The sequence below is a fragment of the Pagrus major genome, chromosome 14 (assembly GCF_040436345.1).
Source record: "Pagrus major chromosome 14, Pma_NU_1.0".
Classification (NCBI taxonomy): Eukaryota; Metazoa; Chordata; class Actinopteri; order Spariformes; family Sparidae; genus Pagrus; species Pagrus major.
In genome coordinates, this window is record NC_133228.1 from 16,356,450 (window position 1) to 16,644,807 (window position 288,358).

A 288,358-nucleotide genomic window follows, 5' to 3' on the forward strand; every position below is an offset into this window, starting at 1 on the left:
TGCTTAGATGTGTGTGTGTGCAGACAAAGCAGTAGTCCTCAAGGGGGATTTCAGGCAGATTTGGCCACATTAGAATGTGTCACTTCTTCTTTTCCAGCTTCCAGTTGCCGTCCCACTGAGCACCACACCTCCACACACCCCTCCCACTAATCCCGGATCAGACCACACACCGAGGGACACAAATGCACAGACACTCGGCCAAACAACGCTAACGAATACTTGAGCACACAAACGCAGACACACACACAAGCTCCCGCAAACAAAATGGCGCTTTTACACAGCAAGTGGAGAGAGGGCTGGCAGCAGTTTGGTGGCATCCTGACCTGAAACCGGAGCCACCCTGTCACGTCTAGACAACTCTGAAGAATCCTATGCATATTAATGCCGGCCTATTTAATATTCATCAGTGCTATGCCCTGTTGGCAGCTGGTCCCAGACCCCATGGATCAATGAGGTCTCTTCCTCGCTCCTTTGTCTGACACGGATGCAGATGTTTAGAGCATGAAATTAAATTGGTCACTGTCATTGGGAATACATACATGGTAGTCAATTTGGTGTGCGTGTGTGTGTGTGTGTTTGTGTGTGTGGTTGCCAGTTAGATGTGGCTCTTGGAGCAGACAAGTAATGCTAACTTCCCCAGAGTCTGTGACATGTTGACGTTATTCACGGGAACTTGGGTGTTTGCAAGTTAATGACGAGGAAACAAAAGTTTAGCCAGCTCTTTCCGCGTTGATGAAAAGTGAGAGAGAGAGAGAGAGAGAGAGAGAGAGAGAGCGCAAGAGTGAGAATGTGAGTGAGTGTGAGGGAGAGAGTGCGTTGGAAGCAGCTTTGTTTAGGAGGCTGTAATTGAGTCTTAATTGAATTGGCACCAAAGGAAGGATGAATGGATGGAGAGGTGGAGAAAGAGAGAGTTTGAGTGAATCGGACCTCATCTCCGTCGCCACTTAGCAACGCGAATGTGAGCTCACCGTGCCGGCGAAATTTCATGGCAACAGATCAGAATCGGAAACCCTTGATTTGAAAGTTTCAGATGGAACCAAAGCTTCTCTTGTCATTTTAATGGAAATACGGAGAGTGTTGTCTCCTATACTTTTCAAATGAAGCTTGTTCCATTAGAAATGTATTACGGAATCCGGGCACAGGGAACAATGGGTTGATATGCATTTGAATGCAAGGCGAGGCAGGCTGCGCAGGTAATGTGGAACAGGCTCTCGCACTATGGCGAAGTGTCTTTTGTGTTACATCACACAAGCTTTGCAAAGGCCGTATTGGACATGGAAATGAAACAGAAGAAAACAGCAGCGCGAGGCTTTGTGCCAAACTGAGATCTCACCATTTCTGAACACACATGCACACACACCTTTGCTGATTTGGAGAGCCTATCAAAGTAGCTAGGATCACTGTCTTGTTTGATATCTGTCCAGTGGTTCCACTTAACCTACTATGTACACTTGACACGCACCTCATTTCAATTGACCAGAATGTAACAGGAAAGTGCATTCACTGTGTTGATGGTATTATTCTTTCAGGGTCTTCTCAAAAGCAAACTTTTTCCTCAAAGTTCTCCCACACACAGAGCTCAATTGTAAATGTATCAGACTCCCTTGGTTTTGAATCTAGAAGGTTATTTATTGCATTGTCTGGTTTTCCAGTCTCATGGATGTATTGTTTCTGAGCGCCATGGGACTTAATCATAAACCCAAAACAAGAAATTCTAATGAATAACATTTTCTCCTCTGCACAAAGGCAGAAATGCCACCGTCTCGCTGCTTTCCCCCTCCATCTCAATTTGCCTGCGAACACTGTATAAACATAGACGTCAACATGTGTGTGTGCATTCATGCATAGTGTTCTTTCAAAACCTTTACATACACACACACACACACACACACACAACCAGAGACAGACAATCCTTTTGCTTTGCAGTTTACTGTATTGACAATGAGCCGCAATTTCTCCTCCATCAATTATATTGATTACTTCAGGATGAGTGGAGGTAATGAGCTTTGGTGTTCTTTCTCTCCCCTATGATCTCGCCTCGTCCCTGTCTGCAGCCCCCCCCCCTGCCTCCACTCCTTTCTGAGCATGTTACGTGGCAATGATTTTCTGATTAACCCTGTTAGCTGTGGGGTTCACCCACGCAGTGACGCAGGGGCATCGAGCAGTATTAGCATGTGGGATGCATTTAGATTTGTGATGGAGAGCTGCACTGATTGAGTGATGTGTTTATTATGGCTGGAGGTCTGCATCTGTACTGATGAAATATTTGAATATGTAACAGTGTTTCAGAATAATTGTTCTGAAACAAACAACACAAAAGAATATATAATTGTATATAGTACAAAATGCTAAGTTTAAATGGAACATTGAACTGTGTAGGGAAGGTCATCAGTCATTTTGCTCAGACATTGGAGCTCACAAAGGAGTTTACATTGTCTGTATTGTCACTGTAACTAACTTATCATTATTGATGTGACTATTTAAGAGGTTTTAAGTTACCTAAAAGCAAAGCTCAAACAATCTATAAAGCAAATACTCTCTCTAGGGAAACAAGCTATTGATGACCTTATAACTACTCTGGCATTTTTGCACGTTTTACCTTAGAAGTGTAAGATTGACAATACTGACAACAACCTTTCATCATTTTGGGTATTCTGCACAATTAATTAAATTATATTAAAAATCACAATATTTCCAAATAGCAGAAGCTGCATATTTTTTATAAAGGCGAAATGTGTGAGAAAACAGGATTATAATAAAGTGCTGGAGTGCTACAGAGATGCCCTGGCCTACACATCTTGTTTTCCAGATGTTAAAAAAAAAAACATGTTAGTTTGGTACAGACCCCAACAGATGTCCCATCCTCATGACTAAGTCGTTTTTTCAGTGAAAATAAAAAATTGTCACCATTTGATTTTTTTCTTTTTTTTTTACCATATCTTGTGGCCCTAATGTTGTGGATTTTTTGAATTATCAAGAATGAGGTTATATAAATATTGCATAAAAATAATAATTTGTTGATAATCAGCAAAACGTTAATCTAAACATGAATGACACCATACATCTTGCACGATAATCAAATCCCATTTATTTACATATTGACACATTTATTTTATTTCAGGAGTGTAAAATTTCCAAAGTAGCTGCAACAGGTACCCGAGGTGTTTAAGTTATTAGGTTACTGCACAGAGGAGGTGATTTCCACATTGGTGACGATGAAGGATGTTCTGAACGGAGGAACTTTGTCAGGGGAAGCTCACTTAACCAATGTTCCCTGAACAGGTAGCAGGGAGTTGTGAGTACGGCTTGTGGAACTGAACACAGCTTATGTCTGGATATCTATTGTGACATCTTTGGTTGAGCCCTGTCTCCTATGTTCCAGGTGGTGCTGATGACAACCTGATTGAAGGGGGAGAAATGAAGTTTGTGTGCAAGCCAGGAGCGAGGAACATCACGGTGATCTTCCAGCCTCTTCTCAGGTACAGCACCGACTGATACATCCAGCCAAAAGTTGATTGGAATGTGGTTTCAAGATGCGTTTTTAGTTTATCGGGAATGTGATCAGCAACACACGAAACAGCAAGACATCTGCAGGCACTCATCTGAAAGGCGACACTGCTTACTGTATGAAAAAGTGCTGAAGTAGTGAGTCACAAGTTAAGATAAATTAAGTGATAAGTAAATCATCATTTCAAGCCTTTACTGTTAATTTAACAGTAGAAGAAGAATAGAATGCCAGTACTGCAATGCAATAAATCAGTCACAGCAATCTGACAACCTAAAATGTAGTTGTATTATCATTTAGTTTTTATTCTGGTGAATTGTGTGAACAATGGGAATGTTTAACACCAGGACATTCTAATGTATGACACTTCTGTTGCCAGCAATACGTGACCTAACCGGATCAGATTAAAACGAAGCTTATAAATGACAGAACCTGCTGTCTTTACTGGAACAGGCTGCACAGTTTCCAGTTATTTTAAGAGGTTCACGTGTGAAAGGGCCAGTAGTGTCATCCTGGTCTATCAGAGAGGGATGGACAAGCCACTCAAGACATATGAAGGCTGGGACATGACTCAATACCAGTAAAATGTAAACTAATTATATTACACGGCCTCTTAGCGACCATTTATCGATTTCGGCCTTTATAATGTTCAGTGGGATATCGTAAATCAAACATGATGTAATATACTGTTCTTTCAGTTCAAAATGTTTTCTTGATACCATCCAGGAATTGGGAATCGACTACCACCCTCGCTTTTATTTCCCATTAAATTTGAGTATTGTGAAGGGTTGTCTTTGTGATGATGTTCTGTATGTCTGGTAGTTTTCTATACAGCGCTTTGGTCCCAGGCGAATTGTGTAAATCTAATAGTGAAGCAATTTAATTGGATTTGCCTCCGAGCAGTGATACATTACCTTCTTGGATCCATTAAACAGTGATGTTTCCTACTTCCACACTATGGTGCTTTGGCATACATTTCTACAATTTTAACATCGTGGAGCATATTTTTAATGCATGGAGGCAGGATAAGTGTGCCTTTTTTTAAAAAAAAACCCACTTTGTTTATCCCTCAGATTTGTACAAAGCTGGCAGGTTAACAGATGTCTTGACTGTTAAAGTATCTTGAATGCTCAGCCAGTGGAGAGCTATAGCTTTACACAGGCCATCTGGGCTGTCACTGTGTTATGAGGTAGCTAAGTTGCTTTGCTGTTTTCTTTCTACTAAGTTTCTTTCATCCAACAGTCAGTAAAAACAGGCAAACTTGGGGAAAAAAAGCCATTAAAGACAATGCAAGTCCGAGGAGTGCCATAACAAATGAAACTGCAAGAATAAAGAAAAACAAAAGTGGAAAACTATAAATAATAAACAAGTAAATACGAAATATAAAGAGGAATAATTAAAAGAATAAATAAATGTCAAAATTTAAAGACAATTAACAAATTATAAAATATTACTTATAAACATGTGTATTTATTTTCACATTTGCTTGTTCATTTATTTCTGCATCTATCTATTCATATATTTTATACAAATGTTTTATTTTGAATTACTATATTTTTTCAGTATATTGTTTTATTTGTAAAATGTAATTATTTTGTCTAAGACAATTTGTAATAACATTTTTTATAAAATATATATTTATTTATATTTTTTACATTCTTATTATTTATCTTTATTTTACACATTTTTAAATTTACTCATTTATTTATTTTTAAATGGCACTCCATACCAAACAGATGCTTTATTTTTATTTTTTTTCCCTGATGATTTTGTTTAAGCATACTGGCAATTATGTGTATACCCTGACCACAAAATGTCGGACTGTCTACTGAACAGTATGGAAATCGCAGAAAATCAGCCCATTCACTTAGATTAAGCTAGATTGCACTTCATCTATCAGATCCATTTTGCTCTTCATTACATCCCCACTAACCCAAGCTGTATTGTTAGTTGTCATGTTACCTTTTGTTTGATTGATCGATGCTCTTTGAAAGCAAATTACTGGTTTCAGAGAGTAAGGACGTCTTTGTTTGTGAGTGTAGATGCATGTGTCTATGCATGCTTTAATGTCTTTTTCTGCAGATGGTTGCCTGTGTTCATGTCCCTTTTCTGATGCTTCTGCCGTGAATCTTTCCCTCAGTCCCTCTCTCTTGCACACTCTCCCTCTCTCTCTGACGTTCAACCCCTGCTCACCGTGGGCCTGGCCAAGCTTTTGTCTGAACAAATGACCAAAAATAAAACGGTGACTAGCTTTCTGCCAACCTCTCCCATGTTGTCTGTAATGGTTCATATCAATCACACCAAACTGCCTTGCACACAGGGCTCTCTCCTCTTTCTCTCCCTCCCTCCGATCTGCCCTCTCTAGACTTCCAGTGCCAATGGAGCGCTGTTTCTTGCAGATGGTTTTCTAATGGCGAAGCTCTGGCACGCCGCTGATGGATCACTACACCTCCTGCAGCCAGCCATGCAACTCATGGCAGCTTTAATGACAGAAGCAGTTGGGGGTTGCAGCACTGGAAATCAGTGCTGTATGTCTGCGTATGAGTCAACAGGGTCTTAATGTTTGATTGTCGAATATTTCTTTTTTTTCTGTTCTTTATTTAGTTCTTGGATGTCTGTTTTTCAAATCTTTGCTTGTATCTGGTTTCCAAAGAAGCATAACATCTGCAAATGACACCCTCCGAAATGTTTCGTTCTTCATTCCATTGATTACTTGGTTGTGTACTTGTTGAGTCAAATATTATGTTGTATTGTTAGAGCAGTGTGGATTCCATCTTGTGGCTGTATCCAGCAATCTTAGGGCTTGACTCAGGTTTTCCGGTATCCAGGTGGCTCACTTTTAATTGGCATGGATCGCCATGGTAACCTCTGCTGCACAGCAAGGCAAAACACTACAGGTAAATAGGGTAAAAGTTTACTCTCATAGATATGGCCATGAATCTTCCCCAGTTGATTACTTACATTACGACAATTACTTTTTATATTAGAAAGTTTCTGAAATGTCATGTTTAATATCAAATGAGACATGATCTTATTATATATGCCCTGGTTTGCATATCAATATCAAAGGGTTACAGAGGGACTTTTTGATTAAAAAAACAATTTTCGACATGTTTTTAAGGAATAAAATGTTTTATAGATCAGGGTATGAATGATAAATGAACGCAAACCTTCTGTAAATATAGATCATTTTAAACCTTCTGCATATAGATACGAATACAATTGGAAAGTTTGGTGTGTCTAAGTGCTACTGAAGTGGAGATTTCTGTCTCAGGGTATGAGAAAAATAACTTCACATATCTTTAAAGGCCATTATTCTTGTAAAGTTCTATACATTTTTAGAAAGAAATTAAGACACTACAGGTGAAGATATCACCATAAAACTTCAGTAGTTGATTGATTACTAAGACAATTATTTTGGTATTACAAGTTTTCCTCAATTTTCTGTTTAAATAAAGCAAATGATGCATTATCTCATTAAATATCTGCTAATTTGCATACATTTCCACAACGGAAATCTAAAACCTAAATTTGTATTTGGATATTTATTTTACAATAATCTGATCAAAATGTGTCAACCCACGTTTTGACTTGTCAGATCAGCTTAAATGTGCTTTATATTAATTTCAGCAAGTTTTTCCACACTATTTGGAATTTATTCAGATGTAAAAGTAAGGCTATTCTTATTCTTCTCTACTTGTGTGATTACATTTGATCCTTTCGCCTCACTGAATATCACTTTCTGCTGGCGCATTAATCTAATTTCCCTGCAGGTATTACCATTCCATCTTATGTCATATTAAGTACCCCACTCATGGTTCAGACAATGTTGCATCTGATAAGCTTATAATAAAAAATGTATGTCATGCTTATTGAAGCCAAGTAACCCAACGAGAGCCAGACTTAGACATGCAAAGGTAATTCAGATGTCAGAACGACGATTTTATTCACTATACTCCCTAAAGAGAGGAATACTGAGGTACCATTCCCATGAGCTATCAAGTTTAAGTATAACCCAAGTGAGAGCTGTTTCTCTGCTCTCTGCAGGGAGTCATGGGCATTTGGGCATTTGGCTGCACCAAGCTTGTGGCTTGTTACTTATTCTGTTTTGGACAGAATGTCTAAAAGCAGCCAAAGAATATCTGATCCAGAATATGTTGGAGGGATTATAGGTCCCACCTGGTCTTGGAAAGCCTGGGGCTCCCCCAGGAAGAGCTAGAGGAGGTGGATGGGGAAGAGGACATCTGGGTTACCTTGGTTGGCCTGCTGCCACTACAGTGTAGCCCTGGCTGAATGCCAGAAAATGGATGGATTGTAATGAGAAGGGGGCTAGTGTGGTGTGGACTCTTCTAATGTACTTATTGCTCATGTTTGTCTTTCTGTCGATATTTATATTGCCCAAGGGTATATGCCCTCCTGAAGCAGTTGCAATCAGTATGTACATTGGTTTCCTCTTTATATACTTCATATTATTATATAAAATGTGCATGTGCTTACCTGATTTTTGATTCGATCTATTTGTCATTTATTCAGTTTGTGACCACAAGCAAACATGTTTGAATTTTATTTTGGCGAGGCTGAGGACAGCTGAAACTTCTTGTCTACTGTGCTTGAAGCAGCAAGTGATTGAATAAGATTGATTCTGCCCTCACAAGTATAGCAATCCAGCCTGACTTGTCAGAGCAGAGAATGTATGTCTTTAAAGACGCGCACACAATATGGGGCAGACGTGGGGGAGTGTTTGTGCATGTAGCAGCCAATTTAGTTTGACTCGTGGGGTCTCCTGCTGACATTTGGGTGGTATTTACACCCCTTGCTCAGGACGAGGTTGGCATTTTGAAAAGCTTCCGCGGGCCCCTAATTTCTCCCTGTTCACCTTCCACAGGATGTCCAGGCATGGCCATGCCTGTAGATGTCTGTGTCTGTGTGGCAGTGTGTGTTTATGTGTGTGCAGGTACATCCTAGAATCCATGTCTAAGTTAATTAATAAGTCAAATGTAATTGTAACCAATGCAAAAGCCTTGAAGGTGAAAGTTTAGTTATTATCAGGCTAGGAGGTGTACTTGGTTGGTCACTTCACTGCTGTTTAACATTCTATTGAGTCCAGAGCTCTTCGTTTGAATCGCAGAACTGGCTTATTAAAAAGTACTCATGTTGATGTGCAGTTAGTTGAATTCATACAAGGTCTCCACGAAGTCTGTTCTGCTGTGAGTGTCCATGGCCGAGCGAGAGAGTGCGAGGGAGAGAAAAGAGTCAGAAGGTTGAAGATTGACAGAGAGCGCTCGGGGGAAGCAGAGAGGGAAGGACAATGGAGCAAGCGATGAAAGGAACGAGGAGCGGATAGAAAGCTAGATGACAGGAAAAGGACAGAAGGGCTCTGCCTCCCACCGCTGTAGCCTGTGGTGAAAGCGAAGCACGCCATGATTCTGCACTAATTTCACACTCTCATTAACTCCCCTCCTGAGCAGCACACACAGACCCAAGACAAATGGAAAGAGCAAGAGTTAGAGGTGAAATAGAGTATCTTTGAAATAAGTTTTGTGTTTTTGAGCTTTCTCAAATGATTTAGCTGAGACTTGCACTGTGGAATTCTCAAACACTACGTCCAGGGAGATGGCCTTTTTTTTAACATTTTGATTTTCCACATTTTGAAGTCCAGTACTTCTCGGAGAAAAAGACTTTGCTATGTTGAATAACTGAAAATTAGAAGTCCCTGAGCTCATGGTGAAATATCATAATTCAGTAAGGGGAACACATTAAGCATTAAAAGATCATTATGGTGATTTTGTGGCATGATTATTTTTTCTTTCCATGGACCATTGCTTAGTGCGCATTCTGTTTAAACATCCATATCAAGTTTGAAGCTGTTTGTCAAAACAGCGAAGCAAGCAGTTGGAAGCCTATACGTCTGCATGTTTCCATGTTTTATGTTGAATGATGAGCAGACAGAAAAACAAGTTTCGATTATAGCTTTCTCTGTCAGTAGTGCTGCAGTACACTCCCTACTGCAACATGGAAAATGGCAGCCATTACTCAGGTATTTATGATCCATATAAGTCCTGCAATTACTCTTTTATGATGTTGATCCACTAGGCAGCTTATTAGGCAGCATGAACGTTACCAGTACGAGGCAATGAGCAAGAGCACTGAATCAGATTTCTTTTCAAATTCATCCCAGCAACAAGATTGGTTAGATCGGAAATGTCGGGGTTATTTTGACGAGATGGGTGTTTGTAGTTGCCTACTGATGTATCGTGTGTGTGACCTGTTTCAGACATGATAATCCCCACTGTGGCAGAACTGAAAATGGCAAAAATAATTTGTGGTTGAACTCCGACCTTCATTTAGTCAGGCAGCAGCTTTATAATTACTGGTGACAGCTACAGTTTTCCTTCAACAATAACATCTGTAGTCCACCTCAAAGAGGTGTCTGCGGAAAGGCTATTAAAATGCAGCATAGTCGTCTGGTCTTAAGTCTTGCTCACACATACATGCGCTTACTGCTTTGCTCTGCCAGCCCTTGCTCTCTTTTCTAATCTTTTCTCACTCGTTCAGGAGGATTTTCCTCTGTAAATAGCACTTCTTCCTCTTTTTCGCCCTCTCCTTTTCTAACCCACACCCATTAAAAACTGGGAATCAGGTGGAGAGAGGATTTTACACTGGAAAGGTCAGAGAGAGAGGGAGAGATAAAGAAGGCAGAAGAAAGACAGCAACAACAGAGAGACGAGAGCAGATGGGAGGCAATGAAAGAAAAACACAAAGAAAAAGATGATAAAAGAAGCAAACAGACAGGTGGGATGAGAATAGAGTGAGATAAGTCAGAAGAAGAAAGAAAATGCAGAGGAATAGAAAGGCTTTTATATTGCATGTAAGCTGGGTGGCATGTTAGCCTGCTTTAAATTCAAGTTGTTTATGTGCACATACACACTCTTCATACATCTGTAATATACAGTACATGGGGAGGAAATGAAAGAGGAGAATGGCAAGGAACTAAACTAGTGAGCAGTTGGGTGTAACCAGTGTGTGTGGGAACATTGATCAGAGATTCTGAGAAAGACATTTGTGTCGTTGGTGTGTGTGTCTACTTGTGCAAAACATGAAACAGTACCCTAAATTATTTAAATGCAAAAGTTACCAGCAGTGTCAACTTGAGGAACATTAATATAAGGCTGGTGTTAGGAAATAACATTACTAACATCCAGTGTGTGCAATACCTGCCTCTAGGGGTCTCTCAATCAAAACAAAACAATAAAAGTTGGTAGCATGGGATCATGGGAGTTGTTATCTTCATTGTTAAACATCACATTTTTTATATGTCATAAATCACTGGGTTCCCCTGCATAATTGAAAGATAAATAACTGGTGAGCACCTTACCTCCCTGCCATTTTTTAGTTCTGATCCATAGTATCTACACACATTGGATTTAACTCTTTTGTTGTGGAGGATACAATGGGGAAGCCAAGCCTTCAGCCATGATGACACGCTTAGGATTTTGTAAAGACTGGAAAGATGCAGGCTCCCCTTTGTGATAGTTCAAAATAAATCAGTGTAGGACTGTATGTTATTCTGCCACAATCAAATTCATTCTGTGTTATGCTCCGGGAAATTATGATTAGCATTTTAATTTTTTTTATTATTTTTACAACTACTATTTTTTAAACAATTGATTTATTAATCGTGACAAATATTGTCAGATTAATGATAACTAAATAATTGTTATTTGCAGCCCTTGCCAGCAATATTAAGCTACAAAATGACAGGAGTGACACGTTGTCAAAGTTAAGCGTGCCTCAACTTTCAACTTTCAATGGAAACTTGGTAACAATATAACTGGACACTTGGTTGCTCATAGTATAGACATTGCACAACTCTTCCCAGGTGAAGGAAGTTGGAGGAAGCGACAGGCTGTTTGATTTGCAAAGACATGTGCCTATGTACAGTTGTGTTATTGTAAACACCCAATTCCCTCCTACTTAGTAGTAACTTACATAAAACTATAACTATACCATACCAATTTAAAACGACGACCAACAGTGGAAAACAAAAATACAGAAGGGGGCAGAGCAGCAGAAGATTTATGGAAAATAGAGGAGTGTACAGAGGTGGAAAGCTGCTGGATGTCTGCAGAACACAATGCCAGTTAGCTATGAATCTGCCAGGTGCTCCTACCTGTCACCTGCTGCAGCACCGCCGTATCTTTATTCTTTTATCTCTCTGATGCCCTCAGCACAGGACAACACACGCACGAATGAACGCACGCACGCAGGAATGCACGCGCGCGCGCACACACACACACACACCATGTTGTAAATAATACTGCTGGTTTTATCGCTTTCCAAAAGTGCAACTTCAGCCACTTTCTAGAGAGGTGCAGAGTTTTCAATCTCCTCATGTCTTACAAGCACACGCATGCACAGAGACAGACACACACACTGTGGGCATGACACACACAAGCACACACAAGCACCAGATATTGTGCAGGAGATTAGATCCATCATTGCGGGGGTCTTTTCTCTGGCTATAGAAGGTGGATAAACTCTTTGATTGTGTTTATCCATCCCATAATGGAATCAGACTCGGTTCCCAGGGCAACCTGTCCAACAGACTCATGTGAAGCAGACACTCGTCAGTTGGAGCTTAAGGGGGTCTAGTTTGTCTGAACGCTCAGCAGTCGACTTCTTATGAAGTCGGATTTGAAAGTCCCTGTGGTTTTAGGTCCGTGTGGGGAAAAATAGGGGATGCTGGGAATTGATGCCTGGTCAGTTTAGACGTAGATATTGTGCCCGGACACAAAGACAAACATGTACAAAACACACACACACACACACACACAGACACACACACACACACACACACACACATGGTTAGGTCTTTGAAGCTTTTCCAGATGACCAGGTCATAATCACACAGATGTTCACACAGTCATGCTGTCCCTGTCGATGTTGTTTCCCCACAGCGCCTGATTGTCTCTGATTGGCTGCTTTTGAAAGAGATTAGATTGTATTCTCTGGAGATTTGTAGGTTTGCGTGTGTGTCTTTCGTATATTGTGTTACCAACAATAATTTAATGAAATGAAAGTCTCAATTTTCTGAATGCATGATAATTTAATTAAACCTAATATGGTTCTACAGACCTGTTGCTATGAAAAGACAGCAGTGGGAAGGCAGAATGCCCTTAATGCTTATCGAATGAATACCAGAGGGAGCTGCAGCCAAGAACAGAATTACTGAGCCACAATGTGGAGATGTTTTCAACATGTGTTACTTTCTCTTCTCGCTCTTCTGTTTGTCATTTCCTGCATTTTTCAGGGATGTAATCAGCCAAGCAAAGATAGAAAACTGGGACAGGGTTTTACTCCCCTCTGAAGGCTGAAATCCTGAAAAAAACCATATACTCTATTTATAAAGAACTGTATTCTGTGTTTCTTATCTTCTCCTGTCCGTCTGAGAATAATGTCAAGGTAAAGACAGAGTACCGGAGATGGTTGATTTACAGATATTCTCTTGTTGCTGTCCCACACATTTCCTTCTGTTTTCTCCTTTGAATTCAGCCTCAGTCGTCCGTCTTCCCTCTTTCCATCCCTCTATCCCTTGACAACATGAGCTGCCACTCTGTGTTACTGTCACATGAGCGAGCGCCAGCCCCCACATCACAGCAGCCTTTGATTGGCCAGGCCTTTCCAGGTCGGTGAGCTGCTGCCTGATAATAACCTTGTTTGATTGCTGGAGCAGAGATGTAATTGATTGATCTGCTCACCCTGTCTGGGGCTGGGCTTCTGAAGTAACCTGTGCGGATGTGTGGGTGTGTGCTGGAGTGGGGGTTGGCTGATTGTTGAGGGGAGCTTTAGATAAGCATACATGCACACACAAACCTCAGCCTGCACAGATGCAAACACATCCACATGTATCCACACACTTCTGTTACTGTAGTTTAATACACAGTGTGTACCAGAGGTGGGCTGATGAGGGAGAGAGTTTGAAGCAGTTTGTTTTTTAAACTCTTCCCAGCACATCTGCCCTGTGTACCTCTCTAAACAAACCCCAGCAACCAATCAACAAGTCATTAAACCTCATTAAAATTCTCCAACTCCCGCTGAAAGCAGTGTTTGTGATCTCCTAATTGGTGGTTACATAAGTTAGTCCATCTTTCTGGATAGTTAATTATTTTCAAAGATAGATGGTCTCGACTCAGTGCAGCATCTAATCCAATTGTTACTAAACAGACTCCAGGTATTTCTAAGAGACAGTGTTTCAGAGTAAATAATTGGAAAATAAAAGGAGGAAATTTGTCCTTTTTGTATGTTTGTGACGGAAATGTCAAGGTCTACAGGCTAACTAAGCTTATGATTTGTTGTTTTTGTGGTCTCTAACTACATGGCTTGCTTTAATTTATTGTTGGGCTGTCCAGCTAATGGCTGACTCATGTCGCACTAAGAGTTGGATGGAAGCATAAAAAGCCTCTTGTTGCTGCTCTTGTCTTCGATTTGTACATTTTCATCTGCTCATCTTCCTGTAGTTTTGAAGGATCTCTTTGGTGTTCACGTAATATTTATTTTCTCAAAAACATTCTGGTTCAGTCGGGTTACTTCTTTCAGATTTCTAACTCTGGATATATATGTAAACCAAACATGTCCTCAAATTGAATCATATTGGACCTAAACTGTGAGAGGAAGAGGAAGACCAAAACTCTGCAAAGGACAGGACATACATTTTTAATAGAGATGGATATTTCTCCCCTTTTGTCCTTCCTCCCCTATCAGTGATGGTTTCATCCCCGACCAGTCATGCTGGAGTCGTGGTGTGCCCATTGAGTGTTCAACCAGTGGAAAAGTCAAACTGGCAGACTCTGATTGAGTCTGTTTATCGAGCTCCTCTCCTCTCCTCTCCTCTCCTCTCCTCTCCTCTCCTCTCCTCTCCTCTCCTCTCCTCTCCTCTCCTCTCCTCTCCTCTCCTCTCCTCTCCTCTCCTCTCCTCTCCTCTCCTCTCCTCTCCTCTCCTCCCTTTGCATGAGTTATCTGGAGGTTACGGTTATGAATTTAAATACTCATCTGTGAAACATCCCCTTCCAAGACTTTGAGCCTTTCCTCAAAAGAGGACAAAAATCAATTGAGATGTCGATCACTCCACTTTAAAAGTTATCCCAACAAGCAGAAGTACACATGGTATTTCAACATTGCCTCACCTGCTCTCCTGTTTTTCAGTAAAGTAAGTGAAGCGTGGGAAGTCGAGGGATAGAAACACTTTTGCAATAAAGTGTAGCAACACTGAACCGGCGAGCTCCCCTCCAGGGCTGATAAGAAGCAAAAGTGTAACACGTTCGCCATAGCCCTCACCCCCCTCTATCTGTGAGAGGTCTCTTCTGTAAGACTGTTTGGATAAATTCATTACATCCACCCCAAAATAGACCTCACATCCACAACAACAGAAGAGGACAGGACAGAACAGTCTGTATGAGGGGAACGAACAACAGAAGGGAGGTGGGGAGAGAAGGGAAAAGGCGAAAATCCATTATGTTTGATGTTAGTGTCTCACCCTGGCAGCAAATGCTGGTGGAAAAACCCTGTGAAATGACATTAGGGGCGTCTTGTAATGTGATTTCAGCTATGTGTGAATATGAGATTTCTAATGGATTTGAGCACATTAGAGCAGTCTTTATCTGTAGTATTTATTCCCCCCTGGTTTCAAATGCAATTTGCTAAGTACAACGTTTCACTCAGCTCGAGCTCACTAGCTTTCTGGCTAGAAGGGATGTGGGGGAGGATTATATTATTTCTCTTTTTTCGTGGGGGGTGCTACATAAAGATATCATGATAAATATTCGAGGCACAGCATTTGTGACAAATTGGTATATTATGAGAGAGAGAGATTATTTCTGTAATATGTGCAGAGGTGTGCAGAGAAGAATGGTTTCATCAGGAGAGACTCTGTGTATGGGTATTTGAGTTTGTTCATCTTTCCTTATTTAATGTGTGTGCATGTGTGTGTGTATGAGTATGAGTATGTAGGATGTGTTTTTTGTGTCTGCATAATTCTACTTCTTCTCTCTAATGGGGGGATGAGTGCAGATGTATTGTTGTCGGGCCTGTTGAAGTCTGAATACCCAAAAAGTGCAGATCTGGAGTCTAACTTAATTGAGTTTAACCACTGATCTTCTTTTCATGGTGAGGTATATACACTAAGAGGTTCTCTTCCATGAATGGAACAGCTGTATCACAGCTTGTGACCCATTACCATGTTAAACCATATTTCAAGAATAATTAAACATCCCAAAAAATTACTATTTTTTGAGCTAGTAGTGTTTTTGGCTGCAGGTCAGTGCAGTAATGTTACGTCACCATGTCCTGTTTATTATTTTCCTATTAAACCTGCCCAGTTAGGCAAACCCAAGATTCTCGGTTACTTCGGTAGCAATGGTGTTTTTGATTATAGTTTTGAATTTCTGCATTAAAATGTCTAAAAGGACTTAACTATTTGCATTATCAACAATGTTCAAGCCCAGAGACATCTGTAATTTTATTCAAGGCAACAGTGAGTTTCATTTGGCCACTTGTCCAAAGTGTTAGCAAGCTAACTGGTGGTGCTTTGGAGCTAAACTTGCACAAAAGTAAGTACAGAATATCAGATTTCCTGTTGATCAGATTTCTTATAAACCCAGATTACTGTTCTAATATAAATGTCAAGTTGATATATATGTATTCTAATACACAGCTGGTGGACAAGTGCATATTGTAGGAAAATGCAAAACCAATTAATTCTGTATATTCCCACACGTTGTCAGCATTGAGTTTATTAAAAACAAAACTTGTTTCCCCTAATGTTTTCATCTAAATTCTTGCTTGACGGTGTGTGGAAATTAATTAATTAATTAATTTTCATGGGCAAACTCAGAGGTCCATAGGGAAAACTACAGATTTTAGTGAATTTAATGAAGTAAATGAATTCGGAAAGGTTGCTTAGTCGAGGCTTACTCGCTGATAGCTTTAGTCAGTTAGGCTGATTTACTAGATTGTGATCGTAAGAATATTCTGCTGCAGCTCCTCCCTGATCAGGACAGCACAGAGGTGTTGGTGCACACTGTGGTGCGCGTGTGCTGAGTCAGATTTCTGCCAGAACTTTTGATGAATGAACAGACCAGTTTGGTGCAAGACTTCAGTGCTGTGACAGAGTGCCATTTTCATAGCACTCCACCAGTATCTCACACTGCTTAAAAAAGACAAAGACTCATGTTCGTCTTTAATTTTCCTGACACCCTAATATGTGTCCCTGACTGATTGGGGTCACAGCATCCCTGATTAGCGTGCGCATTTACGTGTTCCTGCCAGCATTTCCGTAAATTGTCCCAAATCAGCCAATGTGGTGCACTCAGAGCTCTCTGCAGGCTTAATGAGCTAGATTAAGACGGAAGTCATTTAACCCCTGCCTGCATCACACACACACACACACACACACACACACACACACACACACACAAACACAAACACAAACACACACACATACAAATACACACATGCAAATACTCACACACACACACACACACATGCATATGTACCCATTACAACCAAAGAAGCATGAGCACACATGCACGCACACACACGCAATATAACTACCTCACCTTCACACTGTATTTCAGTAGATAGGAGATGGAGCGAGGCCATTATGCAAATGTCAGGTGTCAAGTGTAAATGAGATTGGAGGGATGGGAAACAGAAGTATTGAATATCACGCTGGCTCCCTTGGCAACTGCACTGAGGTAATGAGAGCATTCCAGGACTTTGGCTGGCAAAAGCCTTCGTTACACTGAAAGATAGCAGAGTCTAAAAGACTGAATAAAAATTGTTAAGAGTAAGTCCATTGAGTCGAGTTGGTCTAAGGAAGACTGGATAACACTACCGACCTGCCTTTTTCAGACTGAGAGCTTTCATATTTGGAGTATGACTGAGCAAGGTTGTGGTTGTTGTTTTTCCAGTGGTCTTTACATTTTACTATAGATACAACGAAAGGTAGGGCTGCTGGAGAGAATAGAATGGCTTTTACTTGTAGATTAAACTGGAAACTGCTTTTTTGCTTTAACTTATCATTACAAAGTAAATGTTAATTGCACAATGTAATTGCTATAGAATATTAACACCATCTGTGTTTTGATTGGCTCCACATAAGCCCACTTTCACTGTGCAATTTTGTCTGCCGCCGGGGACAAGTCTCCTGAAAAAGTAAAGGCTCAATTTACAGTACAACCCTATGTGCTTTCATGCCTCCATTATAGACTAAATGAATGAATAAACTAACACTTTTTCTCCTCATGTTTTTTTTCATCCCCTGCTCCCTGACACCAACCCCTGCTGTAGTTATTTGTTTGCACAAAGCATTACTCAAACTATGTTGGCCTACTACTCTGTATAGAATTGAGACAGTTTTACTATAACTTTTCAGTGAACATACTTTGTTCTTTGTTATCTCCAAAGTGTTGATCTGTTTTTCATGGAGAAAACAAATGCAGTGTTTCCTGTGTTGTTGGTAGGTTCAAGGCTTTGAGGAAAACGGAAATGATCCGACATCTTTGCAACAGCAGCGAGTTGAAAAAATGTCTGTGTCCACAATTATAAAACCTCATATTTTGATTGATAGGACCGTCGAACTGGTCTCCAAAATGTAATGAAAATAATGAAAAATGACCATTAAGATCTCCTAAATCCTAATGGGATGAAATGTTTTGTCCAAATAAAACTTTGAAACCAAAAGATATTCAGTTTTATATCATATCACAGTGTTTCAAGTACAATTTCAGTTTAATCAGAAACTGTCACTGTCGCCCGATACAGCTTACTTTAATTCAGACTATCTATTGACACACGGCCATATACAAATGTTCTTTGCAGGTCATCTCACTATCTGCCGCAGAACTTTGGCCCGGCTGTTGTTAAGCACTGGTTTTATACATCTCACTCTCTGCCTTTCAATTTCTTTCTTTCTTTTTTATCTCTCGGCCTCTCTAGTCTGTCTATAGCTGTAGGCTGTGTACTGATTATTATGACTCCTCATGCCTAATCCTCTTTTCTTGTCTCTCCATCTCTCCTTGTTCCTCTGACTCCCCTCTTTATTCCTCTGTCCCTCTTCTCTAACCGTGCCACTTACTGCTAGCCTCGGCCCCCCTGCAAGAAAAACAGAAGATTAAATATTCCTGTAATTACTGAAAACTCAGACTACAGCTTTTAGTTTAATAATGGATTTTATCGTTGAAAACATAATCGTAGAAATGTCATGTAAATGTTAAATGGAAGTACAGCACTCCTTTTTTAGATTCTGGTATACATTTTCAAAGCTACAAAGAAAGAGATGTCTCATCCAAAGTCTCTGCAAATGTAAAGGTTTATTAAAAAGAACATGAATTAGCATGAAGACCTTCTGCATCTCTTGATATACAGTATGTGCTTTTCGGCTTTAGGAGAATAATTGCTCATGCCAGATCAAAGTTTTCCTTCTCCCTCTACCTGTGCAGCCTCCATAAAGACATATATTTTCCGACGAAGCTCTTCTCACATGTGCTACAGACAGCAAGACATACAATATTATTCATAGGAACTGATCAAGATGACAACGTACATGTAGACTGACACTGACATGCTTGTTGAAGAGCCAAATGGGGATAGCACGCCTCACACTCTCCCTGGTGTCATGTTACAGCCACTAAAGTAGATGCATAGATTCCTCTGTGTGTGTGTGTGTGTGTGTGTGTGTGTGTGTGTGTGTGTGTGTGTGTGTGTGTGTGTGAAGAAGCAACAAATGCAAATCTGTTGTAGCAAATCAGGATTTTCAATATTTCATGCCAACAATGTAGTAGGCTGAGGCGATGACTGTAAACTGGTACAAGTGGGAAACACATCCCCAATATTTTTGTTTTCTGGATTGAGACGCTGACGTTCTGTCTATTTCTGGGTTTTTCCTCATATTACGGCTGGGTGATCGCAAAATTTCCTCCAAGAATAATTTGATTTTACTGCCGATAAGTTACAGTGCTTGACAATATGCTGTTTTTAACAAATCAATGGTATTGGAAGTCGGGAAGATAGGCGACATGAGTGCAGCGCTTCCTAGTGTCTGTACAGACAGAAACAGTTGGACAGTCACAACAACCTTAAATGTAAAGAGCTGTTGTGAATGAAATAATATGACAGCAGTGGTGTGGATATATTTTGCAGAGCCCAGCTGATATCAGTATCGGTGAATATTTTGTCTGTTATGATTTTTTTTTGCACAACATAATGTATGATTACCTAATTAATGGTTTAGTCTGTGAAATGTATTAAAAAATAATGGTAAAAAAAAAAAATGTAAAAAAAAATAATTCTCATCAAAATTTTACAAAGCTAGAAGATTTTTGTCCATCCGACAGTCCAAAACCCCCAGGACGCTTCATTTACTATCATAAATGACAAAGAAAAGCAGCAAATCCTCACATTTCAGAAGCTGGAACCAGCAAATGTTTGACATTTTTGCTTGAAAAATGACTGCAACTATCCAACGATTATTCAAAACACTGGCAGCTTGTTTTATTTCAGTCGGCTAATCAATTAATCAACTAATCATTGTAGCTGTAATACTGTTAACAAAGCAGTAAACCTGTGTCATCAAAGACGGGAAATCCCACAAAGTCAATCACCTGAATCCTCACAATCTAATCTTGCAAGCGCTTGCACTCTCACCAGTAATCTGACCCATCCCAGGAGTGAGTAGAGTGTCTCTCAGAGGAACACCTCACAACAAACCGTAACGTTACCATGCATTTCCTTCCTGCGTTGGTCCTTATTTAGATTCTGAGGCCATCCTTCATTCTCGCATCAATTCCAAACCAATCCTTACTAAGCAGTGCCTATCAGACCCTGATCAGTGGGGCTGCCACTTCCATCATAGACTCTCACAGATTTTATCATGCTCTCAAAATTAAATGTAGTCCAATCCATTTTTTGTCAGCCCAACAATCTATTTCTTTATTAGTTAATTATGTAATTATTGTCTGCTTTGATAAATAATAAAGAACACTCAGCTGAAATTTCTGCCATTTATTATCTGATGTGGACAGCAAATAGCTCAGTGGGTCTCCTCTCCTCTCCCCTCCTCCCCTCCCCTCCCTTTGGTCATCCTGACACCTGAAATATTTTATGGACGCATTGTATTTGCCCATATGGCCGTGTACATGAAAACACACCGCTCTCACATCGCCTCCCCCCTCTGCGCACACACCTGTCACTTTTAAAAGTGAAACACACAAAGTTAAAGGTCAGTGCCAGCTCAAGGTTATCTCTCTCCCCCGAGAGCCCTTTCAAGTGGACACACACACTCACGCAGAGACCAAGACATGACACTACAACAAGCAGGCTTGGACAGGCTATGAAAGGATCGATGAATAATTTAACCCCTAACATCATATTTCCCCTGGCAGTAATGTATACAGAAGGGCTTGCATGCGATGTGTGTGTGAGCAGATACTCGTGAGGTGTCTATCCACTTTCATGTGTGTGCCCTATATGCTGAGAGGTGGCTATTTCAGCAGTGTAATGTGATGTGTGGGAGTATTATCAGAGCTGTAGGTATGATAGACATGCAGCCCTAGAGCTGACTTCCTGGAATTGCATTTTGTTGGCCGTCTCCAATATGAGACCTGTCACCTCGCTCCCTCCAGGCCATGCAAACTGTGATTGAGGCATTTCTGTGAGGTGTCACTATCAAGGGTGCGTGCTTGTGCGGGTTTTTGTGTTTCTGTCTATCTCCTTGTGCGCGACGGGTAATAGGCTGGTTTTCATGCCGATGAAGAGTTTTACACAATTCACACCCTCTCATCCTCTTGCTGTCACTCTTTTCCTCTTCTCTTCGTTCATTTCAGTGTTTTTTCTGTCCTTCCTCACTCCTCCCTTCCTTCCATCCATTTCTTACCTCTCTCCTCTCCACCCATCCTCACCTCCTGTGCCCTCCTACTCCTCCCCTCGCCCTGTCAACGCTGTCATAGCTTGGGGAGCCCTTCAGTGTATTACAGACCTCTCACCACTAGTTCTCTTTATGGCACTTTCTCTTTTTAAATTCAATCAGGCTTCAATGGAGCCCCCAGAACCATTTCAATTTACTACCTGGACGCCACAGGATGGAAAGTCCTATGCTAACATAAAGGTCTAAATGGAATGGAGGGCGAAGAGAGAGAGAGAGAGAGAAGAGGGATGGAGGAAAGGTTTGGCAAGGAGGGGAGGAGGGTGTGTGTGTGTGTACTGAAACGGTGCCACGGAGAGATAACAGCAATGGAGTGGTAAAAATAGAGAGAGGCAGGGGAATTAGGGGAAATAGGGGTGAGAGAGAAAGATGAGGGAGAGGGAAGAGTCTGAAGCATTACAGGGGATAAGAGACCAGAGATGACAGCGGAGGAGAGAGAAAAAGGCGAAAAGAAGGGTGGGAGATAGGGCGGGGGGGGGGATAACGGACGTACAGTAAGGAGAGGAGGTGATAAATATAAAGTGTTTTTGTAATCAGAGGAGAATGTGATGTGAAACGGCTCCTGTACTGTAGAAACCTGTTTGGAGGAATGCATCAACCTTTTGACGTCTGTGATACTATGTAGTGCTGGTTTACTATGCTGGCTGGGAGGTGTGAGGAAAATACAGTATATAACACACATATCTGAATGGGAATGTTATATTAAACTATTTCTGTCATTGGTGCAAAATCGTTTATATATAACCCAGCAGGAGCACATTCCTTCACCTGTGGCCATTGTGTTTTGGAGAAAAAAATCAAAACCATCACCATTTCCTCACAACAATCCTTTTGACCTCGACTTGCCCGTTTTCTTCAGGGCAACTCTCCATTCACTCTCCCCTCTGGGCCAAAATAGACTCCTCATGTCCATCTTTGCTGCTGGCACTTTGTGTGTTGTGCACAGGTTAAGTGTTTTTCTCAGTAGTTTTTCGGGCGAATTGAAAAGTGCTTTCACACTTAGCTCTCCCAGGGATAGTTGCCATTTCAGTCTTGCTGAGTCACTCACTGAACCATGAGTGTCCTTCACTGGCTCAAAAAGACTATATCATCACCATCAACTCTGATTAGAAAAGAACATAATGTTTGCGTCTGTGTGTCAGTGTTTACGAAGGTTAGAAAAGATGGACCTAGTGCTCATTTAGTCATTTTGGCTCCCATGTTGCCCTCATACTACTTTATAATTTACTACTTGAAAAGTTGGACGTGTGCGCAAACTTTTCCAAAGGCAGAAAATATGAACCAATGCCAGCTTAGCACTGGCAAATATATTTTTACTTGTTTCTTTCCTCTCTGGCTCTGTGTTACAGCAGCTATATCATAATGTACTGTAGATAGTTGCTTTAATTAGGCCCACATCCTCCCTCTCATTCTTCATCTTTTGACCTGAAGTGCTTTAGCTCATGCTGAAACTGAGAAGTAACTCATAGAGAGAAATGTTAGGCACACAGGAAAGGGTTCACCTTGATACTTCTCTGGGTGCCAAGACTTAAAGAAAAAAAGTAAGATGTTAAAGCAGTTTTGATTTATTAGGATCTCTTTTCACCTGACTGGGCTATTCTTCAGAGAATCCTCAAACATAAAAACATCACTTTAATAGTTACGAACTGAAACAAACACTGTTTGTACAAGTAGAATGTTAAATTTCCACAATTAGCGCCACAAATTGTGCATCTCACAAAATGACTTTTAAATCATTAAAAACAACGGATTACCAAAATTAAAATCCTGCACCTTATGTATTATATCATCATTTACTTCATATTTCTTTTGACTGATGGACATTAAAAAGATGCAACAAAAAATCTTTTAACTTGTAATATTTTTTCTATTCATTAGCTGTTTCCCTGGTGGTGTCAGGTAGTTTATTCCACCTTTGACCAGCCTTATAAGTTGTGTTTGTGGGCCCAAACCAGAGTTCAGTCTTAGACCACTTTATTTCTGTGGCCTTCGTTTGTTTTGACAGGCCTCTTTTGGACTAGACCAAACTGCATAAGTAAAGACACCCTGTTGTGGTTACTGTTTGTATCAGAATAGGAGTCACTTTAAGTTTAATTAAGACCTGCTTCCTGTATTCTGCTCAATCAGCTTTGTATTTTTTTTTTTTTACTTCCTGTCTTACTTTAATAAAGCAGTCCCCTTCCCCCTGTTTCTTTAAATGTCACCTGTGGGAGGCCACTTAATGCTTGGCTTGTTAATCAGACTTGTTTTTATAAGGAGGAGATGAACACTTAAATACTTAAGCATTGAGCAGAGTAAAATCAGACGAGGTACAGTATTTATCTGCACCTGCCTATCTGACTAGAGATTAGCGTGTGTGTGTGTGTTTGTGTGTCTGAACTGAGCAATTGGTGCCTGTTATTAAGAAAATAGGCATTTAAAGGCACCCCACAGACACACACACACATACACACCATGGGAGCAGCCATGAACAGTGCCGTCACCTGCCTCTCTGTCTGTATCGACATTGTACAGTGTGCACAATAGGAGTAATTTAGGCCCAGTAGCCTCCCATTGTGACATTGAGGCATCTTTGCCACTCTGTAGTCTTAATGGCTCAGTGAGCGAGATGAACCTCCCACAGCCCCTCTCCATTCATAGGATAGTAAAAAAAGAGAAGACAAAAAATTGCAACAGTTAGCCGACCATTAAAAGTGAATGGGAAATGTGCTCTACGTTCCACAATACTTAATTTTAAATGGAAATAACAAGTCTTTATACAACGGTAGATGCGTCAGGTTTTTAAATAATACGACTGCTTTCTTTTTTGAACTATTAATGATTAATTAATGATAGATCTTAAAGCATTTAACAATAAGATGATTTAGGGCTTCATATTAAGCAGCATGTAATTGTCTCCACTGTTTGATGCTGCTTTTCCTTATTATAACTGATCTTCACCACCCATTTATAGACTCATTAGTAAAGCTGCGAGTCCATTCTTATTCCAAAAAATCTTAGTATTTACCATTCGGCTGACAGCGGAGAGAGCCCATTATATATAATTCAGACTTCAGTGACAAACCTTCAGAAATAAAAAGATGTGGTCCAGTGAAGATTTAAAAGCTGATGTGAATGGGAATGAACCAGCAGCGGACAGGTTTGTACCCCTGCTGCTATGATTCCCTTGCCTTAGGCGACGCGCCAGGGAAGGTGTGTGTCTTTGAAACCAAGTTTTAGCGGAGTGGGGGATTTTTGCAAGTGCTGGATAAATCCATCACCAACAACTGTGAGTGTAATAATTAAAACATGGCCTGTAGACAACGATTCAGACTAAAATTCACTGGCATGCTATTATCACCGAGCAGGCCAACTAAAATAGAATTTACTATAATAATAATGCCTCAGCGTGACAGAACTGACTACATGATTTTTTTTTACATCACCTCTGGACTTGAGTTGACACAAATAACCCCAATGCTCCCAAATAGGCAGGAAAAAAATCCATGTTGAGAATTCCTGCAACCAAACTGGTGATGGCTGAATGCCTTATGTGGCAGTTTTAAGATTAATAATAAAGGCAGCATCTATCTTTGCACATCAGTACTTCATATCTGTACTGTATTAACCGAATATACCTTGACTACATCACTCTAAGACTGACGAGAGAGATAGTCTTGGGTTGAGTAAGAGAGAGATAAAGAGATGGAGGGTGAAGAGTGCGCCGTAGGAAGATGGAGGAGTAGGCCAGCAGCAGCGCTTAGGTGGTGATTTGTCTTTGAGGCTCTGTGGTGTTGGTGTTGGCAGCGTCAGCTAAACAAGGCCATCTCATTTCCTGTTGTCTGCAGGAAGCAGCTGTCTGCTACCGCTACTGCTGCTGCTGCTACTACTCAGAGCCCCTGGTCATCAATCTCCCCTGTTTTAATTGGTCTGCACCACACTGCGACAGGCCAACACACACACACACACACACACACACACACACACACACACACACACACACACACACACATACAGACACACACACACACTGACAGAAATAGGTGCAGACATAAATGTGCATGCAAGCAAGACACGTGTGGATGCACACACACACGCACACACAGACTGAACATCTGTAGGAAATATACACCTGCTTACCTCTGTCACACGCAGATAACCACTAATGAACATCGCACACATTTTCATACATCAGACTTGGCTTGAGCATTTCTGCTTATAATACATACTGAGCCTACATGTTCACTAAATGCATAGTGAAGTGCATACAGCATTCTTGATCATGATCATGTCTGTTTTCATGAATATTTTTACAGTCCTGTAGATGTATTGTAATGACAACAGGTCTACTGTAGAGGAAAAACGAGAGATTTAAATATTAATACTGCCTTTCTGTATTTCTGTAACTTTGTACATCTTCATTTTAATTTCTGTATTTGAACAAGTCAAACTCTCAGCAGAACATCCAAGATACAAACTGTTCTCTGGCTGTTTGTACTAAAACCCTCTGAGGACACGATGGCAGCACCCACAGTGATTTTACTGGGATTAGCAGATTTGCAGCTGTAAGCCTTACATTCATATACAACTCCGGTTGTAATAGGCCTTTTTCACACAATTTGACCACGGTATAGTATGAATATGAAAACAGTATATACATAATAACAGTGGCTCCTGTGTAGCCTTGACAGTTTGTGTTGCAGTGAGCCAGCATGCACAATGCCAGGATGGAAGCTGCTAAATGGAACCCGACCATCATTAATAATGTTTTTTTTGGACCTGTAGCATGACGTGTCAAAGTTTCTGTGATGAAGGCCTTTTTCGCAAGCAATGATTTCATAAACCAGTTCGGCTGGTCGCTAATTCATTAATCAGCTCCAAAAACTTACAATCAATACTCACCCAAATCCCACTCGAATAGCCATACCTAATTTATGTTTTTTTGCTAGATTTTATACTTTAAGTACTGAGGAGGCCCAGGTGTCCCTAAGGAGGATCCATATAGTCCAACAAAGTTCCCACAAAAATGAAAATTCAGGGATTATCTACTCACCCTTATGCAGATGGAAAGTTGGGTGAAGTTTCGTAGTCCACAAAACATTTGTGGAGCTTCACAGCAAAACAGCATTGCAGTGTTCTCCTGAACATCTGAAGTAGATGGGGACTTGTTTTAAAATGTAAAAACTGAAGAAAAAAAATTAAACATTAAATGGCTCTCTACAGCTCAACTTGCATAATCCAAGTTTTCGGAAGCCCCAGGATCCCAAATTGATTTGAAAATATGTTATTTACACCCTTTTTCAAGCCTAAATCTTTGCTGTCGCTGCTAAGCTAAAAGCGCTTATGCCTTCTGAAATGGGTGAATTTCCAAATGAATTTGGGATCTCAGGGGTTCTAGTGACTTGGATTTTGCAGGACGAGCTCTATGGAGCTATTTTATGTTTTAATTTTCATTTGTTTGTATACTTTTTAAAACCAGTCCCCATCTACTTCAGTTGTTGTTGTGAGAATGCTGCAACGTTGTTTTGCTGTTTAACTCCAGAATTTTTTTGTGGAGTATAAAACTTCACCTGACTTTCCATCAGCCTCAGGGTGAGTAGATAATGACTGAATTTTCATTTTTGGCTGAGCTTATCCTTTAAGGAATAGTGTGCTGATATTTCATCTCAAGACAGAAGCTTTTGGATTAATATCGGGATCACAAGTTTAATTTTGCTCATGCCTCTATACCTGTCTTTGGTAGAAACCTGTTTAAGTATCTTGTCACATCCTACAAAAACACTTTTATAAGTGCTAACTCACACAAAAATTGAAGTCTGTAGCCACGTTTCTATTTAATTGGGGAGCTTTGGCAAAGCCTTCGGGAAGCCTTTCTCTAATGATCTAAAAATATTTCTTTTTCATTTAAATGTGCACTGCTGATCTCTTCTTTTTCTTTATGTGTGCTGAGGTCAAGTTGAAATAATGGGGGGGAAAATAACTGATGGTTTATCTCACAGTGACAGTCCATTCTGTATGTTATCCATTGTGGTCTATACAGAGTCTATGTTCGGTTACAGCAGGATGGACCTCTGTTTTATATCCTATTAGCCTCGCTCTCCCAAGGTAAGGTCCTGATTATGAAGCCCATTTACACCTGCTGCTGTAAGCATGTGGACACACACCACACACACACACACACACACACACCATAATTTACATAATGCATTTTTGCACCTTCCCATCGCCTTCCTCTCTTTCTCTTTTGTTCTCTTAAACAAACACACACTCATGCCCCCCTTACTCCTGCAAACACACGCACACGCACACACACACACACACACACACACACACACATACACACACCCACACACACACATGCTCTCACACATGTGCAAACACACCGAAAGCCTTCAGCGTACGTGATGCAGCATGAGGGGCAAGGGCAGGGTATAAACAGCAGGGAGTCTGGCACAGACGTAGGCGGTGTGTGGGAAGACCATATGCATTTCACCAGGCACTGATGAAAACACGCTCGTACACTTAATCACACACAGTGTTGTCACATGAAAAAAACCCAATATATTCACCCATCTCTTTCTTTGTGTCTTTGTCTTTGTCTTTCTCTTTCTTGCTCACACACACATACACATACAGCAAATCCTGTACAGGTTTCAGATGGTACACACCAACTGGAATCTTAATTCTTCCTCAAAACCGTTTGTGATTGGGGAAAAAAAAAACTTCAGTCAACTGGTCTTGCAGTGTGAGCAAGTGGAAAAAGCTGACACAGTGCCATCCAGTGGTGGTGGTGGTAATTGAAACATGTACCTGAGAAGTATATTTTTAAGCAATACATTTCGTGGCTAACAAAGGTGTTCTGGATCAAGCCTTTGGTTGTACAAAATGTCATTTTCCCTCATCCATCTTTTCAATTTTCTTCTTCTTTAATGCAGTTCTAAACCATTTGCTTTGAAACCTCTTGAGTAGGTCTTTATATTCTCGGGTGTGACTTCATTAATTTCACACCGCTGTAGAAATAAGTAAGTAGTGTGTATTGGAGTGTGTAATATTCCCTGAGAATCAATATTGAATGTGCAGTTGGATAACAATTAAAAGCTGCCGTTAGAGCAGTTATTGTCTCATCCATTGGAATAAAAGCTAACGTTGGTTGTGCCATAAAAAGCCATAAAGTGTCACCATCCATTACAATCCTCTTATGACTCTGGAATCGTCCCGAAATGACTGGGTAGTGCTGCGGGTAAGAATAATCGCATATAGATAAGTGCTTTCGAGTGTCATTGGATGTGGTGTATTGATGTATTGACATGTGGCTTTACATTTTTATGTCAGTCTATGAGTGTGAGTGTGTGCGTGCGTGTGTTCGTGTGACAAAGACAGACTGCACTCACTCTCTCCCTCTTTCTCTCTCGGTTGGCAGAGGTTCCGCGTGTCCTGTCCTTGGCGTGTGACAGGTCTTTACAGAACAAGCCTTCCTCTCTGGGCGGCGAAATCAGAATTCACCATAGCTGATGGGTTCGTGCCTGGGGGGAATTCTGGGAGATTTAAAAATGCTGACTCTCTAATCGATCTTAGCACACTCTTATTCTGCTGTCTTTCTTAAATCTTTGTCTTTATCCCATTCCTCTTTCGGCATCATTACGCCGCCGCTGCAGATAGAGATGGATGATGGGATCCCAACCCTTTCCATTTAAAGAAGCATTTGTTACCTTAGGTTTAGTTCCCAGTGGGAAACGAATTCCGAGCTGCTGCTATGAAACATCTTTGTGCCTGTCTGTTCTCATTTGTTTCAGCTATTGAAAAAAAATCAAACCTTGGCTTTCTCTGAATAATCAGAGCCATTAAGATGCAGTGGGTTCGCTCATTAGCTAAATCCCTGTTGGTATAAATACATTATGCCATCTAGGAAAGTTATTTCTTGATGTACATACACATAGGGCATGGCATCTACAATTATCCAGCTCCAGACCCAAGGCTCTGACATCTGTTTTCAAATGACAGATAATTACATGCTGTCAAGTGCAATCATCAGCAGTGTTGCTGCTAAGAAACTGGGGACTGGAGTGGGACTGGTGCAGCTATGTTGGTTCCAGTGGAGACAACGCACCCTGAAGGGAGCACAGAGATGCTACGGCAAACTCTCTCTGAATTTGAATATGAGTCTGGGTGCGTAAGAGTGACTGTGCATATTCATTTAAGAGTGTGTGTGATGAGTTCCTGGCACATGTGAGACTAGTAGTGAGTGGATGGACAAGTAAAGGTGAAGTCAGTCTATAGTCTTCTAGATGGACAAATTAATTTGTTTTGTATTTTGTATCTGCCTTGTCTGAGCAGTTGTTGAGCCTCGAAAAATAACAATCTTCTGGGGATCAATCCCTAAAACCTTGACATAGCAACAGGAAGAGTGGTACTCAGAAACACGTTATACCTAACCACCAATTTTATACAATCTGTCATCTTCTAAAGATGCTTTCATAAATTAGAACCTTTTAAAAAAAGTGTAAATTGTGTCTATTTTTTAATCCGAAAGGTCAATAACCTAGAAGGATTAACCATTTCTGTGTCAACTAGCAATCTTTGTCATTATGGATTAATCTGCCAATTATATATGATTGATTTTGATTTGTTTTGTCAGTGGATTAAAGTCAAGAATAAATTAAAAATGCCTTTTTAACCTTTTTATATCACATCCCTAGCCATATTGTGCACCTGGTGAACAACAACAGACAGATTGGGCAGAAATGTTAGAAAAAATACTTAAACGATTACATCGATAACCAAAACATTTCCCAAATTAGACGAAACCTCCATCATGTCAAGCATCTGCTTTTCTTTAATACCGTTGAGCATTGTTTATTAGCTGATTATTTATGTATTTATTGTAACTGATCAGTAGCAGTCACTAAATCAATTTGCACCAGCGTTACAAACTCCCTCTTGATCTTCTTGTCCTTTTTAAACATATAATTCTAACTCTCTTCTTGTAACTGACGCCTACTATCACAACATTTCCTGCGTGCCAGTCTGTATAAATGTCTGCCACGGAATTTTCGGCCAACTGGAGGTTCTGTGTGTGTGAGGGTAGATAAGCAGATTATTTAAGGTTATTAAGATTTCACACACTGGGGCGAGTCTACACAGTGTAGTCGCTGCTGCGTCTCTGCAGCGCCTCCACCACATCTCCTTAGCGACTTGGCTGACACCTCCACCACGTACAGCTGCCATATGGTTGACTGGTGTGTTTTGCTGTCACCTGGCAATGAAACCGACATTGTTAATGTCACATCACGTCCAATTATAACAGCCTCATAAGCTGAAGCGGACACAATTAGTGAATTCTTGTGGTTCTGAAAGGATTGAAAGCATTCTTCAAATGAGTGGTGTTTTTTCAAGTAAATGAAGGCTATTTAAGGAAGCATGCATGCAATTTATGGATTTTTCTACCATTAGATTGGCTTTTATGTAGTATAAAGTGAAGTGGGTAAAGCCTTTACTACTGTACAGGGACATTTAATCCAGCAACAAAAAACAGCACTTGAAAGATGTTACCGGCTTTTGCAAATGCAAAGAGACGTGCTCAAAGAAAATAACTTTTTGGTAATATAGAGGAACTCCAGCCAGAGAAGCCTGGTCTCTTCTCTGAAATATCGAGCAGTAGCTCATGATAACTGGTGAAATGATGTCAATTTAGAGCAATGTAAAGTCAAGCTCAGTTGTAGCCCCGAGACATCAAATGAGTCTAGCTGTCATTTTTCGGTGAGAGGTCAGGCTGTCTCACCATGTTTCTGTGTAGGAGGTTTGGCTCCGAGTACGGGTTTCTGCAAATGGCCTTGTACTGCCTGCAAAGATAGCGCTCTTCTGAGTTTTTGTGATTCATTTGCAGTTGAGAGAACTTGATGGCTTTTGACTGCGTGTGTACATTAACTTGTTTGGTGTCATTTGTTATCATCAGCATCATCTTCACCAGAAGCTGTTTTTCTCCATGCAGTATGTCAGCGAGGTAGACATTTTGAGGATGCGGTTGTGGTGATAATGAGCTGAGAGAGAATTTCTTTTCTGGATCCATTTGGAAATGTTTAAGCTCCGCTCTGCTCTGCCCCGTGTTATTTATCCATTTGCATTTTCTCCCTCCTCACGACTTTATATTCCAAATTATTTCTTGAGTCTTGTCACAAAACATTCTGTTTAATGCATGTTTGTGTCTTGCTCAGTAAACTTATACTCTTAATGTGAACACTTAGGGGACACGTGCCTCGACAGTGCTTTTAGTCCGGTTACTGCGGCTAAACTTCCCTTGCAACACCCATGGGCTCCGTATCCTTGTGAAGCGGCCTGAGGCTCGGCTCCAGATGGCCGTCTGGATACACAAAGCCGTTTTACTGCCTCGTCCCTGCAACATTACTCAAACGTTATCACCCCTGCCTACAAAAATCCATCTGCTCACACACGCTAACTTGAAGATCCATCATCTTGACACTTGTATTGAAACAATGACAATAATGACAGCTCGAGATGGATCTCAGAACAACACGATGCACGCTTAAACTGGCAACTTTTGTCCTAAGATCGATTCTTGGAAATGAAGTTGTCAGCAGAAATTTTATTTTTCTTGTAAAGGAGGAGCGTTTAAGTTGTGCTCTCTACATATTTATGCACAAAAGCTGTATATCTGGCCCCCATTGTTTTGCAAGCTTGACGGTTTTAATGAGGCCACAGAAGAGTTTCTCCTACTTAACTTTCTGTTGTGGTGGAGTGTCAGCGGGGATCAATGAAGGATTTAGAATAGGTTTAGTTTCCTCGCTCACTCTGTCTTTCTCTTGCTCACTCAGAAACACAAGTATGCACGAACCCATGCACACGCACGCACACACTCTTGCTGACTAATTGGGTACATATGCTGAGTAGTGTGATCTTGCAGCTTGTGCTCCGTGTGTTTTTATGTGTGCCTGTGCATGCACCTGTTTGTATGTTTAAGCATGCTTAACTTAAGCTAATCAATCATCGACATCCACTGATCTATAGTCCCTGCATAGACTGTGTACCCCTGGTTGTCTGCAGTGCTGCCGCCTCTTGGTTCCGACTCCCTGTTTCCAAGCAATGGAGTTTTCTCCTGCTTTTTACAAATGGCTTTGTCCATCCAAATCACCATCTAGAGTCATCTTTGTAGCCTCACTCTGGATTTATTTGTAGTTTCTGTCCACCCTTTTTCATGATTTTCTCACATAAAACATTTTTCTTTGTACTCTTACTGTCAGTCTCTCGCTTTTCTTAAGTTAGGGTCATATATATTACAAGTCTTGTAGGTCAAAGAATTCTTTTATGACGAGTTTGATTTATTTGTGCATTTATATGTGCTGAGCGCTTGAGGAAGCACTCACTCTTGCATGTTTTGCCCTGTGGTGTGTGTGAGACTAGGCCAGTGACCAATGATTCCCTGACAAACGAGGTGTGCATGTGCCTCCACCAACCCATACATTACTGTCTGACCCTATCTGACCAACCAGGATCCAGCTTTCTGGGAGAAATCAGGGGGCATGCATAGTTAAGCTCTGATTGTTTTATATCATAAGTGCTGTAAATAGCTTCTGTATTTGAAGCTTAAATTGTATTAAATCATTAGGTTTTCTCTACACTTTCAGTACTGTTGCACACAGTCACATCTGAGAGTTGCCTGGTATAACTAAAGTCTTGCACTAATGGCCCCAAGCAGCTCCACTGGAGCCCTTTTGGGTTAACTATCTTGCTCAAAGGCGCCTTGAGAGTCACAAAGCTTTCCAAAATGACTTCCCATGGCAGATTTTACCCTCCCAGTCGATGTTGGACTCACTGATGCAAAGTGACTGTGTTGCTGGTCACAAGCCTGTGTCTCATTGCTCCTGTGATAATGTTTCAAACACTTTGGTGGTGAATTAGCCTCCGTTCACAGGTGGGGTTAAGTCCTAGCTGTGCTAATGTTTGTTTATCTTGACTGTTCTGCACAGGTTCATTCAGGAGATAGAGATGAACATGGGGCCAGGCCAGGCCAAGCAGTGCCAGCTCCGAGCCTTCCTCACTTACTACATCAATGACCTCTTCCTCAACCAGGTTAGTGAAATGAAATGTATGCCTTTTATACTGTCTGACAGAGAAGCATACCAGCACTCACAGCGATGCTTTAGTTGAACGCTGGAACTTTCCCAGAAAAAAACATTTTTCATAATAAAAATCTCAGCTGTGAGATACTGGTAACACTAAGTAACAAGTCACAGTCTGTTTGTGTTATTTAATAGCTGGAACCTTTCCTGTTATATTAGATTAGAACATTTCCACTGATGCAATTATTGGGCTTGTAGTCTTGAAAGTCAATTAGCCTAAATGTTGTACTGTACAGCACAATTCTTTATAAAATAAAAATAAATGACTCTCAAAAACGATATAATGAATTAACACAATGGCATAGTGCTGGTAAAATATTTCTGCATAATTTTAAACACCTCTTTCTCATCTCTTCATGTGCTGATTTCTTTGGTTTTAAAGCTTCTTTAGTGTGAAGCGTTTAGACAGTACAACTATTTATTTGTTTTAACAATGTGTTTTATCCAGAATTTTTTACACAAAATATTAGAAATTGCTTTGAACTGTGTTGACTTTTGTTTACGCATTTTAAAAAAATAATTGTTAAATCAATTCAAAAACACATTGAAAAATAGAAAAATACACACACAAAAAAAATATTCTAGCTTTATTCTTTTAATGTGACTCAGATATGACAACTTTTCTTCAAACTGTTAGGTGCGAACAGAGATCAACAAGGAAATTGAGTCAGTGAGTAAGGCAGCTGACCCATTGAAGATCCTTGCCAGCGCTGATACCATGAAGGTCCTGGGAGTCCAGAGACCCCTGCTGCAGGTGAGGAACATCATCAACATCTACTGTATATTCTCAAAACACTGTGTAGGACAAAATACACATCGTACTGTATGCAGTTAGAAAACAAACAACCTGTTTGTTCGGCACCGTTTCCCCTTTGTATCCCTGCCCAATGGAGGAGGGCTCTCTTGAGTACAATCACCACCTTCCCTGTGATCTCAGTTGGTTCAGGGGCACACACACTTAGACACACGAACACTTTGGCCCTCTCTGTTTCACTCTCAGATCATCATACCCACCCTGCCATCTATCTCACAAGATCATAATTGCAGTTGAAATAGTGCTTGATCTTTGAGTTTATAGCCGTTGCTAACTGGTGGTTATATACACACACACACACTTACGCACCAACTCTTGTATCTACCACTCACTGCCTCCTAGGGCCGTTTTCTACAGAAAGCAAGTCTGTGATTACGATGGCTGAACTAGCCAGAGAAGTAGAGGGTTTTTGGCTCAAATTCACTCTGCAGCCATACATGACACACACACCATGAGTGTATCACTGCATGACCACACAAGCAGCAAGGATGTGCTTGTCTTTCCTCTGGTCTTACCCTCCCCTACAGTGCCCGGTAAAAAGAAAAACATGGAAGTCCCTCTCCAGAACCAGTGCTTGGATTGTCTGGTGTGGGCTACTGTAGAAACATGGCAGACTCCATGAAAGAGTACTCACTCCCTCTGTAGATATAAAGGGCTCACTCTAAGGTAAAGAAAAAACAAAGGTTCTTAGTTTCAGGTGATTATACACAAATGAAAACATATTTATGAATATTATATATTTCATTTCTGCCAATATATACCCCTAAATCCTACACACTGGACCTTTTCAGTATACATTTGTCTATGTATGTGTCCTTGTTAGAGCTATTTCTTTCACTAGTTCCCTTGAAAATTGTCGATTCACTCACATAAAAAACATTTCCTGCCTTACTTCTAATGGTATTTTGCAAAGCAGATGTTGTTTTTTGAGTCGTGATGTTTTGAGATATCTACCTCTACAAATTTATTCTGCCACTGCAGTACAACAGAGATAAAATGGAATTTCATTTGTGCTGCTAAAAATTAATTTTATTTATTTATTTATTTTTTCAGAGAAACAGTCCAAATTAAAACTAATCTATGAACTGGAAATGTTAACCAAAAAATTAACTGATAGTGACTGCCTCATTAACTGCACCACATTTAACCACAGGCTCATCTTGCTGATTTTGGCAGCCTTTCCTATTCAAAACAGGCTCATGGCAGGTTGAAGATTACAGCAGTGCCAAAGTCAAGATCCAGACAGTTGGCAGGATTTTTCTATGTCTCAGCTGTCAGATATTCTGATGTTTGGTGGAGTATGGCTCTCCGTGTCGACAGTATTGTAAAAGAGTACGTTTCTCACGCACACATATTTTTTTGACAGGTCTGTGTGTGATGTGTGTGCGTTTGTCTTTGTCCACGCGGTTGTCAAGGAAGACAGTGTCCCAGAGAGGTAGTTTTGTTTGTGCTGTGGGTGTTTGTGTGGCATTCCTTGGATATGTGTGTGTCAGTGTGTGTGTTTGCTTCTGTCAGAGCCTTCCCGTCTGTGTGCCTGGTTCTCTCACAGGGAGGGAACAGCGGTGGCAGATCATTACAGAGAGAGAGACCGTGGGCGTTTGGAGTTCAGCGGGGTTTGTTTACGGCTCGGGCCCCTCCTTAACGAGGAGTGCAGCATCTTGCTAATTATGCTGCTGTGGCTAATGAGCCTTTCTGCTGATAGTGAGGAGTGCAATAAAACACTCCTTTTGTTTGGGCTTTTTGCCTTTTTAATTGGGCTAAATAAAAGAGCCTTCCGCTCTTCTTCTCCTGCCATTCACATTCGAGGGTCAGGATGGCATTCGTGTGTGTTTTTCGTACTTTTTCATGTGTGTATTTGTATTCATGTGGGTCTGTTTTGCTACCTGTGCGTAGTTGTGTTTTTGGTCTCCAATTTGAGAGCCTTCCCACTGCTTTCTTTCATGGCCTTCATCTACTGTGTCACTGTTATGAGAGACTCTTTTCTTCATTGCGTTGTTTTTATTCATTTAGTTGTCTTGAGAGCTTTGGATAAAGGGCTGTGACACCTTTTTATGCAGAAAATATTAACTTAAGTAGGTTTTTGGGTGTGCACAAAATACTTAATGTCAGGAGCTTCTGACTGGCCATTTGGTGAATCTACCAACTCTAACTGACATGGATAATTAAAGATTATAGTGACAGTAGTCTATAATGGACTATAACTACAAAAAGAGTTTCCAGTAATGGAGCAGATGTGGTTGTGTGTGCGTTTGTGCACCTTTGTCTCTCCATATCTATGCATGTCACTGTATGTGCTCCCTGTAAGTGCCATGATACTTCCTGCGCCAGGTGTTATCAGAGAGAGACACACACCGCTGGCATCAGTGCCAGCGCGGGTGACAAGAGGGTGAGAGCTCGATATTGCTACACCACATTAAACACACTCTCTCATACACCTTGGCTGGAGCCACATACGGGACACCATAGGGGAGCACATTTTATGGACGCATCTGCTCTCCGCAACCACTGAAGCACACATTAATGTGTGCAATAGTTCCAATTGGAAGATAACGTTTAGCATGTGTGGTTTTGTATGTTCTGGAAACGAGCTGAGGAGTTTAAGAGCCAAGCAGAAATGTAATGGCGCACATGCATATGCCAGTGCACACAGGTCTTTTTTAAGACTCATGGATAACTGCATCACTCCTGCCGCTTTTCCATATACATGAAATGTGTATTATTTTCTGACCCTCTGCTCTATGATATGGGATAAGCTTACCTCTGGTCCTCTTTTGCCTCCACCTTGCAGCATGAAGAGAATATTTATGGATGCATTTCCATAGCATTAACTTTTGGAGTGGACCTATATTATTAAATACATTTATGTTATATGAATTATTTGACCCTTTGTCAGTGATATCTCCCCAGCAGAAATGGACAAGTGACTTTGTGGAGACACCGCACATGAGTCAAGGTGAATATAACACCTTAGTTGTGCTTAAACAGCCCATAATAAGCAATACACATGCAGTCTGGGCTTAGGTTAATAAGAAATATTGATACCGGCGATGATTTGCCTATCACATGGCACCAGCAGTGTCAAATACTGCATTTATATATCATGTACATATATTAAATAATAATGATATGATTATGAGTCTGACACAGGCTATATATTGTCCACTAGGAGCAGGAGATAAGGGCTGACTGGGACAGTATATAGTTCAGAGGGAAAGGTTAACGTCCATCCGTGTGTCTGTGTGATAGCATAGCCTCAGCTGATAAATCTCCAGAGGAACAGTGGTGTTAAAGAAACAAGGGAGGAAACCAAGCCACACAGCTTTACATTTTTCTATATCTTTGGCTTATTTGATATCTGGCTTTCTTTCTCGCTTGCTTGATGTTTCTTTTGCTCTCAACCTTTCATCTATTGTGACCATTTTTATCCCACTCTTTATTCTTGTTTTTCTCTCATTTTTTTTTTTCATGAACTAGGCTCCAGTGCACAAACATACACGCCGCGAGCCCTAGCAGTGTGATGCTATCTGTCCAGCTTTGGTGTTGCCACTGATTGATTCATTTAATTAGAGTTAGATTGAGGGAAAAACAGCAGAGGGGGAGAGAGAGAGATGGGGAATAGAATAGAAGGAGAATGTAGGATAGGGAGGGTATGGTCACTCTGTTGGATAGCTCTGGAGATTGGCTCCATTAATCTTAGTAGACCCCCCCCCCCCCTTTTGTCCCCTTTCTATAACACACTAACATACAAGCATACACACAATGTGCACCTACAGCTTCACATAAGTGCAATGGAAAAAACCTGCCAAAACACCAAACGGGTGACTGCCTTTCCATGCCCAGAAGACAGCAGTGTAGAGCCACCTGCATGCCCACTCATAGGGTGCGGTTGTGTTTCCATGAGTGCAGATGAGTTGTTTATTTTCTGCTTGTTTACTTCATCAACCAAGACCACACTAGAGCCATAATTACATTACACATAGGTTCTCTCTTTTCAGCTAAGTATCATTCAGCTTTTCCTCCAAACAATAGCTGCTAACTAGCCTTTTTTGTATCTGCATATACCAGTGTGTGTTTGTGTTTGTGTCTGTGCAGTCACTGCCCCTACATTTTTATTAATTCAGTACGTGCCTGTATTTGCCTGTTTTTGGGGTGTTTGAATAAACACATAACTTGTTCTGGAGCCACATAAAGACTGGTTTCATTCTCTCACCGTCAGCTGCCAGAGCACTCACTGCATTACAGATATGCTGAGCTGCCAATGGCCTGCTAATGATGTTGACCTTTTAAATTTCATATTCACATGTAGCTTTGCGAGAGAGGAGCTATACACACATCTACACGTGTTACATGCACACGCACTAGCACATCCACCTCCAATAACAGTAATGACACTGACCTTTTTATTTGTGATGATGTGTGTAGGCAATGTTTATTTGTGGGGGGTTGATCGCTTCCTGTTGATTGGCTCCCTGCTGCCCCCACTAACACACATACGCACACACAGCAGAGATTAGAGGTTGGAGGGGCGGGTGGGGGGCCTTCTCTTTATTAAGGAGACTCTCAGCACCCTGCTCCCATCAGCAGACACAGCAATCACAACACAATACACCTGTTAGCAGCATCAGCCGTGCCCTGTGATTGGGACACAAGTGGGAGTGGGAGGAAAGGGGAAAGAGGGTGGTATGTATGCAAACATGCACACACATGCATGCACTACCCCCACACAGAGACACAGACATTACCAGAAACAAAACCAAAGCCATTTCCCAGGTTTATTAGTGGAACGTGAATCTGAAAGCGAAACACCCCATTTTAATTCTGCCAAAATAGGCCTGTTCACACTGAAATAAATATTCCAAATGCTTTTCCATTTAGTCCAAATAGTTTCTGGAGCCCTCTCCTACATTATCTGTCTTGAAATGGATTGTGCCTAAGCATCCAGTTGACAATTTTACAGCTGTTAAGAGTTATCAAGAAATGAGGCACCTCAATAAAAAAAAGAAAAATACCGCTCTTACTCGCAGCAATTTTGGCTGCACTTGAAATGAGTCCCTCCAATCTCCTTTTCCTCCACTACCAAGAGAGACAACGTTGTAATCACTAAGACAACGTGGCGGGTTCCAGTGGATTATTTGATTTTACGTTTCCACTTCAGCCTTACTTGAACTTAGATGACGTAGTGTATCTCAAACAGGTTAGAATCATACTCGTGCTCTTTAAAGGTCAAGAAGAGGTTGTAGAATGAAAGGATAATTTGAACCATTTACCATTACATATCTTCATTTTAATTTTTTAAATATCAAGATATATTTAGATATATTTTTGTACGGGGTCTTTGTATTTGAATAATAATCCTAAATGCTATGCTGTGTGTCACGTACTACAGTATTTAATGGTATTTTTTGATAAGCTGTTTCCTCCGGTACAATAATGTTGAAGAAGTTGCTTTTTTCCTATTAAATGGACTCAAATCCTGATCATTTTTTTGAGTCTAGCTCACCTCAGAGCCTTGTTTCTGTTCTGCCTCCTCTCTCACCGCTCAAGGTGTAACAATCCTCACCACCCACCTTCGCCTGGTTATCTCACACCAAACACAAATACTCCTGAGGCTCGCGCCCAGCTGCCCTGGGCCTCCAACCTGCCTCCGCCATTGAAATGTTCCTCTCTCACAACTGTGACACGGCTGTGCTTTGTTGATGCTGTTTATATATTTATATCAATATAATAGATATATATTGTACATAATATATGTGTGTTTGTGCTTGTCTCTGTGTGCGTAGTGACAGAGCGAGCATTTAAATGAGCAATGAAAAAAACAGCCTCGCCAACTACAGCCTGGGGTAGTACAGGTTCACATCATGCAGCGCTACCACTGACAGAGTCTCTGTGTGTAACGAGACATAATCTTTGCCTTTGGAGTGAGTGAGTTAGAGAGAGAGAAGTTGAAATGTCAGCGCTACCACAAACATGCCCTTTGGTTTGAAGGGAAGAAGGTTTTGGCTGTGGGCGCCTGATAAAAGTTACAGCTTGAATTTTTAGAAGCAAGTCAGTGCTCTGAATTTGCAAATGACAATCTTTGTGCTGCTGTGAGCACACACATAGTAAGTGCACGTGTGCCTGTGTGTGTGCTCGTGCACCAATACAATGGCTCCATATGGGCCTAATGGGGCACAGGCAGGAACATATACAGCCCCCACAGAATGCATTAAACAACATTATAATTTCTCTTTCACTCTCTTATTTGCTCACACAAACCAGTACTGGCCTAACCCAGTTTTTTGTGATTAATAATTCAGAATAACTGATGATAGTAAGTGATAAATAATTATACGTAATGCTAAGGGCATCCGTCTCACATCCACCAGAAGGCAATGCTGTTTGCAAAAGATGCAAGAGGATCATGGAGTGATTAGTAAAAATTACTTTTGGGTTACTATGTTGAACCAAATCTGAACTCTTGGGTGATTCCTGGGATTAGTATACCCAGACGCTCCATTTTTCACCCTGCATTTGTGTTTTTTGTGTGGGTGTGAAAAGGGTGTGTGTAATATGGAAGCCCATCTGTAATCAGCCAAGTGTGATATTGCTCCTCATCTCTCAATTAGAACACTTACAAACACTGCATTAAGCTTTGCATCAGAAGTGGTGATGTTGGGGGTGAAAAAGAAGATGTCTTCTTTTAATAATTCAATTTAGTTCACCCAGAAGCCATGTATGTGTCTGTTTACTTCATGGTGACATGTTTTTAATGCCATACTGTGAACATCAAAGCTGAAGTGCATGTGAACATCATTATTTGACTCTCATTCTTTCGCTCCTTTCAGTCCAAAATGAATCATTTAAAGGGAAACTATCAGATTTGCATCACTAGAGTGTGGGTACGCAAATAAACAATGGTAAATTCCCCTCCATGTTGCCTGCGCCCAGAGCTCCCTGCTCATTTGCCGGCAACTTTTGCTGGCCCTGGGGCTGTTGTTTGAACCATAGATTTTACTTGTGCATTTTTGTATGCCTGCCTCCATGAACACAAAGTATATAAAAGTCGGATCAAGAGAGAGCAAAATAAGATCTAACTGTCGACATTAGGCAGTTCTGAGCAAATATGAATCAAGACAGAGGCATTATACAGAATGAACATTCAATTATTATTAATTATTGACCAGTTCTGGCTCTCTCCCCATTCATTTAGATCGGGGCCTGGTATAGCCCAAAATAACAGCCCAGGGACATTGCCAAGATGGTTGCTGAGTGGCAAGACTTGCCTAAAAGGACTTTGATCGAGATTATGTAACTGCATTGCCTATTTCTTGCTTTAGAAACACATTTTAGTGGACTGTTTATCTGCAGTATGAGAAGATGCGTGGCCTTTCCTGCTTCAAAACGAACAATACCACAGCTCTTTCTCACTGACAACACAGTGAAAAGTGATGAAATACTCCTTTAATGATAGGCCGCTACCACATAACATGTAGCCGTCTTTTGCCATGTTTTTCTTGGAAATTATACACACTTCAGTAAACAAAGGCAGGCTGCCTAGTTGTCAAAGCTTAAACAAACTTGAATGCACAAACCTACAAAGAAGCATGTGTTTCGGTTGAGCAGGCACAAGCATGAGGGCCATCCGGTGTGTGTCAGGGGAGGCTTCGAAGTGTGGCTCGACTCTGACGTTGATGAATGATCTGTCAAGACGATGTCCCACTCATGCCCAGCTCCCCCTTTTACCCAGGAGAGGGACAGCCTCAGTGTGCGTGTGTGGGGAAAAGGGGACTTATCTTTGCATGTCTTCTTGTTTGTGTGGGCGTGTGCAGTTGTGTACACGCGTCGCTGAGTGCGTATTATTTTGGCAACCCTCGGTCACACATGTGAATGACATGGCACAGACATTACACGAGTCAGCGGTTTGGGTTCAGGGTGTGAGTGAAATGGCAAAGAGCACGGGGTTAAACACTCTGACCCCTGCGCAACCTTGAGAGGCACCCCATTATTATAATGGGGAAACCCATGATCCGTTTCCATTTCAAACCTGAGGCCCTCGAGTCCCCCCACAGCTTAGAAAACACACAACTGCCATTCACACACTGCGTGTACTCAGATATCCTAAGTGAGCTTGAGTGGATAAAATGCTCTCCCTTTTCTTTTAAACCTCAGAATGACACCTCGCATTTATCAGGCAGAAAATAGCAACAAAAAGTATTTTACAGATTACATCCCTGCACTTGTACTATTTTGATGCCATGTCCCTGTGTTTTGCTTTTTACTCACTCAACCAAAGGAAATAACTACTTTTAGCACCAGCTCAGGGTGGTTTCGGGAGTGATGACCGTGCATTAGCAGCTCTTCCACTCTGAGTGCTAGCAACGCCTTGTTGCTGTCATTAAACCGCTATGGATGTGGTCTTCACTCTCAACGGCAGCAGTTTACCCCAGCAAATTTCTCAGATCCATTTTCAAGACGCCAGTCTAATTTTCCTTGATAATTATGCTTTTATGTGGTAATGATGGAAAAGAGTAGAGGCAAAGTGCAACTGAACTCAGTTTCTGGGGTAATGTAATACCATGTAGTAGAATTATGAGAGAAATATGGGTGTTTTTTACTTGATTGCGCAGCATGCTGACCTTTTAAGCGTGAAACATTAGAAAGAGAGAGGGAGAGAGTAACACAAACATAGATGGAGAAGCCTCCATAGTGGATGATGTCTCCCATGTAACGGTCAAGTAAGATAGAGGAGATGTAGCAGAACACGCTCTCTCTACCACTCTCCCTCAGCCCTCCCTTTCTCAATCTGTCCCTTGATTACTTTTTAATGATTTCTGCAGCCTGAGACAAATGGCTGTGTTAAATGAGCAGAATTAGACAAGGGAGCTGGGCGCAAGAGCATTTGTTAGAGCAGGAGTAATGGATCGGGCATGCATTGTTTACTCTTCTCCATTCACTGGCTTGGCCGGCAAGTCCAGGGAGCAAGACTGAGGGCCACTGTTATAATTCTGACTGCACATTAAGTTTTTGACAATAACACATTGTTATCATCTCTAAATTTCCAAATGTTGCTTTTCTTTTACTTTTTTAATGATCTTTGCAAAGTCTTTAAATTCAAAACTTTATAGTATAAAGTCGAATCACTCATATTTGCCCACATTTTTAATAATGAATCTCACATATTTTAACGTGTAAAAATCCAACTAATGCAATATTTATCACATTCCGGTAAGACTAAAATTAATTATTTCCTAATATAACAGAGATTTGAAATTATCATTTGTTTGGGTATTCTACATTTGCTCTAGTGTTTATGCCATCTACTTTATAAATTCAGTTCTTGATCCTAATAATTTTCGCTGTAGCAGCAGTCCAGTTTTCCCAAATGGATTGTTGCTGTGTAAATACTGAATCAATCCAGTTAATTTTATCTAAAGAATCTAATTTGTACAAAGTCTATTGGGTTATAAAACTGTAATGGATTTATACTGACTGCAGAAGTCTGTCATGCTGTAGTCTCCCTGAGCCACCCACTGAATCCCTCGCAGCCTCAGCAGTGCTGACCCTTTAACCTGACCCTCTTGGAGAGTAGGCAAGTGTAAAAAAAAAAAAGTCCCTCCAGGCATATTATTATCACTGTGTCATCAGAACCAAAGCTTTTTTTTTTTTTTTTTTACAGTGTTACTTAAGAGGTTTACAGCCCCTCCAGCCAACACTAAGATGTTGTGCTAGCCCCCGCCAGAGCCACACTAACAGCTAACCTTCCTGCAGGGTCTGTGTATTTCTTCCTACCCTGGCAGACTGACAGGGAGTCAGGCATGGACAGTAAAGGGTGCTCCCTTGGCAGAGACAAGGCCTTGGTTAGCACTCCATGGGCATGGGCACTGCTATGGATCATTACTTCCCTCAGTGGAGTGGCTGCTGTTTGTGTGTGTGAGCATATGTGTGTGTTTGTGCGCTTATGTGCATGCTTGCCTGCTTGTGACAGAATGAGCGAGGGGGGAAACTGAAACACAGAAAGAGCTATTAATATTAATGTCATTCTATCGCATCAGGGGTCTCCTCCATATTTTTTGATGATCAATTACAGTCACTACTGCCCCCTACAGTCCTCTCAGAAACTCACTACTGGCCTTGGGCATTTAAAAAAATGTTTTATTAGCACTGAAATAACAGAGATAATACTATCACTTGTATCATATTATACAGTCTGGGGCTTGTACATGTTAATTATTATTATTATTTTTTATTTTTTTGGCCAGCCTCAATATGTTGTTATGGAAGAAAGTTATATTCATTGAGTTTGTCCCTAAATATTACATTTTCACTCTTAACCATTTGTTTGAATAAACAAAATGTTGGATTCGATCATCTGGTTGTCTGTGTTTTCTGCCTGGTTTTCCACTAAAAAGCAGGTACAGTACTAGCCTCTGGATGCGTGTACTCTCTACTTCTGCAGTTGTTTGCACCACAAACCACAGATGATTTCCATTTTATTCATCTTTGACAAAGCTATTAATTTTTCCATTTCCCACCTAAACAATGGAACTCCATGTTAAGTTTACATAGGAAGAACAGTGAAATGAATATTAAGAATCTATGAATAGAAATCATGTGTTTAAGATTCCCTCTCTGTGTATCTTTTTGGGATTCCTCTGCTGCACACACAGTACTGCTTTCGTAGTCTTAGCGTGTTTCAGAGTGAATGCAGCAAGGCTATCACCAAACTAATAGCAAGTTATCACTATTATTGGAGATGTAGGAAAGATTGGTTAAGTGCTGGGAGCAGGCAAACGGGAACACACTGAGTTGTAATCTCATTTAACAGCTCTTGAATTGCTCAAAGGTGTGCGTTTTGAAAAGTTTCCTCGCCGTGTGTATGTGTGAGTGCGTCTGGGGATATGAAGCTGCTCTGCTGTTCCCGGGCCAGCTATTAGTCACGCAGGAGTGGCTAATCTGTAATGGCTGCTGTCACAGCCCTGCCGTGGCTCCTGGTGATGGGCGCACTGTGACAAATGCACACACACTCACTTTCAGCCTGAGAACACACACAGCACAGAAGTTCAAAAACACACACAAATATGTGCACCCGCGCTGATTCACTTACACACAACGGATCATCCATTCCACCAGTACAGTGTTACGACTCCTGACAAGCTCTCCAGCACCAGTCATCAGTCCAGCCGCCGGTGACAGATAGACATGTGAAGTTGGAGCCATCCTGTCGTATTTGCACCGCAGCAGACTGGATCTGACCGAGCTTTTGCATAAAATCCAGTCCTCTCAAATTCCTCCATGTCTTTTTACTTTGTCTGTTTTTCTCTCTGTAACAATGTTCTCTCCTGTTTCTGCCTCCAGAGCACGGTGGTAGTGGAGAAGTCCATCCAGGATCTGATGAGCCTAATGCAGGATTTGAGTGCCTACTCCAACCAGTTCCTTGAGATGGTGTGTGACAAGCTCAAAGAGTACAAGGAAATCTGCAACACAGCCTACAGGTAAAGGATGGGAGAGGCTAGCTCACATGCAATTTTGTAATTTAAATTCTATTTATTAACTTGTGATAAGTAGGATTTATGATCAATAGGCCCTAAAAAACCACCAGGTCACTATCACTGTCTAAAATGGGCAACATTCATCCAAACAAAGGGAATATGGAACTAAGTTTGAATTGGTTCTTACTTTTTACACTGATGCTGTGAAAGGCCAGCCATTTGTGCTCCCGTGGAACCATGTAACACCTGGCCAGGTAAAGGGTGGGACCTAAAGAAAAAGGAGGGATAAGAGAGGGAGTGATGAAGGGGGCGGGAGACGCAGGAAAGGACTGACAGACTGCTGGGAGTCCATCTGGACTCTGTCACAGGTCAGCCTCAGTCTCACTGGGGCCTCTGAGTGATAAAGACAAGGCCAACAGAGGCTGCCAATGTGTATGTGTGTAATTGTGTTTGTATTCGTGAGTATACTGTGTACGTGCGTTTACACATGAACAAGTCTGTGTGTAGATGTGAAACCCCTAGAGAGCTTGTCTCCCCTGTACATGGTATTAGTATGATATTAATTGCAGAACCAAGCAGTTTCTGCAACCCAGACATGTGCAGACAAAGCAAATACATGTTGGCAGTCTGCCCCAATTTCTCTACGCGCCAAATCAGAGCTGCTGTAATACTATTTTATATGCCAGCACAGATGCTCGTGAACCCTGTGTTCAGCCACCTGACTAATACTGATAGTAGTCTGTAAGATAAATCATTTGTTCATTAGTTCATCATTAGTTACTGTACACTTGCTTAGTGGTAGTCTGACATTTCTCTAGTAAAATCTCTTGACAACCTTTCAGATGCATTGCCATAGAATTTGGTGCAGACAGTTTCTTGGTCTGTAGAAGGTTAATAATATTAACTTTGGTGATTCCTGACCTTTCATTTAGTGCCAACAGCAGGACAAATCTAAATTGTTTCCATCACCTAAATATATGACCAGATATCTTTAAAACTAACAGATGAATTCACTTCAGCCTCTTTTGCATATTTTACCATTAACGCAAATTAAACTTGTTTCTTGTCGTTATAAATTCTGTCCGTTAAGAGCAACAAAAACAAATATTTATACTGTATGTTGTGATTTATAACTTGCCTGAGTTTGTCTGCATGTCATTATGTGTGTCTGTGTGTGTCCTCAGGGGTATAGTCCAGTGTGAGGAGAAACTCACCATCAGCGCCTCCTGGTCTAAAGATGAGGACATCAGTCGTCTGCTCCAGTCACTCCCTAACTGGGCAAACATGGCCCAGCCCAGACAGACCCGACAGAAGAGAGAGGATGAAGAGGACTTTACTCGGTACACACACAAATACACACAGAACTCAATGTACTAGTGCATGTAGATGTATAATTCTGTCATAAATAGGGTTGGGTAAATAGGCAGATATACTACAGATATATCTGGGACACAATCAACTCATCTGAACCAGTTTCACTAGCGGTTTTGGACAGTACCCTATTGTAGTCATAAAGAATCTAAACTCAAACAAGTTGGATAACAAGCACACCTACTCGTGCACATTATACAAACACAAACAAGCAGAGGTAGACACCGACTCACTCTTGAGTAATCATGCAAGTAATCCCGCCCTCCTGTCTTTGCTCCCCTTTATTCACATATTATTGAACCCTCTGTTGTTGACTAAGATGCGCCCATAAAATAAGTCATGATTGCTCTTTTAAACACCCTCTATCTGAACATAGTGAGGAAACGAGGGAAGAACAAAATAGGAAAATATAAGGAGAGAGCAGACGGAGGCGAGGAGGGGGGGGTCAGTCTTATCGAAATTGCCTTTGAATGTGCGCACTCTTCAGGGAACACTGGAGCTCATCGGAGCGGAATAGTAAAGTAAATAAATAAATTGGTTATGTGGCCAAAGAAAGTCAATCTGTTGTGTACGTGCTCCCTCCCTCTCTCACACTCCCTGTCTCAGGCACACTCGGAAACGCATACACACACACACACGGTGAGAGCTCAGAGATAGCAAGAGAGAGACCATAAGGCTGTTTGATTTGAGAGCCGTAGATGTTTTCATCACTATGAAAGGGGGATTAGCTTCTGCACGACCGGCAACCCCAGCGCTTTAATAAAGCCTCATTAATAAGCTACACATGCCTATGTGCGAGTGAGAGAATGTGCGTTTGTGTGTCTGGTGTTTTTCTTTTCGCCCGTCTGTTGTTCAAAGCATTTTGAACTTGTGGGCATCCTGGTGACTCTGGAGGCCGGTCCGCATGCCATGTGTTTGCAGCACTGCGGTGTTGAAATTATCCAACTTCCCCGCTCTCTCGCCATCTTTTCTTGCCAGTAACCAAAGTCAATTATCCCTCCAAAACCACAAGTGCTTGCAAATGTAGTGAAAAAGAGGTTTTGATCTCTGTGTCTTTGTTTTTCCACCCTGTAAATCTCTGCCTTTTGTTTGTCTGTCTTCCGTTTCCAAGTATCCCCGATTACTGTTTTTTCTCTCCCACCAACTGTTTAGCTCCTCATAACTCCCTCCTTTTAAAGTAAATAAGATTACAAAGTTTTCCTGACACTGTGTCCATCTTTGTCATGTTCCTACACTCCTCCCATTATTCTCTCTGTGGCTGTATCCAAATCTCCACCTTCTGGACTTGCAGACTGAGCCCTGGCGGACTTCAGTTGTACGTGCCTTGAAGTGTTCACTGTTGTCAAGTCTGCATGTGTATGAGCCAGCGAGGCAAATACTGTATACTGTTAATAGACAGCTCTAGAGACTATAAAAATAAAATCAATTTGCTTACCTCTATATTCTTTACTTCTACATATTTCTGTATCATGATGTGGTTAAAGTTACGGTTCAAGTAACGTTTCATTAAAGTTATTGTTTTACACATTCCTAATAAGTTCTACAATGTCACAACTGTGTTGCAATGAATTCTGGATAATTAAATCACTGAAGTCCGATGAAGTCTGCTCCCTAAGCGGACTCTCTGGAAGTCTGCAGAAAGTTCACTTGAGAGCCCTTGTGGGCTGGATAAATTGTGGGTTTGGACAGCCCTCTAGACTTGCGGACTTCCCACGAATGCACCCGCAAAGTCCACAATTCTCCAAGTGCTGCGAAGTCTGGACATTTGGATGCAGCCTACCTGTCTTTGTATCTATCTAGTGTCTACCGTTCCCCCCTTTGTTTCTAAAGTATTTATCTAGTTTGGACATTTGTGCAGTTCATGGCCCTAATTCAATTACACATCCATGTGCACATAAATTGAACTCTACAAGTAAACACAAACTGTTCACACATTTATTTGTACGTCCATTCTGTTCAGCAATACGTTATGTTTTAACTTTTATTATAGTATTTATGTAAGCCACTCACTGCCTCTGCAGACAAGACATTTTGAGTCCAAGCAGCAAACCAACAACTGGTAATTTTCTTTCAGATAACATAAAACTGTAGACTGATTATAGGGTTTTTCATAGTCACGCCTGTTAGTCATCAGAGATTTATTTGTCAAAGCACTTTTTTGACAGCAATCATTTTTGATAAAGGGTGTTTGCTGGTTGAGTGACGGTCAAATTTTGTTTTCCTTTGCCAACAAAATATTCTGTCTATCCTTCTAACCACACAAACTCTTACCTCCCTCGCTCTCTGCATCATTCAGGGCGGCTTTTGCAAAGGAGTCAGAGGTGCTGACTGGGAACCTCGGAGACAAGTTGATCCCCCAGAATGAGATCCTGCGTGACGTCAGCGATCTGAAGGCTCTGGCTAACCTTCATGAGAGCATGGAGTGGCTCGCTGGTCGGCTTAAGACGTTCTTCGCCAACCTGCCCCATGCCTCTGGTAAGGAAAACATAATTTCGATCGTTGAGGTAGTCTGTACAACATGTTTGTAGCTGTTTCAAAGAGCCCTGGCGAGGTCAGTCGTGACTTGGTAAATAATGGTGCACATTTTCAGACAATCCAGTCTTGCCTATGCAGAATGGAAAAGAAGGGATTTTTGATTTTGATTTTAGTAAGTTCCAGGTCTAAGTACTGACAAAAGAATAGACAGTCTGGAAACAGACTATTGGCCCTATTCTGTTTTCTAAAATATAAAAAGGAATATATATTAAAAAAAAGGCAAGGACACGCATCACATCCTGCTAAACAGCTCTGCCCTAAGTGCCTTATAACTGTACTGACTCCAGACATCCGGAACCAACTTACTTTGAAAGAAAATGCAGTAAAATCTTTGAATTGCCTATATACAGTGCACATTTATGAGCTCTGCAGTGATGTAGTTATCAGAAAAGTAAGGAAACCATACATTTACAGCTGCGTTTATCAACGTTTCCATGGACAGTGTGAACAAACAAGGTTGCATAGAGGCCATTAATCACCTTTTTCTTGTTTTCTTTGTTTTCTTGTCTTTGTTCTTGTTCTTTCTTATATAAGAGATGAAAAATATGTGGGCTACAATAATGTGATATTATTTATTCAATATTTCAAGGAAAAAAATAATCCAAGTAAGAGGGAGCACTGGTTAGTTTACTTCCTGTTTGGGCAGAGATGTTTGACAGTCCCATTTTATGTGTAGGAGTAAGAATTGAATGGCATACAATGGGTACATTTTTAATCAAGTTTCTCGAGGGTTGGCTTGACAATCCGAAATATAAAGCCTGGTTGGCTAAGGATTCAAAATATGAAAAAAAAACTGGATGCAAAATGTGTGTAAAATCGTTCCGCGTCTTCAACATCCTACAGTATCTACCAACCATCCTCTGGCACTTAATTGACAACATAACATGGTCAGAATGTAACATACATGTTAGCAGTTGGAATTTTAAAATGGAAGCCTGCCAATCTCTCCTGGAAGCTCTCATATCTACCTTATTACTGCATTTAGGAGAGAAACTGATTAAATACAAAGTTTTTACAGACTGTATGCTGAAAATCATGTTCCTACTAACTGTTATTCTGTGGATTAAATAAATTAAAGAAAAACTGGGTGATATTTTTGACAAAAACATTGACATATGCAGTAAAATTTGTGCCTACAAACCCGTACCAGACATCTGTTGCTGTTATTGTGCATACTAAAAAACGAAATATTGTCTTTGACACATGAATTCTCCTTGTCAGATGGTTGCTTTACACCAAAAATTAGTTGATCCTTTCTGTCATTTTCTTTCCTCGGTTTCTCGTTTTTTTTCACTTTGGCACAGACAGATAGGCTTTCATGGCTGCCAAAAAATGTTACTAGTGAGTATGTGTTTGTGGGAAATGTGTGAGTTCACGTGACATACAACAGATTTCAGGAGTATGATGTTTTAGTGCAGCTCAAACCATGAAAGCACCTGAGGACAAGCCTCCAGACACCCTCTGACTGGTATATTACAGTATACAGTAATATTACATTGTGAACATTTTTCCAGGAGTCGTAACTACAAGTCTCTCAGGTCGTTAAGCAGTTATTGATCAAAATACTCTCCGGATTAAAAACCAGTGTCTGGATGGTTTATGGTGAATCACAGTTGGGAGTATATGAAGTTTTCTCATCCTTGGCTGTGCTGCTTTTGTAGCAAGACTTCTTACCTGTGGCTCATTAAGTTCTTGTTTGAGTGTATTATCACACACTCATTACCTTCTCCACTGGAGTTGTCAAAGAGCACTTTACACACACACACACACACACACACACACACACACACACACACACACACACACACACACACACACACTCATTATCCTTGGCTCTGCCTGTGTGAGTGTGCACGCATAAACGCCTAATCAGGACTCTTGAAAGCATTTCATACGTTCCCTGCTCAGTCATCATTTTTGTATCATTAATCACTGATCAAAATGAGGTGTCTGAGTTTCCATCCAACACACAGTCCTTAAGTACGTCTTGTTAATCACTAATAATTACAGCCATGTTTTCATCCTCATTATCACTTTGTGAACATGTTTAATCTCCTATTAAAGATTCCAGCATGTAATATTCTTCCTCAAGTCCATATCTTTTTTTATTAACATCACATGATAGCAATCAAGGAGTTATTACCACCGTTAAAGACTCTTACAGAAGGGTCAGGTTTGTTTTTGTACTGTAGGTTGTATTAGCCGTCTCTTATTTTGTAATTCTATCATCCTTATTCCATCAAAACTAGATGAGCAGTATTAAAGCTTCTCCCCAGATATTTGCAGCATAAACAGATGTCAGATTTGATTTCATCAGTCTCATGCAAAAGTCATGTTGTTGTTTATGACTTTCTGATAAACTCATTTAATATTTAACATGTTTAAAAAGGTCGTCAAGCTGAATTTCAAGAGTTAGATGGATAATGTGTTATCAGTCTCGACAAGATTATACTCAAATGTCGGTGTACTGTTGTGTATTAAAAATCTTTAGACAGCACTGGATTCAGTTTAAGCACATCAACATTTATTGGCTGTGATTTCTGCCGTGTCTTCTCGTCCCTGTGATCTACAGCGCCTGGTCGGAGGCGCTGTTAATCGCCTCCATACCTTATTGCCTGTTGTCACACTGGCATCTATTGGTCTTAGAGGATGTGTTCAGTCCCAGTGTGGTGTCCAGCCATGTTCATTGGGGGGCTGTTGAGCCCGCTGTGACTTCCCCATGATCCAAGGTCACTGTCCTTTAAGTTATTTTTTTCTGTCCTAGTGCTGCTATATCACCCACATTTTGCCACTGTGGATCAATAAAGGATTATCTTATTATCTTATGTTATCAAAACCTGCAGTAATAAGCACATCACAAAAATATACATAAGTGGTTCATCACCTACTTACACAGCTCTGTTGTTTATTATGTTACAGTACTCTGGAGAAACTTAGCCATGTTCTCTGCAGTATCTTGGTCCTCTGGCAAAGCTCTGGTAAATTATGCACCTTTCCTAGAGGGATAGAGAGAGGGGGCTTCAACCCTTATCAGCGATTGTCACAACTCTCTAGCTCCAGACCTCTGATTGCTCATTGAACTCGCACTATTTTGCTGTTCCACATCGCAACTTTTTCTTTTAGACATAAAATAATTAAATGAGACTTTTCAGATATTCTTATTTGGGCTCGACTTTGCCACTATATCTTTTTAAACTTCCCTTCCCTCTCACTCTGACGCCAGCTTTCTTCGTTTATTCGTAGATAAGAATTCAATAAAAGTACGGGAAGGGACGTGACATAATTATCATTAATTCTGGCGGGTGGCACTAATGGGAAGGATAGGGCAGTCACTTATCATGCTGGGACAGCCTCCGTATTGTTCATTATTTAGTGTTTGCCGAGCTGATGACAGACTACGTGTGTGTTGCCATGAGTGTTCGTGTGTATGTGCGTGCATGTGTGTGTGTACATAAGCATGCACTGCGTAAGATGGGACAAGGGTACGGCAGGGAAAAAGGACCCCACCTTATCTCATCCTCCACCCCCCCCGCCTCACATCTATGCCTCTCCAAATTGGATTTTATATTACAGAAGCAGTCAGGTATGAACAACTCATTTTCCTCTCCCTCTTCTTGCTTTTTCATTCCTCTTTCTTACTTTCTTGCTTCGTTCTTTCTTAGTATTTCTTTTTCTGTCTGTCTCAGTATTACTTTCTATATTTCTTTTCTCCACCGTTTTCTTTTTGTCTTCCTTCTCTCCTTCCGTCTGCCTCTTTCTAATCCTGGTACTGTGAACATTGTTCTCTCTTTCTTCAAGCGTTGAAGTTTCTGGTAGATTCTGTCCATGGCTGGGTGATCTGTACAGTGGACGTTTGGTTTGGTCACCTCCCTGTATGATTCAATCCTGCTGGATGTGCAGTGACACACATTGCTATGCTCTGAAGTATTAAAGATACCATGAAAAGCAGCACGCACTATCGACCCCTTCAACTTCCTCATGGTGCTGAATCTTAATTCGATTTAGGTGTGTGTGTGCACAAGCAGTTTTGTGCATCTGTGTGTGTGTGTGTGTGTGTGTGTGTGTGTGTGCGCGTGTGTGTGTGTGTTAGATTGTTAACAATGTCAGAGTGAGCTTGTGTGTATGCAGACAGACCACTGATGCTTATTGGCCGTGAAGGTGGCTGCAGAAAGGGTCTTATCACCCATCTGGTCGCAGCACTGGACTTCCAATCCACTCTGACAATATTTACCCAACAACAACACACACACACTCACAGACAGACGCTTGAGATGCAATGTCAGGTGACAGACTTGACTGTTGCTGTGTGTGTATGTATACATTTTAGACATCTTTAATAATATTTGCAGGTGTTTCTGGCAGCCTTGTTGGATCTTGGTATACAGAACATGGACCAGTGAAGGGCCATCTTAATAGACAGTCTTTTCTTTTGCATACTTTCTGCTGCCTACCAATACTTATGTGCAAATGTGTGTTCATGTCGGAGGCCTGACCATCATTAGCTGCTTAGAAACGGGCCCCTAGTCTGTGCTGCAGGGTTTCAACGATAACTACATACTCTCCTCATGGGACTAAGTTCCCCCTCTCTTCAGTGGTTGCTCTGCCGCTTGTGAAGGGCTTATGGGATACACTTTTCTAACCTTGACTACGGTGAATGTAGGTCTTTTCCCTTAAGCAATGATTTTTTTTTTTACTTGACTTCATTTAACAAGGCAGGTTGACTAAGAACGCATTCTTATTCACTGCACCAGCCTCGGGGACTGGTTGCAATGGGAGATGATGCTGTTGTTTTATCAGCAGTCGAAATATTGTCTTCTCAATTCTTATTCAATTCTGTTTCTGGCATTATGTGTAGCATATTTTGACTCTCTGCCGTTACAAGACACCATTAAGCAATCTGGGGTCTTCATATATCGATATCTTTAAATCTCATTTTTTTATTTTAATCTCTCTCTTCCCCCTTCACTTGCTCTCCTTCTCTCTGGACAGAAGTTCAGATCCCCATGTGCAGATGTTCATCCTCTACCAGAGGCAGCAAAATAATTAATAACTGCTCTCCTCTCTTACTCAGTCAGTCATTTATGAATCATTCATCACTCCACCCCTGCAGGATACTGTCCTTTGCTTATCTTTCTCCATTTTCTCTTCATTCCTCTTTTTCTGTCGAGGGGTAGGACAGGTTGTACTTTTTAAACAAAACAGATCATGATTTGTATCAAATATTTAGCGTCTGTGTTTTGTCAGTGCCACAGAAAAGTGCTGCGTCATATCGTTTTCTTGTTCTTTATTGTATTGTTTATTCCCTCAATGGCACACAGGTCAAAGAGTGTAAGTTTGTGTTTATGTTAATATGAACTGCCTGTGTATGTATGCATCTGTATGCTGTATGTGTGTAAGAATGTGAATTCCATCACTGATCTTCTCCCTTAATGTCTGCCACCCTCATCTTCTGCAGATGGCGAGCAACAGACGTTTCTCTTAGATGGGATTCGAAAATAATTGGATAAGCGCAGCACGCACGCACACACACACACACACACACACACACACATAGGCGCATGCCTACACATGAGTGCATAAATAGATACAAGACAAGCACATACATATCCTCACATTTAATCAGCACGGAGAGAAAAAAGAGAGCAAGAAAGTTGTCAGTCAGGACCAATGAGTCGTCTCCTTTTGCCCGTCTGTCCCTGACTCTAATGGTGCCCCCCATGCTGCTACGTCTCCCTCGCATCATCAAAGCAGCGCGGGTTGGGGGTGGCGGCAGGACTCTGTGTGTGTCTATGCGCGTGTGGTTTTAGGCCTGTGTGTGTGTTTCACGAACACCCCCTGGAGAGACCTCCAGCAGTGTGTGCCACAGCGAGCCCTTTTTTTTCCCTTTATGCTGCCAAAGTGAGTGAGTGTAATGCACATGAGAGGAAACAGAAGCCTTCGAGTCACTTTCACACACACACACACATATACACACACACACACACACACACACACACACACACAAGCATGCCTGTGTGCACATATACACATACTTGGAGGGGAAACACTCCCACAGGCAGACCAAGTGAAATGCTCTCGCTCTCTCTTACACACAACAGAACTACAAACTAAGAGAAGGAAAGAGGCAGACTGAGAACAAAATGGTCTATATCAGAAGGTATACATGTACCTTTTGTCAGGAGCTTTAAGTAAACGTTCAGTGAAGCCCAGAGTGACAGTTTTATATCTGTATAAACAGCTGCACAAACACTTGTTGATGTTGTTGCATTCCTTTCTATAATAACGTCTCAGATCATTAAATGCTGCTTTCAGATTACTCCGCTGTTTTGTTGTGGCTTCTAGTTTGACTACCAGTATTGTGTTTCAGTGTTGCATCCTGTATCTATTAATAATCTGATTAGGTGAACAGGGAGAATGAACAGCATCCGCTAAATACAATCAAATGAAGTTGATTAATGTCATTATGCTCGGCTCCCTGGAGAAATCACTGTGGATTTTTTCTGTTAAGACCAATCATGTTTGTTGTTCCTGTGGCTCATTTAGCTGGATTAATATATCGATACCGCAACCTAAAGATCTAATCCTTGGCACTCTGTTTTCTTCTAATGGAAGAGTCAGTTACTCATATAAATATATGGATTTATACACTGTTTATTGACTTTTTCTTCAAAGAAACCCCAAACTAACAGTCAAACTCATGCAGTCTGTGCAGTGGTAGAGTACTCTTTTGAAGTAAGACAGTCTTGGCTTTGCTCTCTCACAGTTTGACAAAACATGATCACTTATAATAAGCCTAAAATGTTAGCCAACCTACTTCCTAATTATCTCAGAACTCACAGTGGTGGTTCCAGCTGTGGTAACAATAAAACTGATTTTTGATAAAAGAAAGGGAGACTGGAAGTGAGAAAGGATGGAACATGTTGTTGCTGTTTTTAATTTATAACTGATACAAAAACGTGATTTTTCTAAGAAATTTAATTTTATGTTGAGGACATTAGTGCGTAGCAGTTTGATGATGTTTTCATCCACAATTTCACATTTTAGTGGAAAGAGTGAACTTATCAGAACATCTTAACAGTTTTTTTCTTAGATTTAAAGGAGCAGTTCACAAAAAAATGAAAATTCAGTCATCATCTACTCACTCCCATGCCAATGGAAAGTCAGGTCCCCATCTACTTCACTTATTTAGGAGAATGCTGCAACGCTGTTTTGCTGTGAAGCTCCAGAAATGTTTTGCGCACCGCAAAACTTCACCTGACTTGGGGGTGAGTAGATAATGACTGGATTTTAATTTGTGGATGAACTGTTCCTTTAAGCCAGAGTCAAAGTCTTTTACACTGCCGGACTTTGACTTGAGGCACCCTGTCTGTTACAGGATTAACTGCCTGCAACTGCAAATTACTTTGTACTGCGGTGTCCTCCCTCATACATTGTTGAGAGGTTTACTCAGGAAGACAGATAATTAACCAGATAAGTTCTTACATACAATACATACATTCAGCACTTCTGCACATCACATGCACACCTTTTAACAAGAAATACAATCTTTAACCTTCATCTCTATATGTCAGACACACAGGCCATAAGAGCAGCTGTCACACAGATGTCACATCACACCCCTGAGTGTATTTGCTTTGTTGATTGGATGGCCGTGGCACATACCTGACTGCTGTTTGCCTAGGCCAATGGGCTCTAATCTTATCCGGGGTTAATGTAAAGTAACTTTAATAGTAGGGGCGGAAGCATATATTCTCCATGTGCAAACATGGACACATAGAAGCACTCACCATGTAAAACAGCATGAAATTACTTTGATTTCAAACTGTGTAGAATCACGTGTACAGTAAGGTGTTGAACATAGGTAGTCTCTTGAATGTGAGTATTATATGATAAGTTAGTCCCATTTTTGAAATAAAGTGTTAAGCTTTCAGTTTGACTTTTAAAACCATCATGAGGTGCAGTTTGGTGACAGGAAACAACATCTAATGAATCACAGGTGTGTTAGCTAATTGCATCAATTAAGCTGATGATGTCCCAGACCTTCACTGCTTGTAAAATCAACAACACTTTCAACTCTCAACATCATGTCAACAACTTAAGTTCCTAGAAGCTTTAAGACCACTGTTCAAGTAAGATTTATATCTGCATCTGGAGGTAAACATCTTTAAGAAGTAGAAGTAGTTTTCATGAGTAGTCTGCAAGTTTGTTCCAGGTGTCTAGTATCAGTGTTCACGCTATATCATAACCTACATGAACATAAACAAGAATTTGTAGAAAATATAGCATTTAAAAATAAGAAAAAAAAATACTGAGCTTTGTCGAGGGGTGGGAGTGAAAGATGCCTTCCTGAAGCAAAGGCACAAAGTTGGAGATCTTTAATGCTATTAAAAGAAGTGAAAAATGTGTTTGGTTCATTTTGAAACTTGAAGCTAAGTCTGATTATCCAGGAGGTTTCATGATATCATTTAGATGTCTGAATTCACAACGTGATGTTTAATGTTCATACACGGTGTAGACTTAACCTTTAATCCGCTTTCAGTTTTGTTTATGTCATCAGCATTACAGCAAGGATATTTGAAGTGACATACTTTTGAATAATCTTTAGCGGACATGTCGTCCCATATTGTTATGAACTTAGATTCTTCTTACTTCATGAAAGAGAGCTTTTTAGGATTTGTATTACAGTTGTTTGAGTAACTGTTAGATGTACTCATCTTTTAGGACAACCAACCATCTTGATGTTACAGGGAGGTTTTTTCCGAACACAGTTCTGCCCCTGCCCTTTTTTTTGAGGTTCTCTACTTTTAAATATTGGTGGATCGCCTGGTCTCCTACTGTAACAGCTGATGTAGTGTTACCCAGTTAGCTTGAAAGCTTTAATTCATTTAAAACATCAGTTAGATACAAAGCGAGTTGCACTTAGAAGTTGACTTATGATTCGGGAAGTCATTTTTCCAGGTTATAGGACTGTACATGTACTACTCTAGCAGACTTATGGGTTTTAGCTACACCTCAAAGTAAGAAAGAGAGTAAGAAACAATGAAAACGAAAATATTTTTAAATGTGTTCCATTTAGTGTAAATCTACTTTCAATGTGTTTTGTGAATCCAACAACTTTGGAGTGAAATTCCTGTGTCATACTTTCTATCTGCTTTGGGGAATATCAGTCAAAAGTATTAGTCATGGAGAGGAAAGACAAATGAGCAGGTTATTTCGGCCTTCGTTCAGACTTGCTGCCACTCTGTCCCTCGCTGTGTGTGTGTGTGTGTGTGCATGTGTGCCTGCCTGCGTGCATGCATGTGTGACCTTCGGAAGGGCAGGAAGAGTAACTGGGGAGCTGGCTTTGACTGCGGCACATCGATCGTGGACCCCTGCATTCTCCTGCTCAACAGTCACTCTCCGTACACACACACACACACACACACACACACACAAACACTCGCCTCATTGACCAAATAGACTTACATATGAGTGACGGGGCCAATTTCTCTCCCTTTCCTCCCCTTGCTAATTTATGGCCATTGATCTACACCGGGCTGAATTTATATACACTCATCATGCTCTTGTGCTCCCCGGCTCTCTCTCTTTTCACACACGCACACACTCACACGTCTTTTGTGTGGTTTACAATGCAGCGCACTGACACATGCCCCTGCTGTCTCAGCACAAGTGGCGAGAAGAAAGTACAAGATCATGCTGAAGGACTCAGGAAGTGTACACATGAAATGACAATACATGCATATTACCTTGGAGCACAGTACAGTTTGTGAGCACACACAGATCACAGTAATAATGATGGTTTGACACAATCTTAGGGGTCAGAGGTCAAAGTCAACCATAGAGCAGCGCTTCTCAAACCGAACATTTAAACTTCATCCTAATTCCTCTAGTTCGAGAATGGTTCTTCTACTCACTGTTTGTTACAGTTGTGTTTGTTAATGACTTGTCTTCCTGTGTGTTCTGTCCTTCTAGGTGCGTCTCACTGCTCAGCAGACAGCCAGGTTGTCGGTGAAAGTGAACGGAGCAGGGAGCAGATCCTCCAGACCCTAAGCGACCTGTCCAGGGGTTTCCAGGACATTGCAGACCGCTGTCTCCTGGTATTGCACCTGGAGGTCAGGTATGCAGAAGAGAAAAACCCACTGACACTAAACAGAAATGAAAACACACACAGGGGTTTTATGTTTATTTGTTGGATTTATCTTAATCATGCTCCTGTTCCACTTTGAGGTGACAGTTGGCCTCATATTTCTCTGGCAGAACCATTTTGAATGCTCTAAAATCAATGGTAAAGGGTAACTTCGGTATTTATCAAGCTGGACATTGTTGTTTTGTGTCCAAGTGACTAATGGGGACAACAACTTTTGAAATCGGTCTAAAACGGGTTCTTCTCTTGATGGCAGCCGTCCCTCTCACTACTTTCCTGTCTGACACAACTTATTAAGGGTTTATTTCGGCCTTACCAGAGTTGGTGATTGTTGGAACAGTTGAAAGATTAACCATGAAGGTTTTAATAAGTTCGATTTTCTGTCTGGTTTGAAATGAAGTGTGTTTCATGATAATAAAATTACTGACTCTGTAAATGGAGTCTGGTGGCAGGAGCGTTCTGGCAGCTATTTCTGGTTAAACAAAAAAGATCTTATTCTTAAGCAAAAAGGTCTTCCTCTGTGAAGATTCTTTTTATTTCTGAGTAATAATTTGTTTTCCCCAAGGTAATCAGTTTTTGAAATAAATGTGTTCAATGAGTACATAGTTACAACCACATGGGTTAAGGTTACAAACAAAACAACCGTGCCCTTCGCTTTCTATTTAAACCTGCACACAGGTGGCATCTTGATATTTGATATTACCACACAAGCTTAAAGGATGTCTTTAACTTCTATGGACTAAAAGTACCAGCGGCATCACACTTCTACCCTAAGTTAAAGATTTTTTTCCACATCTTGAGTATGTGTTTCAAATGTCAATATCCAAGTTAATTTACCACACCATATACTTTCTCCTCCCACAGCCACTTATAGTCCTCCATCATCTCCCCTTCCTCCCATCCCTCCATGTACCACTATTTCCCTGTAGACTATTGTGTAGCTTATGCAATATTGTTTATGATTTCAGTAGAAAACCCTCCCTGAGGCTGATGTCTAGCTATATGCTACACTCCATTGACTCTCCCCATCTAGCGAATTTCCCCTGATAATGGTACCAGCTAAATGAAGCCATGAGGAAGAGAGGAAGAGGGGAGGGGAGGGGAGGGGAGGGGAGGAAGAGAGTGATGAGTATGGAGGTTAAACTAATGGTTGGGGGTTAAAGAAGGGAGATACAGTAGCTAAGTGCGAGAATGATTGAATAGAGAGATAAAGAAGTGAGATGGAGGCATTGAAAATGTAGTGTAGTTGTTGGCTTCGCCTCAGGGTGAAGAGACATACACTCATATCGTTTTATACCTTTCTGCTCAGGGCACTGTGATTATGGAATTATGAGAGTATTGACTTCTTAAGTCTAGACTGAAATGAGCCTTCCGTGGACCTAAATGACCTCAGACCAAGGTGTAGATGTGTTTAAATGGACGCAGAGAAGTAGCATTTTGTTAAAGGATAGGCTCCTATATATAGGAGTCGGCACAGCTGTAAATCCGCTTTGATGATCATGAGTGTGGCTCGAGACTGTTTTTATCCCCTATTTCAAGCCTAAAAATGGTTTGCTACCTAACAGTGAACCCTACGTAAAAGATAGAAAAAATGTTATTATAATACTCTGACTGTTTTTTTAAAATATTTGGTCCCTTGCAAAGTTAAATCAGCCTTGTTATTGGCAGTTGGTTATGAACCCATTTACCAAAGAATGTGGGAAATTCTACCAGCCAAGAAGAATGAATAACAAAACCCTTGAGCAAGGTTCTTTACCAACAATTACTCATTAAGAAAGATGAGCTTCTCTGGTATACACTGTCAAAACATAATTAAATGCTTTCATAGATAAAATAAAGGACTCGCCGTATGAAGAAGACTCACAGAAATCATTAGGCTGTTGTATTTCAATACAACGTTTAGGTCTTCTTGTACCTTTTAAGAGTTGTACAGCTGTATTCAGCCCTGTGCTCTCCAGTTTGCCCTTAACTAATCAGATTCCCTGGCTTGAATACTGCCCATGTATTGGTAGCTGAATAGGTGGATATATAATGAGTACTCTAAACATAGAAGGGCTTGAGAAGTGAAAGCACTCACCCAGTAAAAGTAAGCCTTCTTATTCTGTTATACTCTAAGGACAGAGAATTATACACCTCATACTTACCTCTTTTCTTTTTTTTCTGCCCTGTAATGTTTTGAAACTCCGCACAGGTCATAGTCGGTGTCAGAATATCAACAGTGAACTTCAGGTGTATGTTTAATGAAATAAATATTCTTTAACAACTTATTTTCCTCTTTCTCTTTTCTTTCCCTCAACTTTACCATCATCACGTCTCAATCCCAGGGTGCATTGCTTCCATTACCTGATTCCTCTGACTAAGCAAGGCAATTATGCCATTGTGGCTAATGTGGAGAGCATGGACTACGACCCTCTGGTGGTGAAACTAAACAAGGACGTCTCAGCCATCGAGGAGGCCATGGGGGCAGCCCTGCAGCAGCACAAGTTCCAGTACATCTTTGAAGGTCAGCACGGAGCCCCTCTTCTTCTATGCCCCTTCTCTCTGTTAATTCTGCTCTGCGTTGATCAGACAACCATTATCTTCCCTCTCACTAGGTCTTGGTCATCTGATCTCCTGTATTCTGATCAACGGGGCTCAGTACTTTAAGAGGATCAGCGAGTCTGGTATTAAGAAGATGTGCAGGAACATCTTTGTCCTACAACAGAACCTCACCAACATCACCATGTCTAGGGAGGCCGATCTCGACTTCGCCAGGTAAGAATCTTATCACATATATAGCCACAGTGAAGTTCACCTGGAGCTGTTTTTTTGGGTTCAACTAGAAACTAGAAGTGTAGGTTTGTTAAGGCTCTTAAGCTTGGACTAAGTAGCTGCAGGGCACATGCAGGTCCTTAAAAAGCCTTAAAATGCTTTCAGTTCAATTTTAAGACATAGACATATTATCTAATTTCATTTATCCATCCTTTAATTTCTTTTCGTCAAAGTGAGTGAAGCTCTCCTGTTACAAAACCTCACTTACCTGTTGGCAAAATGTAGCTTAAAGGAGACATATTATGCTCATTGTCAGGTTCATCATTTTATTTTAGGTTACTACTAGCATAGATTTACATGCATTAGTGCTCAAAAAACACATCGGTTTTCTCATATTGTCCAGTGCTGCTGCTCTGTCTGAAACGCTCTGTTTTAGCTCCTGTCTCTTTAAAGCTCCCCTTCCCGAATACCCAGTCTGCTCTGATTGGTGAGCTCACACACGCTTGAGCCAGCACCGCACACATCAACAGAGAAGCCATGCTAAATCGATTCTTACGTGCCAAACTGGCCGCTAGGCATAAATTACGGAAATGGGTGACATGGTGATGTAGTGTGATGTCACAAAGTCACGTAATTAAAGGCAAGACAACTGACGAGGCGTTTCAGGAGCAGTGTTTTCTGTGGGAGAGTGGAACTTCTGTTGGTGCAGAGTTTGACCTTTCTAACTTTTAAGATCCTTAACATGCACAAAAAACAAAAAAGTGTCCTAGTACTCCTTTAACCTAACTCATTCCTACATAAAACCTATCTCTGCATGGGACCACATAAATGCTACCTTTAAACTTACTCACAGTGCTTGAATAAGAAAAAGAGAATTTTTCCAAAAATCATTCTTAAATTTGGTTAGAAAGTATCTTGAAAACGTCTTAAAAAGCATCACATTTAAATTTCTGATATCTGTAGACCTCCTGTCTCTAAAATCCTTAGGCAATTTTCTTCATAATAATAATCTTCTATTAAAATGAAGACATATTCATGTGTTGGAACCGAAGGAGGATCATCTGTGTAATATTTCTAAATTATGTATCAAATAAAAAGTTGAAAAATACTTACTGGCTGATGATAAGTTTTTCAGTTTAATCAGTTGATGTATTGGTCCAGGCGTGCACAGTGTCTTCAAGTTCAGACAGCACAATGTTGATGCAAGAGGCAGACAGATGGTCAAACAGATTGTCAACCACACTGCGTGTCTGTGTGTGTACGCGCAGTTGTTGGTGTTTATTTCTTATTCATACGTTTATATTTTGTGAGTCTACCTGCTGGTGCCCAGTGCTGTCCAGCCCTGACAGGCATGGGGGAAATCAGCGCTCGGATATCTTTGTGAAAAAGAGGGAGGGAGGGAACGGGAGGGCAGAAAGGGAGAAGAAGCGCGATTCATAGTATTCATGTGATATTTTTTTTCTCTTTCAGAAGCTTGTGTCCTTGTCAGGAGAGAATGTGTGAGAGCAGGGGTGATGGAGAAGGAAGGGAGGGCTTAGGGGGAGGAAAATTGAAAAAAACTAAGTGAAAGGAAGTTATAGAAATGATGTCTTTCACAGGAAAAAGCATTGAATTGACTTGCAGAAGACGGCATGGATAGAAGATGGAGTACAGTAGAGTGAGAGATGAAAGCGAGAAGGGTACAGACAGAGAGAAAGGGAAGAAAATGAGGCGGAAAGTATGACAGGAGAAAAACTTTTTTTAGTTGGTTTTCAAATATTACCACATTGTTTTCAGCTGTCGATGTGTATCAGTGTCTTTCCTTTCTCAAAAGCAAAACGAGAAGTATAATTGTTCCTTTAGAAAAATAAATAAACATACGTCTGGGCCTATATAGTTATCGATCTATTATTTCCTGGTTTTAAAGGCTGTATTACAGTAAAGTGATGTAATTACTGATAATCATTTATTAAAAATCACATTGTGTTAATATTTTGTGAAAGTGCCAATAGCCATGATATTGTTTTAGTATCAAGATATTTGGTAAAAAATATCGAGATAATCGTGTTTGTTCCCGAGTCCTGGCATTTATGAAGTGCTTTTGGAGATAAAAATATGACTTAATACATTTAAAATTGTTCCAAAAACACAAGGTTTTTGACATGCTTCTTACATTACCGGATATTTTGCTATTAAGACCTGCTGAAAAGCCAACATTCAGGTTCTCTTTATTCTCATTTTTATGGCAACATGTCAACCATCTGTTAACACACACTGCTAACCTTTTCACTTTTAATATTTGTTGTCATAAAATGTGTTTTCCCATTTCTGCCATGTTGGGTTAATTAGCTTCTTTTCACAGCTCTTAGATCTTAGATCTTTTTCGAGGGTGTTATATGTTTGAGAGTGGTTATGTGTCTATGTGCTGTCTGTGTTTGGACATTTGTAATACAGTATGCCGGTATTGCAAGCCAAGTTTCCCTTCAGGAAAAAAAAACCCCAAAAAAACAAAGAAGTAAGCTGAAATGACCTGAACTGTACTGGATGTAGAGGACCATTGATTAGTATGTTATTTCTACCCTCTGTCAACTTTGATTATGGAGAAATGCCAGCGATGGCTCTTGTGTCTTTTCTCTCTTTCTGCCGCTCTCACTGATTACGAGGCGTGGGTGGTGTGGAGGTGTTGATTGGGAATTGCAGAGCACATTGTTTACAAATTCATGGCTTTTCGGATTGGCCGGCCTCCGGCTCCGAGACACACCAACTCTTGCAAACACACACATACACGCAACCCTCATACGCACATGTAATATGTACCCCTCGCTCTCATCCATGCGCACAAACTCAGCCAAGCCAATCACCATATTTATGTTTAGGACATGAATATTCATAAAGTGTGCTATGCAGCTCACACCTGCAAGCAGGGGTGACCATATTAGAAAATATGATGATATGAATAAGGTTAAATTATGCATTTTAGGGTTACCAAAAAAGCCACAAATAATACGCCTAGGCTTCCTTTTCAATTGACTCTAATAAACAATAACTTCTAACATGGTTTAATTATAAAATACATGGCAGACTGTACACAGTATGTGCATTGTCATTCTACCTGTAAAACCTTCTAGAATCTGATGTTCAAATCTAAAATAATCTTTCTGGCTGAGGTTACATGAGCTTATTAAATGGAACATTGTAAAAAGGAAATGATCTAAAAGAAATATTATGTAAGTGTTTCAGCCCCTCCAACAGATCATGTCTTTTTAATGAAGTGAAACAGCCATTTACTGTATAAAATATGGATGTAATTTCTGCATCTGTAACTGAAGTGCCTTGAAGCTGCAGTCTTTCCAATATCCAGCAGGGGGCAACTCCACTGGTTTCAAAGGGAAGTCTGGTTGTATGTAGGCTTACGAGAAAATGACCGTATTTCTCACTTGATTTATTCCATCAGTAAGCAGTGTCCTGATACGTTTATGGTCTCAATCACTAGTTTCAGGTCTTCTTCGATACAGGATGATTTTCATTTTGTAAATTATGATCTCATTCAGAGTAAAATAGACGATAAACCTTGGTATGCTTGAGGGCATGGCTACCTTGTGATTGACAAGTAGCTACCACGGCATATCCTCAGGTTCTCACTCCCAATCAGAATATCCTCAACAGCTCCACCCTCCTGTCCAAATATGGTCACCTCTGGCTCCAAAAAAACCAAGAACACGACCGCCACGATGTCAGACTCGAGGCTTCAATACATACCGTGTGTCAAACATTTTGAAACAGCTTTCTTGTTAAGATGTTGAGAAGACTAACATTGGCCAGGCAGAATTATAAGTGAAAAAATAGTCCGATGAAGAGACTCTAAGAACAGAATATTCATCACTATTTTATTACCACCTATGGAGAAACAAGAGCAAAATGAGGAAAGGAAGTAATCGCAGCAGGAAGCTGGCTTTTGTGGAAGGCTGCAGATGCTTGCCAATGTGTGTGCTTTTATGTTCCTATATATAAGTGTGTGTGTGTGTGTGTGTGTGTGTGCGCGCTTGTGAGTGTGTTTTGGCTGTATTTTGCCTCTGAGTGCCTGTGTGGGAAAGGGAGAGGCGAGAAAGACCTGGACAAGGGCACAGTAATAACCATTGATCTGAGTTAAAACTAAGGAGAGGCCCGGTAACCAACACTGCAGAACTCATGAAGACACACACACACACACACACACACACACAGTGACTCTCTCTTACACACACACACTCACTCCTCTCTCTCCTAGATTGTGAAGAAGGATGGTGAAACAGTGCCACCTTGTGGATGACTCCATGTTTATAGACAGTATAAAACCATAAAACCTACAGTATGTCAATTGTTAAGGTTGCTCATTTATGTGTGTGTGAGTGTGTGCGTTGGTATGGCAAGGTCCTATGGCAGTCTCTTGTCTCTCAGTCAGAAGTTTGGCAGCGATATTAGCTCGTGGGTCAAGGTCAAGCGCACACACACACACACACACACACACACACATACAAAGCTCAACACTGACACACAGACCATCTGCTCAGAAACAGTTCAGCGGCTCGGGCCTGTTCTGCAGAACTGTGTGTCACTGCAATGTCACATCTGTGTGTACTGTGTGCATGTATGTGTGTCTCTGTATTGACTGCACCTTCAACCTTGTCACTGCATTGATCTCCTCTCATTGTGTTATATGTCCACCTCCCTCCCTCTCTGTCTCTTCGTCTCTTTATGCTGTTTTCTGGTTTCTTGACAGATGCAGTGATGAGATAAAGGGGATGCTTTTATTTTGAAAAGCCCAGATGCCACGTAGTTGCCAAAAAAACACATCAACAAAACTTTGTGTTGCCTGGCAACAATCCACTCCGGCCTATTGAGAAATTTTGATCTGGCAGTGGATTTAATAACCTTAAATAAATACAGATCTAGCATAATTGGCTTTCGCTGCGATTAGAATCTCAGCACGTATTGTTTGCTGCCCAGCTAAGTTAGCAAGTGATGAAAAACCTTGAAAAACTGTCTGTTTTTTTTAATGATGCAAGTATTTGCAACTTTTTTGTTTTTCTTTTTCCTGTTATCAAGTTCTATTATGCTCTGCACACGTCCTGATGCTACAGGTCCTCTTGATCAACTAATCGTTTCAGCTCTAGTGACTGGCTAAAGTACGACTTGAACTATCTCCGTTGGTTTCCAAAACATAGGATAGGAGCACAGGTACCACACACCACTGATGCTGTGTGTCCTACACGAAATCTTAATGTAAACAAATGTATACCTGCTTGTCTGTGTAAATGCCTTCTATGTCTGGCGCAGACACATTCTGAAGTATGTCTTCCAGACATGACAAACTCGTAACACCTACTCACAACCAAATACACACAGTGGAGCGCCGAGCTGCCCAGTGACCCGTGTAGGCAGGTTGTGGGGCTGTCATAACATCCCTAGCTAACTCGTAAGCCCCTTAGCCTGTAGCTAGGCTAAACACCAGTCTGACAGGCTCAATGTGGAGATGCCCCAGAGTTCAGCCCATCGCACCCACCTGTCTGCTACTGGAAATTACCAACATGTGCGGGTTTACATGTCTGAATTGTACAACAGCCCTGTGTAGTCCCGAAGTGAACCGCCCCAGCCTCGGCGTGTCTCTAAGGTTCTGTGTGTGCGCATCCGCAAATAAACTGTCTTTGGTTTTGTGTGTGTGTGTGTATATCTGAACCCCAGTGTGTGTGTGTGTGTGTGTGTGTGTGTGTGTGTGTGTGTGTGTGTGTCGAGGTGACAGGCTAGTGTGTCTACAGAGAATGTGGTAATAAGTACAGTTGACGGCCGTGTCAGGAGGTAGTGGGTGTCAACAGATAAAACTGTTTGTATTTAGGCCTGGCTTCGGTACACTGTCACTTCGCTCGGCTTCTGTCTCCCTTCCTGTCACCTTGTGTCTCTCTCTTTATCTCTCTCTTCCTCCTCTCTCAGTCCCATTTGCTTCATTTTTCTCTCACTCTCTTTTTTCTTTTTGCTACCGTCCAACCACCTGCACCGCCTCTGCTGAATTGTTATTCTCTCCCCCCTTCTTCCTCCAGCCCCTCCCTTCCTCTGCCCCTTTTTTCTGTTCGTGCATGCGCAAAATGCAGTATGATGAGACTGGTCTTTGCTGATGAAGCCTGTCTATCCGTGCTGTCTGTGTGTGTTTATGATGACGCTGGTCTTTGCTGATGAAGCCAGTGAGAGTGTGTGTATGTGTGTGTGTTGTGCGTGGCGCAGCATGATGGGACTGGTCTTTGCTGATGAAGCTTTAGTCTCAGTGTCTCTGCAGACCTTTCCTCATTACCAGAGGAGAGACAATTGCACTGCCTTGGAGGGAAAGAGAGACAGAGGGAGGCCAGGGGAGGGAGAGATACTTCGGAGGGAGATTGAAAATAGATAGATGGATGGAGGATGGATGTAGACGGATGTAAAGACTTAGACTACATCCATTAAGATTTGGGAATTGCACAATTAGTGGACTTGTCGCTTAATCGTTGCTTCCTTCACTCGTCGGCACCAGACATACTAGTGTCATAATTTGCACTTAAATGTCATGTCTTCCTAGTCAAATGTTTATTTCTAAACAACAAGCATCTATAACTAATGTTAACAATGCCATTTTGTTGTGCATCTGAGAGGTTGCATTCATCAAATGAAAATGCCGTAATCAGGCACACTTCCCAAAGATTATTTGGTACGTTTAATTTTGTTTCCAATAAATGTCATTCATTAACTTTTATTAAGTGAGTCGTCATCTTGTTTTGTTGGATAATGTGCAATGTTCATAATGCATGGTGCAAAGTGCTCCACCTTCACAAGGATTTAAAATCCAATTTTGTCAGTGAAGAACGTGATTAATGATTTCAAATGGCCCTTATGATATATATGCAGTATGGTTTCTGAGAATGTTTAAACTTTAAATATAGATTAAATTGTGCTCAGTTTCCGTGTTTTCTTACTTTTAGACTAGTCGACTAGTCTAAGCTTAAACTTTTGTTTAAACATCAGGAACATCCCTAAGATCCGTCTTCTTTCAGAGCCAAATGTGCTGCAAGATTTTTTCCCATTTTCTTAACTCTAAACGCATAGCAGCTTTTCATCTCATAAAAAACAAGGCAGCATTTACATTAACTACATTTTCATTTTCAGTTTTCAAGTGTATCAAAACGGAAGAATGAACTTCTTAATCACCATATTAGAAACCCTAGTAGATGTGCAGTTTTGCCGCAGCTGAGATTGGTTAGGGGACACAGGCTTTCTGGGAACACAAGTTTTCCAGACACACAGCAGTCAAAAATAATGACTGTCGGAGCAGCGATGGAAGGATTTCTTACTGTAAACAGAGTTGTGACAGAAGTAAATCGGATTGTGCATTGAAAGCTGCTCGGCTCACAGTGTAACATGGAGAGGGGAAGCCAATAGGGCTGAAAATTATGATTATTCCTTCTTGATTAATCTCAAGTCAATTATTTTCTGAATTCATCGATTAGTTATTTGGTCTATAAAATGTAAGAAAATGGTAGAAAATGGTGAAAAATGTAGATCAGTGCCAAAGTTTTTTGACTACAACCCCAAAATGTTCACTTAGCTGTCATGGAGGAGTAAAGAAACCAGAAAATATTTACATTTAAGAAGCTGGAATCAGAGAATATTGACTTTTTTACTCAAACTAATTAATCAAGTATCAAAAAGTTTGCAATTAATTTGATAGGTGACAACTAATCGTATAATTGTTGCAGCTCAAGTAAGCAAGCAGTCTCACATCTGAATGCCTGATCTTGAGGGGTGCCATGTTACCGAGGCACTGTTATACTATCATAACAAAGTTGGCTGACCAAATAATAATGATAACACCAAAACTTAAAATGAGTGATCATATTGATGGTGAGAGAAAGATTTTAAGCCTTGACTTTACTGCCAAACTTCCCCTAACCAGGCTTAAAAATTGTTTACAGGAAAAATAGATTCATCACTAAAATAGGAAGCCAGGGTTTTGAAATGTATCGACTTTGGGGACCATTTAGGAAAAACACTGTTTTTTGGATGTCAAAAACATCCATTTAATGTGGGTAGGGAACTAAAACAGAGAGAAAAAGATGCCTTTTTAAAAACAGCGTCCTGCAACAGAGCCTTGCTGTTGGTGTCAGTAGCCCCGGCTTCTGTTTCTGCAGCAACAAGTCTTGGTTCCAGCTGATGGAGCGGATCATCCACAGAGTCTCTCAACCTTCCTGCTCCTCCTCCTCCTCCTTCCTCACCTCATCTCTCCCGCACTAACTAATGTGTTGTTCCAAACGCGCTGACAGAGGCAGCCTGTAATGGCCTTAATATTGTACACACTGGAAATGAGGGGGAATGAATTGTGCTGATTCTTGTTTTTCTTCTCTGTCTTTGTCTTTTTCCCACCCGCTGTCCCTCTTTCCCTCATTCTCTCTCTAGTGCCATTGACATACATATCTGTCTGGCCTGTGCTGCATGCACGCATCATAAATCTACTTAATATTCTTTGTATATGAGGGAAGGGGGGGCGGCTAATTAAAATTTAATAGAAAGCACACCGTGGAGGCATGTTGCTGCGTGCACACACACGAAGTTCTGCTCATTTAGATTGGACTTGCGGTGGAGGCAGGTGGAAATTGGTAAAATTAGCGTGTGTGTGTGTGTGTGTGTGTGTAGAGGGAGAGGGAGAGGGAAACTGAGGTCCATAAATAAAGACTTTAAGGAAGAGAACAAACAAAGCAACAATTTACTTTGGTTTTGCAGGTTTCATTAACTAGCTCTATCTTTAACAGATGAAAAAGAAGTGTTTGTGTGTGTGTGTTCATGTTTGTGTGTTAGCGTAGGTGTGTCGCTGGGGGTTCTTTCTTGATGGTGGGGCGCCAAGAGATTTTAATCTTATTAACAGCCCTTACCCTGTTTGGCAAATGGCTTTCCAACTGCTTGGGTAATGAACTGTTTGAAAGTGTTTTCAGTGCACACTAACATACATCACTCAGACACATACAAAGATAGACACACACACACACAAACACACACACACACACACACACACAAGGTAACACACAAACACTCTTTACACTGCCTTCTCTCTCTGAAGCAGCCCCCTCCCCTTTGTACTGAGCAGAGGCCAGATTGCCAGCTGTCCTCACGACTCAGACGCACGCACACACACACACACACACACACAGACTAACAACCAGCTGACAGTCTAGCACACTGTCGAACTGTGGACTTGTTTTGATATGAGATGCTACAGAAAGAAACTGCACTGTGGATATAGTCGCCCGTCATCAGTAATAAATGAGCATCAGTAGAAATGCCTTTAACAAATCCTGTGTGGGATTTGTCCCGAATGCATCGCTGCCAAGTGAATTATAGTTGCTATTATACTGTAGTTAAGCCCTGTTTTATAGCAGTGATGAGGTGTTTTTTTTATTTCCACTTGCAGGCTGCTGCATCAACAGATGGATTCCAAAGCTTCCAGGCTACTTTTGCTATTTTAACTGACAAATTGCAGGTTGTTTTTTTTTTAACAGGAGAAAAATGTCCAAACAGAATTTGGTGCCTGTCAAAGTGGTCACAGTCATAATTTCTGTTTGTTAGCAGGGATGTTTGTTGTTAATTTCCCACTGTGTGCATAACTTACTATTCTAGCAGACGGGTTTTCTTAATTGAAAGAGAGAGCTGAGTCTTAAAACTTGTCAGTCATTTCAGCCTACACATATTCAACAAAAACAACAAGAACTTGGAGAGATTTTGTTCTGGGAGCTGCACCCAGCAGCTGTATAGGTTGCTCTGATGGATGGGCTGAAATCACAGTTTTTGCTTTGAAATTTGCTATGAAGTTTGTGAAGGTGTGTGTGAAGGTGTGTGTTTGTCTTGACAATTGCTTTTGACCTGTACCTGTAATAGCCAGGCTTTTTACTAGAAAAGACTCTGTAGAGCGCTGTGTTAATTTACTGCTAATGCAAAGTAAACATTTCCTACAGCTGCAGGTTCACATTTAAAGCATTTAACTGGTGAAACATGAGTTGACTTAGCACTTACCGCCATCTTTCATCAAAAATCTGTCTATAGGGCAACACAACATTCATTTTTGGGCATTTATTGGCAGCGGATCAATTTTGAATATGTCAGGGAGTAGTTTTATACAGTCTGTGGAGTAATGGAACAAGAAGGAGCTGTTAAATGAAAAGCTGCAGGCAACAGGCTGAACACCTCTAACTTCTCAGTGAGGTAACCAACTCCTTTTCCCTCATTAACATTATTAGGTTCCTTATTAAAATTTTAAAAATTCCAGTATATTGCCTTATAGATTGCCGATGTGAGTGGCCTATCACAACAAGGTGGATAACTTCCAAATGGATTCACTGACTTGCACAAGATTTTGATTTTCAAGAGCCAAAGGACAGCTGACTAACTGCTCATGCCAGCTGGCTAAAAGGGGGGTGGAGTACTGGACGTGGCCTATAACAAAAAGGCTAATCTATCACACAGAGAGACACACTCACATTCACAACGATAGACAATGTAGAGCCCAAATAATGTAATTGCTTAGCAAATAGTTGCAGAACCAAAAAGAACAAACTAAACTGTAAACACACATCTACTCCACTGAAAATGATGCCCTTTCAGAGAGTTAGAATCAGTTTCAGGTAGCCAGGTGCAGTTTCTACTCTGTTTATTGCTCTGTTCAAAATCAACAGTTGCTTTCCTCTCCTAAGCTGTTTCCCATTGAGAGAAAGGAAGGAAGCCTTCTGTTCAAAGTGTCTCCCCTCAACAAAAGGATTCTTTCTGTTTTCTTCTTTTTTGTTTTCTTTATATTTGTTTTTCCCCATTAGATCAAATAACCAGGTGATTTGCCTCAAGCGTGCAGGTAATCGCTGGGTCTTGGGAATTAAATGGTAATGCTTTCGAGCGAGTGTTTTGCTGTACTAATGTTTAGACAAACACAAATATGCTCCTCACTTCAGGAAACCACAAGTGGGATCCATCTTTTTCCCCGCTCACTTCTCACTTGGTTAAGGAGTGAACCATTGTGACCTTCATCAATATTGACGAGCTTTTTCTTGAAATGAGCTCAGAGATGGAAAAATGAAGAAGACCTTGGAGAGAAATTGAGAGCAGGATGGAGAGTGAGACAGAATGCAAATGCTTCATTGGCCAAGGGCATTACTTGTAAGGAGAAGGCCAAAAAACCGATATTATGCACCCCTATTCTTCACTCATCTCTTCTGTCATCACTCTTTTCCTATTCCCTGTATCTCTCTATCACCATCCCATTCATTGTACCCCTCATCTTCTTTTTTTTTACTGTAGAATCTCTAAAATGACAGCACATAAAACACCTTGGAACAGAAGCTCCCTGCGCGCTCATTAACGCCTCGTTAGTACTGAAAAGGATCATCTCAAGAAGGGAATGGGTCTTGGATGGGTGGAGGAGCTCAACAAATGAGATAAAAATATCTTTTCTTACCCAAGAGTCTTTTTACGGTGCCATATCAAAAATCACTAAAGATTTGAATCCATTTACTTTCATCTTCCTCTGGCACAATTGAGAGCTTAACCCTCTTCCTCGAGATGCTTTGATGGACATAATTATAAATCACCCTTTTCTCTACTGTTGCGCAAAGAAAGATTCGGAAACAGATGGACTTTCTTCAGCCATGTCCGAGCTACAGTTATCTCTTTTTACTGAACGACTGTACTTGCAAAGCAGCACGAGCCACTGCTATTGAGTAACTGGCATCTGCCCTTGGCTAAGGTGGCCAATTTATGCTAGGAAGGGAAGCTTCTTCAGCCCAACATTCAGAGTGTCACACAGAGACAAGCTCATTAAAATACATACATTGCTTATACATGAACTGATACTCTTGTTACATGGGGAGCCAGTAACGCCATGTCTAGACATAAGGCATAGCAGGACGTTAGCAGAGCAGAAGCAGCTTCAGTCCCACGTCTAAACAACTTGGCTGTTAAATCTCACATCATCTGCATTTTGTTGCTCCTGATTGTGTTTGAGAGCATCTCACACACACTCAAACACACAAACAAATATTCTCCAAAGTTTTGACCTGTTTTGCCCCTAAGCGGGAAAAAAAAAAGGTCTGTCCTGCATCCCAACACCAACACCTGTGCATAACTTTACCTCCAGCTGTACTTTCTACACAGGAATGTGTAAATTATCTTTGTGACAAGTTGCTTTTTCTTTTCATTTTTTTTTTTGCCAAATATTGTCTACTCTTCTGTGAAATTGTTTTAATGAGTAATACATCCTATGCTCGCACACATAGCAGGTCTACCTTTAAATACTCAGTAAAAATAAAGAAAGACAGACACAGTCTCTCTTCAGTTCTGTCTGGCACATTTGATCTGTATGTCTGATATTTTAGTCATAAGTGTGAAGTGCGTGTTATTCACATATACTCCCTTTCCCTTTGTGCTCCTTCTATATCAGTATGTACTCCGTGATCTTTTTCAAATGGCCCATAGTGGCATTAGGTCCTGGTTAAAGAGCTATTAATTCCACACACACCTCCTTCCTGTTTTGGCCCTGTCAACAGTGTTTCATTAAAGCGGTATCACTAGTTTGTAGCCGGTAAATGTTTTACCTCTACCTTTGGCTCTGGGTGGTGGCAAGGGTGAGGTCCTTGAAGTCCTTTTTAAGGAAATTGGGCTTGACAGCAACAGCAGTTAGTTTGGCTTTTGTGCTCTCCCCTTTGTTGTTGTTGCTCCTTTTGATTCTGCACTGGAAAAATGCAAAACAGAGGAATATAAAGTGTTATTAACTGTTTTTTTCTTTCTCTCCCTCGCTTCCCCTTTTCTTTACTCTTTTCCTCTCTCTTCTCATTTTCCTCAACCATAACCTCCCGCCGACCTCCCTCTCACGTCATTCCTCAAACCTCTCCATTCAGGCAGTACTACGAGATGCTGTACAACACTGCAGATGAGCTGCTGAATCTGGTGGTGGACCAGGGCGTCCGCTACACAGAGCTGGAGTACATCAATGCCCTGTCTTTGCTCCATCGCAGCCAGACAGGCGTAGGGGACCTGAGCACCCAAAACATCCGGCTGCAGAGGCTGAAGGAGATCATTTGTGAGCAGGCGGCCATCAAACAGGCCACCAAGGACAAGAAGATCACTACAGTGTAAAGATAAAACAGGATAGGGTTCAGAGGGGGGTTGAGTTGCCTGGAAATCACCTATCGGTCCTGCACATTTTTGTTTCCCCTCCCTCTGATCCGTCTAGCAGGAGCATGTGCAGTGGATAATTGGGTCATATATGCAAGAGTAAAGACTGATAGAGGAAAAACTGGGAAGAATTGGGTTAGAAAACACTGAAATAAAGGCTTGCTCTAGACATGGATCATAATGTGTGAAATCTGTCGATGGAGAGTGTGTCTTCTCCATTTTATCTCGCCTGGTGTGATAAAAGTCATTGTAGTCGAGGGTTGACACAGATTTCTTCCAAACTCTGGGCATGTATATTATATATATATATATATATAAGCGTATGCCGCACTGACTCACTCTAATTGGGAAGCGAGGTGACAGCTAACACAATTGCAAACTTTGCAAGTCTAGTTCTCCATGTATCTATGTCATAAGGTAACCTGTATTGTCAATTTGCGCTTTTTAAAAGACACGACAAATGCAGCACTCGCGCTCTGTCTCCAGCAGCCCCCTCCACCCCATACTCGCTATGACTCCTGTGCCAGATAAAAGGCGATTGTCTTGGACACTCACCCAAACTTAGGCCCCATCTCATCTCATTTTCCTATTAGATCTAAACTGCTGCTCTCAATTACACCTCTATCTCTCCTCTCCTGGCAGCCCCATGGGCCCACTGATTCTGTCTGCAATAACAGATGCCAGATTAGACTGTCTGAATGAGGCCACATCTCCCGCCTGCTGCCAATTTGGGTTGGTCCCGAAAGATTTCCCTAGCTGAGAATTGTATCATATCTATGGCTGTTAAAAATCTGTTTATCTGTCTTTTTTTCCTTAGAGTTGCTATAAACTTGTGCAGCTAGTGTGGAAAGTTGCGAGTTGATTAACGTTTTTTACAAATTGGAAAAAAGAGACTCAATAATGAAGATATTTTTGCTGATTTCATTTTCATCCATCCGTGAAACAAGGTTTATTTCTATTATATTTTAAGTCAAGTGGAAAGACTTTGTGTGTTAAGGAATATGTGTGGGAATACATTTCATCAGTCATACAAGCTCTGATTCTGAGTCTTTTAAAGTGAACTAAACATATAAACTCAAGAGACGATCACAAATCATTCCCCTCCCTGCAACCCTACGTGTTTTTTAGTTCATTAACTTGGGAGAGAAGTACTTAACGAGAGGAGGAGAGGGGGAACGGGAGCCTTGTCAATACAGAGGGCCCGGCGCTGGTCTCCCCGAAGCCCACAGAGCAATCCATCATAATGACACATAGGCTGGGATCGATGGGAAAACAACCGCGGAGCTGCTGAGGGGCTTGCCTACCACTCTGAAACGTACACTTGGTGTAAAATCTAAAATCTGCTCATTCAGCTGTTCACTTCAGAGCTACTTTTGTAATGTTATACATGGGAAACTTTAATACAATGTTAACTGACTGTGTCATGACACACAGATACTATTAAACTATAATCACACTGTGCACACATAACCGATAAAAGTCCCAAAGGCTTATGTGTTGGGTATACTCTGGAAGCGTGACCCACTCCTGTTGTCCATGACTTTTATTCATGAGTAAAATACGTCAAATGTAATAAAGTTTCTGTTTTTATTTGGAGCCAAACTCAGCTCATCTGCTTTTTTATTTCATGTTTTTTCTTGACAGTGGACCTTTTATTTTGCACATTGTTAGATTATGTTTCAAGGAAGAATGTTTTGAACTTGACATGAAAATATGTTTGTCTTGAACAAGTTGAAACAGCCTCATTATTCCTCTGTCTGATTGTTGAGTGTCACCTTATAAATGCTCGATAATTACTCTCAATAAAGCACACATGATTTGTCAACGCATACACTAATACACAGAAAAAATAAATCCTTCAAATTCCCGTCTTGTTTTGTGTTTTTTTGTACTGCTTTTTTTCCTGTCTTGGGTGATTGCATAACAGTCATATTTCCATTCGGGGAAGTTCAACTGACAAGAGTTCATATGCGCAGCAACACCTCCTCCACACACGACAGCACAGTCCATCGCTGTTTTGATGCACCCGGGGTGTTACCGCCTTATATCATATGAGCGAGACGGATCCAAAACCAACACTAGATGATGTACTTTACCTGACAGGTGTGATGTGTGACATGGATTGAAGCATGAAGTGCTCAAGTGCAGCATAGTGGAATCAGAAAAATAAACACAGACAGCATACCTCCTGAAGACTTGTGTTGTTGAAGTTCATATCTGTTGGAATCTGGTGTGAGGTTTGCAAAGCCTGTGTTATAAGCCACATTTTGTCTACTTTTATGGAGTCCTAAACAAAAGGATGACCCAGAAGCTAAAATGTAAAATACATTATTGGAAACCTTAGTAGTACCATGTTGATTTTCAGCCATTATGAACAGCATATTTCACAATGTTGTTCAACTGGTGATTAATAACATGAAATCTGTTTCTTGTCCAGCCAGTACTCCAAGTCAATGAACCTTTAAGTAAATACTCTTTCACCTGTCTTATTAGGGCTCCCTATGCACACTACCAGTAAGACGGCGTCATTGTCTGTGCCTTATGAGTGCATTATAAAGTCTCATGAATGTACTTTATACAGAGTGTTACCGTATTCTTGTCACTTTCCAGAGTTTCCCCTTCTCTTTATTAAATAACCGTGGAAACGGGCTCACAGTGCCACTGTAGTTGTTAAGGAGCAAGCAGACTACATCACCCACAACTCCTTTCACTTCTCATTTGTTGCCTAGCGACGACCGTCTTTGACAACGACGGTGAACGCTTCGTGTGAGAAGATAACTTACTAGCTAGCTTAGCAAACACGGGGATATTTTGACTTTTTTTTCTCACAGTTGCCACTTTTCATTATTTAGTCGTTTTAAAGAAAGTTTTCATCATGAAATAATGAAGGAAACAACGAGTGAACCGTTTTCCCCAGTGTCGCCTGGCTGCTGTCCCCCAGGGTCCCATAGTGACGCCGCCCTTGCTGAGGCTCCCAGCTGCGGTGAGCCAGAAGACAACAGAGAGATGGAGGTAAGGAGTAGTAACTTGGCGAGCTACATGCAGTGTGTCTTCATATTTCTTGGGAATAAACTTTGTTTGTTAGTGGTAGTTCTTTCATTTTAATTGCTTAAAACGCAAGCTATAAAGCGTATTGTACCGTAGTGGAATTAGAGTAGCAGAGTGACTGTAGTAGTTTACATGAACCTCCGTATTTGTTCCGTTATGCAACAGGTAAAGCAGGTAACCTTGTACAAGAGGTCTGGGGAAGTAAAACAACACAGCAAGGTCAAATGGTTGATTATTTTCAATTTGCGATAGCCGCATTCAGAGCAACTAGAGTGGTGTGCATCCTTTGTAAGCATATTACAGTATGTGTGTGTGTGTACTGCATGAATATGTGCCTGTGGGCTGTAAGGGGCAGGAAGCTGTGATCACTAGTTGATGCTTTTAGTAGTCTTCAAATTCTGTTCCCTTATTGTCACTTAAGGGATACAAATGCTAGCTTTCCTATTCCAATACAAAACTTAATTTTTTTTTTATGTTTATAGAAGGATGGTGTTTTAACTGCTGAGATGGTGTCCAGCTGTGCATCCAATCTTGGACGCTTTAGTACTGGACTGCAACACTTCTACCACCACCTGTCTCTGCCTGTAAGACACGTCTACACACACACAGCATTTGTAAATGACATTATACGGCTTTCAACTATGTTGACTGTCTGATTCATCAAGACAAAGTATTCCCTGACAAATCACACCGTGTCATGTTGATGTTATGATGGCAGTTCTGCAGCGAATGTGTTTTAACCAAGGTTTCCCTATTCTAGAGTCACAGCCTCAGTGACATCTCCGTTTTAAGCAGTTATATCCACCTTCAAAAGCTGGAATTGCCGCACAACAAAATTAAAGGTGAGTTTTTGTTATCCAATCAAGCATCATTAAAGATGAAATTAAGATATGATTTATTCACATTTCAATTGTTTTTACTTTTCTCAGTCATTTTCTCTAACTTTCCTTAATTGCTAGATTTATCCTGTGTGAGCAACATGCCATACCTCATCGTCCTGGACGCCTCTCACAATGAAATCTCCACCTTCTTCGGATTCCAGCCTCCCAAGAATCTAAAGGTAACGCAGGACCTTGAACTGACAGGATGAGACCACATTTGATTGTTGGCTTAGGCTTCTCTCTCTCATATGTGCTATTCCCCCAAGATAGGCCTGGATTTCCATAGCCCATCTGTAGTCACTTTGAATATGCTTACAAGGCATTAACTGCCCTTGAATGACAGTGAACTTTAGTAGATTGAAAATTCTTTCCCATACTCGGATGGATTTAGGCGAAGAATATTTTCAGTGAGATGTACAGAAGACTTTCATGACTGGTGATAGTGTGCTGCTTTTTCCCCCCAGGAAGTCAATTTCTCCCATAACCGCATGACAAATATGAAGGATTTGTCAGCCTATACATCTCTCAGTAAACTGGATCTGGGATGTATCCTTACTGAGAGACATTTACATTCATCCATGTGCCCGTGAACCCACACACACACTTTTTTGTCTTTGCCTTTGCCTTTTTCTCTGTCAGTCACATCCTATAGCTTCATATGTACCTATATATGATAATGTCAATGAAAATATACTTAAGAAAAGCATCATGTTTGACTGCAATTTCCCTTGTGTATTATTCTTAACATGCCCACTCTCAGACAACAGTTTCAGTGAGATCAGTGGTCTTGAGCAATGTTGCAAGCTCACCAATCTCAGCCTGGAACACAACAAGATCTCGAGTATCAGCAGCCTGGACAGTCTGCCTCTTACACACCTCTACCTGGTAGGTCCTACTCTGTTACACTGAGAAATGTGATGCACAGAGTTCACATTCACACACAAAAACACACTTTGCATACAGTACATTCAACACATTTTCATTAGTACTTTCCAAGCCAGACCACAATAACTAATGAGAGAGGCATCCTGGAGCAGCTGACCAAGCAACGGTTAACATTTTAGCCCTTGAGGCTAATGTTAGCTAGCATACTATTGTTGAAAGAAACTTAAAATCTGACCACCAGTTCTTGCTAAGAAAACTCGTGTTGACCGTGTCTCACCACTCACCCTGACTCATTTAGCTTTCTGCTTTTATTTTTTTCTGCAGTGCATTACTACAGCAATTTGTTGCACCATGCTAATCTCCTTTTTTTCCTGCCCTTCTGGAGAAAAAAAAGTTATTGTTTTATTTTTGCTGTTGTGGCAGCATGAAAACAAGTGGCCTATACTGCTGAAGTCAGACCAAATTAATTCGCCATATCATCTAAACTTTAATTACTTTTTGATGGACATGCCTCTGCAGGAAACCGAGATGGAGAGGCCCTGAAACGTAAAAAGAAAACAACAACAAAAAAAAGTGATGCAAAGTTATGCTCTGTGCCCCCTGTCATGTGACACCTTAGCATCCAACCTTGGCATTATTGTTGTTGTGTGAGGGCTTTGGGCAAGTTTTTTAAAGTTGTGAAAATGATTAATGATGAATGGTGTGTGTAATGGGATGCCCTGTGAATAAAAATCTCCACATCCCATCTCTGCTTCCCAACAATGCACAGTTTGTCACGTTTGCATCACAATATGCCTTACATGAACCAATCTGAGCTAGCTACCCAGATGACTTACATAACGGTTATTTTCTTCAGGCTAGAGCAACAACCCCTCAAAATGTCTGTGCACGTCCCTGGAAGTCATTACTTTCTTATTGCATGTTTTACTTCATGTATGTTAAATTACACCTCTTTCAGTTTCTCTCTTCATGCTCTCTGCTCTGTCTTTCCCTTTATGTCTCTGTTTTTGGCCGCATTTTTACGTTCAGTAAAACCTTGGCCTCCTGTTCGAAAATCACCATATGGTCCAACAGCAGGCCTTTTCTCTCTCTCTCTCTCTCTCTCTCCCCCTCTTTCTGCTTGTGTGTGTGTATGTGTGCATGTTCTGTCCTTTATCAGTGTTTCCTCATTGTCAGCAGCCATCGGTCTGGCTGTGTCTGCCCCTGTCTGTAGCTTTGCTTTGGGACCAGCTGCTGGTGTTTGAGTGAGCCTGGACCAAGTTCAGCACATACACACACACTCACACATGCTCACACCTTGTCCATCCAGCATCCATCCAATCCCATCCCTGACCCCTCTTCCTCACACGCTGCCTCCCTAAACAGCACAGCCCTGTCAGCCAGCCTGTTTCACAGCCCATCACAGCACCGACCTGGAGCTTCAGGGGACCGGCGCAGTCACCCACCCCCACTGACAGCAGCCCTCTGCCAGGCAACATGCTTGGCAAGAGCAGGCTGAGGTGTGGCCAGACGGCTAGATAACAACTTTAGTCGGTGGAATGGAGTGAGAAGCAGGCTGGGGACCCTGACAAGGGAGGAATGCCCAGGTCTGATTCTTTAGTTGGTTAGCGTGCTGCGCTAGCACCTCGCCAGCTGTTTGGCTGTCAGTCCTCACCTGTCAGGATTTAGCAGACGGAGACAGGCCTGCCACTCATCTCAGTACTGAGGGGAAAGAAGGTTCACACACCCTGCCTAGCGACCATGGCATGTCCTTAATATTTATTAGAGGGAATCATTGACTATATATGAAGGAGAACTGCCGCTTATGCGTGCATATTCATGAATATCACGTACTCACCTCTTTAAATGTGTCCTCCTTCCTGTCTGCGTCCAGAGGGGGAACCAGCTGGTGAAGATTGAAGGGTTGGAGAATTTGAAGAGTCTGCAGGTTGTCGACTTGTCTCTGAACAGCATCAGGAGTCTCTCTGGCCTCCAGAATCTTCACCTCCTGGGCTCCATCAATCTGGAGAAAAACCTGGTATTGATTTTAGATAACCTCTGGAAAGAATTAGTTAACAGCATAACTATGTCGGCCTAAGATTTATGAGATTAGAATTAAAAAACAAAGGTAGATTTGCACTTAAGATTTACTTAAAATAAGAATACCCCTCCCTTTAAATAAACATAGTACAAATACCATATAGGGAAAACGCTTTAAACCTGCAAAATAATCCTTCTTTTGTATATATTGTCACAATGTGTAATTTGCTAGGTGTTTATAATCGTTATTTGGGAACATTTCAATAGGATACATGGCTGATTTAGGACCAAAATCTGTCACCATTTTAAGTCTCCCTGCCGTGCATTTCTGTAGAGCGGCCAGTATGTACAGGACAAGACTGAATCATGACTGAGACCAGTCCCACACTGCATGATACACAATCAAATCAAACCATAGGCACTCCTAAATTTGATCTGATCCATATTCGCATAAAAACATGCACAGAAGACAAATGAAGATTCGTCTTCGTTCACCTCTTTTATTGCCATATATTAAAATATACTCCATGTTTTAACATATTCTAACGCAATATAACTTTGTGCAAGTGTTTTCTGGGTGAGTCTTTTCTTTCCATAGAAACCATCATTATGTACAACACGTAGCAAACAAGTATTCAATACAGTAATATTCCTGCCATTGTGTTCTTGACTGGTCTTGAAATAAATTCCAGAATCCCCTTTGTCTGAGAACGAAACAGCACCAAGTGAAAATGGGCTTGATTCTGAGACAAGGCCGAGACCTTCAAAAAGTGGTCTTGGGACTGGTCTTGAGACCAAGACTGAACTTGAGTACCTCAACACTACTAGGTTAACACAATTGAAGCTGTAGACGAGGTCGAGAATGAACGTTCATGCTCAACAAGTTTCTGATTTTTGGAAAATTCAAATAAAACCTTTAAACAGAGACCCCATTGCATGAATTTCTGGTTTTGTTTCAGATAAGTGAAATTCAGGAGTGCAAACACGTTCACGACCTTTTCCTGCTGAGGGACCTCAACTTACAGGGAAACCCTGTACAGGTAACCCTTTATTGAGCACAGTTTTCTACTTATTGTGATGAGATATACTGTGTACAGCAGATGTCCACTTTCCTGCATCTTGATGGTGTTTTGCCCAGGCGCCTCTGAAAACAGAAAATGTTTTCCTCTACATATAGATTCATAATTACGTTTTTGTAATACATGCCATGTGAATTTAATTGGTAGGAGCAAGCCAACTACAGACTGGCAGTCATCTTCCTCCTTCAGCATCTGACTGTGCTGGACCAAGAAAAAGTCACTGCTGAAGAAAAGGTAAGAATAAACATCATTTTGTAACTTCGTGACCAGAGGAATCTTGCAATTATAAACAGTATAAACATGCTGTCTCAACATGTCTGACCTCCATGTTTAATCAGGAGCAAAGCAAGAATCAATTAAACAAACCAATTCAGCTGTTTATATGTGGGATTGCTTCCTTTATATGACTTGATTACTTACCTTAAATCCCAGGTGTCATCTGTAAATACTTTTGACCCTCCTTTGGATGTGGTGGCAGCCAGGGATCACATGATCCACCTGGTGTATCAGATGATGCAGCCCCAAGTTCTTTTTGACAGGTTGGTAGAGTTATAAGATGTTTTTTGAGGTCCTAACTTCTGATAGGTCATCTGTTTGTTCCTGAATGTAGAGCTTTAGATAAAACCCCCAGTGTATTGAATGCATATGTTAACTATTATTGTCCTTTATTGTAATCTTAAGCGGAAAAGATAATATAAAGTGTTGGCAGATGTGACAGGAAACAGTGTACTCTGTGTTTGATTAGTCATAATCATAAAAATCTTGCAAAATCCCCATCAAGAAAGTTGTTCTCAAACTTGAGCAGCATTTTATCTGCAGTGTTTCTGTATCACTCACATTATCTACTCCCTAAAAGAAGAAAATGAGTTCATGCATCAGCACTTTTTTGAAAACATCCATCATCAGCAAATAAAATGCTGCAGCTACAGTCAATTTACCATTCTCCTCTGTGCTTGCTAGATAGAGCACATCCATATTGCCCACAAGGCTCCCGTTTATATCGACTGTAGGGGAAGCTTTCACGACTGAAGGAGTTTGTGCTCTGGCTTTGTGGTTTATCTTTGGTTAGAGAGAATGTTCCTGTAAAGTTTAAGTTGATCATAAAATCTGTGTGTGTGTGTATGTATGTGTCTCCAAGCAGCACTTTGCCCTGTGTAGACTCTCCATATCCTATGCTGGTGCTGACTGGTCCTCAAGGCTGCGGGAAGAGAGAGCTGTCCCACAGACTGTGTCAGGAGTTTGACGAATACTTTGCCTATGGGTCAGTCTCAAGCTTTCTGTACTCATGTCACAATCCTCGGCAGTAGAGGAGGGAGCATTCTTGTCATTTACTGAAGTAAAGGTACTATGCTAAAAGTAAAAGTCCTGCAATGGAGGGGAAAAGTATGTAAGTATAATCAGGAAAACTTAAAGTATTCAAAATAAATCTACTCAAAGCAGAAAAATGTCCTCTCTAATTGTTATATAAAACAACCCACCACCTAGCTATTAACTGACTTACTGCATTAGGTCATAATTACAAATGAACTTATGTAAAAGCAGGATTATACTTATGTAGTTTTTGAGGTGGAGCTTATTTTAGCTTTTTTGTATAGGACTGCAATTAATGATTATTTTTTCATTATGGACTAATCTGCTGATTATTTTCTTCAATAATCGATTGATTGTTTGGTTGGTTCTGCAAAAAAGTCAGAAACGTGATGTACGCTTCACATGTTTTGTGTGTAAAAATCCTAGTTTGTAAAGTTACTAAAGCTTAGTAACTAATATTTCAATATTACAATATTTGTAGTAGAAGTAGAAAGTGGCAGGACAAGAAAATACTCAAGAAAGGTGCAAGTACCTCAAAATTGTTAAGTACAGTACTAGTAGAAATTAGTTATGTTCCAGCACTGGTCCTCAGAGGCAGTGTCAATAGTTGTGCAGGTACCAAAATAAACCAAATTCAGTAGATTGAATTGATAATGCACATTATATAATCATTAAGGCAACGAGGATTAATTTAATCTAAGATTAGTTCTATCTAGAGTTTAGCAAGATTAGGTTTAACATAAGACGGGCTCAGTTGCACAATTAAAAAATAATAATCAGTTTTGTAAAACTAAGTTTATTGATGTAAACCATGGTTAAACAGAGCTTAATCATTGTGGAGGTGCAACTCAAATTGAAATAAATATACTTTTGGCTGCTGTGTATTCCTTATCATAATGTAAGTTTTTTGCTAGCGAGCTAAAAAATAGTTAGATTCATGTTCGTTATTAGCTGTTTCAGGAGTCGTGTTTTTTGCTACTTCATGATAAAAGCTTTTTAAATAACTCAATGACAGGGGACTTTTATTGTGAAGGATAAGAACAGTAAAGCTGTCAACCTAAATTTAATGACAAGGAACTGTGTCTAAAAGCATTATTAGTAAGTTTTTTTACACATTTTTGTATCAGTTTTTCGACCTAAGGTCATATTAGCCTTCAGCAGCAGCCAAATCAAGCTAGTGTCTTTGTTGTCACATGTACAATAATTGCTGCTGCCAATAACTCCTGCAGTGCACATATGGGATGTGATAATAATATTAAAATAGACTTGAAATACCTTGACTTGCAAAACAAAGCAAGTCAAGGTTATGACTATACTTGCTATCCGTCTAAAATATTCCAGAAACCCAGGGGTCTCATTCCAGTTTATAGTCCCCCTGCTGGACCTTTTAAGTGGCTGTGGGTCTGAGATGTTTTGCATACAATACTTGGATCTCATAAATTATATGTCTGGATATGTAACATGAACTCTCAAGTCTAAGTGTTTCTCTACCTGTCTGTCGCCACAGCATCTGTCACACCACAAGGGGGCCCTACTTTGGAGAGGAGAATGGAATTGATTACCATTTTGTCAGTGAGGAAGATTTTCAGGACACGATAAATATGGTGCGTTGGCATGCTGTTCAGCTTTTTTGAATCTTGGAGTACCTTAGAGAACAAAATAGATATGTCAAGAGTTCTTAGGTTCAAATAATCTCTTGCACTCAGTGTCATAAATCTTGCAAACACAATAATTATCACCTCAAGATAATTAAATGTAAACTGGCCTTTTTCTTAGTCTCCCAGAGTCACATAACTCCCTGAGATTGAATTCACTCACTGGCAATAATGAGTTGAGTAGTTGAGATAATTAGTTTTACTTGGTTGGATTGATTTTATTTTTAATGGCTGATATTTCATTTAACAAAGATACATTTGTTAAATGAAATATCCAAATAGCCATTACACCTTTATTGATAAGGTGTAATGGCTGAATTAATTAAAATTACTTGAGAATGACTCATCACAGCATCTCCGACAATGTTTGCCTTGCAAGTTACAGTTATGAGTCAGGGACGACTGGCAAGGACAAGAACTAATGTTTTTTTATATCATCAATATGCAGACATTGGCCAAAACTGCATAAAATACACCTTTTTGATTAGAGGGTCAGCCGGTGCCAGACTCTGATTATGTTACTGTGATCAGTTTATATTCATGTTAATCAGCAGCAACTGGATCTCAGTGATTACACCGACTGTGTGTGCACAAGCTTTGAAGATAACAAAATCCTCAAATGTGTCGAGCTTTCGTAGAGTCAGAAAACTGGGCGTGTAGGTCAGAGGTCTTGAACACATTTGTTTTCCATCTTGTCCCTCGAGTCAAGCTGCCTGTTATGTAAGAGTGGTGGGGGATGATGGATGGAGGTCTGGGTCATGCAGTGATTTACTCAGCAAAGGCTTTGATGCTGGAATTTATGCCTTTTGTCTATTCCAACAGAGGAAGTGGATCAGGTTAACTTTATAGTCTGCCCCTTGCTCGACTTGATTTTTCCAATCTTCTCTTCCACCCTCTTCTGTTGCCAGCTCCTTGGTTTATTGCTGCCCTGCCCTACTTTACTTACTCTTCCTGCTCTCTCACCCTTCATGTCTCAGCCGCCCTTTTCCTCTTCACTCGATTTTCCCTTAGAGATGCTTTTCAGTAACTATGCAATCATTACCTCTTGAGCCCACTTCTTGTGGCTGTTCTACAAAATTAACCCTAATCAGCAATCCTTGGTACTTATTATTCTCCTTACTGTGTTGTAAACACAAGGAACACCTGCTGTGCAATTTTGTCTGAATAACATTTGAGTCTAGTAATAAAGAATCACACATATAATGTTTGTAAATGAGTGTTTGAATGCTTGTCAGTGACCTATTTATGTTCAGGGACACGAAAACAAATGTTAAATGGAGCTTATTTCTGTTATTTTCTGTTTGTTTCCAGAAGAAACGTCTTATGTAATTTATCAGTAAAACTTGTGCAATTTATCTATATAGATTGTTTTGGTTTAAGCCTTCACTTCAGTATATATAACTAGATGGCATTCAGCTTTTGGTGCTCAAAACACCAAAATAAAAACATTTGAAAAAATTAACATTAATGGCTCTTTCCATAAATCATGACCCAGTTACTCAAAAAAATCCAAAGACCTTTAGAGCAGTTTAGTATAGGAACTACCTTCTTTTTTTTTTTTTTTTTTTTTTTACCAAACTACCCCGTGTCATCACGCAGAAGGAAACATGCTTCTACTCATGGACAAGAGGCTTGTGTTCCTGACAGCGTGGGATGTAAACTTTAATGGCATCCTCCCCAGTTGAGCTGTAATGATAGGTAGCATAATTTGCTAGCGTCTCGTTCTGCACATTGATTCAGAAAGAAAATAGTTCCTACATGAAACGGCTCACAACAAAGTCTGTGAATAACCTTAAGTAACAGGGTCATGATTTCTGGAAAGAGACACTGATGGTACATTTTTCAGATTTATTTTATGCAGCTTGGAGAACCACAAGCCGTGGTTGTTCAATTCTATTTGTAAGGAGGCAGGCTGATATCTCAGAAACTTGGCAACGCACACCAAAACAATCATAGATAGATAGATGATGTATAAGTATTACTAAATGTAAAGGTAAAAATATGTTCTTTTGATTTTGGTGTGTACTATCACTTTAAAAATGTAATGACTCATAGTTAGTAGTTTTCTCTACATATTTGTTATATCATGTGGTCTTGCAGCCTTGTATGCAGTTTTAAAAGGCAGAGAGGAAAAAGTGGAAGCTGTTTTCTTCCTGTGGAAAAACTTCAAGTCAAGTTCATTTACCATTTTATGGTTGGCATACAGTACTGTTTACTGCTTCTGGCTCCACATGTGGGCATTTAATTGACAGGCCAGCTTAATGTTGATGTTACAAAGTCTGGGCTCACTAATTGCTGTGAATTTAAATATAACAAAACCACAGCAATACAGTCTCAAAAAACAACACTACATATGCGAAAACAGCTACTAAACTACAGTAGTAATAGAATTCATACAAGTAATACAAGTACAACTGTGGGAAATCATGACAAATTTGGACATAAGCCTGTTAAGAGTGATGAATTATGCTGTTCACAATAAAAATGCCTCAAAAAGCCGGCAGACAAAAAGGTCAGGAGTCATGGTTGAGAAGTAACAAAGAGAGAGATTTTTTGCACCGATCACCAGGTCAGAAGTTCAGTTTGCAGGTGGGCAAATGACTTTAGGTTGTTAATCCTGACAGAACATGCTCGGGTTGTGTATTCATGTCCACAGGAGATAAATACTGCTCATAACTGGTAGCATGATGAGTAGTGGAGCAATAAAGTGGTGCACTAAAATGTGTCATTCTTTCCCCTCATAACTGTAAAATCTCCTTTTAGGGTAAGTTTATCCAGACCATGCAGTTTGGGGGTCACAGGTATGGGCTGTCCCGAGACGCCATAGAGGATGTAGCCAGAGAAGGACTCGCATGCTGTGTGCATATGGAGCTTGAGGTGCGTAATGATGTCTGAGAGTACTTATACCATACCATATGTGGCCAATAAAACCAATAGACTGACATTCAGTAGAGATGGAAGATGGAAATAGGATTTTTTATAGTATGTTTCATACTCTATACTATATGTTACTATATGTTAGATACATTTTCTAAAGCACGACTAGTGAAATAAATACTAAAATACTTCAACTTGACCTGGAAACCCCTTTGTCAGTGCTATGAAAAGGCGTAAAGGAGTAAAACGTCTGGTTTGATCAATAAGTAGGCAGGTTTTGTTACTTTGTTACTATACATCGAACGAATGCCCACTCTTGTGTTACCTCGGTTTCTATCACCCTCTGTTTTCTCATTCTTTGCCTCCTCCATCAGTGGGGTTCTTTTTCTTTTGCAGTGTAGAGTTTCCACAGTTATTCGAGCTGGTCCACCGTTACCTGGGGATAGCAACCGGGGTAAAACAATGCCTCTTTCTGTTTTGGTTCCACAATGACATATGTCCTTTGTTTGTGATTTGTGCTTCATTTTGCCGGAAAAATCCTAGCCGGCGGCAGACCGAAAAGCAAGGCTTAGGGAATCTATATGCAGATTGTTTCATTTTTCTACAGCCATTACACTGTACAATCTGTGTGTACAGTCCAGAATGATACATTGAAGCGAGAAGTTGTCTATTGCCAGTTCAAAATATCCTTACATCTGCTTGCAACTACATTACCATTTATACTTAAAATGAATTATTAAGACCAAATAGGAGATGAGCCAATTGTCAAAAACCCAACAAATATGAATGTTTTGCTCTAACACTATTTTTTAAAGCAGCTGCAAACATTATTTTTGTGTTCTGTTAGGGTGATATTTCAGATATGTAAAAACATTTCTTCCAAGGGCATCAGTGACATTTCGTTTTAAACCCAGAGGACAAAGAGTGAAGCTTCTTTCTCTGTATCAACAGCATGTATTATTGGAGAGAAAGATAATAGATAAGGTTTTCAGTGATTCAGGATAAGACTGTGTGGAATCATACACTTTCTGTTTGGAATACTAAATTGCTTTTTACCCGTCTGCGTGGGGGAGTGTGTTGTCAGTGGCTTTGAGTTGACAGATAGTTTTCATCTCCAAAGTTGTTACAGCGCACTGTTCAAATGGAATTCAAAATTGCAATAAACAGAGTATCAAACCGTCACTGTAACAGAACTGTCTTTCTGCGCAGGGCGTGCTCAGTCTGAAGAACAGCTACTTTGAGCCTCGATACATCCTGCTCATCCCCACCCAGGTGGAGCAGTACATGGACCACCTGAAGAGCCGTGGTCTCTATACACCAGCACAGATTGACATGGCAGTGTCACGTATAGAGCTCTACGCCAAAACCAACAGGACACGACTGGGATTCTTTGATAATGTGATCCCCTGTGGTACGGCAAAAAAAGGACTTTGTTAATTAGATATTTTATTTATATTATGAGATAGAATGTATTTATTCATGTTGTTTGATGCTCTGCTTGTTAATTTAAGTGTGCATTACAGAGAATAATAATGGTAATTTAATATCCTCTAGGGGCCTCCAGATCCATTCTACTATTACTTAATGACAGTTTAATTGTAGTACAAAGTGTAATTATAAATACTACAATTAATTTTCAACAGAAATCTATTTTAAGCTAGGAAAACACTTAATTGATTCCCAAGGGAGACTTTTTTTTGTCTGCTTATTCAACCTTCAGATATGATGTTAGAAGGAGAGAAATTTAAAAGTCGCTGCTGTTGCTTTGTTCATAGGCAGTGTGTCATTGAAGTGCCTCACAGAGCGAAAAAATACCCCGCCTTACCCCGACAGAGTGCAAGTGTCATTGCTATAGCCTTAGATAAATTAACACACTTCACTAAAATCCATACACTACACTTTCAATCCAATTACCACATGTATTAAGGGCACGTAGCCACAGAATAGCTGTGTTTATCATCCCCTCATGAAAGCACTCAGACATGTTAGCTGTTTTCTTAATGAGATGAACATACAGGGAGTTTGGAACCTCATCACTTTTATGCACTGCTAGCTAGCACCTCATTACACTAAGGTCATCATCACCATATCTTTGATTCATTACTGTTTGATGGGAGATGCATTGGTTCTGTTCACAACCAGATTTCTTTGTGCGGTGCTGTCCTTGTGTGTGTGTGTGTGTGTGTGTGTGTGTGTGTGTGTGTGTGTGTGTGTGTGTGTGTGTGTGTGTGTGTGTGTGTGTGTGTGTGTGTATGTGCACTTGGATGTGTGAGCAGATGACTGGGAGGAAGCCTATCAGACACTGAGGCAGGTAGTGAGGGAGTACCTGTTGTTAGAGGAGCAGGAAGAAGGAAGCAAAAACAACAGAGCGTCCCCTGATAACACCTCGACAGGTGTGTATTTGTTTGTTTGTTCAGATCATCATTAGCAGACTTAACTCGTCTGGGTGCTCATTTTTTGAAGCAAAACACAGTGTGCAAAGTGCAGTTGGTCAATGTTTGCCTTGCACAGATTTTATTAATGACATTTATTAATTTTTTTTAAATTTCAAGGGGCATTTCACCAATTTCTTGTACATGTCAAGTCAATTTACTAGTGACAGGTGGTGGTGGAAGAAGTATTCAGATTCTTATATTAATTAAAAGTACTAATAATACTCTGATAAAACACTGCCTTGAAAATGTTACTGAAGTGAAAGTATATATATTTAATCAATTAAAAGTCCTCAATGCAATAAATGAATTAACTAATTCTTTTAGCTACATGTCACATTTACTGTCTACAACAAAACCCATTTTCATTAACTTTCTCTCTATGTCAGATAAATGCAGTGAAGTAAAAAGTAAAAATTTCTTTCTGAAATGTAATAGAATAAAAGTAGAAAGTGGCATGAAAGGAAAAGAAAAAAGAAAAGACTGAAATTACTTCAAATGTGTACTTAAATACAGTACTTGAGTCGATCTACTTAGTTACATTCCACCACTGGTGACAGAAATATTATTCAGTCTGCAAGTGACATCACTTGATGACATGAATGTATGAAGTTTAAAGCATTCACCTCACAGGACAGGTTTTTTATAGATTGAGTGCCTAATAAACGTGGCCATGAATTAAACTTGTTGGTGTCTAAATAGAAAAATAATAATAAACTGTTTCCATGCCCTATATAGTGTATTCTGTTTTTGTATGTGCACCCATACAGTCTATGAATCTTGTTAATGTATGTGTGCTCGCTGTAAACATCATATGCAGTATTACACAGTATGAACATCTACTGTATTACATATATATAAATAGTATCTGTCTCTTCCTCTCAGGTCACAAGCCAGAGGAGAAGCCACCTTCACCCCTGTTGAGGTCAGGATCAGGCATACTCAGGTCACACTCTGCCACAGCTCTTGACCCCTCGAATACAATTTACAGAAACTATTTTACCAAGATCCAGGCAGAGCTCAGCCTTCAGAAGAGCCCCACTGTGAGTTACAAGATGTCTGATGAAAAATGTATTGGTAGTGAAGCCTGTAAATGAATTTTAAGCATCTAGACTGTATAAAATTTGTGGGAAAATAATCCTTAATCTTCTAACAAGATGCTGTCTTTCCTTTTTCTCTTCACTGCCATACATTATTACTCCCCTGTCCCACTTTCCTCCCATACTCTCCAATTTAATCACCCTCTCAACCTGTGTTTCCTTTTTGTCTCCCCTTCCTCTCACCTTCCCACCTCTTCTGAACTTCTGCAGGAGCAGGCTTCCATCAGGAGGCGTGAGCACCTGGTGAGAGAGGCTATAGTTGGGAAGAGTCCAGGGGTCTACAGCCAGCTCATCAAAAGGTTCATTATAAGTAGCACGCACTCCACTGCACTCCAAATGCTTAATTTCAAGTGGGCACTCTCAGCTGGGCCAAATTGGTTTAATTGGTGCACTTGTCCTAACTGTGTTTTGATGGTTTGTTTTGGCTTGTTGTTTGACCTTGAGGGTGAAGTGGCAGGTGCCCAAATTATTTGAATCTAACTGTTTGTTAATAGAGGGCCTGTGTGGTGCCACTTCTCAGTTGTCCTAAAATATACCTGTCAACACTCATAACTACATCAAATCTGGTTGTGAAATTGCTTTTCCATTTGATTTATCCTCATTAAGAAGGATGACTGAATTTCGTCCTATTTTTCCTTTACCTCAGGTCTGCTCAAACAGAACCGTCGTCACTGCAGAATAATGATCCTGGTACACATTGTAGTGAGGACAGCAGGTGAGAATACACACACACACACATAAACACACAATACAGTACATATACACTTACAGGCGCTCACACTCTACCAATGCGGTCAGAAGTCACAAGTAAGGCCAGATGAAGCATTTAGGTGAGAGAATCCCAAGAAAGTCTTTAGGAGGAGGAAACTGCTTCTGTAGTACACTCCTTACTCGCCTGGCTTGGTTTTACGACATGTGTTCACTTTTATAGAGCTCATTCTACTGGTACAATCCATGTGGGGACAAATCTGAACAACACATCCCCCACAAACTTGCTTACACACAACTCATAAATTCAGATTGTATTGCGTTTGCTGTTTTTGACTCCCCTGTGTATATCTATAAACAGACTTACTGCACAAGTATGTCATTAATCAGTCAGACATTGACATATAATGTGTGGTTATGTGTGTGTGTTGTGGATCTAACACACACACACATAAGCTGTACAAATTAGCATCAATCTATTTCAGTCGTTTTGCTGAAAAGAAGACATTTCAGATACATGCAGAGATACAGTACAGGTTGGGTTCATGTTCTCAGGGGCCAAGTTTTGCCAAACTTGCTGAAAATCTACAAGTTCTGTCAGCGCGGTCTGAGCGATAAATGCCCCAAGTGTACCGTAAGCATTACTCAGCCCTTCAGTATTTCTATAGAAGATTCCAGACATCTGTCTTCAGCACTCTTAATAGGGATGTGTCTTTACTTGTGTGTGTGTCTGTCTCATATGCTGTGTCAAAGGATCCTTTTGTATTCCTCTGATAGGATTTTTGCGTAGTCTTGTGTGTGTACTTGCTTGTTGCATGTGTGTGTTGTCTATATGAGTAAATTAGATGCCAAAAATCCATATTTGTTTGTTTCTTATGTACCAATAGCCATTCCCAATTTAATTCAAGGTCCATTGTGCAGGATTTTGGGGGAGCTATTGGCAGAAATGCCACTGAATCCTACAAACTGGAACTTTAAGTTGTGTTATCAATATTGCGGCATGCCGTCAAAAATACTGGCAGTATATCCAACTCATGGTGTTTCCCTAAAAACCTTCCGAAAGTATATTCTGTGAAATTTTCTCTATTTGCTTGCCATTTTTGTGTTTTCCTCACTTTTGTCACTGGTCCCTTTGACCATTTTTTTTGTTTCACTGCACACATTCACTACATGAACCTCTTCTTACCTTTTCTCTTTTGTCTGTGTCTTTTCCCTCCGCCCTCTGTGCTTTGCTCTTTCCTCCATCCATTCTATTTCCTCCATTCACAAGCAGCCCGGATGTGTCTCGTGCTAGCTCAGCGTTGTCTGTGCCCAGTTCAGCAGGGGCCTTGTCTGGCCTAGTGGAACCGCGAGATGTCTCTGACTTGGGACAGGCCTTGGAAACACATGAAGGTTATTATAGTTTTTTTAAAAAAAATACTTTTATGGTATTTCTAGCTTGTTATATATAGAAATGCAAGATTGGAAAGAATTTTTGAGCTGCTAGATGCAAGGGAAAAAGACAGACAAACAACAAAATTCCACACTATGTTTTTCATGTATACTGTAGTCAATAATTTTATAGTTTAGAAAACACTCTCTTGACCAAAACAATACATCTGATTATAAAAAAAATCAACCTTTTTATATTAAGTTCTAAAGATGTGTTCATGTGTTTCCATATCTATTATTGTATCTTGAAAAATCTTCCCATTTCTTACCACATAGCACCAGGCCAAACTCCTGAAGCCCCCAGTCCAGGCACAGATCAGCTACCTGTGGCCACGTCTCCCTCCACTGATCTGCCACCGATCCCCACTGGACGCAAGACTCCTGCAGCGCCTGACCCGGCTCCTTCACCCAGACCCAGCCCAAACCTGGCAGGAGGAGATGGAGGAGATGCAGATACGGAGGGATAGCTTTTACGGTTTTAGGGTGTCATCTCACAAAGTAGTAAATATTCAAAATAACAGTTATGTACAATAAATGTACACAATTTAAAATATAAGCTTGGCCTGTTAAATTTAAAGAATATTAATTTGGTCAACTGCAAAACCACACATTTGTTGCTATTTTACCTCAAACCACACAAACTGTGATGTGATACACATAAGCCACACACTTGAGGATGGATTTCACTGTCAGCACTTGCCTTTTCCTGTGATGTGTTAACTCGTGCCTTTACACGTCTACTATATACTGTATACATGACAAGTAGGTGATAGTGTTAATGACCATATATAAGGCTGACTACAGTGTAATTATAGGCAAAGTTGTGCTTATTTCATCTTTGTAGATTTGCTGGCCTTAAGGTACACAGTGTTGACATACATTATGATTCATGCTTGCACACAGATTGTCAAGAATGCCTTTCGGTCATGAAGAATACAACATAATCATATGTTTAGATTCATGACTAAAAGAAGTATCTGTCCATTCTGAAAAAGTTCATGTCTACAAAGTATGTGGTGCACGTCATGTATTGTGAATGCTGCATTAATTTTCCTGACAGTGAAGTGGCATTTTATTTCCTACTGTTCAGTAATCTCATCAAATAGGATTCGCCATTGACATCTAGATACTGATCTTTTATGTGCAGCATGCAGCTCTTGTCATTGGATGATAAATACATCATTAATCTTTATCTCTTCTGATGGGATTATTTATTCGACTGGAAACACTTTCATATGGAAGTTGTTGACAGGCATTAAACACTGAGCCATCACAAACAAGTTACTGTGTTTTTGTCAGTTTGTGTGTGTGTGTGTGTGTGTGTGTGTGTTGCACTTCACTTGTTTTGTGAATTCTGCAGTGTTCATTTTTGATTCATTGTAAACTGGAATTGTCATCTGTCATTGATGTGTGCATTGCTTATTTAACAGCCAGCCTGCTTGTAGGCGCATGTGAGTATGCACATACAGTATGCATGTCTTGGTTCCTGGGCTGTACATGTGAATGCAGGGCTTCTACACACACACACACACACACACACACACACACACACACACACACACACACACACACAACACACCTGGCCATCCATCACTGTCTCTCTTCCTCTCAGGCAGCAGATGTTGCAACCCTGTCATAATTCTTTGGCAGTTTGAAACCAGACAGTGTCTTTTGGGCCCCTGGGGTCTAACCTACTTACACTGCAGTCTGCACCCCTTAGTCTAACTGATCATGGACTAACATGTTGCCTTCCTGTGCATTAAAGGAGCAATATGGCCAGAATTTGGTTTTTAAAGCATTCCAAAAATGAGCTAACATTATCAATAGACTGTTAGGAAACAACAGTGTTGACATCATGTAAAAAATGTCCAATTACTGTGTTGCAGAGATGTCTACTGAAGAAGTTAGTATGCTAATCAGCTAGCCCTCGGCCCATCCTGTCTTGTAATACCAGCAAGAGGCGATACTTCAACAGCCCCTAGCAGATATATGCTAGAATTCTAGTCATATTCTACAAATAATACCTTTAAAGACCTTTGCTTCTTGTCTTTCTTGATGTGTATTCATATTTACCCTGTGACGATCTTCACTTAATACACGCCATTGTTGCTGCTTCTCAATCTATTTTTAATGCGTCTGCATCTCTCACGTTTGCAGTGTTAGATTGCATGACTACAGCAGTTGCTGCAGCCTCTTCTGTCACAAACAACAAACAGCTGTATCTCTCCCTCTCTGCTGATTTCTGTGCATCATAAACCACTGCAAGACATCATTCATAACAGAGAAAGTTTAAACAGCATACAGTATGCGTGTACAATGCACCACACACTGTCTGCTTCCCTAACTTCACCACCTGCTCAAAAATAAACATGTCACACACTTTCATCTAGACATAACTCCTCATGACAGCACACTTTTTCTTACCAAAGAGAAAAGGAGAGCACATTTTCTAGGAGAAACAAAGACTTGCTTGCGTCTCAGATTTATGTCTGAAGGAAAGAGCTGTGATGGGACATAGAGTATGCAGAGGCACGTTAGCAATTTTCACAAAGTGCAAGTGCCCAACGTTATGAATGAATTTTTTATGATATTTGCAAGACTTGAGCTACTGAAGCAAAGAATATTGATCTATATTTTCATTCCAATGAGGGTGTCATAAGAAATAACAAATGTTCAGAAATAACAGAATTGAGTGAGCAGATCTCACCTTTTGTTCTTAATCTGGACTCCGGTTATGTTTCATAGTGTGTGTGTGTGTGTGTGTTTTGAAAACTTTTCTGTTTTATACTATGCTACAATAAACTGTCAATACTAAACTATATGGCACTATACTAGACTATAGTATGATATTGTAAAGCTATTGTCTTACTATTGTATACATATGGTATTATACTATACTGTGTTATACTACTCTTTACTACCCTATACTAAACTATACTGTACCATATAATACAATATTTTGCTGTGCCCTTAAAAGTCGTTAAAAAAAGTAGTGTTCATGGCATATGTACTACTTTCTCCTAACTAACCCCTGCCCGTTGTTACATAAATTACACTTGTCAGTGAGGCCTCAGGATGATTATTCATAAATGTGTGAACTCTCAGTTCACTGTCTACTATAGAGTAAACCGTCTAGTGCCTATTAAAAACAAAACAGTGAATGAGGGAACAACTTTGGACAGAGCAACATTTGATTCTAATTAATATATCTTAACTGTTTCCCTGTACAAATGTCACAGATAATTAAGAAAAAGGAACATAAGTATACTCAGTAAGTGTGATTTTAAAGTAGACTTTTAAAAATAACAATAAATACTAATTTGCTCTGCCAGAACTGGTTTTGGGGCAGCTAATGTATTCAGACATGTTCAGCAGTCAGCTCCAGTTTAATATAATGATACTCTTACATTGCCAGAGCTATTTCCACACTCCATTTCACTGTGCCAACACAGAATAAAGCTCCGGCTGAACCTGCAGTCATTCTGAGATAGTTGAAAAAACTGATCTGGGTTGTTTGAAATATTTTAAAAGCTAATCAAAATGATCAATGGCAGGCCTAAACTATGCTACTGTATGCTCACAGCTACTCTGTTTCAATATACTTAGTTTCTTCATTCTTTACCTAATTTAACAAAGATCCTTCTCGTCTGCTCCTGCACTGTTTTTCAGACCTTCTGACCAGGTGGACACAAACCATGTAGCCTTATGAGCTGCCACAGTCTTTCAAACAGGTTTCAATTATACCCCTGCTTTACAGCGACAGTGATTTGTTACTAGATACAGAGCCAGCGGTTACAGCTAGTTCTCCTCACTGTGGATTTTCCTTTTAAAATGTCTTGTGAAAAGATGGGAGGAGAGAGGGAGGGTTACGAGGATGAGAATAGAGCCAGAAAGTAGTCTGTGAAAATACAATAATATGTTACAGGAGCAGCTGTAACCTGCGCACATGTGTGGGTATGAGGGAGGAGCGGGGACACACCTACTCATTTTGAGCTCAAACATACACATCCTTCCTACAGAGATGAAATAAAGTTCTCCATCTTTGATCATCCCTGGTCCTCAGAACAACTGTCTTTGTGTCTCCACTTAAAATATCTGCTTGTTCTTTGTGAGCAATAACAGTGAATCAATAGCACATGAAATTGAGACCTGGTATTATTTGTAAGCTTGCATCAGTAATTTCTCTGCGCAGATGTGATTTGACAGTTTCTTGAACGGACAGATCGGTAAAGGACAATGAGAACAGACAGGTCCCACGTGTTTTGGATTTGTGCTGAACTTGCTGTTCTGATTACCGTATGAAGCAACATGGATGACTTACCTTGCTCTTACACAACTTTATCCCTCGATTTCATACTTTCTGTAGTGTTTCACAGTGGTGGAAAGGTACCAAGTGCATTTACTCAATTACTCTACTTAATGCAGTTTCAAGTTGCTTGTATTTTACTTGAGTGTTTCTATGTGTTGCTTCTTTCTGGGCTCAACACTCAACAAAGTTCTTTGTAGCTTGTTTAGCCCCGTGGTTCTGTAGGATGTGCTACCCTTGATGTGTCACTTTTTGAATTTTATGTTGGTAATGCTTTCCAGTATGATTTTTCTGCCCAGCTCAAAGATGGCAAGATACTTCCTATGAAGACTTCACAAATTTCCTTTTTTGTTTTCTCATTCAGGTTCATCTGTTTGTACATACGTTTGGGATGTTGGAGGGTTAGTTGAACTTTTCCCCCCACAGTCAAACAAATGCAGCTATGCAGTTTTGAATAAGAAATTCAAACTCAATATTTTAATATTTACAATATTAATGAAGTAGTAATACAAACTCAGAAGTATTTTTTCCATAACTGAATAAACAAGCTGTTCTCAGAGGAAAATAAGGTCCTCAGAACACTGTTTGAAGCCAGAAAGGTGGCAGGGCCCGCCAAATATAAACAAAGTAAAACAGTATGAAATTGTGTTGTCCTTTAGGGTCAATTTGTTTATTCAGTTTATTCAGACTTGAACATGAAGAGAGTTTGTTTATTTAGTTTGTTTAGAGATTAAAAAAAATGAGCCAGTGAAGATCTTTCTCTTCCCATCTCTTCCCAAAAACTTTATAGTGCACTTTTGACAGTGCGGTATTTCTATTTATATCTAAAGATGTGAAAACTTCTTCAATCTCAGCTTGCACATCAAAAACACTAACAGGCATGCTTTTAACCACATATACCCATTAGTTGCTTGTTCTACATAGACAGGCACAAGGTGCTCACGGTGTAGTTAAACAACACTTTCTTTCAGCCTTGACTTGAACTGCCTATCTTTCTTTCCCAAATATTTTCTTTCTGTGTGTCATCACCCTCATCGTGAGCATAAATGATGCTTCATCTCCGGGGTGAGCGCTGCAGAAGTAAAGCTCTTACCAGTGGCAACGACTTCACTATTCAATAGGAGGAACACTCTGGATTTATATCTGCAACCTTTTTCGTGTCGAGGATGTTGGAATAGGTCAGGGTGGTGATATAATGAAAGCTTAAATAAGACACACACAGCACACACACACCTCTGCATTAACTCTGCCGCATGATGTGGCGCCACACTCAGTAACTATGGCAACGGCACTCTGCACTGCACCTCCCCTATCTATGCGTGTGTGTGTGCGTGTGTGTGTGTGTAACTCCTCACTGTGTTCCCTGCGGACAGATTAATTCCCTGCCAGATTCATTCCTTGTCAACTTGCTGAAACAAAAAGTTTCTGTTTTAATTAGTTTGGTGCAGTGTCTCGCTTCATCTATCTATCTGTGTAGTGTCTCTCTCTCTCCCTCTTTCTCTCTGTCCCTCTCTCTCTCTCTCTGTCCTTCTCTCTGTCTCTCTCTCTCTCCTCCTTCACTCTTCCTCTTGCTCTCTAGTGTAATTAAAGACAGTCAGTGCGGATAATAGAACCGTAATAGTGTGTAATTGCAATAATCAATACACAGTGCATGCTAAGGAACTCGCCATTCATCAATACACGGAGACGAGGCAGGACGTCTCACAGCGCAAACACTTACTTGGCCCTCATTCATTTACATATTATCTCTATGCTGTAGGCTAATGGGTCATATGGTGTTTGTCTTTAAGTAGCAAACATGAAAAAAAAATATTCTGGTTTTTATGTGGCAGAAAAGAAATATGATATTCTTAATTATGTTTTCATTATTGTATAAACTTGAATTTTTGTGTTGCATTACCTTAGAATGAGCCTTTTATACACAGCAGGAGCTGGTCCTGTCTGCCATGTTGCACCGCCATGTTTCTACAGTAGCCCAGAATGGACAAACCAAACACTGGCTCTAGAGAGGAACTTTTGGTTTAACGGCCATTGTAGGAGAGGGTGAAACCAGAGGTGTTCAATTAGCTGCAATCTGCGAACTCACTGCTAGATGCCACTAAATCCTACACAGTGAGCCTTTAAGTTTTAGCTTAGCATAAAGACTGAAAACAGCTAGCTAGCCTTAGTTAGCTTCAGAGACAAGCTACTAACTGGTTGCTGACTGTAGCAGAGACTCTTGACTATTTGTAACAGACAGATATGAGAGTGGTATCAGTCTTCTCATTCACAGTAATTCTCAACAAACGTAAGCAAATGAGGGGATTTCCCAAAATGTCAAACTATTTCTTCAACACTATGACTAGCTATTAAACTTCAGTACTGTTCAGCTACAGGCAGAAATGTTTCTGTAGCAAGAACCAAATGCTGGCACTGGATGTGTTGCCAAATGCCAAATTGTGGTTAAAATATAATTTATATCAACAGCAATTATAGATGATATTGTTGAGGCTTCATTTTTATACGGTTGCTTGTGTTTATGACACACGTTTTTATGCGCTTCAAAATATATCCCAAATGTATTTTTAAACATGGGAGATACTTTTGTAAAATAAATATTCCAAATCAAAAGTATTTTTGACTAACTTAATATTTGTACTGTATTAATTTTGAAATAAAGGCTGAGTCCTTCTTTCTAGAGCTCAACCAATAATTCATCTCTTTGTTATATCATGACACCATTGGTTGGATTGAACTTTGATGACAATTTTTACTGCATCAAAGACACAGTCCCACAATTGAAACAGACTGAGTCACAAACTGAGTCACAAAATTACATAACACAGGGTATTCATGTACTGAAAACCTTCAGCTGTTGTTAGCTAGCTTGTACGCATGAGAGGTGACAAGCCAGCACAGCAATAACGTCCAAACAATCAAGAGACAGAAGACTTAACTGGGCAGAAGAAGAAAGAAAATACACACGCATCGCCTATCTTTCTCCTTGTCATTCCACATCTGGCTTGTCCCCTGAGGCTGTTGGTCAGGGTGAGGGAGATCTGCGAACATGTCCAGACAAATACCCTTACTGGAACAATACTGCCCCCTCTAGAGTTGGCTGACCTCACCATGGAGCCGGGGAATGGCCGCCTCAGGGGAGCAGAGCTGTAGCTGAGCCGGGAAAGAAAAGCAGTGGTGTAATGTAACTAAGTACAAATTTGAGGTACATGTACTTTACTCGAGTATTGCCATTTTATGCAGCTTTTTGACTTCTACTCCACTACATCTCAGAGACAAACTTTTTACTCCCCTAATTTTCTCCGACAGCTTCAGTTACTCGTTACAATTTTCCACGCCCTTCCTTTAAAGTGAACACACTGTACCTCCAAATTTGGTGAATTTGAATTTGAAAAAAGTATTGACTTTTTAGAGATACATGGTTCTCACAGGACAGTGACTAAAATAAGGGTGATCTTATAAAATATGACACATTGCTGTTGATTTAACGACCCACCAACAGTATATAAAGTAGTCTAACTGAGCTCAACCTTAAACATCAACTATTCGTATCTATCTAGTCGTAACCCAAAATAAAATTATGAACCGGAAAATGAGCATAATATGTTCCCTTTTAGCAAAGGATCTAAATACTTCTTCTACCACTGAGGAAAAGTAGAGTTTGACTCTGTTTGTGTGCATCTAGTCAGGTGGGATTTCACAGTTTGCCCCTGTGTGTATGTGTGTGAGAGAGAAAGTGTGGATGTGTGATTGTATACACTTATTTTATCTTTCCTTTCATTTTTTAAGGGTTTTGACCTTTGATCATACTCTTGACCTTTGCTTTGACGTCACCTCTCCAGAGAGTGATGACAGCAGTTTTCGTAAACCTTTTTATTTTCCCCACTACGCCACCCACCCCCATCTCTCTTTCTCCTTTCCTATCTTCCCTTTTTCTCTCTCCGTCTTCCATCCCCATGTGTTTCTCTCTTTCTGCAGATGTTACTCTCCTCCTCAGTCTGCTGCTCCTCCTCCTCTACATGTTGTCTCCATCACTTCATTTCACCGTCTCCCACTCTTTCCTCTCCCGTGAGAAGTGCTGAACTACAGAAAGGCTGGACCACGCCGCAGACACACCATGTGTTAGCAATAACCTTTCTTCTCCCCTTTCATGCTTCATTTTCTTTCTGTTTAGGATTGTTGTATTTCATGCTGTCATTCAGAAATCATTACTTTTCAGCTATTTTCCTCAAGCCTACTCCATTTCACTCCAGCCTCTCTTTGCTTTTCTCATCACCCTCTCCCCCTCCTCTGGCACTTCATCTCCTGCTTTTTTCCAGCCTCTCATTTCCCAAAAGTTGTTGCCTTGTACACCCACAGTCCACTTCCCCCATCAAATCCACTGAATATTCCCTCTTCATAGCATCCCCAAAACGAAGGAAGGGCCTCTGACTATGCAACAAATTACTGTCCTTGTCCCCCCAACTGTGCAATGCATATTAAATTAGATCAAAGCGGGACATTTCAAAGGGCACATGATGGGGGAGACGAGTCAAAAGAGACGATTAGAGCAGAGGGAGGAGAGGCAGAGGTGGATTATGAGGACAAAGGTTATGTGACGGTTGTGAAAACCCCGCAGGTGTCCCTGCTTTGAAATCCTTCACCCCACCATATGCTCAAGTTCGAATGAATTTGTGATCTATTTACTTGTAGCAAGTCAGGGTTTCAGTTCAGCAAGCCGTATTGGATGTAGAAACAGCCCACGTTGGTGGATGAGAGAGCGTGCATGTGTTTGTGTTTACCTTCATTTTGTTTTGGTTTCCATAAAATCATCGTGAAGGTCAGTAAATGGCAACCCTACCTGCAGTTAATGAAAACACACGCAGGGTCGTAGATAATGCTAGGAATTATGCTACCATCTTTTTTTTCCAACATTGTTGAACTGCATTTACCTCTCCACGTCTCTGTTGGCTGTCATGTTTATATGCAAAAAAATAGTTTCCTGAATTTTTATGCGAACACTTACTTTAGTATAATGCACATGAAGCAGTAGCTTTCATAGCGGCAGTCCGCCCCCCCGGCCATTTTCCATTCCATCGAGTACTGCCTCAGAGCTCCAGTGACCTGCTCTCAGTAGACATGCAGCAGACTTGTCTCTGCTTGTGGGATTGTGTGTGTGTCATCTCTCAACATGCAATATTGTACAACACAAGAAGACACATTCCACTGAGTTCACTGCCTGACTGATGGAGGGAGTTATATTTATACAGTCCTCAGATGTGAGCTCATATCCTGGCTGAGGTCACTGGAGCGGATGAATGCATGAAGAAACAGGATAGTCTAAATATCAAAAGAAAAACACAATCCAAGTCTGATGATATTCTGTTTTACTTGTTGTCAAAGTATTCTAGTAACAAGTATTGCGTATTTCTCCATAGTGGTTGATTTTGGGTTAATCCCACATACACTGTCCTCTTTTCCGTAAATATTGAGTGTACCAAATGTGTATTAATCCGGCACTGAAAAAAATCCCTGACAAACCAATGTGCTTAGGATGTAATGCACCGTACCGTATTATACCGTATCTTATCATATTGTATCATATCGTATCGCATCGTATTGTATCATATCGTATCGTATTGTACCGTATCATTTCGTGTCGTATCTTATCACATCGTATCGGATTGTGTTGTGTCATATGGTATCGTAATGTATCATATCATTTAGTATCGTGCTGTATCATACTGTATCATATCATATCCTATTGTACCATACCATATTGTATCGTATCATATCGTATTAAGTAATATATACATATCCTTTTAAGATAACTCAACTTGGGAAGCATGATGGTGAGTTTCACATGCTGCCTTCTTTTCCTGTACTAATGTGACTATACTGCACACCTGAGTAAACTCTGTACTGTCCTTCACAGTCCTGCTCTGTAAACTCAGTTAACTCCAGTTCTGCTCTGCTCACTAAAGCTTGATTAGGTTCAGCGGTGCAGAAAAAGCCCAGAATCATAAGTCTTGCAGAAAACTCCTTGAACATGATAACCTTTATGATTGAACTGTCTTTGGTTTCAATAAATATTCTGTGTTTTTACAAGGGATCAGTACAAACAGTTGGCCTCCAGATTAGCCGTGAACAAACAAAATTTGAGTTGTTTCAGATACAGAACTGCAACAGATTTCTTATTTGTATGCTTATTTATGTTTATTAGCATGAACATAAATGCTAAATTCAGTTAATGGGTTTTTAACAATTGCCGGTAAGAAAGTTTTCTGTGACTTTCTGCCAGATGGCTTGTAAAGAAGTTGCCTGTTTTAAGCATTCACCTCAACACACTGTCAGTCCTGTCTACCATCTATTTTCTGAGACGAGGTCGACTTTAATTGGCAGAGTTTGGTCTGAATTCCCATACTTTTTACCACGCAGTATCATTTCACAGAAATACCTGGATTTACAAGTCAGTAGCTTAACCTCTCTGTTGTTTGTGCTTTGCAGCCAAATGTTTGGACTGCCAAGTGAGAGGAGTCTGCACAAGTCTGTAGGATGGAGTTCAGCATGCAGGCAAGCAGGCACTCCGACTGATAGTTCATTCGAAATAACTAAACATTTAGATAAATTAATGAAGGTGCACACACACTACAAATGATTGAAGGTTTTTGTTTCCCCCTTGAGCAAAGCGTTATCATATATGCACAGTTAAAATTCTCTCCAGACGTTGTTTCAGCAAGTTCGGTCAAATCCTGTGTGAGTGTTCCAATATACAGACAGAGAGAGATGTTTTAAAGCTCAGCATGACTTCATGCAACCTGATTCTTAGAGATGCTTCCTCTGCATTGAGCTGTGAATTTGAATACAACATTTCCATCAGTAGAATACGTTTTCTGTCAGACACACAGTCACGCAGGCAGGAACACAAGTCTGCTCCTGACAAATTAAAAAGAAAAATCTTCTCTTCTGACCTCATTCCCCATCTCCCTCTATCTTTGTCTCTGTGGTCTCTGAAAGGTTTAAAACACAAGTGTGGACAGCTGCTGCCCTTTGACCTTCAGGGGTTGCCTTGTTCCTAAAAATCCCACATGCATGTAAACCATCTCTCTAGGTTGGACACATGCTCATCAGTGATCACTCCGGAGATGCAAAGGTTCGTCTTTTTGTTATCAACAAACATGATCTCTTACATCTGAGTGAGTTACAGCGTATTAACTGTAGCTACATGATCTAGAGTCACATTTTAACTGACTGGATGGCCTTTTAAGTCATCCACTCATAATCTACATGACTATAATTAACAAAATTGCTGCCTTACATTTCACTATAATCTGTATAATCATGACATTATGTACAACAGCTAAATGCATACAATCTGTGCAAGATTATGTTCTTAATCGCAGGTTTTAGTCTTCAGTTTGCAAACATGAGAAGAAGCTTGATTCTCTTGTTTTTGTGAGCTTATTGACTCACATTTCTACATGTGTAGCTCCAGTTTTGTCTCTGTGTTGAACGTCGGCTTTACTGTGACACCGTGTCTTCTTAAGCACGGTGAGGAGAGCTGGTTTTGTTCATTATTTTGATATCCTTTGTCGACTTCAGAGTGGTAATTGGACACACACTCATGACTAATTCTTTCAGCCCAGACTTCTGCTGCATCTCAATTCTCTGCTCTGGTGCAGCTTGTCCCAACAAACCAGCCCTCACGCAGCAAACCGCTGTTTTCTTCTGTTGCCATGACAGCTCGTATCTCAGCCGGAGACGAGAAGTCGCATGGTTTATGAAATGAATTTATCATGACAAAAATTGTCTGCAAGAGGCAAGCAGCAGGTGTGTATATACCGATGGTATGGATGTATGGGTGTGCTTTTGTCTGTTTCTGTTTGATGCACACTGTGGCTTATCCTGTCTGTGTCTGCTGTGTGTATGTGCATGTTTGTTTGTACTGCTAAAAGGCTTGGCACAGAGCAGACCTTTTGTAGTTGGCAGCAGTGGGCACCCTGCCCAGCTTGTATGGTTTATGGATGTGAGTCACAACTGCATTAGCCTCCGGCCAGAGATAGGCTGCCCATCTTCCTGGTGTGAATCCCTGACGAATGTGCCAACACTGACAGCATTAAACAGAAACTGATACAAGCATCAAATCTGTCTGACATGCATCTCATGCTGTCAGTCTATCAATAGTTACATTGATGCCGCACAAAAGAGAGGCAGGAGCGCAAATGAAATACCAGCATGGGAAAACAAGCCTCCGAGGCTGATTTCACACTACAGCAGCAGGTGACATGTCCTAGTTCTGAAAGTTTAATTGTAAAATGTTCCAAAGTGTACGTGGTCAAAGTTCAGCTCAGAGTTACTAATACCTCTCAGACAAAAACACCCTCCCATTTCTGTTTGAGCTCAAGATGATTAAAATACTGTAATATACCCGCCCAATTATACAGAACTCTGTATGGAGAAATAATCAATTCTGAATTTCAACTGAAAGCCTCAACTTTACATAATTAAAGTGCCATGTGAGAAATCGCACAATTAACAGAGTGCCTTACAACCAGCGGCTAAAGTAATGTTTGATTCTCATAACCTCTGTGATGGAACCAGTGGAGCACAAAAAAACTGAGGTGGAGAAATTAAGATTTCAGAAATGCATTAAATCTGTATTTCATCAAATTAGAAGTAGAAGCTCCTTGAAAAGCTGCCATGAGGCATGAATGGTGAATGGCCAAGGCTCTTCCAAACAGAATATTAATAGGTAATTACACTCAGTTTTACCTCCACCGCGTACATCATCAGTGGCCTCAGTGCTCAACACGGTATTTATGGAATTGATATGGCTTCTAAGAAGGGACATAAAAGATGTCTGCATAGTTAGTTTTTTTTTTTTTTTTAACCTCTTTACCATCTGGATGTTGGGAGAAGAAAGGATGGCAAAGAGAGTTTAAAGGCCCCATATGATGCTCATTTTCAGGTTCATACTTATATTTTGTGTGTCTTCTAGGGAATGTTTACATGCTTTAATGTTCAAGAACACATTATTTTTCTTATACCGTCCATTGCTGCTTGCACCCTCTGTCTGAACGCTCGTAGTAGTGCCTGTCTCTTTAAGACGCCCTGCTGAAAGGCCCAATCTGCTCTGATTGGTCAGCCTGGGCTGGCTCTATCACTGTCTCCAAATCTGCTCTGATAGTATTTTTGCAACCACAGCCTTGCGTGGGGCATAAAGGGTGCCGAAGGAATGAGTCCTAAAACCAGGAAATAAGTTTTTAGGTTAAATGCTTGAAATAAGTTCTGTGGTTAACACAAGCTTAAGATATTTTCACATTTTGTCCTACGGTACAAAAATACGTCATCCCCATGGCATTTATGCTTCAAAAATCATAAAAGTGGTGTTCATCTGTGAAGTATCATATACTTTCTACAATAATCCAAAATCCCATAGACAAATATTAACATACCTTTATGCACTAATTTTTGCCTTCCATATTTACTCCCAGTAAAGCCATAATAACCCGACTCAAACACCCTTCCATCTGAACTCTCAATGGCTTTGCTAATTCACTGTGCTTTTGCTTGTTTTCCCTGCATCTTTCTCTTCTTTCCTTTCTTCTTGCTCTTGACTCCCAAATGCACATGATTGTTTTCTGGTTACCCTACAGCATGAATTTAATCAAAGCTCGCTTTTTGCACCGGCACCTCTCGCGACTGGGGAGGATTTAAGCCCACTTGGAGAAGGAGTGCAATTAGCTGAGACAAGGCTAGTTAATCTTCCCCATCTGAATACCCCCAACAGGTCCGCATCACCTTTTATTTCTAATCACACCTGCTGCTGAAAGACAGTCGGTCCTGTTCACACATGACGTAATCCAGCCAGGGAAGCTATCAAGACTGTAATGTGGTAGATGTTAAAAGTGTACTGTGGTTAAGACTCATTAAAGGGACAGTTCACTCCAAAATCAAAACTTTTTTCTCTTACCTATAGTGCTATTTATCCATTCTAGATCCCTTTACAGTTTCAGGGAAGGCACTGACGTACAAAAAGATGGAGTATATGCACATAGACACACTCTCTTTGACTCGTGAGGGAGAGTGCTACTGATTGATGCACCCTACTGAACTTCCTTAACATGCGCTGAGGGTCAGCGGCAGGGCAGCACGTAGCTCAGACGGCCCTGAGGCCAAACCAGAATATACCACCTTTTACTCTTCGTCAGTATCTCTCACACAAATGGTGACATGTAGTTTGATTTAACAACCTTGTGCTTTTGACCTGCTCTGCACTGCACTGCTGTAGTAAATACTGCAGACACATCACAGCGAGTCAGTAAAATATCAAATAGATGCGATTCATGTGTGCCTGATGAAAAGAAAATACCACAGAAGTGGAAGTAGCGCTCTGTTTTACAGGTTGATCCATTGACACTGCAGACTGAATGTTTAGAAAGCAAAACACTACAGAGGTGTTGCATTTAAGGCATGCACCTCCTGTGAAGGAAGTGAAATGGTTTCAGTATGCGTGATGCACTTCACGGCATCTGGGAATTATTCAGACATGAGTTTCTTATAGCTTTGATCAGCCTGCAATCTCTCATCGCAAGAGGAGGCTGATATTCTGGTTGTCTGGTCAAAGACATTTCAATTTGTTGCAGATGTGTTCAAGCCAGACTGAATGGTCACATTTATTTATTTAATTGTGAAGCTGCTTGTTACTGGCAGCTACAGCAGATGAGTCATTATCTGCATACTTTTCAGCGTTTCTGGCGCTGCACATGCGTTCACTGTATGTAGATGAATAGAGAAACTTGGGCAGCCGCTGTCATTCTGTATCCCTGTGAGGTGGGAATAGGTGCTCGTGAGTAGAGCCCGACCAATATATCAGTCAAACGATATTATCTGCTGTTATTGGCCTGTCCCAGATATATCGAATATATGTGCTGATGTTGAATCTTCTTCAGAGATTATAATGCCACAAAAGATGTTTGGGGTAATTTTGATTGGTTAAAGTTGGTCGTTGTTTTCCCTCCGTTACATTCTTTATCACAGGTGTTTGATAAACACTTTTAAGAGATCATTGCAAAAAAAACTTGTGTGTTTCGGCCGATATATCGATATTGGAATTTTTTGTTCCCTATTATCTGTATCAGCATCGGCCACCAAAATCAAGTACTGGTCGGACTTTTCTCTTTTGTATATACATAATACAATAGCAACCTTGCATATATAGGTTTACCTTCATATCTCTACACCATCTAGAGCTGTATCTCAGTGTGTGTGTGCGTGTGTGTGCGTGTGTGTGTGTGTGTGTGTGTGTGTGTGTGTGTGTGTGTGTGTGTGTGTGTGTGTGCGTGGTGAGTTATAGCATGTCAAGTCTGACAGCTGGCTAAACCCTATTAAAGTCACCACATTCCTGGGGTCCACCATTAAAGGTGACCCAATGCCCCTCAACGTACACAAAACATACATGCACACACACACACACACACACACAAACACACACACACACACACACAAACACACACTCACAAACCAACTGAGAGGGGCTTGTAAAACACGACAGATTTACCCTCTTTCCTCTCTTTTCCCTTTTGAGAGGTTGTTTGCTCTACAAGCTATTTTGGTTGTCTTTATGTGTGAGTATAAAAACCTTGAACACAGAGGTATGTGGGGAATACAGAAATACTTTTTTACCTTGGCTGTGTTCGCTATTTTGACTATTTGATGTTACATAATCTATTGTGGGGATGAACAGAATATTCTGCAAAGGACGGGTGAAAATGTAGATCAAATCACTCCAGGGATCGTTTTTTAAAATCAAGTGAAACAAGCTGTAAAAGACTGGGTTGCTAAGGTGTCGTACCTTGAAAATTATTTGTGCCATTACATGCAGAGGTCGTCCAAGGGTTGACTTCTGCAAATATGTGTATTTTCGGTGTATTTTCACATTCATTACTCAAGGAAGAATCAGCTTGATTGTGGATGATGATAGGCTTACCCTCATTTTACATAACTGCTTATTCTGGTACCCTGAGGTGACAGCTCGTCTGTCTGTGTCTACACACTACACACATGCACACACACGCACTGTAGAACAGTAGCAATGCATTCCTAGCAGGGTCAAAGCTCATCAGTAACCCCCACTTCTCTCTATCTGCTATTTCTCTGCCTCTCTCTCTCTCTCTCTCTCTCTCTCTCTCCGAGCTAACAGGTTACAGCAACTTCACCTCCCACCTTTCTTCCCAAACTTTTCTGCGCTTCAGCAAGTCATTCATCCACTCTTACACACATTCAAACACATCTACCTCCTCTTTCACTCAGATACAGACACGCAGATACCGCACATTGATTCTCATGTGCCATTCAGTCGATTATCTCTGATAACAGCCTCTGCAGGAATACAATATCAGTTGCAGACTTCTTTTTTTTCCTGGACTCGGATGAAACTTTTTTGTGCATTTTAGGGGATATTTTCCCCTGTCGGCCGTCAAGAGGTCACCTGGATTGGGAAGATAATGATGATTCACTTGCTTGCAGTGGTAAGTGAGATTGTGTGGGCCCAGTTTAGGGCCGTAGTCAAAACCCATTACTTTAACTGCACTTTAATGTGGCGCTTTACAGAGTAGTTTTGAATTCTTAACTGCCCAGATACCCTTTGTCACGGACTAAGTGTCTGGATTAAGGCCAACACTTTTCATACTGAACCATTACTGCTGCTCTTTGCTGTACATTTTCTGCTTAAACAGCATTGCCTATCTGATATTAATACTTGCTGTTTGCCTCTTTTCTTGTTGTCTTACTCGTCCTTATGTGATAAGGTACAGCAATTGCTGTAAATTTGCCACACCACTCAGTTTAAGACCATACAAACGCTGTCAATGCAGTGCAGATGTGCTGTATGCATGAGTTGTCTTTGGCTTCTCTGCAAAAGTTAAAGCAAAGATTTTCCACCTCAAAACTCAGTAGGAGCAGTACAAACAAAGCTGTCATGCATTTTTACATTCATGTCAGCTCTAGTTTATTCATTAATAATAAGAGCATACCAGGTTGTCTGTAGGAGCGTTGTCAGGAGATGAAACTATGTAGATTTAATTGTGGATTTCTTCCTTCCATGCATAGACTTGCCTGTGTTGGCCAACTGCAAATGCAAAGTGATTTTAAGACAATATGCTGCAGTATGTGAGCTTTTGTTTGTTGGTGTGTTTTAGCTGTAGATCTGAAAAGACATCTGCCACCATATGTAGTAGTTCTGAGCTCTGTGTGTGTCTCCGTGTGTGTCTTTTTCACTGTTTTTTTTTTTTTCACCAGTTCCCCACCTACGGGGATAATCCATCCTGTGAAGTGGTGAGGTGGAAAATGCCATTATGTAGAAATAGCTGACATGCAGTTAGACTTGCAGGGCATATGATGTGTGAGTGAGTGTGTGTGAGGGAAGGAGATAGGGAGCAGAGAGGGAGTATAAGGGCCAGAGACAGTAAAGTTCATTTTGTAACATTATTTAATCCTCCCGGGGCAGTGATAAACTAAAGGCCTCGGACACAATACACACACTGTCTCCTCAGGGAGGCTCGACGAAGTGTATGTGATCCCAGCATGGTGTGAGTGATGGATCAGTCTTGTGCGAGTGTTTTTTTTCTGATGTGGGATCATTGCAAACAAGATGTCTGAGTATCTAACTTGGGCTTATTATCGCAGACATTGCAGGAATGTCTTGAGGTAATGTTGGACTAAGCGTGAATTTATAGCATGATGATTTTATTGTCAGGAATGTCTTTCTGACTCTTGGTTATACAACTTTGATCCAGACTGAAATATCTCAACAACTATTGTATTGATTACCATTTAATTGTTGAACAGACATTCAGCGTTCCCAGTGGATGAATGGCGTTAACTTTGGTGATCCCCAAACTAATTTCCCCCATAATTTTGTAAAAATTAAGACAGTAAACATGGTTAACATTACACCTGTTAAGCATCAGCATGTTAGCTCTGTCACTGTTAGCATGTTGATGTTAGCATTTAGCTCAAAACACCACTGTGCCACAGCTGCTGGCATGGCTGTAGACTCGCGCACGATCTGGTATTGAGTTGGTGTCATTACTACAACGTTATAATTATAGGAGCAATATGTGAGAAATCGTGAAAATTTTTGTTTAAAAAGTTATCAACAGAATGTGTAGAAGCAACAGTTCTGACATTTCAAAGCTGTCTTTGTATTGTGTTGCAGAGATGTCTACTGAAGTTAGCATGCTAACCAGCTAGCCCTGTCTCGTCCTGTCTCATAATACCACTTTGTACCTCAAGAGGCAATAGTCAAATTCAACATCAACAAAATAAAACTCACCAGAATAGTCTTGGCTTGTGTTTCAACGATCAGCCCTGGTTTGGTAGAAATAAATCCTTACTTCACAGAGTAAGATTCTGGTCTACAAGCCGTTTTCACCTGCTGCTGAAACCCGACTCTCTCTCTCTCCCTCTCTCTCCTATGCTACTTCACCTCTCTCATGTTTTGGCGTGTTGTGTGTTCACGTTTCAATTAGTCCTGGTAAACCACCTCTGCACTGTATCCCCTGTCATCCAATTGGCCTCTGTCATCTCAGAGGCTGTGTTCAGTCCCAGCATGGTGTCAAACCATTTTCCCTGGGATGCAGCTGAGCTCAGTGGAGCTGGCCCCCATTTCCCACGGTGACTCCAGCACTGATCTAAGGTTGCAGTCCCGAGCAAACTGGAGTCATCTCATAGGGCCTCTAGCTCCACATTTAACTGAGCTAATTAGTTAGTGGCAGCCAGTTGCTACAGCTGAAGATATCTAGCAAAGTGTAAAGGTAGCAACAGATAGAAGTTACTCAGGTGATATACACACCATACAGTTTTGGAACTACCTTTAAATTCTGGCCATAACAAAGTACACCTTTAATGTTGCTCCAGGACTATCTCAACTGACCAATCATGCTTTTGTACTGTCTAAACTAAACTAAACTGTCCAAAATCATTTCTGCTGTATTTTTGCACTTCACTGAATATTAAGATTCTCTGCTTTCTTCAGTGAAACCTCTGACACCTTTGGCCAATGATGACATGAAAAAAGAGCTTTCAAAATAATTTTGTTAAATTGAACACATCACAAAACACTGAGGCTATGCCTGCCTGCCTGCTGCTTTGCTGAGCAGCCATGCAAACCTTTCTGAAAATCCTGCCGTAGGATAGATTTGGTTACTGTGTATTTCTGCACTTGCTGTCATTCATCGAAACACACACGTCTTTCCTATCTACACTTCAGTAATAAGGAGATACATGCACAGACAGATCTTAGATCTGCATTGGTATGTGAGGGAGAGAGTGTGTTTTTTTTGGCTGTGTTATATTTGAGTTCAAGCCCTGCCAGATCTCACTTCCATCTGCAGAGGTTGTAAACTAGTCAGCCTTGAGCCATTCTCACTATGTCAGACCAGGTGGGCAAATTACACTGAGGAATATTCTGGAATTCAGATTGTTTCACATTGATCCATTTTTTTCATCATTATCATATTAATTTATAGCTCAAATATGCTCCCATGAGGAAACATTGGAAGCTTGATGGTTGGAATGTGGAATCTTTAAAGCCTAAAGAAATCTGCTATGTTTTCATCTCATGTACAGTATTTGAGTGAAGGCAGATCGCTCTTTGATGTTAAGCTTATGAATTTGCAAAAGCACATGCCCATAGAGTACACACATGCACGGACACATAGACACACATACACGTTTCTGTGGGGACGTGTGGGGGTTAGCAAGCTAATGTAAAACATAACAGCATGAAGCATTTCCTAGCTCACAGTTAATGCGTTGAACGTGTTGCTCTCTGATGGGGGTTCATTCATTTCAAATGGGATAATCCGTTACTGCCGCATGATTCCTTTGCCAGTGCCTCGTGTGCTGATTTAAGTGTTGGATTTACTCTACTTAGGCATTGATTATGCTCACTTAACTGAATGTTGTTGTAGCTCTTTCTGTTGATACATTTCTGTGGTCCTCGGTACGCATTTAACGGAAGGTTTTAACACTCAACACATTTCCTTCAGCTGAATTTGAAGTGGACCCTCGAGCAGCAAGGTTCTACAATAAGTTACTGTAATTGCAGTATACTTCCATTTAAATATCACCTTCCAAGGTACAGTCTCGGTGGGAGATAATGTGCCAGTAAAGCAGCTGCGACGTTCAAACTGATTGAATTGCCTCGACTCAGTGTATTATGCCAAGTCAAAAGCTGTAGCCTTGGGGCTAATCTCTTTCATGCTAACCTGAAGTTTCCTCTGTCTGTCAAGGGGGATGTTCTGTATCCCAGAGCGTCACTGTACCTCCATTTACTATCATAAACGGCTCATACTCTCCTATCCATCTCGACTGCTGTGAAAAACAACTGGGCTTTCACAGTAGCTCTCTTTACACTGAGATCCTTCATTGTGCTGGCATTGTTTTTCTACACTGAACCAAACAACAACAGCATAATGCCACCCCGGTGTGTGATTTTGGATAGTTTGCCGGCATTCTGGAAGCAAAAGAGGCGTGAGGCCATGGCGGGTAATGCAACAGCATTTGTGTCTCTCATGATACATATGCGCCTGGCAGCACTTTCTAAACAATAATGATGGTATAACGTGGCAATAACTTACCGTCCTTGTTATACCCACCCAATTCACCAACATTTTCGTTTGCCCTACTTCTTCCTTGTGTTCAACATGTCAAACCTCTGTCCCGTCCTGCCAGGTCACTCTTTCACACAACTATCGAGTCGGAACTGTTACTATCTTGTTATTTCCGTAAAGACTGTCTCCATTCACGCGTCTTGCAGACATCCACAATTGATCTTTGATAATTTGAAAGCTAAACTATATTGTGAGCGTCTTTCAACCTACAGTAAATGTAGCTAAAAGAAAAGAACAGTGAAGCAGAAATCAAAGGTCACCACATTTTATATTAAAGACAAGACAGTCAAGTATTTGTATGCGTTTTCATCCATCTCTATCTTTGTTGCTGTGTATTATTTGCATACTTGCAAGTTGAGATGAGATTGTAACTCACATGGTGCCTTTTCTCCACAAATTTGCTATGGTGTTACTGCATTGTGTTCAAACCAAAACACACATGCACAAAATGAACAGAGGGCAGGTGGAAGCTATAATTAGACACACTTGAAGATTTGCCGTGGAGCTAAATCTTTTTGACCGAGTGCAAGGTAGTATGCACGCACACACATCGGAAGCGATTAGCCATGCTGTCTCTGGCCTTAGCTCAGAAGATAATCACCTCTGTGGTGTGAGGAGGGCATGGTAGGGCCCTCAGGGTGTTTGGGTAATCCTCAGTCTAGGACAGGTGCACTCGGTCCAGAGGTTTGACCTGTCCAAACATCTTTTGCTCCTGTGCAATCATGAGAGCTTTCTCAAATCTGTCGCTCAGGACTGTGCATCTCTCCTCTACAAGCTACGTTAACTGAAAGCTTTGACGAAACCACTGTTTTGAATTTCATGATGTATCAGGAATAACATTTCAACAAATTGATCAGTTACATCCTGACATCTTTGTTTCAGTCCAAAAAGCATATTCACTTTTGACTTCTGCATAGCCTAAACCAAGGCATTGCAGTCAATATGAACTAACTATTAGCTAATTTTGGGATTACCTTTTCTTTGTTCGTATATTTCTGGTGTGTTCTTCCTTTTCTTTGATTTGTAATTGACTCGATGTCAGTGTCAGTATAGATAGATAAAGATTAGCCATTAAACACTGCCAAAATGATGAAATCACCCAAAAATGAAATTTCAATTTCAATTTCTACTCACCCCAATGTGAAAGTTTGGTCAAGTTTCATAGTCCACAATACATTTCTGGAGTAGATGGGGATTAAAAAGCAACCAAAAATACATAAAATGGCTCTATACAGCTCTTCTAGCGTAGTCCAAGTTTCCAGAGGGCGCTCTATCCTAATTTTATTTGAAAAGACCTTATTTGGACCGGATTACACAGGGTTATTTAGACTGGGTGCATGCTAATGCTTTCAGAGTAGTAACTACAGCGAAGATTTTGGCTTAATAAAGGGCTGAAATAACATTTTTTCAAATAAATGTGAGATCTTTGGGCTTCCAGAGTTTTGTATTACACCGAACAAGCCGAACCACTTTATGTTTTTTGGGGGTTTTTTTCAGTTGTTTTTTTTAAACAAGTCCCCATCTACTTCAGTTGTTTAGGAGAATGTTGCATCACTGTTTCTCTGTGAAACTCCAGATATGTTTTGTGAACTACAAAACTTCACCTGACTTTCCATCTGCATGAGGGTGAGTAGATAATGACTGAATTTCCATTTGTGAGCGAACCTTTCCTTTAAATGCAGACATACTTTAAAGTCTGAATCAACAAAGAAGGCAAACCACTTAAGTTACCCTTAAGTTTTACTATTACAGATGCAAAATTTTTTTTTTCATTGATGAACAGTATGAACTATGACAACTAAACAGCAGTCCTCTAGGTCAACTTGCAGGTTGAGTTTGAAGAGAAGAAACCCTGCCATGCACCACATTTTGAATAGATTATTGGGGTAATAACTTTTAATGGGTATGTATGTCCATAATGTCTGGACTTCCCAATAAGAGCTGGGTTCATACTGGACAGTTTAAAAGCCCTTTTGATGCTTTTACTTCCATGGTGTCATTGAAATGTGTCGTAAAAATGTTTACAGGGAGACCTCCCGTCTGCAAATGCACTCAATGATGTGAGTGAGAACAACATTATGCTGACCTAATGTATATTGGCCTAAATTAATACAATAACAATAAATCACCAAGAAGGCAATTTAATTAATTTTTAATTGTATTGATAATTCAATATAATCACAGATTACAAAAGTCAGTGCCAGTTCTTGTGAAGACTTCCTTCCTTCCTTCCTTCCTTCCATACATTTCTTTTACACTGTCACTGGAGGAAAAAAAAGTCTTCAGCTCTGCATAAAAGGCACGAGTCCTATACAAATTAAAAAATGGCTGATTATGTTTTATCTTCGAGTGCCTCTAATGACTTTTTCCAACTCTCTATTCTTCTTAATACTTTCAGATAAGCTGAGAGAAGAGTTGGAATTGATGATTGTGGAGTGGAATTCAAGAAGTGGACTTGCGAAGAGAAGAACCTTGAGGAAGAGCAGGTGATTGAAGGAGGAAGAGGAGGAGAGGAAGAGTATGGGTCACTCCTCTGTGTGGATCCTTCTGCTGTCACTTTCTCTCTCCCATCAACGCGTCACAGCACAAGCTGAAGGTAACGGTTACCTTCTTACACCCAAAGGACACACTCAGACACACTGACTAATGTTTTTATTTACTTCCTTTACTTTCTCACTTATTTAATCATTCATTTATTCAGCATTTCAGTCAGTGCCTTATGTTACCAGTTGCTTAGTTCTGAGTCAAAGCCATATGTCTGATTTCAAGCAATGTGCACAGATCTACGAATTAGACAACTTGGATGCGTAGGCCAAAGAAAGGGCAGGTGCTCAATGAACACAGTCTGTGCGAGCTGCTCCATCATTAAATCTCCACACATGGGTTGGTACGTGGGGCAGACACTAACCCAGCTCCAGTTTCTCTCCAGACTGTGTCTAGTCAGGGAATTTAAACATCTGCTGGCCTCATGTACACTACAGCGCTCTGTCTGCCGGCCTGTCAAACCCATCCCCTAGATACAGAACCTAAGCCGCAGGTGCTATTGGATGTCACCAAAAGGTCAATCAGCCAATCAAAAGTTAGATTTCCTCCACCTGGACTGTGGTTGGGTAAAAAGTGATTGGTAAAGTTGTTGGGCAGAATTATGGATGGATATAAATAGCTTCAGGCCATATTTGAAGCTACCGCTCCTTTGTACCATTGTTTATTATTGACAGGGTTAATTCACATGTCGTCATATAAGGTCATATGACTGTCTGTAACAACCCTGAGGGCTCAGTCTTTCATATTACACACAAGAATGGGCATGTGGTCGATTTCAAACCAACTGACATCTTAAAGCTCCATTAATCAATATTTTATATTAACAATCAATCAAATGACTGTTGGTGCTCACAGTAAGGAACCCTTAGAAATTATCACCCAACTCTACAGCCACATGAAGCTTTTAATCCTCTTTAAAGGAACAGTTATCCTAAAAATGAAAATTCACATCTACTCAACTTCATACCAGTGGAAAGTCAGGTCAGGTGAAGTTTCGTAGTCCAACAACTACTTCAGCCATTTGGGAGATTCTTGCAACTGCTAGCTAGCTGTTTACATATCCAGCCATGGTACGGTTGCTCTTACAATCACTTAAATCACAAGTACTCAGCACTCAAAACTGGAAACAGATGAAATTTGGAGCAATTAGTTTACAAACTTGAGAAAATTGGAACACTTTTGCTTCTCCATTGTCATCAAGAGATTAGTGAGATAAGCTGGGATCAGACTTTAGCAGGAACATTAGTGCATGCAGGTGTTTTGTTGGTTGCTTCAACTGTCAAGTTTCTGTTTCTTACATCTATTGCTCTGCACCGCCAGATATGATTGATATGTGTGTTCATGCGACACCTGCTGTGGTGTCCACAGCCTATAATCAAACATTATATACAACTGTATATCAGGAAAGTGAGACGGTTTAACTGTCACAGGTTGCCTGTGTATTATAAGGAGTAATAATACAGGACACACAAATCATGTGGGCTTTTTTGTTATTCAAAAACAGTCTATTAAAACATGACAGAATTCCTCACACGGGGCACTTAGAGCAGATCCTGGTTGTCACATCCACTGCAAGAGATTTTGTCAATATTTGGTCTTTCTGTCACTTAGTATGTCTGTACTGCACTTTGTTAGCTGATCTGCAAAATATTTCTTCTTCTTCTTCTTCTTCAAGTAACTTTTAAATCCATTTATGTTGGCTAAAATCTGAACCTGATGGAGTTTCTTCAACTTGTGCTCTCTGATGGTTTACTGTACATGCTTTCTCTTGATCTTGTTGGAGCTGATTGCAGTCGTGCATCATTATTTCTTAGACTATTTATTTTGTGGCAGAATTTTCTGCAGAGTCTGCTGTAGCCACTGAGCTACATCTAATGCGTAAATCAATGGTGGTCCAACACAGAGGTGAGCACAACCTTTAAAATATCAGAATAGATAACCTTCAAGAAAACCATTCCTAATCCCTCAGCATGTGTTCTCTATTTATCCTTGGTATGTGGTTCTCACCTGCCAGCCCAGACAGACAAACTTCTGGATAATTGATCTTGTTTTCCACCTCAGTCTGTGTCTGTTTGACAGAGACCAGCCTCCAATTGCTTCTTTGCTCAAAGTCTCCTCCATGTTACAAAATGTGTGAAGCAGAAAATGCATCTTGATAAATGAAAGAGACACGTATGTTTTCTGGGTTTGTTTGCTGCGTATGTGAAGCCCGACTCAGGATGCAGGGGATGAACATTGTTGTATCCCATTCATTTGCATCTCTGGTTTTAACTGTGTTTTTTGCATTAGGGTTGCTGAATATATAGCACTGAAGCTCCCATAGTAGCTCAGCTCTAGAGCTCCAAAATGGTATTCCCAATGATATTTTGTTTTCTTGGTGTGTGGCCAGACATGTATAGATGTGTGAGAAAGGAACATAATGTTAGGTCGCCATGGGCTGGAGACATATGTCACCCCCAGTGAATCCTGGGATTGCAGCCAAAGAAGGAAAGGGCCAGATAATAGAGGCGAGAAGGCTCTGTAATGAAATAGCAGAGAAGCTGAGTTATCACTTACAGGACAATCAGTGGTGCCTATCTCTTATTCACTAGCCTAATCAATGCTGTCTTCACTGTGGTTTATTGCATATGTAATGCCCGCATATTGACTCAGAAGACGTTTGCACACACAGCAGATTTCTGCGTGGAGTGTGTGCATTTTCCCGTACAGTATTGTATATCTCTGTGGTACTGTGTGCAGTCGTATGCATCTGAGACAGTGTTGCTAATCTATGTGTGTGTGCGTGTGTGTGTGTGTGGGGGGCGCATGTAGTCAATCCATCAGTCTACCTTGTTTGTGTGCCCGGCTTTTTAACTCAACATTCACAATCCTGCCAAACGCAGCAGATCCGTATGTTAAATGCGATTGTTTGCCTGAGTGAGGGGACTGACCCTGATTTTGGGTGTGTTTACCTTATTATTCTAAGCGTTCCTCATCGCTGTACTAAAGTTTTATTGCTGGAGTGCTCAGAATATTGATAGTCTCTTTGGCTCACTTGTGTCTCATTAAAAATTCATGGGGATTTGTGTGGTGCTCTGGCTGCATGACAGCAGTAAGTTAGAGGAAAAATGCTCAGCGTGATGGAACAAGACTGCTATCTGCTGGCCAGCGTAGGAATAAAACATGAGGCTTTGGGCTTCATTCCCAGCATTCCCTCTTAACCTTAAGAAATTTACTTTGGATTCTTTCCAAATACATCTGATTATAAAAGATTAGGGCATCCCCTGCTCGTCACTGCTTTGTTCACACACTACTTCATCGATTCTTCTTACCTCAGCATGCAGGACGGTGGTGCAGGCCGACGTCGTGTTTCTGGTGGATGAGTCATGGAGTGTTGGCCAGACCAGCTTCAGCAGTGTCAAGAACTTCATCTCAGCCATCATCTCCTCCTTCAAGGGCAGTGTGGTGGGAACGGAGGGGGTCCGCTTTGGAGTCACCATCTTTGGAGATATCCCGCGGTAAAACACCAATACAAACACACACACAGCACAGACCTCTTTAACTAATTGCCTTGAAGCCTGACTCATTTAATTTTGTCATAGGTGATTGTTACATCAGAAAAAACTTAAATATGTTGCCTCCCAGGAACCAGGAGAAACAAATGAGACACATATACCAACGTTTGTATTAGCTATATTATTGTTTCTACATGATTTAGTTTTGCTTTTCTTGTAATTCTTTCCTTGCAGGATGAGGATTGCTTTGACGGACTACAGCTCACTGGAGGAGGTGCTTAGAGCCATCAGAGACCTCCCATATGAGGGTGGATCCAGAAGGATTGGTGATGCCCTCCGATTTCTGGTTGACCATGTGTTCAGCCCTGTCATCAGTCCAGACCACACCCCGAAGGTACAGTGTACACAGGGTGCCCTACAGGTGGCACAGTCACAGACCTGGGAGAAAGCACAAAATAGTACTATTGAAACAGTCCCACAAACTGCCAACACTTATTGTAGATGATATCAAACAAGAGAGGTAAAAGAGGTCAAATCACTTTAGAATAAAGTTCCTTAAACTTCTTCCACACACTGAACACTGAAGGTCTGAAATCTTTTTGAATGTATGACAAAATGTGGACACACAAGCAACAGAAGACGATTGAATTAAAGATTACAGCCCACGCTGCTAAGACTATTGCTTCCAGCTGGCCACCAACATGCATATATTGTATGTTCTGGCCCTGTGTAGAAGGAAATAAGTATTCAGAAGCCTGTATTTGTACAAAACAAAACAAAATTGTCTATCATTTTCTCTCCACTGTGAATCTGATTAAATGATTTTGCTTTATGCTTGGAATACAAACCAAGAGTATGTCTGACAGAAAGTTACAGCAGGCAACAGATGCTTTGCTTTACTTTAGTTTGTCTTTTGCTTGTGGAAGAAGAAAAAAGAAAGGTTGAGACAATTTTGCTTCTGCTGTCAATTCAACATGCTCCATCGGCTGAATGGATGTCGATAAGGGACTGCCATAAGTTGATGGTCATCCAAAGATGCCTACTGACAGAGATCGACCTGTTTTGTCACAGGATCTTGAAAAACAGTGTATCAGATTGGTACTGGTCTTAACTTTTGACCCTAAACTAAATGCAGTGGTCATCAACTTGCTTATGAAACCTGTCTCATAAGCATATATCTAAATGCCCTTCCAACAGCTCTCTATCTCTAACGTCTAACACTGTAGTGTAGTCTCAGTATAACACAGCTGGTTAGCATTCCAATCATCTCTCTATCGCTGAGTGTGCTTGCGAATCATCTTGCGGCAGCACACTTGACGTGGGAAGGCGGAGAATTGAGGATTACGCTGATATATTGAATCGTACAGCCGGAGCACATGCAGAAAAGCGGCTACATTCTCATATCGATACTCTCCAGCCTCCGTCTTCATTGACTGAGGGATGAACTTTGAATGAACTGAGTAAATATTCCTTAATGGGCGAATTAGCAGTCTCAGTTGCAATCCAGCATCATTGAATTCATCTTTGTTTGACTTATTTAATTATGAGTTAAACCGTGTCAAAAGTCCACAGGGGCTTTTTGTGCATAATACAGTTTTTAAGGATGTTCGTTTATCCAAAGAAAATGTTGTTTAGTGGGTGGAAAAACCTCCATTGATGCGAGCAATTGATTTAACGAAAACCAACACATTTTCACAAAAGATTGCATTTTTACAACATGCGCTTATAGGTTGATGTGCTATAAATGTACCAACTACCGGCCCTTAATGCATGTGACTGTATATTTAAATGGTAAGATATCATTCCTAATGTTTAATGGCTTTGCATTTATCAGTTTTTGCTGTCTCACTGCTGTTCAGATTGCTGTACTGATCACAAACGGACCTTCAGACGACCAGGTCGATGCCGCAGCCAGAGCGGTTGCTGACAATGGGATTTCTCTCTTTGCAGTAGGTGAGTGTGGAGCTCGGTATTGTGAATTCCTTCAACATCCCCACTGCAGCGGCCCCTCAGATTTTATCCAAGCTCTTGCTGGCTTATCTGCAGTGTTTGCAGTTAGAAATTCATGTCCTGTACATTTGAATTCATTGGATTCAGGGTGGGTATTTGCGAGGGTGTGCGTGAGATTCTTGTTTCTGGGGTGTCTGGGTGCACTCATGCAAGTATATATGTATGCACACACATAACAACATCTAGAAAATATGAATGTAAATATAAATAGGTGATTATGTCAGCTCCTACATGTATAAAAGCACATTCTCTGATAACGTGTGTTGCATCAGCAAAGCTACTTTATCCTCCAATCGTTCCCCTGCTCATGAATACGCACTACTGCTGTTTACCCACAACTTTACCCACACATACCCTCTTTCTCCTACACACATGCGTGAGCACACAAGCCCACAACTTGCTTCTCTCAGCTGGGAGCGGTGCAATAATTACTGCTCATTAGCCGATGATGTGCTAATCGCAGCCATTTTTCATTAGGCGATTCACTGTCCCCCCATCTGCACCTCTGACACTGAGGCCTGCTCCCCTCGTTCATCACTCTCGCGGAGAAGCTCTGCCCGCGTCTTGTGTACTAGTGCAAAACCAATATGCCTGTAGGGCCTGTGTAGCATGGATAACACATATTCTGTTCAGATAGATGCATCAAATTGCATGTTCTGTGCATATTAACAACTAGTAAGAAAATAGATGCGTGTTTATTTTTTGTCCAGATGCTGATTTCTGTTAACTGTAACCATGCATTAACTCTCCCAAAAGTCTTGCAACAAGGCCATCTGCTTTTGTTAACATTTCTTTATTATTACATAACACAGTTAACGTTTCAGGCTCAGATTGGGTCTTGCGGGCCTGACAAACACACACATAAAACCATCGAGTGAGACAGGTGCCAGAAAATGTTTGATTAAGATAGTGTGTATGTCTACAGTTTGCATGTTTATACATCTTTTTTGTGATTTAGAATAACTCATAATGTCACAGCTCCCCCTAGTGGTGTAGGAAAGTATGTGAAGGAAATGCAAAGGAGAGGAATGACGCCACATAAATTGTGCTCTCTAATTGTTATTCACTTGTTGTTACTGTCCATTAATCAAGTAAAGTCCCACAGTTATGCGGTTAAAGCTTTTAAAATGTTGTTCTCATCTGCCTTTCAATCACTCCCATTGTCGTTTTATGTATACTGTGACCAGGTGTTTGGGGAGCTGATGAGTCAGAGCTGAGGAGAATTGTCTCAGAGCCCCATGAGGAGCACCTGTTGCTGGGCACCGACTACTCTCTGCTTGAAACTATCCTTCCCAAACTGTCCCGCAGAGTCTGCTTTACTGCTTCTGAGCCACCACGTCCTGTGAAAACTTCCCAGCCTGGTGAGTCAATACGCATGTGGTATGAAAGCAAATTTCCTTGAAGTGATGCCCTCATACTGATAGCTGCCTTCATTTTGAGAATCAGAATCAGAATCAGGTGTATTTTTGTTTATTTTATTTAAAAGATAAACATAAAAGGAACTTGCCTGTGTATACTGGTGCATACAGTAACAATGAAAATAGAGCAAGATAAATAGGAAATAGAAAAAATATTATACAAACAATAATAATATATACAATATGACCATTATTTGAATGGCAGAGCTGTTCAGTTTTGTGCGGGAATATGCAAAAATATTGTCCAGGGAATCACAGTATTTAGTTTAAAAGAATATTTGCAGTGTACAAGGGCGTTATTGATGAGGCGGTTTTTGTAAAAGGATAATAAAAATGAAGAACAGTTTTCTCGTATTTCACTCCGCCCTGCAGCTTTCTCAGTAAGATGGATTCATCTTGCTGACAAATGACACAACTTGCATGTTTTATGTTCCTGTTCGCTCATAGAATTTTTGTCTCATCCCTCTTTGTATACCAATCCTAGTTGAGGAGCGTGTGGTGGGTCCCAGAGACCTGCAGGTTAACGAGTTGGCCCACAGTTCTCTCAGACTGACATGGACCCAAGCCACAAGCGATGTCACTGGATATCGTCTCCTGGTCACCCCTCTCAACTCCAAGGGACACCTCCTCTCCGTACAGCAGAGACAGGTGAATGGTTATATGCTAGCATGATGATAGCTATGTTGCTTTTGAGCTGGACTGTTATAGAGCATATAAGGTATTAGCTTATCGAAGGTAACAGGAGCTACCTTAGGTATGACTTTGACATGGATAGTTAACCAATTTGCACATCACAATCTGTTTCCTGCTGATGAAGTCAAATCCTCAATCACCTCAAAGCTCAAAGACTTGGATATAAACTACAAAGAATGTCTCAGACCCTGTAAGATAAACCTTCATTGTTCAGATGAAGCTCTGAATAAATTACTGTCTTGTGTCTACTCATCCAAAAACTCAACAACCAGCTGTTCCTGTGCAATGTTTGTAAGTTGTACAATTTGTTAGCTAGACACTTGTAAAAGGTAATCATTTGTTGCTGTTGCCTGCAGTTTTAACAATAAGTGCCACTGTTCAGATTATTTCTTTCATAATATAATCAAATTTTCAAGCTTGATAGTGAAGTCGGGTTCAGTGGTCTGAGGGGAAACAATAATGACTGATATGGAAATTAAGGAACTGATTAAATAACACACACTATGACAAGAACATGTTACTACCTTTGTGACCACAGCATGTCCTGAATAGGGGTTGGACAATACCGATAACGTCTTTAACATTGCTTGAGTATAGTGATAGTTTCATTTTGTGATTCCCAACCCTAGCCTAGTGCTTCACTGAAGTGCTGTGAGTCATCTCTCATGGCAGCCTGTTTAATTTGTGCAATTCCCTCTCTGGAACTCTCTAAGCTTGCGACAATACTGCATTAATGGGATGAACAAAAACAATAGTGTTGGCATCCACTCCCATTTCTCCAGCAATATCCATGCTTCTACGTTTATCTTACAGTACCAAAGGAAGATTGTTTAGTTTCTACATTATGCTATCAGGCTCAACAACCCACTTCATTTGAATATAATGGGGAAGAGGATATGCACAGAAGTGTAAACAAAGCATAAAGGTGCTTGTGGATTATTGAGATAGACACTTGTACGGGAAGTGAAGCTATGAATATGTAGCAAGACAAGATATTTACACATTTCAGAAGTATCTCTGTGCCATTGCAGTTTCTCTGTGTATTTCTCTCCTCTGCTCCTACTTCAACCCTTTTTTGATCAATTATGTTTCACTTCACTTCAGTTTCTCTGGCTCTTTCTAGCTCACACACTAAGCTTGTTCTGCTGTCTTCTGTGTATGCAACAGATTGATTTGAAGGCAGATGTGAGCACGACAGTGGTGACGGAGCTGAATCCTAAAACAGACTATTCCCTCATTCTCTATGCCATCTACCCCAGCCGCATAGGAGATTCTGCAACAATCACCGTCCAGACAAGTGGGTGTCACACATCAATGCATAAACTTTATATGTACGCAAATACTTGCAATGCAGCTATTGTGTATTGCGCTGTATCTTACGTCTCTGAGCAACAAGTTTCTATCTTTTAGCCCCTTTGGCTCAGGTGTCAAATTTCCGTGTTATTGAGGAGGGTCTGTTCTCTCTGCGCCTGGGCTGGACGCCTCCTCTGGGGAAGATCAACGGATTCAAGATCTTCATCCCGAGATGTATGCAAACATTACATCAAGCAATTATTATTATTATTCGATTTAGCTTGAGGCATCAAGCATCAAAGGAACAAGTTGTTTGGGATGTATTTTTAATGAGCATTAATTCTCCTGAATATTTGTCCTTCAGCCAACAGACCAGGATTCACTTATGAGCAACTGCTTCCTGGAGACACCTCTTCTCATGTGATCGACAGCTTGGAAGAAGATAAGAAGTACATTATCAGTATTTATGCTGTTTACCCGCAAGGACCAAGTGAGCCGGTTTCAATAGTGGGCAAGACATGTAAGTTCAGTGGCTTTGATCAAAACACCATAATTATATTAATTTACCTAAACAGAAAAGCCAAAGATCGAGTCCCTACTTTGTCACATGAAATTAAATGAAACAAGATATTAAACAAGGAGGCACATGCCATGATGTAGTACCATAATATATCCACAGTAGGGTGATGTTGTTCTAGAAAAAAGAGTATTAGGTCTATTGCATACAGTAAGACTCTCATTTATCTCTATTTCATTAAATTACTTTCTGTAATTACTATTTTTTGTAGAGGGGGGTTATGGATCACTTACATATTGAATTTCTCTGTGTGAATGTGTGTACGTGTGTGTTTGTGCTGATACGTCTGTGTTCCACAGTAAAGCTTGTGCAAGTTGAGAAGTTCCTGGTCCAAAATGCCACCACAGACACCGTCCAGGCGAGGTGGGCCTCAGTTAAGGGTGCCACAGGATACCGTCTGACGTGGGAATCCTCAGGTAAGAGGAAATTGGTTATGATTATGAAAAAAGGATGAAAAAAGGATGAAAAAAGGCAGACAGGAAGACGTAACAAAAAGCTATTTTTATTTACGTAAAGCTGAATCCACAAAAAAATTAAAGGACAGCAATAAAACTGAAAGGCTGGGGCAAATCCAAAAACACTAAAGAGAAATGCAAAACTAAATGAAGTACAAACCAGGGCAGAAAACATGAGGAGCAAACACAGTGCAAAACAGATGAACCGACAAAGACAGAGGGGAAAAGACAGACTTACTGTAAATACACTTGTGCTAATGAACAAATGATACACAGGTGTATACAGAACAAAGGACAAAGGCATTGGAAAGTCACTACACAACAAGAGGATGAATTCTACACAGAAAAATGGGAACTATCTTAACTGACAACCGAAACCATGACAGAATCATAGTTTGTCAAATGAAGCCAAAGGGTGTAATATTAGAGTCAAAGTATACCATGATATCCTCAAGAAATATTGCTCCAAACTAGACCAGAGCTTATTTTATGGAATTTAACAGTTCAGTGTCTCTGTGCCTTTCTGTGTCTTTCAGATGGCCACATAGAGAACATAAACCTCGGGGACAACTTTAACTTCTACATGATCCAGGGCCTCAACGCAGGCACTGAGTATACCATCACCATCAACCCCATCTTTGGAGACACTGAGGGACCCATCACCACCACCAAAGCCAAAACATGTAACTAGGATACTTGCTAGGAGGAACAAAAATACAGCCATGAGTGTTACAGTATTAGAGATTTGATGATGCATAACAGCCCTCTCTACGTTTCTTTCTGTGTATCAGTGGAAAGCAGTGCAGTACAGACTTTGAAGGTATCTGCTGTGAGCACCAGTGCTGCCGTCATCTCATGGAACAGTGTCCCAGGAGCCACAGGTTACAGACTGGCCTGGGGACCCACCCCAGGTGATTTACTCTTGCTTTCAGGCTACCTATTTCATTAAGTTATGAAATGTGGTTCTTCTAGAGACACATCTCATAACTCTTGTGCATTCTTTAATTTCTATACATCTTTAAGAAACGCTACAAAGCCCAGTGATGTACTTTCACAGCAAGTGTTGGGTAAAGGACATTTGCTTTTGTACGTTCCCAGGCTTTCTCTCAGTGACAGTCTCACTCCTACAAGAGCTTTTGAAATGCCACTTCTTTTACAATGGTCACATCCAACCTGCCAGTCTGCCAGCAGGATGTGACAGGTGGCACGGGGCCTCACTTTGATGAAATACAAATGTTGGGGGAAAAGGAGGGTGTTGTTTTCCAGAGAAGCGGGGCTCTGATGCCTTGCCAGAGTAGAGACGAATACCAGGACAGCGAGGATAAATCATTTGAAAGAAAGAGTTATGTGACCATGCTCTTAATGTTATTCTCAGAGTTTGTTGGTCGGGACCGTCCCAGGCAGTTGGCTCTGAACGGCAGCACTACAGAGTACCAGCTGAAGAATGTGGCCCATGACACTGAGTATGTGCTCTCTCTCTATGTGCTGTTTGGATCTGTGGTGGGGCCTGGTATCTCTGCAACCTTCAGAACGTGTGAGTATCAGTGTTCAATATGTCACCCACTCACCTGAAGTACCACGATTTGTTTTCTTGTTCTTTCTTTCTAAAAGTATCATGCAAAGTCAAAATATGATGGTACACTGATGAAGTTATGGTTACAGACTCCACCCCACATTCAATTTTTTTTTTTTTTTTTCTATAAATATCATAATAATATCCTTCACACCTTTTTTGTCTCATTGACAAGTAATACCTTAAGTCCAAAGGGATTTTACTTTCTTTTTTAGTTTTAGTTTTCTTCACCCCTGTGCCTTCCTTTCAATTCATAAAACATCAACTAAATTAGAATTTATTTGTATTGAAAATACCCAAAGATCAGCTCAGAGTCTTTCAAGAGTAACTTAGCTCCAGGATGGTGCACTGCCATCTCTGGTTGACATTTTCAATGCTGGGTGTGACTGGTTGTAGTTGAAACTTTTCTCTGCTGCATCTGTAAACCCCCAGTTGTGATGTCACCGTGTATTGGCATATACCAGAGTACACTTCTTCATCACTGCATCAGGTTGAGAAGATAAAACTCAGCACTTTCAGCCACTTTTAAGTTGATATTAAAGAAGTCAAGTCGAAATGACTAAAGAAAATGTAATCAATTTCATATGACATGTATAGTTAGAGCAGAACCGACTAATTCATAAATTCCTTTTCAGCTATAAAATGTATCAACAACTACTTTGATTAATCGGTTTGAGTACATTTATTTTCATATAAAAGTCAAAATTCTCTGATATCAGCTTCTTAAATGTGAATATTTCCTGTTTCTGTACTTTGTCTCTTCGGGTTGCAGATGAAACAAGACATTTTAGATGACATCTTGGGAATGTATGTACAAAAGCAAATGCAGGTTATTCTTGTTCCATCTTCCTCTTGTGCAGCTCCGTTGGGCTATGTGTCCAACTTCAAGGTGACATCCTACACTAGTACCTCCATCGACGTGGAATGGAGTCCTATTGTTGGAGCTACTGAGTACAAACTCTCCTGGAACACAGGTGATGTATTTACCCAGGTTTGCTCCAGCTCAATATAGGGATTATTTATATGTTTTCACAGGTCAATCTTGTTCACTTTATGTTTGTGTAGTCGTCAAACAACCTGTTAGCCCCTTTAAAGCCTTTATATTCACTTTATGTGTGGAAAAGTGAATAGAAATTATGGGAATGACTCAAAATACCTACGCTGTGTATATAATATTCTGTTAAGTGTATCTGTGTGCTTGCAGGTGACAGCAGCCCTAAATCCCATTACCTGGACCGCAGTGTTCTTTTCCATCGAATCGAAGACCTGAACCCACGGTCCACATACACAATCACCATCTGTGCAGTGTACGGCAATTCAGAGGGACCAGAAATCTCCTTGTCTCAACTCACAGGTACAGAACGGAAGTTTATTCTCACTGTTTATTTCCATTTATCAGATCTAAATAGCTCTGTGCAGCTGTGCACCCCTTTGTAATTAAATGGGTAGGGACAGTGAAGTTCCTCATCCCGTGACACAGCACCCTCATGGTGTCTCTGTTTGACTGACATGTCTTATACTTTGGTCTTCCCATTTTAACCGCAGTTCCTGTCGTTGTCACTTGTAGTATGTGTCACTGAGTACAAGTCAGTAGAGCTGCTATCACTTTATCACTGTCACTGTCAAAGTTAGTGTGTCACACCAGGCTGCAAGAGCCATGTTTATTACACTGACAAAGGAAGGGGTGTGTCAATAAAGCTACACCAAGAGACTGTGCATTTCATGTGATTCTTATTGTGATTCTTTTGAGAACACAGTTGGCCACACAGTATATAAATTATACCACATGATGGGTTGTGTGGTGTTATTTTTCAGCTGCTGTCTCAGACTCAGGGCCAATACAGGCAGTTAGGGAGGTGAAGGTTTTGGACATCGGCGTCAACTCCTTCACCCTGTCCTGGAGGAAAACACCACGGGCGTCTGGGTACAAAATCTCCTGGATCCCCTTCCTGGGTAAGGGACCATATTGTATATACACACAAACACACAGTCAGCCATGTATGCTTCCATCCCAATACTAACATACACCAATGCATTTACGCACACACGTGGACACGTTTTGCATAATTGGTAATAATTGGTGATTCCTGTGGATCGTTGCAAAAGATGCTTAATTGCAAATGAATACATAACAGTATTGTTTCACACTCTAATTATCTGTAAATGATGGAATTTCATTATTTCCTGCTCAAGGGGGTGATGAGAAGTTCCACGTGGTATCTGCTGCTTTCACCACCTTCACCATCCGCAACCTGCGGGAGAGCTCGGCTTATAAGATCCAGGTGGCCTCCATGGTGGGCAACAGGGAGGGAAGCCCAGTCCTGGTCACTGCACGCACCTGTGAGTCCTGCCTGCCCAAAACAGTGAGGAACAGAATGAGATGTGTTCTCATCAGAGGTTTCAGGGAGATATTTACAGATTATTACAATTACACATAGCACAAATGAATAGTATAAATGTGTCCAAAGGATTTTAAATTACTAACTTACTGACTTAAATATATCCTCGTGTCAAAGTTCATCATCCTGTGTAATATTTCCATATAGAGGCCCTGTAACTCAACTGTAGGTAAGCAAAAGAGAACTTTCAGAATTCAATATGAATATTTTCCTCCAAAGATATCTTCACTTATATCCTTTCTCCTTTCTGTGGTCAAGATAATGATTGATAGCGACACAAACTGGATGAAATTCAGGTTTCCCTTTTATTTTTGCGTTATTTCACAGTGAGCTGCAGACTACATTCTTAGCATCCCAGCGATGCCTGGTTACCTTTCACAAAAATCAACTCAATGACTTCCACGTAGTGTAGTATACAGATTTAATTTGGATAAGAGAGAGCCTCGAATCAGATCGGAAAATGGTATCAGCACACATCCAGAGTTAAGATATTAGAATCCCTTGTGTCCATGTTTGTCCGTACACATTAAGCCTTTAATTGAAATAATAATCTTGATTATTTTCTGTTCTTTAACTTCATGGCCCTTATTTTTTTGTTTTTGTGAATCAATCATGTGTCTTCTTCTGTTTCAGTGGATCTTCCAAAAGTGAATGGCTTTTCTGCTCTAAACACGACGGACAGCAGCACTGTTCTGAACTGGACACGTGTTGCTGGCGCCTCTGGATATCTTCTCACTTGGAGGCACATCTCAGGTCTCACCCTTAATTTAGCATCACATTAACATCCAATCAAAAGTTAACTCAATGAGTACGTATAGAGTGCTGTCATAGGCACTGTTATTTAACAGTGGCATTGTTTTGAGAAATCAATATTTGTTTGAATAAATTCCAAGACCCACTTTAATATTAATGTTTTTTTTCAGGGTCCTTCGGGTGTTGAAGTGGATATGTAATGTAGCACGACACATGTTATTGCATTGTGCTTTGAGTCTAGAATAAGCACTCTTTTGTGGAAGAGGGATAATTAAGAAAAACATTCACAAGACTGATATTGATGTTTTATTATACATGCATGAGTTTTACAAGCTCACTTTTCCTTTGGCAGGACCGACAACCTGATATGAGCAAGTTAGCACAGTAGTCACTTGTGACACACATCATTGTATGATGACACATTGATTGCTCGATTGATTTGAAAATCACTGTTTGTATCATCACTTTGGACTAAAATGCATTTCAATGGTCCTGTAAACGAAATCAATTACCTCTCTTCTCTTTTTCAGTGTTGGAGACTAAAACAGAGACCCTGCGTCCTGGTGTCACCTCCTATAAGATCAGGGATTTGCTGTATGGAAGAACATATATTTTTACCATCAGACCATTGTATGGAGAAGTCGAGGGCCCAATCAGCACAGTCTATCAGAGAATATGTAAGACATCACGTTAATTGTTAAATCACTGTTCTGCATGTGACAATATGATAATTGATTGCACAGGATATATGTATGTGCACTACCCTTCTTTGCTCTATTCTTACTACAGAGTTAATGTCACTGCACTGCTTTTTGTGGCTTTAAAGAAGCAACAGTGTTGTTGTTATGTGAAAGATGTCTATGCATTGTGTTGCAGAGATGTCTACTGATGTCACCATGCTAACCCAGTAGCCAATCCTGTCTCGTAATACCACTTTATACCCAGAAGATAGTCTGATAGCCCTGGTAATTTCAACTAAAAAATTAACAAAATAAACTCACAAAATGTCAAGAAATAAAATACTCTTACTTCTATTTTCCTTACTAAACAGGAAAAATACAACCACACAACTTCTGAATTCAAGTTTCTCCCTTTTACCGAACTAAGACGGGCTTAAGTGTCTTTTTAATTCAACGTAAAACACACTTCTTTCAAACTCAACAATGGCACTCGTGGTGATCAGAAGTCCTGGTCCAGACAAACACTAGGCCACTGGTTCCACGGCTAACTGAGGTATGAGCTAATTAGCTAACTGTAGACAACTACGGCCAAGGATAGCTAGCAAAGAGCAGCAGTTGTCCGTTACTCTGGTGATATGCTGCCCCCTATTCTACAAATTACACCTTTAAGAAAATACTTCACACACAAAGTTAAAGTAATGAATTTAAGAAATGCTGAGGCAACTCACTGAAATACATTGAGCTTCAACTTTTAAAACCACAGAGTGAAGTGCAGCTTCAGTTCACCATCCTTACAATCCTTTTTTCATATGCTGTATCCCAACTGTAGCAGATATCAACCACTGTGTCTCCCCTTGAGACCTTAAGAGTCAGATTTAGGTTTTTTTAATCAGTTATGTTCTGGCTCTGTGCATCTCAGTGGGACCAGATCCTCCGGTGGTAACAGTCAAATCTGTGCCAGCTACAGTTGCCCCTCGTATCACGACCGCCTCCATCACCAACGCTACAAACACTCACAAAGCCAGCAGGACCACCCAGCACCCCATTGCTGTGCCACCAACTAACTCCATAACCACCAAGAAGCCTCAGGGTCAGCCAAGTGTCACTACAGCCAAAGAGACAAGAGTCACCTCCCTCACATCCAGTGCAGAGACAACAGCTCCACCGAGACCAGGTACTTTAGAGATGTTTGTACAGTTTCTACATGATCAAACAGAGTAGTTCCTAGATTGTGAATGGGTATTCAAGCCTTGTGTGTTTTTGTGTTTTGTCAGTGTGTGGTAAGAGCAAAGCAGACATAGTGTTCTTGGTGGATGAGTCCTCCAGCATCGGCGCTAACAACTTTATGAAGATGAAAGACTTCATATTCCGGGTGGCCACTTACTTCCCTGTCGTTGGTCCTCAGGCCACACAGGTGGGTCTCACAGTAAAACTTTATTTTCTTTTATCTTTTTTTAGCCTTTTATTGTTGTGATGATATGGCTGTACTTCCGTCTCTTTGACCATAAATTTGTTTGGCGTTGTCAGAAAATTACGAACTGCGGTGATTTTAAATGATAATAGCTGCTGCAAGGTGGCAAACTGCTCCTGTGAGTCTCCTCTGCGGGCCAGTACCATTAGCAGAAACACAATGTGGAAGAATCTGACTCATACATTGGCAGATAGGACTAACAAGGCACAATGCCACATACACAGTGGCAGCCAAGAAAGACACATCTGCCCATAAACATGCAAAAATATGTATAGTATGTGTGGGGAGTGAATGAATGAAATGAATTTAGAATTGAAGTTAAAGCTGCATCACATTCAATTTAGCCAAGATGATGATGTTTTGATGATGTGTATGCTCTCCATTAATCTTCTCTCAGATAGCCGTGGTTCATTACAGCGACGAGCCTCGAATTGAATTCCGACTAAATGACTTCAAAGACAGAAACTCTGTGCTGAGGGCGCTCAGAGCACTGCGTTATGTCGGGGGCAACACCAGAACAGGTTTGTGCACACTTCCTTGCCTCTGTTTGCCACCTGTCATCAGATGGCAGATTATTCCTACAACACTGTTTAGGTTGTTAGTTATCTATTTAATAGTTTATTCCATATTATTGTTTGTATTATTTCACACTTTCATTTCTGTATGCATTAGTCTCAAATGGTTTTTCGTCATCAACTTGTCAGTTATCTGTAATCTGTTATAAACATTGCTATAAAAATAAACCCTCTTGATTGAAGGTGTGCAGTGCTCACTGCAGTACCTCAAAACAGTGTTCAGACAGGTACATTTAGTCTACCAGCATTTTATCAGAGTCAAACTCTCCCAAAAATTTAATTATTTTTCCCTTAATACTTTTTTGTACCTTCAGGAAAAGGCATCAGCTACGTCCTGCAGGAACTGTTCCAGGAGTCTCTGGGCATGAGGCAGGATGTGGCCCATGTTCTGGTTCTCATCACAGATGGCAGGGCCCAGGATAATGTCCTGCCACCCTCCAGAATTGCACGTGCTCTGGGTCAGTAAAAGTTCATATATGAATTATAATTATGAATATCTGATAAACTGGACTTGAAATGACTGAAAGATTCACTTCACTTCCCTCTAGGTGTCAGCGTCCTGGCAGTCGGAGTTTCCAATGCAGACATGGAGGAGCTGAATAAAATAGCAGCACCCACCAGCTACAAAAATATCTTCTACTCACCAACCTTTGATGACTTCCCTTCCATAGAGAGAGAATTTATCAAAAGCATCTGCAGTGAGGAAATCCTCTCTGAGTTCAAACTGAATGATGAGGCAAGACAAAAACAAAGCAAAACTATTTCCTGTCTCTTTTTTTCTTTCTTTGTTAGAACATTAAAGATATATTTCAAGCAGACTTGTTGAAAAAAGACTCAAAGGTCCTATTCAATAAAATGCAATTTAAATAATCCATTACAATGGCCACAAATGTTTTTTTTCAAAGTGCACATGTAAAGTAAATGCACCTGTTGCAGCCATATAAGAGAGGTCTCCCAAACTACCTATGGAGATGCGTATGCTTGCATAGAATATACATTAATATAAATATAATCACATTTTAATCGTCTTACAAAGACTGTGTAGGTTGAAACAATCCAGCAGTCTTGACTTTAGTTTGACATCAGAGTGGTGGAGGGGGTGAAATTAAAGCTGCTGCATTGCACAGCCTTCTCTGCCATTTTATTCCACTGTATATAATGTTAGTTGTCCGTGATATCTGTGACCAGTGAGTACCCTTTTCCTCCATGTCCATGTTCAGTTTGCTCAGTTGGACACCCCGACTGGAGACCCAGAGGAGCTGCTTAAGCCTGAGGGCCCCTGCCCCTCCGATTGTGCGAAGGTGAGTACAAATTCTTCCTCCTCCTCCCACCGCCACCTTTGTCATCATTGTTTTCATAATCACTGTCATTATCATATCAGACAGAGTGCAGCCAAATGTGTGAGAGGGTACAAGACAATTCACTAGAAATAATATTTTTCAGTTTTGTTCTTGAACAGGGATTAATCAGCAGCTCAAATAATGGTTCTTCTCTTTATTAATAGTCAACTTAATTCATCCTATTATTTGTTTGTTTATCCAGGGCCAGAAAGGGGAAAAGGTGAGTTAACTGAATTGTGTTAAAGATTAAATTGAGTTAGAAATGCATGCAAACGCAGTGTTGTTCATTGTCAGTGTTCTCACTCTCATCCTTTTAGGGAGATGGTTTTGGTCTCGGAGGTCTGGTATGTTTAATCAAGTCTCTCTCTGTCCTGTATCAATTAATCCTTATTACTATTAATTTAACATTAAAATCGTTATTATTAATTTAACTTTAAGAATAACCAGCAGTATTTTTTGTTTTTGTAGAGATTAAGGCAAAGCCCTGGACAGTATGATCCGTTTACTTCTTCCAAAGGAGAACCAGGAGAAAAGGTAAGAATCAACATACACACAATACACACCATCACTGTTGCTATCATCAATGAAAGGGTCTTTGTGGATTGCAACTACTACAACGTCCCCAAGTTTGCACTGTACTATTGGGGTTACTGATGAACAGTCGCTGTAATAACAAATCAAGGAGGGACTTGGCCAGTACATCCGTATTACTCCAGTCGCTGATAGAAGGCCACAGTATATCAAACAAAACGAAATTAAATTAAATGAAATTTCTTCAAATTAGTCCATTGATTTTCAACTAGTCCATCTACAGGTGGAGTTCAAAACAGCTTTCAACATATCAAACAGCACAGGGCAAAACCTTTACATGTGGATCGACATGTGCGAAGGAGAAAATCAAAAACAATATAAGAACCAAAGAAAACCTGATAAAGGTTCCCTGTTTGCAAGTGCAGAGGACAGTGTGCAGGAGGTTTGTGTTATCCAGAACATATAAACAATAAACATCAGAATCACTTTTTTTTTAAAAAACTTTGTTAAGTACGCAGAAATTGGCCCTGCTAATTAAGTGAGTCTGATGAGTAATGTTGCTCAAAACATCACTACCTTGGTGCACTAAATAATCGGATATTGGAGCCCTGCAGTGTGCGAGCCGTCTATTTATGTATTAAATGCCACAACCAATGACATGACAGCTAAAAGTTGCCAGCTGCCGTAGTAACAGATGTTGCAATAAAACGAAAAGATGACAGATTGGGACCATAAAGACACAAACTTTATGTAAAATGGAAATTATATATAAAGTGAAGACTACTGTGTTGAATATTGACAAATTCACAGGTGAGCGGATGTTTCTACAAAAACTGTGCTGTGTTTGTGAACATGACTCATCAGTTTGAAATCCGTACAGACTGGTTAAATTGATCCACAGTTTGTTTACTTTTCATCTTTCCTTGACTCAGTTACAGTAAATGCTAACACAACTGCTCTGTCCTCATAGATCCAGCATATCAAATTATTTTTGTAATTACTTTTTCATTTGTACTCTTTCCAATCTCACAACCTTGCTGTGACTGTCTAGGTGAGTGCGGCTTTGCTGTGTATGTCTATTATTTAATTTTCCAGCACAGACCCTAATGTTTTTAATATGGCAGGGGCCTCCTGGAACAGATGGTGTGCCAGGGTTGCCGGGACGACCAGGGAGAACTGGACCCCCAGGTTCTGCCGGCCAACGGGTAACTAAATTGAGAAAACACAAGACCTTACACTGACTTGGTTTAAGTTTATTTCGTTTATGTCTGACTCTGAAAATCATATTTGTTTGCTTGTTTGTTTGTTTGTTTTTAGGGCCCTCCAGGCACTTCAGGTGATATGGTAAGGCAAGCTGGCAAAAACTCAGATCATATAAATGTGATGTCCTGTCTGACACCTTTGCTGCTGCTACCACTTTTAAACCTGGGAATTTCTAGGTCTAAATAACTTATAGGTACAAAAAGTTCTGGATCTTTTGGAGCTTTTTAACACGTTAGTTTGGACACCGAAGTCATACATTAATGCAAACAATTGACCAGGAACTATTACAATGTCAAAGGAGTCTGGTGGTTAAAAAAAAAGGATCTTACAAATAGGTCTATATCTGTTGGGATCCTTTCCATAATGTCAACACTTGAATAACAATCAGAGCCTGTCAGTATCAAAAACAAGCACTTTTACTGGATGTATTTGACGGGCGCATTTGCCCCAAAGGATTATGTTGCAGCGATTGAAGCCAGACTTAAATATATTACTTTTTTGGTCCACCCAGGTATATTAACGGCCGTCCAAACATATTGGTCATTAAAGGTGCAATATGTAATATGTAACATTTTTGACATTATGTCAAAGATGTCTATGTATTGTGTTGTAAAGATATTTACTGATGTCAGCATGCTAACCAGCTAGCCTCGGGCCTGAAAACCTCTGTCTCCGAGCGGTCAAAAGGTCCTGTGCTTGTGGCGTAAACACAAACTCTACAACTAGCTGCATGGCTAACTGAGCTAACAGTATCTACAGTAATAACATAATACAGAAAACAGATTTTTTTTTTATAGCAGACAGTAGAGAGGACAGAGAAAGGTCTGAGGATATAGAACATTTCATGCTGTATAGATTATAAAGCCTTAAAGCCTCAAACAGAATTGCAATTACTCTACATAGTTAGCGTCTTAAACCCAGAGGTGATTACGATGCATCACCATTAAACTTTTACATTTTCTACATGTTCTACACATCTATCAGAATATGAAATTGTTCAATATAGTTTATATGTATTTATGAAATAATCTCTCTTCATGTTTCTTTCTATGCCAGGGTCTACCTGGACTCACTGGTCCAAAGGGACAGAGAGGAGAGAGAGTAAGTCAAACATGCATTTAATATAGACTGATTGCTTTCTCTGATTTCTTGAGTTCATGACACAGTTTCTACTGGATTTATTTACTTTTGGTAAAGATTTTTTTCTTGATCTTTCCGCATAGGGAGAGCCTGGATATGTAATAGCTGGCGCGGATGCAAATTACGTTCCGGGACGAAAAGGAGAGCCAGGATCTTCAGTAAGTCTTCAAAAAAATGTTTTGTAGTTTTTCAAAAGTGAACTTCAGGACAACTTTAATATAACGTACTGCATGTTACAGGGTCCCCAAGGACCTCCTGGTGTACCGGGTGTCAATGGATCTCCGGGCATACCTGGCCAACCAGGACCAACAGGGTCACCAGGAATATCTGTCAAGGTAACATGGATCAGTGAACACTGTCACAGCATAATGATGTTTCACTGTTTATGATATGTTTAAAAGTTTGTGAATTTGCCGGGAAAAATCAATGCCTCGATTTTTTTTTTTAAAAAGACGTTAGAAGACAAGGCTCATTGAAAGTGCTTGAATATATGTATTTTGTGCAACAATAGAAATTACAGTTCTTTTGATATTATTTTTTTACTTAACCTGCTAGTTCTCATTATACAAATTCTCATTGTAAAAATGTTTAGCCTCGATCCACATCTCAATTGGAAATTGGGCCTGGAAAGGCCTTGAAAAGTCCTTGAATTCAATGTTTAACAAGGTGAGGGAACCGTGGTTGTGTTTAATGTAATGCAGACATTTTTGGGCCTGAACCCAAAATGGTATCATGGCATCATATTATATCATGTAATGTCAGATCAACCTACAGACACATGTGTAGTGTAACAATTATTAAATGTGTTTTGACTGCACTTTGTAGGGAGATCCTGGGGAACCTGGAGAAAAAGTAAGAATGAAGGCTGTTTTGCATTCCTTTATTAGTCTTTTTGGAAATTCATAAATTTCGTGCATCATAAATCTTGTCTACTTGCACATTGAGCCTATTTTTATCTGATAATACTTTCATTATGTTTGAAAGGGTTTACGTGGGAAGCCGGGTGTGAAAGGAGACAAAGGAGAGTCAGGAAGAGATGTAAGCATGCAGTTGATAAAATTATAAAAGTGGCAAAAGACATTGCACAACACAAATAAAAAGATTATTCTGAGGTGCCTTCTGAAAAAATGATTTGCATAATAAATGTTTTTTTTCTCTTCTTTTTTTCTGCTGTCTCTCACACACAAACTCTGATATACATGCACACGTATGCAAACAACTATAGGGTATTGCAGGTTTGCCCGGTCCCATTGGCATTGATGGCATTCCAGGTTTACCAGGTCAGAAAGGAGACAAGGTAAAAGCGCTGTAAATCAAGATATTAGAACTTCTGCATTTTGCCAGTCTACGAAAAATATATGAATATAATACTTAGTGGCCTGATTAATATTCATTCTCTGCAGGGTGAAGAAGGAATTGGTATACAAGGTATTCAAGGTCCCCGTGGAGAGCCAGGAGAGAAGGTATGGTATCAAAATGAAGTTAAAAAGGAAAAATAATCTATAAATATAGAATATTATCATTGAATTTTGAGTGGAACGTAAAGTTTAATCATAGTTCTGATATAACAAAGTCAAAATCCAAGTTTTGTTTCAGTGTTTGAACTCTCGTTTTGCAGGGAAATATTGGCTTCACAGGACCAATTGGCCCAAAGGTAAGAAACATGAAAAACACCTTTGATCTTGCATTAGTCTCTTTACTTGAAATTTTATAGTTAAAATCCTACTTGTAGAATAACATTTGCCATGTAATTTATCTTTTTTGAGGGTGGTGTTGGAGAGCAGGGCATCCAAGGAATCATCGGACCTCGGGTGCGCACTTCATCATCTCCCGTTCAATCGCTCATATTGATTTCCTGCATGTTTTACCCTTGAACGTGTATGAATTACTCCTGTCTTAGTTGGATAAGATAAAACCAAACCTTTTTAACTAAGGATGAATATTGTGTTAGAATCAGTGATGAAAGGATTCAGAGTCAGTGGTTTATTTTTATCTGCAGGGAAAGAAAGGACTCAAAGGGGAGCAAGGAGACAAGGTGAGTTCATCCCACATAAATGTCCACTCTGTCTTCATTTGGCTATAAATATTTGCTCTTAAATTGATTCTTTCACTTTAACACATTAATTCAATTCAGCCAGGAGTCACACCAGAGTAAAGCTGTGTGTATGTGACTGTGTGCATGCATATGGATGTTTTAAGTGTTGAATAAACAAACCCATTTTTTGTCTTTTTAGGGAGAACAAGGAGAGACAGGACCGATAGGACCACAAGGACCGACAGTGAGTGAGGATTACATTTTATAGGATGTTTCCTAAGTTGACAATACACATCCATGCACATTTTAGCTACTTCAGGTTGACATTTCACAGTGCTGAGACGAAGTATTCCTTCACATATATTTGCATACTTCCAGCATACTTGAACACATCATATCTTCCCACTAAACCAACATAATCATAATTGCTTCTACTTACTCACCTGAGCATATTAAAATCCACTTTCTAATTCATTTTTGATTACATTGGAAACCTGAGGCAATATATTTATTGGGGCCAACTCTGAAAACTTGCTGGAAAGTGTTTTCTAATGTCTCCAAACAGACATTTAGATTGATAAACAAGTAAACGTGGAAGCCATTTTTGTTCTGGGTTCTCAAGATTAGGCTCTATCACAGATTGTTCTGATTACATACAATCATGAGCCAAATTGTCAAACCTCAGTGGATATCTTTTGCAAACGGACCATTTTGTCCTGCATCACTGGTTTTTAATTTGAGGCAGCACAGTGCTTTGGAAGAGACTATCACAAAAAATGCTGTCATGAGGACCATCTTCCTGTCTTTTGTAATGCAGTTTGCATTCTTCAATTCAGAAAGTTAAGTTCTGAACATAACAGCTAATAAAGCGAGTGTTAGATATTGTTTATAGTGTTTAAGGATTCATGACAGCGGGAAGTAAGTTGGGAAATAACACAATAGAAATATAAACTGCTTTTGGCAGAGAAGCTTGGAGGTAATGATCAATCATAACAGAACATTTCATTTATCTTGATTTTTCCAGGGACTGACGGGGCCTTTAGGGTTAAAAGGAGATGAAGGTCAGAGAGGAGCTCCTGGAGATCCTGCCAAGGGTGTAAGAATTTATTTATTATTTAAAATGTTGAAATAAAAGCTCTCTTTTTTTCTTAATGAGCTTTTTTCTTGCATAGCAATTGAAAAGCTCATATACACAATTAAATGCAACCAACCCATTTTGAAAAAGTGATATACTATGTTCAAAATCAATAAAGAAATGAGATGTAAGTCTTCTTTTTCTCATCACAACAGATAATTGGCCCAACTGGAAAAAAGGGTGCAAGGGTAAGTGACCAAATTCTGCTTTTTTTAAAGATACATTATGTAGAAATTGGCATTTTTGTGTGATTTGGCGCCCCCCACAGTTTCTGAGTGCAACACCATTGTCATAAAAACAAATCCCAGGTCTGTAACAATTTGTCAGATGTAATGTAGGTGCTAACTACATTTAAAACTCATTACAAGTCGTTTCACTTGACTATTCTCAATTGCGTTTAGCTCTTTGTGTTCCTAAAATTGTTTGGCTGATTCCTGCAGGGCTTTGTGCAACCTGGCCATTAAGAATGATAATTCAAAATATATAATTAAACCCCTCAAGTGATGTCTGTTCCAGTCAAAAAGATTGCTCATGCCTCCAGAAAAGCTGCGCCTACAAGAAATATTTATATAATTAAAACTTAAGTCTGCAATGGTCTTCATCACTGAACTGCTTGACTACAGATTTGAAGTTTTAGAAGTTGTTTAAAAGGAGGAAAGTGTTACTCCCTGCCCTGGTTAGGTTTTCCCAATTAGTCTAAAGACTTAAACTCTACGCTGTTTGCCTTTATTTACCTTAACTGGTTTAAAGTAAGTCAGCCAGCCAGAGGGAAGTGATTTTCTTAATGTTTTATTCTGTCGAGACATAGTTAATTAATTGTTTGGGGTATTCTTGCAAACTCAGACTCAGTCCCTTGGGTCCGCTTTTCAAACACAATTAAGATTTTCTCTCATTAGCTTTTAGCAGCGGGACCAAACGCACCATTGAATGGGACCTCTTTAATCTCAGTCCACAGGGTACCATTTAAAGTGAAGAGTTTTGTTTTTGAACTTTTGGGATAATTGGGCCCAGTGATCGGAGTCACATCGATTGATTTATGTGCACATGTAACTAAATGTTTCGTGTCTGTCAGGGGGACGTTGGTCCAGTCGGCCCTACAGGTCCCCAGGGAATAAAGGGGGAACAAGGAGACAAAGGAGATAAGGTTAATAATGAGAAATACTCTACATCGTGCTTGCATTTGTAATTTCAGAGTGAATATCTGTCAGTGTAGAATAACTCAATATGGTTTGTTTTGATGTGTGCAGGGCAGTCCTGGTTTTGGGATTCCAGGACAGCGGGGACCAAAGGGTGAAAATGGCGAGCGGGTGAGGCACCATTTAACACTGAAAACTTGTTGTCTGATATAACATTTAATTTATTTATCAATTATGTTTTATCCTTTTTATCATTTACAGGGAAATGTGGGTTTGTCTGGAAAACCAGGACCAAAAGTAAGTGAAAAATGACTGTTTTGCTTACAGATGCTGTAATCAATATTTTATATTAACTTTTTTTCAAGTCAAAGCAGGCAGCTATTTTAAACAAAAAAGCTCTCTAAACCTACTGCAAGCTACCTGCTCAGCACTGAACAGCAGGCAAGTTAGCAATTAACTCATGAACACAGCGGCGTATTTAGAAGCTAGATATGTTTCTCAGTGGTTGGTGGAGGCCAAACCAAAGCTTAAACAATAATATGTGCTAGACTTACATTTGTAAGATGGCATATTGTTGCTCAGTGTCTTCCTAATACGTAAATACTGGAGCCCACTCGTGGCTAACACATTTGCAGAGCTTATGCTGCCTCCAACAAGTGCCTAAAAAATGTTTTAAATGTCCGGTATTGTAGAAAGTAAGATTTACATGCCTTGTGTCATTATACAGCAGGATTTAGTGCTATATAAGTACTGTGAAAGTAACAAATTGCTCAAACCACAGCCTGTATAAAGAAACCCCAGCACGACCATGGTTGCGAAAACACCAGCAGACCTCATAAGGACACACTGTGGGCAGTGCCTGCTCAGTCCTGTGAGAGCTGCCCAATCAGAGCAGACTGGGCTTTTCAGGAGGGAGGCCTTAAAGAGACAGGAGCTAAAATATACACCTAAAATAAATATATGTACCTAAAAGTGAGCATAATATGGGACATTTAATGTCACTTTTATTATATAAAGGATTATGTGTACTTTGGCAAAAGTCCACTGGAAGTTTCCACTCAAACTTACTAAAACAGAAGTTATGTGTTTGTCCAGGGGCAGGATGGCTCTAAAGGTGACAAAGGGGGTCTTGGCTTACCCGGCAATCCTGGAGATCCAGGATTAAGAGGTAAAGATGTAAGTAAATCCTGAGTGACTGTTACAGCAATGATACAAGTTGTTCTTACAATTCAGCACAATTCAGATGCGTTCTTATTTTGAGTTTATTTAGAAAATGCTACATCAGGACAAAGCTCAAGCTAAATTCAAACATAAAACAGAAGTAGAATATCATAAATGTGCATGTGTGTACAGATATAAAGACATTTTAACTGGAGCTCTGGAAAATAAGTTGACTTTGTCCCTTTATCTCAGATATGTACTGTGTATTTGCACAGTATTGTCATTGTAATATTGAGAGTGACTGTAGGCTTTGTGTGTAGGGAGCACCTGGAACTAAAGGAGACCAAGGAAATAAGGTACAGTCAGCATGTTTGTTTTGTTGGTCAGTGATGTTGTTTAGGAGGTTAGCTAGTCCAACGATGATTTATAATCAATACAGGTATACTTACATTTATAATCAACACAGTCATGCACTAACTTTGAGTTATAACGTTGTTTTGTCTTTCACAGGGTGAACAAGGACCCCATGGAGAGCCTGGTGACAGAGGAATTCGGGTATTTATTTAGTGTTTTCCAAGAATAAAGATAGATATATAATCAATAATAAAATATGTATATAATATACATAAAAACTTGCAGAAAATACCCCCAAACACAACAGCAAAGACAAAATCAAAAAACGTTTGTAAGATAGTTTGTGACTGTGTACGATGATTTCAATTTTGACTAAAGGACTATTGACTTTTCTGCTCATCATCCAATTTGTAGAAACAATCAGCAGTTTGGTTTGCTTAGTTTATATTGTCATCGTCATTTCCAATCTCTAATTTAAGGACTCATGTGCTGAAGGGTGTCACTTTGTCTTTAATTACAAAAAAATCTACAAGCTCCACTGTCTGCCAGCACTCACACTGAGCAAAGCATGTTCTCGCAGCAGCAATTTATTTTGCACGTTTAATCTGTGAGATTGTGGATCTAGCCAGCAGTGCAAGACGATATCGCTTTTTAATTCCTTTTTAATTTCAATCCTAATATTGATCAGGGTCCACTTGGATTACCAGGGCGACCAGGGGATCCAGGAGACAAAGGAGATCCTGGGAAGCCTGGCCCACTAGTACGTTTTTTGAATATCATTAAAAGACTACACTTAACACACTGAAAGAAGTAGACTTTTATTTTGGATAGTGAAGGTAATAATTGAACTTAAACTGCAACATGTGATTTTCTTTTTTGAAGGGTACTGATGGAAAGAAAGGCGACAAAGGCGATGCGGTATGTTTGTATTCACCATCATCTCTCTCTTTCATTGATGAGCAAGTTTATTGTTTCTCCTGGTTGACACTTTCGGATCATTCTTCTGTGTCACTCACCGTGTCGTATTATCATAAACTGCTATCGTCCTGTGACGTCATGATTTCTATTTTGATATGTTCATTAATTAAGTTTGGCTTTTTGTGTGTGCCACACTTCATTGCACCTACTGTGTTTCCTTTGGGCTGCAGATATGGATTGTGTTTAGCAGTGTGTCATTTAAGATTTTAACTGTGTTTTCTGGTGCTCTTCTTTTGATCACGCTGCTGTTGTCACAAAGGGAAAACCTGGACCTCCGGGAGCACAAGTAAACAAACCTCTGTTATCAATTCTGACAGCTTCTCATCAGTTCAGCCATGTTTGACAAGGGCATTCGTTGTAACAAATTTCATTAAGAACAAAGGGGAAAACACCACTCTCCCATAAGACCTTTGGAAAAATAATGTCTGTTCTCAGTCAGTTGAAATCGTGTCAACGAGTTAAGTTATGATTTCTCATTTTGTTCCATCAGATTGTTGCAGACAATAATGTTCTGACGAGAGTGATAAAGGTAATTTTTAAAAAATAATAACATGCAACATATTTTATTTCATTGAAATTTTATTTTGTGGATTTAAATTTCTCTGCCTCGCTTTCCTTTCCTTCAGGGTGAACCAGGAGAGCCTGGTCAGCCTGGTTTGACAGGAGAAACAGGTCTGCCTGGACCAAGAGTGAGTTTACATGTCACAAAAGTTGGTCAAATAAAATAGACATTTGAAGACATTACCTCAAGTTAAACACTTAAATGATCAATCTTTAAATAGAGAAAATAATATGCTGATTAATTGATTATCAAAACAGTGATTAGCTGACAATAGTTAGCCCTAATTGCATTACTTTCTAAGTTATAGTTGTTTTTTGTATGTACTTGGTATGTTTCTAATCTCTTTACTGAGTTCACATCTGATTGCAGAGTTCAAACTTTTTGTAGGAGACAATAATGATTAAGTTTACTTGAATCTCTTAAATCATCCCAACGTTTTGAATATGTGTCTCTCCACAGGGTCCAGAGGGGAAACCTGGATTACCAGGATCATCTCTGGTACATGTCTACATCATTTTACATTACATTTATCGTGGTCCTGTTTGTATGTTTTCAAAATATGAGACCTTTTGCTTTGCAGGGTGGTTCGGGTCTTGATGGTTTACCAGGGAAACCAGGGTTGAAGGTTGTTCAAACTCATGCACACATTTGTACTATTATTATAAGTGTTATTAAAAATATGCCCATGTGAAGTGCATTGAGCATTACACGTTTGCAGTATGAATTTACAAGATGTTTTATAATAACTGCAGGGTGACCAGGGACCAAAAGGAGAGCCCGGTCTGGTGAGTGCACCATATTTTTTCTTACATTTGCTTAAATATCAGAAACAGAATCTTTGTTTAGACAGGTGTGTGAGCAGCCATTAGACAACAAAACTTGGTAGCTGTTAATAATCCACCACATGAGTGGAAATAATTTGACTCACTTCAGTACAATTCACTAAAACACATATTGTACACCTCTGATCTCATTAAGCAGTTGTCTGAGTTTGTGACTGTTGATACGTCTGAATCAAAAGACTCATTATGTGATGATGTCAGACAGACTTGAACCCCAAAAGCACGACACAGAAATGATCAGATGCAAGAATATTCAGTTTACTAATGATGAGAAGACCAGTTCTTTAAAGTAACCTGGTTCTTCTCGTTTCACTGCCACCAGGGAATACAGCCTAACTTTTTATTGGTAGAAAAAATGGTACAAAAAGTAGGCCATCCAAAACTATTTTTTACCTTCCAGTTACATAAAAAGTAGCCCAGTTGCGTGGGAAACTGCCCAATCTGGCAACACTGGTTGGGAATAAGTACAGTGTCTTGTTTACAATAAATTTGAAAGCAGAACTGTTGTGAGATTAAGAGTACACATCTGCCTGAAATATTACATATATTGTCCATTGCCAGTAAGTTGTTTTATTTGATAATAAAATCACAAGAATAAATAGAAAGTACACCAATCTTTGAGTATGGTTTCACTCAGTATACTGTATGCTGGTTTCCTTTTTTGCCGCTATTCTTTTGTTATTGTTTTGCACCAACAATGTTTGTGCTTCATACTATTGTTTTTGTATGTGTGCATGTGAGCAGAAGGGAGATAAAGGAGACCAAGGCCGGGTTGGGATTGCTGGAATGCCTGGTTTACCGGGAACTCCAGTGAGTAATCACGTTGCCTATCCATCCTTCAAACATTTCTAATGGTCACAGTCAGTACTGGAGTCTGTATTCAAGCCTATATAACAAAATATGTTGTTGTTGTTGTGTGTAAGTGCATTTTATGTCCTCTGCTCTACAGGGGAGACCTGGCATTGATGGGAAGAGAGGCCTGCCAGCGAAAGATGTGAGGAATATCTCACTTATTTTGTGTGACACCAACTGTGTTACTTTTATGATTAATGTGTCTGCTTATTTTGAAATTTTTGCGAACAAAAAACGTAATAAAGTTGAAAATGCTTTTTTTTTTACAAAGGGAGAAATCGGACCAAAGGGAGACATCGGCGAAAAGGTTCTTAAAATTTATTGCAAACCAACAAAACCATTTATGAATCTCTTTTATAGATATAATATAAAGTTTTAATGCGGCTCTCATTTCAGGGGGACAAGGGCAATCCAGGTGCCAATGTAAGTGGTGTAGTGATTAAAAAATAAAGTTATCTTTGTGAGAAAACTAAGGTTGCATCTTTAGAGCGTCTTTCTTCCTTCACAGGGTAAAGACGGCAGTAAGGGGGAACAAGGGCCTCCAGGTTCGCCTGGTATGCAGGTGCTTGTCACTCCAGAGGTAAGAATAATCACCTGTGTTGTTGGTGCAGGAAAGTAGATTTCTTATTTGCAATCTCTTTCCCAAGCATAACAGTAGATTAAAGAGTAAATTCAGGCTCGTACCCAAAATCATTATCACCGTGGCACATTTCTTTTTGCTGGTCCACCTAAATCTGCCTGGCAGCTTCAATTGATTGTTTATTCTTCTCAGGGCGCCACCATTGACGAAATCCGGCAAGCATTTCCAATCCCAATGGGTCCCCCAGGAGCTACTGTGAGTTTGATGTTTACACACACATATCATGTCTCATGATAACTGCACATTATTTCAGCTGTTGCATGGCTTAATTCATGTTTGGCCAGCATGACATCTGAGTCACAATGCAGCAATGACTGTAGTGCCCTTATTGTGGGTTGGCAAGCTTGATGTCATGCATTGTAGATGCATGTTCCAATGTCTGGCTCCTCTGTTTCTGTGTGTTTAGGGTTCACCAGGAATGAAGGTAAGAAGGTGATGGGGTTGATACCGAAACTCATTTATAAAAGAAAAACACAAATATTAGTTCTGTAGCTCATTTGTCCTTTTTTGCAGGGTGATAGAGGAGAAACAGGCCTGAGAGGAGACAAGGTAGTGCTTCGGTGTTGTCCCTCAAAAACAGATGTATATGGAAATGTAAATTATATTATCTTGACTGCATTTACTATAATGTTCCCGCAGGGTGATGCTGGAGCTCCTGGAAGGTCTACTGAGATGAAGGTGACTAAAGGATTAAGTAATTCCTCCTTTGGAATACATTTTCTTATTTTCCACATTGATCATTATGTTTTTCCTCTGCTTTAGGACATTGAAGTGATGTTTGAAGCCTACGGCATAAGGGTGAGCTCTCAGCGTGGCGTATGAATTTTCAGGTTGATAGAATTTGTAATAGTATCCCAGTTTGACCTTCTCACTCCAAACTTTTTCTCAGCTGCCGTTGCTGAAGGCTCTGATTGACAGGCTGCTGCAGGAGGGACTAGAGGAGCTGCTTCATGTGCTTGACATCTCCAAGAAAACAAATGAAAAGAAAGACACTCATACCTCCAACGTCATCACTGAGTACACAGTACGTAAACCCCAGGGCAGCAGTGTGTGAGTGTTTTTTTAAAAAACAATTACGGAGGCCATATACTCTATGAAAGTTCATGTAAGATGACTTAATAACTTTCAATTCTTTCAATGCTCATAACTTTCAGTAATTAATTTCATGGTCCGTTTTTCAAACAACCCTTTCAATCATGAGTGTATCATCACCAACCCGTGTCCATTTCCTAAACAAATGGAGTTAAGACACAAAACAATGCTCTTTTTCTATTTGTTTTAACAGAGTTCAGTGAACTTTGACCTCTCCGGACAGCAGTTGGACACCAGTGAGGACCCTGATTTTGAGGGACAGCTTCCAGAGTCTTTTTTAGTTGTAAGTCACCTAAAAACCCCTATTTAGCGTCATCAAATTTCATTTTCCTACAACGATGGGAAAAATCTGCTTGTAGATTGAGATTTTTATTGACAAATCAACTTAGGTGAAGTTGTGTCAAACAATCTGTACTCTAATTACCAAATACTAGTGCTCCATAATATCACCTGCTGTCATCAGCTGTCATTAACGCTTAGATTTTCAGCCACTTTTTACTGTATATTGTTTTTGATATATGCTTCTGGTCCAAAGCTGCATATTGTCTCACTTGCACTAATTCTATATTTTTATTTGAAGGACCATTTGAATGAAACCGCAGAGGGTCCTAAGTTATGGAACGTTACCACAATGAACAGAGAGAGGAAGATAAAGGGATCCAGAGGGAAGGTGGTAGTGGATGGGGACGAAGATGGAGCATCTTCCCTCAGAATTAATATGACTGTAGTCAACTCTACGTTCAATTATACTACGACGCAGGAGGTAAGGACATTTTACAGTAAAGTGTGCCGACTTTAAATGTTTAATTTTACCAAACGGTTGGAAGCCTGCTAAGTACATTTAACAGATGAGTAATTTTATCGCTTATACAAAGTCGTTTTAAGATAAAGTATTGAAAAGTGTAATTATATTCTGGTGATTGCAAAACAATACAAATTTACACGTGTATATCAGACGGTTTCAGGGTTTCCAGAAACTGTGGTGGAGACTGTTCTCCTCACACAGGAAGAATCTCTGAAGAAGAACTCAGGACAAAAGAAGAAGAACAGGGAACGTGGGAAGGTAAAGTTACCATGGACATCTTAATCGATGACTGGTTTTACCCCTGACTAATCAAAAACAGTATTGTTTCATTCATATTATATTAACAACCAACAAATGTTTCTTGGATAATTAATAACTGTAATTATGTTTCTTAACTGTCTTTGATAACTTAGATATATATTTTTGAAGGAGCATACTGGTACTGCATGTTTTAGCTCAAACATCCTATCTTCCAAGCATTCACTGAATGCAGTTAATGCCATTACAGTATGAAAATCAAATTATAGGACTTTAATCAAGGTATTGTACAGTGATAATAGTCCTAGGTCTTGCAGAAACATCGTTGTTAGATTTTCCTGATTGAAAGTGAAGAGGACAGTGTGGGGGAGTTGTTTCTGTGAATCTTTAAGCAAGAAAGAAACGCTTTGATTGATAAAGGCAAAATCAAACATGAAAATCTGAACTGATTTATAATTATTTCGGACCAGTCCTACAATGTAATAAAATATCAAAAAACAGATGAAAACTGCATTGACCTAAAATCGGTGGCTGTCTGGAAAGAAGGACATCAATAGGAAGGGATTTAATTGATCAGATTTAATCTAACTAGAGATTCTAATCAATATATAAAATGACTCCAAAAATGGTCATCAATAACGTTATGTATTTGATTTGTCATAAATGGGCTGAAACATGCCAAACTGCCAGTGTGCTCCTGTACAAATAGGTCTAAACTATTTGGTAACTTTAACACTGAGGGCTCCTAAACACCTTAATGTAAAGGTGTTGCATTAATTAAATTAATTTTGATTTTCATTAACTACTTATTCCCCTCTTAAATATCTCCCTCAACTTGCAGTATCTACTCATAGTTTCACACTTGATCATCAACGTCTGAAGCATGAGAAACCTTTATCTTTTTTTCTCTCCGACTGTGAACTTCTTAACCACCAGGGCAAAGGAAATAAAGGAAGACATAAGAGGCAGAGACAACGCCTGGTAAATGTCCTTGAAGGGGGTCGAACTAAACCTGAAAACTAAACAAAGATAAAACTAACAAAGCCATCTCACGCTGCAAACTTAAAATTTTTGTGTTAACTATCGCTAACATGACATTAACATAACATTATTTGTGTAGAAATAACAGCTTTAATACTAAAACATCATAAAAATAATCATAATAAACTAACATTTTTTTAAATATAACAAACAGAATTAACCAGTTACTGTATACATGGTGTGGCTAGTAAAACTAAAGCATGCCTTTGTCTTAATGTGCTTCTCATCATATTGATAACAGGTTTTTGATTAATGGGATGCTTTGTAACCGCTTGGCATTGTTGTGCTCCCAGCCACTGACACGAATGACAAATTATGATGTGTAACAGTATCTTCTTGTAATTATTGTCACGTCTCCTTTATCCAAAGACAAGTGGAGAGGACAAGCGAGACGAGGAGGAAGAAGAGGAGTTTTATAACGGCGAAGAATACAGTTACGAATACGAGGTGGGCTGCTGCTGCAGTGAATGACTAATTTGTGCACTGTGGGAAACTTCAGTTTGGAGTGATGATTGATGACGTGGGGTTGTTACAGATTTGGAGCGTAGTCCTAGTGGGTGTCTTCTTATTAACAGACCTGTCAAACCCATAATCAAATCCCCTGTTTTTTAAAGGCAACGTCTCATCTCTGCCCACACTAAATGCTGGAGAGAGTTGATTAATGACACACCCACTAACTGAAGTAATTATTAAAAATAAATTAGTTTGTCATTCCAGCCCACTGCATGTGCTCTGCACATCATCCACTGCTCTGTAGGTGTTTAAAAGTTACGCTGAGATTTTCATTTTTTTCTAAACAGGAAGAACTTAACCCAGACAACCCCTCGGTGTCTCAGGAGAGGAGACACAACAGACAGGTAAATTTGCGTCAAACAGCATGCTGTCATCTGTTTCAGCTGGATCTGGAAATATAAAATATGCTCCATGATTTTTAATCATATGCAGCCAAACAGATGAATTCCTCCATCCGGTGGATAAAAAGCGGAGCATTAACAATTCTGCAGCCCCGATAATAAAAAAACTCATTCACTGTTGCAGGACTGAACTGATAGAAAGGCAGCAGAGACAGCTGAGCTCAGTCATGTGCTGCACTGCTGTACCTGGAGAATAATAACATATTTGGGTTTTGTCTTTATAGGAGGGACATCCTGCCCAGTTGGAAACCTCCAGTCATCCTCCAACATCCTCCTCAGGCAGAGAAACAGATGCTACACTCAATGTATGATTCATATTTGGTTTGTCAACAATTGTTTTGCCTTTGAAGCGAAGCCTAAGAAACAAGGAAACAGGTCAAAATCCCCATCAGTATAACTACTGACAGTGCAGAACAGAACAATCAGACAAAGAAAGGAAAAGGGAGAAAAAGTTAACAAACTAGAGACCATTTTGCTCTAGGATCAAACCAGGTGGGGAAAAAAACACACAGACAAGACGTGGAAAGTAACACATGACAAATGAGGATATAATCTACAAAATAAAACAGGAAGCGACCAACCAAACACCCAAACCATGACACATACAGTATATATCTGTTTTGCTGATATGATGATCAAACCCATATTTGAGAATTTAATGACCGCAAATGGATATTCTTTTGTAAAAGTGAACCTTAAGTTTTGCAGATATTTCTGCACAGACAGTTGGTGTGAAGTCATGTATGTACTATGTATTTTGAATGTCTCAGTAATCCTCCCTTTTGATATTTCATCCCCAGGTTGTCTTGACAACCACAGAGCCACTACCTCAACCCATTGATGCTATAGATAAGGTATGGAGTGTCACATGTGGATTTTTATTCAACATTGACTGTCGAAGTGGTGTTTTCACTGTCACACTCTTATCTATCCTTTATTGTTATGACCAGGATGAAAAGTCACTGCCTACACCTCCCATCACGACAGAAGAACGAGACACGGTAGAGATATGATTTTAATTTAAATCATGCAGGCTTTCCTTTTTCTTTGCATGCCTTGGAATGTAAATCTCTTTTAACTTAAATCTCTCACTTAACACAAGAAAGTGATGGACAAGTGCTTCCTGTTCCCTGTCATGATATATAATCTAAATAAAATATGCACTTTGCATCACCTTTCAAGACCTTTTCTTCTTTCTACCGCCTATGAAAATTTCACCAGTGCAAAAAGGTGCAACTCTAACGTGAATACCAAAAACATGACCAGAGCATGAGACAGGAGAGCATTTTTGAGCAGCATGCTTTTAGCGTGATCTCTTTAAAGCTTGTCTGAATGGGAATGAGCAAAAATCGCAGCCTCGCTCGACTCTTCAGGAATGATTTACTGGCAAAGAAAAACTTCCAGAGAGTGACTTTTAATATTTTCTCTCTCTCTCGTTTTTTTTTAAACAGGACATCTCTTAATTCCCAAGAGACTCTGACTATAGAGTGTTAAGCATTCATAAGAAAGCACATGGAGCGTGTGAATAAACTGTGAAAACTGTTTTGCTGGTGAGGAGCGCTGAACCTGAGCAACGTTTCATGAGCGAGGACTTCTTTCCACAAAGAGACGATGTCACTCACCCAAACCTATGGCCATACCAAAGTACATATCTTTATGTCGCGCTCTAAAGAAGATGTCCAGGTTGTTTTCATTCTTCACTTTGTTCCTTGTAAACGCCAGTGTAGTCTTACATTTTCTTACCTTGTCTGCAACTCCTAATTTATTTATTAAGACAAATATTGTAACAAATAAATAACACACTAGTTTTCTCAAACGATTTAAATACATATTTCTTTTTGTCACGTTATACTGAAATTTTATTTATTGAAACATGGAAAATATTTTGTGTTTTAGCCTCATCAAACACCACTGATATTATTCAAAATGTAGTGGTAATATAAGCAATTTTATAGTCAGGTCAGACACCTTTTTCACTGGTGAAATGTTTCTCTGTTTTTACAGTGTTTTGTCTGTGTTTAACCTCTCTGTGCATGTATCCTTCAGTAAAAACAATGTTTAAATACCTCTCTAAACAAGTCTGTGTCTTTCTTTCTTACATTTGTACAATCACATACATCAAGTCCATACATTACTGCAGATTTTTTAAAGGAAGCATCAACATTTATGAGGCTAAATTTGCTCATGAGAAGTTTTGGGCGGCTTGACAGGTTCCTCGATCCCAAATCAGGGTGAAGAAAAGCGCCTCCTGGCCTGACTCCATGGTAAGTGTCACTTGGTTTTGTAGAAGAAAGATCGATTATCATTTTTGAAATATGTCAGTAGTGATGGTTTTTGTATTTTAGGCATTCATGCCAGGTGCCCAGGGTGGAAGAAATCGTTTCAAGGAGACACAAAAAGTAATGATTTTTCATTAGATTTGCTTTAAAAATTAAGACTTCATACATGTGGCAAATGAATTATGAAAATGCAATTTCACGGTCACTGTCTGTGGAGCAAATATGAGATTGCCCCTTAATTTTGATTTCAGCATCTGTCCTCTGGAGCTCAGGGTTATAACAGCTGGAATGTAAGTCTGATATCAACAATAAAGATAAGTTTTAATCAAAAAATTAAAGATTAAGGCTTCTGAATGCATTGTTGTGTGTTATAAAACTTGTGTCTCCAGAGGAAGAAGCAAGAAACACATACCTCGAGGCTGAGGCAAGAACGGAGGGAGAGAGAACGATACAGTGATACAGAGAGAGAGGTTTATACAGGAGGTGGAGAAGAGGAGCAGACTAAAGATGAAGAAGAGGAAACTGGCACTGATCCAGTCTATGAGGAGGAGGAGAGGAGCGGAGACTACGACTGGGAGACGGAGGAGGATGTCGATCGAGAGAGGGAAGAAGAGGAGGAGGACCTGGAGAGTCAGAGAGAGAAGGAGAGGTTGGAGATGGAGAGGGAGAGGGGGGAACTGGAGAAAGAGAGGGAGGCTGAGCTGGAACTGGAGAGAGAAAGAATGGAGAGGGAGAAAGAACTGGAGCTGGCGAGAGAAAAAAAGGAGAGGGAGGAAGAAATGGAGAGGGAGAGAGAGCTGGAGAGGGAGAGGACAGAGCAGGAGGGGGAGAGAGACTTGGAGAGGGAGAGGGCGGAGTGGGAGAGGAGGAGGGCGGAGATGGAGAGAATGGGACATAGAGGTTACGATGAGGAGACTGGACAGCCATACCCATACCCTCCAGAGTATTTTTACCTAAAGGTAAGGGCACAAAGTATTCACATTATGATCTTACAGTAACATCATGACATCATCTTCAGTTTATCAATATGCAGTTTGATTAAACAATGCTGATAATGTACTATACTTTTCTGCAATAGGGGCAACAAGGTGAGACTGGAAAACCAGGACAAAAGGTGACTAAAGATATTTTAAACATTAAGAATATACTCTATTTATCATTGGTACCCCTTGTAAAGCGTAAGACACCATCAAATATGTATAACAATTTTTACTGAGCCCATCCTAATGCCATTAAAACCACTAAAACTAAAGTGTTTTTACATTTTGGCAACCCTGATTCAAAGGGTCAGTTCACCCAAATGGCACAAAAAGTATTCTCACTAAATGTATGTAAAGGGTCAAGCCATGCAAAAGTAAATACATTTCTTCCACAAGTCAGTCGAAGTGTATAAAAATTAACAAGGTGATGTGTAAAATTGAAAAATGAAAAATTGTACTCTGAAAAGTAACTAGTAACTAAAGCTGTCAGGTGCTGTGGAGTGAAACGTGCGTAATATTTTCCTCTGAGATATAGTGAAGTAGAAGTATGAAGTTGCATGCAATAGAAATACTCAATTGAAGTACTTGTACCTGAAATACAGTACATGAGAAGGTGTACCCACAAAAAAAATGACATTGCAACACTACTAAGAGTAAGTGTGGAAATTATGCTTTGTTTAATAATTTGGGTGAACTGATCCTTTAAACTGAAACATATCCAGTCACACTGATTTAAAGCATCATCATCCTAAGATCACAGAGCAGGAATGACAGTCGCCACATGAAATCTGCCACCAGTTCATAAAAATATCATCGCTGCTCTCCCCAGCTACCCACAATGCATCAGTGAATGACATCAGAGCTCAGGGAGAACTTCTCTCCCGTCTCGCCTGTCAGTAGAGCCGCTTGGCTCCAGGCCTTTGATGTCCCCTCTGCTCTATTTCTGTTTGACAGTGAGACAGTAGATTAAAGCAGACATTAATAATTCCCCTTGTTAAACATGCTGACAAGTTTTTTTTTTATTTTGAATTCCTCTGTGTTGGTTATTTTGGCTCATGAAAAACAATGTGCTGAGGTGCTCTTCAGCTTTCTGATACGGGCTCTTTGTGTCCACACATTTCCAGGGTGAAATTGGTGAAAGAGGACAGAAGGTAAAATACAATGTTTATTCAAAAGCTAATATTAACGTAGCTGTTTTAGCTTTTGGCAGTGCAATGAGGAAGTTGTTTTGTCTTTTGTGTTTTTAGGGAGAGCCAGGCATCGGCCACAGAGGTCCAGAAGGCCAAGCAGGTCCTCCAGGACAGAAGGTGACATTTCCCTCCTTCCTCGCTCTTAAAAAGTAAAAGAAAAGAAATATACAAGCAAACTTTTGTTTATAATGGCCCCTCTAAATCAATTAATCCCCACCGTCTTTTCCATCACGTACACTATGATTGACTTTGTTCTCCATCGTGGTTTTAATTTAGTGAATTTAATTGGCTCAGTGATTCACTCGCTCATTTAAAATTGTGTTTGAGCGTATAAATTGATAAAGGAAAGAAGAACTTTATTCAAAAGCAATTAGTCAGAAGTAATAGAAGAGCTGAATAATTACATTACATGAAAGAAGTGACCTTTAACTGTTTTTCTTCGAAACATTTTATTTGTTTCCATCTTTCTCCTGCTTTTACTCTTTTTTTCTTGTGTTGCCTCAGGGTGAACCAGGTGAGTCTGGGCCTCCAGGTGCTCAGGGCATCCAGGGTATCCTTGGTAACGCAGGCATCCAGGGCTCTCCAGGCCTGAGGGGCCCGCCAGGGGACCCAGGACAGCCGGGCAGAGAGGTACATCATCATGTATTAGAAGTTACTTTTTACTGGAACTCGTTTTGATCAGGTAAAATGAAGAAATATGTGAATAGATGCTTTGATGTTTCATGTATCTGTGCAGGGTGACCGGGGTAAAAGGGGAAAGAATGGATCACCTGGAGCTCCTGGTCCTCGAGGGCAAGCAGGACCTCATGTAAGAATGATCTGAATGACCATTGCATTTAATTTGATTTTTCATGAAGCTATCTACTCTAAAATAAATCAAATTCATGATATCTTCATTTGCTGCCACTGTATCTCTTTAATAAAGGGTCCTCCTGGTGTATCTGGAGTGAAAGGAGAAAAGGTACAAGTACTGTATATATGTTATTCAAGTAGCACTTATTTATAGTTTGTTTGGTCCATGAATGCAATATGATATTATAAGAAATTAGTTTTATGTTTGTAGGAGCAGTATATTAATGTTGATCTATTGTAAAAGATGTCTATATTTATTTTCATCTCATCTTCATCAGGGCGACAGTATTCCTGGAGAGCCTGGTGCTCGGGGGTTGGCTGGCTTCCCAGGCAGAAGGGTGAGATGTCTTCAGCTTGTATTTCAACAACATTTTGAAAAGGTGTCGTCTAAGGCTTTTGAAATATGTGTGTGACGGTGTTTAGTACATCAATCCAAAGATGTAACTTTTTTTTTTTTTTTCCAGGGTGAAACAGGCCCTCCAGGTATTAAAGGACTTCTTGGGCATCTAGTAAGCAACTTCTCAAAACCATAAAACTGAGTATGATTTTATTAAAAACCAAGAGAGCTTCACTTGTGTTCACTCAAAGACAAAATCGTTTTCTTTGACCTTTTTGTTTTTTTACTAGGGTCCAAAAGGTTTGCGTGGCAACAAAGGTGAAAAGGTGAGCTGTTGTTTTTCGTTTTTTTATTGCAATTGTGTTTTGTTATATATTTTCCCTGAAATGGCAACTTTTTTATTACATATCACAAGGTAAATCATTTTCATTTAACATTAAAATGTTCAAAAAAACTGGTTTCATATACGTAAAAGTGTAGCAAGGAAAACATTTTATTGTTTATGTCACGTATGGGTCAAAGGTGCGAATGCTCGGCGGGTGGTCGCTTCCACTTCTCCCTCCCTGGGCTGCCAGAAAACTTACAGCTCATGTCTGGTCCTTGTTGTCAAAAAGGTTGGGGACCCCTGCTGTGAGCCACCTGTTCCACCTCATCCAGAGGTGCCCCAAAGGTTAAATTAGGATGAAGGCTGAAATCTCTGGGGACACTGTAGTAGAGCTGCAACAATTAGTCGATTGAAAGAAATTTAATTGCCAACAATTTGATAAAGTTTCAGTCAAGTTTCAGCAAAAATAGCAAACATTTGCTGGTTTCAGCTTAAATGTCATCTATGAAGCTGACAAGGGACCCGATGTCGAATCAAAAAATGTTAACATCACAGGTGTCAACCTGTTCTGTTGCCAGCAGGGAGGACAGATGATAGATTTTTGGACCTGAGTATCAGCTAGTTGTACTTGAACCTATCTGATGAAGATGGAGACTTGCATACTTTTATGCATTCATGCTGTTTTCTGACATCTTTCATCACCAAAGTTTGTTCACCAAAAGGACCGCAAATAAAAACTTGATGCAGTTTCTGTCAAATCTTTTCACAGTGGTGCACAAAAAGTATGAAGGCGCTTCAGTTTCTGAGACGCTGGAGCATCTGTGAACTTCTTGACCTCGCCTGCCTGAATGCACTAAATCTTTATTTACACTTGACTCACTCTCAAGGTTGTTTGCGTCAACAGTGAGGTATGAGATGTGAAAGAAGAGGCCATCATTGACATTTGACTCCTTCTCATTTCTTAGATAGCGACGTCCCATTTATTCTGAAGTGTCCACGCTGTGTTGATGGGAGCGAATTCAGTCTTTAGTCAGACTGGTGTCATATTTGTTTGTTTCTTCTCCACTGAAGTGTCACACTGAGCGACTCATACCTGTCAAACGCCACTAAACCTTTTCCATGTTGTGTTCAGCAACCTGTTTGTGACATTTTATAAAAGGTGGATTTTATTGTATTGTGAAGGGATTTATTAACATGCTGTGAGGTCTCAGCTATTATACAGCAGTATAAAGTGCTGCTTTACTGTCTGTATGTGATTTGTTGACACCTGGAATTGTCCTTTTGAAAAGCATCTTTGTTTTCAGGGGTCGCAAGGGTTACCTGGAGTCAGAGGAGAGCGGGTATGTTGATGTTTCTTTGTAGGTAAATCAGAAAGTCTTGAGCCTCTGTACTCATTCATTACAGGTGACTCGTTGCAAATCAAATCACAACAGGGCTTATTGTGTATTAAGTAAGAAGTATACATGATTCATGGCTGAATATATCCTTCATCCCTTCCGACAGGGAAGCACGCTGCAAATCCAAGGCCCCCGTGGATTTAAGGGTTCCAAAGGAGACGCGGTGAGATCCTCTCCAAGTTGTACTTAATGTGTAATGTACATTCAAGTAAAGTAGCCTCAGACAAGGATGCCTTTGGCAGTATTTGCCACCTGGTTTTAATTGAGTACAACTCAGCATCTCGCCACCCGGGTCAACAAATACACACAGAAAAATCAATCTTAAAACAAATTTAAGAGCTATCACATATACTATAAAGATCCAAACATACCAGTAAACACATGATAAGACTTCTTAAGAGCTTAGTAGATGTTTTGTTTCAGGGCGAGCGAGGCCTACCAGGTTTTGATGGAGATAAAGGAGAAAAGGGCGAGGACGGTCCTCCTGGATTCAAGGTAATAAATCCTGGTGTTAACATTTGAAAAAAAGAGACATTTAGAGCTTGGAGATGTCATGATTGAGCTCATGATAGAAAATTCATTCATACTTTAGTTTTAAATGAATGGGATTGCAAACATCTGTGTCATGGAAAGTATTTTAATTGTTTTTGAAGGGCCTAAAGGGCGATGCAGGCACTAAGGGTGCATTGGGCCGGTTTGGAGCCAGAGGACCAGTCGGCCAGAAGGTAAGTATGGCTTCAATTTAATATGTTGACACTGCAACAACATTTGTTTAACCATTCATTACTTTTATGGAGGTACTGTGTATCAAATTGTCTTCTTCCCTGCAGGGAGACCCAGGAGAGCCCGGACTCAATGGAGTGATGGTAAACTGAAGTACAAATAGAGCCAAATTTCAGTATTATTTCAGGAAAACACATACAGAAATATCATGATGTGATTTAAGGGTCGTAACGGGGATCATGGAGTGGATGGGGCCAAGGGGGACAAAGGAGATGTTGGACTTGAAGGCCAGAAGGGCGATCAGGTACACTGAAAAAAATCAACATATAACCAATCAGGATCCTTTAACATTCAGAATAATATTATATTTTTTGTTTTTGTCTTTCATTTGTTTTGTTTGTTGTGTTTTTTTTCCACAGGGTGATCGCGGAGAATCAGGTTTACCAGGAGACAAAGGGGAGAAGGGAGAGAAGGTGCAGGAAGTTATTATTTCTCGCAGTTGTCCCACCTTGTTCCCTTGTGCTTGTGACTAATTACAAGATTCCTTTTTTATTATAATTTCTGTTCATGCAGTCATGTTTCAAAGTGTCACCTGCTGTTACAGGGTTTCAGAGGTTTACCTGGACACATGGGGAGTCCAGGCCTGGATGGAGAAAAGGTTAGGCCTCAGTTATCTTCTGAATAGACCAAAAAGAGAACTATCTCACAATGTTATATTACGAAAGTATATGTATATGCAACCTGATGTCCTTTTAAAACAGGGAGATATGGGGATCCCCGGCACCGCTGGCATACCTGGACTGAATGGACTCACTGGGCGCAAAGTAAACATTCAAGTGTGCACGTATCTCTCTTTCTCTCTCCCACAAAAATATATGCAATCTCACTATTTTCGTCATTTTAGGGTGATAAAGGACAAGGAGGCATCAACGGTGTTGATGGTCACCAAGGAGTGAAAGGAGAAAAGGTTTGCAAATTAACATCAGTATCACTGGGAGCTCGTCACAGTTGTACTTTTTGTTAAAAACTGTAAAATGTGTATTTTTTTAATACATGTGTTGGTGTTTAATTTACTTCTTTACTTTATTCTTGCATAATGCAGGGTGCAGCAGGTTTCGCAGGCTTCCCGGGGTTTAAGGGGTCAGCAGGGAATCTAGGAAGGGATGGAGATGATGGACCACCTGGACTCCCAGGACTCCGTGGGAACACAGGGCCCAAGGTACTATATGCCTACTCCCACAGTGTACTGGGGATATATAATACTGGTTTATTATTTCTATGCTGCATTGTTAATGTGTAATTGTACATTGGCAGAAAAACCTGGCCCTGTTATCGACATAACAGAATAATTATCTCATTTTGATTCACTGCTTCATTTTCTCAAGATAACAAAGTAATAGTAGTCCAGCTCTTCTCCTTTGGCCAGGACTTATTTGGGTGTCATCTCTCTAATAGGTGGCTCATCACTGTCTGAGTAATTACAGTGAAATTGTTGATCTCTGATCTGTCACGCTGAGCGGACATGGATAGACTCGTAAGCAACAACATGACAAAACCATGATCGTCGAGGAAGAAAAATAACCTTTATCACTGACAATCATACAATGTACAACGTAGTGAAGGAGGAGCAGTGGGCAGCCAACAATGTTAACATGCCAAGAAAATTAATATAAATATTGGTCTTGGGATCATACAGGCAGGGTTGAAAATAAATAAATAAATTAACTCATAACTTGTTTACTTGAAAACCAGTAATTTGACACAAACAGCAAATTGCGAGCACAATAATACGCCCTCTCTTACTCGCTCATACACACTTTTTTTAACTAACGCTGGGGTATGACAGCACTTAAACAAACCATGGTGCTTAAAGCAGAAGCCAGTGTTAATACTGTATGTACAGTAAAAGGTCTTCAGATCAACGTTTTCCACTACTGCAGCAGCAGCTTTTTCCCATCTTTACTGAATCACTTAGAAAAGCTTCGGTGATCATTTCAGAGAAAGCCATTTTCAATGATTTTGTAAAGCACCTCCTAAAACCAGATATTATATAAACCATTAAATTGCATTTAAAAGCATTTTTAATGGGGTACAGGCTAAGACTTGCTTTATTATCTGTTATTATCATATGTATTTGTCCATTATCAGATTCCTTGTGATGGCACAAAAGCATCAGTGGAAGTTTTTCAAGCGTTCCCAATTACAACACCATCCTGACGTCATTCTCTGTTCAGGACGTCATTACTCCACCGTATCTTTACACAGCAAATAGTTGTTTGCACCTTTATTAACGTTCAAAATCTCACATTAAACTTTTAAGAATACGTTTGTGTTAATAAAAAGTCTAAGTTGGAAGAAAAGAAGAGTGAAAATGTGACAGAACACGGGGAACAGATGGATGAGCTGAGCTTGATTACAGTCATCACCATGTCTGTGTCTCGAACAGAGCCAGGCAGCCTGTACACTGCAGCAGAGGATACAGCAGAGACATGTCCTTAATTAAACACACACACACACAAAGACATGTGCGCACACACACACACACACACACACACATAGGTCTATTTCCGTCTGCAGCTTTCAAGTAATATCTTACTCAATTAGCTCCTTTCAGCTACAATTACCAGACTTTCAGTGTTGACAGAGAGTGGCTGGAAACCACTAATGAGGATATTCCAAGGATGTACCTAATTGGTCTGTCTTTCATAATGTTTAGAAGTGAGTTGTTAAATGTGCTGCCGCAGATTTCCTCTGTGGTTAGCACAGAGTTTTTGTTTGAAAGAATTTTAAAACTTAGCATGTCTTTTCTCTGTGATGTTTTGTCAAACAGGGCGAGAGGGGACGGAGGGGCAGATCGAAGCCATGTAAGGGGGGAACACCTGGGAACCCTGGACTCAGAGGAGAGAGTGTGAGACATGAACAACCTTCTGAACAAACTTGCAGTGTGAAATAGACTTGACCATCTCTTAGCTAGCTTCTGTAACTCAAAGAGACTTTTCATCCTCTGCCTAATCATTTTAACAAAGGTCAAACAGTGATTAAAACAACAACAAGTAAGACCCTGTGGACTCTGGGATGCTGTTGTTGCTAATGGAGATTCCATGTAACAAATAGGCCTGTTGTGCTACCAAGGGCTCGATCCCTCTTATCTAAACTTAGATACACTAAATAATTTCCCCAATTTTAAATGTATTTGTCCTACCCATCAGTACTTCTATAACATAATTTATTCATAAGAGGCTTCAGTGAACCAGCCCAGACAGGACGGGCTCCCTGGTGTCTTCCACCCCCTCGTTACATCTCGCCTCCCCAACATGATGCAAGCCAAAACCAATCGTACGCACTACAGCGGGAAAGGATCTCCCTGTACACACAGCTGGTTTTGAATTAAAATTGCCCTCAGAAATGTCTGTAATACATCAAAAGTCTTGGTCACTGCTTGTGTTTAAGGTACGATACGGCATAATTGTGGCATTAATCTTGGTTACAGGTGCTGGTGGCTAGCTAGGGAACAGGCTAGGACTTCAACTCTTTATGCTGATTTTGTTCAAATTAGAAAACTTTAAGAATAATAATAGAAAGTAATTAATCTCATGCATATGTAAATGTGTTTTTATTACAGGGTACAGTGGGTATTGAAGGAGGAAAAGGGGAGAAGGGGGAGCCTGGACTCTCTGTACGTACATCGCTGTACATATACACACACATTTAAAAAAGACAAATATATTTACAGTATATTTGTGCCGAAGACAGAGTTAGAAACAGTTAGCAAAATGGATAAATGAAAGAAATGACTTTGAATCTTGTTGTTCTCTGTGTCAAGGCTGAAGAAGTGAAGGAGCTCGTCACCCAGGAGGTGGTAGAAAAGTGCGGTAAGATTGCTTGTGCGTGTGTGTGCGTAGGTTGCAGGTGTCATGTTATTCACTTGTACATCTCGAACCATCTACATGTGCTTGTACTTTTCTGTACATTTATCCAAGAGTGAACAAACATGTGCCTGTGGAAAGGCCTACATATTGTGTGAGTGTGTGTGTGTGTGCGTGTGTGTGTATGTGTGTGGTTGTTTGTTGTGGAGCTCCTGTGGCAGCAGCACGGCACCCGTGTGTGTTGTGCCATCTGTTATGTTCTCTCAGAGGAACACACACCATGGTGCCAGCGACAGTAGAGCCATTCACAAACACGAGACGCCTCACCAAGAATCCACCACACACTTACGAGACACTTAAAGGATCGTTTGTCAACCTTTCCTGCAATAAACCTTTTTCACAGGTGACATTTTGACATGTCACAGTAGGAGAATCACAGATGGAGACTGTCAACAAACTCTGCTGAGTGTTTTAAATCTTCTCAAAAACTAGTGCTATTTGTTTACTCTCATTTTCTTTGTATTATGATTCATAGCACCACTTTAAATCAAATAAATCTCATATATGTCCACATTTTACAGTGTATTTATTCAGTGAATCATATTATAGATGTATGAGTTTGTAAGACTGCCTGCTGGACCTTTAACAGTGCACACTTTTCTCTTTTCAAATACTTGGATTCACCTAGAAAAAGGTAAAAATGGATTCATACTTGGAGTAAAGTATATGATTTCAGCAAAGAATATTAGAGCATGAATTGTCTACTTGCTGGATAATAGTTTCTTATTAAAACCACACGTCTAAAACCACAATGTACATGGTGAAAAGATGTGTTTTAATCATTTTCGGGTCACAGGAGCGCAACATCTGCAGTTAAGTAAAGTATAAAATAATAAATAAAGTTGTCTGGATAACATAACCGAAGAAGCCCCGTTTGGTGTTCATGCATGTAACTGTGTGTCGTGTTTGTATCACCGCAGGGTTGGAGTACAAGTTCATGGTGAAGTCTGTGGATCCAGATGGAACGACATCAGTGACCGAGAAGAAAAGAAATAAGCCGGATGATGAGGTCAACCGTGACCTCCAGGAAGGAGGTGAAGAAGAATATGGAGACAAAGTGGGAGAGGTGACCACTCCTGCACCTCCGATCCTCGAGGAAAAGGGGATCCGACCAAACAGCACTGGTAATGATCATTAGTTCAATATTACAGATCGACACAAGTCTTCTGTTGGACTGTTGTCCAGGCCCACCAGCCAAACACACAGATGGCTGCGATATCATAATGTGCAAAACTGCTCAACAAATTTATAGCATGTGACCAAGTGTGTAACATAGCTGAATGGTTACATATGTCATACTTATGTGTAGCAGCTGTAATGTAGGCAGCCTGTTCTGCTCCTGGAGCGCTGGAGTCCTGCTACTGACTCCGTCATCATGAAGACAAAAAAAGCAACCGGAAAGTTAAACAAGGGGTCAACATGTGCCAAGAAATCACACGATATTTCATGAAGCTCATTAACGATCGCAGCCCTCGGGCAAGAATAGCTTTCTGCGTCCCAATTTATTTTAATTATTGCTTCAGGTAAACCAGAAAACTAATCACAGAGTGAGCCTGTCATTGCCCATTGTCAATGTCAGCATGTTTATTCATAAATTACAATTAGATGTAAAACAGTGACGCTCAGCTCGTTCTGTGCACACAATAATGAATGTGCACGTGCACAGTGGGCCACAGCTCAATATTCAACTTCAGTTTGGAGACTTACAAATAAAATGTAATTACCAGCGTGCATCAGCCTCTGCACTGCATTTAATATCTGTTTTATTTATGATCACTAAGTTTTTGGTGTTATTGATTTAACTAAGATGCTTGTCTCATAAATGGTCAGTAGCTTGACGTAAGCATCTCTGACTGAACTTAGTGCGCTGCGATGTTTGTTTGATCAAATCAGATGAAACGAGCTCAACACAGCAGACTTCACAGAACAAAAAATTGCACCTATAAATGTGCTCCTTCCATCCTCTTTTTAATGATATTTTTGGATTTCCTCTTTCATCCCTGGTTTTAACGTTAGCAGCATGTGAATCGTGCGATTGTGTAGCTGTGATTCCCCTCAAACCAAGTCTGTAGTGTTCCAGATTTCACAGACGGTTTGCACAAAGAGATAAAAAAAGACTATCAATAAGAACTGCTTGGGAGAAATTATTTCAGAAGCATTGATTATGTGTTGCTCCAGAATTAGTGGTTCCCTCTCGATCCCTAATGACTGAATCCACCAACGTGTAAAACTCCTCATTGATGTTGCTTTTCCTTCAGATTTTCTTGATGGAGGGACTGCAGAGTGGGGACAGAGGAAGAAAAGAAGGGTATTTGGAACAAACACTGCTGGTGAGCGGCCAAGACAACTGATTTTTTCTTCACATCTTTCTGCCGCCCCTCTTTTATCTCTTGTTTACTTTCATGTATCCGTCTTTTTCTCTTCATGTCTTCATAATCTATGAGTAATTAGTTTGTTTGAAATTGTTAAAAGGACAAGGTGGGGGAAAGCGATAAGACTGAAACTTAATCCAGCCTGTGCTAGATTTCCTGAGGCAATTTATTAATAAAGATATGCAATGGAGAAGTGTAATGAAGAATGCAGCATCCAAACGTTGTGCATAAGATGACAATACATTGACAGTATCCAACAGCTTGGCTTATAAAGGATGTATTGCCTAGCTTTGCACTAAGAACTCGTATTCAGGGGAACAGGAAATAAAAAGTTTAAAAATGATGGTTTTCAGCAAATACAACTAAAAACTAAAACTATCTTACATGTTGTATCTTGTAAGCTAGAAAACTAGTTACCACTGCATAAAAATCTTTACGGGACCCTGCTGTTGGCTAGCTAGCTTGCTATAATGGAGAAGAAAAGACGGGCGAGTTGGCGGCATTAAATGTTTCAGTGGAAGAGGGGATATTAACCCATTAATACATGGTCCGGGAAATTCAAAGCTAACAGGCTAATGTTAATGTTAGCATCTGCAACAGGCTAACAACAGTGTTAGCCAGTCCAACAGGCTGACATCAAGGTTAGCTTCTCCAACAGTTGTGGTTTGAGTAGTCAGTCATAATATTTCAGTGTTCATGTTGTCCGCCATCTAAGTTGAACGTACTCGAATATCTCCTGGAGTCCTGACAACCCTCCTTATTTATAGCTTTACAACACACTCTGCAAACTACTGGCATTAAGTGGCATGCATACATATTGTATTTTGAGTGTGTAGGACTTCATCAAGCTGGAAAAATGTAGGATGACATTATTGATCCCACTCCTTGAACTTCATAAAGGATTTTAGCAGCATATCCAACACCTGAAATATTGGAAAATGAAGTGATTTGAATCTATTTTAACCTGTTTCTCACCTAACATGCAGTTCCAACAACAGACCGCTGCCTGGAGCCGATGTCAGAGGGCGCCTGTTCAGAATACGTCCTGCTGTGGTACTTCCACCCTCGCTCAGGCGAATGCAGACCGTTTGTGTACGGGGGCTGTGGTGGCAACAGAAACCAATTCTCCTCACGACAGGAGTGCCAGAGCTGGTGCGGGATGGAGAGAAGTGGTCGGGGCTACCAATCAGATCACAGATGAAAATATATGTTGTGACAGCTAATCAGAAAAGGGTTTGGTTGTACTGTATGAATTTACATGTATGCATTTAGACTTCCACTGGTACTAAACCCTGAAGATGGAACCAGCAACCACAAACAAGGATATAATTTTTGTACATAACTGTGTAAAATGTTTAATATCTGAGTTATTTATATAGTTTAACAGCTGTTTCTTGATTTGTTTTATGGCCAACGTGTTCAAAATCTAAATGTGAATGTTAAAGACATGTTAATTTTGTCATTTTTATATGTATTTTATATATATTTAGACTGTGTTTACCACTAAAAGATTAAATATGTCTTTTCTTTTCGTGACGTCTTTGTCGTGCTTGTCTCGACTCTCTAACGTCCAGTCACCTTTCTCATGTTTTGTCAATTGCCCTGCATCCTGTGCGGAGTGAAAAATAAGAAGCTGGTAGCTGATTTCCTGCTGCCACCTCCACCACTACATATGCTTCTTTGGCAGGGGGTGTTATGGGTCAGGCTGGGAGCCAGATGAGGGGCCAACAGGGGCCCAGTGAGGGAGATCACGCGGGGACTGTTTTACAGGACTCTCCATCAGACAGACGCAGCAGTAACAGGGGATTCCTGCGTGGGTGTTGATGTGGGGGCAGGACGTATTCAAAGTGTTTTGTTTTTTTTCTGGCGGTGAAAATACACGACACAACTTACATTCTCTGGTTGTCTGCGGCGTGAATGCTCGCGTCGACATTCAGTGTCATAATGTAGCGTCTGCCACACAGTGCCGCAGCAGCTCCACCACCAGGTTTCTTTAAATTGACGTCCTCAAAATGTTTCCTCGCTGACAACGGTGAGCATTTGAAGCAGGAAATCCCAGTCACCTCAAACTGACGGATGAGTCTTTCAGCTACAAGCCTCCGGAGGCTTTCATCATATTAGTCACGATCTTGCACTGTAATGTACTCCCACATGCTACGATGCTTTATAGCTATGCAAGATGCAGTAACACAGTCTACAGTGACAGGATGTTCTCGCTGTACCACACCCCCTGACAACCTCAAATAGTAGAGATCGTTTTTTACTTAAAATAGACTTACTTGTGCTTGAAAGAACATCACTCATTTCCATGGAAAATAGATATTAAAAGCCCCCAAAAACTTGGTTTCAATGCGTCCTGTGGAGTTTTCTTGTGATCAAAGAACAGACAACAAAATATGTTAACATTCAGTTTCTTATGACTAAGAACGCATTTGTGTGCATCCGTAATTTCCAACAAATGTGTCAAATGCATTTATCTCCTCGTAAAACATTTGCAGAGCTGATTTTAAATCATGCCTCGTCTCCGATGTCTTCTTTGCTGTCTTTTTTGGTAAATTGCTAACATCATGAAACATGGAATTGACATCAGCAACTATTCAAAAAGATAAAGACAGTCACATACAGACACACATCTGCAGTTTAAACATAAATATTTTTTCAAGGAAAAAAATAAGGGATGGACAGGCTGCTATGAAGTAAAGGTGCACATAAAAACAAAATGTGAACCAGCTCATAAAAACATTGCTCTATAGCGCTCTACTTGGCCTCCTGGCAAATTCATACTCCAAACAAATCTGGGGCAGCAGATCACCAGAGTAAGAGCTAATTGTAGCTGTTAGCTGGTTAGCTCAGTTAGCCATGCAGCCAGTGGTCTGGACTGGGAGCTCGGGGACCAAGGGAGTGTTTGGTCTTTACACCGTAAGCACAAGAGCTTTGGACCAGGATGGGCCAGTCATAGCCAGTTAGCATCTCTTTAACACAATATATAGACATCACAATGTCAAAACTGCCATTTCTTCACATTTTGTTGATGATTTTAGTTACTTTTTGAATGTTTTCAACTAAAAATCTTCCATATTTTGGCTTAACGAGAAAGAATCAAATTAAAAGTTCAGAAAAAAGCAAACATTCTTATTTATGGAGAGTTTAACACTCAAAAACTCAGCTAATCTGCTTTTTATCAGGATTGTGATTAAACTTTGTTCAGTGCACTGAGCTCCACCCTCTTCAGACTAGCAAGAAAGGCAAGGACACAAATGCAGAAACCTATCTTCGTCACAAAACTAAAAGCTAAAGCTCAAGAAAAAGTTCAGATAGCCTCCATCAAAATAGAAGTGAAAGTATCTCAGCCTAGATATTCTTTTACTCGTTAAATATAAGAATCAATACGAGAGTAAAACGTGTGTTCAGTACTCCACGGATGAGTTCTCAACACGTCCTATTTCAGGGAACTAACAACGACATAATCCAGCAGAGCAATGAAAGTGTGATTTCTCTACTGAAGCTGAAAAGGAGCAAGTAATTCCACTTCAGAGATCAAATGGCGAGCAGAGGCAAAGAGTGGGAGGACGTCTTGTTGCAGTGTGTCACGGACTGTGATTACTCCAGCTGTGATGACTTACGGTCATATTAGTGTCACAATGAAGTTGCTCATTAGAGCTTGACCCAACAGCCTTTGATCCTCTCAGTCCGTCCATGCTCTCTCTTTGTGTTGACGTGATAATATATGTCACTGCAGGTGGTTCCCGTGGTGTGAAAACTCAAAGTTTTTAATTAAAACGCAATGTTCTCTGGATCTCAGATATCAGTCGCCTTTTGAAATTAAACAGCCGTATGCAGAGCATGAAAATGGTACACGCTGGGTCGTGTTATCAAACACAGTTCATGTGGTGTCATTCATCGGAAATTTTAAATGTCACATACACTGAAAGAGGCAACAACGTGTGTGAGTGAGTAATGTCAGGAGCATTATGCTATTAAAAGGGATTATAGTGGATTAAATGTGACATAAACTCGGCTTTGTTTCTGTAACATGTACAAAAAATTACATTGAAATTGAAGCATAAAATTGACGCCGCTTTCTCATAAGCTGTCCTTTATAATGGTGTTATAAGCTGGAACTAACAATATCATTAACTGTTAATACGTCATTAATAGAGCCACTTTTGGGTTGTTCCGGGTTATGAAATTCCCTCTGGATGTGCTTCTGTAAAGGTATAATTCATCAAAACACCTCCATGGCACACTTGATCCTTCGCCTTTTAGAAAAGTGCTGCAATCCGTTTGCAAAATCAATTTTTTTTTATCAACATTTATAAGATTTTTTGCTCCAAGACTGCAGAACTATGAGCATTTATTGACTCATCTTTTATTATTTATTATTGCCAACTTAATGGCTTATTGCAAACTATCACAAAATGTCTTTCAACCATCGAGACACAAATATTATCAGTTTACTGTCGCACACGACGAAGCAAAGCATCACATTTAAGAGCTCATATTTGACAAACTGGAAACAGCAACAGCTTTGAAAAACAGTGTATTGATTATCAAAGACTAATGGACCAGTTGATTAACTAGTGCAGCTCACAAGTCATCAGAGGTTTCCGTATGACACCAGGTTAAATAAAGAGATGCTTCCTCTGTTTAATAGATTTTATTCTATGACTTCTAGAAATTGAATGATGGAAGTGTCTGTGGTCCTGAATTGGGTCAATGGTTCTGAATTATGGAATTGGCCATGGTCCTGACAGACTGAGCTGTCCATTGTTTCCAAAAGTAATTGTCAGTTTCCCTGAAGGATTGTTACTGTCCATGGTTCTGAAAGAGAGCGGTGTCCACCTTCCTGCATTAAGGTACTGTCCTTGGTTCTAAAAGATGGAACTGTCCATGGTTCTGAAAGATGGAACTGTCCATGGTTCTGAAAGATGGAACTGTCCATGGTTCTGAAAGATGGAACTGTCCATGGTTCTGAAAGATGGAGCTGGCCTTGGTCCTGAAAGATGGAAATGTCTAATCAGTGGAAGTGTCCCCGGTTCTGAAAACTGAAACTGTCACTGGTGCTTAAGGATGGAAATGTCTGTGGTTCTGAATGGCAACTGTCCTTAACACGTGATTCCAACAATAACACCGATCATTTAAGGTGGACTACAGTAAAAACACGTCAAACGTTACAAAAATAGTTTGTCTTTGTTTGTGGAGTCGTGATGTCTCATGTTCTCAGGCGGGAGGTCACATTTACCAACTTTTTTTTTTTTTTTTTAATTACCACTACATCACCGCATCACAACCAATGGGGTACTTCACAGCGAACCAAAATGTCAACGGGATGACGTTGTTGCTGGCGTATGGGCTGCAGTTTGATGGCTCCTACTAAATGAATGCAGTGGGAATGGACGAGCGAGACACACTGCTGGTCAGACAGTGCGCACTGCTGACCTCCGCACACAGCACCACTTCACCAGGACTGCTTCTCACATTCTGACTCGGGAGGATCTTTTTTTTTTTAAATTTGTTTGTTTCTTTGCAGAGATACGTGTGGGCTGACCTCTCTCACTGTATTCTTTGCTGTAGGACACGAGTGGTAAGTTGTTGAAATGTATTGCTTGCGTGTTTGTGACACAGCTGTTCTCTTAACTGTTGTTGTGGATGAAATAGACGTTGTGCAAAAAGCTGACAGACTTTTTGAAGACACAAGCTCTGAAGTATCGATCTTAAAAGAAAATCTTTGAGTCCTAAAACTATATTTTTAATAAAGGAAGGGTTAAATAACAGTGTGGAGGAGACTGTTTGCTTCAGATTCAATGTGAAATGACACTTTTAGTTGACTATCAGTGCGTTTTTTGTCACTTGTTTTAAGATGAACACACTCAAAGACTGCACAAAAGAAATAAAATATGACTATATAAAGTAAATATTGTCCTTCCCTTCCTCACCTGTCCCAGAGGACACAGCATGCTGTCGTCCCTGAAGACCCTGCTGCTGCTCTCGGTCCTGTGCACACCGACCTCCAGCCTGTGCCTGCGCCTCTACCAGTCCCGCCTGGACCTCCTGTGCGACGACCAGATGGCGGTCGGGGTCCGGAGCGAAGAGGACGAGCAGGGTTACTCCCCCGTGGACGGCTGGGGGTCCCTCCTTCAGTCCGCGGAGTACCTCTCCTCCTCTTCCTCCTCCTCCTCCTCCACCTCCTCTTCTGCCGAGTCCAGCCGGGAAAAAAGGACTTCAAGTCCCGCTTCAAACTACCGCTTCATGAGCCGGACGAAGCTCAGAGGGCAGATGCTCCGCAACAGCAGCAGCAGCAAAGGGGACCGGAGGAGCAGGCTGACCCTGTCCCTGGACGTCCCCACCAACATCATGAACGTCCTCTTCGACGTGGCAAAGGCCAAAAACCTGCGCGCAAAGGCGGCCGAGAACGCGCGTCTGCTGGCTCAGATCGGCCGGAGGAAGTGAGCAGAGAGTCGGACACAACTTCGACCTCAACAGACAGCCATGACCAGTGTTGGCCTCCGTGATACTCAGATTACTTTAGAGTAATGGTGTCGTTTCTCCAGGGTGAAGGGTGTTTTTTTCTTTTTCCACTCACATTACAGACACGTTTCTTATTTAACTTAGCTGCTCTCATGTGAAGGAATCAGAGTCTCTTAGTAAAAAAAAATAATCAAACTTAAAAAGTGATTAGTTCACATCGGTTACTGACAACTCCACGCTCTTTATTAAAGCCTTTGTGGTGGGAATGATTCATCTGTTTCCTCACTATCTTAAATCAAGACAGAATAAAGTCAAGAGCAATAAGGACAGAGTTGTTTTACTTGTATCAAGATGGTTGGAGAAGAAAACATGAGATATTTCCACTGGAAACAGATGAAATGGTCTCATCCTCTGGCTTTAGGACTCTGTTGGAGGAAAAGGATGAATGCCTTCAGAGTCTCTCTTTTTATTTCCAGTAAAATGAATGTTTAATGAGGTTAGTTAGCCCCACACTCATCAAATTTTAAACCCTGGACTGAACAAGAAGAAGAAAGCGGTTGTGATTAGTCATTCTCACATCCAGACCAATGAAATGTTTTGTAATTCGGTTGCATAATCATAACATTAGGGTTGATATAATCATGTTTTGTTCTCTTCTCTCTGTCTCTTTCTCTTTGCTGCTTCATTTATTTATCTACTAAGTTCACATGGGAGCCCACAGTGACTCCAGATTCTGGTGTGAAACACAACACTGACACTGACATACTGTACAAACCAACTGCAAGATCGTGAAATACAGTAAAATGCAAATGCATGGGAATGTATGTGTTCATCAGATGTCTGTTATTTTTATACTCAAAATAAAGGATTATTTTTCCTCAAATAAAGCAGATGTAACGCACTACATTTGCCTTTTTTATATAAAGATTTTTTGCACAATGGAATCAATAAATAATGGATTTAATTTATTATTATTTTTTTTACTACTTTACTAAAGTAACTACTAGAGTCTTACTGACACGTCAGCATGTCTGACATTATCGGCCAGTTAAAGCTTATAGATATAAAGGTGTGGATGTATGTTGACCATCAGGTTACAAGAGATTACAACACAAAAATGTTCCAGAAAGTTCATATTATGTGTTAATAATTAAAAGAAATAGTATAATAACTATAAATATCCTCATCCGTGAGGCATGCATACACTATGATGAACAAATACCAAATATATATTCAGAAAAAGTCACTTATGGATGTGTTATCATGAACATCAGTTTGATTTTAGTTAGTATAATGCTTGAACTGTCACCAGTCAACAGCTTAATTTGGTTTATTCTTCTAAATTAAACACTTTATCAGCGTTTGGGTTTAAATCTGGAGTGTTGTTGTTCACCTGCCCAAGAGAAGGCTCATAACACAGAACAATGTCGACATCTAGTGGCCATTTGGCGTTAAAACACACCCCAAGGTTGTGAGTCAGCTCTGCAGGTGTGGAGCTGATTTGGTGCACAAATGTCAATGAGATTTAATTTGGTGTGATTTTTAAGATTCGTCTTTAAAACATTAAATCACACCAAATCACCAGTCAGCAATGGTGGAAAAGTAACAAAAAGTATATTTACTCAAGTTTGATGTACTTTGTACTCCACTTAATCCATATGATAACTAGTTACTAGTTACTTTGTAGATTATTTTCAGGTTGAAAATACAAAATAAACAAAACAAATTATAATGCATTATTATGGATAAAGATGAGACTGTGTCGATCCATTGGTAAAATTCATAAGCCAACCAGCACTGTGTAATAAAACATCAGCCCCAGCTGCAACATTCAAGTATTGTGTGTATAAATGCATCAGTAATCAGTGATGGAGTGTAACTAATTACATTTACTCAGGTACTGTGCTTAAGTGCTATATTAGGGTACTTTATTTAAGAATTTACATTTTCATCTACTTTATACTTCCATTTAACTACATTTTGAAGGCGAATATTGTACTTTTTCTCTGCTATTTTAGTCTGATAACTTTAGTTACAGTATTTGTTAATTTGCAGATAACACGCTGCCTCAGAGCCAAAGTAGGTAGTATATCGGACCTGATAATTGGTCAATATACTTTTACATAATTATAATACTTACTATAATTACTTTTGATGCTTGAGAACATTTAATATCAGATACTTTAAGACTTTTACTGAAGCACTGTTTGTATGGGTGATACATTTACTTTTACTCAGGTACAACTTTTGGGTACTTTTCACAAAACTGTCAATAATTATAATTCAATAATAAAATAATTAGTACTTTAGGTGCCTTAAGTGTATAAGGTTACTAATAGGTCTTACTCTTGTCCTCTCACTTGACAGTGTAAAAGAAAGGGTGCTTTTTTTTTTCTAAATCCTGATAAGTTGATTCCTTATAAGTTGAAAGTTTTAATTAATTTAAATTAATATAAATCATAATTAATGGATTAATTAATACAGGCACATTACACTGGTCAATTTAAATACAGTTAATACAAAGTGTTAATAATCACAATCAGTCATAATAAAGGACTGACTGTGATGGTGACTCTGCTTTGTCCTGCAGCTTGTCAGCAGCGCCCTCTGTCGGCCATTACGTAAAACGCCTCTGACGTACGTTCCGTTGACGTGGACGTCTCAACCGGAAGCGGGTTTTCATTTTGGCTACGTGGAAGTAGCTTCTCTTATGACCGAGGCGGAGAGCATCTTTTGCCCCTCGTCCGTCAGCTTCATTCCGGCATAATGATTAAAAAGTTTGATAAGAAGGACGAGGAGTCTGGTAAGATTGGAGAGTTATTACTTTTAATAGTGACACCGTTTGAAAAACGAAAATTGTGTCTGGACTGACAAGATGTTGGACGCTTTGGTAGCTAGCGGTGCTAGCCTGGTCAGTTAGCCGACTAGCTATCAGTCGGCTAACTGTACCTGGCTGTTACCTGTGGCTTGCAGGCTATTTTATATTTATAAAGCATGCATGCATGGTTAGCTATAACCTAATTAGCAGTTGCGTTGTCATTTTTATACGCTTTTATTTGATGTTACAGTAATAATAACACCGGTCGTACGCTGTTAGCTTAGCGTTAGCAATGCTAGGGTAGTGCCAGCTGGATGCTGTTAATTTAGTTTCACTAGTTAAGTGTCTTCTCAAAATCCAGACGGCTAAACCTTGCTGCAACTATTTTTTAATTTAAACAAGGTCTTTCTGCAAACGTACACGTGTTTTTGAAGCTCTTGGCTTTATTGAATAGGTTTAGCATAAGCTGGCGTCAACCCTGCGTCCTTTACGTGTGTTAGCTTTGAATGAAGTTCAATGAAGTAACACGTCAAGGTTTATATGCACAGAGTTCTCACTGTACTGTTTTGACATTTAGGAAGTGGGTCGAACCCTTTCCAGCATCTGGAGAAGAGTGCCGTGTTGCAAGAGGTAAAGCCTGTACTTGATAATACTTACATACACACACAAACATATTCTGCACTTCTATGAGACAAACAAGTATAAGCCAAAGTAACAAAACCCTGAAAAAAATGAAATGGAGTAAGGTTTCCTCTCTTGTTCACAGGCACGTATCTTCAATGAGACTCCTATCAATCCAAGAAGATGCCTCCACATTCTCACCAAGATCATCTACCTCCTCAACCAGGTAAAAAGATGTTTGACAAAAATGTAAAGTAGCTCTTTATTTGCATTTGTCGAGTGTGCCTTGACACCTAAACTCCCTCTCACTCTTGTGTCTTTGTTCATTCAGGGAGAGCATTTTGGGACCACAGAGGCCACGGAGGCCTTCTTTGCGATGACCAGGCTCTTTCAGTCCAATGATGTAAGATGTCATCCATTCTTTCAATCCTTCATTGGTTAATGGGTTAGGTACTTCATTCTGTTGTAGCTCAAGCTGCATAGTAGCAGTGTATAGTGCATTTTTGGAGAGTATTGCAAGTTTACACTCTTTCTTTCTCTCCCAGCAAACCCTGAGGAGGATGTGCTACCTTACCATCAAAGAGATGGCCAACATCTCTGAGGATGTCATCATTGTTACTAGCAGGTTTGTACCAAAAAGTTTAAATACTGATATCTCCTTCAGGAAGTGTCTTTCTCAGCTGAGTGGAAGTATCTCTGAAACTAGTTGTGGATATTTTGTTCACATTTGTTGTTTTAATGCACAAACACATAACAACAGATCGTTTTGCATGTACAAAATGTGATTTTTCTTGTGTTGTTATGATAGACAAAGGTCTTTGTAAAAGTGTTTTGTAATGTCTTTCCTTTTCTTATGAGTTCAGTGTCTTTAATTCTTCCTTGTGTGTTATTTAACAGCCTGACCAAAGACATGACAGGGAAGGAAGATGTGTACCGAGGACCTGCCATCAGAGCCCTCTGCAGGATCACAGATGTAAGCCCTCCTTCGTTTTTTTTTTTCTTCCTCCCCATCTCTGCCTCTATCTTTTCACCTCGTCCAAGAAAGAAAACAGAAACATTGTTTGTTGAATTTTCCCTGTCTTTTTCCACAGACCACCATGCTGCAGGCCATTGAGAGATACATGAAGCAGGCTATTGTTGACAAGGTGCCGAGTGTGTCCAGTTCAGCCTTGGTCTCCTCACTGGTAAATAAACTACAGTTTCATATTTAACTTATTGGTATTTTGTGATCTATAACTGAGACAAAGTTGTGTAATCATGAATCATAAAATTGCTGGTGGGTGATTAATTCCTTTCTATTTGTGTGTTCAGCACATGGTGAAGATGAGCTACGACGTGGTGAAGCGTTGGGTGAATGAAGCCCAGGAAGCTGCTTCCAGTGACAACATCATGGTCCAGGTGAGTTATATAGACATGTGTAAAGACTTCAGGATTTATTTTATTTTAACACATCTATTTTGTATGCATTTTTATATAGCAAACAAGTACTCGACAATGAATGTCATATAGTTGAGATTAACCTGAATACACTAATTTCATAGCTGTTGTTTGTGTGTGTCCTGTCTTCCAGTACCATGCCCTGGGCCTGTTGTATCACCTCAGGAAGAACGACCGCCTCGCCGTTACCAAGATGCTCAACAAGTTCACCAAGTCCGGTCTCAAGTCTCCCTTCGCCTACTGCATGCTCATCCGGATCGCCAGCAAACTGCTGGACGAGACAGAGGGAGGGTGAGCAGACCTGCAGTAATCTAATCTGATGCTCCAGTAGAGACAGTTGATAAATTATCTGCTGTCATCTTTACTATCTCAGCTTGTTTACAGGATGTGTTCTGTCTTTATGTTCTCAGTCACGACAGCCCACTGTTCGACTTCATTGAGAGCTGCCTGAGGAACAAGAACGAGATGGTGGTGTACGAGGCTGCCTCTGCCATTGTCCACATGCCCAACTGTACAGCCAGGGAGCTGGCCCCAGCTGTGTCTGGTCAGTAGTTTACTCACGGCTCATTAATTTATCATTATGTGTTGTTTCAGTTCACTTTCCTGATTATATCCCCTGTTTATGAGTCTCATTGTGATTTTATTTGTCTTCCTGCAGTGTTGCAGCTCTTCTGCAGCTCTCCCAAAGCAGCATTGAGATACGCTGCAGTCAGGACCCTCAACAAGGTACATCTTCACTTAGAACTGCAGCAATTAATCAATCAACTAGTCAATTATATAAATATACAGCTTAATTTTTCAGTTTAATACATACTTAAGCATCTACACTGATGTTTCCTTTGTGTCCACCAGGTGGCCATGAAGCATCCATCAGCTGTGACCGCCTGCAACTTGGACCTGGAGAACCTGATCACCGACTCGAACCGCAGCATCGCCACGCTGGCCATCACCACACTGCTCAAGACCGGCAGTGAGAGCAGCGTGGACCGACTCATGAAGCAGATCTCCTCTTTTGTGTCTGAGATCTCAGATGAGTTCAAGGTCAGACACTTTTCTTTAGTTTAATTTAATTCATACTCATAGGGTGTTTAGGTGTGAGTAGGAAGAAATTACATTAGCTGCACATCGATAAGTTGCTGAAATCCCCTGAAGTAGGACATGAAAGCTCTGTAATTTAAACTACCCACTGACTTCCACAGAGAAGGATGAGGAAAAAAGATTTCTTTCCATGGATAAACAATTTATCTTGATTTAAATAAGAAAAAAAATCATTGAATACATTTTTAGGAATGAGGATTAGACAGTAGTTTGAGTTGCAAATGCATAATGTGTGGGAGTGTGTCGTGATTAGGTGTTTTTTATCACCCAGGATTTCAGCTCCTGTCGCCACAAAAGATTCATTTTTAATATGAGATTCGCAGCTTCACCTCCCTTTTTTTAAATCTTGTTATATTTGTTCTATTTTCTGTTGTCCTAAATCTGTCCCCGCTGCTTGTTTACCACAGGTGGTGGTGGTGCAGGCCATCAGCGCTCTGTGCCAGAAGTATCCCAGGAAGCACAGCGTCATGATGAACTTCTTGTCCAACATGCTCAGAGATGATGTAAGTTGATTATTAACAGACCTCTGACAATCTTTCGCAATTTGGTCTTCGCCTCGAAGGGGCACAGTCCATATCAGTGAAATCCTCATGCAAACAGAAAACTATTGTTACCACAGTTGGCATTTGGGAAGCTTGCATGCTTCTACATGTTTAAGTATTCAAATGACTAAAATCTGGTTTATGTGCTGACGTATTTAAAGACATACACACGATAGAAAAGATATGTTTTTATAACAACAGATGTTCAAGTATACATCAATGTTGAGCAGTTGTTGATCAAAACAGTTGTTTTCAGTCCAACAAAATAAGTGCAAAAGATAATAAGTTAAAACCTACAGTGTAAGTTGCAGTTGTGTTTACTTTTTAATTTGAGCACCAGACTCACAGTGACCACGTCTCCCTGCAGGGCGGTTTTGATTACAAGCGGGCCATCGTGGACTGCATCATCAGCATCATCGAGGAGAACCCTGAGAGCAAAGAGACGGGCTTGGCCCACCTGTGCGAGTTCATCGAGGACTGCGAGCACACGGTGCTCGCCACAAAGATCCTGCACCTGCTGGGCAAAGAGGGCCCGCGCACCCCGCAGCCCTCCAAGTACATCCGCTTCATCTTCAACCGAGTGGTTCTGGAGAGCGAGGCTGTTCGTGCAGGTGAGACAAACTCTTATGAATTGTAGTTCAGTAGTTCAGTTGCAATACCACCAAGTTAAACTGTTTAACCCGGACAAAATTTATCAGAGCACACAGAGCAATTGTGTTGTGATGTGTTGTTTGGGCTAAGGTGGTGTTCCCTCATCAAATAAATAGCTACTTCAAGAAGTCATAAGTTTAAATCGTTTCTGTTAGTGCTGCTTTTATTCAGTATGGCTAAGTGAAAGTTCACTGAGGATAGCACTGTTATTTAACGGCATTTAAAGTTTAAATGCTTATTTCCTCTTCTGCCCTCAGCTGCTGTCAGCGCTTTGGCTAAATTTGGAGCTCAGAATGATGATCTGCTGCCGAGCGTCCTGGTTCTCATGCAGAGGTACTCCATTTTTTTGTCTTGCGTGACTGTGGTTCCCTGCATTTCACCTTGGAAAATACGAAGCAAACACTGGATAAATTATTTGTAAGATGACTCATGTCTGTGCTTGTAGGTGCATGATGGACAGTGATGATGAGGTGCGAGACAGAGCTACCTTCTACATGAACGTGCTGCAGCAGAAGCAGAAGGCTCTGAATGCCGCCTACATCTTTAATGGTAAACACACTCACACACAAACACACACACTAAGGGTATACTATTGATTCACAGTGGCTGCTGGTCAACAGCATTAACGTCTCATCTTCTGTCTGTTGCTCTCAGGTCTGTCTGTCTCCATCCCCGGCCTGGAGAAGTCCCTGCACCAGTACACTCTGGATCCCTCGGAGAAACCATTCGACATGAAGTCTGTCCCTCTGGCCACCACTCCGATCACAGAACAGAAAACAGGTACAACCACATAGCTGTTTATTAATCTACTTAGGGTTTCTCCTGATTTTTATACTCAGGAATCGGATCGTTAAAGAGTGTTAATGTTTTTCTTCCCAGAAATCGCCCCTATTGCCACGAGCAAACTGCCAGAAAAGTTGGCCCCATCACGCCAGGACATTTATCAAGGTAAGATTGTAAACAGTATGCATCCGTCATCAGATTCAACATGAATGTGATGACATTAAGACATTGAAAATCTTGTCTTTGCTGACAGAACAACTGGCGGCCATCCCAGAGTTCCAGGGTCTCGGCCCGCTCTTCAAGTCGTCCGACCCGGTGCAGCTGACGGAGGCTGAGACAGAATATGTGGTGCGCTGCATCAAACACACCTTCGCCAGACACATGGTGTTCCAGTTCGACTGCACAAACACGCTGAATGACCAGCTCCTGCAGAAGGTACCAGCTGAGAGGCCATTTTTGTTTTATTAAGTTGGATTTTCCTGGAGATTTATTAAGATATTTGTCTATAAATCTTTATTTGAACAGTATGCAAAATTGTTCCAGGATTAGACGGTAGGAAACAAATTTGACTGATTGCATCTTGTTCCTCTTTGTGTCAGGTTTTGGTACAGATGGAGCCATCAGAGTCCTATGAGGTGATTCACTACATCCCGGCCCCCAGCCTCCCCTACAGTCAGCCTGGTTCCTGCTACACTCTGGTCCGACTGCCTGATGACGACCCCACAGCTGGTAGGAACACTAAGACATTATTGGGCTCATGGGACAGTAAAAGTGGGTTTAAATGGAAAAGAAATATTCAAATAAAATGATATATTATATATATATATATATTAAAATATTAAAGAAAATCTTTGTGTCCCATCTGTCCACAGTGTCTTGTACGTTCAGTTGTACAATGAAGTACCTGGTCAGAGACTGCGACCCAAACACAGGAGAGCCTGACGATGACGGTTACGACGATGAATATGTGGTGCGTAATCTCAGCACATCTACAAAACTATCCAAGTTATGAGTTTTGTGTATTTTCATCAATGTAAATGATCATTTCCCCCCTCCATCTTTCTTGTTCCTTCTCCGCCTCCGCCCTGCTCTTCTTTAGCTGGAGGATCTGGAGGTCACGGTTGCCGACCACATCCAGAAGGTTTTGAAACCGAACTTCGGAGCAGCGTGGGAAGAAGTGGGAGATGAAAATGAGAAGGAGGAGACTTTTGCCCTGGCGTCTGTACGGACTCTAGACGGTACGCAGACGTCGGAGATTTAGGCTGAAATCATGATGATTACTTTTTGTATATTTTTGCAGAAAACTGCTCCTAGGGATTTACACTATGTTAAATGATGCTTGATTTATGCAATAAGAGAAAATATGTGACTAATGTGTGTTTTTCTTGTACAGAGGCGGTGGGTAACATCATCAGCTTCATGGGAATGCAGCCATGTGAGCGCTCGGACAAAGTTCCTGAAAACAAGAACTCGCACGTCCTCTTCCTCGCTGGTAGGTGTTGGATATCAAGATGAATGTGGTCACAGTTTAGTATTTAAGAAGAGTTGTTTTATACAAATAAAACGCAAATATTTAATGTCTTTATGCAGGATTACATTGCCTCATGTTTTTAAGATGTTATCTGTTTCTTCTTGTGATTTGATTGGCTTTCCGTCCATCTCCTCTCAGGTGTGTTTCGGGGAGGTCATGACGTGCTGGTCCGAGCTCGCCTGGCGCTGGCCGACGGCGTCACCATGCAGGTGACGGTTCGCAGCAGCGAAGAAACAGTTGTTGATGTCATCCTGGCATCCGTGGGCTAAACACTCATGCTGCAGCTTCGTGCCAACACAACCACGAGATGTTTCACCTCTCTGACACTTCATGTTGCTCTTTTCCACGGCTCTAAAATTTTATGTATACTGATATTGTGATTATTATGCTGTCAACAGCCAACCTGAAAGAAACATAAATGTTTTATTATTCTAGTAAATGAACTAAAAAGTGTTTCTTCATTGTTTTCTTTCTACTGTCTGCTGGTCCTCATGTTTTCTTTGCAGTAAGAATATTCTTCTGTCAAATCTTCAATAAATCTGACTGTCAAAGTACAGCAGCTTTCATTCAATTTATTATTTTTTATACAAAACTAGTTTTATTTGAAGAAAAGTCGACACTTGGTTGTTTCATTGACATCAAGAGAAATGTAGAAAATCATATCAAAATTCATTCAGAGTGCAGCTGATTTGAACAGAAAATGGAGGGAATCAAAACGTGTCCCACAGATGAGTTCAATAATCACACAAACTGAAGTATCATGCTTCCTCTGAGTGTTCATAATCAACACTCCCCATCAGCTGTGTCAGTTAGTTGCATTAAGTAAAATTAATCATGTTTCTAGCTCTAGCTTCCAATGCCAGCGACTGACATTTAAGATGCTGGTAAATTAGCCGATCATCTGTGATTACATCTCAAACTGACGCAGCTTTCCTCCTGCGTACAATCATCAGGAAAAAGGTCATTTATCACTTTGAAGTGTTGCAAAAGAATCCAACAGCTTGTACAGGTTCTTGAACGCAGGCGTTTGGTTCCCCTTCAGAAAGAGTGGATGAAATTGAAATATGCCTTGAGGAAGCCGGTGGGATCTTCCAGCTGAGGGTAGTGGCTGATGTGTTCGTCCAAAATGGTTACTGTCGACCTCTGGACCAGCTGCCTGCAGGAACAAAATACAAATCTGAGATAAACGAGATTATCGCAGGCAAAAGATAAAGACAGGAATGATGGATGTTGGTTTAAAATGTTCTCTGTGAGTAATCATGTTCTGAGTTCAAATCCAGCCAGAGGCTATTGTTCCATGTTCATCTTTATATTAGAGATTATGTTGTAGGAGTTTGTATTATAAAAAACATATATATAAACTGGAGAAAGCCTTTTAAAATGAAGATGAAAATGCAAACATGCGTACTGCAGCATTATTTTCATTTAAACAATAAGTAGAAAACAAGATTTAAACCATCATTCTGACTACATGATACTATGACACAGAGAGGAGTTAACCCTATCATGGTTTTTTTTCACAGCCATTAGCTTATATTTGTAAATGCAGCTTCAGTCGAAAGACATTAAGTCATTTAAAAAGCTAGACCTTCCTCCTAACTTACATATAAAGTATAAACTTCATAGGTAAACAATAAACTGTGTGAAGACTACAGCAAGAACATGGCTCAGGTTATCTGTAAAACGACCCTTTACCTTGCAATTTGTAAGTGAGCAGACGAGTGTATTATGGATAATCTGAGCGGGGCTTTAAGAATCAGAGGTGGGGGACACTCACTGGTAAAGACGGATGAACTGGGGATGAGGGTTGACTGGGTCCAGGGGTCCGTAGATCATGTGCACTGAAAGACAAGGAGGAGACGGAGGGAGGAAGAGTGAGAAATGGTGGAGAGATTCAAAAGGGAGGTCTTACAGGAGGCTGGCTCATTTTAAATTTCAGACGAACTGCCTCAGAAACCCTGGCTGAAGTCTTTTTGCTGCATTTGACATGAGGTCTGTGTGAGCAGCACACATCCCTACCCCCACGTCCCTCTTCAGAGCTCCGGATCACAGATGGACTACGAGGCTTCTCCCCGCAGGCTAAGCAGCTTAGTTTCGGCATGTCTCCGGCTGGCCAAGGCTGCCGGGTTAATACACCTTCAGGGGATGTTTGAGCCTACATAAAAAAACTTCCTCCCTCTGATTTATTAACATCATGATGTCTGATGCAACTGTGAACTCACGTGGGACGAAGGTGGAAGTGAGCGCGCCCACCCAGCGATCTCTGTGTTTTGATCTCTGGTTGATGTACTGCAGAATACTGAAAGAGAGGGAAGAGTCAGAGATTAATGAACAGAGATAAACAACAGGAGAAAAGATGATTTAAACTCAAAGCAAACACACACACCTGTCCATGACTAGGTTGCCATCGTTGTAGCGTATACCCGTCCACATGTCCCAGAACTCAGCGTCTGTGGGCTGCGTGTACGGACCGAACACGTCTCCAATCCTACCAGACAACAGGAAACAACGTCAGCAATGAAAAGAAATATTCATGCACGTACATACCGGTTTTAATCTCTAATTTGGAACAATAATCTGGCTATGTTACCCCTTTTGGAAGATCATATAATTGGTGAGACGTGTCAGAAGTGGAGCCAGAAAACTGGAGTCCTTCAGAAGCTTAAGGAGACAAAACAACCCCAAATTTTTAAAATCTGAATAATTCCACATGAGCTGAACCGTAGAAGAAGAAAACAAAGGTGACTCACAGTCTGCAGCAGCCGTGGATAATGTGTTTCTGGGAACAATCCTGTTGGAAATAAAAGTATCACTTCCACTGTAATCACATTTGGGTAAAGTCATAAGACTCATTTACGAATGTTGGTGCAGCGCTGCAGCTAATGATTCCCAGAACACAGAAGGAAGTCTTTAAATTGCTTGTTTCCACTGAAATCTTCAGAATCCAGAACGTTTTCTACATCATGTCCAAAGTAAACAGACTGCACTCTACCTCCATTAGAGAGACACAGGCTGTTAAAGGTCAGGTGGCCTGTGCGGTTCTGGTCACTCCTGGTTTGGTCGTGGGGCAGAGAAAAAACCAACACAGAGAGAAGGAGGGGTGGTGAGCAGGTTTGACTCTGTTTTTGATTATTTGCATAAATACACTGGCACACACACACACACACACACACACACACACACACACACACATACCTGTAGAGCAGCTCCAGGGCCACAGTGTCTCCATAGTCGTGGGACACCAGATTCACTCGCTGGTTGCTCAGACCCAAGTGAGCCACCAGGGCCTCCACCACACTGGCCTGCTCGAAGATTGAGTACCTGTGGGGGCGCTGGGACGGTCAGACACAGAAGGAAATGAGATAAAGAAGCATCATGCAGGGTATTTAATTAAAAAAAAAACATATTTGACTCACTGGCTTGTCACTGAAGCCAAAACCCAGGAAGTCGAGTGCTATGACTCGATGGAAGTGCTGGGTGAGCGGCTCCCAGATCTGTGTGGGGGACAAAAAATGTGCTTACTTGACCGGTTCACATAAGAGCTGGTTCCCAAAAACACCCTAAATTTTTCAGTTATAGCTACTGAGCGTGTGCAGCGGGTACCTTGCTCCAGTCGTAGCTGGAGGTGGGGAAGCCGTGGAGCAGAATGACGACATCAGAGCTTCCCAAAGCACCGTAGGAATCTGGAGGAATACATGTGTAATAAACACAGGGGCAAATGTGTAGTGTGCACAAAAGATATACCTGAGTAAAAGTACAGATTGCATGTTAAAATATTGCAGCCATGCGAATAGTACTTGAGTAAAACTCTCAAGTCTCTGATATTAAAAGTACTTTTCTGGCAATAAATATACACAACTCAAGTAAAAGTAAGCATTGATCAGAAGTCCTTAAAATGCTCAAAAAACAAATGGACCTCTGATCATCTAAAAAAAAGTCCACAATGACGTCCCTCTCACCTCTGTAGAAGATCTCCCTGCCCCGGAAGTGGAAGACCTCCCCGGCATCGTGCCACTTCTGCAGGGCAGGTGACAGCTGAGGGGGCGGGATGTGCAGGTAGACGGCCACCAGTGGGATGCAGATCAAACCCACATGAATCCACCACTCTCTCATGTTGGAGCTCAGCGGTGGGGGAGTCTCATTCCTGCCTCTGTTAGAAACAAAACACGGAGGGAACAATGACGGGGGGGGACGATCCGTACAGGTGTATGGAGGGCGTGTTTAGAGGCGGGATTCAGGCTGAGTCTGCCTCCACACCTCCACTGTAGACAGCAATAAAACATTACAAGACCACATGCTACACTAATATGCACCTGGGTGAGGTTTTCTGTCAAGAAACAGCTCAAATAAAAACCCGCTGAAGACTTCAGTCATTCAAACACGAATAAAACGTGAACTTACGGGCACGTTAAGTTAGCTAAAATGGTCGCGTTCAACGGGAAAGACAACACCTCACGACACCTGCACACCTCTAATCCTCCACCACGTTAACTATCAAACTACTTCTGTGTATTATATGAGGCTCACGCGAGAACTGTGAGCAGTACTTACAGAAATGTTGCGACCTGTCACTAGCAGACCTTCGCCCAGTGTTTGGGAACCATTACCGCACAGCGCATTCCTGCGGAGCGGAAAGGACCCACGGTGTGCACAGAGCAGGGAAAAACAAGACGTCTCACTCTGTTTTTATTTCCGGGTCCCTCGAACGTTCAAGAGTGCGGTGTGCTGGCGGCGGACTTGGCTGTGGTTGTCACTCGTGAAGAAGAGAAAACCGAGTGAGGCATCTCAATAATTAACAATCTGTGGTTAAAGGGCGACAGGCTGAGACCAGGGGAGAAGTCTACTGCCCTCTGCTGGTCTGGATGTGCAACTACACATAAGCTTACTATATTTAATAATCATCATATCTAGATATAATTCATGGTTATAAGTCGATTAATCAGTAAGGACATGACCAGGAAATCAAATTAAAAAAATAATTAAATAATTTTCATTAAATTATATAATGATGTAGTGTCTAAAAATGTCATTTCAAAGCCTGTGAAAACTTGGTTTGAAATCTGAAGTTTTTCTGTATAATATAAAGTATTTAAGACAAAACTTTACATTTTAATTTAAAGTTTAACTACAGTGCTGGCATCAATCCTTTTCCAGCTGAGTCCCGCCCACTTCAAACCAAGAAGTAAAGCAAAGAAAGCAGAAAGAAATAACTGACATTTTAGCTGAAAATTGTGTTCATGTACGACCAAATTGCTTTGAATAAAATGCTGATTAAAAAACATTTCTCTGGGCTTTTAATTAAAATTGTTTCCGACTTCTAATGGCAACATTTTCTTCTGTTAGTCGCAAAAGACAAAAGTTATTAAATTAACTGTAGGTAGGACACGATGATCACCTTAAGCTCTTGGAAAAGGTGATTTTTCACTATTTTCAGACACTAAGATAAGATTTTTCTTTTTAAATTTTCAAAAAACTAATACAGACCGAAAGTAAATCATGACTGAACTTTTTAATTTTTGAAGAAATTTAAGAATCTGAATTTGGCAAAAGAGAAAAAGAACAATTTCAGGCGTTTTCCAAAAGTTGACAAAAAGCTCTCCCTTGATAATTTAGACCTAAAAGGTGCTGCTACAGACAGTTGCATATATTTGTTTATGTAGGCTATATATAAAGGTGATTTGGTTACCATCGTTATTAGCTGTCATGCAAGATGTTGGTGTGCCTTCACTCTGCAGCGTCCACATTTGAATGCATTACTCCATAAGTCCTCCGCGGTAAATGAAAAACATGGCCCTGCAGTTAGGCTAAATACATTTTTTATTTTTAAAAACCATACACATTACTCGACAAGTTTCAAATGTAAATCCAATCACGATATCCATTTAAAATGCTCAAGATAAACAGACATGAAGTACTTTTATTTCCAAATGTTAAAAGATAAAAAAATAATAATCCATAAAACAGATGGAAAAACATTCATTCCCATTACAGGAAGAAGCTACAGAACAAACTCCTCTTATGGATTCTGCTCGTCTTTTCAAATTTCTCACTTTGTATGCAATCCTAGCTGCTAGTTATGTCATCTGTAAAACCATGAAAACAAACTACTTCCTCAGAGAACGTTGTGATTGAACATCTCCACTTCCTTCCCCTGTCCACGGCCCTTCAGGTGGAGACGGCCAGAAGGCTGCAGGAAGAATCTGCAGCCTGCTGCCCGGGTCGCCAAGCACCGTCCCAAACATTGAATTAAGTGTGTGGTAATATACAAACTAAACTAAGAGGCCTGTTCTCTCTCACACCATTTGCACCCTGAGATGAATATTCCAGAACAACACACATTTTAGTGGCCAAACCCCGCCCCCATATAATGTGATTGGTGTCAAATCATCCAAAATTGGTTTAGTCCGATGAAAGGTTTCATCAGTTATTGTCATAAAAATACAAAGGTACATTTTTTTTATCATGATTTGTATCAAAATTATTTTTCCCCAAGGAACGCTATGAAATAAAGTACCCTGTGCAGATAGATACCAGTGTATGCCTAGTCTTTATTCTTGAAAAATGCACATGTCCAATTCTTTAGCGTTTCCAGTACAACAGGTGTCAAAAATATCTTACAAACAAATCAAATGCAGCAACATTTATTCATGATGAAAGGAGTCTTATGGACAGGGCTGAAGAAAAAATAAGCCTTTTGTTCCCCCCTTTGATTTTTTTTTCCTAAAACGTCAACAAACCAGAACTCGGAGGAGCAAAATTAAGTTTTTTTCTAAGGCGAGATATTAAAGATTGAATGAAATATGAAAATAATTCACTTGCTTTTTGACAAAGACGATGTTTTTGCTATCTAAATACACAAAGTCTGCAGTTAAAAGGTTCTTTCTTTATAGATTCCTTTTAAATTAAATACTTTTTCTATGCCTGAGTAAACAAAGGTCAATATTGTACATTGGCAGGGGGCGAATGTTTTGCTGAGAAAAACAAAAAAAAAAAGAAAATAAATGCACCAATTTTTTTTACAAATGATGACCAGGGTCCATATGTATCAAGCATCCAGGGAGAGAGAGACTCAGTCAGAGCTGGCCCAGGATTATCAGAATGAGGCTTATTTTGTAGGAGTAGCCGTCACCTGCAGGCGGCAAATGATGGGACAAAAATTGTTATTGTAGCCAAGGCACATTCACGTTTCATCTATATTAACTAATTACTGAAAAATAAATAGGCGCACTGGCTGATTAGCTAATGAAGCTCTAATTTGAACTCAAGTGGTCATAAAAAAAAGCTGCTCATGCTTTTATGAGTTTTGGCAAAATGTGTTTTAGCCTGAACGTGCATAAATTAGGTTGTCATACACCCGCAAGTGAAGCCATTTACTTTTTCCAGCCTCTTCTGAATGTAACTACAAGATGTTTCATTTCATGGTCCAAAAAACTACAAAAATCTAAAATGAGAACTTCGATTCCCCACCGAGCGTGACTGCAGGAGGCTTTGTAAGGACCTCATGTCCGACTCTGAGGTAAGACTTTGTTTCCCAGTCCAACTTCCAGCACGATTCTACGTCTCATCCTGAGATGCTTGCTAAATACGGGCCCAGATATAAACTAAACTCCCTTTTTAACGAGTGAACCTTTCAACATGTGGAAATCCATGAACACAACAGATTGAATGAAAAGAGAATCCAGAACTCCAGAAGGTTTTGTGCACATGAAAACTATCGAAGAAATGGAAGAAGTAAATATTTATAGCAATGTTAGTGGACAGAGGTCCTAAATTGTCTTTCCCGTCCCGTCTCCTGTGAAAAACACCTCGCCCCCATGGACCTCTTTTCTATACAAGCCTTAGTGTTTATCGGTTTGGCTAGAAGGTTCTACATTTATCTACAAATATATAACAAATAAAACTTGCAGGCAAAAATAGTTAAGTTTCAATAGAAACACCCTTTTTTTCCTGAAAATACAGCAGTATCTGAAATAATCCTCTCATTCATTTTTTAATTCTGTCCCAGTTTTCTGCATCATACATCAGGAAGCTCTTTTGCCTACAAACAGAAAAAAAGTATCTACAAACTTTGTAAACAGACCTGCTTTTTTCCAAAAACATAAATAACTCAAAATATTAACAGCCAATGGAGCAGAAATAAGTTTTGAATGAGCAAGGGCCAAAGAGATAAATATACAACACCATTCAGATAAAAGAGAAGCTAAAGGTTCTTTCAGAATTCTTACAGACGGTCTTCAAGCCAGGAGGAGGAACCTCCCCTTCTCAATTAAAATAATAATAATATTAATAATAATAATAACAGTAGAATAATAAAAACAGGTCACTTTCAATCTGAGTTTATAATCACCCCTTGTTTACCGAGAAAAACAAGTTACCAAGGAGGGAGGGGTGGAGAGTCCTCGTGTTGCAGCGGGGGATTTAATAAGAACCAAAAATAAAAGAAGACCAAAGCATCCACACCAAGCCGTACATTCCTCTGAATGTTTGCTGTTCTTTTAGTCCAGCCCAAGCCAAGCTCACACAAGACTCCGCTCTCCTTCTAGCCCTCCGTCTCTCCTCTCCAAGTGTCCGTTCGTTTCCGTCTGAGTTGAGCTCCTCGGTGGCGGGCAGAAAAGTGGTGGTGACGTGTGGAGCGCTGGGGAGGTCAGATCAAAGGGAGGTCTCCAGGCTGTGTAGGGGGCTCCCTGGGGCCGAGGGGGTTCCTGATTTGGGGCCCTCTGGGAGGAGGTGGTTACTGCTCTCCACAGCGTTATTGTTCTGGTTTGGGGAGGGAGAGACGGGCGCGGTGGGGGCGGCGGTGGCGGGCGTGGGTGAGGGCGGCGTGGGCGAGGGCGTGGCATTGCGGGGGCTGGCGGAGTTGCGCTTGGTGGGAGCGTCGTCCTCCGCATCGGTGTCGTCTATGAGGGGAATATGGGGCTCAGAGTCCTCTATCCGGAATTCGGGGTGGGTCATGAAGTTGTGGATCGATGATCGCGACTCGGGCTTCTCCAGCCCCTCATAGAGGGAGATGGAGCTGCGGAATGCATTCACCACCCGGATCTGGAGGGAGGAAGAAGGGACAGGGGGCGGGAGAGACATTTAGTCACATTCAGTAATGATACACCTGCGTTTTGACTTTTAACACCTGGATAACACCACAGATAAAAAACGAGGATTTATTGGGTCAATCACAGGTGAGTTTTGGGGGCAAAAAACTATCAGTGAGGGGGGAAACTCTCAGAGACACGTGCAGGTGAGCAGTTATGTCGAGTTATAAATTTACAGCTTGTAACTGTAAGTTGTCCTTACCCATTGTCGAGACTACAATAGCCTGAAAACCATTGCAAAAGTCCCTTCTAGCTCACAAATGTAAACAGGAGCTTTTTAGTTTCACTACTCTATCTGTCACTTCCTGTTTCTCTAAGGCTCAGGCTTACATTGAACACTTACAGGATGCGGACAGGTCGCGGAGTTCATGCACAGCAGAATGTATTTCTTTACTGGCTACACCTGCAGCGCATGTATGGCGTAAAGTTGTGTGAGTCACAAGTTTTTAAACCCAGCAAACGACAGTACGCTGCATAAAGTTACAAAGCAACCACAGCTGCTGGTTAAATGCAGACGGGGTGATCAAGCCCCCAAAGTGGAAGTGGATTTCCTGAATACCAAACGATTTATTTAACAAAATATTGACACTTTTTGACTGATTTCTGAATAAAGAGGCCACACACACAACTAAAAAATATATATATATAGATGACTGATCTTTTCATGCTTGTAGGGTGGATCTCTGTGGCCCATAAGCACAACTTACGCACTGCTCCCACGCCTGGTGTAGCCATTTTCATTGGAAGCGTAGTGTTGCAGCAGCTGCTCAGCCAATGATCCACATACGTTACGTGTTCAATGTAGCCACGCTGTAATACGTTACGTGTTCAATGTAGCCAGGTTGTAAGTCACCCTCTGTCCTGCCTTTATATTTATTCTAGACTATAGAACGAATGCAGATCAAAATGTAGACATGTCACTGACTTTAAAGCCTATCTGATGGGGAAAAAACTCACGCAAGTCAGAGTGTGAGCTGAACTTAAGGCATAAAAAAGGCTTCAAAAAGTCTGTAAAGAGCTGTTTTTTAAGTTGAGTGTCAAAAACTATTCCTAAAATTGTGTAATAACTTCAAGAATCAGCCAATGTCTTGGGAAGGGTACAAACCAGTATCACCAATGCTACGTAGGTTTTTGTTTTTTTTGTGAGTACAGTAGTAGAATTTCACAAAAACACGTGGCAGACGCTTGTGTCTGATTAATCAAAATGCAAAAAAGGAAACCAAGAGACAAGAGGAATGCTGTTCTTTAGATAAGAACACATCCAAAAAACCACAGAGGCTGGACACAAGAGTTTACTGTTGTTGGACATGCTTAGGAAAGAGTGAGGAGAGAGACAGGGAGAGAGAGACAGACAGAGGAAGAGAGACAGAGAGAGAGAGAGACAGAAAGAAAGACAGAAAGGGGTGGTCAGTTATATGTTTGTGGAGTAAAAACAAAATAAGCTGCGGCAGCCAAGCATGTCTACAAGCTGGTATAACATGTCAAAAACAGCACAAAGAGAAAAAACTCACAAACGAGACCAGAGACTTTTGAACCCATGCAGAGCGCGGCGCTACCTTGTGTTCAATGGTAGTAAACCTTTGAGTATAGCCCATGACACATTTCACAGAATCTAAAGGAGAATATGTGGGGAGTCAGTGGTATTCATTCTGTTCAGGCAACACATTCATTGCCAGGTGGACACATTCTGCCAACAAACATTAAGTCACATAGAAAGAAAGCCGGAGCACCTGAAAGGAAAAGTCGTGAGTTAAGAAGGAAGTCCCACCTGAGACGGAGACCTAAACCATCACTGTTGCGTTGCATAATATTTTTTATACGACAGGGAAAAACATTGCATCTAATGTGTCCAGGAAAGTCCCACATTCAAGAACAAAGTAGTTTATTCTATTAAGCTCTTATATTCTGACATTTAAAATCCACTGCTGGTCAGGCGGTGTTTGCTTAGAAAGATCTGAAAGAGAAAATTGGTCAAGAGCAAACACAATGTCTTGTAAAGATCCACTCTCGAAGGTTGTGATTGTCCCCGCTGGCTGTGAGACCTTCGGAAACCTCACACAGCCTCACATCCAAAACACATCAAGAAACTGTGTCACAATCACCTGCAGCTGCTTATCCACTAGAGGGTGCTATTGGAGCGTCTCCCTTACCACCCACTCTCTCAACACACCCCCAAAAAACAGCCACAGCTGGAGAAGAAAAAGTCATTATTTCACCACCGACTGACAAAAACATCCACTGACACATCCCTGATTTTTCCCCTCACAGGAGGTCAGCGTCATGGTTTGTCTCTACACTTTTAGACCGTGATCATGGGCATATACTCAAAACATTTACCCGACCAGGGACTAGAGAGCTGCGACACAGACCCATGGGTGCTACAAGGGGGGCACAGAGCAGACTGAGGCAGCTGCAGACAAACCTGGTGACTGTCAATCCAGAATGTGAATTTTTTTTTTTTTTTTTTTTTTTTAAGAGTAAGTAAGAGTAAAACCTTTCCATTTGTGAGACCGAAGCAGAAGCAGAACAGAAAACATGATGACACAGAGATAAACACCTTGACACCAGAAGCGACCTGGTTACAGGGTACATATATATATATATACAGCAGTGTTATCGAAGCAATATGGAAGATGTGGTATTTTTGGTGTCTTTTTTTTTTTTTTAGAAGAACAAGGGTGGGGGGGACATTAGGAGGAAGCATGAGAGAGTAAAAGTGTCAACGTTAGGTGAGAAGAAGAAGAGTGGAGGAGGAAGATGTTAGAAGAACAGAAGAAGTAAAAAAAAAAAAGTCTCATGCACTAGAGGAGAACACGCACTCACACCCCACAGTGGCAGAAGCGGTGTTGGCGGCAGTGGCAGTAGTGGTAGTAGTAGAAAAGGCTACATGTGTAGGGCTAGAAACATTGGTTACATCGTGCTGTTGTTGGCTGGAGTTGGAGGCCTGCCGCCTTAGAGCCCCCTGAAAGGAAGTTCCACTCTGGAACGCACTCACTACATCCATCTGCAAAGAATCAGACAGCGTGACAGGAGAAAAAGCCCAGAGGAAATAAAACACAACACAGCCAGAGGAGAGAGAAAAGAGAGAAAAAATAAAGAAAAGGCACCAGTAACATAGAAAAAATGTCACTTGGAAATTGGATTTAGGCATTATAGTTAAAGAGAGAGGGTAAAAGGGGGAGGTTGGGGTTTAAAGGCACTGATCGGAGGGAGCTCGAACTCCAAAATCTGACCTCACTTTCACTCTTTTCTCTGCAGAATCCTTTCATACTTCCAGCTATAGCCATGCCAATACTCTTTGAACATTCAGCTGTTCTAGCATGCTCTCCGTCCAATCCAATTGCTTCTCATCAGTACCTTCAAACTGGTCTCGTTTTAAGCAGATTCAGATCGAGTCAGAAAAAGGCATAGGAACCCGCTTTAGCTCAGAAGCAGAACAGAAAAAATTAGAGGGAAGGCCTTTTGTTTTTAGGGCACAAGCCATTCTTTAATAGTGCCGAGAGAGAGAACAAAAAAGATTTTTAAGCTGGAAGAGCAACAGAGAGTTAAAGGGTTTATGGCTTTTGATTCCCTTGGTGTCAAGTGCGGTGTCACACGGGAGGGTCTGTGGATTGTTACCTGAGTCTGGATGCGATTGAGACCTCTGAACCAGAGGATCTGGCCTCGACGAAGCTCACGTTCAGCGTGGTCAATCTCGTCCATGTCATCCAGCTCTTCCAGCTCCTCATCCGGGATCTCCTCTTTCTGGGTGCCGTGGCCCGCCGTTTTCAAGAATTTTAAGCGGCTAGTGGGTATCGAGGAGATTACCTGGAAGACATCAGGAGTTACATGAGCAGCACTGACGTATAATCGTGGCGAAGTGACATTTCATTAAGGCAGGACGAGGCACGTTTCTGGGTACATCGGATATTAAGCAGCCAGTGATCCTGAAAATGAGTCGCCCAGACGAAGGTGAGACAGACGGTTTGACGTCATCTGGCTCCATCGGAGCCTCAGAGTAAAGAGATTCACACTTAATAGATCAGAACTGAGCGAACAGCTGTGGCTGGTGATGCTGTGAGTAATGCTAACAAAGTATTTTATTATGTTGGCTGTCTGATGAGAGCCGATATGTTTGGGAGTCAATTGGAATATCAGTATCACAACAAAAGTTGTCATCCCTCAAATGTTTCATTCTTCTCCTCACTCGTTGTACATCACAGTATATCAAATTAGACCTGAAAGAATTAGTACATTAATCAATTAGCCAGTCAACAGAAAATTAACTTTAACTAATCAACTGATCATTTGAGTCATTTTTCAAGCAAAAATTCCAAACATTCTCTTCTCAAATGTTGCTCTTCTGTGTTACAAGTGATTGTAAACCAGATGTTTGGGTTTTGGAGAAATGATTGGATGCAATGAGCAATATGAAGGCGCCACCTTGGTCTGGGAATTTTACATTTTCTGATATTTAATAGAGATAATATAGACAATGATTCTATCAATTGAGAAAATAGGAAAAATAATTCTTCATATTTCAACATATAACAAGGTAAACTAAATATAAATAAATTAAAAGCACATTTTTTTTAATTTTCTTTCGATCAACTAATCATCGCAGCTCTGGTTACACTTCACTGATAACCTTTATAAAATCAAATTTCTGCAGCCATCCAATCCTATCTAAAAGGAGAGGGCAGCGAGAACTCAGCACTCAAGAGTCTAGCACCTTGGTTGATGGAAAGACCGTTCTCTGGACAATCTCTGGTTTGGACCCAGTAATCTTACACAGCCACCTTCTCAGCTCTACAACTGTCAGCTGTTTGAACTCACAAGCACTCAGCACAGCCCCGCTTCTTTGTGACTTGTCAGAGAACGTTGGCGAAGCCGTTCTTTTTGAATTGACGAGAGTGGATAATGACATATTATGTGTGCTGCTCTGTGGGATGAGTGTGGGCAGTGGGAGCAAACTAGAATTACATCAAACGCTCATTATGACTCTGACGTTGTCAACAACAGTGATGAGGAACCCTCAATCTCTCACTGTCAAAAATTACAAGCAGTCAATTATTTGTAACTCTAATATGGAAAACATACTCCTATCATATACTCCACAGTAGTCAAATCTAAAAGTAGATGATTATGGGAAAATAATACAAAAAAATAATATAAAAAGATAATAAATTTAAAAGAATGTTAAAATTAAATAAAAAAGCCTTGATAAATGTGTATATTAATTGTGTTTACAGGAAAAAGAAAACAGATTTCATTAATGTGAAAAGGTCATTACATTAGCATTTAAGCTCAACTAAAGCTACGTATTTTGCAGTATAACTGCTCAAAATTGATTTAATAATAATTTTTTTAATCTTGAAGTTTACCCATCTCTCTTCTCAGCAGTAGAAGACTGCATCGTTCCACCCGTGTACCATTGTTAGAATCACTAAGTCAACTCCAACACAGGGGGGCAGTGTCCGACCATATTTTTGTATCAGAGCAATTGAAGGTGAAGCTCAGCTGTGTAGTAAATCATACCTGTCCCCACAGTAGAGAGCCGAAGCCTAAGAAGGTGCACCATAGCCACTGGTCGATGGTCAGAGCCACGCAGCTGAATGGCTTCCCTCCGAACTGCACTATGACGATCTAAAGGAGCAGGAAGATAATTAATCAGAGCGCAAACCTTTAGATTTAACATTTCTATGAGCCAACATGCACAAAACACTCCAACGTCTCTGGTCTACTTTACCTGGATGATGAAGGTACCAAAGACAATACTACAGAAGATAAGGTTGTTGAAGATGCCTTCAAAGACATTCCTTTCACCATGGATCTTGCGGGCGTTGATCTCGTTGAAAAGCTGCATCATCACGAAGGTATTGAAGACAATGGTGTAGTGTTCAGAAGGTGGGGCGTGAAGGGGTGCATTCCTGCCGCTGTCAATGTCAAACATTTTCTCTCCTACAGGAGCAGTCAGAGAAAATTTGTTTAAAAAAATGGTTTTATCTAGGAGATACGCAAAAACATACTCAGTGTAGCTTCTTACCAGCAAAGAGCAGAGTAAAGATGATGATTAGCTGGTACACTCCTTGACCCAGGATGTTCTTCATCATGGTGCGGGAGATGAGGGGCTTGTTGCGGCCATATGGCTTCCTTAGCAGCAGGGCTTCTGTGGGGGGCTCTGTGGCCAGTGCCAGAGAGGCAAAGGTGTCCATGATGAGGTTGACCCACAACATCTGTACGGCTTTCAGTGGAGAGTCCTGGAGGTAGAGAGAGAGAGAGAGAGTGAGCGCACTGTAATATCTATTAGAGATATTTCAACTGACATGAACCAAATTGCAAATGGAAAACAACTCCCTTGTTTTGACATGAGATCTAAGACTGACAGGTGGGAGAAGATGATTTGGTTTCTATGCACTTGTGCAAATAATGTCACAAAATTAAGAATTATGGTTACAGGATGGGATTTTATATTTTTTTAAGATTTATTTTTGGTTTGTAAGCCATAATTTGGATGGAACAGCATAGGGCCAAAAGCTGGAATCCAACCAAACAAGTTCTTTCAGGAGAACTACAAAAGGCGCCCTGCAGGATGGATTTTTATGTAAATCAGGACAATTGGGTCAAATAAATATATTTAATACTTCAGAATATCTGCAATATTTTGGCAGGGATTCAAAAGAAGATACTTAAATCACTGCTTTAGGCTATAAAACACAGCTCAAGTAGAGTAAAAAAGATTGATTTAAATTAAAAAACTGTTTTAAGAATTTGACAGATAATTATAATTGTTAATGCAAGAGGGAATTCAATTAAAGGGCCTATTTAGACACAGGAGGTTTGAATTTGCACAGCATATGATTCTATATGTTCAAATTATATCAGACCCTGCATTTCCCCTCTAGACAAAGATCTGGAAAACTTCACAGATTTGAGATAAAGCTTTAGTTATTTCCGTCTGTTGCCGCCAGCTGCACCAATTCCATTCCTGTGAGTCAAAGTGTGAACTAGTGAACAAAACTTTTCACAGTTTAACCACCTTCACACTGGAGACCAAAGCAAAACAGACTCTGCTGGCGCTAACCTGTGTGATGCAGGCTCCTGTGAATGCTACGATGACAGCCACCACGTTGACAGTGAGCTGAAACTGGAGGAACTTGGAGATGCTGTCGTAGACGTTGCGCCCCCACATGACGGCTTTGACGATGCTGGAAAAATTGTCGTCGGTCAGGATGATGTCGGATGCCTCTTTGGCTACGTCTGTGCCGGCAATACCCTGGACACAAAATCAACAATGACTGAGAACCTGGCTGCATGTGATCAGAACAGCAAAAAATGTTTTGTAGGTGTAAATTAAAATGTCTATTCTAATTTAAGCATAAAAAAGTAAAACTCACCATAGCAAAGCCGACATCTGCTTTCTTCAAGGCAGGACCATCATTGGTACCATCTCCTGTCACTGCTACTACTTGTCTCTGTTCTATCACTGTGCTGTCAATAATTCCTGGAAAAGTAAAACATGAATATTTAAAATGACACCTCGAGGCCTACAGTGACAACAAAATATTCTTCATACATGTTATCCAAACCAGAAAAACAGACGTACCTTTCACTAAGGTGTGTTTGTCAGTGGGAGAAGAGCGAGCCAGCACTCGTAGTTTGGGCCAGATCTTGTCAATGCGTTCTTGTTCAATCTAGAAACATGAGACAAAACCCTAATAGAATCCCAACTGCACATTTTTTTAACAGTCTCTGAGGTACAGTATTTGACTTTGGCCCACCTCTCCTTTCTCATTGCGTATCCTTCGATTGAACTCTTTGCCCTCCAGGCAGATGAAGTCGTCTCCGGGCTGTAGGATGCCACACTTTGTGGCGATGGCTCGGGCCGTGTTGATGTTGTCCCCAGTAACCATTCGCACTGTGATACCGGCACGCTGGCATTTCCTGATGGCATCTGGCACCTGAAAGAAAGCGGAAACATGATGAATGAGGAAATGCAGGTTATTTTTGCATACCACAGGGGATATTAAAATTACAAACTAGTGTAAGCTGCACTTCTGCATTTAAACACTGGATCAAATGCTGTATGATCTCATCAAGCCCTTTTAAAACATAGTTTCCAGCAAACAAGTTGAGTGCGTCCTACCATCTTGACCATCTTGCAAGCTAATGACCCAGTTCTCTTTCAAATATTCATTAAGTTGTCTTAATGGGGAACCACTCCTTCAAAAGCTTGAAATATCATTACTCCTGTGCTGGTTCTGTATATGATGCTGACGCACAAACAGAGCCACTCCTTGCTTTTAAAAATGGCTGATGCAGCATCTCCAGACCAATTTTCTTGCTTTACTCAGAAAGCCTTGGTGCTCAACAGTCCTGTGTAAAGAGCTGAACCATTAGGCTGCCAGTATGCTTCTTCAGAAGTGCTTTAGAATGGCTCCAGAAACGCCCTCCCTGATACCTTTAAGATGTTGGTCGTTGGGTTGTGTGCAATCAATTCTGTAACCTTCTGACACCCAAATTCTGACATTTACACCAATTTCGCACATTATTGACCATCTGTGCAAAAGTGAGAAAGACGCAAGGGTCAGACTTCTCTTTCTAGCCCTTTTTCATTCTTGACATGACTATTTTTTAGAGTGCAACACTGTAAATGTCTCCCAGGGAATCTGAAAATCTGCCTCTTATCCGCATATTTAAATGATAATGTGTCTCTCAATGATGGCCGGCTTTTTGACTTTTGACCTAATGTTTGAGCGGCAGATGCTTCCTCAACAAATGAGGCTGATAAAGGGCCAACATCCAGTAGCACACAGATGCTTGACTTTGCAAACGGCAGCTGAAAATACTGTCAGTTCCACCATGTCTAAGTAAGGATGGATAATCACAGACTTTCAGTGAATCCACAAGCAATTTTATCTATGAAATTAAACTCTCCCTTCCTTTTTCAATCGAAACAACAACTTTGATGTAACCCCATGTTGATGTGCATCCTCACGTGTAGCCACTAACCTCAGGTCTCACGGGGTCTTCAATGCCCACGACGCAGACGCAGGTCAGTCCACTGAGGATGTCATTTTCATTGTCCCAGTCAGGTTCACCCTCAGAGGCGGCGAAATCTCGGTATGCAAGGCAGATGGTCCTCAGGCCCTCTGAGGCCATGGGCTCGATCACTTTCTTAACCATGTCATCTCTGTCCCGTGGGCGAAACACCTTGGACTCGCCATTTGCTGTCAGGATTTTATAGCACCTGGAGGTGAAAAAGTGTGGAGAAGAAGGTAAACAGAAATAAAGGGGAAGGCATTGAGGAGATGTAGTTGAGAAATTTCGATAAATAGAGAAAATAATTTAGGAGCGATAAAGGGTTAAGGTCAGAGGAGAAGACAAAGCATCTGAATGGTGAGCTGCGGTAGTAAGAAGTCACACTAAGCCCTCTGTGGGTTAAAAAGAAGCCTGCTTGGTTAAGAGGCTTACAGAGTTGTTACCAGCTCATTTTCTCAGCGCCTGTTTTTAAGTCGCAAAGTAAGGGGCTTGGGTGGGATGCACTTGAACTTCTTAGCTGTTTAAGCCATTACAGATATCATTTACTGCAAAGTCTGTCCAGTTGGAACATGTTAAAAAAATAAATCTACAAAATCACCTTTTATTGAATGGAATAATTGATCAGTCAGTATATCTTTTCCAATAGCAACACAGATATAAAGATAAACCATACAATCCAACATAATGAAAATGTTTTCTTACTTTTTCAGGAGAATTTCTGAGGCCCCTTTGCTGAACATGCGGTAGCTGCCATCGGCCATCTTCAACACAGTGCTCATAGACTTGCGGACCGAGTTGAAGGTGTAGACTTTGTACAGTTTCTCTTCGGGGATCTCATGGCGAATTGCCTGGTAGTCGCGCTTCAGGTCATTAGAAAAGCCAAGCAAGGCACATTCGGTCTTGTTGCCCACCTGCCTCGGCAGGCCCCCTTCTTTCTCTGGAGGCTGAAGGAGAAGGTGGGAACAGAGTGAGTAAGGCGATATTCATGATACAGAGTGTATTTCAGAGCCACACTGCTTTTCTCAAGCTTACCATGATCTTTGTAGTGTAGGCGCAGTTGACTGCGATGCCCAGAATCAGGATGTCCATAGTGGAGGAGGGGATGTTCTCGGGTTCGGGGACCTTCTTGTAGTGCTTTTCAGCGAGGTAGGCCTGCACCACCGTCATGCGGTTCATAGTGAGCGTACCAGTCTTGTCAGAGCAGATGGCAGTAGCGTTGCCCATAGTCTCGCAGGCATCCAGGTGACGCACCAGATTGTTGTCTTTCATCATTTTCTATAGGAAGATTAAATATATCAACTGATTAAACAAAAAGCAGAAATCTAACAGTACATTCTCTGTGCTGCACGCAATTGTGTATAAAGGCTACAAGATTAAAATTAATAGCTCCTTGATTGGATAAAGCCCTCTGCTGGCTAACAACTTCAGCACTCTGGATCATAGCTGGGCTTTACGGTATCAGTTAGCCAAGACTCCTGGTCTTAACAGCCTGGCCTGCTAGTTTTAATAGGCTAAGGTGTAAGCTGTTCAACACAGGGCACAGGTCACTTGACTGGGAGGACTTTACCTTAACGGAGTAGGCCAGGGAGATTGTTACAGCAAGCGGCAGGCCTTCGGGAACAGCCACAACCAGGACGGTGACGCCAATGATAAAGAATTTCACAAAGAACTGAATGTAAATGGGTGTGCAGTCCTTGATCCAGGGCAGATTCTGGATCCAGAAGGTGTCTACTACAAAGAGCACCACCAGGATAATGACAGTGATGGCTGACATGACCAGTCCTGAAAAGGAGGAAAGAGAGGAAATACAAGCACATAAAATTAGTAGGTTTCAATATAGTCAGCATTCAGCTGTGCCAGAATCAAGTGTTATGTCTGACTCACCTGCTTTGCCAATCTGTACAGCTAGTTTGGTCAGTTTGCCCTGGAGAACAGACTTCTCTTTCTTTGGCAGGTTGGATTTCTTCTTCTCCTCTGCATCAGCTCCCTCATCACTGTTCAGAGGCTGCATTTCCATTGCAGCACCATCCTGTGCTTTAGCTGCAGCAAAGAACAAGAACAAATTGCTGAATAAAAAAACTCTACAGAAGTAATGGCCCTTACCATTTCGCCCATTTTTTTAAAATGGTGTAAAGTGATGCATTTAAATGTAATGTAAATTATTAGATTTTTATACAAAGCATTATTGTGTTCAGTGTCTTCATATTTAAACAAATGCGAGGATTAATTAAAAGAGCATGTGTCTGATCAAACCAGTTTAGCGGTTGTAACAAATCAGCATAACCTAAAGAACACACAAGAGTAACAGTCTTCAACCAGGCCTATTTGTTTACATTTGCAAGATCTGAAATGAAAACATTGCTGACCCACCAGCGAATAAATAAACTGCCTGTCAAACAACAAACAAACTGTGTTTTACTTAGGAAATGTTGAAAGTGAAAATATATTATATGAAATTACTTGTTATACTTATCTTGCGAGAAACAAGCAGATCAACAGGTTTGGACGAGATTATACCCTGAAGTTATTCTATTATCTGATTTAACATGTAAGGTAACAAGTCACAGCAAGTTGCTTGAAAACAGGACAACAAATACACAGTAATTTTTAACGAACAGATTCCATGGAAAGGGACTTCTAAGAGGAGAAGAGACGTCACATCACTCAAAATTTTAAAAATGCTTTTTTTTTGCTTCCCTTTTATCTGTGGAACTTGGGAAATGTCAGTGTAATTATGCTTGCAGTGATCTGACTGCACAGTAATTAGCTGAAAGATTTGGAAGTGTAATTACCATACTCCCACCTAGAGATTTAAAGAACAGGTTAACTAGCTGGCAGCATTGGGATCTGTCTGAGGGATCGCCTCCTCCTTCACAGCAACCACAACCAGTTAAATTCCCATAAATCTCTTTCATCTCTTCCTCAACATCCCTCAGGACCAGCCTCCCTCGCGTGCAGAACTGACGGGAATCCCAAACCCACATCTAACCAGGTAACCTTGGAGACAGCAAAGCCTCTAATGGCAAAGGAGGGAGGAGAGGCGGCCGGCTGGCCAGCAGGGGCTGGTCTCATTCGTGTCACTCACCACGATAAAATCATTAGCTGCTGGGCACTGACTCTACTCCTGCTGCTGCTGCTGCTGTTGCTGCTCCTGCTGCTGCTACTGCTGCTGCTGCTGCTGCTACAGGACAACTAACACATCTTTTTCATCTCTCATTTTTGCTGATATTTTTACCACACACTATTTGGGCGCTTTGTGTTATATCTGTAGTCTTGCTTTTTATAAGCACAGGCACCCTACGTCCAGTTTGTCAATGCTAAAAGCTCTATTTACTATCGTATGGACAGTAGCATTGTATTGTGTGCTAACGTATGTAGCAGGAAGAGGAGTGGCATTAACACTGGACTACTGCAGCTGCTGTGGACTGTGGCTTGTTCTGCACTTACATAGCCTGTGTAATCTCAGTCTAAAGGATTACTGTTGATTCCTGGCAGGCAGAGGGAATCTGTGCACCAGGGACTAGCGCCAGGGTTGTGGTCACAGACCCAAGCACTACTGATCACAGTGTCCCAGCAGGACTACGAGCCCGGCTAGCTGGCCGAGTTACCGCTAAACAGCCTCATTATCATTGTTGTCCGTCTGGAATTGCACCAGTGCGAGTCTTACAGTTTGACTCTGAATAGTTAAGATTGAGACATCAATAGAAATCAAATTGTGGGTGCCTGAGGGAGAGTGGAAGAGAGAGATGGGTGGGAAAGCAGATGTTCTGGCCCCAGAATTGTTGCATGGCTTTAATCTCCTCACCACTAATCGCTATAACTGGATTCAGTAGCACCTGCTGCTCAAAGCGCAATGTGCCAGGGAAGGACGAGAAAGGAGGAGACAGAGACAGAAGGGAGGGCCAGACAGTACAATGGATGGGCAAGAACAGCCAGTGCTAAGTATACACTGACATGGGGTCATGCAAAAATATGCCACTCCTCATTACTCACTGCAGGCAATTATTAACAATATGAGGTTTTAACCTTCATCCAGTGCTGTTTAATGGGGAGGGAGACGCTGATACACTAAAGGCTAATACATAAAAGGTAAGCGCTAAGCTGTAAAGCAATCATACATGGTTGTGTGTGTGTTTGCGTGTGTGTGGATGAGCATCTTACCTTTTTTACGATTTTCCACAGATCCATCCTGCTTCTTGTCTGTGAAAAAAACACACCATGGAGTCAGAGGTACTCTATATAGAAGAAGACATACACAGTAATGGTACTATTAATCATATATTATGTATGTGTATATTATTATTTCAATACTCTTTTTTTTTTTTTTTTAAAAAGGGAACATTCTTGAATAGCCATAAACCACTGCTGTGATGTAATGACACTTTTTATCCAACCATTCTTCAGTGTTTCAAATTTCAGATCTAAAGAAACAGAACTTAGCCACTGTGTCTGTAAGTAGAGCTGCAACAATTAGTTGCTTTATCCATTAGTGAACAGAAAAATAATCTGCAACTACCTAGACAATTACGTTCTCAATGCCTTTGGTGATAGCAAACAAACATTCTTTGGATTTTCAACTGTCACTCAGACAAAACAAGACATACTGTGGGGTATTATAAATGACATTTTTCACAATTTTCTGACATTTTTTTAGACTAAAGAACTAATCAATAAAATATTTGCAGTATTAAAGAGGCTCTGCAGAACATCTATGTTGTGCTCGAAGCTTGTTGTTTACGTTAGCGGACTCCATTTCTAAATCAACGTGAGCTACTGTAAGATGGACACTGAGACGTCGCACTCAACAACGTGCATAAAATCACATCCTTTGGACCTCGGACACAAACCAACGAAAAGTGGCAATAACTGGATTGGCAGTATACTGCCTGTAAAGGAATGAATGATGTTTTTATGATGAAATGTTTCAGTGAGATGCTAGCCGGTGGAAAAAGGAAATGTCTGCACACACGTCTGCCTGCTGTGTGGAGTGATCAATAATACCAACAGAAGTAAAGAAAGGAAAATAAGTAGTGAGGATACTGACTTTTTCTCTGTTTCTTCTTCTCCTCCTTTTCCTTTTTCTTTTCCTCTTCATCGTCGTCATCGTCCTCGGCACTCCCAAGTAAAGTAAAGATAATTCCAGTTTGAGAGTTGACACCCACGGCAGTGACCAACATTTTCCCTGAGCCTTCCATTACATGGGTGCCTTTAGACAGAAGAGGAAAATCAAACGTCAGTCAATAAGAGAGGAAGGGAGTGGACATATACAGTATCTGAATAAATCAAGACGTTTCCAAGATTACTTAAACCATCTTTCTGTTTAGTTGAATTAGACCTGACCAGATATACAGTTCTAACTAATTTGCTGCTTTGACTTTCTCATTTTGGTGGAGACTAAATGTTGAGCTAGATTCCTTTGTTTAGTGAGAGGGTGGTTTAGCCAGGCTTTCAAGTGGCATGCTCAGGAGAAAAGGTTTTCAAATGAAGGCAATGAATACAAAAGGAATGGTGCAGTGCATCTAAAAAGAGAAAGAAACACAGTCATGATGCAAAAGCCCTCCAAAGCTTTAATCAAAAGCCTTTAATCAAAAGCTAATTTTCAGTATGAGTGAATTAATGGAAATCTGAGAGGCCACAACTGGAGTTAATATCTCCGGGTCTCCATCCCTCTCAGGACACCGGAAAACCTTGTCGATTTGTACCGAAAAAGCAAATAACAGCAGAGAAAACAGAGAGACTGAAAAGAGAGAAAGCTTATAAAAGTTATCTAATGCCTGTGTTAATTAGATAATGCTTTCCTTTCATTGGTGAGGGTTATGACAGAAGGGATACAGCCTGTGCTGAGGGAAATCAAAAAGCAGTGGTGGAGCAATGTGTAAACACACACACATGCAGAGTACACTCCTCTCTCTTGGAGGTGTGCCAGTAGAGAGCCAGGCGAACTAAACAAGAATCCCTGCACACTCCTTCTGGGTAAATGAGCAGTGAAGACAAAGCTATCTGACAGCACAAACACAGTGTTGAAGGGGCTTTGTGCACATGGAGTGGACTGTGCACAGCAAAACACTGACGCTATTACAGCTTTACATCAGCAGAGTATTGGATTGCTTATAATTGATTACACTGAGCAGCAGGATAGGGACACCAATTCACTTTCAATTTCTAATCCTGTTTGGCACTAAAGCCATGCAAATTAACACCACAACACTGAATACACAGAGAGACTTATCTTTAAAAGCAGCGGCAAATTATCATCAAAACAGGAGTTGTGTACTACAGTGAATGCTGATGAATTCTTGGGGTTTCAATCTGCAGTTGCAATGACTCATTTGTGAATAATCGAAAACGGAACTAAAACATTAAATCAATGGTTACACCTTTTCTTACCTGATTTAAGTAACCCATTTGTTTTCAGATTGTATAAAACTTATTGGTGTAAATGAGATGTTTAACAAGGTTTTGAAGCCTAGAAACTGACAAGAGCAAGTCAGCTCCTTGCAGCGACTTTCTGGCCACAAATACGCATCTTTGTGTCAAGCTAATAGCCTCACTGATGACAGTGGGCCTCAGTCTACTAAAGGTCAGCTTTGGGTGTTTTTCTTTTAAGGCAGCAGATCAAATATCAATTTAAAAATCTAGCCACTTCATGGACGATACTGTTTCAACTACTAGAATTAATTTTTCAAAGTAAGATTGGGGTCGGTTTCACCATTGACCTCTGTGTGCAAGTGACCCGATCTAAAAGTCTGTAAAAAATTAATTGCATTTTGGTATGATGAAATTGATGAAAAAGGGTTATCGGTCATTTAATTTTAATAAAGACTGAACAAAAGCCAGACTTTGAAGGACACAGATATGTATTGTATTATTTAAATTTACTCAGCTCAGTCAGTTATGCAAATGTTAGTCCTGTCATTCCAATAAAAGTTATGTTTTCAATCAAACCCTTTTTTACAAAATTACTTAAGTCTTTTTCTTGAGCCTTAAGAGGAACTTTAGAAAAATAAAACAAAATTGAGCCTTCACGATACCTGATAACAGCATTGGATCTTTTTCTTGTGTTTTTTTGACATGGTCCGACTCCCCTGTGAGCGAGCTCTCATCGATCTTAAGATCGTTGCCTTGGATGAGGACTCCGTCGGCAGGCAAAAGGTCACCTGAAAGACACATGGTTAAAACATGTCTTTTTTTTTTGAATGTGCAATTATTTTTAAATGAATCTATGATTAAGTGATATTCAGCATTCTTAATTTAAAAAACAATTATATCTCATTCATCAAAGTAACATTTAATTTTAATCAAATGACTTCAGTAACATAGCTGAAAATCTATTCTTACCATATTTTATTTGTGCAATGTCACCAACCACGATCTCAGCCACAGGAATTTGGATAACTTGTCCTCCACGGACGACAGTAAATTTCTGTTCCTGCTCAATGCGGCTCTGGAGGCCCCTAAACTGCTTCTCTTTACTCCAGTCGTTGAATGCTGTCACCAGCACCACGCAGATAACTGACAGAAGAATGGCGGCACCCTCGATCCAGCCCGCTTCTGACTCGGTTTCATCCTCCACACCGCCTGCAGCCCTTCCACAGTCTGCAGAGGGACAGGGGCAAATCTTAATTCAAAAAATCATCACGACACCTAGCACATAAATCACCCCAGCTTATCACATCATCCCATCACTCAGACACAATGAAGTGCACAGATTGAGACAAATAAATGCAGTGTAAAACACTGAGAGGGGAGGGCATTTCATTATATTTCAACACAAACTAAATAATATTAATATTGATATCCATTAGTGACAACATGGTAACATAGGTGAATAAGAAATAAGATTGTAATGAAATGTTGCTTACGTTCTCTTTCGGCATCTGGAGGTCTAAAAAAAGAAAGGCCTAGTGAAACTACGGCTGCCACTTCAAGGATAATCAGTGTGACATCCTGAAGCGCCTCCCACACTAATTGTAAGAAAGTTTTGGGTTTTTTGGGCGGTATTAAATTCGGCCCAAACACATTTTTCCGCTTCTCGATGTCTGCAGGCTGCCCACTTAGACCTGGGGAGGGAAAGACAAGACAAAAGGCATTTTATTTGTAAGGTATTTCTTTTAAATCTATGTCTAGACTACAAAATATTCACATCAAAAAGAAAGTCTCAATCAAGTGCCACATAATTTGAGCACAAATCGATGAGTTACTGTTGACATTTTGTTCACAGGAGGAGAGCTTGTCTGCACTCTTGTCACAGGGCCTCCAAAAACACTATCCTCCAAAAGGAATCAGCATTTCTGACAGGACACTGTGGAGGTGACAATGCTGGACAACAATGACACACATTCTGTGGGCATGACAAACATTTTCAACTCTTTCAGGCACGCAAGAGAATGTGAGAACAGAGAGGTCAGATCTAATCCCATAAACTGCCTTTTTAAACACAATGACCAACTGACTGGAGAGGTTGAATCAGCTTTAGACTCACAGGTGCTCATGTACGCTGCTGTCCGGTTATAGAGTCATCTCTGTGACACGTCTGGTTGGCCTGAGACCCATTCATCCATGTGCACACAGAGCATTCTGCAGCCACCCATTCAAATGCCTCCACATTCAAGGCACAGTCATATATTCAAAAGGGCCTTCGCACATTTGATGATGCATGACAGTTTTTCACTTCTATTCATGCCGACCGACTCTGTGTGGGTGGCTGTGCAGGCTGGATAGAGCCGTGTGTGCGTGTGTGGCAGAGGAGGTGGAGCAGGATTGGGGGGCCAGGGAAGAGTGACTGTGTGAAACTGCTACTGACAGGCAAATGGGGGGGGTGGGTGAGGGTGAGGCGGGTGAGGGTGCAAGGGAGTGAGACTAATAAAGAGTGGAGCTGCTGATGGCTGAAGGGAAGCTGCACTCGGAATAGCAGCGTCTTAATAGGGAAAAGGATCAGTAGGGTCAAAGTATGGACTGACAGACAGACTAGCGGTACAATGCAAATCATGACACCATATTTGAATACTAAGTCTGTGCAGTGACAACAGCACAGGGAGAACGGTACATTGTTGTCTACTGATGGTAGTAGAGTTGCAACACTTAGTCGATTAATTAACTATTTAAATAATCTATTAATTGTTTTAGTCATTACAAGCAAACGTGTCAAACATTCTCCAGCTCCAGCTTCTTAAATGTAAAGATGGCCTGCTTTTCTTTGCCATCTTTGACAGAGAACAAAATATCTCTGGGTTTTCGACTGCTGGTCAAACAGAACCATCAGTGTGGTATTTTTCACTATTTTCTGACATGCTCCGGAAAAAACAACTCATCTTCGAAAAAAATCGTAGCCTGCAGTTAAATTTAACTTATTTCAGGCAGAAACAGCAGATTTCACAATGTCAAGGCAAAGTGAGAAAGATGAGGCTACAACAGATGAAGCCATGAGATATTTCAATCCACAATCAACGGCTATAAAGAGACAGCCACTCTGTGCATTGCCCACCAGTAAAAAACGATTTTCATTTGGTGGGTTGTATAGTGTAGAGTTTTTTTTCTGGTATCCGCTTTTTCACTTCAATTCCAAAATCAAAATCATTACAAATCAATACATGTCAAAATATTGTCACACAGATGTTAATGCAGTTTTAATATTAAAGATTGAATTTAATTAACAAAATCACAGTATGGTAATTTTTTTGTTCTGGCTCTCCTGTAAAGGAGGTCAAATGTCACTTTTTCTCTCTGGTTCTCACCTCTTGGTATGATACTAATACACCAATATATGGCTTTAACTGCAGATTATTTTCATAAATCAATTATACAGTTACATAGTTTTTAGATGAAACAATCAGCATGTAAACCTCTTTGGTAAAACTTACCAAAGACAATGCTTGTACTTGTTTTTTTCTCCAACCTACAGCTTAAGCTTTATCAAAGTTATTGATTAATGTCCTGTCAATTGGCTAACTAATCAAATAACCTTTGAACCCTTAATTATTTGGTAATTGAACATTATAAATGTTCATAATTAAATCACGATGTGACAATGGGACTATACTTTAGTCCTGAATGAATTGCTTCAATATATTCTTAAAATTGAAAGTCATGGTTAAGCAGACTGGTGCATGTTGTTTACTATGATAGATGCTGATCCAATTTAATTAAAACATGACCCCTCTTTCATCTTTCACATTTCTACCCTCTGCTCACTTGAAACAAGTTTTGGTCGACTTCATTAAAGAAGAAACTAATCCTGTATCACTAGGTACATTATTAATTGACATTACAACCTCACACTAACACATACTTTTCTAAAAGGGAGGTGAGAAGTATGACGATGACTCATCAGCACAACACATTAAAAGGCTATGGGGTTTATCCTGCATAGCTGCCTGTTGCTGCTCCCTGGCTGTCTCTCACCGTCTGCTTTGATTCTCTACGCCTCTAATGAAAACATGCTGACAGCTAATACCCCATTCAATTTTACACCACATTTTCCCTTTGCATTAGAGCAATAAATACAAGTGACAGAGGACGATCAACATGTCGTCCCTCAGCTGGATACACAAACAGAAAATAAGTTGGCCTTGGCCCCTCACATCATTTTAGCACCCAGAGTCTGTCTCAAGTCAAGCAGCTAATCATTAACCATTTAATTTGGATGCTTGTCCCTGGCTGACCCCCTCGGAGTACTGTCATTTTAGCCACCAGTGTGGGGTCAAGGTAAGCCTTCGCTCTGCGCCTGTCACAATTAAATGAGATAGGGTCACGATTTTTCTTTTACTGCCTTCACATAACTGTGTGTAGGCAGCAATGTGCCAGCACACAACAGACTGATGGGACAATCTCACGTCCAAGAGAACATGTTAATATTCATGAAAACACCAGACTTTTTGTAATTAAAATGTTGCAAAGAGAGGAAACTTGCACTCCATCTCCCTACTCGTGGTAAACTTTAAAAATGTGGGTTTTTGGGTCATTAGAGCTTCCTACATAGGGATGCTCTACTTGATTTTGGAGGTTAAAAGGCACATATTTTATACGTTCATTGAAGTTGTCCTCTAGCAGTGCGAGGACCGTGACAGTCCATGCAGCAGTACACACAAGTGGAACCGAAGTATTTATATGTATACAGCAATCAGACTGTTCCACTTGCCAAAATGATCACAACGATCAGTGTTATCTTCCACCCTAGGATATCATTAAAAAGTGGAAGTTTGATATGTGAACACAAATTATTAATTTATTTATTGGAGTTTAGTTAAGGTGAACGCGGCCTGCATTATCATTAGGACTTGCAATGAGGATGAGGAGTGTAATGATTGTGCGAGAGCTGTCTCTGACAAACTCAAGTACAAATAACACTGCTGGTTTGAATGTTTATGATAACGTGGATCTATAAATAACGCTTGATGTGAAGTGAAATCAACTGTGAGATGTATTATTATGCTCGGAATAATGACTCATGCTTAATTTCTACAATCTGCTTCAATTCACCACCTCATCGTTTGTGTCGCCAGTTTCCCTTGCCTCCAAAATGTCTGTACGCATGGGTCAGAGTTTGCTTAAAGCTGCGCACATACTTCCCGTCAATTTTGTTTTTAAAGATTACAACTTTTGTGTAGGAAGTGGTGTACGCCTCTTTCAGGCCCCATTTTGTCCGTACGCAAGCAGGCAGATTGTTAGGGTTTATACACAGTTACAAACTGGTCCACTCAAATGCTAAAAGCATGTCTGGTCACTTCATCTTTTACTTTCCTGCTATTTTCTAACAGTACTTTGATTCTATGAAAATACTAAAATAATATTTGAGGTCATTAATTAGATTTAACTTCCATTAGCGACCTTTTTAGCAACTACTTCCCAATGCTTCTGTCACGTTTACACATGATTAGGGCATTTTGGGTGTTGCTGCACATAAGCAGATTCTGCGCTAATGAGCAGGGCTTTGTTCAACAAATGGAACAATAGAGCTGCGCCCTCATTACTATAGCATGATCATTTCACTTCCAAAAACAATGTTAAATGGATATCATTATGCAATTTCACAGAAAATGTGTTTTGAGATCAATATCACCACTCCACTCCACTCAGGAACTCTGGACGGATGACTGATTGAGATAATGCCCTACCTGGCAAGCCGTACTGGAGAAGCAGGCTAGACAGATTTTTACAATTAAAATCAATTAATAATTTATTCTATAAAATGTCAAAACATCATCGAAACACATCTTAAAATTGATTCTTTTGTCCAACAAACAGAACCCAAAGTGTTTCATTTTTCCTGATAAATGATTGAAACAATTGTCAAATAAAAAGTTTCTTTCAATTGACTAATTAACTCTACAAGACTTTCAATTACATTAAAACCAAATGACTACAAAAACAGTAAATATCTGAATGGTTTGTTCCCATGATTCAATCATTGATTACTCTAAGTTGCTAACTTCAATCAGGTTTTAACTTATCTACATCACAGCTGATGATACTTGATCAACACAACCATAACCTTTAATCACCAAAACCATGAAACACAAGAAATAAACTGCTAGCTCCACCCACATAACAGGGTCTGGCCACATGTTACGATCACTCACTGGCTGAAGCCCATCTGAGTACATCATTTTCAATTCAGACATCAAGGCAAGGCTACGCCGGCCGCCTGAATTGCAGAGAGTAAACCATCATTTAACAGTCTGAACCTTCTCAATTGAATGAGGGGGTGTGGTGTCTGCAATGACAGCTACAGAGAGCCTGTCAGCTTTTGTTGAATTGCAGTCCATTTGTGGGAGCCTCTCGGGCCACAGCCGGATCAATAGGCTGGAACCCAAAGATTTGACTGCACTAAAATAGCAATCATCAGGGAATAACTGAAAAATAGGGGAACACTGTCAATAATATTGATGCAGAGTGGCCTTGCCCATTTGATTGAAGTGTCATTATGCAGAGGAAACAGGATACCACTGGGAGAAAACATATTCTGCTGTGTTAGGAGGGCTTGCTGACAATATTGATAGTATGGCAGGATTTAAGTATTTGGAAAATGACAACAAGCAGTAAGTCTTTTCTGGGCAACTACAGCCACTTTGAGTATCAACTGATTTGTGTGCCCAAAAGAAAGCACCTCAAGGCTTAAATGCAGACATCTGGGTACACTTTAGAGTACAATGCTATGACCCTGAGCTGTGATATTCAATGCTGAGAAAATGTGGTAAAAGGATTTTTGTTATAACAGTACTCCAGTGATTTAGTGTTGCCCTTACAAACAGCTGGACGACTCATGAGAGACAGATTAAAACAAACAAGAATGGTCACAACTGATGCAGCAGAGGTTCAGATGTCCTGACTCATCAAGCAAGACCATGAACAATAAGTAGAACCCGCGATGCATCACTGACTTCGGACATGCCGGCTTAGACTACCTATTTTTGTTTGTAAATGTTCATCATAAAAGCTTAACAAATGTGGATCCTACTTCCCATAATGTCTATTCATTGCACCCTCTCTGCCTGGAAAACATCCATGTCTTTCACGCTCCATGCCCCAAGTACGTAATGCAGCCTTCCAGTTAAAATGTGTCATCTCCAAGCCCAAACCAAGGTAAACCTGGTGACCTCACCAGTGTTCTCAGGCTCCTACAAAAAGCCACAGTTAACATTATACAACTGTTTTCATAAGCTGAGCAGTGCTAGTAAGCCAATTCTGATGTGTAAAAACCCCTTTACGTGTTGTCATTTATATACATGAACTAGAAAAATGGAGATAAATAGAGAGACTGAAAATTGAGACTTAACTGTTACTAATTTGTTGACGGTTGCTTACTGAAGCAGAGAAAGCCCCAGAAATAAGAAATGTCTGCAGACACAGAGGAAGCGAACGCATACAAATAACACCAACTGCCAGAGCTTCAGGTAGTGGTGGGCTTTCTTTCCTTACCACTATGGCAACAGGGTTAGTTTGAGAAGTTCAACAAAACTGGAAGAATCCATGTAAAATCAAATATTTGATAAAAACATCTTTATGATTTATGGCTTCAGCACTGTGACAGAGTGAAGTTAACATTTGTTAAATAGATAAATGTAATATCTGAATAAGCCTTCAGCAGTGATCACTGTCACAATTTCAACATTGTAAAGTATGCACAATTAACTCTTTTTAAACTCGGAGCTAGGAGGAGTTGGTATTTGGACTGCATTCAATATTGGAAAAAACTGACAATGCGATACTTAACTTTTCTGCAATATATTCTATATTATGGTATAATAAAACAGAGATTTTCACCAGATAAGTTCAATCTAGAATAATTGAGGTGATTTTGTAGGGGAGGTTGATTAAGAATGATTGTGAATGGTGATTAACTGTGAATGCAGAGCCTGCACGTGACTCACAAGCAACAAATTCCCATGTATCCAAGAACCCTTATATCGGACTAAATTATATAATATCAGACACACCTTTTTCAGGTCAGACATGGAAAATGGAAACAATGTATTGTGCAGCCCCAATTGTTTTGTTTTTTTTTTTAATTAAATTGCCAAAATCAATTTGAATCACAACCCAGTTAATTCAAATCTAACTGTATTGGGAGATATTACAGATACTTGCCTTATGTGGTAGCATGAAAAATGGCATTGGCCACGATAAATTACATCGAGTCAAATCTAAACAGACCATGCCAGAAACTAGTTCTAGAGTAAGTGGAGTGGTACAGCCGTGCACAGCTGCAACAGAGAAGTTCAGTCAAACTTCTTTGGGTGAAAAAAGGAGCTTGGAAATGTGGGGGATTAGCAAAGGATTGGCTTAAGAGGTTCGAGAAATGGTCAACCAGCTAATTAGAAATCCCTTTTCAATTGTCAAGCTCCTGTAATCTTAAATGACGGCTTAATTTCCCAAGCCAGTGACGAATGAGCTGATTGAAACTGGAAGTATCAAGGCTCGGTGGCAGTGTACCAAGTGGAACAGCACCTGCTGCGAGGGGGAAACAAAATGTGGACCCATTCAAGCTTATCAGTACGGTACAAGTTGCAAATAACTGCAGGAGTAAAAACAAATGTTTTGAGAAATTGGGTGAAGCGGCCTTTGCTTTGTGAGGAAACAAGTAATTTTAATCAAAAGATTGATTCAATTAGGGATCTCAAAATAATCTAATTATTATCTCAGTCTTAAAACACATTTGATAACTGAAGGATGGTAAATACAGACTGCTGACAGGCAGAATATTAATAAAGAGCATGCAGCTATAGCAGAGTTTGAAAGTAGTTTTATATTCAAAACATGCCTACTCTTTTCCCTTATCTACTCACGCACTTACAGGGCAATACAACGAACAGAGCTGAAAAAGCTGGGCCTCCGCTTTCGTTTTTTGGAGCACAGACCAGGTAGAACGAGCGGGGGAGGATGAGTACACTCACACTTACGAAACAACCGATGTCACTCACGCTACAAATATGACAGCACTCTACGTTCACCAACTCGACACAGCCACATGCGTGTTTGGACAACTCAGGCACTCTCTCAACAGCCGAATTCCTATTCAGCAATTTCTCCTCAGTTCAGACAATGGCCTACTGGCCTGTATAACAGACACTGAAAGCAGACTGCATGGTTCACCTTGTACACTTACCATATTGTCAATAAATGAAAGGTCAAGAATTAAATGGCACGGTAACAATTCCTGAGTGAGATGCTTGTTCTGTCATTTAGCCTGGTTTTTATCACATTCCTTTTGATTTGATGAAGCCCTGGAAATTTTTCCCTTGCTTTGAGACAGAGAATAGAGGACTGTTGCTGCTACAGTGAATATGCGGTGCCGTTTTAATCTGGGATCAAACTGAAAATCCCCTCCCATAAGAGTTCAGTCAAGGTCATACTGGCGATTAGGCAGACTGTCTATAGAGATACAATCTGAGACAGAGAGAAAAAGAGTGGTAGAAAAGGGGGAAAAGAGAGGTGTCAACCACTTCTGCCCCAGTGCGGTTCAACTGTAACCTAACATTTTTTTTCAAAAACTCTCATAGTATTAAAGCACAGTCCTTTCTCTATTATGAAGATGTGGTGTAAGAGTAACACTGAGGAGATGTTCAAAAGATGAACTCACTCCTTCCCAAACATGTTCAAGTCATTACTACCCAGCCTTACAGCCTCCCGTTTTGTCCGCCACATGTGGGACATTGACCTGCCTGCAGCCTGGTGCTGTGCCCAGGCAGACAGCTGGTCTGTCTGAAGCCTACACACAGGCACACACACACGCACACACACAGACACAGAGGTGAAAAGGGAGAGAGGGAGGGTATGAGGGACATATCCACAGGCCTTGAAATAGAGCAGGACAGGCCCAGGTCAGAGCCAGCCTGCCCGGCCACCTGTCTGGCATATGAGTTTTCCAAGGAAGTGATGTCAAGGTATCCACAATGTGGATGACATGGCCAATGACACGCTTCCTAAACTATGTGTGCAACACATTAGCATTCCAACAGCAATTGCTACTAGCACTGTTGTGAAAACATCCTGCATTTGATCCAATTAAACAGTCAACATGTTGAGTATAGTGGAAATATTACTCTACCATCTATAGGTGATGTTTTTAACCGGTTGCAGAGTCCTTGAATATCCTCATAAGATTCCCCAATTTTGCTTATCGCCTCTGCGCCTCTCAGTTCCATAAGGGAGCGCAGTTCTTTGAGCGTGCAGCCAAATTCTCCATCGTGATTGGCCTCCACCATGGAGTTCTTCACCCCACTGTACGAGTTGTTCGCCATTTTCTCGCCGTCTCTCCACTCTATTGCAAAGCGTTGCTGCTTCGGCCCAACCGTGGGGGTAAAAAAAAAGAAAAAAGAAAAAGTGTTGTCCGGGAAAAGCTTAAATCCTCAAGAGTGCGAATACAGTGGTAGTTCCCATAAACAGCTGATGGGCCCTTCAGAGGCAGCTGGAGTCATACGGCAGGTAGTGGGGCAGGGATATTACAAAACAAGCCATTTCCCTCGGAGAGCTGAGTTCCTAGTCTTTCATGGTGACTGAGGATCACCCACAGAGGCGGAGATCACCATGCATGCAGATCTAAGGGAGAAGAGCAAACACAAAAAATCATTAGTGAGATTCTTAAAGCTGAAAAGTTGAGCAGAGGAATCAACTTTTTTGACAAACAAGCAAGCAATGAGCCCATTTTCTGTGGCCTCGAGCGTAAGGATTCATTATTTTTTATATCATAACCAATCATGTCCATATGAATCTCTGGACCCATGGGCTATCATCTAACAATGAGTAAGTTTCTGGGATAACGGCCAATGTTTCAGGGCTTCTGATGTAGTCAGTGGATATCCAATTAACCAATATCTAAACAATATGATGTACCATACTGTATATAATATTTTTCTCTTATCATACAGCTACAGTACACTAGAACAGACACTAATGTTGAATCATTTTTACTGTGTAAGAGGGAACATGGAAACTCTTGAAACCACAAAACCACTTGGCTGCTGAGACAAGCTGCAAAGTAATTAGCCAAACTGCCTACAGCCAATGCGAAGAGATTTTGATTAGCTGTACTTGAGTTGTAATAAAATAATAATAATTTTGTCATCTGGGCAAAACACTTGTCAAGTAATGTGCACTCTGCTCCCCGGTCAGAGTATGTGAACAGAGTGGAGCATTAGCATTCAGTAGGAATCACTCTGCTCTGGGCTGCTCCTTGGGTTTTTCCTGCATGGAGAATTTAAAAGGTAGTTCTGTCTCCTCTGCAATGTTAATCGACTGTTAATATAAACTTCTTGCAGCTGTTTAATATTAAAAGGTTTTAAGCAGCATGTCACTTTTCTCGCCTTTGTTGGATTTAACTTAACCCACTGTGTTTGGTTGCATTTAATAATAAGAGTAATAACTAGAAGACTACCTGATAACTATTCAAGATCTTTCTTACTATGGTCTAGGCCAATACTACCTTTTGGCTGAAGGATATGTGTTAAAACTGCTTAATCACTCAGTACATTTAACATGATGTTAGAAAAAGTCAGACTATTGTGTTAGTCCAACTGAAACTGGACTTTTAAAGTTCATGTAAACATGTAAGTGTTAGGCTGACTTTGAGAAATTCGATTTAGTACCATTTCATTTAGTAACCCCCAATATTAGTTGTTTTTTCTAAGGTTGTTGAATATCAACAGTCGGGAGCTCTGCAATTAAAATTAAGTCAGTTTTTTGTGTTATAGTGTATCGTTCAAGTAACTCGGTGTTTACTTTATCTGTTCTTTTAATTCCTAATGTAGCCTACTCTGATTTTGCATTGAACATTGATCATGCCAGTAGTAGACCATTTTCTAACGGAAAAACACATTTTCTTCATATATTATTGAAGATTAACAGATAATTGACTGTAGAAATTGCTTAAATATCCTGTTTGGGACTATAAATAATACTGAAGCAGGCAGGGCAAATTTACATACATGCTCTAAATGGAACTGGAAGGTACTGAATATTAGGTGCAACTTAAATTACTCACCATCTTGATTTTGTACTGTTACTGTTCATATGTTATTCGAATTCTACTTATTATGATTATGATTATATATATATATATATATATATATATATATATATATATATACATACATACACACACACACATATATATATATATATATATATATATATATATATATTCATTCCATTTCTAGTACATTCAGGTGTTAAATAAAGCATCGCAGTCAAATCCCTTCACCAAAGCAATATCCCTAAGACTGTATCAAAGTACCCCGCCATGTTCAAACAACATACAGGAGGTCTTTCATTGAAAAAAATCAGAGTGAGAAACAAGCCACCAGCTTCCCTGCAGTGAAACTGGTGGGGTAACATAGTGAGCAGGAACCAAGTGACTGATTACCTCAGGAAAAGCCTTCTGTTTAATCTAATTAAGCCTATCTGTGGCATCAGGGAGCTCCATGGTGCTCTACATGGGAGAGTCCATTCTAATGCGAGGCTGCTGTCCATTCAGCTTTAATCAGCCTAACACAATGACACTGATTCATTCATGTCGACCAAGTTGATAGGAATTTGTCTTGGTGCAGCTTGGACAGAAAGCGCAACAGGTCTTTGAGCATACAACAATACCATACAATTACAAAGGCTGAAATACTGCAGGAGTTGTGTACATTTTAAGGACTTGACCTGATTCATTTCTTTAAGCTTTCTTTATGCTTTTTGGGTTTCCTTTTATCTTTAGTGTATAAAATAGCTTTTTTGCATGTAAAACATCTGTAAAGTTCAAATCCAGTCCAACTCCACACCAAAGCAAGTTAGTCTATCCTACAAATAACACTTCTCCTTCACTGCCTGAAACCCCTCATCAGTAGTACAGCCTTTTCTGCCTTGGATAAGTAGATCTAAGTCACTATGTAACACAGCAGCAAGTTCAGCTAGGGGACCATCCTACCCATCAGTGACAGTCCCGCCCACCTTGCTGTCTGTGGTTGTAGTATGAAAATGTGTACCAAACCAATTTTGTCTGTTGTGGGCTGCACAAACCAACACAAAAGTCTTCATCTGCTCCCACTACCTAAGGGATGTCAAGACCCAAGCCTTTTTAAAAACAGAAATTGCACAATACTGCTGCATCTAAGACTGTTATTCACCCTTGCTTTGTTTTTTTTTTTTTGTTTTTTTTTTTACAAAGAACCAAACAACACCAGCATAATGCTGCTCCAGTGTTTTAGGTAGCATTCCAGCGTCTTGCAAGCAAAAGAAGCGCGACGGTTGTGACTTGTATCACAACAGCGTTGGTTTTCTAGTGTGGTTTTACATACGTGTCAGGCAGTGCTTTCTAAATCAGCATGGCATAACATGGCAATAAAAATTATTTTCTGTCCTTGTTACATGGCGGGTGATCTCTGGTAAGGAGGGAGCTGCTGGACCTCGCCGTCTCCCAAATTTGACATTTTCGGTTGCTGTTCTTATTCTTTGAGTTAACTACCAACTGCTAGCTGCTTTTTAAATCTCCAGGTGTTGAGTTGCACACTTAACATGTCGTCAAAATGTCATACGCCTGTCATGTTCTGTCGGCTTGCTCTCTTTTACACAGTCATCAATATGCCACTGTCACTACATTCACTGCTGGCTCAGAGGTGGAATGACAATGATCCCCCCCATTCCAATTTCCATATATTTTATACAGAACGGGAAATAATGACGCCTGCCTTGAAATGGCTGTGTACAAGGACCTTCAGTGGATAAACTTTATTTGCTTTTATGGAAATGTGAGGGAAATGTCACCACAACAACTGTGTGTGCATTTTATTCCACTGGACTGCTTTGTCAACGAGGGCTGGTAGCGATACAAGTTCAAGGATGGACACGGGCTGTCCAAGACCCGACTTCTAACTTGGAAGTAGCTGTATTTTTTTTCCGGTTTTGCTACAGGATCCTCACCGCCGTGTGTGTGTGTGTGTGTTGCTGCTGCTGTATGCCAATATGGCCCTGAAGGTAACAATACAGCTACGTGTAAAGAGAAAATGGTCGACATAAATTAATTCATATGCTTACTAGGCAACGTTGTAGAATTGTCATTAGCACCCAGCAGCTAGCTTTCTCTGAACACACAAATACATGTTCAAAACTGTAACTTTAGTGGCCCGCTGGGCAGGGAGTCGGAGGCCGATATGGATCGGATCAGATTCCAACGTGTGCTTAGTGATGTTTTTGGCTAGAAGCGGTTATTGTGGTGATATTCACGGTAGAAGTGCGGCTAGTTCAAAGCTAAAAACACTGGCAGAGCTGACCAGAAAAAAAGGTGAGAGGTGCCTGCTCAGGCTTGTGTGAGATGATCAATCAGAGACGAGAGGAGCTAAAACAGAGCACTTCAGACACAAGGTGAAAATGGTGCCGCAACAATGGACCATGTGAGAAAAATTATGTAGTTTTTGAACGTAAAAGCATGTAAACCTTTTCAAGTAGACACCTAAAATAAAAAGCACAAACCTGAAATTGAGCTGTCAGCTCTTTAAAAACACTCAACATATTTGGATTTGTTGGAAAGATTCAACAAGATGAGCGTGATTTCTAGTCTAAAACCATTTTGAGAAACACTGAACATGCACTATACTCCCAGGTGGAAAGCCATGTCAGACTATAATTCGCACTGCACAGGGAACCTGAACTCAGCAGTCTGATCCAAAAAGACAAGGTACCAGTGAAAGCAGACAGGAGCGTTTTTCCTTGCCTGGAAAAAATGCTGCAGTTATCTCTCAGCTGGGGAGGTTCTGCTCACTTTCTGAATATCTTGCTAAAACAAACACCAAAACATGCTTGAAAGAACGCCATTCATCTGTTTTTTTTTTCACCAAGCAGGACTTCAAACATACAACTCCAAACTATCAGAACTTTATACTGGGACGCAGATGCAGAAGGAGAGAAAATGTAGGTTTTATCATTGCTCACTGCACCAATGAATGCTTGCAGCTTATTCCATTGAGATTCTTGGAAACTATTCTGTCACATGTTGAGATTCTATTTGGAGCCATCTGCCATGGAAAACGGGACAGAATTTATTATTTATTACACAGTATAATTGCAGGGCCGGGTGTATTACCGAGGTGGGAGAGATCACAGCAATCCCTATTTTGAAGAGGAAATACTCTTGCACCTCTTGTACTGACCACATGTCCAATAAGACATTTCTTCATTTCTGATTATTCACAATAATCATATGCCATTAATTACAATTTTTTGCACAACTGTTCTGATTTCCACAGAGAAAAAAAAAAGGGATCATTTTTGGGCTTAGACAGAAATGCCAGAGAAAGCCAAACCAACCTTTTAAAGATTTACTGGAGGGTCATCTCTCCATTGCACGAGTTACACTGCCACGCAAGTGTGACAATAATTAGTCAAGTCAGACACATACTTGCCCTTCCATCATGATAAAACTGTTAAATCCTAAAGCAAGTCTGGTCAGTTCTGTTTCATCTTTCCGATGCCCAGCAACTAACAAGACAAGCCTCAGATCTCTTCGATTAGAGTCATCCATAACATTAATTACAACGCACATAAGAACATACAGGTTATTGTCACTTCATCTATTCGGGGGAATTTTAAAAACTGCAATGTATTTTGATGATAAAGTCAAAATCCCTTTTTAATTAAAGCCAACACCGCTCTGGTCTCTGCTATATTTCTTTCGAATTATACAGAATAGATTATTAAAATAGAATTACATTTTAAAACAAACAGAAACAAATCCTGACACTCAAGAGTTTTTGCTACCACGTCTTTAGGAGTTCCTTGCTCCTAACAGTAGTTGCATTTTTGTGATGGCTAAAGCTCACTTCATCTTGCAATAACATGTGGCTTTGTAAATGTGTAAATGGTCTTTACAACATGACTACATGATATGATCTCAGACAGGGTTGGGACCACATGGGCAGAGCACATGTGCAGCCTACAGTAATGAATGCAATTCTCTGCCTTCTCCATTTCCCGGCCTTCATGTCCTACTCGATGAGCCCTCTCCCACATTCACACCCCCTAACCCCACAAGCAGCAACAACGCCAAGATGAAGGAAGTGCCAACATTTGCTGCGCTGCGACAGTTTCGGGTTGCGGAGCAGGTCACATGTCACAACAGTGGAAAATCATTGTGATTGGATCTCCAAGCCAACAGCTGGCATGGTATGGTTGAATGGCAGAGGCTAAGGTTAACCCTTTCCACACAGCAGCAACCAAACCGCAGCTCAGCACGAATACGAGGCGGTCTTACCCGAGGACCGGCATCTTGTACTGTAAGTCACAAGTCTCTCTACCCATGCTATTTAAGGCTGCTTTCACACATTGGATGCACACTTACATCCTCCACCCAGAAGGCAGTGGCAAGTGGAGACGAGTAGATAGGACAACAGCGGTGGGCATCTCAGAAGTATACTCATGTCTTTGTTTCCACGCTAAGGAAACCCTCTGGCAGTTTGTACACCTCTACGTGCCAACAACTCGATGCAAGTCAAGGATAGCAATTCTAGGGATCCCTCTGCAATGGAGCTGCCTAATGCGAGGGGTGGTATTTTTAGCTTCCCCCAGACAGTCCCCTCCCCCCACAGCTAGCCGTTGCTGAACTGGGTCAGGCCATGTAAATGTGGAGGGTACAAAGCAGAGACACCCAGCCCTCCTTGTGCAGCATGGCTCGCAGCGGAGAGCGCCACTTCACCCCACAGACTGGAACCTCTACACGGCTCTCGAAACCCTGTCAGGCTGCCAGTTCATACGAACGCACAGCACGTCAGAGGTGTCACCATCATCATCACTTCCTCTTCAGCTATTCTTACTTCATGTACGGAGGGACACGAAACAGTTTCTAAAATGAAAAGAATGCGGGAATTAACTAGAAATGAGACATTTACTTGTTGTGTACATAAGTAAACGTGTAGTCACTGAAAACAGTTCTTTTAGGGATAGATTTAATATATCTGCTTTATTTAATTTGCTTAGGGAATGCTGTTCCAGTCATTCAGGTGTTCAGTTTTTTTCAACAAGTCAAAGAATACAAAGAGAATCCAGACTTTTCATATCTATCAATAAAAACAGAAAGATGCATCACAGAATCCATGCAGGTGAAGCACAAGCTAGCTTGAAAATGGGGCAGGATTTTGGCTCCATACATCAGAATACCAAGGAGACATAAATTCTAGCTTTTGATCCACAAAAACTAAAATTTACAGCATGGAGGCATTTAGAAACGTTAAGAATGACCAGCAGGCTCCCGCAGAGTGCTTATAATTGCGTTTGCAAAAACCTGTCCATGAAAAGGGCCTGTCAGAAAAAATCAAGTCAAGATCTACTTCAATCCCTGCATGCTCAAGTGAAGAGGACGGAGTTGTTCCTGTTAAATGTGTCACGAAATCGTCACAAAATACAGCTGAGGCTTTTAATGTAAGCCAAAGTCAAAGCAGGAGATCTATGATCAATCCATTCCTTAGAATTTAAAAAAACTCATCAATAAACCATGTAAGGTGCCATGCAGAGTTTAAAGTACTCAAGGGTTTCTCCAGATCAGTACATCTTTTAATCATTGGGAAGATATCTGTATTAATGGTGAGAAGACATATGGCACAATCATTTACTTCTCATTTTGCTCAACAATTTCCAAGCAGTGCAGAGTCTTGAACGACTACCCTGCAGTAAAAGGTATAAATAATATCTGAAACATTTTTTCACACCCGTAAAAAAAATATGCTTTTCTTGCAGGATTGAATGTACTATGAAAGATTTTAAGTATTAATCAGATTTATCCTAGCCTCAGTATTGTCAATCCAGCAGACATCTTCAAACTGTGATTGTGAAAATATATTTTTCCTTCAGAGGAAATAAAACCAGGAGGGGTGGTTTAATTTAGCTGTTACAGAGTCCTTCATGTCCATAGGGTGGAAAATATTCCAAAATGGAGCATCTTTCATCAAGCCACTTTGAAGATGAGAAGCTCCCGGTGTTCTTTGTTATGTGTGATTCTACATAGCGGCCCAGTGGCCTGAGGTCCTGCCGCCCTGCCATTTGCTGCCACAGCCTGACCTTGCTGTGCTTACCATTGTGATTTCAGGACACACTAGTGTTAAGCATTAGGCTCATTTCACCAGGACCTGTGGTCTAGCCAAACATATATGTTCACAATGAAGACTAAACAGGGAGGTAACTGCTGTAATTGCAGCTTCGCCAGATAACCCTACACAAAAATCTACTGTTTGATTTGAAACTAGACAGCTAAATTTCAAAAGGTCTTCAAAGGTGTTTAGGATTATTCCTCACAAAGATAGAGTCCTGGGAAGTTACATTTTGATGGAGATCCTTTTAAGAGACCTGCACAGGTAGTAAGTGTTAACTTACAGCCATTGACCTCCCTCTACTGTCTCGCTATGGCGACGTTTCAGAAAACTGCTACAATGATCACCTGGATTTGTGCAAATTACACCTGATCCTGTCCACCACAACCATCAATTATTTACATTGAAACAACCTTAGAGTCAACTGGTATGCTTATGTTGTATATACTCAATGATAATGCTATAAGGTTACGAAGAAATTATTTTCAATTCTGCATAGATATGCACAAACTAATGAGACACCTAAATCTACTCGTGGGCTTCAAGTCAAGCCATAAAGCGCACCAGCTTTTCAGAAATGCCAAATCCAACACAAATGCCTGGTAGACTGACTTGCAGCACAGTTAGACCTTCTAGCTGTCTTGATGACTAATTCATGATATTTTGCCGTGTGTGCCTTATAATTATTTTGGTGGGCAGACTTTATCCAATTACTTTTACCAGTTTTTCCAGTTTTAGCCGCCTTGGTCTCCCTGCACTTAAAAAATTAAGTCTTGTGTTTTAAAAAAGCAAATTAATTACAGTCACACAAATCTAGTTTTGTTTCAACTGCTTTGTTAGGCAAGATTTGAGTGAACAAGTAGGCTAGCAATGACTGAGTCAACCTCTGCTTGGAATAACCTTGGTCCTAGAATCCACACAGAGAAAGAAAGATAAGCAAAACTACATAAGTAAATAGCACCATAAATACATTGTACTTTGTGGTAGAAAACCAGACTATATTTAGCTTTCCATGTCCGTTTACATGAGGCTCAATGTCACCTTAGATTAATGACCTACAGTGGCTTGCTCCCTTAAATAATGCTTTCTCTCGGCAGTTACACAAAAAAAAAATACTGAGGAATACAGACTGAACAGAGGATAAATGGTAGCAATTATTGCTATAAATAATATTCATTCATTTTTTAGGGTATGCTTGTAAATGACCTAAGTGCAGAGCATGACAATGAAATCAGTGGACGTATCAAACAGCTGTAAGGGGGACTTGTTCATGATGTGTGAGGTACAGACTTGACAGGCGTTAACTGCCTGGAAGAAAGTGTACCCAGCACACTGCATTACTTCGCACTGACTATCACTGTGACTACTAAAGACTCCCATGTCTTGAGAGGCAAACAGTGTTTTAACAGCAAGCTATGATGTTAGATTAGTAGAAATTATATACTCTCAAGCATTGAGAGAGCATTAATTAACCTTATGAGTATGAATACCTAGAGTCAAAGCCTTGAAAGGTTGATAGCTCTATAGTACAAATTCAAGTAGGGAGTACGCTATCCAGCTGGACCACACTGTCAAGGAGGTCAAACGATTTTGCTTCTGAGATACATCCATTTTCTCAAAACATTTTAAAAAACAAGTCTAAGAACTACTGACTCATATACTTCGGTCAGCGCGACCAGTACTGCCAGCAGTCAGCCATTATGAAAAAGCACGGTATAGCAAGGAATAAGAAAGGATATTTTTGTCATTCTTGAGTGACAGCGACAGTCTCAGTTCAAAGGGCTCAGACACAGCAACAGATTGTGTTACTGGAGGTTTCAGTGAATCATTAAACAAAGTCTGAATCTCTATATGCTGAGCTGGACTGCTATAATGAAAAATCCCTTATTTTTTAACCTGCCCTGATTATCTGTAGTAAAATCCAGAAAATTCAAACATATTACTATTTAAAACTAAATCTGAATGTGTAGCACATAATCTGCAACAAGATACTCTCAATATAATGCTTGGCCAAGGAATTGCTTAGCTGACATTATACAGCATTATGTAATACGTCTACAGATAACTATACCATACTACAGAGACCGGCACACCTTATGTGATTGAATCACAGTCTATTCTCTTCAAGCTCAAGCTGGAATTCAGTGTTTCAAATGCATTTCGATCAAACTACAACATTATTTGCAACCCACTGTAGGATCACAAGTCATGACACAAACACAGGAAGACACTGCTGGTGCTGCAGCAAACCCGGTGCTATTTAATTGGATAAGGAGTGATCCCTTCAACTAGACACCTAAAGGTGCTCAGTGGCTGCTCTCAGCATCAACCTGGAAACTTGCATGCAATGGTAGCGAGTGCGAAACTATATTACGTTGTTCATCAAGGTCAAGAGTGTAACGTTAATGTGCGTAATCAACTTGCAGTAACTGGGAAGCTTGGGAAATAGGAGGTTCATCGTTGCCATTAGCGTTTTTAAATGTGATTTAAAGCGGCGTGCTGCGTTCAAGTCCGTCTGTTTTTGAATTAAATTCGCCTTGGTAGTTGTCTTTTAATAGGGTTGTAGCTTGCCCTGATGAAAGCAGCATGTTCCTAGTATGACATTTAAGCTTGGTAGGCAGCTTGGCATGATAAGACAGGCACGATGCAGAATACGGTTAAGGTTTGGCGAGAAAGGCTCGGTTCAGATTGAGGTAAGAAACATCATAAATCCGACACATGATATCCTCCGAATGGATGTTTTAACTCTGACAGCAGGGAGAGGCGTTGTTGGTCGCTGATATTCGCATTGAATTACACATTTAACGTGTCCACGCTGTGCTGACAGTCAGCCGAGAAAATAACTTCAACGTGCCCGACGCGGGTGTCTCTCTCTTGAGCTCCACGAATCGTCCGCAGCGTGGAGTACGACGCTCGCAGATAACCCTCCCAGCCCGGTTAATAATGTTACTACACTGGCTCGCTGACATTATCTTAATAGGAGGATCCACATACCGTTAAATAAACTGAATGACAGCTCGCACGCCGCACCTCGGCGTGGGATGAAATGGAGGTAACTTTCTCGTAGCGTGATGGAGGTCCGGCGTTATTTCACCGGCTGTCTCTACATGAGGAGCCCGTGCACGAGACATGAAAGCGTGCTGGGTCCAACGTTAAAAACAACCGTTCCGGGCTAGCGTACGATGTTAGCCAACTAGCTCCCAGGCGTTAGCTTATGTTGATTGTAAAGAAGGAAAATACCCCCCCTCCCCAAAAAAAAAAGCCGCTTCTAGTAGGCTGACAAGTCGAAAAACTTCCCCCGGTGCAAAGCAGAAGTCTTACAAAACCAGGCACCAGGCACAGAAAATCTGGCAGCATCCTGGCTGATTAGCTACCTGCGTTGGGGAACGAGACGCCCCAATGTCAGTATGTATCCAACATATAACGTTAGCTAACGATGTTAGCTTGGCATAAAGCTAACTACCCACAGCAGCTACCCACCGGTGGCTGGCCCTCGTTGATCATTGCACGCTAAAAATGAAGACTCAACCGGTGAGGTTTTTCTATGCAGCGTCCGACACGCCTGAGAGCAGCCCTTTATCATGCGGCGTTTTGTCACGCTAGCGCTGAAAATATAACCAAAAAATACTTACTCCGTTCTCTGAAGAGCACCCCAGATCCCTTTCTCTCTTTAACTCCCCTCAGTCTCACCAAAGACTAGACTCTCTCCCCTGATCTGAGGTAAAATCCCGCCCACTGCGCTGTCACAACCACAACCAAAGTCTCCGACCAGAGCTGTCAAGATAGTCACCATCCCGTCAGAGGGAGTGGAAACTCATTTCCACTTGACCGGAAACCATATGACACATGCGCACAGTTGTTGGAGCCATTATATCGGTTTACTGGCACGATTTAACCACAACTAGTGTACCCAGTTGTTAATATGTTTAAACAATGCGAATATATACTGCAGTCATTCATAAAACATTATTAAATCATAGAACAAATGAAAACCAAAAGCATCTGTTTTATTCAACACAATTAACGTGTTTATCTCGTGACGCTATCATCACTTTAAGCATTAAACCCTGTGTTAAAAGATATCGGACATATTCAGGAGACAATCCAGCCAAGGGATAAAGGGGGTCTAGATTGTCTGATGTAGGTTTTTTTTTTTTGACGAAGGCGGAAGTAGGCTGCCGGGAATCATCTCGCCTCGTTTGGTCCCTTTCTGTCACAACACCGCCGGGGACATGTGATGCACGTCAAAAGGAGGATGGGTATGGACCGCTGGTGTGGATTCCCATTGGCTTAGCCAGCATATCAGTCGCCTATGGAAACGGTTACGTCATGATCCCCTCGTACTCCCTCTTTGCTCCCGTGTCCGCTTTATAATAACAGGATTATTCAACAGTCCCCCCCCCCCCCCCCATCATATAATGCAGCCTGTAAAAAGTACGCACCGAAACCTTTCACTCCCGCATCGTTTCTGCTCTCTGGCTGCCTCAACTCCACCTAGGCTACACAAGGCTCTTCCCTCGGCGCCTAATCAAACCTGACGTCATTCTTTCCATGACGTAGCGCATTTTTTTTTCTTCTTCTTCTGCAGATTCAATGGCTGTATTCTTTGCGATTCTTTTAGTGCAGCTGAGAAGGAGTCACACACTTGACAACCAGCCTCGCTCCTACTGGGGCCAACTGTCAGTGAACTGCATTGCATTACAATGAAAGCAGAGGTGCATCCTTCCATTTATCGTCCCCCTAGACTTCTATTATGCAATAGAAATCAAACAGCGCACTGATAATGGACGGAGAAGCAGAATATGCTTCACAATTAGTGCAGGGAAAAGTCCCCTGTGATCACCTAGTCGTCTAGGTTGTAAGATAAGTGCAATCTGCTGTACAGCACTATGAGGTGCAAGCCAGCAGCCTTACAAGTCAATAATTTAAAAATACAAGGTGCATGATACTGAGTGCAAGAATTTAAAAAAGAATACATGTATCAGATGTCTCGACTTTGCACCAATTCAGGTGAAGAAACCATCTTCTTGTGACTACATGGTGGACCCCAGGTTTAAATAAAGACACGAGTGGTGGTAGATGATAAACAGAAAACAACTGTGGTTGAGGTCAAACCTCAGTGTAATATACTTGCTGTCTTGACATAATGGGATTTATCATTAACACAACAGCCCTGAGTGCACAGAAGTATTCACCTCATCGGATTCGTAAACAGGGGGGAAAGTTCAACACCTTCACGTCTGCGTGCAAGTTGTGTACGAGAAGTTGGAAAATGCCATTTCAGAACTTGACGCGTCAGATTTACATCAAGGGTGGAGACGACATTTGGAAAGAAAGAGGAAGAGAAGAAGCAGGGAAAAAAATGATTTATGTAAGGTGACTTGTGCAACCATTTGGTTTTGCATCTGTGTAATTTGACCGAATTGTTTCAGTCAAAACAGGAAAGAGGAACAATCAGTCAAGATGCATAGATAGACAAAGATTTACTTGATAGATAGATAGATAGATAGATAGATAGATAGATAGATAGATAGATAGATAGATAGATAGATAGATAGCATCAGCGAGAAAATGCAGTCACTAAAGTGTGGGTGTCACATATGCCTTTCCACACCCTTCACACATTTTTTTATCTGTCAGTCAATCTTCAGCTCTCAAACTTCAAACTGGAGCTGCAGCACAGCAGCGTTTCAATGCTGATGTTTTTCTTGTACATCCAACAGCAACACAGGCCTCCTCTGAGCCAGGACTGGCAAACAGGCCTTCAAACCCAATAGTGCCGAAGACCTATTTTTACGCCTGCCATTTTTTTTTTTTCCCAGTTAACTGTCAGTGGTTTTGGTGGCTTTCTGATTGGCAGCCTGCAGTGCTTTTTGTTTGGCTGAGCAGATGTCCCTCTAACATGACACCGATGCCGCCCATTTCTCCCTCTCTGTCTATCTTTGTCTGTCTATCAGTCTTCGTATCGCCCCTCCCTCTTTATCTCGGACTTGTTCAAATGCCTCAGAAGCAGGGGGACACACTTAACAAGAATACAATGGTAGAGATGTTACTAATATAGACTCAAAATGTCTTCTCAGAAACTATTTACAAGCTTAAGGATTTAAGGAACCTAGATCAGGATAATATACCTGATGAGGAGAGAAAATTAGGTGGCAAGAACAGCAGGAAAGATGCTGGTTTGCAAATGTTTGCATCTGTGTTCATGTTGTCAACGGAAGAGTTTGACATTTTGGGGAGTACACTTGTTTGCCTTCTTATGGATCTCATGTCTTTATGGTAAATATGTAGCTAAAGCCAGCAGACGTTAGCTTAGCTTAGCACAAAGACTGGAAACAGGGGGAAACAGCTAGCCTGGCTCATTTCAGTTATAACAAAATCTATCAAAACAACACTAATTAACAAGTGTTATTAATATGTAAGAGTTGGTAATCTGTTGAATTCATGCTCAACAAATAGGGGGCAACATACCAGAGTACACTAGCTATCTGCTACCAACTGCAGCTACCATTAGCTAGTTAGCTCAGTTAGCTGTCCAGCTAGCAGTCCGGACTGGGAGCCCGTAGCAACATGCAAGTGTTGGGTGTTTACACTGTTAGCAGCTTTGAACAAGTACGGACCAGGGCTAGCTCGTTAGCAAGCTAGTCATGTTTGGTTACACAATACATAGTTGTCATAACGTCAAAACTGTTATATTTCACATTCTGTTGATAATTTTAGCGAAGTGTTCAACCAAAATTCTGATCTATTGCACCTAAAGTATGTAAAACATTAAAAAACAAACATTAGAAGAAATGCACACAAGCACACACACAAAAAAGACAGACAGACACAGTTGCACTATAAGCCATTAGAAGTGTTCACAAAAATTTTATGTATATCAAGAATAAACAAGTTCTTCCTGGAAAGCATGTCGTCTTTCCGTGAAAACATTTTCCTTCCAGGCAGCGGCTGATGTTTGTCTATTCTTTATCTAAATATGATAGAAAATAAATTGGAATTCTGCCTTGTGTCATCAGAGCCTGTTTGTTCAGTTGAAACCATTTAATCTCGGCTTCAATCCATTTAAACACTTTGGGACCGCAGAAGCTAGCAAGATGGTGAATCCCCACATGGAGGGCCTTTTCGCTGTATCCACACAACAATCTGCGAGCTGTCTGGTCTTTTGACTTGTTAACGGAGACAGTGATTTATTTACTCCTGAAAATATTTTTTTAAAAGAGGAAACGTGTAACTGAGCAGCAGACAAAGGGAATTAACCACTCCAGAAAAACCTGTTTCAAGTTTTTGAAATCGAGGACACCAATCATTTTCCCCACAGCTGTTGTCTGAGTCTTGTTGACTCAGTTTCTCGGTGGAAATTTGCCATATGCTCTGGAGCATCTTGTGAACTACAGTAAATGTCAAGTGTCATTAGCCTTTGTGCATGCTAATGTGTTGTTCATGCTGTCTGAGTAAGCATTAACGATGAGGCATACCAAAACTCTCCAAAAAGGGGATGTTGCCTTCAGGGTAATGTTTGCATTTATTGAAACACACTCAAAAACAGAACCGCTTTATTAATCTAGGTTGAAAGAGAACACATGAGGAGGACGCTGCGGAAAACAAAAAAGTTTGGCAAAAGTGTTTGAGAATAAATAAGATAGCTGTGGTCGTGTGTGTGCTGTATGTGTGTGTTCATCCCAACATAGAACTTTAATTACTGGGGAAGAGCTCTACACACCATGAGACGAGATAGCTTGACAAATAATTGCAGGTTCAGTCCAAGAGTGTCTCGCAACTGGCACCGCATGAATGTGTCTGCTGCTCCAACTGAGAGAGGAACTTAGTTGCGGACTCGGCATCTTATCACATTTCTAGATAACACACTGCTGTGAGCAGATTAAGACATTTGCACAAGTAACAGAGCACAATGGAAACGCCAAAGGGAATGGAAAAAATAAATCATAAGGCCACAGAGAGATAATCAGTTATTTCCTAAACAATTTTTAAATAAACATATGACTGCGGTGGAAATGCCTATGGCGCACTCAGAGATCATGTGCCTCGTGAGCCGAGGCAAGTGGAAAATGCGAACATGAAGATGTCTCATTAGTTGACTTACACAACCGGGTCCCTATCAGTGAGGACATGCTGTATGAATATTGCTTCCTCTGGTCAACCGATCTTTCTGCACCACTTTGTTTCTTGAACGGACGTTGGATTTTCCACTGGCTCAGCACATTGGCAAAGAGTTAGATGTGGAGGGGGGGGGCTTCCTTCTTTTGAAGAGGAAGAGGGAAAAATTGTGTTGCATACTTTAGAAAGAGACTGCTGATCGGAGGATGATGATGTGTGAGAATTTTCCAACAGGACATTAATCAAAAGTTATGTTGTTAACCAATTCTTTGCTTGTATTTCATGGCTATCCTCATAAGAAGACTGCATTAACATGAGACTGTTTAGACCTATTATTCAAGCAGGACAGTGGCTATATCAATCAGACAAAGTTTATAATAAGGATGGGTCTAGCTCATTGTAATAACCAACCTTTCTCATCTAACACATCATTAGCCTGCCACAATTACTGTAATCACATTTTTCCTGAGGTCCACAAGAGTCCAAACATTAGTTAATGTCTGCTTGAGGAATCCCCAATTATATGATTAACATTCACACAATGCTGACTGGCGACTGGAGAGACACAGACGCATGAATTACACCTATGATGCAGGTAAACTTCTGAGAGAAGATCTGAAGTGAAGCAGTCAGACGCACAAAGACCCCTTGTGTGAAGGAGAGCTGAGAAAGAGGTGGTGGTGGTGGTAAGGAGGGGTCTATCATGACTGAGCTGCTCGTCCCAGGCTTGTGCATGTTTGTGTTTCCAACTAGCCCTGGAATTTACTGCAGGCACTGGCGAGGGCAGCCACAGAGAGGTGAATGGCCTGCAGGATAAAGGCCAGAGTTGTTGGGAAAAGAAAGAGAGAGAGAGAGGAGAAACAGAAGTTGTAGAAAAGGAAGAGAAAAATGGAGCAAAGGAACAGGCGGACAGGACAGAGAAGGACTTATTGTAAAAGGCAAAGAGTCAGCAAATAAGTGTGAAGTGGAAATAGAGATGGTAAAACAAAAGCTGTGTGTGTGTGCAGGGCATGTGTGTGTGTGTGTGTGCGGGGAAGGAGACAGTGGTCTTACTCAGCCCTGAGCCAGCAGCATTGAGATTATCTGGCCAAGTTTCCACTCACAAACAATAATTCACCTCAAGTGCCCATTGAGGCGAGACTTTGTCAGGACAGCGACCCACCCAGCCCAATATGAGGGCGTGAGTGGAAGAGGCTGTGTATGGTTATAGTATTCCTTCACCACATAAACATGTGTGTGTGGAGTCATAGAAGAGCCATAGAAGGGTGTTAGCGGGGTTGTGGGGGTAGTGCCACTGCCCTCTAGGACATGTTTTCCATGGTCTGTTTTCCGTCGATATCTTCTGTATTTACATTTGGCTCGGCCAGCGGCGGAGCTGGAAAGTGTATTTCATTCAGGCCAGTGAACATCTACATGTCATAAAATGTAGGGCATATAAATAGTCTTGATTCAATTACCGCCAAGGCAGAGAAACCACCTGAGATTCCACATTTAGACTCAGTGCAGAGCTCATGGAAAATGCTGCCATTAGACTCCAACAGGAATGAACGTGGAAAACAAAACATACAGGACAAAAATATTGCAGAATCAAATACTTGCTTTGTGTAGTTTCAGGCTGAAAAACATGTTTGCCAGAAATGATGTATACATGATAAGAAAGGGTAACAGTTCAAGGTGTTTATACATGATTTATCGATAAAGGGGCCAAATTATAAAAGAGAGGGAGCTTGTGTGTTTAAGTGCAGCGAGACGGTGAGGGCTAGTTAGCTTTCTGGCAGAGGTGACTTTGGGTGAATAAGCAGCAACAGGCAGTAATTAAGAACCGTTTTCACTGTGTTTAGCTGTTCAGTTAGGCGTGGAGCCCATCAGCCCTATAAATCTGGTGCTCTCTTCCCCCAAAGTCTGAGCAGTGCCACCCGGGACCAGGCAAAACAATTAATGGCAACTTAATTACAGTGCCATATCAGATTTTTTGCTTAACCCACAGACCAAGAGAAGGGGAACATTAAAAGTGCTTGCTTCCTCAAGCCAGCGTAGAGGTTTAGCAATGTCCAAAGCAGAGTGGCATAAACTGGGCACAGATGGGGCATAGAGTAAATCCAATGGGAACTCGGTGCCCTTTACACCCCATTTCTTCCCTTTCGCATGGGGGCTTTTCCCCTGGGAGGGAAAGAAGGCACAGGGAGGAAAAGAGGAAGGCTTACAGACTAGGACCCATGATTCTCGCTGCAAAAAGAAACCTAGAGCACATGTGAGCACACACTCAAGATGCACGTACGCACAAAAAACACACATCTTGCCCTGCAGGAGATGATGGCCTTGACCTTCCTGGCGTAGGGAAGCGAGCAGGTGAACATATGTGTGTCTGGATGAGTGAGAGGGAGGTGAAAAGTTTCAAAGAGAAGCGGTGTGTTATGCGAGGACGGAAATAAGTCAAGGAATAAGACATCAATCAACTGAATCTTCAGTAGAAGAGGTTACATCTGCTTAAATACAAGATGTTCATTATACTCTGTATATAATGCAAGACTAGATGTTTTGTACTGAGCTAAGCTAACCACCTGCTAGCTTGTAGTCTCAGTCTTATCAGCTAACTCTCAGCAAGAAAGCAAAAGAAATATTTCCCCAAATGTTGTGCTGATGGTTTAAATATTAATTCAAAATTATGGCTAGATATTGATGTTAAATCATTTTTTGGTATCAGCTGTAATGTGTTTGTAGCACTAACGCGACTGGCTACATTGAATACGTCACATATGCAGACCACTAGTGGAAATACAAGACCATGAGCTTTCGTTTTTGATATCGCATCTTAAATGGGACACAGCGACACTGTGAAACATTTCACCGATTTTGTGATATGGGTCAGTTAACATCTACAAACTAAGCTAGACAAAGTTACTTAGCTGATTAAAATGGCAGCAAGGTGATCAAGACCTCAAAGTGAAAGCTGCTATTTCAATCTGTCTTGTCAGCTGTTGCATGTGACAGGAAATAATAAGAACCAATCAAAACCCTCAAAACCACACTGCCAGCTAGAACCATTTCCTGTTTACTAGTGATTGAGACCGTTTGACCCATTTATGTATAAAACGGACATGCACACCTCGCGTAGAAAGTATAGAAGACAGGTCTATTTTTGTTGAGGGATATCTATATCTGTGGCAAATACGCACCATTTACATGTGTTCACACGCTGTAAGTATGAACAATTCTCAAGTACAAAAAATTGTCATTCTATGATAGTTCCTGATTTAAATAAAACATTTTGCCAATTTAATTTTATTTGGGCAAAGTTCTTGTACAGCTGCTTGTGTTTTGGCATCGTCGAACATTTAACAAAAAGGTTTTGTGGAAAAAGACAGTCATATTTGTTTTCATATTCGTAGGGCAATGAGGTGGCTCTCAAGAGCAAAACCTAAACAAAAGTATTGGGGTCAGGACTAAAACTAAGGTATGGTACTAGCACAAGAAATCTTTAGCAATATTTAGCATTATTCAAGCAATACGTAACCTCGAATTGAACCCATGCACTGAAAGAAGAAGAAGAAAAAAATAGGGAAGGTCTGTAATATGTGAGCAGCAACAGACACAATCCATAAAGAATCAGTCATCCTTATAGGATTAAAGGATTTTAAGAATTTCAACTGTCTTTTTTTATTTCATTGCACTAAACAGGCCAATATGACATGTTGCCTCTGAGAAGATGTAAATGTGGGTAAAATCATAGCCCTGCTTAGTTACCGAGCTGTGATCAACCCTGTGATTACATGTCATGTCCCCATCATCATTACCACTGGCACACCCCCTTACCCCGATTTAGAGAGAGAGTGAGAGTGAGAGAGAGGCAGATCCAGCATGATCCCACCATAGCAGATGGATATGTCAGATATGCCTGCTTGGGCTTATGGAGATGCTTAGTGGTAAATGTAATGACCTGTGTGGGCTGGTGTGTGCGTGTGTGTGTGTGTGCCTACCCCTCAATCCACTGTTCCAATTACCCTGGGTCTGTCTGGGGAAAACTCAGTCACTTTACTGTGACTGAAAGGCAGGATAGAGCCAGAGCCAGATATAACTTGGATTCTCCATTCTGATTGAGAGACCAGAGAGAGGGAACTTTTGTCAATTGGAAACAGAAAGAACGAAACAACTGTGTTTACTTTGTTGGCTAAAATGACAAATTACACACTACTATGGCTGGCAAGATGACAAGGTGGAGAAATTGTTTGAAATTGTCTTCTTCTTCTTCTTCTTCTCCTTCCCTTTCTTTTGGCTTCTCCCCATTAGGTATTCACACAGTGGATCATCTTAATCTGCATATTTAATTTGGCATAGGCTTTTATCCGGCCATTTATTCGGCTCTCCAGTGACTGGGGAGCGACCTGGACTAGAGTTAGGGCATCTAATGTGGTACTTTTGGCCACAGCGAGTCAAGCCACGTCATGTGGATTGGCATTTGCATTACCATTATTAGAAGCACCAAGCTGTGACAAGTCATGTTCAGTCTTGGCCGTTTGTGCCCGTGAGGGACCATGTCCGGAGTTGGGTCCAAGCGATGACATTGAAACAAACCGTAATGAAACCCTGAAAACCCATGATGCTAGCTAGCAACCAAGAACCGTTGCACAGTGCAAAAAGCATTAAAGTCAGCGCTGCTTTTAAACATCAATTGAGTCAAGCCAAGCCATCACATGTGTATGGAAAAGTGTCTTGACTAAGAACACTCTAACATGTGGACAGGAAGAGGTGGAGATCAAACCTCCTGACCAACAGCCACTCTGTCGATGCTTTAAACTGTCCTTGAGCAAAAATGTTCAAGGTTACAACCAACTCTTGGAGCACCATCAGCCGCTTGACCAATATGTGTGACATTCGATGGCTTCAGCTTTGTGGTTTGGGCCAGGATTACTCTTCTTCAAAAGGCCCATGAAAAAGGGAGCAAAAATACCCGCCAATTCAAGCACATCAGTTGTAAATTGAAGACACTGGTGCTGACCTGGTTCACTGCAATTCAGGAAGTCAGTTTAGTCTACTCATGTTCAAAAGGAACACAATAGTCCCTTCAATTAAATTACAGAACACACTGACAAGGTTCAACAAGCCATGTGTTCAATTCCTGAGTCATAATAGATGTGATGCCAAGCAGTCATTGGGTCCTCAACCATTTTCGCTCTGTCGTTCTTTGATTACAAAACTTTAGAGGATTTATTTAGACACAGATGACCTTTTTGATAGACTGTGCGGTGATCTGGTTGTCGTGAAGGTTTTCCTCTCATCAATCCTTTACAGAAATGTTTACTTTGGTTACTTACTAGACTGCACAATTCCCTTTAAACACATATTCAGTTTGTTTAACTTTGCTCAGAAATATTGCCATGGATCTTCTCTCCTTTGTCCTCCAGCTGTCCCTCTCCCCTAAAGTCACAACCTTCAGCTGCCGTCCAACAGTTAATGGAAACTTTCCTCTCTGTTAGTGTGTCATGTGAAGGGCAAGGCAGGAGCTCTGTCTGTAGAAAAACACCCTTCCCTCGTGTGATGCATCAGGAGCCTGGAGAAAGGAGGGCATGTTTGTCAAAGGCCTTTTGGTGGGCTTCCTGTTTTGACCTACAGAAGGGCGAGGGTTTATGTGTGTGTGGATGTACGTATGTGTGTGTATACTCTGTTTGGGGAGGAGGTGTTTGGGCTTTACCCGGCGTCAGAGCGCGTTCACGGGAGTTTTTTTTTCCCCCCTATGCCACCTGTGATGTAACAACTACACCTCATTTCACTAATGAGCGACACAATGACACAAGCAATATCTGAAAATGTTATCTGTGGAACGGCTCACATTCAGCCACAGAGCATTGAAGTTGCACTCTCTATCATCGTACCTCTCCTTGGTATTTGTTAAATGTCGGCTGGTGCAGTCCATCCATTAGCCTTGTCTATGTAAAATTCCACTCAGATCTCCAGTATGTGAGAAACCATAGAAACAGACTGGCCTTTGTTTCTTGTGCCGGGGAAAGTGTCTTGTGAGCTGAACTGAGTAATACTGCTGTGGCAGATGACTGGCCCACTCACACATTCAGTGTTGGAGAAAAAAATTGGTGAAAAAATTACATTAATAAAAGGTGTGACATTTTTAAGAGCTGAAGATGATTTTCCATTTACTCTTCTTTGTGATAAAGTCTCTCTTTGTACCAGTCAGAATCATGAGTTGTGATGTTTTGGAGGACAGAAAACCACATTCTGAGAAAAAAAAAAGCTTTTTTATTTTCTTTCAGAGAGTTAGATGGGAAGAATGCTGCAACTCATACCCCTCATACATATGGATGTGTGATATCTTGTTTGTTGGATGTGTACAAAACCAAAGGATTAGTTCACGGCCAATTGCAAGACAACCAGTGAAGACTCCAGGAAGTTACTCGTCCCTGCCAAGAAATAGTCTGGCCCATTCTCCCACCTCCTGACTTGCGTATCCTGCGTCAGCGTGGAGCGTTGGTTGTGCACGTCCTCAGAATTAACACTACATGTTCGCAGGATGCAAAACACACATGAACGATAAGGCGATATTTCATGAATTTCTTAGGAAATGTTGCATGGACATTCATGAAAATAATCAGACTGTCGAGTTGCTGAGTGCCATTCTAGCTTTAAGAATAGATTTTTATATGCTTTTGCAAATTAACTCTTCATACATACTGTACAGACATGAGAGTGGTATCAATCTCCCAGACAAAATTGGGAACTGTTCCTTTAAGTGCCCACATGTCACCACATTAAACAAGTGGGCAGTGAGATTCACTTTTTGGGAAATAGACCTCAGCCTCATTAGAGTGACCAGACAACATGAAGCCGAGTTGGAGTAGTCTGCGTATAGCCTAGTTAAGGGCTACCCTACTTTCAGCTCCAATAGCCCAGTTACAGAAACACCCAGAAGAGTCAGTCTCTCCATGAGAACAGAGTCCAAATAAGTAATGGCAACTGTGAGCTGGAGCTAACCTAAAATGAAAAGGGAAGATTGGGCAGAGTTGTCACAGAGAGCCAGAACTGGGATGGGATATTTATTACATTAATATTTCAGGCATCTATCTGACAAGCTTGTCCCTGAGTGACTTACAGGATCCTTGCTCAAGGACACGTTGGCAGGACATATGGCTGCTAATGAGCACTGACTGAGTCTTAGGGAGACTCCCTGGAAAGTTTAGTGACTAAACTTCATGCTATGTTTTAACAGACCTCTATATGTGCAAACTATTCTGCTGAATGTATCACAATATTTTCAACTCTCCTTTAATAACAGCACGTCTATCTGTTTTCAAGGTCTGGTTGGCAAACATTAGCCAAGACCGTTGATGTGCTCCAGGCTGGAACGAAACATGGGTTCTTTCCAGTTTACTTCCCAATGTCAAACAAGTGCCTCCTGACTGTCAAATGCAGGGGAGCAGTGACTAAATACATTCCCCAGAGCAGTAGCATCGAGGAACTCCTTGCTATAAAAGGGAAAAACGGACAGAGAGGAGACTCTGGTTGGAGGCTGCAAGTCATCATTAGTGTTATCATCTGGAACTTAGTGTTGGATGTGCTGCAAGCTGGCACAGTGCCAGTTTTAGTAGATGCTAATTGCTATCATTATGGATAGACTGTTTGCTCAAGGTATAAACTGTGGTGTGCTGATGTGAAATGGAAACGATCAACTGATAGGAACACCAGGCGAGATTAAATAAATATGAAGGCTTAAATCATCCTAATCATGATTATCGCATACTTTCACGGATCTGCGTCATTTCAGTCGTCCACCTCCTTCCTCTTGTTTTCTGTCTCACCATCCCATCTTTCCTCTATCTCTCCGAGATGATGTCTGTGCTACAAGTTTATGTAGGTCACAGCCAAGAGAGATGATAAAGAAGCTCCGGGGTGGTGGAGGTTTCTGGCAGGGCGGCGGCGGCGGCGGCAGTGGTGTTAGTGGTGGAAGGGGAGAGCATTGGGAGCGTCGGTTCCGGAGCCATGTGGCATTGTACCTGCTCATTCAAAATGGATGAGGGTCAGCAATAATGGATGAGGCTGGTGAGTAACCTGAGGATGCGATGGGACATGGAGACTTGCTTCGGCCTTAGCCTCCTTTTCCTCCTCCTCCTCCTTCTCCTGTTGTCAGCCAACAAGCCTTTCTCAGAAAACACGGAACATGATGCTCACCCGGACACAGTCGCATTGAAAACAAACATGGTGGCACTCAGATAAATCCATATTAGCACTCCAGCAAGCAAGCCGGCCAGGGATACATTTATGAGTGAACGACGGGGGAGGCCCACGTTCGATGTCGTTCTAATTGGACTAAATTTTTAATCTAAAATCTAAGTGGTAGTGCCACTGTCTTAATTCATTCATTATGTATGTATTACTTGTGCACTACAATAAAAATTAAATGACAATGTGAAAGGAGTTGCTTGTAGTGATGAACCTACAGAGAATTATCATCTAAATCTGTAGCTCCCCTCGGCATTACAGCGAGTTTCAGGTAATTGTGTAGCTGTCTGGTCTGCAACTTTACTGTTTTAGTTCACCACCCACATAGCGCCATTTTCAGTTAAAGCAGACAGTTTTTTTCAGAGAAAAAGCTCTAGAAATGTCTTACGCTACCTGCTCAGCAGCAAAAAGCACACAGAAGCAGTTAGCTACTTGCAGTGGCGTATTTAGCGGCTAAAGAGCCAAATATTTCGCCAATATTTACCTCAGAATTTGGTGGAGACCGAGAAAGAGCTAAAGGAGAGTGAAAATATTCTACAGGTGGCCAGAAGCACAACTCCTATTAAATGCTGACATTGCTCCAAATCAGCTGGACGTCCGAATAAGTAGCTCAGTTCACCATATCAACTTAAAAGGTGATAATATGTCAATGTTGTGTTCGCCACTTGTTTCCGCTGTCCCCAAGTGGCCAAAAAGTCCTTTATTACAGAACTTCTGTGTTGTGCTAGAAAGAAGGTCGTAACTTTATGCTAGCAGACTCAATTTCTAAACTAACGTTAGCTACTGTTGCTCGCTGCTAGTGGAAAGAGGCACTGAGACGAGGCGCTCAAAAAGGTACATGAAGACACATGCGTTTGTTTGTTGCGGAAAATCCGACCCAAGTCCTTCACAAAGAAATCCACAGTCGAGCAGCATTAAACAACTTAAACAAATCATCCACATGCTTATATATGCTGATAAAAAGGGCTTTAATACATCAAAATTGCTCTAAATTGTTACATAGAACCCTTTTAAATCTCATTGTTCTGCTACATATAGTAAAAGCGTCTGATATTCAGTCCATGAGGGCAAAAACTGAACTGTATGTTATAGAGATTTACCCATACTAGGGATTAAAAGGGATTACTTTAAAACAAATATTTGTAAAGTCTGTCTCCTTTGAGTCACCAAACTTGAAAATGCAGTACAAAATCCCTGGAAAACCCCATTAAAGAAAGCCTTCAATTTAGCCAATTTACTGTTCATAGCTTGAACCGGGTGGGATGAATCAGCCAGTGATCCAACAGCTCAGTATGAACTGTCCGTGATGAGATCTTTGAGTCAGCTGGGCCCCACAAAGGCAGCACTGTACCCAAACAGCTGCCCCGGCCCACACCAGCCCCACAGTTTAATGCAGTCATTCGAAATCCAATACCGCGGGGCCCATCCCACCTTACAGTAGCAATCAATGACCAGCACTTTTGACAGGCAACACTGCTGTCTGCTGTGTAGAGGGTGACAGATGGGAAACAGGGATAGCTCTGTGTGTGTGTGCCTGTGTGTAGGAGGGACGGTGGGTGTGGGGACTGGTGAACTAGTGAGGCTCATCCTCAGTCACACTGACAATGCCATGCTTAGTCACACACCTGATGGACTGTGAGAAACAGAGTGTGTATCCGCATGCGGGCAGGGGTGTTTCAGAGGGTGACTGACTCATGGCTGCACTGAGGGTGGGATCCCGAAAAAGGACAGATTGCACTGCCCTCCGCACTCTTCCCATACAATGATGCACTCCATTTATTTAATTAGAGCCCTCTCACTCCTAAGAGGATGCCGATTGATTTCTGCAGGTACACAAAAGCGGAGGCAGTGTCGTTGGTGAGTGGGCCAAGAGCTGATGAACCTTTAGGTGTGAAAATAAAAAGGATTTCCAACATACTTTGTGAGATTACATAGCAAAGCTTTTGGCTGTGGGTGTGTAGGCACAGATCTACCAGAAAAATCGATCATGCACTGGCAGCATAATACCATGTGAACGCATGAATCATGAGTCAGTCTAATAGAAATAGGTGTTTGTACAGAGTGAGTGTGACTATCAGGCAAAATGAGGGAGAGACAGGGAGAACAAGCAGACGCATTCACAGCTCGGTAGATAAAAAGCAAACCGTAACAATGGCACAGTCATTCACAAAAATCCTGTGATGTTCAGCAGAGAAGAGCTGCGGAGGAGGACTGTGACATCTCAGGCATGTAACTGACACTCATCTCAACTAAAAAGATTCACAAGCTCAATGTTTTGTTCACCAGCATAAAAAGAGAATGTATAATGATCCATATTTCGTTTCTTGTAAATGAGAATTTGGCAAATGTGTGTCCAAATTAGTGCTTGGCGATATATCAATGATGTAACACTAGATATAGATAACGTTATATCGTTATATTTTAGCATAATTGTTACCTTTTCTTGGTTTTAAAGTCTGTGTTACAGTAAAGTGATGCAATTTTCAGAACTAGACTAGCTGCCTTTTCTGACTCAATCTGAAATCTCGCTAGAGGTGAGTTGTTGCAGGAAGATGACGGTGGATTTGTGTCAGAGTTGAAGAGAGGAGTCTGGAGTTTACCCGGAGGAACTGCCAGCAAGAAGTCATGGCTGAAGATTTAGCTGATTTTGACAATCTGGATGACGCAACAATTGTCAGAACTAAGTTTGCAAGATTTCAGAGAAAGACTTCTACCTGGACGTTACAAAAAGGATCTTTCTCGTTAACAAAAAGGTCTATGTCCGTACGTATTATTTCCGTAATGTTGTTAGATATTTAGAAATAACAACATCAGCCTGTGAGTGGCAAAAAGAAGCACTTTTAGTGGATGTAACTGGGTCACATTTGCCCCAAAGGATTACATTGCAGCCATGTTGAGGCGATCCACTGGACCGATTCAAAAGTTTTTGTTTGGTTAATTTGAATCGTTTACAAACTAAAACATATAAACAGGGAAGGGATTCAACTATATTTTATTGTATTTTATTTATTTATTTTCCATTCTTGTTTGTTTCCTATTGTCTTTTGTCTTTTTTGTGAGGATTGTATTGTATGTTAGTCATATAGTGTTTATTTGTATTTGCGTGTATCAAATTAAATAAATAGATGGTCAAAAACATTGTGATATTTGATTTTGTCCATAACTTAGCCCTATCAAAAATTCTGAGTGCACCTGAAAAACATATTGTCTCAGGAAGTTCTCAGGACCTGCAGGTTACCTAGATCTGAATGTGCTACAGGTTTTAAAAACTCATGTCAAATACTTTGTGGTATATTTACCCAAACTTGACAAAAGATTGCTGATTAGCACATCAGTAAATGTACAGTTTACATCAGCCATGCAGGCAACAGAACTGTCAGCGTATATTATAAATTGCACTTGAATACAGCTACTGTTGATTCTAATTCATGGGTTGAAATCTTGACAAAAATGCAGGGTATGTGCTAGAGCTGGCAGCCAAAGTATTAAATATCCAACCCTGCCAGAGACACGAGTGACTCCCACGGCTCTACTTTTCTTAATGGCTATCAAAACAGAAATCATCTTGGGTAAGCAAAGTTTATAATCCTCAGATTGTAGTTGTCACTGCGCCTGATTGACCTGTGTGCTATAGCATGATTATTATAAAGTGTGCCTTGCTTTCTGTCATATATGCTTCTTGTACACATAAGATGCTCTGAAAGTCAAGGAAAGGTCAAAAAACAATCTAAAAATGAAATGCCACCATAGCAGCAACAGTGTACTTGTGAATCCAACAGCATGTAAAGCTTTCTCTGTGTTTGTGTGTACCGTATATCAACAATTTCATCTTCCCCGCAATAAAAAAAAACATTCGTTCAATTTCTGCTGCTGTACTGATAATGCAAGGCCATGAAATCTCACTTCCATTTGACACGCTCAGATTGCACATTCAGTGTCATGTCAGAGAAATGATTTCTGTAAATCCATTTCCCAAGTCTGGGGTGACACATTGTGTGGCTGCACCCCAATGGATACCTCTTGTGGAGCACTTCATTAGTACACTCCAACTGAATCACAAAACCACAACGTAACAGCACAGGAACGCAGATACATTTTACACACACCATCTAGTGATGCGGGTTTGTCATTCTGAAAGCTTATTTGACTTTTTGCTGATGGGGAATCTACATTTTAGTCATCACTTGCCTTGCCTTGACTCAGACATCTTTAGTTGACCGTTTATCATCAGAGGATTAGTCATGTTTGATTTCATAAGTCATTCTGTATGGTATGTACCGTAACGTCCAAGATAAATATTTTTGCAAAGCCTAAACCTGTTCACGCACAGTATAACAGTATTACACCTAATTTCTGCAAACATTTGAATCACGGTACTAGTAACTGAATATGGTGGCACAAGTAAGTTAAACTGAAAGTGGTAAGCGGAGCAGGCACTGTGCACATGTACCTCCTATAGTATATCATGAAACCGGAAGTTCCCATGTGGTTATTTTAAATGATTGCATCTATTTACATTTAGAGCTGCGGTTATCTCTTGTTTGCCAATTATTTCCTTTTGTCTGTAAAATGTTAAAACATTTTGGAAAAAATGCCATGCACAATGTCTCAGTGCCCACGGTGATGTCTTCAATATACTTGAAACCCAAAGACAGTCAATTTACTGTTATGTTTCGCAATCGAAAGCAGCAAATTCTCACATCTGAGGAGCTGAAACTAGAATATGTTTGCAAATAGTCAGCATGTATTTTCTGTGGACTTACTAACAGATTATTCAAGTTATTGTTGTAGCTTTGTTCACAGAATAAAACAATTAAGTCAATTAATCTATGAATACAATACAACATTTAAAAGCTTAAGGATAAGACAGTATTAGTACATACTACATATATATTAACTGTTGTTTTTGCAGTGTGATAAAGCAAAGATCAATTTTCAACATTTCCCAAGGACAAGTTCCTAATTGACTTTTATGTTTTTGTGCATGTTTGTGATTATTTTGACAGTGGAGCGTCTAATATGTTGCATACTTTACTACTACACCCACCAGACTGCAACTGCTACTAGGGTTGAAGTGGTGTAGCGTTTTCAAGGTTATCTTGAAATATTGAATTCTACCTCATTACAGTCCTTTACTTACTACTTATACTTATTACTTTTCTTTTTTAATCCCTTATCTTATTTCTTAATTGTCCATATTTGTTTCATACTGTTCAACCGAAAACTTCTGTTTTCAGTCTGTTAAGGGTCATTGCAACTGGTAATAATGATTATAATAATTGTGTAATACCAATCATATGTGAAACCATTAGATTTTCTGAGATAGTTACACACCTTGAAATTCTACCTTTGCAATACTAACTATTCCTGTTTCCTTTTCTCGCTCTCCAGCAAACTGCGGATCTGTAGTTTGTTAATGGGAATCATCAGCAATCAACTTATTTGAAAATATCCATCAGATGTTCAGAAAGAACTTCCTGTTTTAAGACAATCTATCCCATTGGTGGTAAAACCTTTATTTGGCCCTGACCAGATGAAATAGTTTGGTAGGGGAGACATTTGACATCTTCAGTCTGATTAAACAGGAAGATGAAAAATTCTCCCATCAATCGGATTGGACGTGACACTGGCAAGGTCCCTCTGATTGGATGTTTAACTACTGACAGTGATTGATGAGCCATCATAGGCCAAATCACCCGCCACTGGCGGCGGCACCCTCAGGTCGATTCCTCCTCGGATGAAACACCAGCTGACTTGTGGGCAGACATGGACGGCACATCAGAATAAATTGGAATTGGGCTATTTTACTTAAATCTAAATCTTTATTTAAATGTATTCATGGAAATATGACAGCGGCTCTCGTTTTGTAAATGAGGATACTTATGCAGCCCCTGCAGATACACACTCAGTTGAACACATGTGCACTGAAATACAGAGGCACCGACACACTGCTGCTTGCCCCTACAGGTCATTTCATTTCAGTAGTAAGGGACGGCTTAACATCCCTGAGCTTAACTGCTCCCTGCACAGCCATCCCAGTGCAGCAGCCAGTCGAGAAACTCAGTAAAGTACAGTATTAATATTTTAAATAAGAAAAGTATGAGAATGTGGTAGTAAATGATGGTGTCTGTGAATGTAAAAACAGATGGTATTATCTGAAGACTTTAAGGGTCTTTAAGCGGTTGTCTGTGCTGACATGCTGGACTGAGTAACAATTAGCAGTACAACAATTAATTCATTATTCCGTGTGAAATATTGAATCTGTTCTGTGCAATCTTTCACGTTCACCACAAGACTGAAAGTTTCGACAAACCAGCGAAACAGATTGCCTGTGAAATCTAGCTCTCAAAAGTCACAAGTTTTCTGTACTTCAAAAAAAACCCCATGTCGGCATAATTATACCCTCATGCATCAAACACTGCAGCTTCTGATCTGCTCACATTAGACACATCATGAGAAATGTTTTTATTGTCACCAAATCCGCCGGTTAATTTTCAATATCTAATGTCCTGATGGGCTGTGGCTGAATCTGGTAATCCACAGTGATGTGATTGGTGAATATCTCAATATAGTGACCTATTTTCTAGTAAGTTAACACGGCTGGCATGCCAGAATGGCTTAACTGATCATATAAACCTGTGACTAGATGGTCTCCTGTGTTGCAATAATGTAATTTGTGCTGCTGTTTTGGTGCACGAGTATTTATAACCGAACAGAAGGAGAGCAAATGTGTGTATGATCTCTACTCCTTCTGAATGTGTGTGAGTGTGCATGTGTTTCCATGTGGTGACGCCTAAGACAAACACGGCTCATGGCTTAAAGGAGGAGAGTAGCATGTCCTTTTATTGTATGCGGTGTCGTCATGGCAACACAACAGGAAGCAGTGCGCCTGTAGAGAGGATGTGACCCCAGTCACAGAATCAAAGGTGGCATCACTCACCCACAAATCTCTTTGTCTAGCACACACACACACACACACACACACAAATGCATGTAAGGTCTGAATTATGCTCCACACATAGCTACATATATCTGAAGGCAGGTCTTTGGACACACAACCCTGGAAAGCAACAGGCGTGTGCGCTGTGTCCTCAGTGGGACACGCACGTAACGGGATAGGGGAGCAGTTGTGTGTACCCTTGAGCACAAAACACTTTATAAATAACTAAGAGGCACATGCCCGCGGCTCATTAACATTATCATTCCAACACATAAGTATGAACACACAATCTGATACACACACACATTGGCACACACAGTGAGAGGACATTCAAGATATTAATAACTGTCAACATGTGTAATAAGAAGGAGCAGCTTCAACAAACAAAACTGTGTGTGTTTGTGCACTTTATGCAGCCAAGTTCCACATTAACAATCCACAGATAAACAAAGTGTAAAAAAGCCATTACAGGAGAGCGATGCAAGCAATATTTTCCTAATTGCTGAACTTTAATTATGTTAAATATGCATAAAAGTGACAGGCTTTCTTGATTTAAATGTAGGCCTCATTTATTTGATGACATTGTGAAGCAGTGTGGGGGTCATGGAAGATGTCTTCATTATCAAACAACCAACATTTTCAATAAAAGTCTGACATCACTCAGGGTGTAATGTTCACAGCTGAGGTAATGTACAAAATATTTATTCATGTTACGTTTAGTTAACAAAAGTTATAGCGACAGGCGACCAAATGAAATGGAAACTTACGGATTTCTTTGGGTTAGAACACTGTCTAAAACATTTAGGATACAACTTTTGAATCGGGACCTAAAATTGGCTACTCAATATTAAGCAGCTTAAATTGGGTCAAAAATATATTATAACTTATGCTAGACACAAATGTCAAATGGCGATCACTTCATTACTGATTCATGTCATTATGAAAGTCAGGAAGGTAAAACAATGTTATGTTATGTCTACATGTTCTCATACATGAACAGAACCATTCATTAAAACAAGACTACAAGTAGAAAGCTAATGTGCTATAAGCTAGTGGCTCTGTGAGTTACTCTGCGCTATAAATATCAACAGTCAACATGTAAATGACCGTGTTAAACATTTCTGTTAACAACCAACCCAACAAACAAACAAACAAACAAACAAAAACCATAAAAATGCTCCATATAGCTCGTCATTTTCTTTTCTTTTTCCAATCTAATGGATGTAAGCAAAACTATTAGAGGAAAGTCATTCTGGTTCATCTTCTGGGGACCATGAATTTCAGTACAAGACTTTATGTCAATCCAAACTTAAGAGTAGTCAGAGTAGGTAAATGAATCATGATGAATCATCTTTACTGAATCATGTTATTATGTGAGCTCTTATATAAACACTACCATTCATCAAAATGAATGAACATAGCACGACACATAGACGCAATTTTCTGGACACTAACCATCCACATAGTTGCAGTGTAAAAGGAATGGACCATCCTCCACAAATGAGGCCAAGGCCAGCACTAGTAAGGAGGAGGGAGACAGAGAATATCAGTCGTGAGTAAAAAAGCAAGAGAGTGTTGGATAGTGTAACTCAATCACTGTGACTGAAGGCATGTTGATTTGGAGAAAAATGATGGAATGTGAAATTGAATGGATGAAGGTTGGAACGGGGATCAGCTCGTGGCGGTATAATCAAAAATGAGCGCCCCTGTGAGCAGCAAGTAAACACCAGTTTCGGCTTACATTCTGAATTGAGTGAATGTGAATTGACCACAACCACAACAAGCACCAACGTGCGTCTCCCGGGTGGCGAAATGAGATATGAGGGCTGGCAAGGAAAGGGGGACAGCTTGGGGATGATTGGGAACAGCAGACAGTGTGGTGGTGGAGGTGCACCATGGGTAATAATGCGGATGACAAGAAAAAAAGAGTTTCTTCCACCTGAGCTGACATCTTTTCTCAGGTTGACAGACTGAGAAAAGACGTCCAAAGATGTGAAAGAAACAATCATCATTGTTTTTACCTGACTTGTGAAATGAATGTGTAGGATGATACCGTCTGAGTGTGTGTGTGTGTGTGTGCGTGTGTGTTTTACTCATCACCTCAACATATTTCAGAGGCATTTTCTTACAGCAGGAATCAGAGATACTACAAAGATATTACAGACCTCTTAAAATATGAAGTGTTGTAAACCAAGAATGGAAGAGATGCAAAAATGACAACTCATGTCCCAGGGGAGAAACTAACAGTTATTTTCATTACTAATTAATGTGTTGATTATTTTCTTGATGTACTGATTAATCAGTACATTTGTTCTATTAAGAAGAAAATAGTGAGAGACCAAGATGACATAAGATGACAACCAGCAAATATTTAAGGAGCAGAGACTAGACAATTCCACAATAAATGCCCTGTTGGTTAATAAAGCCCACACAGTGGACAAAGAATTAAGAAAAACTCAGATCAGAGAGGTAATTAATGAATAAAACAATTAGCAGACTGACTTGTTTCATCTCTGTCAGACTTTTGAATTATGGAGGACACAATCTTTGAAGTTTCATGTTCAAAGTTAATTTGACTTCAAATGAAACTTACATGCAAACTTGGTGTCAAATATAAAATATGTTAAACCCTCACATAATAATACATTATTTTGACCAGTATTCTGACTATATAATAGAAATATACAATATAATGTTGTATACTACATACAACCAAATATTTGAATGATCAAAAGCGGCTGGTCATGTGTTGAAAACCAACAGGGATCAAATGTTTGGCAGTCTTTTGCATTTTCCAGACTTTAGTTTGTCTCTCGTATCATCCCGTCATTCACTTCTCTCACTTATAATTTCCTCTGGGTTTGTCAATTGATTTCAGCTGCTCACATCAGCCAGTCACATCTCTCCAATATCACAGCGACACACCTTCAGTGTTAGCCTATCATCTTGCTGTTGTCTTTTTTTTTATATGATTCTCTCCTTGCCTTTATTTCTTTAGGCCTGCGCAGATTCACCACCTTCATCATTTCATCAGCCTACCAGCCTCCGCCACCACCATTGTCTGGACTCGATTGGGGGATTTATCAGAATCAGAATCAGAAATACTTTATTGATCCCTGAGGGGAAATTGGTACGTTACAGTAGCTCCTTCTAGAATAGAAATCTCACATTATATAGAGATTGAATAAAATATGAATAGAGAAGACAATAAGAAATGGGAGTAAGTTAAAATTATCTTTCTGCTGCTGCTCAGGGCGGATGCCCCGCCATCACAAAATCTCCCCGTACAGTCTAAGCACCAAAGACTTTCTGACAAGACTCGATTATCACATATCATCTGCTGAAATCAACATTTTCTTTACTTTCACTCTCTCCTGATTGAAATGAGGTTATCACAATAACACTTGTGACAGAGTTATGTAACAGAGGCAGGGTATTTTACAGTTTAAAATGACATCAGTGCACTGAAACAGTAAACCTCACTGGAAATGTAATAGTTGTAGGTCACTCCAAGCAGGTTTTTCTGCATTATAATCTCCAAAAAGAAAGTTCAACTCAACTACACTATGCATTTTTGGGGAATCATGTAAGGATTTTACTGTGTATGTCTGTATAAAGACTGTTTTTAGGTGTACTGATAGCTGGTGACACTTTAAATGTCTTTATATATCAGATTATCTACATCCTGTCAGTTACAGCACAGGAAGAACTCAGGCTAGAGCCCTCTGTCACACAAAACAAATCACATTTCTGAACTTTTGGACCTTTTTCCATCCATAAGGAACGCACATTACCGGCCAACATAACTATGAGTGTGTTCGAGTGTGTGTACAGTAGGTCTGTAGGGGTCTGTCCTGAACTGACCCCGGTCCAGTGATAACATCATTACTCTGCAGAGCTGCTACCTCCACCGGCCAGCCTGCCGTTTCCAAGGCAATGAACAGGGCTGCTTACTTTCCACCTCAAATGCATTACGAGATGTGTGTGTGCGTGTGTGTGTTGTCCTGGCCATTGCACATTAACATACGGCTACATGTGAGTAGTAGTATCCGTGCATACCTTTGTAAGTATGAGCACATGTCTGCAGCGGTTTGACCTTTACATTTTCTCTTTAATGTAGCGAGGATTAATGCATATGTGTGTGTGTGCATCTGCGCAGCCATCTAATGTAGGGTTGAAAGGAAATCTGTATCAACAGAAGCCAATAGATTTACAATGCCTCAGGGCAGGAGAGAAACACACACACACACACAAACACACAAATACAATCACATTGTGGCTACTGAAATACATGACACAGATAATATGAAATACATTTGTGTGACGGCCCCCTTCCTCCCTCTGTGCATGCCTGTCAGCTGCTGATACAGGAATTCAGAGGATATTTTACAAGCCGCTGTGCTGACACCGGGCATTTTCCACATTTTTAACCAGGTCTCAAATTAGTGAGAAGCCAGCCATAAGTACATTTGTGTGTGTGTGTGTGTGTTTGTGTGTGTGTGTGTGTGTGTGTAGGGCTGGTAGCTCCTGCAAGGTCTCCAGGTAATGAGAACCAGGCCATCTCGGCTCGGGTAATGACTGCCGAGATATTGTGTTCCTATTATACACTTGCCGTGGAATCTTTATGAAGGATTTAATTGGATAGAACAAGCAGGAGGAATGTGTGTTTAAATGCATGTGTGTGGGGCTGTGTGTACGCTTGCAGGCTCCTATTAAAGCTGTTTGGGTGGTTATTGATCAGTAATTAACTGAGGCTAAATTGCTAGAAGTGGCCCGTGGAGCCCTGCGAGGCACGCTTATGTGCAGTTGGGGGGAGAATGCAAATATGAAATGCTTGCAAATATGTTAAACCTCTAATAAACAAGTGCGTTAATCGAGTTAAATAGAAGTTAATACTGTTTTGTGGCTGCTGAATCACGGAAATGAGATTATGCAAATATGAAAGTGGATTCAGAATAGCAATGAGAGTGTAAGAGATGGGAGGGCTTAAACGGTTTAATGTCTTTATTGACGGTGTTGTCACATGGCTGTGGGTGGAGGAAAGCGCATGAAAATCTCTGTGTACGTGCACTGTGTGTTAATGTGTAACAGAGCGGCAACAATTAGTTGGCATAAATCGATTAATCATTTCAGTCAATTTTTTTAGCAAAAACTGCTAAAATTTGCTGCTTAAAACATGATGATTTCATTCTCCACGTGAGAGTAAACTGATTATCCTTCAATTTTGGACTGTTGGTTGGACAAAACAAGACATTTGAAGACGTCAGCTTAAGCTGTGGAAAATTATAATTGCCATTTTTCACTTTTTTTGTCATTGTAAGGACAAACAGTTCACTGATTTATAAAGAAAACAATCGCTAGACGGTAATGAAAAATAAACACTGGGAGCTTTTGCGTGGTCCAAATCTTCAGTTTTCTCACTTTTGTCACACATTACTTTTCAGGAAAATGCCACCTAATTACATTCAGTGACTGTGGAGACAAAGAGGGAAGAGATACAAATAACAAAAGGCGAGACAGAGTTTATTCACAACGGCTGCACATGATACAGGTCGGTTTTCATTGAGCAATGGAAACATGATGTAAGGGGCAAAGGCCAAGCAGTGTGTGTGTGTGTTTGTATGTGTGGAGAGGCAACAAGGCACACAAAGACATTTAAGCCTAAAATAATCTAAACCAAACCTGGGACAGACCGACAGACAGGAGATGAACCAATAAGTGTGACTCACTTGGAAAAAGAGTGAAAATGTAAGTCTGGGAGGAGAGTTCAAACTAATTTGAATTGGCACGACTGCAGTCAGTGCTACAATCAAGCTCCAACAATGGCATTCACACCAGGTGACTAAGGTGACTTTGGAGCAGACCTGCATTAGGAAGTTAGCATTGCCCAGGTTCAGGGACGCTGAAAGTCAAACATGAACACCAACATGCTGTACTGTAGGTCAAAGCAGCCACGTAAAGTGCAGTCAACAACAGCAAGGAGATGAAGAGGGAGAAAAAATGCCCAGACTCCCTGACAAAATCTCTCAATTTTGTGAATTTCTGAATTATGAGAAACTTTATAAACTTTGCACCACGCTGTCTATGACAAATCTTCAATTATTTGGGTCTTCTTGTAAATTCAGCCAATGTTACGCATGAAGTTATTTCTGCCCTCATGTTCAAAACATCACGTCCGATATAGACGTTTCATAGAGGAGTATATATAATGCTGATCAGCCTCTCGTTAACAGAGACTACAGCCTGCAGTGTAGTTCCAACACTTAACTGATAAACCAGCCAAATTTAACATTAGGCCACATGATCAAAGAAAGTTTTTATATCATGTGGACAATCAATAGAAGTTTTTCATAATGCCTTGTTTAAGGGGGTGCTGCAGCCCCCCTCAGTACCCCTGCTTCTTGAGTCCATGCCCTGGATCCCTTGACAAAAAGCCTATGGGATATTTCAATTGGATTTTGGATTATTGCAATAAAAAAAAAAAAAGCTCTGTGGAAAGAAAGAATGATACTTACACATTACACTCAACGTCAGGCTGTAAACAAAGTACATTGAGGTTGCATGTCACCACCACTAGCTCCTTACTACACCATACTACACACTTAACTACAATCTACAATCTGGAAAGTTGGATTAGAGCAGCTTGCAGGTAAAGTAAGTAAGTAGGTGAGTTTCTGTGTGATGACATTTAATGCGATCGCCTTTTTTAAGACACGTAAATGCTGTATAACTCCTTTGCGGGGAATTTAATGAGTTATTTAATGTCGTAGAACAAAACATGAAATCTCTAAAGCTTTTTAACCACAGACATTACTTCAGGTATCTAACCAAAACCCATTCAAAAAACCCAGTGACTTTGCGACATGGGAACCAGAAGTGCAAAAATGCTGACTTATTTCCAGGTTTCAGGACTCATTCCTGCTGAACTCTATGTCCTCAGCACAAAAAGAAAATATAACTGTGACTGTGTCCAAGAGGACCAAGGCTGAGGGGCTCCAAAGCAGCATGACACATATCGACAAGTCTAACAGGTGCAGGTCTGCTGTATGTCGGCTATGTAGGCTCAAGGGGAGCAATGGGACAGGTGTCCGAGCAACAGTTGCTTCCTGTGAGCACATGCCAGGACAACCTTAATAATATCCCAAATGTAATGGTAATTCCTACTAAGGGGGTGGACATTCAATAGTGCATTAACATCAAAACAAGACTGAAAAGAATAGTGTCTTTAAAAATGTTGAACGAAGGCTAAAAAGATGCAAAAATAGTCCTCTTAAGGACTTTTCTTTTCACAAATACTGGTGCAGCAACTGCAATTTTTGATGACAATTTCATGCAAACAACAGAAGCTCCTTCAGTTACCAAGGATGGAATACGTTATTCATCGGTTTGTCCTTGGAGATAACGCTCTTCTCTTTTGCACACATGCATGTATACAGAAATGATCGTTTAAACCTGTCACAATAAACTGTTCATGTTGAGTCTTATTTTATTACATGTTTGTGTTAGTATGTTGTTCCATTCAGATTTGTATGTGTGTTGTATTTCTGAGAGTGAAAGGCATTGTGTTTTTGGGTGCAAACAATATAGTCTATGTGTATTTAAAAGTGTGTCCGTGTCATCACATGGGAAGTACATGTTAATCTGTGTATCAGCTCCGACTGTGTGTACATCCTCTCTCTGAATGCTGTAAATTAGAAAGTGATGACTGGTCTGCAAACAAGTAGACAGCAGGTAGGAAAAAGATATGTACCCAGAGTTGGGCAACAGCCAGGCATGCTGGGATTGATGAGTCTCTGGGCAAGCAGATGTCCTTCCAGAGCAACTGTGGCAGAGAATATACAGCTAAGTGAAGAGAAATGTGAGAAAGAGAGTGAGAAAAGGAGGGAGAAAGTGATAAAAAAATACACATGGGGATTTGTGATGACAATGTGTTTCACACTGAAAGTGTAAGTTTACTTCTGTTAAACGACAAGAAGACTGAGGTCATTGGGTCATCTATGTTCTTCTTTTATGTATAAGAAAACATTTTAGGAAACATACTGTATATGTGTATATATGTAAATATGAAGTTAAGGCAGCAGCCAATTAGCTTACATTTTAGTTAGCTAGAAAACATCCCGCTTCTACAAGCTACAGTCTGTTGTTTCTACATTTTATCTTTAGTATGGATTAAACTAACAAGATATACATTCATGCCTCCCTGCGTGCACTCTGCCTGTGCACCTGAGCCTGTCATTTCAGCAGCTAAACCAAGCAGCACAAAGCACACAGGCCCTGAGCCAGAGATCAGTAACAGATTCTTTAAGCAGCTAGCATTAGCACAAAGCACACACCCACAGCAAAAAAACAGTAACTGCTGGGCCAAGTAGCCTTTTCAGGCTAAGGTACATTTGTTACAGCTATTTTGCTTGTGTTTATATGACTGTGGCAACCAATACAGTTGTTTATCTATATAGTTTTTGACTACAAAAGTTAAGAGAGGTGTTGAATGTAGCAAACTAGCTAGCTAGCTCTCCCAGCTGACCAGCTAGAGCTACAGGGAAGTAGTAGCAGGTAGTGTGTTTGCTTTTGCTAGTTTCTACAATCTTACCAACCCTAGTTTAAATCAGTGAGCCACAGAGCCAGGCTAGCTGTTTCTCTTTGTTTCTAGTCTTTGTGCTAAGCTAAGCTAACTCAGTATTTTTTTTTTGTTTTACAAGCAGTCCAAAATAATTCAGTTCCCACTGATATCTCCACATTTGAAAATCTGAAACCAGCAAATGTTCAGAAGTTTTTAAATTACAATCAACAACTAATTGATTATCCAAATTCTTCATTTTCTGTCCAATGGCTATTCTGGCTAATCCTTTCACTACTGTCACTATCACACTTTCAGGTCTGACACCTCTGCTGTATCTGCTCTACTGTCTTTTGTACAGTAGGTACAGAAATGTTCTCCTGTGTTGATACAAGCAAAAGTCTCCTGTCAGATTTTGGAAGTGTAGTTTTCGCTGTAGCTGTGTGGGGAACTTTGCAAAGATTTAGTTGGCAAACTTTCGGCTCAGCAATTTCTGCAGGGAAGAGGTTTATATAAGTAGAGAAAAGTGGATAAGCAAAAACTGCAGAGGATTTTAGATTTCAGATTCAATTTGGGTGGCAGATCTGTGAAGATGCAGCCCATGGCAATGTCCTGTGGGCCTCCCACACAGCCAGAAGCCAACTAGCTGTGTAGGAGTGAGACAGACTGATTGAAATTCGCCTCAAAGCGCCGCTCTGCCCTCGCTGACATGCAGAGGGTGGACTTGGTCCGATTACTTTATGAGGTGAAAAGAACAGGCTCACTTTCATCGGACTGTTATGTACTGTTACTTTACTGACTGGCTGCTGCGTCTGCCTTGATCTGTGGGAGTCAGTGTATGTTTGTGTTGTAGGAAGGAAAGTGAGAGTAACATGCAGAAAGAGAAAGGGAGGGAGAAGAGTGACGATACCACTGATGGTAAGAACAGGTAAAGGCAGTGTTTTTGAAAGACTTTTGCAGGGTACTCAACTGGGACTGATTTTGAGGCTGTTATGTACAAAAAAAATAACTCTGCTACTTTTGGCTGCCAGATTGACAAGCCAGTGATTCACTCTTACTCATAGGGAGGATGTGGCAACCATTATATGGCAGGAAATAGTTTCACACGGAATTACAATTTTGCAATGAAGATCTTCTGCTGTACATTTCTCCAAAAAACAAATCAAAACCTCTCCTTCCACAACCGCAAATGCTTGAAGTACACTACCTCTTGGGACTTTTCACTCCTGAAACAATTAGAACGTGTGAAATAGAAGTTCCCGTGACCCTGAGAACCTCATTAACTGTGTTTATTATCATCCAGAGGTAGTTTACCTGATCTCACAGTGACAGGATAAAAGGCACATTTTCTATGCTGTGCTCAGTAGGTTCCTCCATCGCAGCCAACTGGGAATAATCTAATTTCATCCATCCAGTTTATTTATTTTCTCTCAAATACAGAACATAAACACCTTTTATTGGGTCTAGGGAGTTCATAGAGGGCTCCTAATAAAAGTATGGTTTAGATTAGAGCGCTGTGTGTGTGAGAGAGAGAGAGAGAGATGGAGCAGACAGGGACGGCACAGCTGATTCTATCACAGGGTCTACTTCCTCTCCACAGGTTTTCTGCTTCCTGTTGTGTTGCCATGGTGCTGCATACAAAAGAGGACAAGCTACTCTTCTCCAGGAAGCCATAAATAATTGATTGGCAAGTTGCTTAATCAGCCCTGAGGCTGCCTGGCAATTCCACAGCTAATTCCACAGCTGGCTATAAATAACTCATTACGCTAATTATGGTATGTGAGCACACAGCTAGCCTGCGAGCGCAAACACAGTCAAGCATGACTACTGTGGGTTCAAACACGGCGTCCGTATGGCAATGTTCAAGTTATAAACGTCCAGCAGCAGCAGCAAGCACTGCTGCTCGTTCTCAGAGTGAGAGGAGCTGCTGTGTCTGGAAACTTTTTTAAACTTAAGGTGAATTCACACCTAGCGTTTTGGGATCAGTTGTTTCAAAACCTGACCAACTGGCCCACGCGTTGCCTCATGATTAAAGATAGTCAACTCTTATCAAGAGCCCCTCTTAGACGATTAGGTGAACTCTCGAGGTGACTCGTCTTCTAATAAGATGCATCAGGACATCCTCTTCTTGCTTGATGCTTGCGCAAACTGAATATTTTGTTCGTGTAATAAACACCAGATTGTTAACTACCGGGGGTGTCACGTTTTCTATTCTAAATCAAAAATCAATTGAAATGAGCTTTCAATTTCAATTATTGAAATCAAATGCAGGATCGGTGAGTCCCTCAGTAATTTTTTTCCTCTCCAGTAAGCCTACTTGAAAAAAGGAGAAAAAAAAACACTTAAAACACTTTAAAGACGACACAGCTAGCTTATCAGTAGCCTGCGGCCACACTTCAAGCCTCTGATCTTAGATGCCAAACTTTTTTAACAAACTGAATTTCTAAATTTTGCTGTTTATTGTTTTTGTTGAACTAAAAAACTGCCAGGATAAAATCAAGCTGTTGTTGTAAAAGAATTTGAAAAATGGTCTGTTGATCTTTACAAATCCAGATGCGATAGTCTAAGGCATAGCTTTCAGTACTGAAAAAATCAGGCAGAGGCTGCCATGCAAGGTGCCAAACACTCATCAAGAGCAATTTTGGATTCAGTATCTTGCTCAAGGATAATTCAACATGTAGCTGGGGAAGCCGGGGATTTGAACCAACAACCTTCTGATTACTAGATGCCCCGCTCTACCTCCTGAGCTACAGCCACTCCTGTCTGAAAACGCCTGGACGTCTGCCTTCCTCGTGGTCTTGGATGCAGGAATCCTGGCAGATTATGTTTACTAAAGATAAACTGCTCAGATCCCCTTATGCTTGACAAGGACAGTGAATGTGATCCTTTATGACACCGGCCTATCAGAAGTCTCTAACCATGACAGGCATCTCCTGCTGTGACTTTGACACATCTCAATACCACTCTAATTTTGATGGAGCCTGTCTTCCAGACGGCTGGCGGTGACAAGAGAATGATAGTAAAGTAGAAGGAGAAGCACTTAAGAGACCTGGGAGAGGTCTCTCTCCTCTGGGCAAAGCAATAATGACCTTACTGTCTCTGTCTATGTCAATAGCACTCCAGTGTCCATCTATTTCAATCACATCCAGACTTCCTGCTAATGACAGGAAGTGCTGATAATGCACAGGAAAGAGTCAAACACGGCAAGGTGAAGGCTGCATTTTGGAAAAACACTCCCAACTTCAGATGTTTACCGCCTGCTGAAGACTCGCGGAGAGATGCACCACAAAACACACTGACGTCAAACAACCATGTTTGATGAATGGTTAAAGATGGCGAGCAATTGAATTAAAGGCAGCACACATAAAAACACGCAACCAATCTTTTAGTACAGTTAGTCCCTGGGGGCAAAGTGGTCCTTCTTGTTTGAGGATCTATTATAATCTGCTACCACTAATGCAGTCTTCTTGCACACAACCAAAAGTTCGCCTACACTCCACTATTCATTCCTCTCCCTTCCTGTTCACTTACAAACACACAAAGTTCCAGAATGGGACAATTTAAGAATCTCGAGGCAGAATCACTCGACTCAACAAGAGTGGCCCGGGAACACAGTGTACTGGCGTGCTTAATGGCCTCATGGGACAGGTTGTGGTTTTGCATTTGGCTATGAAACACCAAAGGATTCACTGAGGATGTAGAGTAGATTAAGTCATAGTGAAGCTATTGACTGAACCAACAGTTGAAAAAAAATTTTGTTAGTGCACTGGTGGTGTGGCTTTAGGGATGGTAGTGTAGGCTGGTTTTTCTGTTGATTGGCCAGCCACTTTAGTCTGAAATATCCCAACAACTACTGGGTGGATTCCATAATGGTCCCCAGAGGATGACTCATTACAACTTTAACCCAATTGCCAGAATAAAGGTTTGCAATGTACATTTTTGCAAACCACAGACTTGTTTAAACTTTACGTCTTTTGAGGTTAAATTTTCAGTTTCATGTTGTGACAACGTTGTGTTTATTGTCTGGTTAGGTTTAGGCACAAAAACCACCTGGTTGGGGTTAGGAAAGATCATGTTTTGTCTTAAAATACCTGGTATGGTTGCCACAAACAAGGCAGGAGACGTCCCAAGGTCTCATTAAAAACACCTGGTTTTGTCATGATAAACACAACTGGAGACGTTCTGACTTAATAAAAATATCTTTTTTTTTGTTGCCACAAAAACAGCTGGAAATTGTCCTGAGGTCTCCATGATAAATATCCAGTGGTTTCACAATTAAGAATGATGAAACACAGTCTCGAACTGTGGTCAATGGCTTGGCAGCCCTGTCGCCTAGCTTAACTCCACCACCCTCCCCTCCACCATCGAAAGTCGATTCGCTGATATGTCAATACGGTATGACAAGTACAAAAGTGACTGTATGATTGGTTTTCTGAAACAGTAACAGCCAACATTTCATTCTGAGGACTTGGCAATCTCCTGACTTTTCTTCTAAGGCTACCAATAGGTGTGGATATTCAAGGTCCCCAGAGAATTAATTAATTAATTAATGACTTTTAGCGTCATCGTCTGGACGAAGTTTTCACGTAATTCGCAAAATAGCTTGGTGTCAACTGGATTACTTGGCACTAAATATGGTTCATGAGACCACACAGGATATACCTTTTCATGTACCGCTATCATCAGGGCAAAATACTAGGCCACAATACTATTAGCATTCTCATCAGCCTCAGCTGTAAATTTAGGTCACTGCTAATGAGGAAATGTCAGCATGACAGCCCACCAATTCAAGATGGCGATAATGATAAATATTACCTGCTTTAGCCATCCTGCTAACTGTCACTTGCCCAAATACAGCACCAAAGAATTGTTAGCATGACAACAGACTCTTGTTGAAAGTCTGGTTTTGCTGGTGTTTTCGGTGAAAATCCCCCTTCACTTGTGTGTTGATACAGCTGTCGTTGTTCCAGTCTGGAGTCACCAAACACTACATAGAAATCTGAAAAACTCCATGTAAGACATTAAGATTAGATAAGGCTTTTCTTTCCATGTTCCTAACCCTTTAAAATTTTGCTGAAAACAAACATACAGTGGGAAAATCAGTCTTGTGCTATTTAAGAAGCTCTCTCCACACTGACTCATATCACATTTCTACCAACTGTAAGTGCCTTTCTGTTTCTGCTGCTTCACTTCTCCTCTTCTCTGTAGTATGTTGTTCTTACAGGATCTGGCACTGAAATGCACCATCTTCACCTATAAACTACGTATTTCATAATATTTGGTGATCTGACGATTCTGCGTTTGCACTCATTAAAATAAACGTGTGAACAAATGTGTCAGATAAACAGCTAAGATGCACCGTTAAACACAAAACTGCTTTCCCAAGGTAGCCCTGAGAAATGAGTCGCTGCAGCACAATATGAAGGTGATGCGGTGTGTCAGTCAGGTGTGAAGTGAAGACGGCACAGCGTCTCTTTATCTCCAACACCAACCTACTCATCTGGCCTCTCCCAGCAGCTTGCCCACTCACGGGGAGGAGGTGGCAGCGGAAAACAGGCTGGATGCAATGCCAGAGAAGCAGTGACACGAGGCCGGCACTATGCCAGCCACTCATTGCCCACTTAGGTCCTCTGAAGTGGGTTGAAACTGTTTTAACGGGTGGTCAGTAATTAACGCACACACATACAAACAATCAATATGAATAAATCAAGCTTGAAATTAACATTTTATAGGTTCAAGACTAAACAGTTCCAGTACAGTTGCACAGACATCAGCTCCTCCAGTGACTTCACCCTCTGCTCAAACCCACGCAGATCATTACAGCCAACGGATACGCCATATTGATGCATCTACAGAGAAAAACATGCACATTCATTCATTGTTCAACATAGTAATGTGGACGCTGTACAGTGAATTTAAGTTTTAATGAGTGTTCAGAAATCAGCCCTGCGTTAAAACAACAGAGTAGGCTGCATTTGAGCAAGTGTGCTGCTTCAGGTACTGGTGAGACATGGAATATTATCCAGGAAGTAGCGTTGGAGTAACAGATCAATGAGGCTTTTTAGAAACTGAAAACACTCCACAGTGGTTTAAATACTCCGATACAGGAATTTACAGCTTAAGAAATTTCTCATGTCGGCAATATTTTTATCTTTTCTTACAAGGGTTGCGAGGCAGTGCAGTGCCTTGCTGGATGACCTTGCATTCTGGCAAAAAATTGAGCCGCATTAAACTTTTTAGACAAGCAAATGACCCTGCATTTAATTTTCCTGCAGCTCCCCTGCATTGGAATCCACACCACTCTGCCTGCCTGATCAATTCAAATCAATTCTGGTAATGCATTTCCTCACATAGGTCAAAAAGAAAACTCGGCTCGAAGGCAGCTTTAGTGTTAAAGTTTAAAATATTTACTTCATAAATGTAAATATAAGTTTAGGGAGACCATTTTATTTTGAAAACAAGTTGAAAGTTCTGGGGAAATTCCTGCACAGCAGCCTGCGTAGAAGGGATTGACAAAGTCCGTACCAAACTTCGTGGCAATCCGTCATAGAGATATTTGACTCGCGTACCAAAACAGACAAACCAAACCTTTGTGATTCTTCATGCTAGATGGCTAGATTCATAACAGCAGCTTTTATCTGAAGCATGTAAATGATCTGTCACAACACAATGGTCCTGTACATTTCAATTTATGCAAAAGAAAAGAAAATGAGTATGGTCCTGTTGGTGGCCTCAATATTCTCTGAGACATCCATCACGAGTCCTGCTTTCAAATGATCGAGCTCTTCTCCCATCGTTTTGTCAGCCCTTACAAATGACCCTCAGGTGTATTGAGATGGGATGAATAAATCAGGTTGACATATAATGCAACAGAGGATACATACAAGTGTTCTATTAATAGACCCTCGTGTTGAATGTGTGGGGCACGTACAAATAATGACGCAACCATGCTCAATGACCTTATTTCATGATGACCCCTAGGGTAAACATGCCCTCACACAAGTTGTGAATAAACATTCATTTTCCGGGCATCAACTCGCCGGGTGCCAATGGGTTAACCACTGGGGACGCATTTATGTACATGACTGCATCTCATCTCAGAAGCTGGGATGCCTGAGACTCTTCGGACCATAAAAGTAATTTCGTTAAGAGTTTAAAAAAAAGCCATTTGATGTTTATCAAAAGGAGAACAGAGGAGCTTGGGGTTAAGGGAGTTGTGGGGGGGGGAGGTCAAAAATAACCAACGAAGAAGGGAGGGTGACATGGGCAGAGTTATTTCCTTTTCCTGAGGTCACTGCCAAATATGGTCACGGAGCTAGAAATAGGTATTTTCCAGCTCTTTGCAGAGATTGTGCCATCAGTCATTTGGGTTGAGGTGCATTAGAAACATACTGTATTTCCAGTCCAAGAGAGAGTTATTTTCACCCTGGGCAAATTGCTGCCAGAGAGTGGGGTCCAAATCGGCCGTCCTGCGCTGTGGCTCCCGACATGAGGCTGACCACGTCTCCATCTGGCATTACTGCTTCCTTCCCAGGGTGCATGGCAGCACAGAAGAAGAGGAGGGCTCAGAGAAAAGTGTCAGGAGGAGGATGGTGGGTGGAGGAAAGTCTCAATATTTACTGGTGTTTCTCAATGAGGAGGATGTACATCAAAACAGCGTTTAGGAATTGCAAACGCAGCGTGCACACACGTGCGATGACCTTTGTCCAGAGTGGCAGTTGTGTTCCTTCAGGACTCACGACAGGCTGTGTGTGCATTTGTGTGCATGAGCCTCTGTGTGTGTGTGTGTCTGTGTGACGTAACATAAGCCCTCGCTATGCCCAGATTCTGCACAGCTGGGCTTCTCAGTATTCCAGATTACAATACGTCACTGCTTCGCTCTCAGCCCTCCCTTCTGCCCCGCACACGCTCTAGTACACTCACATCTACTTTCAACACATGCATGCTGACACAAACCGACTCCAGTGATGTCATTGAATTTGCTTCTGTCTCTCCATCTGCCTCCCTATCTCTGTCTCTCTATCGTGCATACAAATTTGTTTATCCTTGCTCCTGTCAGTTAGGCTCTGCATATTTTACCCAATCTCCCCTCATCTCTTTTTATTTCATCTCTGATATTTTTTGTGCGTCTGTGTGATGTTCCTCCCCAACTGTCCCTCTTTCTGTCTCTCTCTCTCTCTCTAACCCACACAGCTTGCATCAAGGTTTGCCAGAACATAGCAAACCACTGGCCAGATGTCAAGCCTTTGTCTGAGTTATTTGTACCAAAACACATCATGGGAAAGGAAAAAATACGAAAAATCCAAGTAAATTCTTTGTTTTAGGAAAAAGGAAAGGATGAAAAAAGGTCTCAGATTTTTATTTGTATGTGTGTAAAAAATAAAGCTTTTCTTCATTTAGGTATCCTACGTCTGCAACACATTTTCTATCAGGAATTTTCCAAAATAAAAAACCTTGTTTTTCCATCAACATTGAGGGTTGTATTTATTTTCAGTCTAAGGTGTACTGATGCTTACACTCAGTGTGAGTGTGTGTGAGTGAGTGAGGAGTGGATTGTGGGTGTGACGCCTTAACCACGTCTTGTTTTTCTTGAACTGAAAGGGTCTGAAATATTTTAGTGTGAGTTATTTACCAAGGCAGGCAGACTGCAAGTCATTCGCTATGTTGGTGTTTTTCAGTTCAAGTTTTCTACTCTAGTTAGCAGAGACATTGCTTAATGTTGGCGTGTTTTTTTTGTTTGTTTTTCTTCCGATACCAACTTTTGTACATTGTTCTGTCTTTTAGTGATATAAATGATTATGAACATTGAGATACAAACGGAGAATGGCTAGTTTTAGAGAGAATTTTCAGTAGTAGTCATCTGATCTGTTGTGCAGGATGAAGCTAGACTGATGATACACAGTTTATTTATGTTTGACCTCGTGATCGGATTGAAGCCTATTGAAGTTACAGCTGCAACAATTAGTCCATTAATGGATTAGTCAATAAAAAAAGAAAATTAATTGCCAGCCATTTCGATAATCAATGTCAAACATTTGCTAGATCCAGCATCTTAAATGTAAAGATTTGATGCTTTTGTCATTTATGGCAGTAAATAGAGTCTTTGGGTTTTGGTGTGTTGGTTGGACAAAAGAAGCAATTTGAAGACGTCACTTTGGGCTCCAGGACATTTTGATGCACATTTTTTAATTTTTCTTTCACATTTTAATCTAAAAGATTAATTGATTCATTTGCAAAAATAATCAAAAGACTAATCAATAATGAAAATAATTGTTATGTACAGCTCTAATTGAAGCCTTACACCTTGAAGTCTTGACAGCAGGCAGGAAACTAAGGCGCTAAATTTGGGGTCCATGCAAATTCCTGAATTTCCATACACTTCAAAGACGTGCCCAAACCCATAAACTCAACCAGGCAACTTTTAGATATGACTACTGAGGAGGAAGGCTGCTGCTTGTCGGGCGGTCCATGTTTCTTCTTTCAACAGCTAAATATATCTTAAAATTCTCTGTAGAGATTTGTTAAGAAACATGTTTTCTGTTTCGGACAAATGGACAAAACTGCACCGAATCACAGAACTAACACCATCCAATTACATACTCTTTTCTTTTTCACGCTTTCTCACGCTCTCTTTCTTCTCTTCTCTCACAGTGGTGTCCATGCATCTGAGAGAGCATCCTGATGGACAACATCTATTTTCTACAAGATTAGGCCAATTTTGCACAGGATTGTATCAATTTAACCCAGCTATCACAACATCTCTCTTGCTCTTAGCTTGACAAGCCTTTAGTTTGCTGGCAAGGTCATCGACTACTCCATGTACCCTGTTGTTAACGAACGGAGGAGAGGCGAGAGGAGATGCAGGGAGGTGAGAAAAGTGGAGGGATGGAAAGAGAGATGAGGAACGGGAGAACATGTGAGGAAGACGGAGAGACACAAAAACAGAGGCAGAAGCACACCCACAAACACACACAAGTAGACTTGTTGGCTAAGCTGAGCGCCATGCCAGGGAACGGGATGATAGTGGACTGCAGGGGGTTTGATAGAGGCATTTGGCTGGTTTGATCCCTGTGTGTGTGTGTGTGTGTGCGTGTGTGCGTGCATGCGTGCGTGGGTGCGTGCGTGCATGTGAGAGAGAGAGCGAGAGAGAGAGAGAAAGAGAGAGAGAGAGAGAGCGTGTGTCTGTGAGTAATGCACTCAATCATGGTATGGATTGCCACTGTGAACACACACACAAGACAGGCAGAGAAACAAACACAAACACACACACACACACACACACAAACACACAAATAAGTCCTACACCATCAGACACACCAGGATTAGACCCATCTCTCTCTTTCACACACACACATGCAAACACAGACACAGAGCAGAGATTACAGTGCCACCACGGCTCTGCTAGCTTCTAATGGTTTTCGAGGCAGCATGAGCATAAAACCATGTAGTCATCTCTCTAGTGCAACTGTACATACAACAAATACACACACATGAACACACACAGACAGTACTAAACACTGACATGCTTGTTATTGCATTAGAGTTTTGCTGCGATTGTCTTAAAAAATGATCCAAACCAAAATTTGCCTGTGTGAGCACATAACCATGATGTTTAAACTGTCTAGTATTATGTTCAGGGATAATATTATAGTGTATTTTTGAATTATTATCTGAGTGTCCAAAACTGAACTTAACATTAGCATGACATTATGATTTTAAATTAGACAAATGGTAACACTTACACACTTACAAGTCTGAAAAGTGAAGCCAGTGCAGAAGTGCCTTAAACCTGCATTATTCTGATGGCCAGCAGGGGGCGACTCCGCTGGTTTCAAAAAGAAGTAGCTTATAAGAAAATGCCCTACTTCTCACTTGAATTATTACCTCAGTTAACAGTTTCCTAACAAGTTTATGGTCTCAATTGCTAGTTTCAGGTCTTCTTCAATACAGCTTGATGTTCACTTTCTAAATTTAGGTCCCATTTAGAGTAAAATAGACAATAAAGCAAGGTATGCTTAAGGGCGTGGCTAACTTGTGACTGACACGTTCTCAGTCAGATCCAATCAGGATAGAGGTGTAGGAATGCATATACTACTCAGCACCACTATTTTGTCCAAATATGGTCACCTATGGCCCCTATAGCTACTATAACATTTTGTTCTGATGGTGTGTATGTGTGTTTGTGTCTTAATCTGGAAAACGAATGCTCTTTTGACCGATGATCAAAAACCTGTTACCTCTTACACACCATAAGCTCCTGTTCCCATCTGCCCCCACTTGTGAGCTACCTCCTGCAGACTCATAATCTTATCTGAAGAAGGGCCTTATGTTTGGCATGCACGTCACTTAAACAGCAGCATGTATGCAGAGGTCCAGGTTGAGTACCATGAATCAACACAGGCAGCCACTCAAACAAACAGCATGGCGGTGCCACTGAAAGAGATGTTTGATTGAATCGGGGAGAGACTGCTGCACAAACATGCATGCTCTGTTTTCAGCCGCTTTTAACACAACTCGACGCATTCACACCTGGGTGCTGCCAAGTGCAACCGCCACTGCTGGCTACTAAGCTGCGATGTTGGAACAGTGAGGACATTTATGGCTATGAATCATTACAAACCTAAAGTTGAGGCATCAACGGGCTCCAACTGTTATTTAAATTGGATTCCTTACTTCATAACCACTTCAGCCTTGTAAAACTCTTTTTGTTTTAAAAGTTCAAGTGAAACTCGATGATGGTTTAATGCTTTGTCTTCTTGTTTGCATCGTGAGTCAGCTGTGTGTAGTTACTGTACAATCTGTGTGTGCTGATGTTGTGTAGATAAAAAGACTGTACATAAAATAGATGGAAATACATTCTTGCATAAGCACACATAGTTGCACACAGTGAATCTGACGATAATATTATGCTCTCAAGGGCAAACTCTTGAATGTATGAGAACAGCAGGGTCAAGTGCAAACTCTGGAAATAGGTTTTGCAATATAACAAGGAACACAAAGCAGTTCAGTAGAGCTGCAATACTTGAAAACAGCCAGGCAGTTTGCAAACGTATAACAAACTCAAGCTGAATTACTGCCTCTACACACATTTCCCTAGAAATTTAAAGCAAAGGTATTCAAAGACATGGAAGACATGAAGTCCTGTTTTCTAATCCTGCTCAAATCATCCCGAGTCTAGTTGCTAACATTGCCTTTCACATGCTCACCACCTATCCATAAATACTGAGAGGGAAAATGATATCACAACAACGACCCGTGGCCGGAGTGACTGCAGGGAAGCTTACATCATTACCTGTCCCAGTGCCATGGCTCATCATGCAGTGCTTGTAGGGGCGGCACAAGTGTTAACGTGTTGCCACGAAGCGGTATCACTGTCGGGACATACGGCAGCCTGTCATGCCCTGACACAGGCGAGCGAGTAAGGTCTCAGTGCTGAGTGAGTGGAATGCCAAGGTCCAGAAAGCCCCCGGGGCAATTAGGGAAGGAAGTGGAGATTCTACCAGGGACCAAGTGTGTGTTTTTTTTCGGTGTGTGTGGGAGAGTTTGGAGACTCAGTGGGAGTTCAGGAGCTCGTTTACAGCCAAAGAGGTAAGCAGTGGGCAGAGGAGTTCATGTGCAGTCAAGACAACGAGAACAGTAACAGCAAAGTTCACTCTGCACTACCTTCTAGAATAAAACTGCGGTTTCTCTGCGCACAAAAACACAGCTACATCGACACACACCCACCTACTACCACACCAACTGATACGCATGCATGCTAACCCCTGTGTCCTGAGACAAAAAAAACATACCAGTTATGCAAAACTACCTGAATCATCTTACCAGAGAGAGGCTTTTTAAAACTTTAGTGTGATCGCTAGTGTGTTGGTCGGTCAGTCCACCAGTTTGCTCTAGACTGAAATATAATATAATTGACATTCGGCTGACTATTTTTAGTTTGAAGTTTTTAATTTTTGGTGCCCAGAGTATGAATCCTATTCACGTTCATTTATGCAGTAAAATATCATAACATCTAGCGGATAAACTGGGACAAATTGGGTACAGACATTCATGATTGCTATAAAATCTTGTGACTCTTCCTTTTGCGTCACCAGAACGTTGACATTTGTGGTTTTCAGTCAAATGTCTCCACAACTACTGGATGAACTGCCATGAAATGTGGTTCAGACATTCATTCCCCTCAGGAAAACTTGTGATAACTTAAGTCGTCACTTAACTGCTAATTGGCTAATATTAGCATGCCGACACACACACTAGAATGACTGGACTGGAACCACATTCGGTGCAGGCATTCGTGATTGCAAGAAGTTGCAAACCTTGTGACTTTTCCTTTTCCATCATCATGACGTTTGGTTTTGAGTCAAGTGTCTCAACACCAACCGGATACATTGCCATGAAATGTGGCTCATTCCCCTCAGGATATATTTTCAATAAATTATGTAATCTCCCTGACATTTCATACTGTGTCACCATCAGGTCAAAACTTTAATTGGTCAACAACCTTAAAACAAATGACATTCCCATCAGCCTCACCTTCACTTTGTGTTTAATGCTAATTAGCTAATGTTAAAAAAGAGGGTGAATATTAGCAGGCTAACATTATTGTGAGCATGTTAGCATGTTGACATTAGCATTTAGCTCAAAGCACCACTGTACAGTTGTATACTCTTCGTCTTGTTTCATCCTGGGTTTGTTGGCTAAGCAGAAACAAGTACACATTACATGACATACTCATTTAGGCATATTGTATTGTTTAGTACACAAAACTGGATCTGAACCTCAAACACTTACCATATGAAGTTATGGGCTCTCAATGGCCATTAAAAGAGGAGAGGCTGTGACTGAATTCGTTAAACATAAACAGTGGTACACAAATTAAAAAAGGGTTTAAAAAACACTGTACTGTGCTTAATCATGAATATTATAACCTCTGGAGAGGTCCTTCCTATAAGTTTTCCACCAATTACTGATGTTTGATTTCATGGGTTTAGATGGTACGAAACAAAATAAGGGTCAAGAGTCAAAGAGGGCACTTTGATCAAACTATACAGATGTTAAAATGGATCTCCTGCAAAGTTAAATGAGGTTTGGAAAGTTAAATGAGTTCATGGTGTTCAGTCACATATTAAGACTCAGCTTCTCCCTTGCCTCACATACAGGAGGCAGCGTCATCCTGCTATGAGTCAACAGCAATTGGAGCAGAGGGATATTATGCACACGGTTAACTAGGTCAGCCGAGGACATACTGTAGCTGTCTAGTCAATTCACCATAGAATTATTTCCATACTGATTGGGGTTAACGTTTTGCAGACTCAAACACAGTCACCCGCAGATTAAAACTTAACCAACACTAACTTGGCGCAGCAGAGAAATCTTTTGCTTATTGTGGATTTTTAATGCTTCATAAGTTATGAAGATTAGAGCTTGAGCTTTTAAAGGCTTATCGACATACTGTATTAGCACAACAAGGTTATTTAGCTCTTAGGCTTAGGCTAAACTCACATCCCATCCCCCCATGACGTCCGTCAAAGTTCAATGGGCCCATATAGCCAGTGTCTTCAATAAACCAACTCCAGATAAGATGTGTCGCCCATAACCAGGGGTTTGAGAGGGAGTGGACAAGGTCAAGTGTCTGCAGTCAATTTAGAGCAGAGGCACTTAGTCAAGACTCCTTCTCTTCTCCTTTACAGCCATTTTTCACCATTACGATTATCTTCCTTCTGCATGCTAGACTGTCAAAAATGAGGGCAAAGAAAACAGTAAAACATTTAAAATATTATATTTAACAGCAACTGCTCCATAAACCAGAGGGCAGAAAAAAACCCACTGTGAATAAAAAATGAACCCTTTGCCCTATCTGAGAGAGAACAGACTTTGCCCTCAGCCACAGTCACTGCACTGCCACCTTTGGTCTTTCAGGCTTTGTAAGCACAAGATGGGCCAAACAGGTTGGAGCAGTGTCATGCTTAGTTGACAATTTCCCTGACCCTTGATGAAGGGTTGATGGTGCAATTTGGAAAGGTAATGCCTGTTTATTGCAAGGGAAGGAAGGAAACAATTGTGGGATAAATAATGAGTGAAAGAGATAGCGGAGACCTATATCTCTCTTGGCCAGAGTCCAGGAATTAATGACTTTCCTATTGTAAAACAATAAGAAAAGAGAGGCAGTATTGATTAGGTAATAGCCAGAGAAGCCAGGAAATACTGTGGCTGTTTTTATAGCAAAGTGTCCCATTCATGACTCCTGTCTTTTGGGGTTTGAGGATCCGAAAGAGGATGGGGCCTCTTGCTGGGTTATAGTCCACTTCCTGTTGGCGAGCAAGCACATCTGCCTGAGGTGTGATATAACCAGCATGTGGACTGTGAGCTACAGCACAGAAAAGTGTTGAACAGTGGTAGCAAACAACCAATATTTCATGGTGCCATGTCCTCCAGGACACTTAGAGGTGTTTTCTGATGTGACACCCCTCTATTGACAGGACGTTGTTTTAAAGCTGCAAGCACAGGAACTTTGGACCACTGGAAGAAAGAGGTTTCAGGCCCAGGGCCAGCTGGTTAGCATGCTAACTTCAATAGATATCTCTGCAACATAACACACAGACGTCTTTGACATAACATCAATACATAACGTGTGATAACGCTACGGTCAAGGTTTGGTTAGATTTAGGCGAAAATCGACCTGGCTGGGTTCATGGAAAGATCATGGTTTGGGTTAAAATTCATTCTTCACTAAGGTTAGTGGACCTTCATCATCATGGGTGAATTATTAACTACTATTCTCTGGGAACAACTATGGTCATGGTTAAAAAAAAATTATATTGACTGTTAGTAGGAAATAAGACATAAATGGTGGTCTTGTCTTAAAGTCGTTTCAAAGACTGTATATCTGTCCACCCTGACTCTCCACTCTTGTAATACTTCCTGCTTTGCAGCCAGCAGACAAGAATCAGAATTACTACGGCCGCTGGAAGGCTTTGACCCACATATGTAATTTTTGGTCATTTGCTCTAGTTTGTCTAGCAAGGACAGCAGACAATACAAAGTCATGGTCACCCCTGCTTGTAAGGCACAATATGAAACATTTCCCTATTAAAATGTCTAGAAATGACTAGACCTATGTTATATATTTTGTTGAGTTGTGTACTTACATTATCCAAAAAGATTTCAGCAATGTCAAACCCAAAGAAATTCATTCATTCATTGACTTCCGGGGAAAGACAGGAAACCCCAGACGATACGTCGTAGTGTGAGGAAGGAAGTTGGCATCTTGTTGATGCAGATCAAATATTCCAAACAGCAGCTCTGATTCTCGCTGCCCTCAAGGGTCGCCATTTTAGGATCAAGCTTGAAACATCAAATAGGTTATGGCCTGTTTTCTGATTAACCATGGCAGCCACGCAGTATAGTTAGAGGTGTGACACAAGATCCAGCGTCTTACAGCTCCAAGGCTGTAGACATAACAAGGACACAGCAGGTAATCAATTATGCCCTCTATGGTATCCTTTCTGTCAAACTGGGGGAGTACAAATTATGAAATGGCTATTGAGAACTGATTTTTTTGCCAGCTACAGTTTGGACAGGTTCGCAGCCAGACCTTGAAATCAATCATCACGGCTGAGCGAGGAAGGGAAGTTAATTCCAGTTGAGGCATAAGTGGTAAAGCCTGCTGAAGGATTCACAGTGAGCCACAAATTGTTGGCTGAGGTTTGTTCCCTCGGACCTTGGATTCTGCTGCTATAAGGACAATTTTTCAGATTCCCAAATGCTCAGCAGCAATATTTTTCTGGTCATGCTCTGAGCCTCAATCTTTTCTGACAAAGCTCTACTTGCCTGTTCGTGTGGCTGTTGGTAGAAGAATAATACAATGAAAAAAAACAAAAAACAACAACAACTGGAAATAGCTTTTTATTCAGATGGACATCTGGGCTCAGAGGCTTTATTACCAATCCCCAAGGTCCCTCCCCTGCTGTCCCTGCTGTACCTCTATGCTCTCTCTTCCCTATTCTTTTACTCTGTCTGCCCTACTATATCAGAGCCACAGCTTCGGTTATGTCCTCAAGCACAGTCACAAATTGACATGCTGAATTCTCAACTGGGACATTAAACCCCAGGGATCAAGCATACAGAGAAAGCTCTTTTATATCCTCTCCCTTTGGAAATTGTTTATGTTCATCACATGGGGCACTAGGTGGATTTACACACAAAGGACCAACATCCCTCAACTCGTATCTGCTACCAGACTATAAAGAGAAAAATCTTTTTTCTCCTGAGGGCAAAAGACAGATGAGGACAACTGGGGTTTAAGATTGCTACTATATAGAGAACTAGAATTACTGCCTTGCCAGCCAGTCAAGTTGCAGTTTACATCCATGTCTGTTTAGACTCATATAAAGACTTAAAAAAAAAAAAAGGTGTTATTTTTTGGGAAAATGGCAGCTATCTCTGCTGTATGTCTATTTGTTTGAAGTTCATTTAAATCCTTTTTCCACCAAAATGGAACCGGTTTCATTCCTGTTCGCACACCTAATTACCTCGGCCAAAGAGGTTATGTTTTCAGCCATGTCCATTTGTTTCTTGGTTGGTTTGTCATCTTCCCTTCTATTCCCAAGTTATGGTGTTGATAAGCGGCCAGGCAAGAGCTTTTTGCAGAACATTATGATGTCACAATGAAGTTGACCTTTGACCTTTCGTGTATAAAATGTGATCAAATCATAATTTAAGCCTGATAGAAATTTGTTTGAAATTTTGTCAAAATGAGTGTATGAATTTTTGGGTTATGGCCAAAAACATATTTTGTGAGGTCATCAAAATCTAATCAGTTGATCCATGAGTCCACGTAGACGTTTGTGCCACATGTAATGAAATTCCCCTGTGGTGTTTCTCTGATATTGCGTTCAGGAGACTGGGTGGGACGGACGGATGGACAATGAAGGTATAAAACGCTCAAATGAAAAGCACTACTTCAGCACACCTATTCCTTGCTTGCGCTATTGCTTATAACGCCAAAGATAAAGCCCCAAACACAAGTGGCCTAATGATCACCTACACACTGAGATGAGATTGCCAATTTAAGATGGTATATCCACACCTTTATTTTCTCTTTTAACCATTAGTTTTATGGCTATCATCAGGCTGCTCCTCACATCGCAACTGCTCACCTGCCTGCCACTTTATTACTGCTGCCCGCACTACATTATTTATATGCTTTTGAGGGTGATGATTTATCAGAGTGGAGGAGGACAGCTGGGACACAGAGGAAAACAATGTCCTCTCAATTGTAAAAACGTGTCAGTTTGATGCCTCAATTTGGTGCTGGGTGATGGATGCAGGAATCCACTGGGATTAAAATGCGACAATGATGGCTCTTCATGCTTAAACTACGGATGTATGTATGATCAAACTTAAAGACATAGGTAGAAGTACAGCAGCATTTGTTTTACACACTAGAACTAGACTCGACTAGATCACATTAATACTATATGTACATTCTCTCAAACCTACACCTACACACACACACACACTCCTTGTCTTTTCAGGTCAGCTCAGTAGAGAGCACTCTGCGATAATGAGCTGCTCCACTTTCATGACAGATGGAAAATGTGCAGCACGCCGCCGCTCTGCTCCTCCCTTCCCTTCTCCACTCCACTTCGCCCAGCTCGCCCGACCGTCTACCCGCCGGCCGAGCCGCTGCCCCGGCACGGCGTCGTATCAAATGATCGGGACGAGCCAAACGAGAGGAGGAGCTGCTGGGAGTTGAGGCAGTGGAAAAACCGCCTCACCCTCTTCATCAATATTGCAGCCTTACCTGGTGAAAGCTAACACCGGCCAACATATTCCATCATGTCATTGGAAGAGAGGATCAGATGCCTTGGCTTGACATGCCAACATTGTTACCCGTACAAATGATGACGCAAAGCTCGCTTCATTATTCATGGCTTCTTTAAAGGAGGAGGAGAAGTTTGAGGGGAATGGAAAGCAGAGGATGTTCAAGAGTCCAATTATCAACAAGTAGGTCATATGTGTTCTCGGCTCAAGAGCTGAGAAGCGGCAGAAAACGTGAACACGAGCTCCTCCTGGTGCAACAGGCTGGCAAGATTGACTCAGAGTGGCCAGGTCTTCATGTGTACCCCAAAACGGTATGAATGGTGTTCGTCACAGATGATATGAAGAGATTTTAACAGTTGTACTCAATAGTAGAGGATTTCGTCACTGATCGCAGAAGTGAAGAGATTCAATCGAAAAGTTATATATTTAACAGTAATAAGGCTCTACGCGGAAGAAAGTCAAGCCTCTGTCATAGTCCAATGCAGTTCACTGTGGATATATTAACCCCTAGGATTCGGGGGGGGCACCTGTTAATCAATTATTTCCGTTAAGATTTTATTTTGTAAAGGAACAGTTCACAGAATAAATACAACCACTGAATGCTGGATCTCAGCAAAACACTGAGAACAAACTGATTTCAATAACAGTATGATGATAGCTAATACACAGATAACACCCACATCTAATTCATTTTAATTACCATTTTTTGTCCCGTAGCAGCACCCGTACCTATTCTGCCAACAAATCAAACAAAGGAAGCAACTTGATCACAGCAGGCTTAAAAACAGACACACAATCAGTATTTTCTGTCATGAAGCTGCTCCTCTGAGCTCTGGTAACTGCAGCTCATCTCATTGGTCAGTGGGAGAATGTTGTCATCGCTGCAGACCCTGCGCATGTGAGCGTGTGTGTCTGTGTGGGTGCGTAACACGGTCTGGCTGAGGTCAGGGTTGGTGCACATTTAATCTGCTCTCTGTTTCCAGGCCACTCCAAGGACTTTGACACATTGCTTCTGTATCTATTATTCACAAGTGGTCTGAGACCTTCGAGTGTATGTGCCGCTGCTCAATGAACTGTCCTTCAACGGCACAACACAGCTCAAAACTCCGCTGAATTTTATTTGCAGCCATAATATCAACTCCGTTGCATAATCACACCATTTCTACCACATACAAACTTGTACTCACACACAGGCACACTGTGCTCCCACTCCAGTTGCACAACCCCTGAATTTTAGGGATAGAATGGCCTGGTTTCATAAGCAGTCTGCTGCCTACTGGCAGCTGTGCTGTCAGATGAGGTCATCACTTGGGGCGGGCCACAAGCACAGACGGGGCATAATGTTGGACACATCAGTAAAAACCCACTGAGTGTAAAGAAGAATGACAGCCAGAGGCGACCACAGAGCCGCGGCAATCCTGTCCGGGGAGGTTGTCGGCCATTTGTATTGTTCTGTTTTGAGTCGTGTTACTTCGCTGGCGGTGCAGCGATGCATTGAAGCACACGGGGAACAGAGGAGTTGAATGATGCTTGTGTGTCGGTGGGTGCGTGCAGGCTGGTATTACTATCAGCTCAGTGCCAGGGTGGGGTGAATGGCCTCAGTGCTATCTCTGGAGCACAGCTTGTTTACCCTAATGAACACAACTCCAAGTCCACTCCAGCCAATTGCAAAGAGGAGCATTTGCCTATTGATGCTGCTCCAAAGCTGGAAATCACAGGGGAAATGAATATACATGAGAACAATGCTTCTCATTCTAGTACAGTAGCAATTTCTCTGGATGCTTACATGCCAGCTTACACAAACACTGATGTCTCTTTTGAATCCTCTTACCCCATTGTTGAACTTATACAGAGATAATTTTCTGCCTTTCTGAGAACTTCTTTGTGTGTGTGATCGGGGGATGTAGAGCTGCAAAGTGCTGCCCTGTCAACTGAACCACTTATTTTGACATCTGTACCAGGAAATGGGTTCAGCTCTTTCCATGAAAGTAAAGACTTAATTTAATGTCAATTTTCAACATGTCCCTGAAGAAGACTTCTGCTAATACTGCAGGGGAGTAGAGCACTCAAATCGTTTCATCCAGTAGCTAAAGCTTCTTTAAATCCCTCCAAACATGAATTTTTTGACCAATAGGAAAATAGTTAATATGATGAGAGTAAAACGCTACTCCGTCCAATAGTCGAGCACCTCAGTTGTTTACCCAAATCTCTGAAATCCCTCCGTGAATGTTTATTCAGCCAATGCGAGGGCAGCTGCCGCGGTGCACAAGGACGAATGTCTGCCTGCGGTTCTATGGTGATGCTGTGCTGCATAAGGCTGCGCCATGGTATGCGTGTGACCATTACATCATGGCTAGTCCCTGACCGGTCTGCACCACACACAATCACGTGACCCCCTGTCGACTCAGGAGCACCGCCGTGCTGATCTGATGATGACTTTTGCGGTGAGACGATTTCCCGCTGGCATCCCGCTGTGTGTGCATCTTAATCCCTGTGTGCAGCCTATTGTTGAGTGGAGGAAGTGACTACAGACTGATGAATATATCATAGTGTGCACATGCTTGTCTGCCTTTCTACTCAAGTGTGTCTTCAGATATCATTCCTCTTATTGTGGATTGTTGTCTATGTCACCGCTTTAACCTCTAGCCTCCCCATCCAACCCCCTCACCCGACCCCACCCCACCCCCCACCCCCACTCTGCACCCCGCCAAAGCCGCTTTGAGCTCTTTTGCTCTGACATCACCACAGTCATCATCAGTCGGCATGGGCCAGACCATTAGGTGAGTAACGGGGGGGAGATTACAGGCAAATCAGAGCACTTTAGCCTGGCCTTGACACAAGAGAGTCTCTGAAAACCACCTTAGGATGGAGAATGGTAATGCACAGCTCGGGGATGTTTGTTTCAAGCTCCTCGTATAAACAGCTGATGCTTTGAGAAACAGAAAGTATACTGACATCCCTCGGGTGCGGAAGGGCTGCTCCGAAACTCTCTGCATCAGCAGAATAAAACTGCCACTCGCCCCCTGGCTCACTCTTCATCTTTTTGTTCTGAGTTGTTGTAAGTGGGAGGTCGTGACCTGTGGAGCTGTGCTGACATGCTAGAGTGGGAGAACAAGAGATAAAAAGAAAGAGACAGAGAGAGTCAAGAATAAAATGAGGCAAAGTATGTGCGAGTGTATCTGTAAGTGCGAGAGAGTTGATGTGTCGCACTGTCAGCTCTCAGCCTCGGCTCCATAACACTTTAACAAAGATGGACAGTGAAGTTACCACCTGCTCTCAAAACCTATCCTTTGTTAGGCTGCTGATACGACTGAGGTGTCACAGTGACCTCCTAGACCGCTGTTGTGATATAACGCAGGCATCTCTTGACTCCATTAATAGGACGGCAATTTCACAAATGGCTCCTCGAGGCTTCTGAAGCCAACTGTGATATTATAAGAACAGTCTGTACAGACTCAAGTCTAAGCTGCAAATATCATTCTCAGCTTTAGCTTGAACTGACATTTTTGAGTGTACAGGTAGTGAAAGAAGCACGTCAGCAGCAGCAGCCGCTTCAGTCCTCCATCTGTGTCTACACAGGATGCGCTCGGGCACAGTATTGCGTGCAGTTCACCCTCGTTGGGCAGTGCTCAAGGCCCAGCACACAATTAAAGAAAAGAAAATAGGCTTTAAGCCCAGGGATTTGTCTGATTTTTTGCTCCGACTGGGACCTTTGTTGCATGTCATCCCCGTCTATCTCTCTCCTCCTGTTTCCTGTCTGCATAGTCACTGTGATCAAACTAATAACAGGCAAATACAACATTAAAAAATACCCCCCCAAAAAACAAAAATGCCAACCAGCCAAGGAGGCTATATAAAATCTATAATACAAGAGGTGTAAATATTCACTGGCCTCACACTTCGATTACGATTCAGCTGTCAACGATTCGAATGCAAAATGATTTTTGATGCATCGCAATACATGTCAGTGTTTGGCATCCCCAATGATCTATATTTCTGCACTGCTACTTTTTCATCATTTAAATTCCCCTTTTATTCAGAAAGTCCTTCCAATAATCAGACTACAGAAGTCTACAAAATAAGAGCTGCATCGTTTCAATACATAAACATTACAAAAACAAAACATTTATCCATCTGCAGTGCCTTACACGTTTGTTGTAATCTACAATAACATTGTTTTCACAATGCAGCTTTAATAAGACATTTATTGACTCTGCTGCACACACCTCTCTCAGAGTTGGACGGCAAAGTTGACAGCGCCTCCTCAGATCTTGGCTGATTAGCTTGGCTTGCTGTAACAGTTATTATTTATGGCTGCAAACATTTGCTTCAGGTGAAAATGGCTAATGTGATTAGTAATTGTTGTGAGGCAGAAGTCACGCTCAGTGTGGGTAATGTTAGCCTAATGTCCGCCTTCAATTCAAAGCATGGGAGCAATGTCACAAAGTACCTTTATTGTCCAGCTGAGACCGGACAATCAACAATCAACATAAGCTGCAGACTTTTGATTATGCTCTGTTTTTGCATCGATACAGAATCTTCCACGCCCGCATGGCAACGCAGCTTATAATCGAGAAATTTCCACACCTCTATATAATACAGTGACTGAAAGGACTAATTGATTGTTGTTGACTTGAGATGTTTATTGCTAGATTAAAAAATTGAGAAAATTGCTATAATAATTTCAGTACTCATAGTTAATACTTTAGTACTCATAATCAAATTATACAAAGATAAAGGAAATTGTGAAATGGCAAGTGACATTTAAAATGGGGGATGTGGGCGCAAGGGGTGTTCACATACTTGCCAACCTCAAGACCACATAAATAGTGAGGACAACAAAACAAAAGCCGGGTTCTGGTGACATTTAAAGAATGAAAATAACAAAATAAGTAAAATGCAACAGCATGTGATGTCAAATCATTTTAATATTACTTTTAATTCTGAAAGACATTGCAGAATAATTTGCTCTTCAGCGTGACATAAAGTAATATTTATCACTTTTCATTCATTCGTTCAATCTCTGCCCCTGCCCTTTAGAGTCTGTGCTTACCACTGCCCTGTGTCTGTCAGCCTCTTGATGGGGGTTGACGTGGTATAACCCCCGTTATTAACAGAAACATCGATGAGGCATATTTTACACACCTTTCCTAAAAACTTTATGTAGGAAATGAGAATTCTTCTCTCCAGGGCGTCTGAAATTTGTATAACTATTCTTTCTTCTGTCCATTTCTCTGTCCGTCTCTCACTCACTGAGGAGGAAGAGTCGCAACAATACAGAAGACTACACACTGTAAATTGCCAGAATGGGGAAAAAGTGTGACAATTGTATTAAGTGGAAGAAACCTGAAGAGGGTAATGAAAATCGGTTGGCAAATATGGGTGTTCAGTTTTACAATTTGCTACCTCACCACTACATACCATTAAATCCTACACACTGGACCTGTTAGATGCAGAAGCTTTAATTGAAAAATGTAATAGAAAAGGAAAATTATTCACATTTTAAGTGTCTTTTCTTGTCCTTGGTGATTTTTCATTTTCCTACCTCCACTTTGCATTTGTCCTTCCCCTTTTTCGATTTGGCTTATCAAGCTGTATGTAAATCACAAAATACAATAATATACGTATGTTAAAAATACAATAATAGTTTATCTGCCATTTCTGTGGGATAAAATCCACCTGCATAAGAAACAGGTATGTTGTAAATCACAACTGTTTACTGAGATACCATCAAATGCTTTACTGTTTGTCAGTTCCTGCATGGAAAACCTGACACGTCAGACACCTTATTTAGGATTAAACAAATCTTTAAAAATATTTGCAAACATCACTTCAACATCTAGTAGTAACAAAGTGAAAACATGACGTAGAATAGGCAGCGCAGACGCAGGTGCAGCTGCCGAAGACACAAACACACCGCTGACAAGATAGCCGTGTTTCACTCCCTCTTTCAGTTTTGACCACAGAGATAGGAACCAATAAACAAGAGGCTGTAAGTTTCCACTGGACCAACAGCGGAGAGTGCCTTCACAAACACACTGCAGAATATTATTTGGACTAATGTCTTCACGTGTGTATTCTGGAAAGCCACAACACATGGAAACTATTTCTCTAAGTAGGAACTGAAAGCCTTAAATGAAAGCGACACACAAACGTCTACAAACAGACAACTACATACATAAAGGTCCTGAAACACAAATTCATTTTTCACCCTGTAGTCCGCAGACGACATAGTGACCTAAACATTAACACCTGCTTTATTATAGGAAAGCTAAGCCATCTCCAGTTGTTAGGACTACTTGGTGAAGGACTTTCCAGGTTGCAGTGAGTATCCAACTCAGGCTGACATAATGTTGCATTAACAGATCATGTGGATGGATGACTCACATTCCTGCTAGGACACCCTTGGCATGATATCACTGCAGCTGGGAAGCCCCACTCTGGAAGCCCCTAAATGTGCCCAGAACTTCCCCCAGCAGCTTGACTTTAACTAAGCTGGCACTGGCTGTGGCCTACCAGTTAAAAATAACCCGCCAAGACGCCACATCGGCCCGGATGACATGTGTCTCCATGGAAACCCGAGATGACAGGTTGTTGGAGGTCAGAGGTTGGATCTTAAGGGAATCATGTGACCTCAGGGACATGGACGGGTGCAGGAAAGGCAGGACGGGCAGAGACGAGAGGGCTACTCCGTCAGAAAGGCAGCTGCAGCAATGACAAGGAAAATCCCCTCTGTGGATGAGAGAGAGGGAGCGAGTGCCTTCTCTCGTCTCGTCTCTACCCTCCACTATCACTCACTTGGAAATATAAACATGCCCTTTGCAATTGAGCTAAAGTCATTATGTCATTAAGCTAGCAGGGGTTTTCAGCTGGGCATTTCCAGTAATGTACAAACTAGAGTAGAGGCCATTCTCTCCGTCCCTCACTGGACACAACAGGTTCTTCTCTATTTTTGTTGCAATGAAATTTCCCTTAGGGGAGGATGAAGCCCACAGTCACTTTGTCACATCAATTTAGCAACAGAGAGCCTAAGTACTGATGTCACTTCTGGTTTTCTAGAGGTTTTCTTCTACTAGCCATAAGATTCTTGAAGGATAAACTAATAATCACTTCACTCTGTGAATAATGAATGACTTTTATGCATGTTTTTATGTTGAGAGAGAGTTATTTTGTAATTCTTAGCATTCAAAAAACTACAGCTCCCAATACATTTTCCTAGCGTGGCAGGTTTATTACATATAATCATAATCGTTTACATAACAACTATCCCATTGTTACAGCAATGTCTGGACTAGGAAGATTGATTATTGTCCAAGCTCGCTACTTTACTGGTCTTGTGCTTGTGAAAATGGTATTAGTGAAGTGATGATAAACATTAATAAATATACAGGAAATAAAAACTAAACAACAAGTTAATGTGCTATTACCGATGTTAATGTGCTTTCTGTTTTCCTACGTCTGGAACACAATGTGGAAATTCTGGTTTCACTTTGGCTCTAGGGAAGGGAGTTGAAACTTGTCTCCCTTGTGATGTAAAAACCTAAAAGAGGAAGTGAGAGGAAGGTGAGGGGAGGTGGGGGATTACAGTATATGAAAGGTTAGTGGGAAGGTTGAGCTGGGGGGAAACCCTAGGCTACAAATGTCAGTCTTTTTGTCTCAGGGCAGCCCCCCTTCTCCCCGCCAACACCAACCCTTACTCACTCCCACATACCTTCGTCCCCCAACCGATGGGCTATTTTGAGCTTGTGTGTGTTGACCCCACCGCTGTTGTAAAAAGAAAGGAATCACATGTCTGAGTTGTGTAACGCTTTCACCTTTTGGGGGCAGCCAAAAGCCCAGACTCTTTATTCACGCTGGCTTATTCCATTCTTCACCACGAGGATGTTGATAAATACATCTGACAGCGGGGTAAACAACCAAACTGTCAAACTATCAATTATAGTACTTGGTCGGCTCCGCTCTTCCATCTTTTCTCCCCACTTTACTTTCTGTGTCGCCAAAATGGATCATTTTTTCATGGATTTCTGGAAGTATGTCGCCGTTATTTGTGGTGGGATTTTGTGTGCTCCTTTCTGTACTGTGTGTACCGAGAGACAGGAAAGAGAAGAGGAAAGAGAGGTAGGGTGTTCGGAGGCTTTTATTAGCACTCCATTTGAATGACTTGGTCCAGGCCTTCAACAGAGATCCTGCAGCAGTCATGTATGGACACAAATATAGCAACGAGTGGGAAAAGTGGGGTGGACAACTGGCCAAAGTTGCTAGTATGGGTGCCTCTAAAATGAACACATGAAATATGTATATTAATTCAATGTGAGGTTGTTGTTTGGCACCGAGAATAAGATCAACGACATTCCAGCGAGCTGTTCACTTGTCCAAACTGATGTAGTAACAGTTTCTGCTGGCGTCTCAGCGAATGAGAGAGAGCCATCATCTATTGTGCAGCCTAATTGAAATGAAGTTTGTCTCAAGTGAAGTGAGACCGGACAGGTTTTTCAAGGCTAGAGGCCAACACAATTCCTGCTTCGCGGTGCATACTGGCAGCAGTCCTGAGTTGAATGACAACAACACCACTCACACAGCAGCCATGTGTGTAGAGTATAGTTGCAAAGAAAATATAATTATTTTCCTTCACGCTTCAGGGATTTATCAAATAGTTTGACCAACAAACCCATTAGACAGAGTTTTCCATAAGTATGAATTCTCAGCAGGTTTTGAGAGGTATGTAGTTCACAGGTTTCCAATTTCTTTTCTAGACCACAGCTCCACTTCAAAACTATTGTTCTGTCATGTCTTTGTGAATATGGAATATACTATTTTAATAGTACGTTAAATAATATATGCCCATTCTCAGTTACTTGGGTTAGAACGAGTGCTCTAAGTAAACAAATATTTCACTATAAATAAGCAATGAATATAATTAAATATCTTCTGTACCGGGAAGGCGAGGGCCAAGCCAGACTCTCCACTTCAGGACCAGACACTGGACGGCTAGGCAGGGCACGCGACTGGAAGCTGTTGGCAGACTTAGGCCAGAGGCTCTGCTTCCCAGCTGAGATCGCGTCAACCAACCTCAGACCAGACCTCGTACTATGGTCGGCCTCACTTCAGCTCGTCTACATCATCGAGGTCACAGTGCCCTGGGAGGATGCAGTGGAGGAGGCCCTCGAGCGAAAAAAGCTGAGGTACGCCGCGCTGGCAGCTGATGCACAAGGTCGAGGCTGCAACAAAGGTCCAACCGGTGGAAGTAGGCTGCAGAGGGTTTGTAGCCTCATCTACATCGAAGCTACTACGGGAGATGGGAGTGAGAGGGAAGCCCCATCGGCAGGCAGTCCAAGGCCTCTCCAGAGCTGCGGAAAAGGGGAGTCAGTGGCTGTGGATAAAAAGAAAGGACGTCACCCGGGCCCTCAAGTGAGCAGATGGCATCTAGGGGGTGAGCCTGGGACGCCAGGATTCACCGCTGAACCCTCTGGAGGTGTCGTGGGCCTATCAGCGAAACAGCGGTGAAAGAGGGCGCCAACTTGATAACCCGGAGGATGCCGTCTCTCACTTGACCATCCCACAGAGTCTCTTAGCAGCTCAGCTCAAGTATGCAACTAGGGATATTAACATCTAGTCCTACAAAACAGATCTGTACCCACTTTGGGAACCAGAAGTGTAGAGTGTTCACACTAGTTACATTAACCAATATACTGAATATACTGTATATACACCTACTTTCTTCGTATATGCTACTGTACAGTTCTGCCCTGTACTATTCACAGTCCTTTAACTTGAATTCATTTGCCAAGTTTTTGTTGTCCTCATTCAAGCTGTATGTGTATTTATGTGTAGTACACTGAACGCAATGTAAACCGGAGTCAAATTCATTGCATGTGCTTATAAAGATGCATATTTGGCCAATAAAGCCACTTCTGGCACTGACTCTGATACTGACACTTGATTTTGCTGCTGTGTATGTACATTACATCCTTTAAAATAACGAATAGGAAAGAAACTTGTGGCCTCAAACATAAACATATGGTACTGCAACTGGTTGTTAAAATGAGCTACGTTAACTCAGACTGCTGTCCTGTGACAGGTTATTTTGGATGAAAAATACTCATTTCACAAATCTGGTGCACGCTAAAACCCCCTTTCTTCCATCCTCCTAAACTCTTAATAACCACTGTTCTGTATTTACAAAGTCATGCAGGAGGTGGAGAGGAGCTCAACCCAGGTGGAACAGGGTGCAGAATGACTCCTCAGTAAAAAACTGATGAATGTTTAGGTGGCAGGACTTCTCATATTAATACTTCAAAGAAGATGGCTGTGAATAGAGTGAGAAGATCTTGGGGCAGTGAGTGGCTGGAGGTGTGAATGACTGTAGAGATCAGAGGTCCTCTGACACTCGAGATCAGTTTCGGGACACAACCATACACACTCACACAACCTTTTGCCTTG

General features: G+C 40.8%; 7 protein-coding genes across 9 annotated transcripts in view; 5 read left to right on the plus strand and 2 right to left on the minus strand.

The window, feature by feature from the left end:
• Window positions 1–76,033, plus strand: part of exoc4 (exocyst complex component 4) — a 117,384-nt gene extending 41,351 nt beyond the window's left edge. The window contains exons 11-20 of the mRNA XM_073480568.1: window positions 3,383–3,479; window positions 33,443–33,545; window positions 34,233–34,349; window positions 45,744–45,880; window positions 47,062–47,217; window positions 49,545–49,723; window positions 59,756–59,900; window positions 62,252–62,430; window positions 62,522–62,681; window positions 75,587–76,033. Coding sequence (XP_073336669.1) covers window positions 3,383–3,479; window positions 33,443–33,545; window positions 34,233–34,349; window positions 45,744–45,880; window positions 47,062–47,217; window positions 49,545–49,723; window positions 59,756–59,900; window positions 62,252–62,430; window positions 62,522–62,681; window positions 75,587–75,824 — 1,511 coding nt within the window. The 3' untranslated portion in view covers window positions 75,825–76,033. The remainder of the gene's footprint in view (window positions 1–3,382; window positions 3,480–33,442; window positions 33,546–34,232; window positions 34,350–45,743; window positions 45,881–47,061; window positions 47,218–49,544; window positions 49,724–59,755; window positions 59,901–62,251; window positions 62,431–62,521; window positions 62,682–75,586) is intronic.
• A 2,713-nt stretch (window positions 76,034–78,746) lies between these two features.
• Window positions 78,747–95,756, plus strand: lrguk (leucine-rich repeats and guanylate kinase domain containing). Its single transcript, XM_073480404.1, has 21 exons — window positions 78,747–78,875; window positions 79,394–79,495; window positions 79,672–79,753; window positions 79,871–79,971; window positions 80,257–80,338; window positions 80,553–80,677; window positions 82,551–82,694; window positions 83,656–83,736; window positions 83,923–84,009; window positions 84,208–84,314; window positions 84,914–85,036; window positions 86,594–86,690; window positions 89,505–89,618; window positions 90,828–91,029; window positions 91,895–92,011; window positions 92,378–92,383; window positions 92,936–93,093; window positions 93,361–93,449; window positions 93,797–93,865; window positions 95,132–95,250; window positions 95,566–95,756. The coding sequence occupies exons 1-21, from the start codon at window positions 78,747–78,749 to the stop codon at window positions 95,754–95,756; spliced, it is 2,325 nt and encodes a 774-aa protein (XP_073336505.1).
• Window positions 95,757–118,767: 23,011 nt separating this feature from the next.
• Window positions 118,768–169,843, plus strand: col7a1l (collagen type VII alpha 1-like). The gene is made up of 105 exons (XM_073480405.1): window positions 118,768–118,843; window positions 122,108–122,288; window positions 122,520–122,679; window positions 124,145–124,238; window positions 125,483–125,656; window positions 126,198–126,361; window positions 127,574–127,703; window positions 127,817–127,933; window positions 128,064–128,219; window positions 128,576–128,692; window positions 129,268–129,414; window positions 129,523–129,642; window positions 130,107–130,265; window positions 131,165–131,278; window positions 131,509–131,658; window positions 132,120–132,257; window positions 132,498–132,644; window positions 133,337–133,456; window positions 133,987–134,133; window positions 135,056–135,310; window positions 135,411–135,550; window positions 136,005–136,128; window positions 136,497–136,640; window positions 136,731–136,918; window positions 137,403–137,483; window positions 137,725–137,742; window positions 137,840–137,866; window positions 137,991–138,056; window positions 139,178–139,258; window positions 139,371–139,397; window positions 140,373–140,417; window positions 140,540–140,614; window positions 140,696–140,791; window positions 141,282–141,308; window positions 141,441–141,494; window positions 141,682–141,753; window positions 141,860–141,919; window positions 142,075–142,110; window positions 142,223–142,267; window positions 142,456–142,491; window positions 142,691–142,735; window positions 143,516–143,587; window positions 143,782–143,814; window positions 144,699–144,770; window positions 144,874–144,933; window positions 145,024–145,059; window positions 145,858–145,938; window positions 146,244–146,279; window positions 146,434–146,478; window positions 146,966–147,037; window positions 147,160–147,195; window positions 147,515–147,541; window positions 147,746–147,784; window positions 147,882–147,944; window positions 148,277–148,315; window positions 148,398–148,442; window positions 148,570–148,602; window positions 149,404–149,469; window positions 149,609–149,653; window positions 149,783–149,818; window positions 149,908–149,934; window positions 150,020–150,091; window positions 150,284–150,346; window positions 150,558–150,575; window positions 150,665–150,700; window positions 150,791–150,829; window positions 150,914–150,949; window positions 151,041–151,175; window positions 151,437–151,526; window positions 151,824–152,006; window positions 152,199–152,306; window positions 153,243–153,287; window positions 153,717–153,794; window positions 154,148–154,204; window positions 155,062–155,115; window positions 155,212–155,262; window positions 156,472–156,525; window positions 156,930–157,235; window positions 157,326–157,499; window positions 157,619–157,654; window positions 158,645–158,671; window positions 158,768–158,827; window positions 159,215–159,340; window positions 159,447–159,518; window positions 159,636–159,671; window positions 159,841–159,900; window positions 160,027–160,071; window positions 160,190–160,225; window positions 161,529–161,564; window positions 161,728–161,784; window positions 162,045–162,116; window positions 162,275–162,346; window positions 162,452–162,487; window positions 162,568–162,648; window positions 162,764–162,817; window positions 162,949–163,002; window positions 163,106–163,168; window positions 163,249–163,311; window positions 163,447–163,563; window positions 165,175–165,252; window positions 165,967–166,020; window positions 166,168–166,216; window positions 167,191–167,394; window positions 168,529–168,600; window positions 169,629–169,843. The coding sequence occupies exons 1-105, from the start codon at window positions 118,768–118,770 to the stop codon at window positions 169,841–169,843; spliced, it is 8,790 nt and encodes a 2,929-aa protein (XP_073336506.1).
• A 4,754-nt stretch (window positions 169,844–174,597) lies between these two features.
• ucn3l (urocortin 3, like) lies at window positions 174,598–175,092 on the plus strand. Its single transcript, XM_073480207.1, has one exon. It carries the CDS (start codon window positions 174,598–174,600, stop codon window positions 175,090–175,092), a length of 495 nt encoding a protein of 164 aa, XP_073336308.1.
• Window positions 175,093–177,785: 2,693 nt separating this feature from the next.
• On the plus strand, window positions 177,786–185,145 carry copg2 (COPI coat complex subunit gamma 2). Its single transcript, XM_073480442.1, has 24 exons — window positions 177,786–177,913; window positions 178,506–178,558; window positions 178,695–178,775; window positions 178,881–178,952; window positions 179,095–179,174; window positions 179,447–179,522; window positions 179,641–179,733; window positions 179,861–179,947; window positions 180,120–180,277; window positions 180,397–180,530; window positions 180,645–180,712; window positions 180,839–181,027; window positions 181,492–181,587; window positions 181,994–182,237; window positions 182,535–182,610; window positions 182,723–182,826; window positions 182,932–183,057; window positions 183,157–183,225; window positions 183,314–183,495; window positions 183,660–183,789; window positions 183,933–184,030; window positions 184,160–184,298; window positions 184,454–184,552; window positions 184,730–185,145. The coding sequence occupies exons 1-24, from the start codon at window positions 177,877–177,879 to the stop codon at window positions 184,858–184,860; spliced, it is 2,622 nt and encodes an 873-aa protein (XP_073336543.1). The 5' UTR covers window positions 177,786–177,876; the 3' UTR covers window positions 184,861–185,145.
• Window positions 185,144–189,227, minus strand: mest (mesoderm specific transcript). Its single transcript, XM_073480443.1, has 12 exons — window positions 189,143–189,227; window positions 188,551–188,741; window positions 188,195–188,274; window positions 188,008–188,085; window positions 187,787–187,923; window positions 187,584–187,642; window positions 187,342–187,382; window positions 187,182–187,252; window positions 186,978–187,079; window positions 186,814–186,890; window positions 186,369–186,432; window positions 185,144–185,747 (listed from the first exon to the last, which is right to left on the minus strand). Exons 2-12 carry the CDS (start codon window positions 188,702–188,704, stop codon window positions 185,630–185,632), a joined length of 981 nt encoding a protein of 326 aa, XP_073336544.1. The 5' UTR covers window positions 188,705–188,741; window positions 189,143–189,227; the 3' UTR covers window positions 185,144–185,629.
• Window positions 189,228–190,390: 1,163 nt separating this feature from the next.
• atp2b1a (ATPase plasma membrane Ca2+ transporting 1a) lies at window positions 190,391–231,050 on the minus strand. 3 transcript variants are annotated; one of them, XM_073480245.1, is made up of 22 exons: window positions 230,885–231,050; window positions 219,245–219,735; window positions 210,561–210,758; window positions 210,037–210,294; window positions 209,730–209,855; window positions 207,743–207,904; window positions 206,860–206,898; window positions 204,583–204,738; window positions 204,266–204,480; window positions 203,731–203,973; window positions 203,401–203,642; window positions 202,669–202,906; window positions 201,438–201,617; window positions 201,263–201,350; window positions 201,054–201,160; window positions 200,741–200,932; window positions 199,703–199,916; window positions 199,406–199,617; window positions 199,195–199,302; window positions 197,296–197,484; window positions 196,565–196,681; window positions 190,391–193,630 (listed from the first exon to the last, which is right to left on the minus strand). In XM_073480245.1, exons 2-22 carry the CDS (start codon window positions 219,435–219,437, stop codon window positions 193,241–193,243), a joined length of 3,867 nt encoding a protein of 1,288 aa, XP_073336346.1. In that variant the 5' UTR covers window positions 219,438–219,735; window positions 230,885–231,050; the 3' UTR covers window positions 190,391–193,240. The 3 variants fall into 3 exon arrangements, with proteins under 3 accessions (XP_073336346.1, XP_073336344.1, XP_073336345.1); XM_073480243.1 differs by lacking the exon at window positions 196,565–196,681; XM_073480244.1 differs by lacking the exons at window positions 196,565–196,681; window positions 230,885–231,050 and adding an exon at window positions 230,733–230,805.
• Window positions 231,051–288,358: the final 57,308 nt, after the last annotated feature.

Bases quoted from the DNA above. Each gene is read 5' to 3' on its own strand.
- lrguk (XM_073480404.1), top strand. From the start codon at position 78,747: ATGAAGGAAACAACGAGTGAACCGTTTTCCCCAGTGTCGCCTGGCTGC. The intron at 78,876-79,393 runs GTAAGGAGTAGT...TTATGTTTATAG, and splicing joins AAGACAACAGAGAGATGGAG to AAGGATGGTGTTTTAACTGC. The intron at 93,094-93,360 runs GTGAGTTACAAG...GAACTTCTGCAG, and splicing joins GCCTTCAGAAGAGCCCCACT to GAGCAGGCTTCCATCAGGAG.
- col7a1l (XM_073480405.1), top strand. From the start codon at position 118,768: ATGGGTCACTCCTCTGTGTGGATCCTTCTGCTGTCACTTTCTCTCTCC. The intron at 142,268-142,455 runs GTGCGCACTTCA...TTTTATCTGCAG, and splicing joins AAGGAATCATCGGACCTCGG to GGAAAGAAAGGACTCAAAGG. The intron at 162,117-162,274 runs GTAATAAATCCT...TTGTTTTTGAAG, and splicing joins ACGGTCCTCCTGGATTCAAG to GGCCTAAAGGGCGATGCAGG.
- ucn3l (XM_073480207.1), top strand. From the start codon at position 174,598: ATGCTGTCGTCCCTGAAGACCCTGCTGCTGCTCTCGGTCCTGTGCACA.
- copg2 (XM_073480442.1), top strand. From the start codon at position 177,877: ATGATTAAAAAGTTTGATAAGAAGGACGAGGAGTCTG. The intron at 179,175-179,446 runs GTTTGTACCAAA...GTTATTTAACAG, and splicing joins GTCATCATTGTTACTAGCAG to CCTGACCAAAGACATGACAG. The intron at 184,031-184,159 runs GTGCGTAATCTC...GCTCTTCTTTAG, and splicing joins GTTACGACGATGAATATGTG to CTGGAGGATCTGGAGGTCAC.
- mest (XM_073480443.1), bottom strand. From the start codon at position 188,704: ATGAGAGAGTGGTGGATTCATGTGGGTTTGATCTGCATCCCACTGGTG. The intron at 187,253-187,341 runs GTGAGTCACCTT...TGTCTCCTTAAG, and splicing joins ATCCACGGCTGCTGCAGACT to CTTCTGAAGGACTCCAGTTT. The intron at 186,891-186,977 runs GTGTGTGTGTTT...CCTCTCTTTCAG, and splicing joins GGCAACCTAGTCATGGACAG to TATTCTGCAGTACATCAACC.
- atp2b1a (XM_073480245.1), bottom strand. From the start codon at position 219,437: ATGGCGAACAACTCGTACAGTGGGGTGAAGAACTCCATGGTGGAGGCC. The intron at 203,643-203,730 runs GTAAGCTTGAGA...CTTCTCCTTCAG, and splicing joins CCTACACTACAAAGATCATG to CCTCCAGAGAAAGAAGGGGG. The intron at 199,303-199,405 runs GTAAAGTAGACC...CTGCTCCTTTAG, and splicing joins TTGGTACCTTCATCATCCAG to ATCGTCATAGTGCAGTTCGG.